At 41.1% G+C, this 240528-nt stretch overlaps 1 protein-coding gene across 1 annotated transcript; it reads right to left on the bottom strand.

Moving 5' to 3' along the window:
* Positions 1 to 15825: 15825 nt before the first annotated feature.
* RAPGEF5 (Rap guanine nucleotide exchange factor 5) lies at positions 15826 to 185451 on the bottom strand. The gene is made up of 26 exons (XM_067291608.1): positions 185251 to 185451; positions 155012 to 155062; positions 153757 to 153863; positions 152633 to 152754; positions 151355 to 151523; positions 145420 to 145486; positions 135321 to 135369; positions 118596 to 118672; positions 112391 to 112516; positions 85273 to 85370; positions 84829 to 84917; positions 54429 to 54507; positions 51830 to 51974; positions 49842 to 49939; positions 48972 to 49002; positions 47967 to 48045; positions 44556 to 44705; positions 41774 to 41871; positions 39965 to 40087; positions 38585 to 38763; positions 35169 to 35259; positions 32459 to 32509; positions 31312 to 31399; positions 27839 to 27903; positions 23211 to 23265; positions 15826 to 19778 (listed from the first exon to the last, which is right to left on the bottom strand). The coding sequence occupies exons 1-26, from the start codon at positions 185449 to 185451 to the stop codon at positions 19660 to 19662; spliced, it is 2607 nt and encodes an 868-aa protein (XP_067147709.1). The 3' UTR covers positions 15826 to 19659.
* Between the last annotated feature and the right edge of the window lie 55077 nt (positions 185452 to 240528).

Here is a 240528-nt window from a genome sequence, read left to right as displayed (position 1 = left end):
CTGTTTTTCTGAAGAAAGGAGACTAATGTAATCATATCATCTATTTACCCCTCCATCCCCCAACACTAACTCATGAATTCTTTGGCTAGCCAGACTTGATTTTTGACGTATTCTTTTCTTATACATTTTTCTGAAAAGTTGTAGCTGGAGAGAAGGGAGAGACCCAAGTTAGCATCTTCCTTTTTCCCCTGAAAAAATGAAAAACTGGAGTCAACTGTCCTCTGTCCACTTCACCCTAGCAGTAGGCCAGCCAGGCAGCACACGAGTATCTTGGGACCAGCTGTGATGCATGTAGCCTTTCGGTCATCAGAGGAAGGAGCTGAGAGTACTGAAAGCTTGAGGAAACTGATAGAGGGAGAATAAGGGACAACAGCAGAGGGGAAAGACGTTGAGAATAAATGAGATATGGGGTGAAGAAGCAGGCTCTATTGTAGTGGGCTTGCAGGGATAGAAAGCATAGAAATTAACATAGTAATTGCCGATCTAATTAACTGAAAAACAGGTTTCACTGTTCGCAGAACAATGTGTTTAACAAAGAAATGAGTATTCAGCATCTCAATGTTTTTATAAGGGTGGGTTGGGGGAAAAGGGAGTGTTTTTTACAAAAGAAATTGTATTTCTAATTTTGCTAATTCAAACCTGACTTTGGCCTTGTTGGCAACATTGAAATTTGCAGTCATATTTACTAAGGAAATTATGTCCACATGTAGGTAAAAGGCAGTGTTATTGCCTAGCTTTAACCACAGTATTCAATATCATTGCTATTTTGTTAAATAAAATTACTGGAAGCAGGAATAAGAAAATCATCTGAAAATTTTTTAAAAACTGCTGAAAGTGCTTGAGGTCCTGATGGGCTCCCACAGAGTATCTTGAAATCTCTGCATAAAGCTGTTATTTCAGGGAGGTATGATAGGCAGCACCAGGCAAATGGGGAAGGAAAAGAAAAAAATCAGTAAGAGCAAAACAAGCACACTAGCCCATGGCCCTGCTTCCCCTAAAGCAGGGGAAGGGCGCCCGGGTGGCTGCCCAACCAGTTCAGTGTATAGCTCAGGCATACGAGATAAACACAGCCCCACTGAGTAATTCCGGGCAGAAAGCACTCGCATTTGTCACTGCTCAAAGAAGCAGTTAATCCCAGTAATTTTAACTCTTCGATTTGCTAGTAAATAATCATCTAATTTGTGGAACTGATAGTCTTCTTTAGCAAACTTGCTATGCTACGTAAAAGATTAGTTTGTGGCACATTAAGAGAAGAAAGCACTTGTTTAATTTGATCCTTTTGTCCTTTAAAAATGTATACATGTATGTATGTATCGCACAGTGGTGTGAAATTCAGAACTGAAGTTCAGGTTCTTGTGTCAGATCAGCTATTTGATAAAAATCAATTGTCTCTATTTAAAAAATAATTTTACTTAAACAGTGCTACCTCTTCCTACTGCCAGGGTATGACATTTGTAGAGTAGTAGGTGGTTGGATCTGAAGCGTGTAATAACATCTGTGTTGTATTAAATATGGAAAATAAATTAGGAGAAGCTGATCAGTCTTTAGTGCTGTCTACAAACACCGCTCTGCCAGGTTGCATGGAAGTGGGCAGAGGGTCTGACACGTGATTCCAAAAGGAGAATTCCCTCCAAAAATTAGAGATTGTAGCAAGGCATCTCTTTTCATTGCCTTCCCCTTAGAAAATTTATTCTCACCCCTCTCCCCTTAAAAAAAAAAAAAAAAAAACTCTCTTTTTTCCTCTCCTGACACCCTTTAATTAATACCCTTTTTTCAGTGACACCGCGCTGTGGGCTGCTTGCGTGACTGGATGCCTGCCCTGCAGAGCTCTTCGGCACCCTGCAGAGCGTGAACAAAAAGCCCCGCGAGCCTGACCCAACTGCTCCCCTGTGAATAGACGACCCTTTCTTCATTAAGATTAGAGATGTACAAGCGTCTATGCGTGCTGGATTAGCACAGGGAAGAGATATACATCTACGCATAAACACAGAGCATGTCCGAGGTGAACTGCAGAACGCGGTGGATGTTGTGTGGCTCTAAAAGGGATTTTCTCCCCGGCTGCAAGGTGGCTTGGAGTTCCTCCACAGTGTTTCTCAAAGAGGGCAGCACCCCTTCGAAACAAAACAACACAGAAAGCGCTAGAAAAGCCAGCAAGCTGCAGCTCATCCCGAGGCGGCGGGGTCAGCCAGGGGTGCGAGCTGCCGGGGGAGCCTGAGTGCGGCTCCAAGGCACATGGGGCCAGCACCACAGCCCCTGGCTGAGGCCGCGCAGAGCCCCACCGCCACAGGGCGCCGGGAGACCCGCAGGGCTTCGTGCCGCTGGCTTGGAGACGCGGCCAGGGCCTCTCCCAGCCGACACCACGGCCCCTCACCACAGCCGCGCAGAGCCCCACCACTGCAGCGCGCTGGGAGCCCCACGGGATCTCGAGCCGCCGGCTTGGAGATGCAGCCAGAGCCTCTCCCAGCCAGTGGCAGGGCCTCCGAGCACTTGCGAAGCTCCTCATGCAGAAGCTGCAGGGCTGAGACAAGCAAAACGTGCTGTAAACTCTTGCCTTAGCCCTCAGCGAAAGGTCCAGATGGCGGTTTTGGCACCCCGCGAGTGCCGCCGAAAGGCCCTGGCGGGTGCTGGGAGAGGCGGCCGGGCAGGGTGGCAAGCAGGGCCGGGGTGCGAGCAGAGCCGCGGGAGGAGCCGCGCAGAGGCGAGGGCCCCGCGAAGGCGAGCGGTGAAGCAGCCACTTTCCCGGGTAACCCCGCAGCGTCTCCCTCGCCTCCCCAGCCCCATGGCCCAGTGCAGGGCAGCCACCGGCCATGGCGTCGGACCGGCCTGCCGCCTCGCCGGCCCCCTCGCGCCTGCCTGGCCATGCATGCCCGCCACCCAGCGTCCGCGGCCTCGGAGACCCCAAACTGGCAGACACACCGTGCTATTACAACTATTAAATGCTAGGAAAATAGTGTTTTCTTCTCCATTTTCTTTCCACTTAATCCTCGTTGTACCTGGCACACTCAAGGGAGTGCAGGTCACAGAGGCAGAGGCAAAACCCAGCTAATTCCACCGGATGAGTGGAGAGACTCTCATTTAACCTTGGGAACAATGGAGCAATTTCTTCAAGAACTCCAATGTGTACAAATAGTTTTATTAAATAGTTTACATTTTAATTGTGTAAGCCTGACAGTTTTAGAAGGATTATGTAGCAGGTAAACAGAAAAAAAATCTGAACTAGCAATGCCATAGTCAGCTGAGTTACACTGAAAAAAATCCTGAGTATATACGATGGAGACCAGAGCTTGAGTTGCTAATTTAGCCCACTTAAAAAAAAGGAAGTGCTGACTACCCTGGACAAAGTTGCACGCGCTGTGGTCTGAGCCTTATGATGGTGAAAGAAATTGTATTAACAGAGCAGAGCTTCCCCTACCGTTCAGATGCCTACTGAAGCTGTATGGTAGAAGAGCTGTGTTATGACAGGTGTGGACACAGAATTATACATAGTGCATTCCCATTATACAACCACTATATATTATAATTATATAATATATATAGTATAGTGTATATGTTATATAATACTATATGTTTTATATATCATATATTATATATTATGCATTTATATATTATACTAATATAATATATAAAAAATATATACAATGTACAATTATACAATATATATAATACAAATATATATGGGGTGCATTCACCCTGTCACATTCTGTAGGTAGCTGCTTAAGTACGAAACCCTTGGTTTAATCTCATGCTATCACGTAACTACTGTGCAGAATGCAAAGGAATCTGGTTAATTTTCCACTCAGTCAGATCTCTTCATGTTCTTTGCAGTAACACAGCAAAGTTAAGGACTATCATGATGCCTTTTAGGAAAACAGAGGCCATAAAGGATCTATTTCAGGATGCAGTACTGCAGCTGAAGAGCTGATCTATAGTAAAGACACTGGGCTGAGGCTCACGGATGTAGCTGTTCAGCTGCTAACTCTGTGATATGCTCTAAGGGTGCTTTGAGACACATCAGCTAAGGCTCATGCAAATAAAAGGCTCAAATGCTTAAAAGTTAGGTCTTGAATCCAGAGCCTATGCTGGTTGTCACCTTGGCTTCCTATGCAGTGTGTTGGGAATGTCAGGCACTGCAGAATGGCAGCTCCAGAAAAATGTACACACTGACCAGTGAGTAAACCAGAATTAACTAGGAAGATACATCTCAAACACCGATCCTTTGGGTCTGAGGCAGGGCCATCACACACTTGCACTGTACTAAAGAGCCAGTGCCACTGCCATCACAAATTCCCATCAGCATCTTCAGAATCTAGTGGCCAGAGGAAGAAAACAGGAGACACGGGTTGTATTTCTTCCTCAGCAGGAAGGAGGTTAGAGTCATATCTTCCACCTCCTTGCAGCTTGCCTGGCTGAGAGGGGCCACTTCCCCTGCCACTTCCCTTGATGTCACATCACCATACAGAAAGCGACACAAGATCTGCTGAGCCAAGAAAGGCGAGAGCAATGAGCTTTGACTTTGTGGTCCAAGTGCCCAGGCACCAGCTGGGGCTGTGGAGTCCTGGAGTCTCGATCTTGAGTCCATGGGACTTCATGCATCTTAGATTGGAGTCACTGAATAAATACAGGAACAGCTCAGAGCACAGGGACCAAAACCCAGGCTCCCCTTGCCCCCTCCCACCACACAGCCAAATGCCTTTCTAGGATGCAGAGTCTGGCTCCCTCTTGTGCTCTGTTCTTTTAACAAATTAATCTAGTAAATAGTATACAGTGGAATAATTTTAACAGGTGGGTTAGAAATGCCTCTAGCCTAAGGCTGGGGCCCTCTTCTATGCTGTGAGCTTCAAATCATTCAGCTTAACTTGCTTAACCACTCATTTGGCTAAGCATGCTTTTGAATAGAAAGAAAGTCGAATAGGAAAGCGGAAAGGGCTTTAACATTTTCTTTTTTTTAACAGACTTCCCATTACTGCCAAGCTGCAGCTTGTGACCTGTTAATCTGGGATGCATTTGTGCAGCCCAGTGGTGAAGTCACCTCTGTAGCAGTCTGCTTCAGTCGTTGCATGAACAGCTCTCTGCCAACATATAGGTTAGAAATCTCCAAGTACACAAGCCTAATGATAAGACACGAAATTTCTACTGTTTTACAGAAGGTGTCATTGTCGCGCTGTTCTGTTTGACAAATTCCTCGCGCAAGTGTTCAGCAATAAAAGCAGTGAGTCACATCAGAAAATGAATCTTCTTTCTTTTCATTCAGCTACAATCTATGCTATATTAAGCTCAAGATTAAATGTTTCCTCTCACAGAATTTGATTATATTTACAGACAAACATTACAGGGTACTTCTCCACTTCTTTTCCTTCTAAAGAAGATTAATCAAGTGTGTGTAATCTCACAGAATGTAGCTTTAGCTTGTTGGTAATAACAGGAAATCTGCTTTAACCAGATGCCAATAAAAAGTGTGTTGGAATCAGTTTGACAGTCATTATAGCATCTGTTATCAGCAGTCTTTTGCCATGTCCAACACCTCAATACTTGAGAGCGCTTTGATTGAGACATGCACCCTGGGAATACAAAGGCTCCTGAGAACACACATGGTCACATGAATGTGTCTAGCAACCATCAGGAACATGCTGGCTATCCCTATTCAGAGATGTCAAACCAGTTACTCACAAATACCCCAAGTATCATTCCTCTCTGAAGAATGCCCTACCTCTGGATTACAGAATTTGAGCAGGGAAAATGTTAACTTATAAAAATTATGAGAGCAGTTGCTGAGTTGCCTTGGATGCCAAATGCTCATGTCCTACTATAACTGGTTTAACCGTCATGGCCCAAAGTCATCCCTGCCACCAGTGTTGCTATGGTGATATTTGTTCCAGCACTTTTGTTTCAGGCAAACTAAGACTTTGAGGATGCCATTTCCCCAGATCAAATTCTGCCATAGGTGCTTGCCTCACCACACACACAAATGATTTTGACTCTCCATGTGCTTTCAGCAAAGCAACTGAGAAGCCAAGACATAGAAACAAGAACAGAAAGAGGTGAAGACCACCTTCCCTGGAGAGAAATGGGTCATTTAATACCAAATCCTTGGTACTGACTGGAGAAAGAAAAAAGCTTGTTCAAGTTGCCTGCCAGAACTAAGATCACTCTTTGCTCATTTGCACCCAAATTAGGGAAATAGTAGACATTGATCCACATAGTTTTCAGACGTGGAACATATCCAGGCTATTTCCAGGATCAGAGGTGTGCATCTATACTTTCTGAGAGCCTTATCATGTGGCTCTCCATATGAGAGTGGGCTGAGTAATAAAAGACGATCATCCATTTTTGGAACTACTTTGACTAGGTGAGAGCAGCTGAAATGCATTTCCAGTTCCCAGCTAGTGGGAAACTTCAGCATCAAAATAGAAAGTCCTCGCTTAAGCACAGTAGCCCCTAGATGGCACTGTAAGATTCCTCTTCCACTCATCAACATTGAAAGCTGATTTAGAGGGGATTTTTTCCCTGCTTTTTACACAAAAGAGTGGGGGAAAAAAGTTACCCAAACGTCAGTTCATATTACTTCAGCTCACTTCCATGGTTTATTCTTGAAATCAAGGCAGGAAACTCGATCTGATTCCCTCCCAAATTACTCCAGCTAGAAATATCTTTTTATTGATTAAAAGCCAATCCAATATGTCTCTGCAGTTAAATACACTCGTCCTATTTGTGTAATAGCAGTTCTGCCTCACATTGGTGGCCATTCTGTTATACTCAAGTTGTCTTGCCTTGCTACACAATATTTAGGAAGTCTGTGGCTCCTTACTTTTGGGAAACCTAAATCACTTTGCTCTACACTCCTTAAGTGAGCTTCAGAAAAGATGCTGTAAGGTAGGCAAGCGTTGGTCTTTACAATGAAAAATATCCAGAACAGAGATAAGACTGATACTGAACTTCTGCTTCCCTGAGCTGCTGTCCTCTCCATACTACAGCTGAGGAAAAAACAAACAAGCAAGCAAGCAAAACAGTAAGTATCTTAAATGCTGCTGATGTTTTGTTGGTAGTAATCAGTTAGGAACTGGACAGCAATAACATTAGGATACCAATGTCATGTACAGCTCTCACAAATTATGTCTCCTGCATAAGACACTAAGAGACAATTCAGTCTTTTTGCACACTGTGCAAGACAGAAAAAAGGCAGGAGGAAAGGACCACTATGAGGAACCAAGGGACATCAGTGGAAATGCCCTGCCTGCAGTAACACAAGCATGTGGTCAAAGCAGGAACTAGATTATGACCCCAGACCAATGCCTTGCTAACACCACCAGACATTAAATGACCAAGAGAAAAAGCAAGGTGTACTAACGGTACTTTGCTCAAATGTTGATTCCACATGATGATTCCTATAACCCACAAAATTTCCACCAGGCAAGTGCAATGCATCATTGTCCAAGAGCTGGCTTCCCGACAGTGGCAGAGCACTGAGGGGCTGAGGAGCGGTGCTGCGCCCTTCACGGAGGCCATCTGATTCAGCTCTCCTCTGAGTTCCTTCACAGGCATATAATTATTTCTGAGGCTTTCACTCCTCTTTCAGACTTGGTTGAAAGCATCCAAAGTACCTAGAAAGCTAATGAGGGACAAGACAGGGCAATCAAATGAGCCACTTTTCTTTAGAAATGAGGTTAAAAATGCTGCTTCTTTCCCCTCAATTTTATCAGCAGCAAATTCTTGCTCCCACAAGTACTGCCTTATACTCCAGATGTGATTGTTGGCATAAAGGAGAACAAAGCTCAAAAGTAGAATTTGGTCTCATAGTTCCCTCTTCTGCCTGTCAACTGATGGTACAATAATGTACACAAGGCAGGACATGATTTTAGAGGTACAGTTACCTGTTTATTTGGTCACTGTATGCTCTCACTGGCATTGAACATGAGATCTGGCAAGTTAGGAATACTAAAAGTATTCCAAAGTAGCCCCCATTTTTCAATGAAGAGGTTTATAGCAAAAAAATAAAACCAATAAAGCAAATACTAATAAGGCCAAAACCAGTAAGAGCTGGTTACTATTCTGGCAGAGTAGGAGACTAAGGGAATAAACTATTACTAATGGCAGGCCATTGAGAAAGATGTCAAAGGGCAGACTGGGGACATTCCTACCTGTAGCAGGTGAGGAGGCCCCCGCAAGAGAAGTGGCCCCTGGAAAGAGGGGGATCCTTGTCTGCTGAGGCAGATCACTCTGAGGAGCCTGAGAAAGGTGCTCCACCCTTCTCCAGCTCCCAAAATGTTCCCCTCCATATCTGTGGCCGTGGATGGGTTTATCCATTCCTGTGCATGTCACTTTATTCCCACTCATAAAATAATTTCAGTTTCCAGAGGCTCTTTGTGAAGTACATTTCTTGAGCAATAGATTCATTCAGAACATTGGCCAGCCACAAGAAATGGGAGTGGGCTTCAGAGAAAGAGTAGCCATTGAAAGTTCACCGACTGGGCCAGACACTATGGTTGAGAAGGGAGTTTCTAATCCAGAGGGGAAGATTTTCCAAGTCATGCCAGTTTCCTTAAAAGAAAGAATTAAAAGCCTCAAAGTGCACAGTGTAAACAGCCAGTGCAAGTAACACCACAAGACCCAGCGTCTGTGCTAAGCAGAAAATTGAACAATTGTCTGGAGACAGCGAGGCCATGCACTGCCAGCCAGGGAGGAACAGTGACTAATGCACCGTGCTTGGCTGTACTCAGACTTGCATTTGTCTTTGCTGTACTCTCGCCTGTTTTTCTTTCATTGACTTTTGTTCGCTTTATAATTGGTTTAGTGAGAGGGCATGAGAGAAGCGCCAATGGTCTGGAAATGCTCGAGGCTGGGTGAAAAGCAATCTGGAATATATCCCTAGCTCTGTGCAACCTTGGCCAAGTCTCTTTTGCTCGCTGTTTCTTAAGTTTCTTCATCTGTGAAACAGGGATAGTAACTTCTCTCTGTATGGTGGTGAGTGAGAGAATTTAAGTAGTTAGTATGTTTAATGTGCTTTCAGATCCCTATAAGTGCCACTAAGTGAACAAGCTTTATTGACATTTCTTTTAGTTGCTGTTCATAAGCACCCCTCCTCATGAGTCCAGGGACGAGCAAATGTTAGCGGTCCCTGATATCACCCCATCCTGATCAGCGACTATCACTGTGACCATAGTCACCATATCACAGTGAGTAGTCCCTGGGGAGATCCCCTAATGAGCTGCATTCATTAGACCCAGTGGCAGGATAAATTATAATTTGCAAGTTGTGTGTATCTGAAATATGAGGTTTATTAGGTGGGAGAGGTTTGCCTTGGATAGGAACATTTCCCAGGTTACTGATCTGGCTTAGAGTGCAGCCTCAGAAGCAGTTGCATCAACACAGCACTGGGAATGACTGATCGGGGGTCTTCCTAATTCCAGCTCACTGCTGAAACCAATTTGTCATTAAGGTATTTCCTAATGTACTGCATTAGCTGTTTGGAGCTTTTTGCTGAGTTTTCACAATTTATCAAACAGTTACAGCTTAAGCAAATATTCGACTTCGGTTTTGGATGCTACTTCATAACTATATGGTATGAATGTAAAGAATTCACTTTAAAGAATTCATAGTCCTCCTACCTACCCAAGTTACACAAAAAATCTGATTAGTTTTGACTTTTCTAAAGTCTCTAGGACCTGCAGCTGTCACTGGCCAATTAGGAGAAATGCTCAGCCTTTCTGAATTTTACTCACTGGATTATAAACTAGCATATTATAAAACAACTGACTCCCAAATGTGCCACTAGCTAGTATATTTAGAGCTTATATATTTGAAGCTGCTGCAGCAGCTTCTCTGTGACACCATATGGCAGCTACAGCTGGCTGGCCCCATCTGCAGTCTGTCTTTTACGCAGCTGTGTATGCAGGGGTCCTGCAGAAACAGGGAATTCAGGGCCCAGGGTAAAGAGGATGTGACCCACCCCAGCACAGGGAGCACAGGCTGGCTCCAGGGCACCTTCTCCAGCTGCAGCACAGTGCCCTGGGCCCACGCTGTGGTATGCAGCCCAGCACACCAGCACAACCTTGCTTCACACCCTGAGGACAACGACACCTGACAGATTCGAAATCAGGAGCAACCTGATTCCATTTCATAGTGCAATTCATTTGTGACAGGCTACTGTTTGGAATCGGAGCCAGCACTGTTATACAAAATAGTTTAAGTGACACAGTTCCTCTCCTTTTCAAAGGTTGGATGAACAAGTGTGAACTGTCACAAAGGCTGCAAGGAACACACCTTCCAGAGAAAAGCCATTCCTCGGGGTCACGAAACTGCTACTTTGATTAGACACTCGATTCAGCATCATGCCATTAACTCAGCAGGCAGGGGATTTGCTTTCTTTTTTTAGCCTTGCTCAGACAACTCTGCTGCATTGAGTATGAGCAAATGCTCATACTGCAGCACACAGCCTCGGCTGAGACACTGTTCCTGGATGGCTACTGACATATCAGAAGGCAACCGTCCTTGTCCCCATTAGCCTCCATTCTAAGTGAATTTGCACTTTCATCATAAAACCTGAAAACCAGATCCATGGGGAAATGTGCACAAAAAGGCTGAACAGATAATCCCATCAGTCCACTTAAATGGGAATCCGAGTAAAAAAAATCTAATAAACTCGGGTCACTGGACCACACAGACTACAGAGGAGCCTTTCACTGCTGTATCATTCCTTGTAGTCCCTCGAGGTTGCACAGGCAGTTTTGATGCAATAAACCAGCACTCCACGCACATGGTTTCACCACTAGATGTCAATGGTACCTGAGCTTATAAAAGGAAAGGTATTGGTAAGAACAACTGAGCTGCTGGAAAAGTTTGTTCTAGCCAGCAGCAGCTTTTGCTGGAAACAACCTTAGTCAACAGGCAATTCCCCTCGCTTGGTCAAAATAGTGATGTGCTCCTTGTAGGGATGCTCCCCACAAGAATCCTGCCTGTCTTTTAATAAAACACTGAACTGGCAATTTCTTGTCTAGTTCTTTCCAGGAGATGATACCTATCTTTGCCATGTTACTATCACTCAAGATCCTCTAAAAACCTTACCATTTAACCAAAGTCTGTTCTCATTTGCACTTGTATAAATTCAGATCAAGTCCACTGGAATCTCTCAGATTAATCTGAGGATTAATAGAAATGAGCAAAAAGCATGGAATTAAATTTGATTAGTTAAACTACATCATACTCTTGTGTAGAAACTCTTATTTACAACTAAAGTGAATTACTTAAAATGAGGTAAACCTCATCAAATAAATACTAAACAAGTGTGTCTACACAGGGGTTTGACATAGTTTAATTGATCCACTTAAAAACAAATTCACATTAACTTTCTCAAATGCTTCTGTGAAGACAAGTTCCACAGTCCTCTCTTAAACTGTAAGGCCAGGACTATAACCGCTTATTACAGGCAGTGTGGCTTCTATAGAGTATTAGAAAATATGGATGTGCAACTGCTGTCCCTGAGTTTTGAACAACCCCCATAACTTTTCTGCAGATTTGTCATGAGGTTTGCACATTATTTCTTCCTAACAGTTCTCTCCCAGGCTGCTATTTTGGAGTTGTTCAAACCACTCCCTGTCACATCCTATTCCTCTCTAGCAGCTCCTACCATCACATGGGCTTCTATTTGGACTTTCACGCTGGCCTCTAACAAACAGTGTAACCTGAAGCTAGTGAGACTAGGTAGCCATAGCCTTGAGTCAAGGTTGATGCTTGTGGCATCAGCCAAAACACAGTTATTGTCCCTGGGAGCATGCTGAGGCACCCAACATCTGGCAGCTCTGCCTGGTCCTCCTCTGGAGCTGCACCATGAAAGGAGGTGTTGACCTTGTATTAAGACTGACATCAGCAGCAAATAAAGCAGTCTGCAGTTATTTGCTGCCTTAGGGTGTATGAAACTGGATTCAATAAGTACATTCAGTTTTGTAGTGTAGCCAAGGACTCAATAGGAAAACTGGCATTTGCATCCAGAGTTTTTAAAACTCAACCGAAATCAATAGAAAGGCAACTTAACTATACACAGTCTTTTTGAAAGAAAGGGGAGAGACATGTTACAATAGCAGATGGGTTTGTTTTGATGAAAATTTTCCAAGCTGCTTGACATAACTTGAAAAATTCAAACACTGGAAGTGTTTGCACTTGCAAAGGATTTATGGCTTAAGGATGGTCACCTGGAGCTACTGAGCTGAATTCCTCAGGGGAAGTTTGTACCACAGAGTAATTGCCCAACACCAGGCACATTTGGTTGGAGGGCAGCCAGTGCAGGAATCCGGCCCACACAGATTCAGTAACAGTTTATTGATTTATCAAGCAATACAAGTGTTCTCCTAGCATAAAAGAAGAATGAAAGCTCTCAAGTATTTGTCAAAAGCCAGTATAACTTAGCAGGGAAGTGCTTGATCTGGGGTTTGCTCCCCCATTCTTTGTCATTTCTAGGGCTGAATCATCCCTATTTACATTTTCTGGTGAATTCCTGTGCAGCAAAGCACAGCTGTCTGTAGTGCGGCGTGTTTCATGTCATCTGTCACAGCTGGTGCTCCCTCTCCCAAGGGCCAGTTCCCACCAGGTTAAAGGGGCAAGTTCTGTCGCTGTCAGTTCTCCATGCTCAGTAATGCTCCCATCTAACCCACTTCCCTGGGGAGGCAGCTCCACACTCCAGCAGGGCTCCGTGGCAGGATATGTCATTGTTTGCAGTGCCATTTACTTTCTTATACCTAATTACTGCAGCTTACAAAGAGGCTGTTTGTCATCACTAACCTTTTTATTTTTTTTCAAATAAGGTTTTATCTGGAGCACTAGCAGGCACTCTGAACTACCTCTTCCTGCCACAGTGGACAGAAAAGGACTTGTATTGCTGACAGAGCAACAGCAGGGGACCAAGAGTAACAAACCAAGCTGCTCAGGTTTTAGAAGCACAGACAACTTTCTGCAAGACTTCAGGTATGAGACAAAAAGAAAACCCGTTCCAAAGACCGTATAATCTAAAACGTGTCTCCTTACAAAGGCCATCATCTAAGATTTAACTATTCATGGGAGGTTACCATAGTAACTGTTCTTCAGTGTGGTTTAGCTCATCTGGCTCTGCCCAAAGATATCTTGCTTATTTTGCTTCTCTAAGCTTCCACCACTGAATCCACACTTTTATACTAAAGAAGGTAAAGAAAGCTTGGTTTTGCTACTAAACTTCTGTTCTAAACTACGCTAATTAACTGTGTCTTAGCACCTCCAGCACTGCTTTCGCTCTTTACTACAGAGATGGTAGCTGAAACTTCACTGAGAGGAAATTAGGACAACAGGACCATGCTGAGCACTAAAGCCAGCCCACAGTAGGAATCAGTCCTATTGACACCCAAAAGCAGCACTATCCACTTCTCCCTAAAGGGTAGCAACTGAAGCAGTCAAATATACTGGTACATTGAGTCAGATCCATGTGGAGAACACAAAGCTTCCTCCTAGCCTGCTGGATTTGTGGGATCTCCTGAATGGCTCTTCTCTCTCCTGCCCACAAAATGAAAGTTTTCCTGGGTCTTACCTGCCCAGTTTCTCCATGACTGTTGCCTTTTCTCATCAGGGAGGTAGGGACAAGGATTGTTTCCACCCTGAGGATTCCCCCTGAAAAAGTGGCTGTGGAAAGGGTCAGCAGCACCCTTCAGAACAAAGGGAGCCTTCTAAGGCTATCAAGATGACGCCCCTTTCCCTCCTTCAGTAGTCTGCCTGGGATGGGAGAGGAATGAAAAAAAAATGCTCAAGCCCAGCCAGCTTCCAAAATGCATAAATTTGCAAGGAGCCTGAGATGATCTGTGCAAAGATCCTGATGCCTAATACATAAGTGGTAGTACAGACCTCAGAGCAGGACACCCAGCTGAAACGGCTTACCAGAAACACCCTTCAATGGTACTGTGCAATGGGCTGTGAAAATTAAGAGAAAGTGTATATGCTGTTGCATTGCCATTCCCTGACCTTTGAAAGGCTAATTCCCATGGTCACTTTTGCTAGGCTTTCTGGACTTTTACAAGAGTTTTATGAAACCCAGTGACCTTCTTCCAGACAGGAGGGAATGTGGAGAACACTTTTTGCCTTACTTCAGAGATTGTTTATTGGGCCTTCCTCTGCAAGTTTTCTCAGCTCTCCAGACTTTATATTAACTGAACTGGATGGTTCCCTTAACTCTGATACAATAACAGGTGTTTCACCGTATTATTGTAGCTATTCATGTGACAGGCTGTCATATTACTCTCCAGTGTGAAATGGGAGTCACTGTAGGAGGTATAGAGGTAGAGAGTGATTGGAGCCAGAGGGAGGAAGACTGAAGTTTAAACTCCTCCTTAGGATTTTGCTATCTGTGTAACTCACTTGCCTCCTCCACGGCAGAAGAGAGCAGTGCTCCACCGTGATGAACTCTGCATGGGTGAAGGCCTGCTGAGATGTGAAACAGAGCAAATATTCAGGAGATCTGTTTTTCTTAACCACTTCAGTTAAAATGCACAGAGTGCTTGAACAGCTTAAATTGTAGGTCTTTTTGCCAATAAAATTTTCTGTTTGACAGGTATGAGAGAGTCCTTGTTCAAATAGTTCAAGCAAGAGGATCTGAAGGGACAATATCTGGAGACGAGCTAATGAGTACAGCAGCCTCTTCTTATGGCTCTTCCAGCACAGCTGGAGCTGTAAGAAGGCTATCTTCAGCCCTACCCACATGTTCCCTTTTGCAAACACTCTTAAAGCATCATCACTGTAGTTGCCTATGACAACCTCCTTCAGCAAGGCCAACAGGATGGAAGGAGAGGCCTTCAGTGCAAAGTGCTCACAGTGCATCCATAGACAGTTTGGATCCAGCTGACTCTAACTGCACCAGGCTAGGAAATGCTCTCCAGGTCTCCTTCTGAGCTAAACCGTGGGGAGCAATGATCTCCAAAGAAGGGACAGTGATGAACAGCTGGGAGTGTAAAGTCTTTGGCCTGCACATCTGGATCTGCAAAAGGCTGCCTGGCTGTGGCAGAAAGTATGTTTAAATATTAGTATAACTACCTCACCAATTTGGGCTTGTACTGGTTTAATTATTTCAGTGAAAATTCACCCTACTCAAATAATTACACTGGCACAAACACCTTGTGGATCAGGCTTGAGACTATTTAAGGCCTAAGAGGCACTTAGAGGATTAAATAGTTCCTGTTTGTCAAGCACCTTGAACAGGCGTCATGCCCTAAGTACCAAGTGTTAGAGAAATAGCCAGGTTTGGGCTGTGGAGGGTTGCAAGTAGGAAGGGTGGAAGGACAGGGCAAGCTTCAGCTCTCTTACGCAGCACCTGGCCCATCATTGGCTCTGCGTTCCCTGCTGCAGAGCACCTGAGAGGAGGGAGAGGATGCAAGGCCAGTAGGACCACCCTGTGCCAGAGAGGAGCGCTTGCTCTTCTCACCAAGAGGATCATGTCCTGCTACTCGGACTCCAGGAGATCTGAAGACACCCTTCCCCTCTCCCACGGGGGCTTATTGTGGTGGCTCCATGACCCTCTTAAGACTGCACCGTGATGACAAAGCATGACTGAGGGCCCTGTTAACATCATCTCTGCTTTTGACTCTGTCTGGAATGTATGTTGGTACGAGCAAATCCCACCAAGCAGAGATGGGCAAGCGGCTCTGAAGGGGAACAGGCTCCTGAGGCTCTAATCAGGCACCTGCTGGCTGCACCCACCTTGCAAACAGTGCAAGTTTGGCAGAATTGAATGACTGGAAGTACAAGCATAAAATATTCCAATTAAGAACAATAACTATTGGTGATAGGCATGAAGGCACAGAGCTCAGAGTTCATTAAGGTAGTTTTTATATTTTGAAAAGCAATATTAAAAAACACTGGAAAATGCAAGATAAATGTAACAGTTGCTTCTACAAGTTTTAACCTTGTATTGCTTGGCCATTTTGACATATAAATTATTGCTTACTAGCTCTCATAAATACACAACACAGTAATATGTACAGGGGCAGACAAGCATGAAATATGAAAAAGAAAACATTGGCAACATTGATTCTGGTAAATCAGACTATTTCATACATACTAGGTCTCATAATGGTGGATAACTACTAGCTGTAGTCCCTGAGAACTTAGGTAAATACCTTGATTTGGGGTTTTCTATTTTATTACTGTTAATGCAAGATGACAGCATTATGGCACTCAGAGAGAACATAACAGGCAGCTGTCCTTACCTCAGCTCATTGACTTCATCCCAGTATTTCTTAACAGTGTAATAAGATGACAATAAATAGGCTATGCAAATAAATATTTCTCTGCTAAAATGTTTAGTATTTACAGCTTTCTTTGTAATTTTACAGCAGCATATGTCTTTTTTGTTTCTAGTAACACTTTTTGCCACTGTCATGCAAATGGAATTTAGTACTATCTGAGATGGGGCTGGAATCAAAAGGATATGTCATAGAAGCATCTAAATTAGATGCAGCAAAATCCCACATCAAAAAGCTATAGAGTGACCCAACTTTTTACTTTGTTTTGTCTTATTACTCCTCCTAGCTACTCAAGGAAACATGCAGAAAATAAAACCCCAGGTGTGATTGTGGTAGACTGAACTTAAGAGATTCATGGGTTTTATCCTATGTAACGTAATTGTGCTATTGGGGAGGTAAGTATGATTAAAAACCACAATACTGCCAGTTCTTGAACATGGGAGAGGTCATATAGTGTTCCCCTCTCTTTCACAGGGTTTATTTCTAACTCTCCTCCCAAACACCACACCTTCAAACTGCTTGCCAGTCTGAAGTCCAGCTCTGCAATACCAGCTGTCAAACAAAGGCTCCAATGGGCCTTTATTTGTTAGACACAAGAACTACAGGTTCAGGCTATTTGCCTTTCTATTACGGTTAGAGTTAAAAGATCCATATTCTCAGTGTGAAATCGATGCACCAAAGTTGGCCCCTCAGACCTGAAAGTTGTATCCAAATAAGAAAGGCCACTATGAAAACTGGTTTGTAATGTTTTAAACAATAGTCCAATTAGCCAGAACACAGATTACAGAGTTAATGTTGGCTTTGTGCCTTCAAACTAATTTTATGCCAGCTGCAATGGATAGACAATACCTGATCTAGTATAAAGTTACAGTGCTGTAGATAGCTGATACCTAGTCTGGCTCGAAGCCTCCTGGAATGAAGTTGGCCCATCAACATACTTCAGACCAGTTTGAACTGGCAGAGTGAGGAGCCCTCAAGCTGGCTTTAGCATACTTTCAAATCAAAGCCTGAGCATAGAGTCTTTTTTCTTTTCTTCTTCTTTCCCCTCTTCTTTCACTTCCTCGTCTTTTATTCTTTTCTAGCACCACTGCTGCTTCACCAGCCGTAACTAACAAAACTATTACAGAGCCAAGAGTGCAGGGAACTGATAGTCAAGCCCACTTTCTCACACTGAAAACCTTCTTATGCTCTCTTCCCCACAGATTTCAACAGAACAACCTCCTGTTGTGGTGACAAGTGGGGATGGCACCAGGCTTGCCCTGCAATTCTGTGAACAGCTCCTTTGCTTGCTCTGCTCGATTCTCCTGTGTATGTTGCGTGAGCTACTGATAAAACTCAGTAAACTGTTCGTATATAGGGAAGCAACATGCTTGGCATAAACATTCACTGAATTCAAAGTGCTGCAGTTACAAGGTTATATGAAGCTGTGTACGCTCACACTCGCGGCTCTATCCTGTGAGAAAGCTCAAGCTGTGGAATAAAGTGTTATTCCATAAGAACCAAAGCACAGAGTCAGGTCTACATGCAGGCTCCTGAAAATTATGCCGCAATAGAAGGATTTCACAAGGGGGAGCTCAAGGACCAGCAAACAACCCCAGCAATGCAAGGGATTCAGAGAGCACTGTAGCCAGAGGAAGAACTGCAACAAAACAAGAAACAAACACTATTTGTGGTTTGTGTTTTTACACTGCAAAAAGGAGTCCACTCCGGCTAGTATCCTGATCTGAACAGTTTTGGTCTGTTTGCACAAAAGGAGTTATTTACAATATGTGCAGTCACATCTACAGAAGAACATAGGAAATTTTTACTCCATGGCCAGCAAGAGTTTTTTTTTTTTTTCTTTTTACTGGGTAAAAAGAAGATTTTTTTTCTAAAAAAAAATCATATAGTATTTGATAATAACAAAGTACAAGCAAATACATTTCTGAAACATTTGTTTCCTTTACAATAGACCTATACAATATTTCACAGACTGGAAAACTGAATGCATCCTACAGATTCCCCCACAGACTACTTGTTAAAGCTGCTTTTCTTAAATCCCCTTAAACCAGAGTTCACACAATGATGAAAGAGCATGCTACTTCAGGGGGCCCACATTTCAGTAAAGGAGCGATTTTCTTGGAAGTCTTCCTGATGTGGAAGACATACAACAGACATAGGCAAGTGAGGCAGCATATCCTCCCTGCTCTGCAAAGGGACTGTTACTGTATGTCGGTGCACAACCACATGCTAGACAGAGGAGCACACTGCACATAGCCCATGGTATGCACTAGATTATTTCAGGGCAACTCCTTAGCACTGAATACCAGAGCTAAGATGAAGCGGTACTTAGACATAGGTCAATCGTAGGCAGGACTTTAGAAATGCTCGCTCAGAACATGCCCCTAAGTACTACTTTTAGCTTCATGAAAATTGGCTGGGGGAGGGGTGAGAGGGGGACAGAAGTACTAAAGGGACCATAATGCTGACAGCCTGGTGTATATGTGAGTAATTACACTGGTACCCTGCAAGGTGCACCCACTTGTTCTGTAAGAACTAGAAGCGTGTGCACGTTAGAGTATTTCCAGGAGGTTAGTTAGGTACATAGGGAACCTAGGCATTGCCCCTGAATAGACACGAGGAGGCCATAATCCAAGCACAAAACAGCTCCTGCTATAATAATTTACAGCATGTTAACTGCAGGAGCTAGTACTAAATCTGAGATAACTGAAAAGGGAGAAAATACGAGTTTTAGTACACAAACAATTGTGCCAATAAACTGCAACAAAAGTGGATTAGCTCTGATAGTGTGTTTTATAAAGCAGACTCTTAAGGGACCATAACAGCATGAACTGTTCGCTTCTGACCTCCAAATTATGACACACTGGTGAGTCTCATATGGTGCACTGTCTTTTCATATTCCCATTCTTGGCTGTCTGCACTTATCTCAGGTAAGATATTCCAGTGGACTCAGGAAAGCTGCATGGATTGCACAGTATTTTTGGCAACAAAACTTTGGCAGCCTTGAATTAGTGAGGTACGTACTGTGGTGAACTGCGAATCTCCTTGTTGCATGTTGCTTGCTGAAATGTTTTGCAGCTGTGACATGATGCTTCCTTTCACTCTAATACTGTCAGAATCTGCATTGAAAGCTACACTGGACCAAACAATATTTTCACAGAGACCAAGCTCCTGAGCTCAAAGGCGGCTGCTCTGCTCCCTCCTGTTGTGGTGACAAGTGGGGATGGCACCAGGCTTGCCCTGCAATTCTGTGAACAGCTCCTTTGCTTGCTCTGCTCGATTCTCCTGTGTATGTTGCGTGAGCTACTGATAAAACTCAGTAAACTGTTCGTATATAGGGAAGCAACATGCTTGGCATAAACATTCACTGAATTCAAAGTGCTGCAGTTACAAGGTTATATGAAGCTGTGTACGCTCACACTCGCGGCTCTATCCTGTGAGAAAGCTCAAACAGAGCTTGCTGGTTGTCGATGACATGCAGGTGATGGACGTATGGCTTCAGTTCATGATGCTCTTTTGAAGGAACTTCATTGCCTGCAAGAGAGGAGACAGCGGATGAGCCAGCCATGCCTTGCCTGCTTCATGGTTCTGTGCGTTGGCATCGCATCTCGAAGCCCCAGGTGTGCCAATGTGTCCAGTACCGCATATTCACAAAAAAGACTGCCAGTGAGCGAAAGGATGTGCTATTTAAGTACAATACCTGAGGTAACAGCTAGAAACAGAAAAAAGGGAGAACAAAGCAAGGAGGAGGCGATGCTGGTCTGCAGGCATAGCAGCAGCCTGCGTGCATGAATGCAGAGGAGGAGAGGCAAGTGGGTGGCAAAGGGCTGCCTGTGCCCACGTGGATGGTTTTCTCCTGCCGGGAGTATGGACAATTTGTCCCTTGTAAGCATGGTTCAAAGTTTCCTTTGTGCTGCTCTGGCAGCACAGAAGGACCTTGAGCAGGGGTAGATGATCTAGCTTGTAACTTTTAAACAATCTTAACACAAATATATAAGACAGCAGGCCCCTGAATCACTTCCTTGGGAGCAGGGGAAAGGTGACAGCGCAGCAGATGGATACTAAAGCTCTTCAAAGCTCTTCTGATAGACCCCTGGGCTTTGATTTGTTATGCTTTTGATTTCTGATCTAGTAATAGAGATGAGAGTCACGCTACTATGTCACAGGAGCGTACATGGCAGGAGGAATTAGCTGTGGAACAGACAAATGGAAGGGTGGCTGCAACAGCAGCTGTTCTCTGCCACTGTCTTCAGGCCCAACCCTGACTTGTGGGAACTCGCTGCCTGTGAAACCTTCCAGCATTGCTGGCCACCCACAGAAATGGAAAAGGAAGAGCTAAGCCCATTGCTACTGAGACCCAACATGGCTGGCAGAGAAGACAAAGAGATACGTTGCCCACAGAAACCTATTTTGTCACACTGCTGGCAAGCTAGCAAAGGTTGGAGAGCTCCGTTTTAGTCCATGTCCTCAAGGAATTCTTAATACCATTACCATAAATTAAAAAAAAAAAATCCTCAAACCAATCAGTTTAGCTGCACGCTCCGTTCCTCTCTTTTGTTTCATTATCATCCTTTTTTTCCACATACTCCAGCTAAACGAGAAGCCTTTTAGGACCCAACCACCCTACTTGTTTGTGAAGAGCCCTATCTGATACTACGCAAGTAACACAGGATGACAATACAGCCAGTTTTGTGCGCCACTGCTAAAGGTGCTCCTGGGCAGCTATTTCTAGGAGCTATTTCTAAGCACCTGTCTGACTTCAGGGATGTGGCAAAGAATAGGATAATGTGATAAATTTGTGTCAGAATCCCAGAATTCTTAGGCAATAGGTTCACAGCAGCTGTACTGAACATACTGAAAATTATTTACATTCTCACTAACACCTGAAATTACAAAAGCTTCAATTATGTTATTTGATCAGGCTGCTTTGCCTGATTTTGGAAATGATATTATTTGTTTTCAGGATTTAATATATTAAAGTATTATTTCCATTAAAAAGGCATTTCAGCCTTGCTCAGCAACCCAATCAGTTCCTAATCCAGAAAGACTTTGCTCTGCATACTTAAAACACATGATACAGTTCATAAACAATAATAATATTCCTTGCTTGGTTTTGTTTGAATCCTTTCCTACAGTAAGATGCCTGCTGCTCTTAGGCCAATCTGGGAGTTGATGCAGTAGAAAGATTCACATTCCTGAGAGCAAAATAAGCCCACTAGAAAATGAAGCTGTCCATAAAGTCTCAATAAATATTCAGTGAATTCATTTCATGCCTAAATGAATTTAACAAAAAAATAGTGCCTACAGGGATATCTGTATAAGCTGCTTTTTAAATGCCAGCTTCATAATAAATCAAGTCTGTGGTAAAATAAAATAACAATCATCTATTTCAAACAACCAGATTATATGATAAATCTTGGGTATTAACCTTGGATTTATGTTGCAACACTTACAAAATCACTTGAAAAAAAACACCAAAATAAGTTGAAAGATTTTTTTTTCTTTGCAAATAAGCTGTAAAAAATCACACCACTAAAGGAAACAAGGCTGCCATTTTAAAATGCCACATAAGGGAGACATTCAAACTTATAAGGACATTGTTTGGATTAATCAATATTTCTTTCAGTACCTGGTTTAACAGAGGATGTGTGTATACATATACATATAGATAGATATATATATAGTGCATAAGTCTGTGTGTATATATATACACTTTTCTATATATAAATAGCAGAAGAATCATAATAGTAAGCAGCCTTTGCTAAAAAGAAAAAAGACTACAAGTATACAAGGCAATCCTATGCAGAACAAATGTTCAAGAAAGCTACTAACAGTGCCTATTGTTCTCCAAGGTGTATGTATTTACACACAAAGTTATTATTATTCTTTTGTCAAAGACCATGCTGACAGCTACTGAAAATTTAGCCGGAAAAAAAAAGCAAACAATTCAACCTCTTTTTTTTCATCCATGAAAATTCTGCATTAAGGCTACAGCACAGTTCTGAAGTTCTTTTTAGAAAAGGGATTTTACTGACCTCAGTAAATGACATGGTTAGTGTGTTTGGCTTAAAACCTCTAACTACTTTTTAAAGCAGTGCTGTGTTTGTCCCCTTCCTGTGTTTAACCTCTTTGCAGCACAGGTCATGCAGAGGAGGAGAAAAACAAGGTTTCCCCTCTGTGAGCAGCAGAACAAAGAAAGCTGGGGTCTTTTGGCACATTTCCTAAGGGTCAGATTCTCTGGTGTCTAATAAAGTGGAAACACCAAAGAAAGCATTTCCTGCATCAAAAGCAAGGAAAAAAAAAAGGCACATATCTGCATAGATTCTCTAGTGTCTAAAACAGGCTGAGCTCAATTTCCAGACCTTCCCTACCAAGAGTACTATCAAAACCTCCTCTTTTCTACCTGGTCAACTATTTTCATGAAATCCATAGGATCTTAGTATCTTCCAGACTTCTGCCATTTTGTGAAATGTCCTTAAGAAACCAAATGAAGCAAACAATACATAAATATCTGATTGGTCTTCGTGGAACTCAATGAAAAGCCATAGTGATGAATACCTTCTTTCAGCTACTGGAAGTCAAGACAGTGTTATTACCATAACACCTGGACTCATGGAAGAGACTAAGGTAACTCAGCTGTAACTGGGAAAGTGAGAAACTACATTTAAGTGTAGTTGGCACAGGCTTTACACAACATTATGAAGAGATTATAATTTTTTCAGAAAAATAATTTTATAAAAAATTTGGAAACTATTTCTACAAATGTTTTGTAAAATAAAACTTCAGTTTCATCCAACTGTGGTTACTGCTATTTTTACCTTTCAAAAATGACACCCCGCTTTTGCTGGTTGTTTAAATAACTAGCAACAATATTTTACTGCTGAAGTAAACCTAAGAAGTGGAAAAAAAGCACAAAATCTCAGGGCTGGAGAAAGGCAAAAAAAGTAGCAAATTTTGACTACTCACCAAACTGGTTATTTCTGCAATGTCTCAATGATCGAACTGTATCTGCAATCATGTGCTGCAAAGGCAAAACATAAAATATCAGTGCAAAAATCTGAGATGGATTCTGTCATTAGAAAATCCTAAAAAATCTTTCTTTGCCTTATCCTGTACAGCAAAAAACACCTGTAATAAGGTAGAAAACGAGGATAGTGGGAGATGGACAGAAAGGCCCTCTCGCTCTTTGGCACAGTGATAGCATTTGATGAAACAGGGTTAGTCCAGAAGGTCCTTGTTGATATCACATGGATTAAATGAGAGGAACTCCCTAGGAGCCCACGGAAAGTGGTAATGCAGAACAGCCATATAATTACTTAATTTTGTTCCTGTGATTTTTATTAAACTGAAAATCTACAGCAGGGAAGTCTTTTGGAAAAAGGAGCTGATTGACTTAGTGCTTCTGGAGTCATCTCCTGTCTTTAATGCATTATCCTGGGCATTGGGTATTCTGTGACATCTCCTTCCATCTCTCTGTTTTGTCTAATTAGACTGTAAGCTCTTTGTGGCACAGGCTTCACCTCTACATATACTTGTACGGTGCCTAGCACAGTCAGGCCCCAGTATCAGTCAGGCCTTTTCTGCAGTGTGATACCAACGCACAAAAATAACAGCCCACAGCCTAAATGCTGTAGAGTGCTCTGACATCTCTGCAGACATGTACCAAAGAAGGCCATGCTACGTGTATACTATTTTAGGAAAAGGTGGTGCTAACAGAAAGATATTATTCTCTTTCCCATTTGAGAATGAATGAACCTTTTATGACACATTAAACTTCATTGAATATTATATCACACAGACACATCCAAGTGCAAATACAGTAAGACATTTGCTACCTACTACACCCATGAGCTACCTGCCTGAAGAAAACAGAACAAAATTCAGTACAGATTAATTGTAACAGCAAGTTGCATTCAGGAAGAAAATGAGTTATACATGAGCCAGTCTTCTCATAGCATGACAGTGGCTCAGAGAATGATTTGATGTATTTTTTATTTTACTGGCCTTTCCAATCAGTGAAGAAGGCTCTTTAAACTGCAGTCAGCAGCAATGATAAAGCAGCTCATAGAAACAGCTGAAGTTCTTCTCACATCTCCCTCAAAAATAATCAGAGGTGAAAAAGATTAGCTGTCTTGAGCAGAGTATGTTTAAGATGAGAATAATGTAAAACAGTTCATCCCTCAACACCCAGAGTGGCTTATAGGGTTCCTCCACAGAAAAATTTATCACAAAAAAAGCAGAGCACATGTTTAATGAGGACTTTGTGTTTCTTTCATACACCAGTGACACATAATCATTTTTCTTGTTAGTTGCTGTGCTTCATTTGCCATGAAATCATGCAATCTCTTGTGCTGATGTCTTTTCCTTGCACTAATTATAATGAAGTTCTAATGAGATTTCCTAGATTTCATGGTCAATGGTGTGAGCACTGGGAGAGCTACAGCTTTCACCAGTGCTGCTGTGATGCTTTCCAGCTGAAACCCTTATTTTGAATTTGGCTTTTAGAAGTAAGAGAGATCCCACTAATCACACACAGGGCCATTCTTTGCTGTTTCTCCTTTGTTGCTCAGTGTGGGGTCCATCCATCCGAGACTGGCTTTTGAAGCTGATGCCCTGAGGATGAAGACCCTCTTTGTACAAAACTCTCTTAGAGCTGAATCCCAAATCTCCCTTCTTTAGTAGCCTAATTAGGCATTTCACTCTGTCCCTCTTCAACTCTCTCTCACCCAACTGTAATATGGAAAATCAGCTAATTTATCTGCAAAGCAAATGCTATTTCCTGACTTTTTAACAGATGCTTGCATAACATTAGTGTGATGAATAACAAGGAATATTTCTGGCGGCTTTTCAGCCTACCAGCTACCTAGGATCATTAGCACTCCTTTAACTAATGATAGCAAAATCAAGCTTGGGAGTTACACAGATATTTTGGGGGTGTGTTGAAAATATTCAGATGCATGTACAGTTCTTACTGATGGAGGGACTACTCTGTAAAAATGCACTATTTGTAAAGGTAATGGCCACTGACCTGTATTAGAGTTTGCTGGAGTGTGGCTAAGACATGCTATTGCTGAAGATATGGGTGATGGCTGACTAGAGGAAAAAAAATGTAAGAAACTACACTTCACTGAAGCAGCTTAGCATATACCATGGAAATATCTTGAGATGCAACAGTATAAGACCCTATTTTCATTTGTTTCTTCATATTTAGTAGAGGAAGAGGGTATGATACTAAATATTGATCTAACAATATTATAGCCTAGATTTTATCCAACATGGAGTTAAATAAACTGCTGCAATCCCTTAAACTTTTGCTAAATCTAGGTAACATTCCCTAGAAAACAGATAATTTTTTTCCTCTCTTTGCAAATTCCCCTCTTTATATTTTGAATTAACTTTGGCTTCACTACAATCATGTCATGTTGAATCAAGTTCAGTCACAGTACGATTCTTGTGGCCACAATGGTATAAGGATATAAAAGAAGCAGCAATTGTAGAAGAGAGAATATCTTTTAGTAAACTGACTGATGTAGTTGGAAACAACAATGGCTCAGATTGACCAGTCCTCCTTCAAGTCAGGTACTTCATCAAGGAACAAAATATTTCATCTTACTGATCCAAACAGAGACATGAGAAACCATCTTTGCTTTGAAATTTGCAAGTAGAAACTCTGTGCATTTATGACAGTGAGTGAGTTGCTTCCCCAAAACAGTAAGTCTGCTATGGTAAGATAATTCTTTTCTTCTTTTTCTGCAACAGCAAATTTGCAGGTAAGGTTCAGTGGCTTGATCCAAAGCAAGCAGGACTCTGTCAATCCTAATTTTTCTCAGCAGAGATCAGAAAGCGCCCAGCACAGCATAAACACCAAAGACCTACTTCCTTGGGGCAAAGCCCTTAAAATTAGAAAAGAGACATTATCTGAGGTATGCATGGGCAATGTGTGATGCACCTTGTTAGTAAGTCCATGCTCGTAGACTAAATACCTTAGCATCCAAATAACCAGTATAATACAAGTACTGGTTCCACACTCTTACATTTAAATCTCTTCTAAGTCCTGACTTTCATATTTTTCACTGTCACTTGAACTGAAATGTACATAGGGCTCCAGGAAGCTACAAGACAGCACATTCCTCAGATTATGATCTGACTAAAAATTTGAAGAACGAGTCAGCCTGAACAACCCTCACTCATCACCATCGTCTCAGACGCTCTCCCCCATTTTAAATGCCCATTATCTGATTACATAGAAAAGGTGGAAAGCTGGCTCACTGAAGTCAGTTAGCAAAGCTCCCACTGCCATTGGAGGTAATGCTGACAGCACGAATAGGAAATCTTACCAAGCAAGCCCAGCATACATTAAACCCATACATGACTGAACAACAAACAAACAAACTCGCAAGGTTTGGCTAAAACTGGAATAAGAATCAGACCCCACATATTAACTAAATTAATATCTGGGCCAGTGGGGGAACTTTAGTAACAATTATTGTGCATCAAAGGCTAGCTAATTTACGTGTTAATTAGATGTACTTCCAAGAAGCAATGAAGAAGAGCATGCTAATGAACTTTATGTAAACACTAAAGGTGAAACAGTTAACAGACTTGGGACAAAAAACCCTTTAATTAAATGTAAATCAGTGATGTTGTAAAGTCTGCAACAAGAAAACGTATAGGAATTGAATAGAAAACACTAAGAGAGGATCTCAAAGGTTCAAAAGTCAAAATCTACATCTGCTTATAAATTGAAAGAGAATATGCGTTATGAGAGGATGTGAAATTAAAGTCACCAGTTGATTCATGAAAAACTCCATGTTTGGAAGTTCATTCTGGAATAAGGGTAGACACATGGAGAAAACAGTCAGGAACAACTTATCAGGAACAACCATCTGGACTAACAGTCCCACAACACATCTACAATAATCAGGAGAACATTTTGTTTTCTTGAACAAATAAGCTAAACCAACAAAATCACAGTTTCTCTACCCCAAAACTGCTCAGATATACTAAGTACTACAGAAATGTTGTTAACAAAAAATTAAATAATGAAAATTAAAAAAAAAATCAAATTTTCTCAGTAATATCATGCCAGAGTAGATGTCACATAACATCAACCATGTCTACAGCAGATGTTGCCAAAGATACTATGTTAGTAAGTGCTCCCTATATAAAGGTTAGTATAGTGATATTTATAGTCAGTTTAATTCACAGTTCAGGCATTATTTTCTTCATTATCTCACTCAGATCATAAATTTTACTTTCATATAAGATCTCTGGGATTAGTATACCAATGGCAGGTTTTAAACTAGGACAAAACTGAATGGACTGCAAGCACTGATGTTGGCTACCACTGTCTCAACCATTTTACAAAGAAGTGGGGGAAGAAGGAATGAGAAGAAAGAGGAGCAGAGGAAGGGGTGGGGAGAATTAAACTCTTGACTGTTTATCCTGTTTACTCTTTGAAGCAGAGTTTACTTCTGTTCACTTCTTGCTGATTCAGCCAAAAGAAAATCTTTTAGTCTTCTAAGAAAAGGAGGGGAAGGGGAAAAAGAGAGCATGGATTTCTCCAAAACACAGGAAAAACAAAATTAACATACCAGCTTTTCAAAGTTAACAAGGTTATCCAGAAAAGTTTTATTTCCTTCATGGATGAATGTAACATCTAAAAAATAAAGGAAAAAATTATTTTTATGACTTTGTTGTTTTAATACAAAGGAATAAAACGATGACCAAACAACAATGAAAAGAAAAAAAAAGAGGAAAATATTCCATTACGGATTGACACAATATCTTATTAAAAAGGAACAAGACTGGCATACAGAACATCATATTAGATGGAAACATTATGTACACTGTGTTAATAAGAGCATTTTCCAAGTGGGACCACAGGCTCTTACTAAACTTAATCTGTGTGACTTCCAGGGCATATATCACATCAGCTGGGAACAGGAGGGAGCACCCAGCATGATCGGCTTTGCACGGCTCCCTGGCTCTCTGCGCCCTGGGGATCTGGCAGTGCCACTGGACACTTCCTAAGGGTGGTCCTGTTCAGTTCATCTGTCCAGAGCTCCTCCAGTGCGGAGTTACCAGACGCTCAAGTCATCTCTGAAACCCCTTCATCCTAGCTGTCTGCCGGACACAGCTTCTCTGAACGTCCTCCCCAGAGATTGGGGCTATGACAGTGGCCAGCCAGGTAGGTTAAATAAGAGCCACATACTGAAGTTCAAAGCCTAGCCTTGCAATAAGCATTAGGGCTAGGGGAGCCCTAAGGAGTCAAAATGCTCTTTTACACAGCACTACTGGAGAGAATTTGCAAAGGCAAAAAGAGGTCAGTGAGAGGAAAAGAAATAGGTCTATATTTGGCTCCAGGAAGTGAACTGAACACAGCATAACAAAACGGAGGGGGAAAAGGCAGGCAAAATAAGAGTTGCTAAGCGAAGATTACAATTAAAACTGTAACTTGAGGTCATTCTGCATATTAGGACACAAACAAGACCTTATCTCAGACATGAAGCACTTAGGGCAGGGGCAGATTCCCTGTGGGGACTAAAGCGCTACCTCCTATATTGCATCCTCGGGGTCACAGGAAATAAAAGCAGGAGCACCACCACCATTCGCCCTATCATCTCTCCTGCTTTAGCTGCCCGCCCCTCTGATGTGCACATACTCATGAGTACCAGGAGGAGATGGCATTATTTTAATGAGATGGCACTTTACCACCGTTACATCTTCAAAGTTACAGCTGTGTCTGCCAGCTGGCAAACAGCACTCAGCAAACTGAGCAATGCCTCTCTCAGCTGAGGGGCCAACTTGCAACACAGCCGTCTAACTGCCTGTCTCAGCATTTCTCCCGTACTCATCACTGGCACATCCAAGAAACTTATCCCTGTCATGGCCATTTGGTCCCTGCAGTGAGACTATGAAGAGCGCTAGTTCCAGGGGATTTTTGGCCTGGGAACCTGCAGCTGACACCAGGGGCTCACTTGCCATTCACTCCCCTCCCCGCATAGTAGGCAAAACCAGCCAACCTGATTTATTTCCTTTTGTTTCACAGATTCGCTCCGTGCCTGAAGGGCATTTCATAATTGCTTAGAATGGAAATGTTAATGGCTTAACGGGCTGGTGGGAACCCAGGGCTGGTAATCGTTAGGTTAGGTCCGTGTGAGGGGTGATGGAGGGCTCCCGCATCTGGCGGGGAACTGGGCTGAGCCCTGCTGGCACTCCCGAGCAAGTCGGACAAGCGCAGGGATCCACCCAGGATGTCGCTGCCTGCAGGTGTCCTCCTTTGACCCACAGCAAAAGCAGGGAGTAGGACTGGCCTCGCCTCTTCCTTTGGGCTGCTCTGGGGCACCTCGCAAGGCCAGCGAAAGGACACGGTTTGGGAGCTGACTGACAGACAGAGGTTGTCACCTAAATGGCTATATGTGAATGCACATGTGTGGGTGTATGTGTAAATGCAAGCAAACCCATGGGAAAATATCAATGAAGTTAAAAAATGTCTGTCACTTCTAATGAGGAACTTTACCAAAACCAGAAATTTCCAGACAGTTTTTAAGTCTATGACTGCCCTGCATATCTCTGAGGGTAGAAAGAACAGAGATTTGCTTTGCGGCCAACAACTAAGAGTTTAGATAAATTCAGTGGAGCAGAAAATTGCATCTGAGCTATCTTGTAAGGGTACAACACTGCAATTTATCAAATATTTGAAAAATCTGTCTGATTTTCAAAAGTTGTGTCTGTGCTGTAAGAAAGCTCTGCATTTAGATTAACTTTGAAAGGACACTCTAAAGTTATTTTTCATAACTAGAAAAAGAAAGGTTTTTACAGATTTTCTGTTTTCTCTTGAAACTAGTTGTGTTCCTCTTGTGTTGAAATACAGTCAATTGTTGAATTACTAATGATTTCTATGTTATTAATGCTTATTTTACTGGTCTTCTAAATAATATTAGTAAAAACATGCCAGATACAGAATAAAGTCAACACCGTGTAAGTGATGTGCAGTATAATCGGAATTACCAACCTTCGCAATGTCTCCTTATGGATCATTCTGTACTGAAGAGGATTACTCTCTTATTTTGCAAAGCCTCCTCAGTCTCTCCAACACATTTCAGAGACATGAGATCATGCCGCATGAATGCTGCTTATGTGCATGTTCCCATACACAATATTGCACTGCTGTGCAAACATCATAGTTAACAAGTTATATGTTTCCCCTCTTTGTTTGCAGATAACAGATACTCAAAGAACACCTAAAAAACAGCCATTTTGAAGCCTTGATCATTTTATCCATCTGACTTAATGCAAGCTCTTTTGATGTGTGCAAAGAGGGGAAGTGCCTTATGGCTCCCAAACTGTCACTGACTTATTTGGAGAACTAGCTCTTCAAACATTTTAAACTTGGAGCAGCAACAAGTTAGACTAAACAGCCTTAAAGAGAATACTTTTGGAATACAGGAGTATCAAATGAACTTGTCATGCTCAAAAACAAGATGATTAATAATTAATGAATCCAAGATAATGGGATCTTCAAAATACCTGCCACTTAATTATTTGCCTAATTCACTATATTAAACAAGTAGTTTTATTATCTTTTTCATACTCCACTCAGAACAGACAGATGGGGCAGACTCTGTTTTCAATATAGTACCAGTTAATTTTATTCCTTTAAGGCAGAGCAAACACCTCAGAACCCAGCAGCGATTCCGATGCTATTTGTGTGCATGTACCAAGCACAACCAGATGGCTCTGTTCAGAGACTTGCGAGCTCTCTCTTCTAGTCTGAAAAGGATGTAGTCAAAGCAATGGCATACTGCACTATCTTTAGGTAACAGGAAAAGTACTAAAGTTTAAAAATTTGTATGAAAAATGCCATTTCCCCCTGTTTCAAAAGGCAGCTGTTTATTATTGTCTAGAGCAAGTGCTGTCCTGTATATATCATTACATCTGCACCATACTTATCATAAGGCCACCTGAAGGAAAAAAATCACTTTATACTTATTGTAACTAACCATTGCAAATTTCTATACATGCACTTGCATGGCAAAGAAGAGCAGACAAGCTTTAACATTACCTTTCAGAAGTAAGGGCATGAAAGGAATTTTTGGAGATTTCATTTTCTTGAATGCATCTCTGTAGGCTTTGTGATTCAGAGAAGGGTCCTACAAAACCATTTGGGTAAGAGAGAGAAAAATCAATAGGCTATAAAAGCAGCAATTCTAAATCCATTATGGGCTTATGATCTGAAGATGATTTAGATATAAAAGGTTTCCTTGGAAATGAGGTAGATAAAGGTTTTCCAAGCTAGGTGACTTACTAAACTGAACAGGAAATGTAAACAATGAAAGAAACAAAAGCAGTTATGTTCCTCTGGATGAAACAGTTCTAAAACTGGAGTAAGCTGCAGGAGGGATTCACTCTTTAAGTGCTCTGTAATTTCCCCACACAATTTTTATTAGCAAAATTTTTCAGCTTACTTGCTAGTACAAAATGCATCCCAAAATGTCTTGTCAATGAATTCCTTAAAAAAGCTCTTAGATCAATAGACTATATATCAGACATTTTCAAAAGAAAATGAAAGGATATGGCTCAGTGGTGTTGTGTAAGTAATTCAAAAACTCATCTCATTTTGCTTTATAAACACGCTTTTGTACACGAGCTCACACACAATCTTGAAAACATGCTAAATTACAAATGAAAACATGCTAATTTATCAGTGCAAAAGCATGACAACTGTTAAAGGACGGATTTTTATGTCCCTCGCAATAGACAGTGATTTCACCACATGTACAGTTCCATGACAGCCACAGGAAACACTTGTTTATTCAGCTTTGATAATGGTGAAAAAGATTCCTAGCCTCTGAGTTTGAATTTTTTTAACCTTCAGCTGTCCTCATTTTCTCCTGATCCGCAGCACATTTCTGTCGATACAGAAAGATTAACCTCCACAGCAACAGAACTGTTTCCAGACTGATACTGGGGAACTGACAATAGCTTTGCTTCTCTCTTATCCCTTCCTTCAGCTGTCAGGAATGCTGCCTTTTTCTTTTTCATTTTTGGAGACTACCTCCGAGCTCAGGAGGGCTGTGTGGCCTACAGGAAACCACTGATCTGACATGAAGAAGTTCCAGCTTGAGCCAATGACAGGCAGTTTCAAAATAAATCAGAAAGAAGGGAGGCAAAGGCAAGGCATTCTCTTCTGCTATCAACACTGTACTTACTGTCAAACTCTCCAGCTCAGTGAAAAGTTTCTTGAACTTCCCTGGAATTTTCTGAAGTGGGAAAAACATTAAAAAAAAAAAATTAAAAAAACACAGGCAGAAAAATACTGAGGCTTTTTTTTCCCATGAGACTGTCATGTGTGAAGTGCCTACTAGAAGTATCAACAGGCTGCTTTCTCAGGGAGTTAACCCCTCTCCTCAGTTCCCAAAGTCCTCATTAGAGATCGTGTTCAGTGCAGCGATGCCAGCGCATTCGACTCTGCAGCCGCCACCTGGGATCCCACATGCTCACAATTCTTTTACAAAAACTGCCTGTTAGCAGCTGTTTTATTTCCTTCTCTAACTTCCATGTCTACCGCATTTATTTCAGTATCTTTATTAGGTTAGAAATAGTAACACAGACTGAGGATTTAGAGGTTATAATCATATCCCAGCTAAATCATTTCTTGTAATCACTCTTTCCCTAAACTGTGGGTTTTAGAAATCAACAGGTGCAATACTGCCACTGCTCTGTTTGATTCACCTCCTCCCACCAGTGCACATGCTGTTGTCAGAGAACTTTCCTTATGAAACAATCACTCTGTCTCCAGTATCTCATCCTAATCCCACAGGGAGGTGCACAAAACACCTCCCAAGTGAGCCCAGGCAAAAATCGCCTTCTTTCTTCTTCCCCCATATGCTAACACTCCCTCTGCTCCACAGGCATCAACTACCTTTTCTCTCAGATGCTTTAAGGGATTCATCGTCACTAAACTCGGAGAAATTGCTCTTCACTTCAAATTTTCCTGCTGGTATTTCAGAATTCAAGAAGGGCATGTAGGCCTGAAAGTTTGTCTATTCTTTCTAATTATACTAGTTAGTTTAGTAAAAGATATTCCCTCTTACTACAAAGCCTGCCTCACCTATGTCCTTAGACTATCACAGCCACAATGACACCACCAAGAGACAGGAGATTCAGAACAATTAAGACTCAGTGGATGCGATGTATAATTAAAATGCTAAAGTAACTGCATATAGAATTGCAATTGTACACTTTTAACATCTCCAATCAGGAAAAGTCAGGCTCATTAAAACCCTGCATATTGCAGACAAAAGTAGAAGATATGCTTGGGAATATATACTCGTTTAAGAACTCAAGTGCATAGTTTAGTATCTAAATGGTTCTTTAAATTTAGGTGACTTCATTTACATGTGTAAGTAATTATAATTAATCTATACACATTGCTCTACTTTCTAGAAGTCACGTTACTAATACAAATAACCCTCTGCATATGAAATTTCCAGTACAGTAAAGTTTTACAAATAAAAAAAAAAGTGCAAGTCTGACTTCATAAATACTTTACACACAGAAACTTGACATATTTACAATGATATGTACGCAGACACACTCCTTGTTCAGACAAATAATATATTCTGTTCTTCCCAAGAGAAATTCACCAGGGGCTCATGATCTTCGAAGAGCTCTCACCATGCAGGAGAGCTCTGCACATTTCTGTGCGGGAGAGATCTACGCGATAGCCACCAGGGATCTCTGATATAATACTTAGTTCCCTTCCACATCCCTGCCAAAGCCCAAAGAAAAGGGATGAAGGCAATCCATAAGAGTGGGCAAGGGCAAATGGTCCCTGGTGGACAAGGCATTTCAGAAGCAGGAGAGACATTGGTTTCTGTATAGTTAACCTCAAGCATGTATTTTTCCTCTGAAGAGTTTTGATTTACCTATTATTTGAAGATAGCTACTCCTTGCCTATCTGCTCCTCTATAAACTCCTCCCCACAGAAGCAGCTGGTACCCTTATCTCTCTGCCACTGACATACACCATGATATTTCCATATCTGTGATTTCAGCTAAGGGGAGTTTGCACAGTATTTAAGTACCTTTGCAAGCCCCTGATGGCCATTTGTTTTCAGCTGTTTGTGCTCCAGAGTATGTTTAACACTGGAGACCACAGCAGCTCTTTGTCACTTTGTGTTACAGAGTCAAATCTCTGGAGTACAGCCTGCTTGTAGTGTTAGGTACCAGGGCTGAAGGTTGAGTTTCCCCCTATATTACACTAAATCACTCCTTCTCTAATTTTGGAGCCATCAGCAAATATAATAAGCTGAAAAATATTACTATTCAATAATTTACTTTGATGGAAAAAACAGCAGTATAAACACAGATCCCAGAGGGACCCTTCTCTTAATATCCCATGCTCTGTCTGGCAACTGGTTGCTTCTTTAGCAGTTCATCTCTATGCTCTGCTGTCCAATATGCTCCTCATTCACAGCCCATTTCCTAACTTTGTAGCTCAAAATGAGCAGCTGCAAAGGAGTTGATCAAGGGGAATTAATGAGGGCTTGTTTCCTACTTTGTATTTTTTTAATGAAATTATTCCATACTACAGTAGGCTTCATTTGGAACTGCCCTTGTAAGACCTTCTGTTCTGACACCTACTTAAAATGCTAGGATTATTTACTTGGTTTTTTAAGAGGGTCAGATCTCTTTCTTTGCTCTTATTTAAACCTTCCACCAGGACACATTTAGTTTTATTTGAATGGTCATGCATCTGAGGTTTCAGGTCACAGAAAAGTTTCTATACTGATACCTGCTCCCCATTTGGTTTCAGCATGAAAAACCAAAGTTTAGAAAGAAAAGGTAATTCGCCAGTATATAACCTATGTGAGAAATGGTTTTGACAAGGTCTAAAAGATACAAAGATGCATCTTACCTCCCAGGTCTGAGACAGTCGGCTGACAGACGCAGTGTTGAGACCCATAACAATGGCAAAGAATGAATTCAGATTCCTCTGGGCTTTACAGCTGTGGAATGAAAATATGAATGCTGTATTCTGATTTTTTATCCTCAAAATAATAGATAAATGGAATGTACAGGTATCCTAGGTTACTGAGTCCCATTTTGACTCCCAGCACTAACCCGCAATCATCTTCCACATAATGAACTCATTAAATGTCCTATCTTGATGACCTGCAGTCTAGGTGATGGGGTCTCTAAGAAGTTTTTAGCAAATGTTCCACTGCCTCATCAACCTTGTTGTTGGCAGGTTATTTTTTTCTTTTGCTGTCAAAAGTAATTTTCCCTTTTCAATGTTCAAGTGACATACAGAATAACTCCTGGACCCTATTCTGTTGTATTATAAATATCTTCATCCCCTCTTTCATCTTTTCTGTAAACTGTACATCATCAATTTCTCTTCACGGTCATGGGCCTCCTATCTACTTTTCTATATTGTTATTATCCTTTATTGAATTACTTGTAATTTATTTTAACTTTTCTCCCATGCATTTCTTTCTTATCAAGGAGATGTAGTGAGAGAGTGGGGAGGGAAGGAGAAGCACAATTACTGCTTTGCCTCTCTCTTCTTAGACCTTTCTCCTGTGCAACTTTAAAACAAATATCAAACGTATTTATTTGCAACACAATCACACTTTGTCAATGTCCTTAATTTGTCATCTATTATCACCCAAGGACCTTTGTCACAATACTGCTCTTTACGATCATGCATTTATTTCTTCAGCTCAGTACCAGCATTCCCTAGCTGAAATTACTTTGCATCTATCTAAATTAAATCTTATCCCACTGTTGTTTGCACATGCTACTAGACTCCTTAGATCATTCTGTATTCTTTTCTACCCTCCAGTGCATTTGCAATTCCTCATCATTTTTACTGTCTGAAAATCTGATTAATGTTCAGTTTACATAGCCCTATAAATTAGTTGTAGCTAGCATCGGTTCCAATACTGGTCCCTATGGAATTTGCTTGATACCTCTATTTGATATTTTACTATGTATGATCAGTCCTTGATTATTTCTAGCCCATTCAGAAATTTGAAATCATGAAACAGAGAGTCCTATTCAAACAAAAAGATTCACCTGCTTATGCAGCTTCTCAAAGATCACTAACACGTGTGTGTGTGTGTTAGAATCCCCTTTTAAGATAACTAAGTATATGAGCGAATCTACTGTCTTCCTTGGGATTAATCTTCAGGGAAAAGCTGCCAAGGACTTAGACTGGAAACTGTCTGGTACTTGTTACAAGTTTGTATAAGGCTTGCATTCACTTTAGTGGCCCATACCACAGTATACTATCTTTAGATGGCATACATCTCACTTAACTTCAGCTATCTTAAGTTAATCCTAACTTTGTGACTTAGACTCCTTTTATCATCAGTCAAGCACCTTCCAAAGGCAATTTGTTCCAAAATAAGAAAGATATCTAACATAGCTTGGATAAACTGCCTGTTGGAGGGGCCCATCTCTCTCAAAAAACTGTAGAGAGAACCTGGGCCACCAGTGTAGACTAGGTTTGTATTTTATAGTCAGCTACTGCTTGGGAAGGAACAAAAAAAAGGTGTTTCCAGTTTTTACCTAAACTGGAATTTTATTGAAGAAGGATTCTGTTATGATCAATTTATTCTAAGCCTATGTTGACCTACTTCTATATCTCCTCAAGATGTTCATTTCTAACAGCACACAAATTTGTTTTCTCTATTAAATTACTTGGTTTCTATTTCAGACTAACTCATCAACAGAAGTGTAGGAATCTGTTTCAAAAACCCTATCTTTCCTTTAGGTATTGATACATGTTTATAAAGGCCTTTCATCTTCTTCAGGTGTTCCTCCTTAATGGAGCATATGAACACTGAACACAAGATCTTAGACCTGGTCCTGTGTTGACAAGCTGAAGGTTGGAGACACAGATTCCTGGCTGAATCTGGGAACAGAGAAGAGGGAGCAGTCAGAGGGCTGCCTGGCTTGTGCCCAGTGATGACAGTCCTGTGGTTAGCACACTGTCCCTCCACTCTAATTGTTCCTCTTGCATTAACTGTCCCAGAACTGATGAGATAGTGATAATGTCTTTTCTGCTTTTCTGATTAAAAGAGAACCTTGAGCAAACTACACACTGCCTATACGGGTATTTATTTTTTCAGAATCTACATGCTAAAATGATGGGTGCTTCTGTAATGTAGAGAGAGATGCTGTATCATTTACTGACAACTGTATTTAGTTTCTGCAACTTTGACTATTCGCTTAACAGAGATGGAATTAACTTAGACAAGGCAACCTTTTATTCTGGAGACAAATATATCCCTATTCATGTGGGAGAGATATGAAACTTTTTCTGGAATGCAAATTAATGCTACTGTGGTGCAAGGAAGCCACACAGAACCAACCATTTCTGACATAACTGGACCAAACTTGGCTGTTGATAAGGCTGAAAAAGAATGTATTATTGGATTGCATACAACTTGCAAACCAAATCAAACCACATTTAAGAGTTACACTAGATTAGATTAGAAGAATTCATTATACCAAAAGCACTGCTTCAGCAGAGAACAGTCTTTTGTATATAACTGCCTTGCTTGAAACAAATTAAATCAACCCAGTCGATGAGGGGAACAAATTATACATTTTCCATGAACATGCATATTCAAATATTGCAGAAGACGAACAAGCAGAGAGAGAGGCGAGGAGAATAGTTGCATGTATTTAAATTGCTCCATTCCCTTGGTTACTAAAATAAGAGTGATTACAGAGAAAAGAACTCTCTGTGTAGAGAATATATTTGTACTCTGTTCCAAGGCATAGAATAAATGCCAGCACTATTTAGTAATAGTGCAAGAACAGACTGACAAATCTAATTAATGCAGCAAATAAAATATATAAATTAAAGTGTAGTCCAGAAAGGGTTATATAGGACAATAGCTTACTGCAGCCAATTTCCTCTCTAGAGGTAGGACTCTAAAACAGACTTTGGTGGTTTCCATGTAGTCTTTGCTAAGTAACTGTGTTGAAGCTCAAATAGTTTTGTAATATGGTTTCTTGGGTTATTTCTGTTGAGAAAGGAGGGATCTCTGCAAAATCAAGGATTTTGCAGTTGATGCTGCAGATACATTGTCTAAGCTGTTGAGGAAGATTTGCGTAGCATATACTCCACCCCAGCTAGTTTTGGCCAGTGTTTGCTGTTGTTATTTACGGGCTGTTTTATCTAGGCATGCTTACTATACTCGTACAAATACAGGATGACAACCAGTTTCTTTTCTTCGCTCTTGCACCTACTTCCCCTTTCCCAGTAAATAAAGCATGTGCATTCAAGGATATTTTTTTGCAAACGTAATAACGTACTGGGCAGCAATCTTGATGAACTTTTTCACTAGCTGTACACGTTTGCAGAGCTGGCTGCAGAGGAGGATCTCGGTGGCAACCCAAAGCTGGACTTCATTGCATCTTTGAAGCAGAAGACTGAGATTCTCAGTGTTTTCAGCACTGCCCTGTCTGCTGAAGGTGAAGTATATCAGCTCTTGCTGGAAGACAATGACAACATTATTAGGGATATAAAATCAATCTGAATGTAAATGAATTACAGATTATTTAAAAGTATATTTTTGAAATAAGATTTGGTAACAAATGGCTATTTTTACTTGTCTGTGAGTCAATTACAAATGATTCAGGGTCCAGCCTTGGCTTAGCAAAGTCTAGAGGCTTATTACAGTTTGCAAGTGGACTGGAAGTCCTGCAAGAAGTGCTTTTCTTGTGAGATTTCCTGCAGCTCCACTTCTGGTTTCAGACAGATATAGGACATAAACAATCTGTCTCTTTCAGCATTTTATCACTTCTGTTTCAGTATGAAAAATAGCACATATCAGAACATTCCAGAACTTGAAAAATTTCCATTTCCATTTGATACTAAAAACAGACAAGTTTTGAAGAACAGAGGTGTGGGTCTTAATTTCTGTGCAAAAAATCTCGCCAGCTCTAGCTTTAAAATGAAACTTGAATATAAGAACCTGAAAAGAAAGATCAAGGAAAGCAGCTGATGAGAGGCAAGGGAATTTCCTGTCCATTTTCGCAGGCCATCATGCTTTTCAGTTAATGATATTTTCAAGCAACATTTTGTGCTTCACCATTGCACTGTTGACTGGGTCTTTTACTCAGTGGCTCACACCAAAATCTATTAAAGGTTGTCATTGAAACAACCCAATAGGCACTGAAGTGGGCCTTTACACCATTTTATAAAGCCTACCCAGTATTTTTATCTTACTGCAGCCAAACCAAAAAAGTAACATAAACATCTAATTTGCTCAAATTTTGAATTCTGTTATGGTTAAAGTGATATCCAGACACTTATTTGTGAAGTCCCACATTTACTGAAATGTTACCAAGTGCAAAGGACAATTTGTATATGCAGTACATATACCTGCAGATATTTTTAGAGAATTATCTTGCTCTTTTACTCTCAGAAGCAAATCTGAATAAAACCCACCAAGTATACAGGGAACTTATCAGGTGCCCCAGCACAGGGAAGTTACAAACCTTTGACAAACTTCACAGTATCAAAGACGGCAAAATATCTCCTGGACCTGAATTGCTACTGAAGGCTGCCATGACGGTGAACTGAGAGCCGCATCATACAGATGCTCCAAGATACTGATGCAACACCAGGACATAAAAATAACAAAACGCTGCATGACCAGTATGCTTGGAAGCGGACTTGGCACTTCTTACCTCGTGAATTGCATTGAAGAGACTCCAGTCAAAGTTTGTTAACTCCAAGGCAAGATCCCAGGTGTTGATTCCCAAAATTCTCACAGATCTTTGTTGCAATTCCTCATTTACAGCAAACGGGTTCTAAATCAATAGCCAAGAGGAAAAGAATCCTGAGCAAAAGCTTTGCAATGAAATAGCTCCTAGGCTGAGGTACAAAGCAAGGCTGAGTAAGTAATCTTCTGTAAGTGCACTCTGAGGGGTTTTTTCCCCACACGAATCAAAATCAATGCATTATAGCCTATTTAATAAATAGCTTGAAACAGGAAAATAGGATCAATGATTTTATTGGATTAGGCTTTCTCCCTCTCTTTCTCTCTCTCTAAACCTCGAGTATAAAACACCAACCAATCAGACAGCATAATGAAAATAGAGTCCCTGGAATCACCAGAAAGTAAATTTTTGTATTAAAAGATAAAGGAATCATTCTGCAAGTATGCTGGATTTCAAATAAATACACACAACTTGCCACCAATCCACATACATTTACAAATACCGTAAACCCATCAATTTTATGATTGTCTTACTTCGAATGCAATTGCCAAAAAACAGTAAAACACTGTGGGTCCTTATTCATAAATGTTACTTAGCATATTAATGTGGAATCACAGGTACTGCTGGTGTTAAGGGTCATTTGAATTTCATTATTAACTCTGATTTTCAAAGGTTTGTACTTCTCTTGTTTTTTATCTCATCAATCTGAAATTTGGCACATGAACAGTCTGCCAAAATGAAAGATTATTTCGATCAGTTAAGCCATTGCTTTGATGCTACATTTTTTGACAGTTACAGCAAGTTTTGGAATTTTTATTAGGTAACTAATGAAACTAGATTGGCTGTCACCTGTCTGGAAATCTTTTCTTAATATTAGCATTTTTAGAGGTGGCTGCAATGCTGCAGGTGATGGGGATGACAAATCACAATGATACCGGCACTTCAGCTCTTAAAGACACACTGATCCAACAAAATGTAAATAGACATTTCTCATTCCTAGGATGAAAGCGCAGATCCTAGTGGCACTGACAACACACAAAAATCAGCTGCAATGCTCTCCATCCCGGCACTTATGCACATATGCATAATTAGCAGAAACGTGTTGACAGGCTAATTCTTTGAGGCCCTGATCGTTCCTGCTTCACTGAGGTTTTGGGGACTGGCACTGTGAACCCTCTCTACCCACCTGATGGAAGGGAGAGGTCAGCTTTATGGGCTGAGTGACCCTGGGGATACTTGGGCCTTTCTCTCCCGGTTTCCCCCCAAGGATTTCCTGGGACAGGACATTTCCCACATATCCTGTGGTCATCCTGATGCTCAGTAATTTTGGTAGAGCTCGCTCTGCATGTGTCTCTACATGCAATAATTCCATGGTGTTCGTACATCATCTTCCACGATTATGTACCAGTCACTTTAAGTGTTTCAAGTGTTATGGAGGCACAAGAAAAAAAGGAGTCACACATCCCTGAAGTAATCCCCATCCCATCCAGTCCTGCACAAGCACAAGTCAGCTTTTCTGGGCTGATGTAGATTGAAAGATTTAAGCCACGTAGGAGCTTCGGTCTCTTTGAAACTGATGAACAAATTCCATTACTGTTCAGCAAAATAGATGCTGTTAACACAAGAATTTTTTTTCACATGTATGGCAGCTCATTAAGTTTTATTAAGGAATTAAAAATAAATTCTGTATTGAAAAAGTCCTCCAAGAGGAATACTAAGTCCTCGATCTGGAGTCAGACAAATCAAAAATAGAAAGTATAAATAATACAGCCTTACCAAAGAATCAGTCAGATCTTTTCGGTAGACAAACATACGACTGGATGACTCGAAAGATTTTGAGATAGCCAGGTCATTTGGTTGTAGTTCATGTTTTTCTTTAAAAATAGAAAACAAAATGCAAAAGCTTCAGAAAAAGTAGTATAAGCTATATGTATATGAATGTGAGAAAAACATCACAAACGTTTGCAAAGCCACATCAATTTCTTAAAATGAAACTAAGCATCATACACAGTCCCTATTTATATGCTGAGCATGGGATCATCATCTCCATGCTATTCAGACACAGTAAAGGTGAGATGTCACTGATAACTGGGCTAAAGCTCAAAAGTCTTCCAGAATTTGCTTTCATCTTAGACTTTATATAGGCTAGAATTGAAAGAAACTCTTAAATCGTCTAGTCTAACCTCCTAACATTACAGACCATTTCATTTCAACCCAGTGCATCTACAATAAATGAAATGACATTTGTTAGAGCAAAGTGTCTCAGGCCTCAAAGACTGAACTGTTGTATTTCCCAGGCAGAGAACAGCAGGAGTGAAGATGTCACCAGTAGCCATGGCCAGTCAATGGGAAGAGATATTTAGAGGATCCCAAGTAGATGAAATTCACCCCAAGCAGCGGAGGAAGGGGTGAAAAGAGTCATTGCACTATTGTATTTCGAAAAATCCATCCAGAACTATAGCAATTTATTTAGTAATCAATTGACTCCGAGTAAAAGAGCATGACACACCAATAAGGTATCAAAGAAGAAGGATTTTCTTTTCCACTCCAGAGTACTAATCAATCCATGATCAGCACTAGGCAATCTTGGATACATCAGAGAAAGCTGTAGGGAAAAATGAACTAAAACTCAGAATACAGCTGAAAAACTGTGCTTTCAAAAGTGCTCCAAGCATTTTGAAAGCTACCTTGAACTCTTCATGGCCCATGAGGAAGGGGCAGGAACCATCAGATTTTGAGAGCCAAACCTCATTAGAAAATATCATTACCCTCTAGCTTTCCCCCTTAATCATGCTCACACTGATAGTAGCACCTGATACACTTACGTTAACTACAAGTATGATTTTTCAATGTGATTTTGAAGAAAAAAGCTTCCTTGTTCATTTAAGCAGTACATTAAAAATGAGATCTTTAAGGCTCATACTACTGCCCTTCAGATGGAAGACAGAAGACACTTCTGAGTCATGCAAATAGCAAGCAATAAGGAAAAGAAAATGTATGGCAGGCCAGCGTTTATTGCACGTGACACATGTCTGACAATGCTTAACAACAAGGATACTGCAGTTGTGGTACCTCCAATTAATTCATTTAATGTGACCAAATAACATTTTGGGGATTACAAATGGTCATGAACAAATGATAGTTCTATTGTGTTTGTGTTTTAATTATTTCGTTTCTAAATGAACAGCCAAGTGGCAATGGTATCTATTCTGGGGCTTTCTCAGGAACCAATATGGTCTAGAGATAACAGTGTGCTTCATTATTTATGAATTGTTGCTTTTCTTTAGCTAAGTAGGCAGCTAGCATCAGTTTTACCGCTATCAGAGCAAAACTTGCCCTGCTTTTCAACAGGAGCACAAGACCTGAAAAACAGTAGCAGCACAGTGATTTTGCAGTGCTGCAAAATGTGCTGCAGGTGGGTTTGGGCATAGGCAAGGGTAAGACAAATACGCCTGTAAATGATGTAGATGAGCTGGCCAAGACGCCTACAGGGAATGCTAGCGCATGGCTGCTTCACGCCCAGGCTTGGGATTGTTGGGGCAAGATGCCATCTCCTTGCCACCCACACCAGTTCCCTGCAGAAAACATGGCTATTTAATTGAGCTTGGCATGGGGGAGAAAAATGTGACCTTCCACTTCTGAATCAAATAAATAAACAAAACAACCCAGCATTTGTCTATATTTCATTTAACTAGACTGACAAAGAAGTAAGAATGAGTGTGTTGTCTTTAAGGGTTCATCCTTTGTCACAGTGGATCTACACCAGCTCACATCAGCTGAGAATATGGCCCAGCTAGTCTAAGTCTTAGCCCTTTTATGTGGATCCAACTTTTCACTTCTATGTACCTAGTTAAATTCCTTGCTTTATATTCACTAAGAGCAAAAAGATGCCACAAGCAGCAAAACAACTTCCCAAGGATCTTCAGACATAACAGACACCAAATAAAATATTTGGGGCTTGGCAGGTCACTAGTATCAGCCCGTAATCAGTTTGATCTTCCTTTAAAGAGACAGTAAGCTTTTCCTGTTAAATGAGAAATGCTAAAATAATAGGCAAAAAATGTCAGTTGTAAGCCAGATTCATATAAACAAAAATGCTGCTTAGACTTTCTCACTATCTCAAATGTGCAAATATTTCTCTCCCTCCTTTCCACTACAGAATACTCATTACCCAGGCTGTAAACAAGGGAACAACCACACCATAGTACTTGCTGCTCCCTTTTTTTTATTTTTAAAGCAAATCATGCTTCATCACCTTCCAAATTAATTTAAATGTGAAAGTGGGAGGTTTATCTGTGAAAGAAGAAATCTTGTAACATACTGCTGAAGACAGAGTCCTTTACACTCCCTTTCCAGTGAGGAAATGCCATATCCGATGGTACCCAAGAATTAGCTGTTGCCATGGAAACAACTCTCTGGGAAGCAGTTCCTTATTGTTTCCGCAGCCATCCAGCTGTGGGCCCGAACAGGAACAGCTGCATCCTTGCTCTAGAAAATGTCAGCCCTCCCTTATGTGATACAATAAAAGATAAGCAATCAGATGAGGAAAGTTATTTACCGCCAGAGAAGGTGACTATAACCAGTGCCAACTCCTCCTCCGTGTACTGGATCTTTTCTGCTACGATCTTCAGTATCTCCTGAGCTGAAGTGGATACTTGAGCTTTCACACTGACATAGGAGTGCTCTGTTATATACACACGGCAGAAAACTGCACAAAGGAAGAAAGACATGCTCAGCAACAGAGACACGTATGAATTGAAGACAGGTGAATTTCACAAACCCAACCATGGCAATGCCTTTGCTGCCCAACTAACGTTGGGCAGTAGGAGCAGCTGCTGCTGCATGCTGACCTCCGGGGACATGATACTCTAAGCACAAACATCATTATTCCCCCCTTCCCACCTCCTCTCCCTGGGAAACAACAGGGGCAGACAGAGACCCCACGGCTGCGTTTCAGCGAGACCTAGGTAGAGTTCCTACTGCAAGGATTTCTTGCAGACCAGCTTTCTCTTCTAACTTCTTCGCAAACTCAGCTGCTGTCATCCTTTGTCCCTTTTAGGTTCAGATAAATCAGCATTCTTTCAGTACATTTCATATCCTCTGCAGAAATTATTTTTGCGCCTCCACTGCCACCTGCTTCTCAAGAAGAGCTCTCCCTAGCCTTCTGCAATCACTCCATCCAGCTTATCTGTCTAGACATCTGAACTACATGCATTGCCAGGGTATTTTAGTACAAGCAGAGGCTGCCCAAAGAGCAGCGCAATTACTTCAAACAGCTTTCCCTGAATCCCTTGCAGCACATATAAAAGGGACTGACTTGGAGAAACTCCCTGGGCTCATAATTTCCCCTGAAGTCGATGAGTTGGTTAGGCTCTGAGAGCTCTCGGAGCGAGATTTCACATCAGTAAGGCTGCAGTCAGCTCAGTACTTCATTTCAGCTACAAAGGTGATGTACGCGCCCTCTGCTTTCCAGAACTTCAGGTCTGCGATTTTTGCTGACTTTGCAGTAGCCAGTTATTTGAAATACAGCTGCTACACTTAAAAGGGAAGAAAGAGAGCAGCAGACTGGCATAAATATTTAAAAAATGACAACATCTGCTAATGAGAATCATTGCCACAACTCTTGATTTCATACTCACTTAAGTGCTTAATTAAACTTTCCATTTTCCTCTACTTTAGTACTTTTTATTGCAGACAGGTTGCTACAATCATAGTATAAGACAATCCTTTTCCCCCCAGAAGTGATTTTTTTTTCTCATTTTTATTGACAGATGTATGCAGCAATAGCTTTGTGCTTGTCCCACAAATCTTCACAGCTTCAGGCACTTTCATTAACTAAGACCATGCCAGAAGACATCAGTAAGAACTCAACCTTAGTGAACATCTTTTTTTGTATTCTAGTAAAGCAAAATGAAGATGAGGAGGAAGGAGGAACTTAATGTTTAATCTTGGGAAATAAAAGTCATTTTATAATCTTTTCTTAACCTGTCTCTGCTAACAGACAGTAAATCAGATGCTCATCCTACAGAAGAATCTCCCTTCAGAATGGGTATAACTCATGAAAAGATAAATACATCAAATTGTGCTCTAAACTACTGGGTAGATAAAATAAATAAATAAATAAACTGACAAGAATATTTGACCTCCATATGCAGAGTGCAACACAACTTGCCTACAGGGAATTTGTCAGAAATCTCCTCCTCTCTGTCATTTAGGAGGGGAAGATGACAGCAATATATTACTTTATAATTGGGCTAATGACATATCTTTTGTTTAACATTGAACTAAACCAACTTAGAGGTCAGGTATTCAAGAACAATCATGACACTGCTTCCCGAAAGCCTCTTCCCCCACGCACCTTTTAAATGTCATATCTATGGTATCTATTGGCATGAGCCATGACATCCCTTCCAGAAGCCCGTGCTGCCCCTCCGCAAGGCGCAGGAGGGAACACGCAGCTGGAGGAAGAGGGCACGGGCAGAGCTGGCCCTAGGTCACCCTGGTAACGCTTACATTGGGAGATAAAATGGGTCAGGTCTGTTCTCTGGCCCTGAGGACAAGCAGCACGGATAAACGGCTTGGATAAACTCATCCCTCACAAACACCGTCAACTGGCAGCACTCCACAGACCGTGATGTTTCCCTCAGCTGTGCCCAGGCAATGCGTGGCTAGTTTGCACGGGTCAAAACCACGCAGAGGAATGCCTGAAGAATTAAGCGGTATGGACAATATGTGCCATTGCTCGAACCTCTGTCCTGGCCCTGCTTAGTTTGTCACTACAGCCCTTGAGAGACCTGAAGCCCCTCAGCTCCCAAAGGGCCACAGCACCAGGGTGGATGCCCACCCCAGCAGCCGTCTCTCCTACCCCTAACCCCACTTCTGAGCCTTCATTCCCTCAGTCCCAGTGTCTTCTATGGCTCACACTCTTAAAGCAACTGAAATCAATCAGGGCTGGCCTTGCTGGGCCCGGCCTGTGCCTTTTCCCATGGCCATGCCGCCTTGTGCCAGTACACTTCCCTCCCTGTTCCCCCATGAGCTGTTTCAGACTTTTTAAGAAGAAAAATGAATGTTGGGTGTTCTCATCTGGAAATGATGTTTCTGGAAGCAGGCTTGTGAACCTAAAGCTCAAATAATCTTGAATTTCAGATGTGGAAAGACAGTATCTATCAGCAGTATATATTGTTGGGAAAGACTTGGCATTAAAGGAGCATAGCTGTTATTTTTATCACAAATGAGCATTAATAACATCCTGACCTGAACTGGACTTCTGGACTTCTGTTCCCAGTGAGAAATGAAGATATACTGTCAGAGGGGGGAGATTTCCAGGTAGGAGGTCTTTCTGACTGTTCTCTGCTTACGTACATGGTGTCATTCTCCTCTCTGTCTCCTTTCTCTTACAGCTCTCACAGGCATTATGGGAGGCTGACAGCTTCGCTTTATTATTGCATTACTAGCAGTGAAGGGAAATTGTATTTTGAAATGGTTGACATTAAACTGCAGTGGTACCTTGCATTCCACGTGGAAACATTTTTGAGGAGAGAAGGAATGAAAACAGGTTCGCAGAGTTAGTGGATCCTGACCCATTTAACATGACAGGCTTATTCACCTTTCGCAACCAAGATCTAGGTCAAGAGACTGAGACCATGAAACAGAGCAGGAAATAAAGGCCAGGCAATAGGCTGCCAGCACTTCTGAGAATCACACAGCTTTATTACAGGAGTTGGAGGAATGGGATGGGGGAAAAGCCCTTGAGGTATCATCTCACTGCTGAACCCCTGCAAAGTCAGGGCAGAAAGGTAATACTACACAGTCAAATTTTTCTTCTTTTGTGGCCGTAGGGTCCTGTTCAGAAGAGTACATCTGTTTAAAAAAAATGTACCTTAAGGGCAGCTGTTATTTAAAATAATTTTGCATTTACATTTAAAGGCATTGCACTAAGTTTCTCCTCCATTCTTTAAATCATACTTACTTTCTTCTGTTTCATTCATGGTTCCTCTGTGCTGCAGCCAGTTCTCTTTTAGACTGAACTGTTGGAAAAAGGTTTTATTCTGTGAGGGAGCGGGGGGGGGGGGAAAAGAAACAACAATGACTCTCTGCATTCCTGCCCTTTACAAAGCAGTAATTCATAGCATGCAGCACTCAGAACATCAGTCTGGCCAAAAAGGGTTTTGTATAGGAAATCCACCCACCCATTCTTGGATAAGCAAACTGGGAGTTGCCTTACTAAATAATGGCAAAGGTGGGGATTTCTGAGGAAGCAAGACATGCCTAGGCTAAGCAGCCTGCACATTTCAGCGTTCTCCATAATCATGTTTGTAGCTCATTTCTTACATATGGTCCTAAATAGCAACTATCAATTGGCCTATTTAGCAGTTTCACGACAATCTCATGTTCTGCCTTCTCCTTTTTCACAGTAACACTTTAAAGCTTATTACACACTTCAGCATCAGTCCACTAAATTTCATGAGCACAACAATCCACTTCCATGCAGTTTGTATGCCAGCACTCTCTGTTTGCATCTTTTCCCTCCAGTTAAATAGACACAAATTCATGTTTCTCTCTTGCTTTCTCTGTCCTTGTCACAACAAATTCCCCTTTGCTCTATCTACTCAACATTCGCAGTCAACGTCTGCGCTCGAATCAGTTTGCCCAGGTTTGCTACATCTATCGAGCCAAGCAAGGACATGCTCCTAGACTCCTATTGAGTTCTGACATCTCAGAACGTGTTGTTAAAATGCTAATATTGTCACAGCCACCTTAGCTTAGTTCATGCAACTGATATCCAGGCTGAGCTGGCAGAAAAAAATTCTTTAAGCAATGTTGCCGGTCTAGTCTCACTGATGCATCCTGTCATACTTTTGGTCACCAGTCACTTTTAATTGAGAAGCTAAACAAACAGAGGAGAGAAAGCAGGGACGGGGAAGTGAGACTATAAATTAGCTAGCACTCAACATAACAATCAGGTCTGTGTTACCTTTCGGTGAGGTGAATATTCATCTACAGTGCTGAAACAAAAAGCAAAAATCCAAATTATTCTTTCCATCCAGAGACTAGGAAAAAGAAGTTGCAGCTATCAAAAAGTTTGCAACATCAGAAAGTTTTTAACATTAAATGGGCACCAGAGAATGGCAGCAGAGCTCTTTCAATGAAAGCTAAGGGAGTCTGGCTCAACCAGGAAAGTTTTCTGCCAGTTGCATAATCACTGGAGAAAAAAGAAATGTTACCAGTCTGCGAGCTCCCAGAGCACCGGTAACAGCTTGAGCCTCAGGGAGAGGCACAGGTCTCAGTCAGTGTCACAGCTCCAATTCCCAAATGACCAAACCACACAAAAATTCTGTTTGCTGGAAAAATGTGCCAAGGAAGCATGTTTTAAAAATACCATAATTAGTAGCAAAATGATAACCCTGACACATCCATTGCAAAAGAGATTTGCTTCTCAATACTGCAGATTATACAGAGAGAGATGGGTAGAGAGAGAGAGATGGGGAGAGAGAGAGAGAGATGGGGAGAGAGAGAGACACAGAGAGAGAGAGTACGCAGCATTTGAAGTCACAGACTGTGAGTTATGAGTCAAATTTTGCTAGCTTTTTCACAGAGATATTGCTCTACTTGCAAGTCATCCTAACCAAAATCGATCAGAGTGATTGCAGAATAAGATGATAGCCCACAAACATCAGAGAAGATGGAATAATCTAGCTTTACTTTAAAGATGACTTGTAAAAATGATTACAGTACCTGCATTACTCATTTCTCTATCTTTACCGAATTATATCAAGATGCCAATAAGAATAAATAACACTCTAAAATAAAAGGAGGCTTGACCACAAAAATAATCAATACTTACTGACGACGATGCATTCCAAGTATCTTTTGAAATTCTTTCAGCTCCTTCTCAAGAATGGGATATTCATACACATCATCTAACACATTCCTGTATATTGTCTACAAAATAAAACAGTATCTGCAAACATCTGATAACTCAAAAATAAATATGTCACATCAGCAGTCTAAATCAAATCAGGCACTAGCCTATCAAAATAAATTTCATCATTATTTTTGCACTAGACCCATAAATAGAGAATGTTCCTGTTTAAATTTCCAGACTACTCAATGTTCAGCTTGCCTTTGAAGAAACACTCTTTGCATCATCACCAAGTGAGAGGGCAAAAGTGCTGACACTCATTAGTCTACAAACAGGAAGATTTAAAATGGCACTTGTGGCTGTTATATCAAACCTGATTTACACCGGAAGGATACATTCTCAAGCATGAGAACATATCACACCATCATCACTTACCAATGGAAACAACAGGTTAATTTGATTTAGACTATTAAAATGAAGAATTTTTTCCTTTATTTTGTGTATTTGCATGCATTTCAAATTGAGCCAATGTCCCTCATAAGAAAAAACAAGATACTCTGACTTTTAAATCAATAAACAAATAAACCTTTCTTTTCCTTTCCAGGAGAGGCATTTTCTGAGTATCATCAATCAGGAACCTCAGTTCATTGCAAATGACAGTGTCTCAGATAAAAGGTAAATAATCTGTATTGACTTTGATGACTGAAACCATGGCAAATGTTTTCTCTATACCTTTTCAGAATCTGCACATAGATCCTTCTCTTTCCCTTCTGAGTAGATGAGGATCATATGTATGAGCCGAATCATCATGTTTACTTTAGCCAATTAAGAGTCTTACACGCTTACATTTCAAGAACAAAGGATTCTGGATTACAACCTTACATGTTATTTTCTGCACGTACAACTTCAATCATCATCAACATTACCGCTGTTTAATATTGCACAGCAACATCAAGCACAATTTTGTATGTGCAAGAACAGCATACAGTCACCCACCTTCATGGGCAGAAAGACATGCCCTGCGACAAGATACCTGCAATACAGTAAAACTTAACTCTTGGCTGGAATGATGCCCACTTTCTAGTACGGCACTATACATTTAGTACCCAACAGCAAAAATCCTAAGGCCTCTACTTCCATATGCAACGTGCCCTCCTCCAAAAACAAAAGAGACGCTCAGGACCTTCAGTTTTAGTTCAGCATTTCTTCACTTTGCCATGAGTGCGTGGCTGAAGAAAAAAAAAAAACTCAAGATCTCCAACTGAAGAAAAAGAGTCAGTCTTTAGGAAAGGAGGAAGATCTTGCACATTCTCCCAAAATACTTGCATCTTTCAACCAGCAGAAAAAAAAAAAGCCAGATGGATCTTGGCCCAACGATGACTTTGCTATTTGCAAATTTACAAGCCAATTGAACAAGCAACCAGAACTCATTCAGAAAGATCATCGGGTCCTTGCTTACAAGTAAGGACAGACTTTTATTTACTAGAAGTACATAAAACTGCCCAGTTCTCCACGCACACCTGACAAACACTGCAGAATAGTGTTTTGTGTTTCAGGCAAAGCAGCACAAAGCAGCTATGAGGACCACAAAACTCCCGTTTTGTCCGTGCTCCTCTGGATACTGACTGTAGGCTCTGTTCTGGCAGAGAAGACCCATGTTTCTAAGGATTCTCTCCATCTGTGTCAGACATCTCTATCTGCCTATATTTTTCCCATTTTCAAGACAACATTTCTAAGTTTCACATTTGAATGTAATGTTTTTACTGAGTGTATTGGCATAACAGATTGTGTGTGCAAACTGACTATCTTTAAGGTTTCAAGGGAGGACTGACATAAATCACTTTACATTAAATATTCCAAGGAGAAATTTAAGTATGAAAAATTATGCCTTATGCTTTTTCAATTGGGGCTTTCTAGACACAATGTTCTATTTAAACAATTCTGAAATGCATCAGAACGGGTTACAATACCTTTAAAAATTGTTTTAAATGTTCATCTTCATGTAACCAGTCTTTGTAGAGAGAAGTCCATTGAGACACCAAATGCAAGACTTTTCGTTTCCTACAGGATACATCAGAGTCTTCTTCTTTACCTTGCTGGTTCTTAGCACAATAGGTACAGTAGGTTAAGGAACAAATGCCATGGTGTCACTGAAAAGTACAGATTAAGTGATGGAAAAGACTCCTCTTTTTGTTCTGCTAATAAAAGACTGCTTCACTACACTGCTCCCTCCATTTTAAATGCTTTATCCTGTCTGGAGCTTTAGGAGATTCATCAACTTTTTGGAATGAAATGCTCAGTAATAGAAATATGAGTTCATCCTCTGTGCCAGCAGGATTTTTTCCTTTATAAATTAGAGAGACAAGTCTATAAAAGGAAAACCAATCTAAAAGGAATTATACAATGTTGAGTCATATCTTTTCTGTAAAATGGGAATGAACCTTTGTCCTACACGCAGATGCAAGCGTGAATGTCTGTAGGAAGGAGGACAATGCATCATTAACAACAAAAAAAATTGAGTAGAGGAAGTCAGCTTCTCTCTCCCTACACAAATTATGTTATCAGCAGAAATAACACTATTAAAAAAAAGGTAAAAGAATCTATTTCCACCATTGTTCTCTATTCACAAAGCAGAAACACCAAATGACAAAAGATTCCCACTTTATACATTGCTCCTGTCCCTTCCCTGGTGACGATTTTTTAGAAAAGAAAAAAAGAAAAGCAAGTTCTTTTTACAGGTGCAAGTTCATTCAAACAATAGTCCATAGTTTATGGAAGTAATTGGCAATACATGAAAAATCTTCTATTTCCAAATGAGTTAGAGTTATGTACTATTCCTCAGGATAAAAGGAAAAGAAATTGTAAAATACTTATCTCCCATTTTTCTCTTCACATATTTTTAAATGTATTACACAGATACAGGTATTCTAATAATTAATATACGGTCTGGATAGGTTTTAACCCGATTTTAGAAGTTATTTTATAAATGTTATCACAAATATATAGCTTTATATATACACAGCATATACACACACAAATACATATATAGCTTTAAACAAAAACAGCATTCATAAGATCTGCTTTGTTACTAAGAATTAGGCATCTGTTTCAATACATTTTTCAAAAACTCTTGTGAAGTAAATATGCGCATATACAAACATATGTATTTATGAACATAGGGATAAAATTTCCTACTAATGCACACGACATTAATATTTGAGAATGAAAAAAGGGGATTTAATCCATCATAATATTATACAAATATATACAATATTATACAAAAATAGAAAATGACATCTTTATTCAAGTAAGAAACTTAAGAATGAAGAGGAAACAACATTAATATATGATACACAGGTTTATTATGAGGTTGTATGGAGACAAGATAAATATACTAATTTGATATACTCACATAGTAAGAACTTCTAAAAAAGGGAGGCAAACTACTGAACTCAATCAGTTCCCTTTTACCTCTTAAATTTTTCCATTGTAATAATTGTCTTCAGACATGTGATCACATAATATCCCTCAAATAATATACTGGGATATCTAATGTTTTGAAATTATGAATGCAGGTTTATTCAGAGACAAATTTAATTTTACACATCCAGCTTCAGAGCAGGAATTTTCTGATTATTGATTCAGCAGCCATGCAAATTCTACATGTATAATGCTATTTTTATAGGAGAACATATATATATATATTTATGGGCACGTGCAAATTAGAGGAACTCATATCCAAATTCAGATTTCATGTTTCCAATGTGAATCTCTTTCTCTACAATCTACTTAAGTCAAGATAACAATATAACCTGAACTTTTGGAAGTTACAGGTTTGAATCCAAATCCAAGTATTATAAAGACTGGACTGGAAGAGACCTTGAAAGATCAGCTACTCCATCTCCCTGCCCTAAGAGACAATCAATTATACTTATGTTATTTTTGGAATATATTTTATGATTTCTCCTTATAAATCTCTAATATCAAAGATTCTATCATGTTTCAAATAGTCTACTCTGTTTCACTTTTCTTAATGTAAAAAAATGTCCTAGTATCTAACTTGAAACTTTTTTATAGCAATTTAATCTCAGAGCCTCTTCTTCTATCTGCCCCCAATATAGGAACAGATTCTTCCCTTCCTCTCCAGGTACCTGAAGACTGTTCCATTTAAGGTTTCCCCTTTTTCAGCAAAAAAATTCCTAGTTCTTCCAATTCATCTTTGTAGATCATACTTTCTAGAATGCTGATCATTCCCATTGCACTCTCCTGATTTTTTTTCCAATTCATTTACACATTTCTGGGGATTTGATGCCAAAAACCACAGAGGCAGTCCATTTTCTAGGCATACCATAATGACCATTAGACAAGAGCTCTCTTTTCTCACCATTTTCACATGTAACCTCAAAACAGTCACATGCAGTTTGCATTTCAATAACATCAATATGCAAAAAGCAAAACTAATCCTCCCAGGCATGCAATTTACTACTTTTGATATAATAAGGTTTAAAAATATATAGATCTAGGTGTAATTGTGTGATGCCTGTGTATACATCAGTTAATAAAGGATATTGCCTCAGAAGTGCCTGGCACAAGTCATCAGTTGTCATGAAGACTGTGTATGTGAGAAGAAAGTCATCCAGGAGAGTTTCTGCAGAGGAAGACAAAAAATCCCAGGGTACAATATATTAATGAGATGAGAACAAGAGTATCTATTCTTGTTAGTTTGCATGGCAGGAATAGAAACTCAAAAAAAATTATGAGAATTCAAGTCCAAGTAATACATTATTGATTTGAAGACTAAGCTTGCAACAGTTCACAACGTGTTGTCACTGAGGAGATGAGATCCTTATTAAACAAACATATCCTCAATGCTCAAAGAAACTACAAGTGGGAATGTATGCAAAACAAGCCATAGTTCAGGAATTAATAAATAAGAGTCCTTATCATAAACACTACTATCCCAACTGGCTCTGCTAGACAGTCCCAGCAAAGCAACCTTTCCACCAGCTTCAATAAATTGTTCTGGAAATGCAAATGCAACATTTTTAGAGAGATTATTTGAGATGCAAGAATAAACAGAGGGTTAAATCTTTAAGCTGATCTGTCTTGTAGGCATCACTATAACTGTTGAGAAGCTTTCTCTAAGCTTTATTTAATTGCATTACCAAGTTTTTTCTACTTCTGTCATTCCTCCATCTGTTTTTGTCAGTGTTATAACAACGGGCTGAAGACACTTGGTGATCTAACATTTCTACCCACTGCAATTGGAGTACCTCAGGTTTTCAAGCAGAAATGTACTGTCAATTCTGACTTCAATATAACTTTCTCATTCCTCACTCCCATCTCATATTACTTTTAGGATTTTTCCAAACCTTTAGAGCATGCAATAGACATATGAAGGGAGACCAAAAGACTGGGTTTGCTCAGCTCTAAGATGATGCCTGGTGGGGGGATTTTACTGTGGTCTTCAGCTATCTAACAGCAGGGTAAAGGTAAGACTCCACCAGACTCTTCCTGGAGGTGTGCAGGCAAATGACAAGGGGCAACGATCACAGATTGCAGCAAGGGAAAATTTGTCTGGATGTGAGGGTAAACATTTTCCTGTGCAGATGGCCAACCACTGGAACAGGTTGCCCGGACAGTTTGCAGAATCTCCAACATCAGATATATTCAGAGCTTGCCTGGACCAGGCCCTGAGCAACCTGATCTTACTGGACCTTCCTGGAGCAAGGGTTGAACCAGGTGGCCTCCAGAGGTCCCTTCCAACCTAAGTTATCCTCTAATTCTAAACTGAACAACAAATTTGCTTCCAGTTTTAGTAAATTACTCATACATGTGACACGCAATCTAGGATTGCATTTGCTACCCAAACAACACAATCTTTAGCTTTTTCCAAACAGATGGAAGAATTTTATATCAGTCTTTTTAACCTCAGAATAAAAATGCCTTGAACCATGCCAGTAAATTATTGACCCCATAGCTGCAGTGCAGGATGACGAGAAGAATTCTTCCATATATCATTCAAAGACAGATATCACATGGATATCACATGGATGGATAGCTAATGATATTCCATCCTATCAGCACGGGATCCAAAATACCTCCATTGTCTTAAAAATATACGTCATCATCATCATCATCATCATAAATTTAGCTAGATCAATGCATTTTGCACAGCTGGTCTCTAGAAAGACTCCTGATCTGAAGATGCATAGCTAAAACCTTGCACTCAGAAATAAAACCATTAAATTCTTTATATTTCATCAACATTATTTAAAACTGTGGAAAGTATTATCTTTGTATGAAAAGAATATATTGTCTCAGTAAGTGAAAAACATTGTGAACAGCTTGTTCTCTGTCTAAAAGGTCATCTATTCATTCTGTTACACATCCTTTGGAAGATACAATGCAGCTAGTAGAGGTTTCGCAAACTTTTTTTTGGAAACTGCTGTTCTTGGAGTCAACAACCACATCTAATTTCTTATTTTAGTTCTTGACTAAACTGTATAACTGTGCAGTGATCCTTATTAAAGAAAAAATACATTTACAACAGATTATTTCCACAACATCCTTCTGCTTTATTATAGCTGATATGTGAGTTTTAGCAATACATAGCTACATGTTGACAAAAATATTAAGTACTAGCTGAAACCAAATTGTAATGCTTACAATGAATGAATTTCTGCAGTTGTTCAGAAAAGTGCAACTTTGCTATTCTAACTGGTGTTAAAATTCTGATTTAAAAATTATTTTTAATATCTATGATCCGTTTTCCAGATGTCTACTTTCAAGTCTTCCAGCATCCCAAAGTCTTAAGGTAGGAAAAAAGACAAAAAGGTTGGGTTTGTTGTGATTTGAGTTTTTTTTGCTTTTTAATTTATTTAATTTATTTTAACAAAAAAATACACTATAGATGTTATTAATACACTTTTAAAAAAACTGGTGAATGGCAGACTGAAAAAGTACATTTGTTATGATGGCTTACAACTATTTTTAAGCTCTCTGTACATCTTACATTTCACTGCTAACCCATCCATAAGTGAATGAACATAAAACGTGGCAACATGCTTTCCAGCTCAGTTCTGCAATATTCTTCCAGACTCCTGTTCAAGTTCTTAGCATAATATGATGGCAGCAGATGCTTACCTGGAGTAAAGGAGCACAGCTCTGCTCACTTAAATGGAATTATGACAACCGCCATCAGCTGACGTCACTCCCTAGCGCAGAGAATTCATCTCCCCCTCCCTCTGCACGCTCAGTGGTACATCTGCTTAGTCTCTGGCTTCTAACAACCTTATCAGAACAAGAGATACCACCTCAAAGTCTCGGATATGTATACAGGGAGATATTTTTCATTTAATACAGAGGAAAAAAGAGAAGAAAATTTCATAAATTACATTTTCTATAGGTTACGTATGGGCTAAATCTCTCCGAATTGCCTCTGAACTTGTTTAGAAATGTAAAACCTGAAGAAATGTTTTGAACAAAAAGTCTGGATGTTATATGTGGTCCACTAATAGTGTCCCTCATCTGTTAAATTACTTTAACATGTAGGCAATGAAAGTGTTTTTGCTAGATTAAATATCTATTACAGGATGTTACAATAATACTCATATTTTAAAACATCTGCACCAATTTGCATGTACTTCCCCGAGGTACTACTCTTCACTGTAACTATTTTCTATATTTTCTTCTCAGATGCACTGTAATTTAAAAAATCTGCAAACTTCTCAAATACTTTTGAACATCAACAAATTTCCACAAATAATGATTTACTGGTCCTAACCCGCAAACAGAGAGACTGGTTAACATGATAATTTATTCACTGCAAATTATTTGTTCTGTTTTACTAAGGGTCACTAATAAAAGCAGGAATTGTGAATGAAGAACAAGTACAAGTTGATTTCATAAATATGAACAAAAATCTTTCTGAGGTTTTCCTGTTTAATCACAGTTGATTTAAGAGTTTTAAAAAAGGCAATTCTGGTGAAATCATTATTTACTTACAGCGTACCCTACCCCCCTCTGAAAGGCAATGAAATACGTACCTCAGCTTTTAAATTTCACTCGATGTCCCAATTTCTGCATAGATCTGTGACCACTTTCCCCATTTTTCTCACAGAATAGGTTTTTCTAGTATTTGTAGCAAAGAGGGAGAATAAAATGCATGCTAGCAGTTGAAAAAAACTACCTTTGGAAGATGTCTTTCATTGTGCAAAAGGCTGTGATGCTATTTTCTTAATTTCTCTTCTTTATGAATCTTTTTAATCATTTTCTTTTAGCCATCAATCTAATCTTTCTTTGTTCCTCCCAATTTTCATTTATTTGGTTAAGCAATTATTACAAAGTATGCAGTTAGCTCGCAGCTACAGAATATTTCATTTCAAAGACAATTTCAAGCATTTTAAAGCTTCATTAAGACATGCAACAGAAACAGCATGAGTACAATGGGCTACTGCTCTTGCAGCTCTTTGGGGGCAGCCTTAGGCAGCAATCTTGCCACACTGAATGAATGCTCTCAATATTATACTGTAAGCATAAAAATAATAAAAAAGCAGGCACTATGCTTATCTGGTATTAAATAATCTATGCACACCAGCTTCTGCTGAGACAATGTCTCACAGGTTGTGTGCATCCCCCTTTCCCCAAGTGAAATAAGGCAGCGTAGGCACCAACTTCCCTGGCTGCTTTTAGTACTCCTCTTATGATCTTTCTGCAATATCCAAATCCTTCTACAAGGTACATTCGGGATGGGCGAGGGATGGAAAGAGCAATACGAGACATACAAGATACATGAGGTAATATAAGAGACATAAGGTATTCAGATGCACACCAATTTCCAAGGGAACATTTGTGTCAAGTTGTAACTAAAGGAACCAGCAATACGTCCGCAAGAGAAGCTGCAAGTGTACTGCATAAATGTATTGCAGTGTATGGTGATGAGAGCCAGCAGCAACAACGGTTTCTCTGGCTGGGAAGGGGCCCAGAGCCCCACAGACAATGCAAAGTCATATATTTGGATAAGCAACACACAGTATACTCCCATGGACTTCCAAAACCCAGAGGAGTCCCTGGTGCTTTCGGTATGCACTCTTTCCTCTCTAAACAGACCATTCCCTTTCTCTCTAAGAAAGCAACTCAACAAATGTTGACTCAGCGTGAGAGCGTATTTTTTATATATACACAATTTTAAATAGTAGAAGCGTAGAATGAGTTTCTCATGTGGGATTATAAAACAAATTTTATTTTTCTGTTGTTGATTTATCTCTTCTGCAAACCCTTCTCTAGACAGGGTATCAATTACTGAGCCTGAGAACCAAAATGAATATGGAGCGATAGCCAGAAATCTTCCACGACACACAGTTAACAAATCAGGACAATGCAGTACACCTTATGTTATCTCCATGTTTAAGACCTGTAAGCTATTCTCAAACTTGGACATTTTCCTAAGCTACCAAAAGCAGGACAAGGCATCAGAAGAGCATTCTTACGTACATAACTTAAAATCACTTGTTAAATAAACAGAAAATAGATTTAAGCCAAAGGTGAAGTGCCTCTGTCAAATGAAATAAAAGTCAAATACTTTTTATTAAATAGATCTGAGGACAGTTTTTTATAAAAAAAAAAAATCAGTTTAGCTATCACATAGAATAAGAAAAGAAAGAAAATAAGTAGAGAAATATTTCTGTGTTATAGATGGATATATCCAACTGCCCACCTATCAATTTGCATGCCTATACATATATATATTTACACTAATATGCATGTGTAGCTACCAGTGTCTTAAGACCACCAGAGCTACAACAAAACTATATACACATTTATATTATGAATGTTTAATAGATCAAATATATTCAAAACACACTTGTTGCTCCATCACTAATATTAGACATTCAGTCCAGCTAAGCCAGATAAAACTGTTCCCAAAGCCAGGTCTCAGAATCATTAAGTTCCTTTATACCTACAAGAAGAGATAAGTTGAAGATAAATTCCACTTTGTCCTGGTTTTCTGATCATCCTGTTATGTCCTGAATAGTTTTTGTTTTGCTGCTTCTCAATGTCTATCAAAAAAAAAAAAAGTTGATGAAAAATATTCCCAAAAAGTCCTTCCACAACTGTGATTGCTGAGATGATGAGAACCATTCTCTTTTGTATCTGACTTTACAGAACAATTTTTCACATCCTGTTCTTCTTACTCTACACCATTTTATTTTCTTTCTTTTCCATTGCTTGCTGTCTTCTATTCAAAAATAATATTTAAAATCCTGTTAGCCTTTTTCTTGTTTTTAATAACTTTATTTTTCATGTAACTACATGGTTTGCAAAAGGAATAGAGGAATATAAACATATTGACTCTGCATATACAGCAAGTACAGAGTCTATACTCTGTACATCTTTATCTGCAGATCGTCTATGCCACATATTGTTAGTTGGAGTGACAGTAATAATGAAATCTGTTAAACTACAAAGAACAACAACTCATCCGTTTTCTTTGAAAACTTATCATCATTCTGAACCCAAATCCCCCATTTTGCACTGTACAAATCCATTGTGAATGGCGTGCAAGAATTACAAAAAGATCTAAGGGTTTTTTAGACTTGTATTCTACACTAAATCGGATTATAAGAAAATTTAGATAAAGTACTGGAATGCAAGTCTTTTTCCACTCTGTGCAAAGTAGGTATTCAGCTTTCCCTGAGGATTTGCTGGAGGAGGCTAAACCTGTGTGGAGAATGCAAAAAAAAAAAAAAAAAAAAAAAAAAAAAAAAAAAAAAAAAAAATCGCTTGAATAAGCAAGACACTGGAATTCACAGTTAATTATTAGGTTAAAACTACCCTTAATGCAATTTAATAGTGTCAGTTCAGCAACCCTTGCCCCTACATAGCACTTGTTTACGTAAGTAGTGGCCTTCATTAATGAGTATGTGACAATTAAACTGAGTAAGTGGACAAAGACTTATGTCCTGAACTAAAAAATAATTACTCTCTAAACTCATTACTTTCCAAGCAAAGGAAAATGCCATTACTCCTCAATTTCTCTCTCAGTCTCAAAAACATCCCGAAAGAAGAAGATCCTAAGATCGTCTTCATTTTGAAGCATGTAAATCCTGTGTATAATGTGTTTGCTGTGCAGTGTGTAGGAAATCCAGCAGCAGAACGTGGGGATGTGGGTTACATGGGAATTTTTCAATCATCAATGCAAACTCTGAGTTCTGTGCAGTCATGAGACCTCTTCAGTGTTTTGGGGGATATTTTGGGAAAGAGAGATACCACGTTGCATACGTGATTCGCATCACAGGGCACGTTTTCCCCCTAACATTGTTAGAAAGACACCTGGCTGAGCTGTTCAATTATGCAATAATATCCTGCTGGCCAGAAGTTGTGCATTTCCCTGATGCTTCTTTATTGCAGAAAAATGGTGGGTGACCCATCCAAACCCTCCTCCTCACTAGGTTTTCTTCCCCAGTCTGAAGATACTGGTAGCTCAGAATAGCAATGAAAAGGTGTTCAAAGACAGTGAAAGTGAGATTCATCTCATTTGACTTGAACCATCTACAAGTTAGGAATTTCATTATCTAGACTCCCTCTAGTCTCTGGAGAGAGCTGACATCCCTGGAGGGAGATTTTGAGATCTTGGGCAACTAGCACATCTGGAAGTGTTTATCTTTTTCCACTGTCCGAGACTAGAAGCCTAACTTTTAAACAGAAAGATCCCATCATAAGTACTGCTCTTTGCCAAATAACTTGATTTTCAGTCACAAATTTTGAACCAAAGTTAAGGAAATAAAAGAACACCTTTCAAATGACTGTACCCACCACCTGCACACATTGCAAGATCCAGCTTGAATTCTGCACACCCAAGCACCACGCCGAGTCTCCCTTGAGTGCTTCTCTGCTACCAAGGAACATGCTGAAACAGAGCTTCGGCCAGGGTCACACAACCACAAATGACATAAGGAAGAGCTCTTAACCTGCCCTTTAGCTTTTTGATACAGCCTTATCCACCCTTGCAGACTCTCCAGCAGGAACTGGGAGGAGGGAAAGTGTCTGCTGAGCAGCACCTCCCTGGTATTTTCGGAAAAGGAACCATCAGCATGGGTAGCTTCTACTCTGTGTCCTCAATGTCAACTCAAGATGTGGCAGGAGTCTGTGACTGCCACACATGGATCAACCTGAGGCTCTATCCTGCCAACCTAAGGTATCCTGCCTTAGATCCTGGCCAACAGGATCTTGGGATCTTTCAGGGAGAGAGATGCAAGAAACTCTGTAGTGGTCATATGCAAGAAAATCTCCCAACGTTGGGCCTCCTTCTTAATATCCTAAAAACTAGCTTAACCTTTGTTATAGTAAGCTTCACCCCAGGGAAAAAAAAAAGTGCAATAACTATTAAAAAGTTGGGCCTCTTGTTACCTAAGTAAACGTCCAGTCTATCTCTGAGCCTTACCTGAGCTCAGTAATAGTAGCTCTGGAGAGTCATTCCTATTCCAAAGAACAGGATTTTGACTTTATTACCTTTTCATTGTTGCTGAACAATAATTCCTGTATACCTTATACCAGTGTATAGTTTTATCACAGCCTTCTTGTTTTCTTATTCCTAAGATATACAACCTGAAAGTTTCCTATCTCACCTTATATGATGCTTGTTTTCCTGGCCTTTATCATTCTCTCCTGAACATCTCTCCCCTCCTGCCTCCAATACACACACCTAAGTTTCATAGCATCCACCATGAGATGAACTGCATACAACATTATCGATGAGGCTACCAGACTGATTTATAGATTAGCGCTTCAGCCTAATCTCAGACACTCGATTCTTTTGTTAGTGGTTTTTGGTAGCTGCACATTAAACAGGAGGCTTTACTATGTTGTGCAAAATGATATGCAGTTCCTCATACGATCAGGTATAGGTCAATATCTAGCATCAGCCAGAGTCTGGATGACATAAATACAAATGTATTTTCAGTAACATACAAAAATTCTAAAACTCCTCAGTTAAGTCATTTCCTATTTGTGATTATGGCGAATACAGTGGGATGACCATATGGTCAGCTCCTCGTATCTTCTTACGTATCAGTGTTGGCCAGAATTTCGAATGAAAAAACACTGACGACTTCAAAATTTGCTCTCATTTACATTCGCTGCATTATCCCTACCTTACGGAACCACTCACTTTTCTATCAGATTTAGTGAGGTTCATCCTCCAGACCAATATTTGGAAAAACAAACAAACAAACAAACCACCAAACAAACAAACAAAAAAACCAGAATTCTTTGGGGTTTATATCTTCCTACACATGACTGAAAAGTTGGGCTCAGCAATGCTAATGTACCTTATGACTTAAAGGCACACACTGGAAAGTTTTTTAAAAGAAAATTCTCACAGATGAGGCTAGCAATGTTATAACTACCCAGAAGCAGTTAAAACTTGCTTTTCTCACAATCACAGAAAAGCAGCCCTATAAGAGGGGGTTACAGCTGGGCAGACAGAAAGAGGAGATCCTTGTGCTTCAGTAAAAAGGATGCTGATTACTTACTGTACTATAGGGAATAGTCATTTTTTAACCATTTTAAATATTCACTTACTGAGTTCAAAATAAACTAGAAAAGGGTCACAGCAAAGCATTTTAAAATTTTTCAGCCTCTCAGTGCTGAAAGCTCTTAAGCTTGATACATTTTTGTCACCCCTGTTACTCTTGTCCATAAAAATGAGAAAAATTATAATCACGCCCCAAGGCAGAAACTGTCAAACGTAGCTTTTTTACATGCAATACTATGCAATCCTCTGAAACCTTTCAGCAATGCAAATGCATGTCCAGCAAGCTGTAGCTAGTAATCAGAAAATTGCTTATTCTACAGAAACGGTAAAAGGATTTAAGGGTAACTATTTTTCAGGACAGAAGCTTCTCAATAATCTGTGATTCCCTAGCAATTTACTAAAAATCTCAGGATGTCTCTAAGTACAAACAGCAAATGCAAACCACTATCATTAATCTCTGATCTGGCAAGATATTGGTCACGTCCTACAAGGTGCTGAGTAGTCTCAAATTTCCATTGAGTTCAGCAGATGGCAATGGCACTCAGGACCTTTCAGGATTAGCCCTTATCCCAAAATCAAATACTCTAAAAATGCTATGCCACCATGGATACAGTATGAAGCAAAAAATGAAAATTATGTAGAGAAAGAAAGGTCAATGGAAAAAAGAACATCAATATATAATTTGCTGCTAATGTATTAAAACAATTATAGTAGTTATGTCATCTAACCACTGAAGCACTGAGAAATCAATGCAAAAAGAAATAAAGAGCAAGTAAGTTATTTTTGGCATTAGGTTAGAAAAAGAAAATATATAAGGGCAGCGTATTTAACCTGTACAACAAGAATTTTATTAGAATACAAAAATCAGAACTGGGAATAATTTCTAAGGTCATCTCCCAGTGATTTCTGGCAGTACTCCACCACCTGCAGGATGAATCAAACGTTCTGTCTGGTTAAGGTCAAAGACCCTTCTAAAATTGCAGTCCGGTTGCTGCTATCACATCTACTGGAGCAGTTTCATATTTTGTTTGAGGGACAAAAGGCCCCTGAAACCACAGCCAGAAAGCAAATGTCAGACTTGTCTAGCTTTAATGAGGCACTAATTTTTCCACATGGAAATCTGAAGCAGTTTTTCTGCAGGTAGGACAGAGCCCTGGTGACTAACATGCAGCTATAATGGTCTGGGTTTTTTGAAGCTATTGGACAAATCTATTACACCTTATACATCCTGAAGCATTAGAAATATTGCCTATAGCAGTCATTGTAAGATATTCCCACTTTCTGTTAAAGAAGCCCTTGACTACTGTAACCAAAACACTCAGGCTCTCCATACGTTGAAACTTTAATTGACAGGAAACGGAGATATTTTAAAGTACATGCGAAATACTCGCACGAGCCTAGCTGCAGAAGGCAACTGTCCTTGTTCACGTCAGGAGTCTCCCAAAGCACTTTAGGAAAAAATACCCATTCTCTCTTTCCACTGATTGCTTATAATAAGCCAGCCAGGCCAGGACTGCCTGGAGCAGCAGGATGGAGCAGCAAAGATTAAACGGTTCCCTTTTATCTTGCAGTCCAGCCGCCTTGTGGGGCAGGAGAGAGAGCAGCAGTATCAGCACAGCGTGCCACTCTGCCCTCACTTGTTTTTCGCCCCAAACAGAGACACAGCCTGGCGCTCCAGTCGCTAGCTTGTCTCCATGAAACCCATACGAGCAAGTGCAGCGCAGGTTTGTTTGTTTCTGTCCTACACCTGGATTTCCCTGGATCCCTGCCATCACTCTTACCCCAGACACCCAAAGAGACGCAACGCTCATCGGCCCAAACCCCTCAAGGCACAACCTCCAGTGCCACCGCAACTGTCCCTGCCTCAGCAGGGCCACCAGGACCTTGCACAGCCGTGGTGCACTTTTCCTCCGTGACACGGCAGCCCACGCAGAGGGCCTGCGTCCTCTGCCTTTCCTGCCACTGCGAGCCTGGCCGCTGCGACCGGGCTGCTGCAAGGGGCTCGTGGCTGCTCAAGCCTTTTCCTGGGTCCGCGGGCTCAGCATGTCTCTGAGAAAGCTTGTTAGGGAAATTACAAAGCACTGGTGATGAGGACAGGTAGGACAGGCTGGCAGTCTCACACCATGACCTGCCTGGGCTGTTCTCTTTTCCCAGATGCAAAGTTGCATTAGTTTTGCAGCCGTGGGGTTTTAATTTACTGTAGTTTTCTCTGAATTAATTTTCCTTCTGTGATGGACCCTTATGTTACTATGACACTAAACCTGCTATGAGCTGTGCACATACTAATCCTATGATCTGTTACTCAGCATGAATTTAGATATGTTAAGTCTCTGTCTTAGGATAGGTTAAGTTGCTGCTTGGAGATGCCTTTCTCTCATTTGACTCTCAAGGGAACTCTGGAATTAGCCTGGCCATTTGACTTTCAGAAAGTTAACATAAAGTAAGATGTACTTAATCTTCATCCTTTTCATCTTCACTGACCAAAACTGGTATTGCACTGAAGACAGACCAAGTTTCACATTAAGTATGTCTTTCTCATTGCTGAATTGGAAGATCTATGCCTAGAAAACTGTAATCCTTCAGATTAAAAAAAAAAACAAAAACCCACGTCTTCAAAAATTATTGTGATTACTCCATTTTGGGGCCTAATTTTCAGAGACATTTTCTGAGAACAGGAACCCAAATCTTCTGTTGAAGACCCCAAAATAACATCTATAAAAGCAAAAAAAGACCATTTAAAAAATCTTAATCAGTAGTATTTTCAAATATAAAAAAATATATTAATACAATAATTAATATATTAACATATTAATATACATATATTAAGACTACTGGCCCAAAAGTTTTTAACTTGATTGCCTAATGACAGGTTCCAAAATCCACTGTATTTGGACACTATCCAGGCCAGCTGAGTATGATAACAACTACAGTATAGTGAACAGAATACATTTTGTACTGGTACATAACATGGGTAAAGGACAAGTCAAATAACATGGGGAAATGCCATGTCTAAAGCTTTGCAGGTCAGGTGCAATGCCTAGAATTCAATATCTAGTATCATTCCCATCATCTGCCGCAGACTGTTTTCCATATCAGCTAGAGGGATAGGTCCCTTAGGGGAACAGAGAGATCTGCTCTGTGTATTTTTAAGTGTTTAGCAAGAAACTTTGATCCATGATTTTTCCCCTACAAAGAAGCAGGAGGAAACTTCTTTGAGCTCCAGCCTGGGGAAGAAGATATAAGAAGAATATTCTTTGCCCGTGGGACTCAAATTATCATGAATATGCTAAGCAGGGCAGGCTCCACAACATGTGGCACTGGAGCATGTGCAGTAAACATGACAGCGGCGCTAAGCCTCGTACGACAAAGCCTCTACAGGCAGAAGGCTTCCACCTTCTTTAGATTTGGCCAAACTGTCCATAAAGGGAATGATGGCATTTTTGTCTGAGCACGAGCTGTTGGATTTGGCCCAAATCTCTGCGTACGATGGCAATAACATGCACTGAGTTACTAGACTAACGTGCAGACCACTCACTGACCCTTTTTCCAGCACGGGAGACAGCAATGCACTGGGTCAAACGACAGGATATTTCTGGCGTCCTGGGTATTACAGCGAGGCTAGGCTCTCACATACCCACCTGCAGCCCAGAGCAGCGACACCCTGGCCAACATCTCCTATGTATGGAGGCAAAAGGCACTGCAAAGTCTACAGTGCTGCATGGCTCAAATGCGTTACAGGCTTTTTGGGGGTGGGAACAGGGAGGAGGAGGAGAAAGAAGACCACTGTGCAAGTCTTGCAGTTAGCACATGAGGCTTGACAGCTATTAGCATACTGCAGTCTTAATGCAGTAAAGTTTTATTCCTGCAGGATGCCACCTCCCGCATTTTTTCCCAGGGTATACAACAGTTCAGGTTGCTGGCCACAGACTACTCAAACACTGTTTAAATAACTTACGCATGAACCTGCTCTAAATACCTACAAAGTGCAGCAGAGACCTATCAGCACCTAAAAGAACAGGGCCATACCTGTGTCTTAAATTTCCCATATTCTCCCTTTGCCTCCACTGCAGGTAGCAAAGCACAGCTTTGCAGAATAAAACCAGAACAAGGACGGTCGGAGCACAGCTACGGATGGGGCCTAAAAGGTCACTCATATAACAGTTGCATTTTGCTTCCCCAAATGAGGAATGGATTCCAAAAAGCCTGACGCACTTCCTTATGACTGTTTTAACTCCACAATGTTACATTAATTGAATACTTGTATACATGATATATATCAATTGTACTGAAATTGTACTCGACATACTGAGACACTCATACCATTCCAATGACTGGTAACGTGTAATTAAAGATAGTTTTTCTCATTATTATTAGTGACAACTATAACAGAAGACAGCAATAAAAAAAATTGCCTTGCACATAGCATGTATGTGTATTAAGAACATCTAACAACTTCAAACTACAGGGTTTGTCAGTACAACCTTGCACTGACAGTATAATGAAAGAAATAACAAAGGTTCCTGCTTGTACTGTTTAAAGACGATACACAGATAAGACACAACAGGAATAAACATTATTTGTAGTTCAGCTGCCTGCAAGTATTAAAATACCTGCATGGGCTACATTTCTCTGCAGCAGCAGAACTGTGTTATTGTGCAAGGATCCTTTGGCTACTTCAAACACACGGTAGTTTAATGTTATGCTTTTGGAAGAACAACTTTATTCTGATAAATTTCAAACTGTTTCACCTAAGAGGGAGTTCAGCCTTAGACTCATGATTTTAGCTGTACCACAATTACTCAGGGATTTTATTTGATGGCCTTGCTTATTTTGGTTGAATAAAATGGGGATATTAAGCAATTCCTGGATGAAGGCCCTGTGGGGTGATTTTCTAAAGATATATATTCACTTCTGCCATGATTTCAGATTTTTAGTGCTGTTTATTGATTTAGTCACAAAAAATACACTCAGCATACAGTTCTCGAATAGGCATAACCTTGGACTGGTATACTCCAGCTTTCTCTTTTGGATCTTTACTTCTTCTTTTTTTTCAGTCTTATGGGATACTGTATCTTTCATGCATAAACTTTAAAGCATCTAATGCAAGAGGTGCACTCCATACCTTGTAGAAATTATTTGTTCAGTTTATTCCTCCATGAACACTGCCAGCTGTGTTTTGGACTTTCACATGGCATGAAGGAATCTCCTTGGCTGAGATGTAAATCATACTTTTCTGTACAAGCATAAATTCATCTGGTGCAGTGTTTAGAAAAAAAAAAGGCAAAAATCATAAAATGCAGTAATAGATATGGTATTGCATTAAACTCGGCCTCCTGGCTCATCTGATCTATGACCATATTTCACCACTCGTCACCATCTTTCATTTCTATAGCTCTTTTCATCCATAAGTGCCAGCATAATTTTTGTAAAAAGTGTGAGCTCTATTTTTCCATTTTACAGAGAAAGTGAGGCACACATGGGCTTAGTGACGGTACCAGCTCAAAGAGGAGGGACTCACCAAAACTGAGATTACAAATCCAGTATCCTCACTCCTGTGCTGCTGCTCCATTCACTGCATCATGCAGTCTCCCATTCAGAAAATACCAGTGCATTTGGCCTCCTGCCAGCGAGCCAAAACCACCGAATGTGGGTTTCAGATAGCGATCCTACTGCAAATAACCTTTCACTTTCAAATTTCCAAACCCTTTTCAAAATAAATAGCCTAACAACATTATACTTTCTACAGCACCTTCACTGTTATTATTAACATATTATCTTTTTTAGCATGTTTCTTAAAGGAACAAGGCTTATGTGGCTGAGCTGTCTGTCCAACTGTTTCAGTCTTGATCTCCCTTACCCCTGTAACTTTTGAATGTGCTGACCAGTTTCAACCAAATTTGACACAGGGACAGCAAATTCTCAAAGATACTAGGTTCCTACAAGTAATGAAAATAAGTGCATCTGTAGATGAGAAAGAGAGGTCACTTTCTGGCCCACTGAAGTAAAGACTGCAGTGTAAGCACAGCTATCTTTTTAGACATAAATAACTCAGCCGGAAGAGATGAAGTCATTGAACATCAAGCTGCTTCTATCTAATCAAAAAAAAAACAACAGTCCTATCTCAAGGACTGGGACTACTAGCAACACTAAGATATTCTCCTTATTTAAAATTCTTCAAACTGTGTCCAAACCCAGTTTCTCTAACAAGGTTTGCTATTGCTGCTACTCTCATCACTTGTCCCTCTCTGCTACACCAAGTTCTTGGGTCTTGTCTTAGGGGGTCCCGGAAGTTCCTCAGGGCAGAGGCAAAGCCTCTGACTTTGTGTTTGCAAAGCACCAACCACAGATGCTTTGGTTTCTGAATGCCCATAAAATATAGATAAAATTAGAACTCAATATCCTGCTGCATCTGTTTCTGCAAGCAAGTTGTTTCATTAAACCACTTTGCTTACTGAAGTTGGCCATTAAGGCCAACTATGAAAACACGCTCTTCCATTTGTTTCTGACTAAGAAGCAGTGCCCTTTCCATATCATTTCTGGCTGTTCTACAGAAAATATTCAATTATGTAATGATTCTCTCCTTAAATTGACTGCAGTCACCTGTCCATGGGTACAGTCCATTAAGAGACTTCTGCTGGGTGTAATACTTGACTACTGCCTCTTACAAGTTACATAATAAAGAACATGTATTTATTTTCACTGAAGAGTGTCTATGAGAGAAAACAGCATGGCATCTTAAAGAATGACTCTGATGAGTATAATTCTTCAGCTAGCTAAACACTTCCTGTGTAAGAACATATATTTAAAAGCAATTTTCTAAAGCAATTCTTAGAAATACATCACCAGTTACAGTAAACATACAGGAGCTGGAATTAATTCCACAAGGAGCTGCTATTTTAAAGACACTGCAGTCCACATCCCAGAAGAACAATGAAGTACGATATGCAAGCTCATCTAACCACTGTATCCAATTACAAGAAGGAATAAATCATCACACACATGTCTATGTCCAAATTTTAAAAAGTAAATAAATCATGAATGGTCAAGCCAAAAGCTGCCATCTCTGCATTCACAGATTAGCAGAGAAGGTGTTGTGTTCACTTCCATTTGAAATGAGAGAGTCCAAAAACTATAAACAACATTACTTATTTTAAGATAAATAAAAAAGCTGCACTTTTTTGCTCAGTTTGGGGCTTAACCATACAGAGCTGCCATTCTTTGCAGTGGGAAACACAAAATGGGGGTTTTCTAGCTGATGTTCTCCACTTGCCTACTATGGTATTTGTGGAAAAATTTCAAAACGTTTCTTGCTTTGAAACCCAGACAATCTGTTAATCTGTAACTGTAAGCATGAAAAATGCCTCTCCACCTCTGAAAACGTTGGTTCAAAACAAAGTAACCTAATGATTGTTCTAAATCACTAGTTTTGATTTTGATATCCCTAAACATCTTCTATTAAAGGTGAAGACACCACTACAGCACACCAACAATTGGCTTGCTTTATATTAATTCCCTTCACAGATCCCAGAAGTCCACAAGCCAAATCCTAGGTTGACAAGCATCAACCTAACCAGCGCTTGTTTATGGTCTAATGACAGACTTTCCTAGTCTGTCTGCCTCGATTCCTGCCCAGGACCTTAAAGATCAGAAGAAGAGCTGGCACAGACCTGTCAGTGCACTTCGGGCAACTGCTTCCACCCACTGCTCTTAACTGCCTCATCCCAGATCTCCATGACAGAAAAACAGTACTTTCTAGGAGCAACTGAATTCTCTCCATTTGTCAAGACAGCATTTCTTGCAAAGCTGATGGCCTTTTCACATTTTCCACATGCTTTTAGAAAACTGTTATCAATGATTTATTCCTCTTTGTAATCACACATATGGTTATAACTTCCCAAAACAGATCTCACTAACCTTGATCCCTAAACAAATTTCCAGTTCTTCAAGCTGAGATGTTGAATCAAGTGCAACAGTATGAGGAGAAGCTGTAGCTACCTTAATAGTCTAAATAGTTGTCTTTTGTCTATCATTAGTGGTTTCCATGCTTTAGGGCATGCAAAACAATGTTGTAGCTCCTTGTTGCTTTGAGAATTTGAATGAAGAAAGGGTGACATCAGGGACCTAACAAATGCTATTTGTCTGTGGTTGTTTTTTGTTGCTCTTTGTTTGCTTTCTGCTTCCAGCCTGTGGTTGTGTATTCCCTATGATGCACTAGCATTAACAACAACAAACAAAATCACATTGACAAGGTTCATATTGACCGGTGGGGTGGGGAATGAAACCCAACAAGGGTTTCATTATTGTATTGATGTTGAGGCTCTAAAATCACAAATGGGAAAGAACAAAACCAGTATCTGGGTTTCTCTGTCTTCAGTGGTGCCTAGAGAGAAGCCAACAAGCTCTAAATCCTAAAAAATGGAGTGGGTAAGAAGTTGAAGGAAAAGCCGACTGTTGAATCGATAAGGCCTTGTGGGCAAGAGGAGGGATGCAGTGCTTAGAAAAAAGTAAAGAAATAGAAATGCAGTGAAAAGCAGTAGTAGGTGAGGTATAAAGGCCTCCAGCAGTCCCAAGTCAGGCAGCAAGCTTTTTCCATAATTACGTCTCTAGTTCTGGTGAAGCTCAAGATAAAGCAACAGAATAAAATCATAATTCATCCCACATGTTGTCACAAGGAAATGTAAGTTTTATATAATTAGCTTCCATCAAAATTAGATCCATCAATGCTGCTGTTTTATTTACACTGATTTATTTCTCCCATTCTTCTCTCCCTTCCCCCCATTTTTTTTGCCCTCAGTGTCCTTGAAAACAGCCATCACATTTTCACTTCAGAGACAGTATACTGATTTGGTTTCAGAAAGACCTCACAAGCGTTTCTGAACTGAGACAAGGTCATCTCATACTCTCAGCCTGACTCAAGAGACCACTATGTGAGCTGCTGCCACAACTACAACTCACTTAGGTATTTTTCACCTTGTCTCAAAGATGGGACAAGCAATTTACTTTATTGCAGTAACTGATGCTATTCTGAAAAGCTCTTTCTGCCAGAATCAGCTATACTCCATGAGGGTAATTGACACTGATATTTCAGAAGTCATGAAAAAACACTGGCTGTCAAAGTGGTGTAATTCTACTCCTATTACAATCTGTGAAAGGTTCATAATTGACTTTAAAAAATGCAGGACTGTCTCCAATGCCAACCACACAGATTCTCCTAAAAGGTGCTATATGCCCTCAACAGATACTAAACTGGATCAAGCCTCTCCTTCTAAAAAAAGCTACAGCAATTTAAAGCCTGCATTATGAGCTTACAACTTTCAGCTAATGCACAAAGCTTCTGAATTTATGCCAAGAGCATTCAGGTCCATTGTTGCCTTTTTAGACAGACACCTCAATTCACATAAAAGCACTCCTCCTACAACCATCTATTCCTAAATCCAGTAGCTGATTTTCTGACTTGCCCACTGAAATCATAAACCAGCATGACAACATAAACCACAGCAGAACTGCCAGCCAACCCCTTCCAGCACATAGAAAATCTCTCCTTAAGTAACTGTGACACAGCTGCTCTCTCCCCTTTTTTGCCTCTGACACGATAAGGAAGCAGCACCAGGAGTTAGGGCACGGCAGAGCTGAGCTCCATGGCACTTGATCATCTGGAGTGTGTGGCAAAGGAAATAAAAAGAGCAAGGACTGACAACTTTGTTGGGGACCAAATGGAGAAGCACAGCAGTCACAAACAGCACATCAGCGTCCTCGCTCTACACTGATCTGCAACTCCACTATTTGTGATGCAAACCTACTATTCCAGCATCAGTTTGCCTATCCCACAGACAGGCGTTCTCATGCAACAGTGGTTATTTGACCATATAGCAAGCAGAGGCATTTGGTACTGAAATGCATTTCAGGTTTTGCACAGTTATTAAGGGCAATCCAAAGAGCCTGCAGAAAACCTCATCAGGCACTACACACATGAAATTAACCAAAAAACTATTCCAAATAATGGTTCACAGACAGGTATTGGACTGTACCTTTTTATTTTTAATTTCTCTAGGTATCTTCCAAGCACAGGGATTTATAGAAAATGCTAAAATGAAAGGTGGGAAAGATGATAACTGCGTCAGCACACCATACAACAAAGTTTCACAAAGCAGTAGTCACAGATTGCATTTAAGTAGCTTAAAAAAGTAACTATAATTGCAGTTTGGCTATAATCAAAAACAGCCATGTTTCTCATCACAAAAAGGTCAAGGCTGCTTCTTCCATACTACTATAAAACTGTTTGAACTGAGAGGGGAGGAGGAACTAACAGCATGAGAGTAAATTTAGTTTATAAGGGGGGGGAAAAAAGCAGCTTTGAAGAAGAGATTTCTTTCAGATTTTTAATACACAGCCTCAAAGTAAATGCAGGTCTTCAGTCCATCAGTGAATGCATCCTTCCACCCTGTGGGCGGGGAATGAACATGTTCTTTATATTTCTCCGCAAATGTTAATTTCACAAGAAAATCATTGTATTATAGCAACTTTGAACACTGGGAACATTGGAATTCAAGCCCTGAAGACAGTGTGTGAACTGTATTCTTGGACTCAAAGATGCAGCAAGTATTTCAAGACCCAGTCTTATGTTTTCAGCATTCTTACATAACTTCCCCACCCCATGCAAACTTCTTTCCAACAAATCTTTCAGAGCACCATACCCGAGTTTTATAACATTAAAGAGAGACAGCTCCTGGGAAGGAGGCTTTGTTCTATTCTGAGAACAAGCTTCCTACTTAATAGCTATCCCACAAAGTGCTAATACCACGCGACAGGAGTCATTACTGTACAAACACCCTTACTTATCTCAGTGGGTGGTGAATCATTGTGTTGTGCAAGAGGAACACAAAACAGAGTACTGAAGACAATGTCTGGGTTTTAAACAGTCTGCAGTACTAAGAGGCTGCAGGTCAGGTTTTGATAGAAAAAGCCTTGAGAATGAAGGAAAGGAGAACAATGCTAAATGGTGAAGATGAGTAAGCAGCAATGAGAGATGGGACATCTCTGGTCGAGGTTGCTGAAAGACGGCATGGTCTGTGGCTCCTGATGAAGGAACAGGATGTGTGGATACTACGTAAGAAGCAGCAACGCTGATATTTCCATTTTGCATTCCCAGTTTCTACTCTCACAGTTAACTGACCTGCCAACCTACATACAATCTGCTGCTACTCCTTAAAGGGCTAATAATGTCTTCTACTTCAGAGTTGAAGAAATACTTGAATGTCCAAATGTGATCTGATTCCCCCCCTCCTCTGCAACAAATCAATAGCTGTAATACAAGAAACTCCCTTATAAATCATGTCTCATTTTTCTTTAGTAGAAACAGTAGTTTTGAGATAACTGCATATGTTTTACAATTAATCAGCATCATCGCTTCATGGGCCACATTCTGGGAAAACATGGAGAGAGGGCCATGTTTAAGGGCTGAGAAGATGTATAAGGTTGTGCCACCTTCACAGTTTGGGTTGCCCACTCCCTTCTTATGTTTCACATTCGGTGGTCTGATCTCACTGCTGTCAGGGGACTAATCTCAAAAGGACAGAAAGTAAGAGTTACAAAGGTTTAGACTTGCTTCAAAATGTGGCTATACCTTTGGGTTGAGCCAGCACCCTGTTGACTTTCTTTGCTTTTGATGTTCTCACGGCTCACTGGAAAGCGGTCCCATCTCTTTTGCCCCTTCTGTCCAGCCTCTCAGAGGACAACACTCCCATTTCACTGCAGCTGGCAGGGCTTCAAAACCTGCTATGAACCCACCCTCAACAGACACACACACACACACACACACACGCACACGCACACACACACACACACACTCTGCATTGTGTTGCGCGCTAGGACACTTAGTAGGGCTGAGCTCTGGTCTGCATCTGCAAGGTATGACATTAGTTGCAACAGAAGGGATCTGGCCTACTTTGTCTCTGAACTTGCAGCTGTTGAACAGACCAAACCTAAACTCTTCCGTATAGTACTTAAGCCAGCTGGCATATTTGTACTTCTGAGATGACATCTCTCTTATCAAGAGATACGTCTTTGGCACCAACACTGTGCAAGGATCCAGTTTTTATTTTTGCCTTTATGGACCAGAGTCCTAGTCATCTGACCTGGGAACATTATTTATATCTGCTAGATTTGACCCTGACCAGACACACTCAGGTGATCAGAAAAAAGACTTGGACTGAGACAGAAATGGAGAAGCAACATTTACTAACATTCTTTTAGCACTAAAACACAAACATTTTTATAAAGCAAAACCTTACAACAGTTTTTTATCCTTCCTACCCTCACAACCTTCTTGGCTTAACAATGCAAAACAATCAACAAATGTCAAAAGTATCATTCTGAAAAAAGCTCTGAAGAAATATTTCTCAAACACGCAAACATGCCCCTTTATAATCTCTGCTATTTAACACATGTTAATTTAAATATATATATGACCACATATGCTTTCATAGATTTGAAATAGTTATTCCATTGGTCTGGCAATTCATTCACATCTGCTAGACTTCCAACGTCTTTAGGGAGAAAGTGATTTTACAGATACCTGTTTAGAACTCTTCAGGGTCACAGTGGCTTTCCAGAAGTCTTACCAAATTCTCAGCAGCAAAACAACCTGTCTCACGAATACCTTATCAAAATGTTTACAACACCCAGGTCTATGTTCCAGTACAACAAATTAACCTATTCTGCATTTTATGACTTTGAAAAATATTTTTAAAGCCTTTTTCACTGTCAAAAGAAAATCATCATAAATCTTCACCACTAAAAAAGTTCTCCCAAACTAGACCCTCACTGGCCAATTCCTTTCTACTCAAACCACTAAAACTAAAGCCTTCTTACGGTCAACAATGCAAATCTTAATAATAAATGGTTTCAGATTAGGGTTTTTGTGATGTTCCTTACCAGTTTTCCATAAAAAGTGGCAAGTAGGTATAACAGATCACAGAATTATGGAGAAAAACTGAGGGACTAAGAATACTGTGATCTAATTGACTAATGGTATTTAGTGGGTAGCTTTTTCTCCTACAAAGTTGACTTAGAAACACAAAATACACAAAACGCTCAGGGCGCTACCATCTCCCACCAAAGCTACTCTTGCACACGGGACAGAAAACCCTATTTAGGCGCCTGAGGTGTCAAAAGGTACCTATGTGCTTCTGCACACACTGAAACCATGTCTTTGTGTGATGGCTGCTTAGGTCCCTTTCCCTCCTTGAAATGGTTTAATTTGCTAGGCATGCTTAGATCATGAAAAGTAACTGCTGATGAACTGAAAAAATACCACCAGCATCTACAGAAAGAGCCCTGATCACTAGGAAAACATGATGAGACCATTCACTGTTCCTCATGCTGACTTTAGAAAACTGTACAGCGGGAACACCAGATTCACAGAAACAAGTGAACAGACAGAAGTGTCTGCCTATAGCACCGTTGATAGGACACACGCCTGCGAGTGGGGAGGGCTGGGGGGCTGGTTCCCAGACTTTTTCCCAGTCATTGGATATAATGGTGAACAATCCCAGAGCAGCCTCCCAGGACTCTGCCTTTCCAAGAGATTGCCCTAAACATGCTCTAGTGCCCGAGTGCAAAAAACCTTTTTCAGGCTTTGAGCCCTCATTTCTCACAAATAAGTGTCTGAGCTCCAGCAGGAGACAGCATTTTAGACATATTCCCCGTGCTGGCATTTCCTATTAGCTTAGGCACTGCAGCGTGTGACACGCTGTCGGTAGTGAATTCCAGACATGACACTCTTTCTGCAAGCTGATTCAGCTCACTAATGTGACAGAAAATAATCCTAGCAAAGAAAAAGAAAAGAACAGTTTCCTACTAAGATGCTTAGATCTACTTGGCGCAAGGTCAAACCAAGCACATTAGAGGAAAAGGGGCTACATGGCAACAAACAGGAGGACAAACGGAGGATACAAGATCTTGCCATTTGAGTGGAAGCCAGCATCCATGCTGGCTGCCTCGGTCCCAGCATCTAGGTCTGGGTCTAATACTAGGCCTTTGACAGAGGCCAACAGAGGATGCCTGGGGAAAAGAAAAACATAAGAAAAAGACAAGTATGGAGTTATCCTTCTCTGATATATCATCGTAGCTTCCACAAATTGGCATTGGAGAGACTTCCCAAACTGGAAGTTGTATCCACATCACTGAAGGGATGGAGTTTTCTTCCATGATTTTATCTAATTTGTTTTTACACCCTTTCAAATTTTGGCTTCCACAAAATCCTCACACAATGAATTTCAAAGTCTAATTGTGCATCATATTAAAAACAGAACTTCTCTTTATTCATTATAAACCCAATAATTTCACTGTGTTATGAAACACTTCCTGCACTATAAGAAACAATGAATAATCTTTCCATAGTCACTTTCTCCACATAATTCATGGTCTTATAGACCATATCATATCCCTCCTTTACAGATACCTCTTTTCTATGCTAAATAACTCTAGACTATTTAGCCTTAGATCTATTTAATCTATACTTCTAATTATCCTTGATGTCCTTTGCATACCTCTTCTAGTTTATTTAAAACTCTTCTGAGCTGGGAGAGATGAAAGAATCGTATTATACGTACCATATTACACAATTATACAATGGTATAATTATGGTTCTTGCTTGTCTTCTTTTCTTCCCTGATTGTCCCAAATACTGTTTGCCTTTTTGACCAATGCTGAATAAAATTTTCCAAGAACTATCCACGTGGTCTCCAAAGACCTGTTTTCTGCACAGTATTAGCTAATTCAGTGCCTCCATTGAATACATATAATGAGGATTTCCTTTTCTCCATGTTGGAGAATACATTACTTGGTATTTATCAAACTTGGATCTCACCTGCAATTTTATCATGCAGTCACACAGATTGTTATTCCTTCTGCCTTCTTTCAGCCACAGGTCCAGTTTTCAGGAGGGGTCTGCTCCCACCTCCTTATTCCCAGTCCTACACTGCCCCATTCTTATTATCCTCATAAGGTTATTTTGAGTTGGATCAGCTTCCTGATCTAACGCAACTTGCAGACAAACAAGTAATGTTTGTCAGCACAGTGATAGAACAACATGACAGCCCAAACAAGACATCAGAGGTGGGGGTAGCTGGGTGTACGAGAACATAATCTTGCATTGTCATCAAAGACAAAACCATGGCTTCATTTGTCATGAGATTCTCAATCATTTAACACGATCAGCTCACTCTGGTAACTTCTCTCCATTTCAGAAACTGAGAGTTTACTCTTACTTTTTTTTTTCTCTCTCTTAAGCCATTATTAGTCCTGCAAAGGACCTTTCCTCTTATCAGAAGATTCTTTAAATTTCTTTAAGGATTTTTGGCAAGGGACTTTAACAAAAGTATTCTGGAAATCCAAATGCAATATACAGACAGACCAAATTGTATGTATCCTCATACTCTTCAAATCTTTCACAGCTCTACAAGACACACAAGGTTTGACTTTCTTCCAAAAGCAACATTTGTTTTCCCTCAGTATGATATTTCTGCATGCACTTCTTCATTCTACTTCTATTTTAGTGCTACTCAATTTCCCAGCACAAAGTCGTAACTATAGTTAGGCTGCAGTTTGACATGTAATTCAAACTACTGAAAGCAAGCACAGCTGCTAAAGGGATTAGTCCATCTCTCCTGCTGTCCTCACCTGCCTTTCTGCCACTCCATGCCACACTCTCCCTTGTGCCAGGAGCACAGTTTGTGCCACTAACTGATTAACTGGATCCGGAAACTGATACATCTTAAAACTAATAATTTACTATTTCCTGATTTAGGTTCAACAAGGATCAGCTCCCTGCTCAAGTCCACCACAAAATCCCACAAAAAGTTGTACTAACACAAGGGAGTGATCGGTGCAGGGACAGGAATGAGAGGCTGGAGAAGGCCGAGCTGCTGCTTCTGACTACAGTGCCAGTTTACGATGGAATAATGTATGGGTAAAATGACAACCTTATTGCTTAGAGGTTCCCCAGATAGAGTCTTTTCTTTTAATTGGCATCACATTTTCCACCTTCCTTTGCCACTGAAGCTGATTTATATGATAGATTACACACCACTGTTAGGAGTTCAGCAATTTTATATCTGAGTTCCTTTAGAAGTCTTTGGGGAGTAACATCTGATCCTGGTGATTTGTTACTATTCATTTTATTGATTTATTTTAAAACTACTTCTACTGATACTTCAATTTGAGACAGCTCCTTAGACTCATTCTGCATGAAGAAATGATCCTGTGTGGGAACCTCCCCAAGTTCTTAATACTGAACGCTGAGATAAATGATTATTTTCATTTTAAAATGAAATAGTTTCGCTATCATTAACACTGATATTTCTGCATGCATGTTAGCTCTGCTAAACTCTTATTCCTCTCTATAGGCATTGTAATAATATGCATTTTTCCTACTCAGTTCACCAAGTTTTCCTAAGACTTTGGGGTGAAGTTTACAAAGTCCCTCAGAATGATGATAAGACAGTATTTCACTGTAAAGGACTGATAAGAGGTAACGGTAGCAGGCATTTATTCTCTCCATCCTAAATGCTAGAAGATACGATCACAAAATGTTAGGCAAGTATTTACTCTCCTTGACATCAGTCCCCATGCATCAGACACACTCATCTTGATTTTGTGGCAGTCACAGGAGTAATGTTTTTTAACACCTTCCACTCATCAGGAATAAGGCACAGCGAGCAAGAATCCTAACAGCATTCTTTATAGCTAATAAACAAAGCAAAACAAAAAGCAAAAAGGCATTTTTTCTTGGACTACTACACAAAAGACAACACCTGGAAGAGGCAGAGCTGTAGCCCTTATTGGGAGCACCACTTAGCAGCTATCTAACTACTATTAGCTCACCCAAGAGGGTACCATTCTCCTAAAACGTCACGTACAGTTCCTCAGGGCATGCCATTACCCAACACCAAAGTAGTATCATTGGTGCAAGTGTGGAAACAGAACAGATTAAACAAAAGTAACCCTTACTTACATAGCACTTCTGGGAAAAACAGACAAGGTTTGAGGGTTCCTCTGGATGCTAGGTCATGATCCCAAAGCTACAACTGCTTCTGTGTGACAGGGGAGAGTTCCCAGTGACCCAAGGACCATCTACAGTCCCAGGTAAAGCAACATAGCATGGTAGAAAGGTAATTACACCTTTCCTTTCCTCCTATTCTTAATGCATCCAGGCCATATCTAAATATTTCTGCATCTATTTTCACTATGTTATGAAGATTCATGCTCTTTTTCTGTTCAGTTAACCCTCCTCCAGGCCTTTATCACCTGCCCTCCTAAATTCTGTGATACCCTATCTCACAAAAGTTATCATGCCTCTCCCTTGCCACAATTCCCTTCACCTCCTCTTTTAAAAAATGCATCAGTTCAGACCATCACCACCACCTGTTACTCCAGTCACGCCATTCCTCATTTAGTTCCTTCCTCTAGGTCTCCATTTCCCACTGCTTCTTGCCTTCAAACACCTTCACAAATCTGTCTCTTCTTCCCCCTACTCATTCCCTAAAATGAATCCTATGGTAGGAAGCTGAAAGATGGGTAGTGTCATCAGCTGTGATGAGGGGAGATAAAGTGTTCTGTTTCAGCAATGTTCGGGTTAAGCTGTCAGAGAGGTGGTCCAGCATATGGGAATGGACTGAGGGAGCCAGGCAGCCTAGAGGAGTAGCAGTGGATTTGATGATCATTGTATCACAGAGGTTGTCAAACGTTGAACAAGATCACCATGAGGCAAGATGGCATGTTTGAGTAGAGACCAGTCAGAGGATCCTCCGAAGACTAGATCAGGATAATATCCAGGGAAGGAAATGTTGCTAATGCCCAAGAAAGAAAGGTTTTTGCAGAAGAGAATAACAATTCTGAAAAAAAAAAGTCATAGTCAATGGGAATGGATTAGAGATCCTGAGACCATAAGATTTGGCCTTTCAGAGATTACTCATTCAAATCATCCTTGACAAGGATTTTCCCAGGAGGTAAGCCTAACATTTTCTGCCTGGATATCGACATATTTGAAGGTTCTCACTCCATTGCATTCTTAAGACTTCAAACTGCCCTTTAACATACGCACTCAGCAGACATTCACAGATGATTACAACAAGCTTAGAGATCATTTTAAAACATTATTAGCTACAGAAATTAAAGAACTTCCAGTAGTTCATATGCTTTCCTACTCACGCTAGAAAACAAGAAAAGTACAGTCTTCTTGGGAGGTGGTACATTACAGGTTTTAGCAACTCAGCAAGATGAAAATTTTCTCCCTATGAGATGGCAGGCTGTAGGTTAGTGGCCAGTCCCAATTTAAGATGATGCCACAAGGACTCATATATACTCCTGCCATAATCATCAGGAAAAAAAATAGTTATTAAACAGTTATTAACTACCTAAGTTTATGGACTTGTGTAAACCCCTTGCTTTCAAGACATCCTTTCAAGACATGCCTACAGAAGTCATCTAAGCAATAGACTAGTCTAGTTGTGCATGCTGCAATGTCCTCTTTACTGTCCTTAGTTGCTATAATAATGTTCTAACATGTCACAGGTAACAGGACTCTTCTTCAGGCAGGGTGACAGAAGGTGTTCTCACCTGCTTATCATAGCAGGGCATGTCATAGCAGAGTGCTTAAGGCATCTTGCTACAAGTTTAGGGGCAACTGAAGGAAACCATCAGGCCTGGGCTGGACCAAGGTTAAAATTATTCCAGACCATCTCCAAAGCTTCCCTTTATTCTCCCTGCTATAAACTAGCACCTGATGACCTGAGCTAGAAAACGAAGGATGGCTGGAAGCAATACAAGGCACATTATCTAGCCGTGTTGTTTATAAAAACTGGTGTTCCATGACCATGCTAGCCCCAGCAGTTAGCGGATATTTTTTTTTAATGACCACTGAGGGTTGTAGTCATGATTTGTTATACAAAGAATGGGAATGAGAGCATGCAGAGCATCCCTCCCTGGAAACCAATGCAAAGGGTCAAGTGGAACAACAGCGCCCTGTGCATTAGCATACGTAAAAATGGCTCTTTCATATATTCTCCACAGATACAAATAAGCAAACAGGGGTGCAGGGCTGCAGGGAGAACAGGAGGCCAAGGAAGTCATCATGTAATCGGCAATCTGACAGCAGGAGCAGCAGCTAGGTGGAACAACATTGTTCTTTTATGTTCCGCAAAACTATGTCTGTTAAGACACAAGCCTGCAGGACTCTGTCACTCCACAGTCCTCTGAGATGGTCCAGATTGGAACTACAAAAATTTCCTACAAGGAATAGCAAAGCCTAGACAAATGATGGCACAAGGACGCCATCAGGCGCACACACAAAGGTGTACGTTTGCTCACTATGCAGCCATATTTCCCATATTTCCTCATGTCAATTACTACAGGGGTCTGCAAAACAGAGTGATCACAATCATCACAGGGGCATCTACCACACAAACATTTGAAAATGTAACTCAAAAAAATCTTTTATTTTGAAAAAGTACTATATTACCAGATTAATAAAGCTAGACAAAAACAGTATATGATGAACTATACTCAGGTAACTTGAGGGCCACTGGGCAAGGTTTAGGACATTTCATTGTGATGGCAGGAAAGTGAACCTTACTTCTTGGTTCCATCCCTGGGATCCAGTTTACCCTGGCTACAGAGAAGAGCTAGTTGTTTCTCTCCAAAAGGAGGTATGATAAGGCAGAAGAGGCGAGGAGAAGCCAACATTTAAATATATTACCATCTGCTAACGAACAGTCAAGTAGTGGCTTTAGTATTTGTTCTGAGGGCGGTTTCTCTGCTCCTCTCTAAAACAATAAGAAGAGGCCAATGAACTGCCTAGCTTGGGCACAGCGATGGGAGGGAGAGAGAGTAAAGAGAGAAAAAAAGAAAAGGTAGTAAATATCAATATCAGATATACTCATTATCTAATGTTTTATGTAAGGAGTGTTTTGCATTTAAAAACACTAAAATATAATGCATAACACTAGTGAAAATCTCATTGTTTCCCAGCAAGATTTAGAGCTTATGAACAAAGGTCAAGAACTGTAAGAACGAGCTGATGTCCCTCAATCCGCAGGTGATAAACATTTCTGGGCAAATGTTTTCTGAATCTATCTAAAATTTGACCATAAAGGGCCCAAGCATCCTTCAATGAACCACCCTGTTACACTGCCCAAGAGCTGGCTCAGATAAATCATACACAGAAGTAGTCTGACTGCTTCTGTGGAAGCAAAACAATCAGAGCCTCTCTCTGCACTTACATATTAATGCCTAGGCAGACAAAAGCAGCACGAGAAATATAATACTATCACCACTGGACACTCTATATATTTCTTCAAGGCATTTATGCATCATCACTAGGAATATGCCTATTGTCCCACACTAAACTAATGACTTGTTCTGAGAACCCAATACCAATGTACCTCTGGGAATCACAGATGTTATTTATATTTTCAGTCACTTAAAAGGATTAAAGTGTGTTTATTCTCAGCAATCTCATTTGTAGAGAGAGCTATATACAGGCATCAAGAGTATGCATTTTAACCCTATCGGGAGTGATCAGATGAACAGCTCCATTCAGATCCAGCTGCATCCTCAGCATTCTCTTCAGAATTTGGAAACTCTGGAAGTCTCACCAGCCTGGCTATTTTCATTAAAGCTATAAATAAATTGCAGGTTGCAGACACTCCTGATAAACTACCACAGGACCTCCGGTGACAGCAAGCTGTGCATACGGCCAAGAGATCCAGCTGAAAATTAAACTGCATGTCAAGTAGCCTGATCAATATAATAATTGCTCTGGGCTGGAACAAATTACTATCTTTGGTTGAAGACATACGCGTACAGCATCCGGCTACACAGCATATCTTGTGTTATGAGGAATTCATAAGCCACACTTATGAACACACTTATGAAGCAGAAGATGTGCCAAAGTACTTGGGTGGTGGCAAAATGTGCACTCAGCCACACGACTGAAGTGAGTATTCTGATCAATATAATAATAGCTGCAGGCTACAAGGAATTGCAGTCTCTAGTTGAAGAGACACGAGTGCTGTACAACACTCACTGCAACCCGGGCTATCTAGTGTGAGCCGTATATTAAAAAAGGCAGAAGTTGTTGCTAAGTGTGTAATTCCTGAGCAGGTTCATCAATTGCTGGTATTTCTTCCCGAGGCTGCGTGCCCCACTTTGCCACCGTCCGATCACCCCACGGCCCCGCTTTCCTCGCTACATCCCTTCATATTTCAGGCCAGGTGCCGAATCGGAGCCGTCGGCTTTCCGCAGGGCCCGGGGGTCTCGGGGGAGCCGGGTCCCCAGCCCCAGCCTCAGCCCGGCCCCGGCGCAGCGGGGCGCCCTGCGGGGCCGCCCCGTCCCGCCGCCACCGCCGCCTCCGCGGGTGGCCTCGCTCCTTACCCGTCTCTTTGTCCTGGGCGGCCTCCAGGTGCAGGTCGCCGAGGAGGTGCTCCAGGATCTTCTCCGGCGTCCCCGACACCACCACGTATCTGTCAGAAAGCAGAGAGTCCACAGAATCATCCTCCGTGGAGGACTGCGAGCGGCTGCTCCATTCGTCCTCCTCGTCCTCCTCGTCGATGTACTTGAAGTAAGGCACGTCGAAGGTGGGCAGCGGCCGCTCCCCGCCCCGCTCGGCCAGCGGCCCCGCCACCCGGCCGCGCGAGCTGCCCATGGCCGCGAACAAAGGCGGCTACGCGCGCCCCGCGGGGGCCACGGCCACGGCCACGGCCCCGCCGCCCGCCCGGTGCCGCCCGGTGCCGCCCGGTGCCGCCGCCGCGGCGCGGAGCGGAGCGCGGAGCGGAGCCCGGCGCGGCCCGCGCCCCCGCCGCCGCGGCAGCCGCTTACCTCCCGCGCCGCTCGGGGGCCGGGCTGCGTGACCACACCTTCCTCAGCACCAGCGCCGCGCCGGCCGCCCGCGCCTCGCCGCCGCCTCCATCGTCCGCCTGCGGGCACGGGGGGAGCGCCGTTAGTGAGGGCCCCGCCGCCGCTTCCCCCGCTCCCCCTGCTCCCCGCTCCCCGCCGCGGCTCCGCGCTGTCCCGCCCGGCCCGGCCCGGCCCGGAACCGCGACGGGCTCCCCTTTGTGGCCGGTGGGCAGCAGCCGTGCGGTGGGTTTAACTCGCAGCAGCAGGGATGCAGGGGGGCTTCCCAGAGGTGAGGGTTCGTTTGGTTTCCAACCGGTCAGATAAAACACAGGGCAGCTTACAACAGCCAGAGCCCGCCAAGCCTTCCGAGTGCTCTAGTAATAGCTTGCATGCTGTGCAAACAGAATAGACATTCTGCACAGCTTCCCTCCTCTACTTAAACAAAGGCAATAAAAACAGTGAGGCAGAGATGCAATATATGCCGCTAGGCATCCTTTAAAATATTTTATGCACAAATCTCCCTCCCTTTCAACAACTTTTTAACTTGCGAGACAAACAGCAACATAGAAAGTTAAGCCCCGTGAACACCCCTTGCGTGAATCTCAGCTAAACGGAGATGGGTCAGTGCACTGACTTTCCCCGTCTCGGCTCCCTTGAACAGACAGGAGCTGAACAACCATCCATTTCTGCACACGCAGCCCGCGTCCGCAGGCCCCGAGCAGCCCAGCCAGCTGACTGTGCAGTGCAGGAGATAAGGGCTTGCTGCTGGTGGAGCAGGGCGCATTGATACGCGCTGCCTGATGAGAGCTGCTCCTAGTCCACCGTGAGATCCTCCTAGTGGATTCTGTCACAGGAGCGTGAGCAACACAAAAGAGGCGAGCTATTTAAATGCAACTACATATGGCAGTGGCTGTTCCTCTAATTCTGACCTAGTTTAGAATTATATCATTCACTGTGTGAATGATACATTCGTTTATACGTGTAGTAAGGCAGTACATGTACTACTTGAAGGAGAAAAACTAGCATTTGTGTATCAAGCATACAGTATCCAGCAATGACAAAGACTTCAAGTAGCCTAAAAATTGCTGAGAAACAGATCTTGGCAAAACAAGATAGAGAACTTTCTGATCCCCTTTTTTATTATTTTGTTTCTTATTCCAAGATCCAGTGAGTGTGATCACTGCTTCTGGTTGTCACTGTGGTGCAAGCACGTCCAAAGATGCATCCCCTACCCTGAATAAGTTTTCTTTATCAGTAAACAACACGTAGAATTGATCTATTAAATTTCTGCAAGGTCAGACATACAGGTACTGAGCCAATTAATGTCAGATATTCATTGTAACATTCCCAGGGGACATTACTGAGAAGCCACGTTACAGGAATACTGATGCATAATTGTAATCTTCCATTTCACCGGACGTGGGGGTTTTTTGTTGCCTACATATTTGAAAAGCTGCAGTAAAAGAAGCAACAAAAGAGAACGAGAGCAAGAACTAGAAACAGGTGCAGTATTAAAGCAATTCAATAACAGGGAGGTTTATACAAACAAACCACCCTCTCCATTTCTCTCTCCCTGTTTCTCTTTCTTTCTCTGGCATCCTCTGAGAGAGCCCTGATTCTCATTTCCCTGAGCTCACTGACATTCTGAACTGCAGCAGATATAGGGCATATAAGTAATGTATGGCACTGTGTCTGTACAAACCATCTATTTTCACATATATGGAAATGGATTTTTAGCACACTCATATACATTGCATACATGAGCAGCTGGCAGCAACTCAACAGTGAGCAGTGGAAGGGTGAAAGCTATATCATACTGAAAGGACATTAACAATAGGCTACTCTCGAAGACAGCATTCCCACCTTAACATCTCGCCAAGCACAGCCATTTCCAAAAAATCTTTTGGATAACTATATGCAAACTAACTGCATAAAGAGCTCCAATGGTAAGATTTTCATAAGGTTCTTATTTTTGTCCTTGCCTGTTTTATCAATTTCAAGGGAGAGAAAAATCAACCAATTTTATCAGGAAGGACAAAAATTGTGCAAAACCCAAGGACAATCAGGTTGAATTTGGATTTTCATTGCCTATAATAATTATTTCCAAAAAAAAGGAAGGGATAGAGAACTTCTTTATTTGGCTGTTCTCTGTTTTAAACACTTTTGTTGTATGGAAAGAATTATTATCTCATTAAAATCCCAGTTATACATGACAATTTTGTGTGTTCAGTTTGACCCTTGAATCATACTACAAGCAACAATTAACCCGAACAACGCAAAGCACACAGAAAAGTCCCAAGTATCTCCCCAATTTTTCCAAGTTCTGATTTCAAGGCTACAGATACTATTCTAAAACGATGTAAAGGCATGCTTCATTTACTGGATTTTGAATGGCCTCTGAAATAATTAATTCTTGCTGGAAGAAAACTGGGCTGCTCTCAGCCTGCTCCACCTGCAGCTTCTGGCAGAGGACGAGGCGAGGGGCCCCCATGTGACAGCAGTAAGTACTTATGCGCAAGGCAGCACCCTAGCTGAAATGAGTCCCCAAAAGTCAACAAACTGACTCAAGAGACATTTTCATCATACTGCCAATTAATTTAACAATAGGATCTCTCAACACTTTCTTATTCAGAGCACTGTGCAGCCCGTGCATAAGTAACCAGCACCAACCATACAGGGACACAGCAGCTCAGCATTACCAACTCCCTCATTTCATAGCTGTCCAGATGAATCTGGGGCAGAGGGGCTGCAGGGGCAGGGTGTGCTGCAGATCAACAGCAGAAGCATTATTTAAACTCTGGTGACACTGGCATCTCAGCTTTGAGCCTTCAGAGGCTGCCTATTCGACATTACTCCACTCCAGTGCAGAGGGTGGGAAGTGACTCTCAGAATACATTTGGATTTGGGCTCTTGCAGAGGAAGCCCAGCTTGGAGGAAAGGCAGCAGGGTGAAGAGCTCTAGAGATGCCCTGGAGAGTAATCATCGTCTCACTCAGTACGTAGCCTTGAGCAAGTCACTTGTCCAGACTCTCCCTGTCTCAGTTGTCTCTTCAAAACCACCGTTTTCTTCTACATTATGCATGTGCTAGGAAAGTTAGCTAGTGTCCATGCAGCGCTCCATCTGTATTAACCATTATATTTCATGTTAATTATGGCTTTTAATTAATCATCTCTTGATGTCAACATCTATGTTAACTTACCAGCAGGAGTTTCAAGTAAACAGTAAGGCCCTCTGGACTCAGCAGATCTTTTGACCAATATCGCAGCAATTCCAGTGCTCTTGTCTATTTTTCTATTATTGACATAAGCCATTTTATCTCCAGGGTAATATATTTTAACAGCAGACACATACTACCTTTATTTTCAGCATGAAAGGAACCCTGGTGCAGTATAAATATTTATGTACTTATTGGAATGAAACAACTGCAACTCTTTGCTTAGCAGGCCTTAACTTGTGCAGGTTACGCTTTGCATAAGTAGGAATACAACCCTCTGAATTACCACTGGAGCATAAGCAAACAGAAGTACATATGATAGTGTTGAAAATAGCCATGGGGTGACGGCTTCATTATGGGAGATGCAATTTCTGGGTTATCAAGAATTGACATGGAGGAATCAAAACTCTGGCCAAAGCAACATGTATCTGTAACAACCAGGGATATTTCTCTGTCCCTAGAATTCCTTAGTTTGGCCTTTTGATTAGTTGAAACAGGAACCAACATCCAGAATGTGCTGTTTCCCCTCTTCCTACTAGAAACATCCACCACTAGAAACAGCTTTGAAATCTTCTTTACCTTCTAAAAGCTTTTTGCAGCCCCACTCCAGCAAGGGAAAAACAGTATGTTTTGCAATAGACACAATATCATCATAAACCTGCTTCACTGAAAATACAGGTTCTTGTTTTGGGAAGAATCTCCCATTTTTCCATCACTCCTCCATGGGACAGGACACCTGTGCACAGGTTTATTTATTTTACCCATTACTAAACTGTCACGTTGAAACATCATGACTTAGCAACTCAAAACATACACTTCCCAATGACAGAACTCTTCTTCAGTATCTCTACATCTGCTTTTTTTAAAAAGGGGCCAGGCCCAAAGCTACCTAGGCAAAGCCCAGAGCCAGAGAGACCCCCACGCTGTTGACTTCAGTGAGTAAGAAAGCAATACCGGAATTAAGAGACAACCTGAATAAAGGCATCTATGCGTACACCTCTTCCCACTGAGCAAAGGCAAAGCAAATCTTCCTTGGGCAACATATAACGAAGCAAGCTTTACACAGACTATCTCCTCCAAAATCACATTAAATAACAAAGAAATTGCCTCCTTTAGGAACTATAGAGGGCAAGAACATTTTGTTTTCACAGCGTAATTTGGAAAAACTGACTCAACACAATCAGATAATGCTGATCACTTGTGCCTCCATGTCTTTTGATGCTGGTGCCAGGGCATGCCCTTGAGTGGTACAGGAAAAGTCAGGCACGGAGAATTCCCAGGGCCGCTTGGGCTCTGAAGAAGATTCTGCCCCCAGAAGAATCCCAGGAACTTCCCTGCCCGCAAATCCCAGGTGCACAGGGGAATCCTTCTGTGAAAGGGGCGTCAAATACAAGAGTGGAGGCTGGAAGGGGTTTTGGAAACACAGATGTGTAAGCACAGGGAAGGTGCTCCAGTAGGTGACAGAGCAAGAAAAAAAAAGCAAAATAGCAAGATCTTCATTTCAGAAAACTGTCTTCCTGGACAAGAATATTTTTGCTTGGATGTTATAATCAATCCCTCCATTTAATGGAACATATTGCCTGTTCAAAAAAGACATACGAGAACACGATGAAAGACTGAGCCTGAAAACTGGGAAAAACTGACTGTTACTCCTTAATTTATCTCCTCTGAATAAGACATGATTTTTTATTACATCCTGTTCCTTCACTACAACTCTGCCTTCTTCAACACATGGCAAGCATTTGCTCTGGGACTGGGTCAAGACTGAGAAAAAATGTTCTTGTCTGTTGGAATCCTGCTTTACCTTATGCGAAGGCTGAAAGCGTGTGTGTCCACAGAGTGACGCAGAGATCCCCAAACTTGCTCATTGAGGACTACCTTGGACACAGCAAAAAACACAACTGTTTTAGCTCAGAGCTCCGTCCAGGCTCATTATGTCCTGCAGGAAGATCCTGGCTGTAACAGCCAAGAGCTACAGCTGTAATGAAAAGCTTTTTCAGCTCAGGCTGAAGCATGCTCAGAGCTTAGTGAATCTTCAAATATTAACCTGCAAAGCTCTAAAAACTCTTTGCAAAGCATGTAACTTGGGCCAGATCTGGGCGGATATTTATGAAGATGGCAAAAAAACAAAAGCTCTTCCCCAAAGGGATTTCAAATCCCACTTCAGAAGTATAATGGTATAAGAGCTTTTCAGAGAAACTACTGCCAGAATTTTTTTTAATGTAGCAAAACAGTATTTACCTCTAACCTTACTCTTAGCAGCCACTGAACCATGTTGGCTGCATTTTTCATTAAGAAATTAAATAGGCTGAGGCAGACACCTTTCAAAATGAGCAGATAAGATGTGACAACTCTTATAAGCAACTGAAAATGGATTCTTATAATGTGGGACATTTTCCAACCCTAGTAGTATGCAATGAGACTAGTCCTAGCTATAAAACACAAACATATTTATATTGCATCAATCAAAGAAAGCAAAAAAAAAAAATCTATTAACAGTTTCTCCTATAAGAGACTCTCTTTCAGACAGCATCTATCAAAGACTAAAGATGACTGCCTGCTTACACTTCATTACGTTCTTCACTAGAATCTGTTATTGTGGATACTGCAGAATTAGATTTAAAATCACCAAAGTACAGACAGATGTACAAAAATGACCCTAGTCCTTACAGGTTTTTCCTCTTTATTTGACAAGAAGATGGAAATGAACAAATCACAATTAAAGTGGGAGATGGCCTACAGTATCTGTGATCTCTGTGGATAATCCATCTTGGAATATGTTGCTGTATTTCACAGAGTTTCAACAGAGATCAAATTCAGCATTAATAGGCTTGATTCACTTTCAGCTACAGCAGGAGAAAAGCATTTTAAAGCCACCAGCACAGCTCAACCAAGGAGATTGGTAAATATTTTTTTTCTGAAATGCTTATCCTCTCCTTATTCTAGAAAGACAAAAATAAAAAATAGCTATTATTCTAATTCTACTTAAAATACCATAGCACAAAACTTCATTTTAAATGGGACTGCCTATTTCAGCCAATTTGATGATCATTGCTTTTTCCAAATTTCAAGGAAAAAAAATACCGTGTATGACTGCAGAAACATCAAAGCAGCTTTTCATATGAAAATACTTAAGAATCAAAAAATATCTCACATAAGGATACGTTGTTCTATCTTCCTGTAAAATATAGTTCATGGAATACTCATATTGCATTTTGTTATTTTTGTCATCTCAAGAACTCTTCCCCAATTTTTCATTATACTCTAATATTTTTGTTTCCCTGTGCAGTTGTTAAACCTGCTTTCATAAAGATGTGCTAATCCACAGCATATTGGGAGAAAGAGAAATTCACTAAAGAAAAATTAAAATAATCTACATGGTGATTTTGTTTTGGCTCTCAGAGACTTCTGACCAGTCCATAAAACACTTTAAATGATGCAATAATCATCTCCCCAGCAAAACAAATCCAGGGATCCTACCAAAACTTCACTGTGGTTTCATGCTGAGCTATCTGTCTCAGAAATGCACAAAAAAAAGCTGACATTCTGCTTAGCAAACCCTCTTCTGAATATCAATATTTATCAACTTGCAGATGGTGGTAAAACAAGCAAAAGTCACGTCAGGAAAAGAATCAAAATCCTTTGTTGCCAGAAACAATTTTCAGTATCACATACAATAATGCACAGAATAAGCACTTTTACAAAAATTGTTGATGTTATCATCTGCATACTGAGCATCTGCTGCAAAGACAATGTTAATAACAAGCTACCCTTGTAGAAGGGTCAAAAGGATAGCGCAGGTAAGACAGAGATGATAGACAACAGGCATCAGGGAAAAGATTAATATCACTACACAGTCATACATCAAGAAACTCAATTTCTTCCTGTAATCCCAAAACTGCTGAGAGCAGGATTCTTTTTGCTTTCCCTATTACTAAGAAGAGGAAACTGCTCATGGGAATAGGGAATGACTGAGCATGAGTCCTCGTGTGAGCAGAAAGGCTGCTGTCAGGTCCTAGGGCAAAAAAAAGCTCAACTGCATGTGTATGCTTAAGCTCAAGAAGCAGTCCCACTGCAAGCAAGGCTGGGGTTCTGCTGTGCTGACCACTTAAAAAACAAGATAAAACCAAAAGAAAAAAAGACCTGTGCAAATCAAGACAGACAAAGGAGAGAGAGAAGAGGAGCCTTGCACAGCAAATTAGTGACAGGAAATGCCCTAAATGGATCCTGAATTCTCTATACCCCAAACTGGCCCTTGATTACCTCAGAATATTGCCCTTCAAGGTGAAAGCACTTTGATGGATTGGGGTTTAATGAAAGGAAGCAGTACCTGTAACATAGGAAAAGGAGCATACTTTCTAAAATAACACAAAAGCCACATTAATGGTATCACAGGCATCCAAGTAATGGTATCACAACCCTAACACCCCACAACTCTTTGTTAGATAATGAATAATGGCTTTTTAAGACAACTGGAGGCTATGCATTTCGTTTTTCCCTTTCTTTGAGCACACACACTTCAAAGCTATTAGTAGATAAGTTTGACAGCCTGACAGAGTGCTACCACCTTGGCAAGGACAACGTAGGAGACCTTTTCTCTATAACCATACAACAGCTGAGAGAAAAAAAAAAAGAGCGAGGGAGCACAAGAGAGAGACAAAAGACATGAGGACTATTAATATTGTTATCATTCTCCCACAGCTGGCAGGGTAGCACTTATTTCAAAAATACCAGGGTAAGGAAGAACTGCAGACCTAGAGCATGTGCAGTTGCAAAAACTCTGCAGCACACCAGGACACATTAATGTGACTGTAGGACAAAAGGGACAGGTGCCAGCTATCTCTTCCAGTCACCTTGCAATTAATGTGGTGGTAGGTTGAGCTGATTGGAAATTTTCCAGTACAACTTTTTTCTGCTGAAAAATGTGGATCCCCTAGAACTGAAACACTGCCAGAACATGTCAATTTGAACAGAAACCAGCCTGCCAGGCTCCCCCTGGTATCTGCCGATACCGCACACTGCAGACTGGCAGGGCTTTAGATCCCCTTGCCCCTCAGGAGCTCATCAGGCCTGGAGCTACAGCCTGAAGGTCCCAAGTTCCTGAGTAGGTGGCAGGAGAATTAAATTTATATTTCTATCCCGAGGGAATTTGTCAATTGTATTATTTTTACCTGAATCAGGATGGGAACTTTTTTTTTCCTCAGAGTGTAAAATTTCTTGTAGGATAAAAATTCCAGCACCAGAGGCAGGTATCTCCCTTGTACATTAGATCAAGTAGCAGTTCAGACCAACAGCTACCAAAAAGAATATCTTCGTGATGCCAGTGGGCAATGGATCAGGCCTCAGCTGCAATGAAAAGCATGAAGGAAATATGATAACAACTAGAGGCCTTGATTCTTGCATAGGAAGGGGAAAGAATTCTGGGAGGACTGTAGACTTAATCCAGATATCCCAGCACTGATAAAACATACTACTATTATCATATGCATTAGGGAAAAAAATCTGAAAATGACTGACTAGATATACAGAAATTCTATTTGAGAATAATCTTAACATCAGAAGAGTGAAATTCTAAAAATTATTGGGATATGAGGGGAACTAGATAACAAACTCATTAACATTCAGAAGGGCTCTTACTTGGTGTCTAAGGCAGCCCACATACAGCTTTCACACAAGAATAGAAATTACTGCACAAGATAACTCACTGATATTACTTTATCTGTTTTATTAACATAGACTAATATTCACTTTGGTAAGGACACCTGTGCAAAGCCCTTACAACCTTTATTATGGACTTAGTGATAAATAAGGTCTCCTGAAAGAATGGAAGAGATATGGCAGTAAATATATGACACCATCAGCCTTATGTAGCTTTAATTAGTGATGCTGGACACCTACAATTTAAGTCAAACAGACAAGACACAATCTCTTTCTTTGCCTTTCACTCCAATTTATATTTGGCATGAAGTAAAATATTATTAAAAAAAAAAAAAACTTATCCAGTTACTGTCTACCAGAGAAACTTCTTTCTCTTCCCTTATGTCCTCAGCACCTCTCATGCTGACAATGCCATTATTCTAGTAGAAAAAAATTAAATGGGGGCAGATATACACTATCCACATTAAAACCCAGGATTCCAAACTTGTAAGATTAAAACTTGTCTATTAACTGATGTTCTGCTTATTACATTTATCACTGTAAAACATGTTTCTTTTTCTTGAAGTATCTATGCTCACAGAAGGAAGCAGCTGATTTTTCAAGATAGAATACTCAGCAAAGGCCTATATCTGGTTCTGGCCTCACAAAAGGCTTAAGATAAATTCTAAAAATTAGAATACTATATAAAGATGGAGCTCATTCTCAAGAACTCTGCAATCAAAATACCACAAATGCACTGATATTTAATGGGAGCTTTTAACAGAAAGCATGAAAAAAGATCCAAAGCAAATGTTTAAAATTAAACCAGTTTATTTAACCTCTAGCTAAACAGTAAAAGTCATAAACCAGAGTTTATAACCTGTGTTTTGGTGGTTTTTTTCAACTTAGTTAGATATAGTGCTGTGATTTCTTTTGAGAAAAGCATGATTCACTGCAAATATAATTTTCTTCATTTGGATGACGATTTTAACTCCTAAAATAGCCTGAAATGACCAGCCTTTTTACTGATGCTTTCTAATGGCTCTTTTCTTCCTAATTAATTCATGCATCTAAATCACTCAAAAATAGATGAGCCACTAATCACTGGCAGAGTTGGTAATGTATCCTAAGGAGAGAGCAATGTGTAGAGCATGCAGTCAGCCTGCCAAAAAGAAATGAAAAAGAGGGTAGATGGAAAAATAAAGCTCACTCCTTTCATCTAATAGCAGATTTGATTCTGCATTTCTCATGTAGGATAAAATGCTCACTGATTTCAACAAATAGTTCATCACAGAAATGAGAAAAATCAGGCTGCTTCTATACAGGCTGCTTTTCTCCAACATGTTACATACACGCACAGGAGCAAATTACAGGATCTTTTTTTTTTGTTCTTGGTACAAGTTTGTTGTTCACATTTGGGAAAAAAAAAAGAATGGAGATGGGAAAGTGTGGATTAGCAATTAACCAGCTGTTGTCAGCAATAATTCATTTAAAAGTAGAGGCTATATCACACAAGAAAGAAATTTCATTTCAAGACTACAGTGAAGAAAAGAAGAAAACTGTTTTCTTGTATGCCTTTGTAAAGATGGCATATATAAAATGATATATTTTAATTATATTTTCATGTATTGAAGAAAACCAAAACTGACACAAACAATAAAAATTACAGAATAATATAAAATAATGCCAGCCACTCACATTATAAAGTAACATTTTACATTTCTCCTATTTTATGATTTTAAGTATCTCAAATTAAATTACTTATATTTTGTTACAGACAGAATAATGTATCTGCTCCTTAACTAACTATATTCTGTAAAAATTTATTTCAGTATGAATGCTGGGAGTTTCCTCGCTGCTTTCTTTAGATAATACAATCATGTACAACTTTAGGAGGAAGGTAAGTTAGTTATATCAAGGGCAATCTCAACATTTATTCAAGTTATGGAATAAAAAATGCATAGTCACCATGGCAACCACTAAATCACATGGTATCTGCAATGAGATGCAAGGCATCTTGAGTAAACAGTATACGTGTATTTGTGTGTCCTCCTCTGCACAGATTGCCCCTTTGTTGAGGAACGCACACCACAACACAGCAAATGCCAGGTTTTACTTTGTCTTCTGCAAAAAGTTGACAAAAGTAACCCAAAATGTAATTTTTGCATGGGACCATTTAACAAAACTTATCATTAGAAAAGGAAGAAATACTTAAAAGGTTTAAAATTCAATGTTTTGTGAGGATTCACCTGAATAAAGACCAGGAAACCTCACAAGTGACTCGGCGTCCCTCTCAGACTCACTTTGTACCTCAGCATCAGGAGAGCATGCACAAGAGCACCAGGGAAAACCCTTGCTGCCGGGGCAGAGCCTGCCAGACATGCAGCAGCACATCACGCCGGGCAGCTGAAGCTGTTACTGCCTCCAGCCATCTGCCTCACCCTGCTGGTGGATGTTGCCGCCCCCAAAACAAGGACATCTGATCTACCCTTGACTCAGCCCTGAACCAGGCTGCTGCATGTCTGTCGGGGCCCTGATACTATCAGTAACTAACGCACAGCCTGTCCCCGAGAGGGCCTCCCCTCCTCCCTGCTCTTCACAAGGCCAACGCTCTCCAGAAGGGTCCCCTCAGACCATATCCCTCCACCCACCAGCCCCATCCACAAAGCGTCTGAATATCCATCAGGCACTAGGCTCCGACTGTGTTTCACTGCTGCCCTTTTCTAGCTCTTCTTCAGCCACTCTCGTGCCCGCACAAGGCTCCATTCCCCATCCCTTTAATTCACCATGAGGAGCAGCATCAACATCAGGTTCCTGAGCCATCTCCCTTGGATGACTCCCCTGCTCCTCCCCCAAAATACCCCTGCCTCTTTGACCTCCTGAGCCACCTGAAATGATGTCACCTAAAGGAAGAGATATAGAGCAACAACACCATGCCACTTGCCAGCTTCCTATTATCACAGGTTTCATTCAGCCAGCAGTGGCTCCATGTTGGGATGCAAACATCCACTGACGTGTATCTTCTCCTGATGCCATTCACTGATGCATACCTTTGCCTGATGCCTTTCTCTTCCTCACACCACATCCTATCACCGTCAGACAGCACAGCACAGACTCCCCAACAACACCAACACCTCTGATGACACCCAGGAAATACTGCAGCTCTCCTATCTCTGCTCTGGATCTTCCTTCCTCCATTTCTGACTTTGATTCCCCCCTGACTTGCATAGCTTTATACAGGTTATCAGTGCTCCCAGCAATCTACACAACAAAACATGAATTTCATGGTCAATAGCAGCCACTCTTTTTCTGTATGTGTGTAAGATCTCATCTAACCAACTTCTTCCTGGTGAATCAGGAAATGATTTTTATAGTCTTATGTCTCAGAAAGTCACCCTATCTCATCAGTCCTTCAAGTACTGACTTCCTAAACCTGTTTACTTTACCCTGGCTGAGTTCTTCCTTCCCATCCGGTTGGTCATGTGCTATTTGATCTGAACTTTGAGAGGTAAGGAGATGCCATGGGGGAAGAAGAGACATGGTCTGGAATTCATCAGCTGCCAGAGAATGGCTGAGCAAAGGAGAGAGAAAATGAGATGTGTGAACAAGCGACCAGGTCTTAACTCTCTAATAGAAGTCCATGAAGAGGGTTACAATATCCAAGTACTCCAGGGAAATAACTAATGAACCTTTCTTCAGTTCAGTCATGTTTCAAGAAGCAATTGCCAGAGTCACTAAGTGCTTGAGACGGCCTCAGTCATTGCCATGATTTATTTTATGCATCATCATAACTACAACAGTAGGTCAGGAGGACTTGTGCCTTATGGATGCTTTGAATATTAACACAGACATAGGAGGATTAGGAGAATGCAATCAGAAACACACAGACCACAATAATCTGACTGGAGAAAGATAAAGACAAAGCATTTAAAACCTCAGCATAAGGTTTCTGTTAGGTTTTTAATAAAATGAATTCGATTTTCATGATTCTAAACAGAGGTTGCTTACACTTTCCTCCGATCCCTTAAAATGCAAGTTATCACAACCTAACATTCCTAAAGATCTGTTAGGAACTTTTATTCCCAATATAAGTAATGAATATGCAGTTAACAGTGTAACTGCCCACTCAGTAAAGACAAAAAAAGCTGCTATCTCTGTCTTATACCTCTACCTATACTGCAGCAAACTCTTCCTGTGCCATGTGTTTCTTCATCTATACTTACAGTTCGCATTGGTGCAGTGGCTGCCTGTTAATAACCAGCAAAGACAGAGATGAGACCTTAGGCTCGAAGGCATTAATTTGACATACAAGCTATAACCTTTGCACGTAGCTTCTCACCTGACCCACTGAAGCAGTGCTGTGCCAGAGGATATTTTGTGAGGCCACACATCCGCAAGGAACGATGACATGTTTGCATAACAACAAAAAGGGTTAATCAGCAGCTTCACAGGAATCTCCAGACTCGTGAGGTTATTTCAACCCCATCCGCTAGTCACCTTTCCTTTTAGTTATGTGAGGCTTTGCTGGCACAGAAGGACAGTTTTAGAACAATGATAATTTAAAACATTACCATCACCAGAACTTTCAGACTATTTGGAAATCTTAAAGACAATTCCCCCCCCCAGCAATTTTCAAACTGTTCTCCCATGATAAGTGAAGTAAAAATACTGCTAACCTTCAACACTATCTTCCCAATTACTGTGTTTCAAGGTCAGTAATGTGGAGAATACTAAACTAATCTAGTTTTCAAGGTCAAGATGTAAAAGACATGATAGTCAGAGATGATAGTCAACAGTAACTTTCATTCATTTGCTATTCAGGATGCATTTTTTCTGAATTTCAAATCACAAAATCATTGCCAATTCATCAGATTTTAAGTTTCAGTTCACTAAAAATTAGACTATTCTAAAAATAAAATGCATTTTTTATTTAATCTGATTAAGATGTTTCTGTACAGCATGATCTAATCCTCTAATTATTTATATCTCTATAATATCTCTATTGCTATTTAAAAGAAGTAAATTCATAATGATCCATTTTGATGGAAAACATTCATGCACTGAAAAGTGGTAAAGCAATAGAAGTCAAGATGCTGAATGTAGCTAGGGCCTAAAAATGAACAAATGTTTCTCTATATTGTGCGTGCCAGGAAAGTAAGAGCTCACATGACATTTGGCAGTGATTTCCCATGATGAAGCAACTTTCTATGGCTTTCATTTTCATAAAAGCGCTACTCTATTTAGAGTTAGCTCCTTACCCTTAACAATGCAATACAGATGAAGTTCATTAGATATATTGTCTAAGGTAGCAAAAGAAGAAGTTTTGCTGTAGCAAGCACTTAACACATGCATGACAAATCAGAAGGAAAAACTGTAAAAAGGGTTGGAACAAATTATTTGCTGCAACAGCAAAAGTGATGTGGGCATTTTGATATTATATGTTGTGCTGAAATAGCAAAATTGCCAAAATGAAGAATCTCCAGAATGGGAAATATTATTAGATCTTAAATCAATAGGACTTATTCCAAGCAGGGTGAGCACCCGGCCATTTGACGCAGATCTCTTCCACGCACGAGAGCACTGGAATACAGGAAAACACAGCTTTAATGAATTACACAGAAAATTGCAAATGCCTGTGAGATTATAGTTAATTTTTACATTATAATGGTCAAGCACCTTTTACAGCTTGTTGGTATTTCTGCTGGAATGCAACACCTTCATTTCTTCTTACTGCAGGTAAGGCATGAATTTCTACCATAAAGAAATAAGTAAATTGCCTTCTTTTTCCCTTTTTTTTTTTTTTTAACCATTTCCACACTTACGGGATCCTTACTACCTATCGAACATAACACAAGTTAAAAACTAAAAAACTAACAGCATTTCAAAATAACATGTACGTGCATGGTTTACTGTATAGCTTTTGTCTAATACAAATAAACTATTTCCATGTCACTGCTATGAAAACAGTATGTGCCAATTGATGAACTGGTAAGTATCGGAGGGAGTTTAACTGCATTACAACAGCAGCTGAGAAGGAAAACGGCGTAAGGGATTTCTACTTTTTTTCCATGCATAAAACAAAACTGTTTCATAACAAATGCTTTCCCCACATGTATATGTATACTTGTGTGTGTCTGTGTAACAGCTGAGGGTGGGAGAGTGAGCATCGATGAATTCCTGGAAGGGTACAGCCACCCAGCGCAAGACTGTTCTACAAGTGGCTACAGATCCCACACAAGTTAGCAAGGATACCTATGACTTTGTTGTAAAATTGGAGTATATTCCTTCAGTTCCTGCACAGGTTCCTACAAGGAAGTGTCTAAAGTGAGGCACCAAAATAAAAGGGACAGACTTTTAGAGGTCTTCTGCAGTGAAAGCTATGACTGCTCCTCTGGAAAAAAAAAAAATGAAAGACACCTTAAAGGAAGCACCCAATTTTGGGTTCCCACGTTAAAAATTTGTTGCCTGCAGCGATTTGTTCAAGCTTAAAAAAGGATGCTGTTTCATCCTATTTATAGCATTCTTCAGCCAGGCAGTGCATGCTAACTACTTAAACACCACGGGTGCCAGTGTGTGAGGGCATCTCAGGTACCTACGTTCACAGTAGTCCTGAAAAAAGGGACATGGAAACGTTCATTCGCCCAAGGTCTTGGGGGACGTCTGAGCAGAAAGGGCAGCTCCCAAGCCCCAGTCTGACACCCAGAGGCCATCAGCAGCCCTCCCTCCTTGGGGGGCTCGCTGTGGTTAACGTGTACCTACACAGGGCTACCTCCAAGGTCACCCCAGTGAACAGGCAGCCTGCCTATTTCACTTTTCCTGTCAGCAGGCACTGGCCAGTGAGCAGGAGAAAGGTGATGCTCACAGCACTGAAGCAGGGGCATAGCAGTTTGTAGAGACCTCAGATGTGGTGCCCAAGAGTCAGGTTTGGCACAGAAGAACCGAAAAGGAAACTGAAACTTTTCAGGAACTGCCAGCTGAAAAGCTGATGCAATCTGAAGGGGAAAAGCTGGGAGGAGTGTCACAACAGATGGCTCATCAGGATAAAGCAGCTTCTCTGCTACCAACCTGAGACTGCCTGTGAATGACTGGTTATTCCTACAGTGTGGAAAAGGGTCCCATAAGCACTCTTTGTAAGTGGCCAGCTTTGCTTTTGGCAAGGTTCGCAGGCTATTTTATCCGTGTACAGCATGCACACACAGATGCGATTGCCTCTACAGAGAAAGAGTCCTGGGGGACTGCTGCTTCGAGCACAGGACGCACAAGCACCCTATGTTGCTCAGTGGAGCGGGATTCTGCCACATCCTTAAAGAAACCCTGAGGAAGGCCCCCCTCACAGGTGCCACCATCTGCAGCAAGGGGGATTCAATGGGCTCCCAAGGGACCACGGGGCACCGCTCATTCTCCTCAGGAAGCTGTTCAGGTGCCAGTGATAAAGCAGGTAGGACACTACTCACACCTCCACCCAGACTTACTTTATTTCTTTTACCTCTGTGGGAAGCAGGAGTAAAGCACTCACTGCAAAGGGAGTTTTGTTTAGAAGTCACATACTTCTTTTACGTGAGTTCATCAAATCTAGGAAACCAAGAAGAAATCAATACAGCACAATGATCAGCCTGCTATGGGTATTGTGAACAGACCAACAGATTATTTAGACAGACTGAATCAATGTGTTGATTCCACTGTAAAGATTCAAGTGTCGCACGCAGGCAGACAAAGCCAGAGCATCAGTACCCCTTCCAGCCGTTTGCCATTGACACGAGGAAACCCGGGCCTGAATGTGTCTGGTTTTTAGCTTGAAACTTAAACAACTAGGCTTTGCATGTGCAAACTGAAATTATGGCCTCTTCATTCCAGGCAGCACTGATTAATATCTTCTTCCCTGACCCTGACCACATCAATTCTCCCTATTAACCTGCTAAATATGGCCAAGCAGCATTATTTTTGCAAGCACTAAATTGATTCAACTGTTGTAGTTGTATCTACGTATATATTTCAAAGGCTCTTGTGGTGAATAATCCCCTATTTGTAATATGAAAAATATTTGGTAAAAAGGGATAATCTGATACTGCATTTATTTAATAAATAGTAGTTCCCCTAAAAAGGGAAGAAACACCATGATATTGCTACCAAACCAAAAAGGTGATGTATATTTGCATTCTGTGCTAGTTTTCTCTTCTACTAAGAGAGCTGCATCCTGGTGCTGCTTCACTCCTAGCATCGGGTCAGGTAGAAATGCCGCTCTCATCACCTCCCAGAGGAAGCGGAGAAGAGCTATGGGATGGTGCTCAGTCCTGCCACTCCAGGCGAGACAGCAGTGCCAGCCAGACTCGCAAGGGGCAGAGCTGATGCAGACCACAGCCAGCAAAGGCATTTTGGCTGTATGCCTTTCCCTTGGTCTAGCAGGGTGATGCTGTGTGGTTCAGCATCATCTCCTCTTCAGAGCTTACCACAGCACAGTGCTTTGAAAATCCATCCATGGTTTGAACTCCAGCAAGCTGTTAAAGGAAATACCAGATGCCATTCATGATCTTCCTGATTTAGGTCATTCTATTATTTTCTAAGTCACCAAATGAGGCTAAAAGTACTTTTGCCTGCAACCAGCAGCTGCTGCCGCTCCCACACGTCAAAGCATTCCCCGCTCGGATGTGAATGTTCCAGTAAGGGACAAAAAAGCCGGGAACTGCCTGCCACGTGGTATCAAAGTATATTCGAGAAAGGCCACAGGGTCACTGCTATTTTCAAACCCTGTTTCATGTTTCCACATGAAACATCTAATTAAAACTTTTCACTGGGTAGTTAAAATGAAATCCGTGTGTGTGTACACGAGACCTCATTTTCACATGCTGTGAATTAGAATATGGAAGGTGCTGTACACAGCAATAGAAACATTAATTGAGAAAGGAGAGGGGAATACCTGCTTTGATTTAGAGGAAGACAGTCAGCAAAAATATCACTAATGGCCTAGCTTTTTGTTCCTTTGCTTTTTGAGTTGCCACATACAACCAAGGAAAATGAATGCAAGCAGTGTATTAACTGCTACCAAATCAGCATTTTCCACAGGTGACTGCATGTCAAGCACATCTTGCAAAAGGCTACCACCTTCCACAGCTACGGCACAACAGACACACTAGACCCCAAGGGCCATACCCTGCTCTTACACAAGAATACCTATTAACATCAGTAGGAGCTGAATTAAGCTTTAAAATGCAGGCAGGCAGAGAGAGTGACAGAAGAGCCATAGCACAGGGACAAGGTTTGGAGATTATTTAGAGATGCCTCGTGACTAAAATAAAAAAATCCTGAAAAAGAAACGTCTGCACAAAAAAAAAGGTCAAGTTGTCTTTCTTTTCTTGCTATGGAGGAGACTTCAGCAATAGGGATGAAGAAGTATTAAGAGAGCTTAAGTTCTCTTTAGAACTGCCTTTTCTCCAGAAAGCCCTCGAAGCAAACAGGCTGAGAGGCTAACCTATACAAACAGGTTAAGGGGAGACAGTTGAACAAATGGTGGGAAAAACGGAGTTTTCATAGCAGCCTGCCCCAGGCAGTCTCCAGAGCATGCCTGCAGGAGCAAATGCTGACCATGCTGGTGGCATTTATTCCAGTGAGATCCTGACTCAGGCTGTCAGAGCTCTGCAGAAAGATTGGTTGGTTGGTAGTCGGGAAGGGTTGTGGTGCCAGCGGAGCAGCACCTGAAATCAAAGAAGGCCTCACATACTCCTGAGCATCCTGCCCCTGGAAGCCCACTAACTTTAGAGAGTAGGGAGTACTCTAAATGGAAATTGTCTCATTAGAGAATGTGCTCTGCTCCAGTTTCTTCTGGAAGTAGGAGCAAAGCTTGACCTGTAGAAACATCGTCAGTGCACAGGAAACACGATCATCTGTTTAATGACACTATCCACATATCTGCTGCATCACCAGCCCAAATCTCCACTACAACAGGAATGAAGATTCTTCCTGAACATATCTGGGAGGATAGGGAAAAAAAAGGGGAGGGAGGGTGGACCAAAAGCCTTGCATTTATTTTGTCTGGCACTGATCTCTGGGCAGGCTATGAAATCTCAGACACCAAAGACAAAGCTGTGGTGGGCAGCCATCAACTTCTGGCTTACCAACAGTTTTCCAGTTTATCTTGATCATTTCATCTCAGTCAGGTCCACACTGAGAGCCAAAGCCTGGCATCCTCAATTGGTTTCAATTCCAAGAGAAAAAAACAATGAATGACTTCACCGAAAGGCACATCACTGAAAGGTGAAGCACAAAATTACTTATTTTGAATTTCAAAAACTGCTTGAAATTTCTGAGTTAAGTTTGCATGCTATATATTCAAAATATTATCAACCTTCCTTTTTAATCAGCCTGAATGGAGTCAACAAATTTCCTTAACTTGACAGAGAACCCCAGGCACTTCTGCTCTTCAGAGTTCCTTGGAAAAATGTAGGAATAACTGTCCAGGAGTAGATGGCAGGAGACAGCCATTGTAGTATCACCATAACTGGGAATTTACTTATGTCATATATCAGAGAAATGGAGAAAAGAACATTCAGAAAGCCATAAAAGGTGCTGATCGTACAATGAGGGGCACTGATCAGCAAATTTTTAAAAAGGAGAACATTAGAGCAGGTGTCTTGAATTCATAAATTCTACTTCTCTAAAAGAAGATAATGATAGATTATTTTTATGTAAGCCTCTGGACAGACTAGAAACATAAGCAGGTAAGTGGTTTGTGCAATTTGTTTCTACACAAATGTGTAATAATGAGTCTTGGGAATAAAATAAAAAGGATGACAGGTAATATGGCCAGTCACTACAAAGCCCTGAGCTGGAAAAACATCTATGCAGACAGATAAAACTTCAAAACACTTTGTAAAAAGAAAACAAAGTTCTAGGGTGCGTAATTAGAGGGGTCAAACAGAAACAGAAACAATAGTATTCATACTCTGTATTATAAAAAGGCTATTTATCAGATGAAGAAAGTACTGTAGCAAATATTAAAAAAAAAGTTTCTGCTAGATGCTTGCAGGAGCACTACACAGTTTTGAAATATATAGTTTCATTCTATAGTTTTCAAAAAAGGTTTTTCAGTAGCATACGAAATCCTGAAAGAAACACAAAAGGAAGAGTACAGTGATGACTTGCAGGTGAAAGTCTTCAAAGAGTTTTTCTGCTTTTTCACACTGATATTGGCTATAAGACAGAAATTTGGAACCAGGGTTTTGGTACTGGAGCCAGGAATTCTGTTGTCCCACTGTCTCCGAAAATAGCCGTCCTGTGCTCTCCCTACTCCTGGATACTCACCCTCCTTGTCGCTCACCTCCTTTTTTTTGTGCCGAATAAGCCTTCATGAAGCCACTGGAGAAGTGTCTGAACAACCAGAGGCTGAGACGTGACTCTGACTCTCTGGCCTTGCAGCAGTTTTGTTCAGTTTTTTCAAAAAATGTGCTCTCTGGCTCCCAGCAGTTTGAAGTCCAACACAGTTCCAGCTCACTGGGATCCCCAAGCCATCTCTCAAGGATCTCCAAGCAATTCATCAACATTCATTAACTACTGCAGGTTTTATAGTACCCCTTCAAGGTCCTACAGGTTTAAGACCCCATTTTACATCTAGGTAAACAAAGGTGCAGAGAAGTGAGAGGACCTGAAGAAGGTCACATATTAAATAACCAATGGAGTCAAAAATAAAATTCAAGTGTTCTGACTTCCAGCTTTCTGTCCTATTAAATATTACATGCCCTTTTCACCCTTCTCACCCCACAAGCTAAGGTATTGTCACATACGAGAATGAGTCATCATTCTAAACCAAAGAAAGCTCAGCATACAAAATATTTATATGGAATTTCCTTCTATACAAAGTGTTTTAATGTTACAGACTAAATCACAAAGAGGAGCAAATTAAGCTTTCTTTTCTTTTCTCTTCTTTTAAATACTCTAGGCAAAGCATCTGGAGGAAAGAAAGTAGTATGGGAATATATAACCTAACTCGAAAGAAGAGAGTGAACTTCCCAGTATCCTGTAATTGCACATGTTCCAATATTATGCTGACAAAGTATCATGTGAGCACAAACATTGCTCATCTCAATTGTTTTATTTTTACAGAAAGAAGGACATTACCTTCTAACTGCCATTTTGCACAGCTTGCTATAGGGCTTTCTTCTCCAAAACTTTGGTCACATTAACTTTCTCAACAAAAGAAATACTAAGTCCTCTTAAAATTACATAGTAAATAAAAATACATGTTTTTCTTTTTTTAATAAAAGTGCTTCAAGAGACTGAAACAAAGATTTCGTAGTAGCAAGATGACCCCAGTTCTACAACTGAGCAGGAAATAGTTTCCTTATCTCTGGTAAACTTTTTCCATTTCAAAAAGATGTCTGTTCTGCCCTGAAAAAATCCTAGGAACTGCAGAAGTTTTTTTTTGTTTGTTTGTTTGGTTTTTTTTTTTTTTTTTTTTTTTTTTGAAAAGATAAAGATGTTGGCTTACCCGGAATAGGTGATTGCCTGGAGGTATGTATTCATTCCAGCAGATGAAAGATCAGACTTTAGGAACAGGACACTCTCTCAGAACATGATAGAACTAGATTCAAGTCCCTTTTCTTCCTGATTCACACCAGAGACTTGAACTTCAGGCTACCTCCACAGTAAGCATGTTACAGATCTCTTAATTACTTACTCTTGCTCAACACAGGGCTATAAACTGACAGGCTCACTGATAGTCTTCAACAACAAGCCAAGAAAAAACTAAGTCAGCATTGCAAACTATCGTATCACCCAGGGATAAGAAGACAAATGGCAGACTCCTGTGCTTATATGCTAAACCAATTCTGTTTCAGTGACTTCAGACACCTATCCCATCTTGAACAGCCATGAATATTTCCACAGCCACTTTCAGTGTGCCATAGTTATGTCCGTTTGATCCATGGTCCTTCTGCAACAGATGCCAGGCAGCCTCCAGTAGAGGAGGAGGGAGCCAATCGGCACACAAGCAATCCAGCAGGTCTGTCCCAGGCAGAGCAGATACAACCAAAGCAGCTATGACTTATTTAGAAAGTAAAGCACAATCAGTCTCAAGCTCTGATTACATCAATCTCTGATTTCAGTCACTGATTGCATTCAGACATCATTCTATGTCACTGTTTTAAGGAGTATTTTTCCATCAGAGCATTGATCGCTGACAACCAATTCAGTAGTACAGCATAATGCAAGGCCACAGCCACATCAAACTAACAAAAACTGCAGCTCTGGACATGTCTTGGCATTCATTCTTGTTTCTTTGCAGGCGTCCAGTTGGACAGATAGGTGCACCCTAAAATAACCCTGATGTATCATGGCTGGAATTTCCTGGAGAAATTCTTCAGTCGTGAGTAACCTATACAACCTGGGGCTCTGTCATTAATCTTCTTTTGTAAGCCTTTTAACAGCTTCAGCCCAACCACTAAACCTGCTTCAATGAGCAAATCATCTGTCTTCTTAATGAGACCACTGATTAGAAAAGTTAGTACCCTGTAAATTAACAAAACTGTTTTTAAAATCTGTTGTCCTTCTGAAAACACACCAGCACTCCTATGATATAACTCTAATCTCAAATTAGCTAAATCACAGAATCAATACACTAAAGTACATGTACTTTTATACAGCATGTAACCCTTATTAATACATGCATTAATCCATAAAGAGATTACAAGGTGGATGTAGGAAACACTTCCCTCCCTGCTCATGCACTGAAGTATGCAACAGCCTCAGCCTAGAATATAATTTATTTAGTGGAATAATGAATTCATATTCTTTAGTTGGTCTGAACAGATTTGAGTGTCTTGAATTTCTTTTGAACACTAGTGTCAACTCGTAAAAAAACTTATTCAATTGCTCTGACTGTGCAAACAGCAATATAACCTAAAGAATATTTTCCCCAGATTACTGAGGTAAAAAGATATTTGAGTACTTTTTCAATTTTGCTAAAGTAAGAAAATAACATTATAAACAGATATAACTTTTTAAATCAGTGCAACACTGAACCAGAAACAGTATCAAGTCTATTACAAAGACTTTATTTATTTGAGTCTGCAGCTGCTAAAAAGAAGTTCCAAAAAAATACTGTTTAGTGCCAATATGCCTCAAATGCATCTCAGATGAGTTCTTGAGCAAAAAAGCTATGACAAATGCTTCAAATGGCTGCATGTATCTTGCCATATTATAATTCATGCTAACAGTAAGCAAACTTTTTGAAAAAGTAGACTCATTTTATAGCTGAATATTTCAGTAAAGATTCTCAATCTATTTTCTATCAAAGCAATTGTTTTAATATATTTGTTTATGAAAAATGTAGTATTTAAATAACAAAAAAATACAAATATCCAATTTTACATTTTTCGAGGTTTATGAGCGTGATTTGCTTGTAAAAGTAAAATAGAAACTGCCAGCTCACATTTGGAACTAAAAGGATTTCTGTGCATTTTAGACAACTGCTTCATTTTATTTATCAAAGTGATTTTTACCTTGAAGGAATGAGATAGCACAGAGAAGAGACTGACTATTTAGAAGCTTATTTATTACTGTTTACTTTCTGCTCATTTGCAAAACAGAAGTTTTAGAAACCTAACACATATGCAGTGCCTTAATAAAGAACCTCAGTCTAACACATTAAGAAATGGTAATGGGAAATAAATCACTGTAGTTTCGTTTCTGTTTTCCTCTACAAGCTTGTCAGTACTATTACAGTTAGAGCATTTTGCAAACATTATATTCACCAGAGAGGAATTTGGCATTTTGTGCTACAGAAAACAATCTCATCTTCCAGTATACCCATCTAACATGGTCATAACAAGCTTATAGTGCCAGAAAGAAACTAGCAGCTCACATAAATAGAGCTTGTGCACAAAACTTAAAAAAAAGTTTTCTGAAGAAATGCTATGATTTACCACAGTGATAAATTTGTAGAGAAATGATAGCATATCAGAAACCTGAAACAAAAGGAATATGGACTTTCTGACTTGGGTGCTTAAACTACGAAATAAAAATGTGTTCATGAACAAAATCATCATATGCCCCAATTTTATACCCTACAAAACAGATCCAGACCAAAGGAATCCCTTCTCTCTGTCACCATAGTGCCAAAATGAGCTGTTTCCTCTAGTGATCTACCCAGCTGTCATGTATTTTCCCCTCTTCCAGACCATCTGCTTTTTCTGAGAAAGAAATAATTATATTTCATCTCTCTCTGAACAGACCAGTGCCCCAAACCAATCCGTGCTTCACCTGCCCCCTGTGGGCCGCAGACCCCAGCCCCAGCATCATGCTTTGCAGAGAGCGTCCAGGTATTTTACCTGTCCGAGGACCTCTGGCATGCAGGCAGCCCAGGCTCTGTCGTACCCAAACAGCATTTACCCCTGCCATGTGAGTCAAGTTCTGTCCTCAGGTGCAGATTAAGCTGGCCTTTAATTATCTGAATGATAGGAGTGCTCTGCAGTCCTACTGCCAGACTAGATCCCCATCACGCTCAGAGCACTACAAATGCAAGAGAGAAAGGAGGGTAATTTCTCCAAGCAGCTTCACTTCTCATTCACTGTACAGGAAAAAAGGCAAAGTTCATTGGATGCCACAGTCCCCTGTGAGGCCAAGAGCTCTTCCTTCTTCAGAGGAAGACACAAGAATCGGCAAAGCCCAATCATATTACATTTGTGTTTGCTGCTAGCAATAATAAAAATGTGTAAGGTTGTACCAGTCTGGAGATAGCTGCCTTAGAAACACAGTGGGTAGCAACAGAGGAGCCACAATTCAATTTTCCTGACATTTTAAGTGAGTGAAACATAATGTACTTATATTTGAAGTACGTGTGTTTAGAATTTTAACCCAGCATTCCAGCTTTTTCTTCTTTTTGAGTATTCCTAGAGGAGAACAAATTAGACTTCCACTTAGAGGAGCCATTCCTCCTTCACCATGTTAGCAACTGCAGCTTTACCTCCAGGGTGGTGACAAAGCCTGTAGCCCCCAACAGCTATGCTGTCCACGGCTTGTCGAAACGCACAACCCTGCCTGCACAACCGCTACGATTTCTGGTTAACGCGGCATTGACAGGAAGGCTAGCCCAGCTAACAGGCTGCCAAAGTGCTGAAAGAAGAGCATGGCCAGACGTTCATGCATTTCATTTACAGACCAAACAGCTTCCCTTTGAGGAAGGCAGATCATCCGTGAAAGCGCAGTTTGAGCTCCCCAGGAAGGAAAGTCGGTGAAAGACTCAGTGCAGGGATACTTGCTGAGAAATGAGGGCCCGGCGGAGAACACAGAGCTTTTCCATTTCCCTGTCTTCATAGAGTGCCCATTATCCTGTTCTAAGGAAGTAAAGTACAAGCAACTAATGCTTTTTTTAAAAAAAAGATGGGCATGCTACACAGCATTTTGTAAGGACACCACACCCTGAGCACATTGTTCCTCTAACATTTCAAATGAGCACAGGAGACTGGGCAATAGGCCTGCGCCAATGAATTGCTGTCGCTTCTGCAGCCCTAGGATTCAGCAGGAAGGCCTGGGAGCCCGCGTGCGAGCGGCACTCGCTGCAGCATAGTCTGCTGCTTTTTCCCTCGGAGAAGAGAGGGCACCTGGAGGGGCCCACACTCAGTAATGCCTTATTTGATGACCATTCCTCATGAAATCAATAGACTAGATGGGTTCTCAGCAAACACAACCACACCAAGGACTGGAAGTCTCTCCTGCATCCGAGCCTGCGCTGCCTGGACCACAGGTCCCACTGTGGCCACATTACCACCCACCCCTACAACCACCAGCACAGCGCAAACGGGGCGGGGGGAGCATATCAGCTCCTGCTAAGCTGAAGCCATTTATCTCCTAAAATATGCCAGCAATTGCCAAGTACCGTACTTTTCAAAGGGGAAATAAAGAAAAGCTGAGCACTCCTTTCCATTTTTAGAACTGCTTTGTGCCCTGTGTAGCTACTGAACTACAGCTGACACCACATTACCCTTTGCAATGACCACAGCAAGCAGCAAAAACACCACTGAATTTTTGGAGTATAAGTCCCAACATTCCCCCATTTCATACGCCTATAAAATCTGTAATCTTCCTTCAAAATCCTGAAACACAATTAGAAACTTTTCCTGGCTAAAAATCTTCTTTACATAAGCTCCTAAACTTTTAATTGTGCTTTGCTGATACGGTTTAAAGATATATGGAAATTCTGCCAGATGTCCATGGCTAGTGGATCAGCTGAGGAACAATTCAATCTCAGGGATTTGAGCCCAGTTACTCTCCTCCCTTGTGTGTACCTACTGATACAATTACATATTTAACTACACAAGACTAGACCTTATATGCTGCTGAACAGAGCAGCGTGAACCTCTGAAATACGATTTCATCTTTCTTTTTTCCTTTGTACAGCCCTACTTCACTAGAAATGAGCTCAGTGATGAGCTAAAAAGTAATTCTTTTCTAAAGCACAGATATTATTCCATTGCCCAGTAAGTAGAAAATGGAGGAGATTTTATATATATAACAAGATACAAAAGGACTAGGTAGGATTTTTGTTGTTTCTTGCAGTTATTGTTCTGGGGAGCTTTAGATGAGCAGGCAAACAGAATAGAAATTTTTACCAGGAGAACAAAATCAGGATACATTGTGCTATAAGCAGAGCACTCATGTTTTAGTGCATTTTCAAACCAGTTACTAATATTTGAATACGTGCTTCCAGAAGCAATAAACAGAATGCTGCTTTCCTCAATGTAAGTTTTGGTTGAAAATACATTTTTTTAGAAGCTGCTAAACTCCCTATCCAGACCATTTTTTTAATCCACACTGAAAAGCTCCAGTCAACACTTTTTTCCAAATATACCAGCAGCAAAGTAATTTTAAGACAAATTTAAAAAAAATAAGTACTGTAAGCGCTCATATACTTTATATGTTATTTAAATACATCTTTAAAAAGACAAATATTTCATTATAATTGGTAGAAACAACAATTTGGTAGAAAATATGTAGAAATCATCTGCTATTTCATATGTGCTATGCGATACTATAATAGTAATTGACAGTTAATGTCAACATAATAATAATTTAAATGTGTTAAAAAATATTGAACTTAATACATTTCAGTGAAATGTAAATGACAAAACAGAACAGCTACAACTCCATGACTAATGTGTGTCCTGGATTCTGACCACCAGCTTTGCCATTTCAGTTTTCTGACCTAAATCTCCCTCCCCTACCAGAAACAAACAAAAAAAATCCAAACAAGAAATGTCTTACTTGTTCTGTCTTCTCTGGTTGTTTTCTATCCGCCTGCAAAAACTGACAATTTTCTCTTGCCAGCTTCTGGACTAGCTCAATCTGTCCAATGTCATCTCTTTCCTGAAGCTTGCACAAAACCCCTGCCTTAAGGGTGGGAGAAAGAGCAAACAGATATTTAAATCCACAGTCCCAGGACATGACACTGCCACAGGTTTCAACCCTAAAAGAAATGCATCTGTTTTATCATATTTGCCGTAATTCTGTGCTGCTTGCTGACCACAAACAAATCACTGCTTCCCCCAAAGCAACTCAAGAAGAGCTGAGGCACATCTGAATCTCCAAATGTATCTACTTTGGAGAAAAGAAGGCAGGGCTAACTACATCAACTGCTACTGTGTGACTGACTGATATGCTTGTATTCTGTTTGTTCCTGTCAACCTATTTCCTGTTACATAAGAGAACAAGAGCAGGAGGTTAAAAACTCATGGGAAAGTTAGCCAGGAACAGCCCTGGAAAAAGAATGAAGTGCAACACAGTCACTCCTAAAAATAACATACTAGAACTCCCATTGCTCCAATGCCAACAATTTTTCACGTATGCAAGCTATAAGAGTTAAAAGAAAGTTGCACCACGTTTATGTATTCTATAAATAAGAAATTAATAACATCCAATTCTGTTTAGGAAAGAAAATGAGATTTGCTTTAAAATGCTAGAACTATTTTTTAAAATATTAAAAAAAAAATGTTAGCGAACTATTAAGAACTAATGGTTCTAAAATACATTAGAACTTTTTTTTTTGGCTAATATGCTGCTGTTGACAGCATTCTGCTGTAACATTCAGCACTGATGTTTCATAAAAATGACATGTATGTAAAGACATATTCATGCTTGCACACAGACATATCCGATCCAGCCCTCAGCATGTTAGCTGACAAGGGCTAAATTGCTCACTGCAAAGTCCGTGGCTAATATCACTGTCCACGATTTGATCATGGATACAGCCTCTGCATAACTGAGACCTCGCTTGACACCGGGTGGCCTTTATTAGCCCAGGTGTTTCCTGATGGGAACAGCGTCTGTCCTGGGAGGGCCAGGAATGTGGCATGGCTCTCTTACTGCCATATGACTTGAAGGGCAATCTGCAAATAAACCTTCTTCCTTGCTTCCTCCACCCTTTTCTTTTTCCTACTCATCCTGGGTATTTACCCTAAAATCCATAAACTGTCTTGGGAGCCAGGACCAAAAGCCAGGGGTGTCCTGACCATGAACCCATCAAGTCAGGCAGGCTCTTGTGCCTGTTTCCATTCCCGTCAGCTTTCAGCATCTCCTTCCACGACAGCTGGAGGTTGGAGAGTGCCCATCCAGGCACTCTACAGTCTGCTATTTTCCCCAAGGAAGTGGGAAATGTGGGTTAAGGCTTCTTCAGCTGAGGAGGGTATCAAATCAACTTTATGAGTAAGTGCTTTAATTCTGACAGGCAAAAAAAAAAGGTGCCACTACTGAAACTAAAGAATCATTCTGACAGAATTATTTGAAAGAAAAATTTTACATGCCTACCTTCCTCCAGTCGGGATGAAGTCATCTCCTCCCAACCCTGCATCAGTCACTTGTGCTCCAGAGAAGAATTTCAGATACAACCTGTGCTTTGCATTTCCTATGCTTAGTTCTCAACCTTCTGAGGCACCCAGCTTTCCTGCATACTGCATAAGGAACCTAAGCACTGGTTTGAAGGTTAGAAATCCATGACGAAATCAGGAATAGCAGCACCTAATTTGAAGATCCCTACATTTTCTATAAGATTAGCACCTGATCTTCCATCTCTAGAACATGGATTTATAAACCACAGCACTGACACACCATTATCACCTGCAGATCAGGGGGAGATTGATCTTATTAAATGTAGAAAACTACAGTGAATTAGTTGTCCAGAGTCTTGTTAAATCAATAGAGAAAAAGGTACTTACTAAGTGAAAAATCTTAATTGCCAGTCTGGGCAAGTATCACAGATTCGGCTGAGGTCAGATGTTTGCACTAGGCAATACTTAGATTGCTTGGGGACATCAGCTAGAGCCAAGTCTGCCTATTCCATGGCTTAGTGGTGCTTCTAGCAGAGACTGTAACATCTGTGTTTTGTGATTCCCACAGGCTTCTAGGCTAAGGACATTCAAATTGTTATGACCTGTTAGGGCTTTGGGACCATAAAGAATTAGATCCCAAATCTTGAGAGGTTGTGACTACTTTGGAGGTACTTTTCACCCTTTCATGTTTCATGCAGACAACTCAGGTCATATGAGAGGCACTGAAGGTTTGAAATCCCTGTATTTCAAATATCAGATGGATATCCAACAGAAATGCACTATCCACTATGCTGAACAAATATTTTTCCTCTCCAGTGCATGAAGTAAGGCCCAATGTTTAAAAACACTTTTTTTTAAGCTAAGGAATGGGGTATTCACTTCCTTTTCTGCTAATCATTTCACTGACATAGTTATTTTATTGTCAGTCTGATTTCTATTCTGTAAATACGCTTGACTAGCATGATAAAACACATACTCATAAACAAAACAAATACACACAGACATGAACGCCTATTTTCACATTAAATGACCCAATAGGAAAGACTGAAAAATTGGAGTATCCAAGTAAAGAGAGTTTATTTCACGGGGCCAGATTTCCCTGGTTTCCAGTCACTGAGGGGCATCTCACAACCTGACTTGGCTGAATTCCACAGTGTCCTGGCTCGAGTCAGCCGAGGGCGTAAGAAGCAACGGGGAGGAGACAGCAGCCACTGCCACCACTGCCTGGGTGGGAATGGCTTGGAAAGACCGCCCCAGGATCCACAAGGAGGAATCTGCAGCAGGGGCCGAGGGAGAGTGGCAAAAGCAAGGGTTTCTGAGCAAGGTGTTGGGCGACAAGGATGAGAAGACATTGGCAGTGAGCCTACTCTGAAAAAAGTCAAAAGTGACTCCTCTGATACCGTCATGTTAAGTTCCTACCCCAGTCAAAATCCCCTTTTGGGAGCACAATTGGCTTCAGTATACTCAAGTGGAAGAAACACCCTGGAGAAAGATGACTTTTCAAACACACGACCCCACCGTGTCACTGTGTGTTCAGAGGGAACATATGATTGCTTTCTACATGCTCCCCAGGGAGCAAACAGGTCTAGATACAATCCCACTATCCCTGCCACAAAAACTGTCTTTATTCAAATCAGCAATTTCATTAAAGAATCACATTTTCCTGTTTCAAATAACCAACAAGAAGAAATCTTACTTATTAACATGTCCTCTCCCCCCAACTATTTGTTAACTATTTGTTAATTTAAAGAAATGCAGGGAACATTAAAAAAAGTATTTTATTGGGCTTCCGGAGGATAAAAGGTCAACCAAAAATCTCCTGGGAAAGCTAGGGTATTATCAAGTTAAATGTACATGCTTTTTAAAACTTGGCTCTGGGAGTAAATAATGCACTTAAAATATAAAAGGCTAAATATGCTTTTCATAATTAAAACAAAAATATGAATTCCTCACATGTAATTCTGATTTCTTCAATTATGCTGGCTTTCCCATTATACATCTTTCTGCTAAGTAATGTAAGAAACCATCCAGTTCAGCTAATTAATTAACTGCTGACAGCCTCTAAAAGCTGGTTGGGAAGATGTTGTTAGAGTTTCATATTACTGGTCATTTTCACTTGTCAATATAAATTTAACTCTCAAGCAATGTCTTTAAAGCTCTTAAGGGGAAAGACAAGCCTCCCTACTGGCAAGGTGCAATTTGCATTTATATGTTGCATGGGCACATACCATCCAAAATCCTGCATGCCCAAATGTTAGTGCTTACTCCTGTAACTCATGAATGCAGACAGAGACACAAGTACTAACTTATCTGAAGGTTAAAATTATAAAGGTGCATATTTTAACTGGCTTTAATTTAATGAATGGTAAAAGAATGTCAAAGTTTTATAGTAAGACTTTACTGCTATTCACAGAACAAAATTACTATAATTAAAGGTGTTTATGCAATATTCAAAACAGCATAAAAAGGTTTAATGGGAAGACAAGTAAATTAATCAGTTTGTAAAAGCAAAAATGCTGACAACACATTTTCTGTTTCAGAACGTCCACTGCAAATATTCCCTCTGGAAAGGCCATAACACTGATAAATAAACATGCTAGAAGTAACACGGAAGTGAAATAAGACATGCCTAGGCAGACAGAACAGCATCTTATTTACAGCATGCTCGCTTTTAAACACCCCTGAACTGAATTTTTTCTACACTTCCACCTGTTTTGCCATGTAACACCAATATAAGTCAATACTATGTCCAGCAAAGTGGCATTCAGAGCAGGCTCCAAACCCTCACCATCTGCTAACAGGAGAGATCTTTTTTTACTGCACCTCTGCCTCCTTCTGTTTCTGTTGAAAACAATATAATTATTACAGGTTTCACCTTTGACCAACCACAAGACTAAAAACCATATATCGCTGTCTAGAAAGATCATTTGCTTTGCTCCAGTCGCACGCATGGTCTCACTAAAGCAAAAAAAAAAATCATTCACACAGTTAAAGCAAACTGTGTTCGGTGTTTGTAGGATGTCATTTTTATAGGACTGACAAACACACTAGAGCAACAGCTGCTTCAGTAACACTACTGCCCTCCTCCCAGTTGCGCACTTAAACACTTTTGTTAACTGGCCACTTAATAATTGTTCAATTTTAAATATGTTTCAAATTCTTTCAAATTTTAGAAGCTGGTTTGCAGCCAAATAAAAGCTGAGTGAATCAATATCCTGATAATACTTTCTCACTTTTTCTATAATCTGCCCATGTAATCGTATTAGCTGACTGCTTATTAGCTTGAAGCACACATATTGTAGCCTTTATTTTTACATTTTTAATACAACTGTGAACAAACATTTTCAAAAATAATAATAACAATAACAAATACAACAATCAAGTAGAAGCAAGCAGATATGGAACACAAAGAGGAAAATAGAAGGCCAAAAATTTTTTGCAGTGATGTCAGGATTTCCCCTTGGGTCTTTTCCATGGTTCTGTAACATACACTTGAGCTTAAGAGGATTGATTCTTTTCCCCACACTGATGTGAATCAGGAATTAAAACTGGGTAACAAAACTTTCACATATTAGGACTCCTTCTACACTTCTTTTTTTTTTAAACTGATTTGTAACTGCTTGCAATAAAAAAAAAAAAAAAAAAGGAGAGCAGGTCATTTCCAAACATCTTGCTCAAGCATTACTGTGAAGGGAATGCTAGAAATACCCATTTACATCCACATGGGCCCCAGTTCTTCTGCCTGCACTCTTGGGGTGTCTGCCATGATCCAGGTCTGCTACCAAAGCTGCCTACAGCCCTCCTGGGGTCCCATGGTCAAACCAGTCTACCTGTAGAAATACACAGGTGCTGCAAGCTTGGCTGCATGGATCTGTTTGCACCCATTAGAATAGGCACATTCATAGACACCAATGCAAATCCTGTTTTTCTCACATACTGCTTTTTAGCTGTCAAGATGCTGGAAAAGGAATCAGAGATAGGAACTATGAGTTGTATGCATAGGGAGAAGAAAAAATGAAGTCAAGACTGGGAGAAACCAATTTTTCAAAATGAGCAATACAGTTATATTTGAAGAGTTTGGGTGCATAAATGAGTCGAAGACTAATCCAAAAAGATTCACAGAATCAAAACGGATAAGGGAATCCACAGTAAAATACTCAAGAAAGCAGCTACATTTCTCCTCAGCAATATCTAAAAGCATGCTTTGGTTGTAAACGAGGGTAGACAGGAAAAGAAAGAAAAAGGTTGCTTGCACTCAAGTGACTGATAAGTATCCTCATTTCATAGCATGCCTACTTACAGTGATTAAAATTAAATCAAAATGTCACATGTCCTTGCCTCCTAAAACATATCTCATTTTATTTTCACATCTGGTGTATGCTATGTATACTATCTAGAAAGAGCAGAGGTAGTTTAAGAACGCTGTCCAATTTCAACATCATGGGATTAATTCCCAGGGTGATCATCAATCTTATTATGAATAGCCGCAGAAGATGAAATCCAGCAGACTTTCTGCTTCCTACAAGCTCCCTGCTCAAGACATCAAGGAAAAACCATTTCCCAATGCTAAAGAGCCATTGAAAGCAGAACCTTCAACTTGCAGATCTGAAAAAGTCTCTGATACGCTATTAAGCTTACACATTTACCTGAGCATCAGACGTATCCTTGAGCTCTTCTAGCCCTCTTATTTCTTGACTGCTGTTTTCTTCATTTTGATGAATTGCTAAAACAAGAAAGAGAGAATGTATTGGAAGTAGGCAGGTTCAAATTACAAGAAAAAGCAAAGCCTGATGGCCCAGTTTAGATCAAACAGGATTACCATTCAGGAAATACGGTTCCAGTTTTAGCTTTTTAATTAACTCATTGAGCATTTTCAGACAAATTCCTGTATACCTCATTTTCCCAGGCAGTAAAATGTTCCTTCACAGCACTAAATAGTTATATTCCTATTACTGATTTATTCCTGATAAAATAGTGGAACTTAAGAAAATTCCAATCTTTTCCATTATAACAAGACCTGATCACTCATAAAGAAAAAAAAAGCAGAAATCCCTTTATTTTCATTATATGGTTGAAGGTCAGTTTGGACTAAGCAAAACAAGCAGATTTATCCCACACCTCAGCCTTGGAAAATTCTGTATAAGCAAAGCAATCTCAGTCTTAAAGAGCATCACTTTCCATAAAAGTCATCTCCAGAAATAAATGGTAGCAGAAGATGATCTGTTGAAGGTTATTCAGTACTGGCACAATAAGAGAGACCAGTCACTTAGCTCGGTTAACACTGCTTAACACCAATTTTGCCAGACTTTAAGGAAAAAAAAAATACTGAATCAAACATGCAAACTCTGGAAGGGTCTAAACTGGCATTATGAAATTACCTAAGAAAAAAGGCCTCTTTTGGAGGAACACATCAGACAGTTGTATTCAGAACAGCCACACACAAAGCTCAGGACTTCCCCCTCCATTTAGCATGCCTGCCTGCTGCATTTTAGGGGGGGCAGTAAGCTCTCAGGCCTCCTGAAACATGACATAGGAGAGGCAGGGCACGCCAGTCCTGATGAAACGCCTGAGAAGCAACTTTCCTTATAACCACTATACTCGAATCTCATCAGTCCTGTCTGCACGTTAAATGATTTGCAGTGCAGCGCGGTGCAGCTTGCCCACCCGTTTCCTGACCGCTGCAAGGCTCGGGGCTTGGGGGCATGGGTGAGAGGATTTAGCTTGTGTGCCTCCTCCTGTTCATCTCCTCTCTCCTTCACGCCGGCTATCTCAGTAGGTCCTCAGTCTGCATGGGAACTGTGCTTCAAGACAAGTATCACCTGTTTTGCCTTAAAATTGTGTCTGTAAGCTGGGGCAGCCCGGGATTTGATTGCTGCACAGATCAGGTGTCCACATAGCAGGAGAAGGACTGACAGGTAGCAAGACTAACTTCATCAGCCGTTCTCACCGACGCTCTCCTCCACCCTCAGCCTGACGCTTCACCTGTACAACCAGGTTACTGCGGCCAAGCTCATATGTATTGCTTGGGCCATGAGATCTGGTTTTGGGTGTCTGCACATGTGCTCTGAGTCTGTTGCAGACGTGACGTAAAGTTAGCCTGAACTTCAGGCAGCATCCAGCAAACTTGTAAGAAATGTAACTTTAGACTTTAGACTGCTTGAGCCCTAAAGTAAAGCATAGAGATTTATTTGCTTTTTACTGCAGCATTTCTGCTGATATTGCTATGCCCTATAGAGTATAATTCTTCCTGCCTCACCTTTGAAGGATACAGTTATGCTATGAAAAAAAAAAAGTAGTACAGATGTAATTATAAAAGAAAAAAAAAGTCAATTTGTCAGTGCAGTTTAATCCGTTCAGGGAACTTTTAAAATCCATTATCAAAAGAGAACAGAGGTCTGATATAAACCTTCACTAGTGGGTTTGCTGGCCTCACTTTACCAGCCAGCCTCTGAAGTTCAAGGTAAATGCTGAAAACACAGGGTCAACCTACAGCTACAAGAGCAAGCATGTATAATCAGGTTTAAATCAAAGTAGCATTTAAAGCTAGAGGGAAACAAAATGCGATTGTGGCAAGAGAAAGTACACACACCCCTGCTTCAGTCTAGCTAGCAAAAGTATGGACCCAACGAAGCCCTCTGCCCAGCCACGCAGCGGCTCCGCGAAGCTCGCTCCCATTCCCGCTCCCATTCCCACTCCCGCAGGTGCTGTCCCCCAGCCTCCTCCGCCCAGAGCTGCCTCCTCCTCGCTGAGTGCCTGACCCTGCTCTGCCCCTATTACTGGGGGGGCGCATGGCGCTGGGGATCTCAGTTTGCTGAATCCTGCTCAGAGGAACAGGAGCACCACGATACCAGAAAGCATTAATGAATGCCACCTATCAGTTGTCTGATCCACTGAAAAACCCTCGAGTCAGCGACTGTGTTAAGCAGACAGCAGAAATGCAACATTTCCCCAACTCTCCATTTCCCGATTTCTCCTATAATCAATTTGCTCTAGCCACGGATGTCCAAAATATCCCCTCAAACGTCAGCTATTCATCGTGCTGCTTAAAGGCACAGCACCTGGCAAGCTGCGGAGCAAGACCACGAGACCAGGCTCAAGCGCTTCATGGGGACCCCACCAGCTTTCACTAGGAGCGCCGGCAGACGGGTGCTCCACACACAGCCGGACTGGGGAGAGGGTAGTGGCTATCGACTGGCCGCCGCCGGCTTGCCACAGCCCCGGCTCCAGGTGTCCCCTGGGAGCAAGGGAGAGGCGGAAGCTGTCCACAGCCTCCAACGGTCACAGGTAGCCTCGGGTTTTGAACAACTGTAGCAGGAGCAATTTTAAAGCTGACGAGAAAACCACCCCAGTTCAGAGGCATCCTAAACGAACGGCTTAAGAAAAAATGAAAAGCTGCTTTTATTAGCAATTTAACAGCTCAACACTAAAAAAAGCCGAAGAAGTTCATAATCCAAATCCAGCTGTCCTTGGCTTCAGTGTTGTTTAGACTGTGCAAGGAATGCAGAAAAGAACCAGTAAATATTTTCTTAAAGGAAAAAAAAGAAAATCCCAGACCTCACACTGATGTTCTCCCAGCCCCCTTGGGAGAGAGAGAGCAGAATCAGCCTCTTTTCCATGAAATTTCTATCACAAGCTTGATTTCTACGTCCTCTCTGCCTGCTCTCCAAACACAGAAGAGCCAGCCACAATCTGAACCCTTTAACAACACCCAGGGAGCAATACTCAAGGAACCGCACCATCAAATACTTATTTTTTCGTCACAACAATATAGTCCCTTGAAGACTGAGGTGACCACATGGAGGAATAATAACCCTTAATTACATTTTCATGGTTTCTGTATGAAAAGATTAGTACGTATTTTGTCTATAAAAATGAAGAAACAACAGGATTTTTTAAAATATTCCTATATAGTGCTGAAAATTATGTTTATATAGGAAACAAACTGCTGTATTTCTGTACACAGTGTGTTTCCTAACCCAGCAACAACTTGCAAACATCCCCTTGAACTCCCACACAGGAAACTAATCTATGGCTGTGGCCTAGGTGCTGCCCTAACAGGCTTTTGTGCACGCACTACTAAGTTCAGTCATAAAATATATGAATTCAAGGATAATTTCCCACTTACTGCCTGTCGGCTATTTATTTTTTAATAAAAAGGCTTGACGTTGCAAATTCAACTGTAGGAAAACTAACTGGAAGTTTAGGGTGGGATGGGAAAGTATTTCCCAGGCAAGCGTTGATTGTGGGACAGTTCCCTAAAACTGTAAAACATACATAGAAAAGCTTGTAAACTTTGGAGCTTGGCCAAACACTTCCTTCTCAGTCAGCATAAACCCTGCTCTTCTCCTTGTGATAGAAATATTCCAGGATTTCTTCAAAGCAACAGTAGCGAAAGTCAAAGCTGGTTTACCCTGACCCATACAAATCTATTCAATGCTATGTGTGGAGCCAGCCTTGAGACCAAAGATAAAAAAAAAAATACAAGTAAATTCTCTTTTTTATCTGCAGCATTTCTCTTCCTTTGACCTACAAAAAAGGTCACCATGAATGAAAGAAAGTGAAGACATAAAAAGCGCATTAGCTTGCTAAAGAGCAATTCAAATGTGTCCATTTGCAAATTAGCTTAGGGAATTCAGGATGTTGATTTTTAATGGTCACTTAAGGATCATAAGGCCCATCATCTGATCTAATTTCCTTGCTCCCCTGTGGACCAGAGCTGGGATTTTGCTAGAAGATTTTTCTAAAAAACTAATCTTGGAGTAGAGAAACCTTCTAGAAGGGAGACTGAGTATTTATATGCAAAGGGATTATCACTTTTACAAGTAAAGTTTGTTTAATTTCTTTTGATCTTTGTTACAGGGAGAAGTAACCCACTTTAACCCTAATGGAATACACACAATACTCACATATATTCATGTGGCTGAAACTGAGGTTGATTCAACATTTCCGATATAACCTCTTCCCTGCCTGGTCCCACCAGTCACCAGCAGAATCAATGTTGAGTTGCAATTTAGGAAGTAAGAAATTCTAAAGTCTCATTCAACAAAGGGCTTTCTGTTTAGCGTTAAGATTTTGTTTTCAATTTGCGCAACCAAGTTTTGGGCAGGGGCAGGAGAAAATAGTTTAAGCTCATTAAACCAGCAGAAAAACAACAAAGAAACAAGTAAAGAAATAAAACATTTTCTACTAGCTTTGTCAGCAAAATCAGCTCTCACAAGGGGGGTCTGACGGGAAAAGGAAAGGAACTGTCACTTAAACCAAAACGGAGAATATTCTGTGTCAACATTACTGACTACAGTGTGCCCCTGGTTTTACTGCCACATGACAAAGTTAAAAGCACATATAAGACAGTGGTAGGGTTCATCTTTCCCTGCGGCACAGAGTGCTCTAGGGGTGCTAAAGGACTCGCTTCAGCGAGTCAGCCGGTATGTAGCAAGGGCCATGGCCACCTGCAGCACGTGGCACCTCCTTCTGCCCGTGAGGACTCCTGCCAAGTCAAGATGAGGTGGCTCCAGGGTTACTTACATGCCCCCACGATACACCGGTCTGTGTGAAGGTGAATTAATTACGCTTGACAAAAAAGGTTTAAAGAATTGCATAGTACCGTGCATGTTGTTTCATTTTTAATACTTTTTTCTATTCAAAATGGCAGCACCTTCTACCTAAGTGAAAGTGGAAAGGACTGGTGAAAAAGACACACATAAAACAACTCATGGAAGCCGCAGCACTGCAGCCTTCCCAGAGGCTCTGCCGCATTGTGCAGCAGCTCCGCTTTCTTCCTTTTATATAAACGAAGTTTCTTCTTTCTACCCCTTCTGGCTGCAAAGATAACCTTCCCAGCACAAACCAGGTCCCGGGGAATCTGCAGCCAGCCAGACCAGAACAATAACACCAGCAGAGGTGTGAACTTCCTCCCTTTGGCTTAATAGGGTGTTAACTTTGAAAGCTCATTATTTAAATGTTTAAGAGAGAACTGCCATCGCAGTTAACCATTTTGCTCCTGAACAGCATGACATAGCAGGCACCCAAATAAACGCCAGGCCCCGACGGCTGCTCCGGAGGCAGCGTTCGTCTCGTCTCGCAGTACGGAGCTCCAGCAACCCCTGCGCTATGCTCCTCGTGGTGCACCGGTGCATTTGCCTGGGGAATAAGGATGTTCATTTATTATTTATTGTGGTTCTTTAACCTGCTCACGTCTTAGAACAGCAAACTACTTCTCTCGTTGCAAGATCTCAATCCTTTCACTACCACGTGATTAAAAAAAAAATTAAAAAAACAGCTTTTTTTTTTTTCTAGCTAGCAAGCAAAGGGCACCTACACATCCTCTGCAGATGGGAGGCTCCCAACACCGTGGTAGTGGCGAAGGGACTGCTGCGTAGTAGAATTTCGCTTTATTTGACAAGCCAACAGTCTCTCTGCCCCCTCAAACCGCCTGCACCAGTCGATTGTCACCAGCTCCTAGGAAGCTCCCAACTTCTGGCATTCTTCTTAGATCCCAAATTTTTCAAGAGAGGCACCTTTCTTTCCTTTCTGTTTTTCAAAAGGAAGTTTCTGGGAGGACGCTTGTAAGAAACAAATAACAACAAAAGCATTTTTTTAAATCACATGATTCTAAGCCGATTTCATGATTTTTGAAAACTTTATTATTATTTTCCACAGTGGGGCTTGTGATATCCCTTGTTATTCTTTGTGGAGGGTATACAGTGAGCTCCAGAGAGGCTGGTTACTATGGCAGCTCTGACCTGTTTGACAGTGTTATAATATTTGCTGATGCCTATTAATTTATCAGAGTGGAAAAAAATGAATAGCTTATATTGATACTGCTGGGGAAACTGAACACCAGATCCTCCAGCTTACGTAAGGCAGTAGGGCTGAGCAATGGAAAGGAAGATGAGCAAAGATTAAATGCTTTACAAACATCAGATTTGGGGACCATTTTAAGCCAGACCAGGTCCCCCCTGCATACTTCTATATTTCCCCAGTCCTATTTCCAAATAAAAGAGGGAAAACAACAAGAGCTGAATACCTCTGAAATCCTGAAAAGCTGCATATAAGAGACAGCGAGAATCCCAGAAATAAAACCCTCCAACTGAGAATTGGTTCCTTAGTTACCATGAAATTGTAGTCTTTTCCCAGGAATTACTGAAAAGAGACAGGTTTTTAAGCTCATCCTTAACATGTTTCCTTTTATTAGCAACACAAAAATTGCCTTGGAGCTTCCTCATTCTTTCCCACTATTTCTGCATATATATATATATATGCAAATTACTGTACAGATTTCCCTTCACTGAGTACCCTACATATCTCTGAAACAGTTGGCAGGCCCTTGGGGGGGTGTTGCCCAGACAGCTGTGCAATCAGCTGAGTAAATCAGCTAATTAAAGAAACAAAGAAAATGCAAAAATTATTGAAGAGGGACTCCTGCTTACAGCATTGTTCAGCACCTCTGCTTCTAGGAGCGCACAGCAAGCATGGGATAGAGCAGAGGTGCCTGTAAATTGGGGAACGAACTATTCCACAAGTGACTATGGTGGCAGCTTCTCTCCAGCACTAATATAAAATACTAATAACCAGTTCTTGATATTTATGCTTTGTGGTTTAAATCAATTTAATATCGACTCCAGCATTTTATTTTCTTTTAAAATGACAGGAGTATGAAATGTAATGTCGGTTTCACGTCTGTCACATAAAAAATGGTCTTTAACTTTTGCTTGACCTTAGGTGTAGAACTAATATTGAATTTGTACAGAGGGTACTCATTATGCTTGTCTAGCTTCCACACAGAAAAATAAGTTCCCAAGGGTCTTAGTGCTGGAAGCCATTCCTCAGATCTCAAATAGGAAACAGGACTCCTGAAAATTATGCAAAAACATTTCCTCTCATTGCAGAGTTTATCAAAAGGAACAGATAACAGTATAGGTAGGAATCTTAAACCTAAACAGAGCAAAGCCAGTGTGGTAAGAAAGGAGGCTAACAGATGTAGATTTGGCCTTTCTGATCCACATATCATTAAGGCACTGCTCCTTTTCACTGCATCTGGATGACCACAAGAAGGACAAACCTCAGTTTAAATGAGACTCAGAACTGCCTGCATTATATAACCATTGTAAATTAAAGAATGAGTATTCTCATATTACGGACAAAAGGCTTTGCTGCTATTCTTCTCACATTCCTAGTACAACTGTTTTTGTTTGCAAGTTCTGTTTGTTTTATTTATCTGGACTGAACCCTTTCATTTGAGTTTGAAGGTCACATTTCATCCAAGATGGTGGAGCATTAGAAGAATGTAATTTGTAAAACTACTCTGGATAAACAAGGTAGGCAAAATATGAAATCATACCAGTTTTCATTAAGGAGAAAAAAAAGTGGCAAATCAATTGCACACAATTTAGGATTATTACATAAACGGAAAAGAGCAATATTCTTTGTAGCAATAGCAGCTTGTGCAGAAAACTATTCAATGGCTGAATACAAAAAGCTTTATCTTTTACCCATGCTTTTAGACATTCATTCTCACATGCAAGATATTTAAAAATAAAAAACTGAGCAGCAATGAATGCATCTCTAACAGTGTTGCCTGACAGCTACATGTTGGAAGGGTGGAGAAGAGACCATTCCATGATGAGCAGGCGTGGAGAGCTGGGAGGTGTTCAAACAAAGAGGTACAGGCCAATCACTAAAGGAAGGTGCCTGAGCGGGCTGGCGTGAAGCAAAACGCTGCTCTCTGTTCCACGGAAACATCCTATGGGCATGGCCAGGAAAGGAGCAGGAAGCAAAGAGAACTCTGAATAAATATATTCTGTGAACTCTCTGTAAATGCCTCCCCCCGTTCACTGAAAACAAAACATTCTCCTGGGAATTGATTTTTGCACAACTCCTGTCTTTTTGACCTCACAAAGCAATCCATTTTTGTGTAGGCGCAAGGCACGTCATCCATACAGTTATTTTGCATCTCAGAAACGAGCAATGCAAGTACCTTATAAATTGTGCAAAAAGATCTATGCCAGAAGTTCTAGAATAACTGCAAAAAACAGACAATGAACTGCCAAAATCTCTCTCATCATAACTCCAACAGAGAGCTCTCCGGAGCACCTATTTTTCTTTCCAATGCTCAGAATTCATCCTGATTTATGTAAACCTCTGAATATACAAAGGCTAGCGAGCACAAACACAGAGCCTGTACACTGACGTTGTCCAGGGCACTTCTCACCAACAGCGTTGCCCAGGGTGGGCACAAAACAGGCGGTCAGAGATGAAGCCACAGCACAGAGCGTCACTTCTTCCTGCTCCTCACTGCACAAGCACAGAGCTCCATCCCCTGATGCTGGAGGGAGTCTGCTCCCACCTTTCCGAAGCACTGCAGGTTCACAGACAAGCCTGATCCCAGGATCAGGGCGAGAATCCCCAGGGATGCAACAAGGCACTGGTAGCTAGGGGTGGGTGTTCAATAAGAAACAAAATGTTTGAAAAGGGTAAGTTAGAGAAGCCAGCATGACTACGTCTCTTACTTCAAGGCATGAAATCCTTAAAGCACAATGCAGCTTTTAAATTATTACTGACTATGCTTTTAGGTACAACTTTTATTTTGAACCACAGTTTGGCAAAGCTTTTGAGAAAGGAAAAAATAGAACAGATCTGGAGGGCTACTGTGATTCAATGTTACTGCAACCTACCTCACGCGTGACACCCCTATGCCTTTGATTTGGGTGGCTATTTGTCTAGGATGAATACTAGTATTAACGCTCATAAAAGAACTCTGTCTTATTCCACACATTTTGGTAACTTTGACCCTTGCTTTCAAGCACTTGATGCTTGGAGGAATTGGATGTTGTAGTGAAATAAGATCTTACCTACGTTAAGTAAATCAACTCACTGAAAAGAGATGTAAGAGGACACACAAAAGCAGGAAGATCTTACAGATATTGACATTGTATGTTAACCTTTACTCAACTTTCAAACTTTCTCAGGGTTTCCACAGGCGAAAATGTACACCTCTACGGCACACTACTGCCACTTTACTCTGTAAGGTGGAATGCGTTCTTTCAGTCCCTAAAGGTTTTCAGTTGCATAAAATAATAAGCAATAAAATAAACAAGAATCACCTGTGCACAGTTCACACCAGAGGTAGTGCATATCTACTTGCTTACAAGAGCTGTAAATTCAAAGGGTGCTTAATGTGTTCCAGATTGAAACACAATACCGAATTTCTCCACTATTTAATAGTCTTTAATCATGTATTTTGACTGATTTCTTATAAACCCATTTTTGACATATGTGTACAAATCTAATTCAAATTCATGCTGATTTCTGCACACTACATAACAACTCTGTTCTACAAGTAAATAAAACTGTTAAACATAGCATAGGACCTTTATATAGCACCAATTCACAAAGTTTTTGCTAGTTATTATGGAGGGAGGTTACAGGTGAGTCCTACAAGGATCTGTGCTACTTGGGGAAAAGAGGGGTGGAGGGATGGAGGGAGAAGGGGAAGTAAGACCCTTTGGTTTTATCAGCTCAGCTAACTCATCAGACTGCATCCTTGCTAGTCAGCCCAGTGATACAAACCCACCCCCCCCTCCTTTGAGCCAGCTGCAGCATGTCTCAGCCCCAGAGACAGTTCAGCACACCAAACTCGCACAGTTATAAACTTTTCACACCAGAGCCAGTGCAAGGAGAGCAGTTAGGGGTGCATTCCCAGGGTCAGCAGCACCTCCTGTGGACACAGCAAGCTTTTAAATCTGCTCTGCTCTAAAGCTACACACAAACACAAAAGATTTTGGTGATGCAAAGGCCACCCAGGATAGTCAGATATAAAGACATCTGTGAAGAACTGCTGGAAGGATCTAATGATACTGAGTAGCTGGAAGGAAAAATTATATAAAGTCCAATACTGATAAGTGCAAAATAATGCACTTAAGATAAATCAGACCTAACTATATGTAGGCAACAACCCGCTCCAAATTACAGTTCAGAACAGTTTAGAATAACTATAGATAGTCTTCCAAAACATTAGCTCAACACTCAGCACAGATCAAAAAGATAAATAGTTTAAAAAAAGGGAGGAGGGTTAGTAATTACTTGAAATGTTATAAAACAGAAAACACAGAAAATCTGCATAAGCTGGAGTGCTTCCACATTTTGAATACTGCATGGTCTCCTGGCTGCACCATCTCAAAAATAACACAGTAGAACTAGGAGATGTGACAAGGATCATGAGATTTAATGGAAAGGACTCTGTATGAGGAATGACTTGCACTTTAGCCTGGAAAAGAGACAACTCCCAGGGGTGTGATAGAGGTCTACAAAATCATGAATCTGGATATTGATTATTCACCATTTTCCACAACCCAAGAGTTATATCACCAAGCAGGGAAAGCAGCAGGGAATGTGTTTAAAACAGGCAAGAAAAAATATGTCTTCACATATCACACACATGAATTTTGGGACTCACAGCCACATGATATGATGAAGGCCAGGAATATAAGTGGGTTCAAAAAGCAATTAGACAAATTAATGGAAGAAAGGCCCACCAAGGGCTACCCACCACAACAGCGTGGGTACAGCAAAATCTATCTACCCCGGACTGGTAATAAGCTGAGTGTGTCCATCAGAAGAAGGATTGTGTGTACTTGCTGTTTCTCTCCTCGAAGCATCCAAAACTCACCACCCACAGCAGGGTGGGATCTGGGTGGACTTTTACCCTGACCCAGCCTGGCTACTCTCATGTTTTTTACCGGGCTGACATTGCCTGGAGTGTATTAAAGTACAGCCACGCAATCAGCTCTGACAGCAGTGCTCTAGAGGTGGCACTGCAGCTTGGAAAAGGAATAACTGTTCACAGCTTACTTCTCATTCATGTCGGCAAAGCTCAAGCCCCAGTGACTGTTTCATATCACATCTTCTGCCCCCTGATAAAAATACTCGCTGCCTGTTAAGTCCTGCCTGACAGAAACAATACTAAAGGAAAGGGGAGGGAGGAAGGGTGGATATGCACAGATAGGAGCCAGGATAGGGGAGAGGTGACCCAGAAGACCTGTAGTGTAAAGTTAGTGCATTGCAAAAGTCATATTACTATGAATAAAGTGTAAATGACCTGCTTTTTTAAAAAATCAATACAACTTGTCAATTTAAGAAAAGTATAACAAAAAAGTACCTAAATATATTATGGAAACCTGAACCACATTCTTAAGAGAGAGCATAAACATACCCAAGAGCCAGGGCTTTTGTGGCAGCCCAGCCCTTCCCTGGGGAAGGGAGCAGCACCCCCACCCCTGCCGTGGCTCCTGCAACACCTGGGAGACACCGCAGTCCCCCCCTTGGTACCTTGCCGCTACTGTGTCCTCGCTCTCCTTTGGCGAGGCCATCAGTAACATCTGAATTGGCCATGGCACTCAGAAACACAAGGACCAGGGTCACGCTCTTGCAAACGCTCCTTTATGTGTATAAAGTCATATACATTCCTTTAGATATAAAGTTCAAGGGATTTGCTGGATAACGCCATGGGGCACTACCAGGTTCACAGACAGAAAAGCAGCACTCCTCGCTCACGGGCAGGATTCACAGTAGCTAAGAGCGGCAACCTGACAGACCCTGATCGGTCCAGGTGAACCTGTGGAGCTGTGCCTCCAGCCTCGGGTCGTCTGCTGGATTTTATCCTCGTTTTAGCTACCACCTGTAACTCAGGGGAAACATGACATGAGCCCTGACAGGCAATTGCAATACATGCCAGCGCTTGTAAACCTTCAGAAGAGGATGCATCTCTGTAACGGGTACAAAGCAACTCGCGTATTTGTGGCAGCAATCAGAAACCAGCAAGGTATAAATAAACAGAACAATTCTAAAGCCAGGAGTCTACAACTAAAACCAAAGTTATATTCTGCTCCATTTACTTGCCTCCCCAAGAGCTTTCACCAATCCAAGGAAGACACAATTTTATTTATTTCTAAGATTAAACAAGAACAATTTTAATGCATTTTTATATGCCACAGAGAAGTGCACAAGCTCATTTTCCTCTCTTAGTCCAGTGTTATCATGAGGGCTTTATTTTAATGAAATATAATTGTGCTTTCCAGTCAACAGTGTTACTGAGGTCTATCAAAGCTTCAGGATTCCAGGCATTAATTTTACTGTTTTTTACATTTTTAGTTTTATTTTATTTTCAGAGAAACTAACAATGTTGAGTTCCCTCTGCAGAAGGGCTCTCAGGTACCTATCTACCTGTTTTTACCTTGCTGATCAGAGTGGTATGTGTGCAGCATACACTTGAAACATGAAAATGGAGGTTTTCTCCACAGTGTAGAAAGAATTTACTCATTTTTCAGGTATTGCATTTTTCCTTCAGCCATCTGTCAGTTTAATATTCCTCTCATATTCTTCTTTGCACACGCAGTAAAAATGAAAGAACACCTCTTGAAGAAAAGCATTCTCCTCCACACCCTATAGAATTTTTATTTTCTGACATTCTCCATCAAGTCAGGTCCTGTACTAGCAAGAATTTGATACTCTGCCCTACCCACATTAGGGTCATGTCTCTATACTGTGGTTTTCAAAGCATTTTGTCATTAGATACAGGCAATGTATAAATCTCTGAACTGAAACAGCCATTCTGGTCCAAGAAATGAAATAGCTGTAATTACTACTTTTCATATACTGAACCTCTTTGACTACTAAGTACCCAAGCTTCATTTAAAAAGATAAACTAATTCACCCAGGTAACCAAAGGCAATGTTTCCCCTCTCCAAGCATAGCAGACCTTAATACTTTGACCTTATTCACCTCTTGCAACGGAAGCTGTAGTGTTTGTGAGCTTGTATAGCAATTTTCATGCAGTGTAACCCAGTGATTACTATTACTGTCCTAGACAAATAACGTTAAAGTTTTAATCAGCCAGTTTTTCTAGTACAATTAAATCACTGCAATGTGTCTCTTAAAGGCGGAGGTAGATCCAGAAATTAAAGTAATTCAGAAACAAATTTCAGAGTCCTTAAATCACGCAAAAAATACTCATTTTCGCTCTTACTGGCAGTGCTAACCAGATATCTAGAGAAAATATGCTGAAATACTGTAATTTAAAAAAACCAACGAACCACTAAAACGTTACAGGAACTTCTGCACAACAGCTTTGTTTTTGAAGGCTTCTGATCTCTAGGAAAGCTTTCAGTTAATGAAGAGATTACCCCTTACATTCAAACCCTGCTCAGGTTAGGAACCTTGCCTGCAGCCCGCACTCACCACTCTCATTAACTCCGGGGCATATGTGCCAGGCGCCCACGCCGTTCACACCAGCCTGGAAGCACATCACAGCAGCTGGCCCAAAAGCCGTGTTCCGCTGCTTTTATGCCAAAATAAATGCTTTGTCTGACCTTTGTTGGTTTATTTCCTGGAATTTTACACAGCCTTGGACAAGGCTGGAAGAACAGTATCTCAGAAAGATACCGTGGCTTTCAGCTCCAGAAGTATTTTCTCTGACATATGCTTCATTTCACCAGGCATGGCGTACCATAGCTTCATTGCTAACTGTAACTGTTATGCTGTGAACTTAACCATCAGCAATAAAATAAATAAGCATAATCAACCACCCTAATTCACTCTGCTCCTGCTGTAGTAAAGACATTTAGTTAACTTAGACCTTACAGTTATGCCTGATCACGTAGCCATTTTTCATACAGTAGTCCAACACGAGGCATAAAGAAATCCAAATTTCAAAAACAAGTGTACACTAGTTAAACTGACTAAGGAAATATCTTTTGTTCAAATCTAAGCTGTTATTTTAAGTGTTTACATTAATGTATTAGGAAGGGCTGGTTGGCAATTCAAACTTCCTATAGGGAGTTTTGTTTTTTTAAGGGTGTGATTTTTAACTAAAATATTTCTACCTGTTCAATGAGCGTAAACAATTATCTTGGTATAAAGGTGACTCCAAGAACTATCCTCCTTTCCTGCTTTCATCTCCTGCCGCTCATTCCTGCTCCACCAACAGCCAACACAACCATTTATGTAGCCATTCACCAAAAGGAAGCGAGGGGCTAATTCAGATTAAAAATAACCCCTTTGGGGGAATCAAGTTTTTATTTTAGTAGTAGCAGTAGTAATATCTGCTGACACAACTGAAGGGGAGAATTAGGCAAAGGGATTTCTTAGACCTGTGTAGCCACTAAGAAAAAAGGTACATGGAACCATACTCTTAGCCCATTTTACTGCAAAACAAAAGGTCACTTTGAACCATTCCTTAAAATAACCTGTTTTTCTTTGAAACCAGAGCCATTTACATGACCAGCTATTAAAATTCAGGTGGGACTGGCATTATAGCAGTTAAGAGCAAGTAGTTGATGGGTGGTAACGTATCAACTACTACAGCAGTTTCAGAAACAACTCTATTACACTCACAGAAGCAGCTTAGGTCTGAATTCACACTTAGATCTGAATATGCTTTCTGTAACTTTACATTTACAGGCAATTGTGAATATAACTTATAAGTACTGTTATTTCCAGATGAACATGTATCAAACTGTGTCCACATATTTCTGTAATACTTATATTTGCACATATGCTAGCCACATAGCATCTGGTGCCTTCATTTTGAGAATTCATGGTGTGTGTGTGTGTGTATAATAACTATTGTACTGTATTTGTAAGCCACAGATATAGATAGATAGATAGATGGATAGATAGATAGAGATATGATCAAGTAGTACTATTAACAGCTCAGACAAACAGCTCGAAGTGCATCATCTGTGATCTCAATTCCCATCAAAATCGTTGAAGTCACAAGAGATGTTCAGTGAAGTCAATGAAAATACTCCCGAAGACCTCAATGACTTTGGGAACATGCCAGTAATTTAAGTCAGCTCTGCTTCTGTTTCACTCTAGAAATACATTCAACTCTCACTTTGCCATAGGCGCGTTACTCTGGCTGCAGACTAACTGTGCTATAGATGAAGACACCAGAGAGTCAACCTGTGCAGAATCAGCTCTGGTCCAGCAGGCTTGGTCAGCTCCTGCGCAGTGCCAGGCAAACCCAGCTCTGCTGCTTCCACACCAGCGCAGCAGTGCAGACACTTTCTGCAAGTGGCTCTGCTAATAAACCCCAACAGAGCTGAGCCAACCATGGTTTTATTGTCTTTGCACTGTATCGCCAGCATTTGCTGTAATGCAAATTCTCAGAGCTTTTCAATTTCTGTTCACCTTTCCCTTTTACTGCCCTGATAACAACCTTGCCTATACAGTCATCCAGATATACTAAACAAGTCTTCAGGAAAGAACACCCTCAGCATAAAGTTGGCCTTTATGGACTTAGAGAATTCAAGAGCAATATGGAAACCATAAATTCAGGAAGTGATTCAAATGCCTCCAACACGTTAGGGCAAAATACTGATCACTGGTCTAATGAGCAAAGAGTGAGCGAGACCTCCTCCTTTTCTCCCATGAACATCTCCATGAAAAGTAAAGTTTCTGAAAACAGAACTACTGAATGTGTTCAACTAAAAATTGCACTTATTGACCAAGAAAGAAAGAAAGGGAAAAAAAAAATCACTCAGACTTACCTAACCCTAGGAAAGGAACAACAGGCAATGCAAAGTTTTAGGTTGGTAGAGATTCATACTGAGGCACATCTGTTTATACCCTTACAGGTACACCCCACTGTACCTTTATGGTTAGCCAAACCAAGGTCAGAAAAATACACCCTGCAGTTGGAAATTAAATTTCTGATGATCCTCATTCCTACAAGTGATCATTCCACCATCTTGGACTAAGCCTTGGAAAATGTTGCATAAACACAGTTTCTATTCAACAGAATAGTTGAGGTTGAAAGGAGCCTCTGGTGATCATCTGTTCTAAAATATTAGAGGTTGATAAAGAAAAAGAGAACACAAGATTTCAGACCTACATTAATTAAACTTTTTGCTGTTTCTTTTATTTTAGCATATAGCAATGCACCTGACTGGGCAGCTAAAACACGTTGGAGACAGCATAAAATACTGGGCCATAAAAGAAAATACATCAAAATTATCAACTTATTTGTCTTACATGTAAGTCAAATAATCACATAAGCTTCTCTGATACAGTGCAAGCCAAGAGAAAACAATGATGCTGGCCAGAAAGAGACCCAAGTTCACATTTGGAACCGTAACACTCAGATTTTATCAGCTAGGTTATTAGATGTGAAAAGCTAGGGAAAGCAAATCTTGACAGTAATTGCATTGTGCTGTATACACAGATTCTCCATTAAACAATGCCCTCAGTGAGGAATAAGGTCTGCTTTCTTTGCTTCCTAATGTTAATAAGATGTCAATGAAAAATCAAATACTTCAATAAATGACAAAAGGGAGCACTGTTACAAAACCTCTCTAAAGTTCAGCTTGACTCACCTGACTTCCTTGCTTTCAAGGCAATGACAGCAGCCAGTTCTCTCTGTACCTAAAATATCAGGAAAGGAGAGGATCGTTATAGTTATTGATATATAGTCAAACAGAAAAAATGCAACATTGGTAAGAAACAGGCTATCAATCATTTGGAGCAGTCAGCTGCATATGGAATTATACAGATACTTGGTTTTGAAACTACACTTACTGTTTCTAGTAAATCTATTTCCTTTTCATTTGGGAATTCTGTGACAACTATTTTTTTAAAACTTTAATTTCATGTAAATACTGCGCATTCCTTAGGGAGTGAGCAATTCAGTAGCCTGACCTATAATTTATTTGCTCAGTATATCTCCTTTGCAAGCACACACTTAAAGCTCCTTCCTTTCCATGTCAAATGTTTGTTTTCCCTCTGCTGAGCACACTCTAATGCTGGATTTATTGTGTAACTCCAGGAGAAGGCAAGCTTGCCATGCTGAGGTTTGGCTGAGGTTCATGTATATAATTGACACGTGGTTTTTTTGAGCCTTCAGGAGGAAACAACTTCTCCTAAGAGCATGGCTGAGCATTTGAGGACTGAAATTTAACTTGAGATGAACATGCAGAAGTGGGAGCTATCCGATCTACACGTTATCTTGCTAGCCTGTGATAAAATAACCCTGCCATGCTAGTCAACTCCCTTCCTCAGCCTTCTGCCTGCATTTCTGCATTCTCTGTATTTTCTCTACACTCTCTATATTATCAGACACAGTCTCTTTAGCCAGCTCAGCCCTGTATCCACTTCTCTCCACAGGTCTGCTCCTCTTTCTATCAATAAAATTCTATTTTATGCATTATTTTCATGCTTCATACTTCCTCACCGCTATCCCCTTGCAGCTGTTGCAAGCACTCTGCCTTTGCCCTGCGGCACCCCAGGTGCTCTCCTGCATACACCACAGTTCTTCCATTCCTCTTCCCCATCCACCCACGCAGACTCTCTTGTACACCTCCCGACTTTCCCCAATTGCTCCCATTTTCCCAAAGTAGCCTGTCTTTATTACAATAAAAAACTGTGGGACATTTCAACTATTCTTCTAGGGGTGGTCTTATCTCTCTATACAAAGTCTCCTGCCTTGCATGCTAGCAACAGACCTATGCAAAGCTCAAGGCTAGTCTGGAGCGGGAGTTTTGATATCCAGTTTCTGAGAGTATGTGAAATTTAAAAAAGCATCAATCACAAGACTTGTGATACAGATCAGAGTAAGGCACCAGCCCAAGAAGAGTCCCTGAACTAATATAATTACAAACGACTGTCAACATCTCACTCTCACGACTCTAAAGAAAAGCTTTAAAAAGTAAAACAGATAATATTATATTGGTCTGAGCAGAGAGACAGACTGGAACGGATGTTAAGAGAAGGCAGAATTGCCTGGGACATCTCTGTGCCATGGTACCTCCAGCACCCATGGATGGGCTGTCCAGCAGCCACCCCGCAGCACACTCTACCTGTGGCAGATGGAGATCAACCACAGGCTTCATAAATACATCCTCCCTCTACTTAGGTCTTTCCCTGTGGAAAAGGGCAAGGGAGCATTTTTGCTGTCCTTGCAAAGCACAAGGATCTTTTCCACTCCTTGGCGCTGCCCCACTGACAGGGACAGTGTTTTCTGCTACCCTGAGCAGCGAAATAAGAAGGCAGTGCCAAAGGTTTCCTAAACGTCGTCCTGTTCCCAGCACAATTGTGCAAGCTGGCAGCATTACCTTCACTTCCTTCCTTCCTTCCTGCACACTTGTTCCCATGTCTCGAGAGCTGTTAATCATGCCTAATATAAGCATAAACTGCAAGTACTATGGGAAAGAAGGGTTCTTTTTTGATAAAACAATTTACAGGATTACTTGCAGGGATCAGTACACCCTAGCAGTAATACATACAAGCTACCCAGAGTTAGAGTGGGATTTTGAAAGAAATCCAGGTTGTTTCTGGGTAGGAACACCAATACTTTTCTTGGCTAAATTGCTCAGACCCCTCTCAAGATTCAAGCACTAAAGAGGAGGTATTTACGTCCATGCCCCCATCCTGGTCTATTCTCACAGGCTACTGACAGTAAGAAACAGCACAGTGATGTCTCACCTTCATCTTTTAGTATTTAATAAATATATTCTCTCAAGATTAGCCTTACAAGACACTAAAATCTGCAACAGTTGTAAACACACCAATCAACCAAATCAAATAGAATTGAAAAAATGCAAATCTCTCTATGTGTGTAGAGAAAACTGGGAGAAGGGTATGAGACTATATTCTCAGAAACTGGAGAAAAATCAGCATTTGTGGCATTCTAGGATTATATTTACAGTATCATTTTTTTGCTAATAATGTGGCATTTCACTAGACTGCTTTAAGTCTGAAAGACAGTGCTAGCATCACAGACAACAATAAGGCTGTTTTTCTGTATTTTGTTTATGTTATGTAAAATACCTCATTTTTTTGTTGTATGCCTGGAATGCAGATGGCATATTATTTAATCTGAGCTAAACTCCTGAATTAAAACAGGAGAAAAAAAATGTTTCTCTGGTCTTAATATTAAGCAAATGTTCCTTCATCAAAGGGTTTCATCCTCTCTGTCTGAGCTCCTCTCATAGGATTCATTCAAATCACAAAGAACTGATACTGCTGAACATCCTCCTGGATTTGCCTGGTGCCCCTAAATTTCATAATCTATATGCTTTTGTCTATTTTAGCATAAATGCACTTGACATCTCTGCTGTATGGGCAATTCCTATGCACCATTACACAGATGGAAGTCTGTGTACAACATTCATTCCTCACTGCACACATGCTACACATTATCATGCTTCTTCCTAATAGGGTTTCAGTTACTGCCTGTTTGACAAAATCGATAGTTGCACATCACATTGCAGATAATAATCTGAACTCAAAGTAAAATATACATTCAAAGAAGAGCTATGCCTACCATAATAAATTGAGATAATAAATATAAAAAAATTGGTTAATACATATAATTTGCCACTACAAAGCGAACACTATCTGAGTAGTATCCCATTTTTGGTAACAATGCAAATGTCAAAACTGATGTAGTTTAAAGGCCAGCTTACCGTACTGTATTTACAGAAAGATTATGACAGGCTAAAAGAGACCATTTAGAGTGCGTTAGTATGCTAACACATCTTACTCAGTCTTCTTACTGGGATATGAAACAGCAAGAGTATGCATATACAGTGCTGCCCACCTATATTTTTGCTTAATTAAATACAAATGGCATATTTACATGGTGATTCTTCCCAACTTCATAGGATAGAGGTGGAGATTTTCCACAAAATATTTTTCTACAATTAAAGGTCACACAAACGTGAAAACTGGGGAACTGGGGTTCTGTTTCCATAAGATCATATGATAATTCAGGTGGGAAGGAACCTCAAGATGTTTCTAGCCAACATTCTGCTCAAAGCAGGGTCAGCTATGAAAGCAGACCAGGTTGCTCAGGGCTTTCTCCAACCTGGTCTTGAAAACCTCCAAAGACGAAGACTGGACACAACCTCTCTGGACTTCCTGTCCTGCTGCTAGCATGTCCTCACAGTGAGAAAGTTTTTCCTAATATCCAGCCTGAATCTCCCTTGTTTCAACTTATGTCTGTTGCCTCTCACCCCCCATCATGCACAACTGTGAAGAGCCTGGCTCCAGCTCCTCGTAAGTTCCCCATAGGCACTGCCAGGCTGCTGTTAGGTCCCCCCAAAACTACCTCTTCTGCAGGCTGAACAAGCTCAGCTCCCTCAGCCTCTCCTCACTGGGCAAGTGCTCCAATCCTCAACCATCTTTATGGCCCTCCACTGGACTTGCTCCAGTTTATCAATGTCTTTCTTATACCAGAGGCCCAAAACTGGGTGCAGGATTCTAGATGTTGTCTAACAAATGCCATGTAAAGGGGGACAATCCCTTCCACCATTTACTAGCTACACTCCTATTAATATAGCCCTGTTAATATAGCCCGGTTAATACAATGCTGTTGGCTTTCTTTGCTGCCATGGCACACTGCTGGCTTATGCTCAGCTTGTGTCCATCAGCACCCCCAGATCCTTTTCTGCAGATGTGCTCCCCAGCCAGGCAGTCTCCAGCCTGGATCATTGCATTAGTCCATCCCAGCCAGCATTTGTCCTTGCTAAATTTCATGAGGTTCCCATTGGCCCATTTCTCCCACCCATCTGGGTTATTCTACCCTCTGGCATATGGACTGCACTCCTCAACTCTGTCTCATCTGGAAACGTGAGGAGCAAGCAGCATAGTCACCTCCTCCAGGTCACTGATAAGGACGTTAAACAGGAGAGGCTCCAGGACAGACCCTGCGGTACTCCACTTGTAACTGGCCTCCAGGTACAATAGGGCCTATTAACCACTGTCCTCTGAGCCTGACAGTTCAACCAGTTTTTTACCCACCTGGTTGTGCACCCATCCAGACTGTCAGGATCTAACTTCAATACAAGAATATTGCAGGAGATGGTATAGAAAGCCTTGCTAAAGTAAAGGTAAATGACATCTACTGCTCTCCTGTAGTCCATGAATCTGGTCATTTTATCATAGAAGGCATAGTTTTGCCTCTAGTAGGCAACACATACCACCTCTACTTTTTTCCCCTCTCTTTTTTTTGCCTGGAATAGTCCTTTATGAAATAGTATTCTAGATGTTAATGTGCCAAACATGACTGCAGATCTATGGACAAAGTGGCAATCCTTACAGAATCTCAAAGTAAACTCCTGTTACAGGAAGCTCTAAACAGCAGAGTTCTGAGGAAAAAAAAAATCAGTTTAATTCACATTTTTATATCTCAAGTAATGACAGTTTTACAGGCCTCAAACAATGGCAGTACTGGGTGACTTCCCAAAGGACTAGGAAACTGTATTTCCCAGATATACTGCATAAACATCATGATATTCTCTTCTTCTGTTCCCTCGCAAGGTGATATAAGAGCTTTGCAGTGGAAACTCATAGCCATTCCACAGTGCTCTGGTTTTAGCAGACAATGCAACAAGATATTGACCATGAAGCTACTTTTTGAGACCCCCATACAGAATGCACGGCAGCCTTGGAACGCTTCCTTAAATCCAGAAGTGATCATTACATTTTCTTAAGAATTCATGACTAAAAAGATTATCCACTGCAAACACATTTCAAATGGCACTTTACACTACTTGCATGTCAGTTCCCTTTACAAAATTAAGTTTGGCAGCATTGTCAGTGCCTCGCTGTACCGGAGGATATGAGCACAGGATTCGATAGGCTACATTCAGTTATTTTGACAGATTCTGCTTCTTCCATCATGGAATAGAGTGTAAATAAAAAGTGAGACCCCATCAAGTAAATTTCTCATCTTTTGTACCAGGCTCTGCTCTTAAAAGATATTTATTCCATATATTATGTACCAATTAAGATGAGAAAAAAACCTCTGCGGTTGTTTCCTACTGCCCTACTAACTTGGTATCATTCATGGCAGCTATCACTATTATCTCCATCACTGTCGTTTAAGACCAAGTGTGCATTTCTCTAACTAATTTGTTCTAGACTGGCCGAATCATTAAGAAATCACAAATTGTGCAGGGAATTTAAGAAGTGTAACTGCAAAAAAGAAACTACACCTGGGAACAAACAAACATAGAGAAGAAGTAATAAGAGAAAGGCCTACAAAGAAAGTCAGACTACAGTAAAGAAAAAAACGTGGAGGGAGGAATTTACCAAACTTGCACAAATGCCTATGTCTGCGCCAGGCGCTCTATATTCTCTTTAGAGCAAGTGAATATCTCACCAATGGAGCCTAAGATATGACTCTTTTTCCCTAAAGTAAACATCCAAAACAGATCCTACATTCAACATCTTAAAAGTGCCCATTGCTGTTCACTGATTTTGAAGAGTACCTAGGGGAAGCAGCTCAGATGAAGATGTCTGCCATATGGCCACTTACATTTAGGCGAGGTGAGTCCTACCCTTTGCAACAGCAAAAGCTCTTATAGAGATACAGAAAGATATAATTAGACCATAGGTGCATTCAGGCTTACAGTTTTTCCTGCACTTTCAGACACTAAAACAGTGATTTACATCTGAGGCATGCAGATTCCCCCACTGTTACATGGGTTAGATCTTCACAATCAGTTTAGGCTTTCAAATTTGAGAATTTTATCCCCAAAAAAGGAAAGAACACAGAACTATCCTTCTGACCTGACTGAGAATGCTTTCTTCCCTTACAAGGAAAGCAAAGAGTTAAGTTGAAGAGACAGTGGTAGTATCAGTAGGCTGCTTTCCCCTGTTGCCCAACTGCATTTAAACCTCGATCTCTAGAAACTTGTGACAGAGTCAAATCTAATCTCTGACTGATTTAGTGCTGGGTTGGAGATAAGGTTTTTCACTTTTGAAAAAGTGAAAACATTTTTGAAACTCCACTCTTCAAAGTATCTGAAGAATATCTGAACTATGAATTCTTCAAGTAACAGTGGTTTGGTTCTGTATAAAATACATAAATATTCAGTAAGCCAAAACGCAAGAAAGTGTGAACAAATTTCCAGTCACGGCTAAGACCATCCCATTTGGTTTCCCGGTCTCATGATTCTTCTTTCCAATATAAATTCTAAAGCTGTCAGAAAAAAAAAAAAAAAAAAAAAGAGAGAACCTTCATCCTGCTGAGTTCAGCACTTTGCTGAACAGTGGAGGGTGAGGGTTCAAACACCTTAGACAAAGACTCTCCATAAACTCTTAGTATTTTATATCCCAAACTACCGTATGGAGAAAAAGGGGTAGAGCATACCACTCTGAGTAGTTTTATGAATCTGTCCCCTACTTAAAATAAAGCTTATTTGAAGCAACCATTACTGTTTATAAACACAGCACAAGTAATATCAAATCTTAGGATGACTAAAACTGCATTTTATTAGCAAGCCTGTATTTACTATTTTTGTTTTTCTTCTGCTTAGCTCTGTTTGATTTATAAGAGAAGCCTCTGGTCCAGAAACAGCCAGAGTACACCTGAACCTCAATGCAAAGTCTAATTCACATACAGTGTATAATTCCCTATTATTGTTATGCAGAATGATCGCATATTTACAACTCCACTTCCAGCATCATACTAGTGTTATCATAAATTACTACAAATAACTTAAAATGATCCAAAGCACTTTAATTCCTTGGGGGGTGGAAAGAGGGCTGCTGAGGAGAAAGGTTGCTTGAGTTTTCTAATGCATTGTCCACTTTTCCTGAAACAAAGACCTAAGGAAGGCTGCAAAGAGAAGGCAAAGTTTTCAGCCCATACTGTGTTTTCTTCTGTATATCCAAACTGATTGTAAGTTTACTAGTAACATTTTCAGAAAATAATGGACATGAAGATTAAGAGAGGAGATTTAAACAGCTTAAAATATACATGTTTCATATTGTATTATTAGCTATTCTGACTTAAAATTATTGAGCACAGTTCTTTCCAGAAAGCAAGCAAAGGTTGCTAGAAAAGTAACAGAAACTCACTGTACTGGACAGCAGGAGAGAGTGTTTTCTGATTATATTCCAGCTTTTCTTAGGGAGAGAAGTTCATGTACAGGTATTAATATTTTAAGGACTCTGCTCTGGACTAGGTTTTTTTTTCTGTAGGGTTAGACTAGAAAATCGTTACAGAGAGCTTGAATATGTCTCTGTGGTAACAAAGGCCAATTACAATTTTGTGGAAAAGCAGAAAACACAGGAGCAAAGATCAGTCTTTTTGACCCGGCCATGACAATGGATGGGTCTCAGACCATCTGGAAATGCAACGGACTAATTTTTCTTTACAGCTGTAAAATGGCTCATTTAAAAAAAAAAAATTGTCCATGTCCCCTGCTGTTGGAGTCACTAATGATGTAGTTCAAACGTTTGACCCTGCAAGATAGATGTGAAGCACTATGAACTCAGTGACAATTACTCACATGCTTAAGGATAAGCATTTTACTCAAGTGTATTTAGCAACAGTTAGGTTCAGTCCTTAAACTCAGCACGTCAATTTGTTAAGTCCTTCCTTTTTCTTAACTGATGAAAAAAAAATTCTTGTTCTAGTTTTGAGGAAGGAAGCTTTAGAGGGATACTGGCGATGTTTTATAAAGCTGGTGGGTTGGTGGGGTTTTGAAAATATACTATTTTGCAGAAAGTATTTTATGTTTTTCTATATTTCTCTCAATAAAATTAAAAATGGAGCAAGTCTAGGTTTTGAGTTCTCCCTTCTTTTGTTTTCAGTGTCAGGAAAAACAAGTAGAAAAACAAGGAATGAATAAAGGGAAAATAGAAAATAAAGAACAGTTTACAAACACAAAGTTTTATAACCTCATACATTTAAAATTATTTTTGCATAAGGTGTTGAACATACAGAAACACCATCTTTCCAAAGCCACAAAATAAAAATGGCTTACAGAATTTAGCACAAACTCTTTTCCTCTCATTTTTCAGCAAGCTCCAAATAGTGCTTTAGTCATTTTACTTAAATAGCTCTTACCCTCATGCCTTTGTCATGACAATTTCTTCATCCTGCTCGGTTCACTTTCACCTCTGTACCTTCTCATGTACCCAGAACAGAACTAGCACTAATTCCATGTTTTGCTTACTCCATCGTTTGGGGGGTGATGTTCACAGATCCACAGAATAGCTGGGGTTGGCAGAGACCTCTGGAGATCACCCAGGCCAACCCCCCTGCTCAAAACAGGGTCACCTACAGCAGGTACCTGTGTCCAGATGGGTTTTGAAAGTCTCCAGGGACGGTGACTCCACAACCCCTCTGGGAAACCTGTTCTAGTGCTCAACCACCTCACAATAAAACAATGTTTTCTTACGTTCAGACAGAATTTCCTGTGTTTCAGTTTGTGCCCATTGCCTCTTGTCCTGTCACTGGACACCACTGAGAAGTGCCTGGCTTGATCTCCTTTACACCCTCCCATCAGATATCTATGTACATTGATAAGATCCCCCCTGAGCCTTCTCCTCTCCAGGCTAAACAGGTCCAGCTGTCTCAGCTTCTCCTTGTATGAGAGATGCTCCAGTCCCTCCATCATCTTTGAGGCCCTTCACTCCACTTGCTCTTGTAGGTCCATGTCTCTCTCGTACTGGGAAGCCCAGACCTGGACACAGCCCTGCAGATGTGGCCTCACCAGTGCTGAGTAGAGGGGAAGGATCGCTTCCCTCAACCTGCTGGAGACACTCTGCCTAGTACAGCCCAGGAGGCTGTTGGCCTTCTTTGCCATAAGGATGCATTGCTGGCTCATGTTGCCCACCTGGATCCCCAGGGAGGGTCTTCTCTGCAAAGCTGCTCTCCAGCTGGTTGGCCCCCAGCGTGTGCTGGTGCATGGGGCTATTCTTCCCCAGGGGCAGGAATTTGCATTGCCCTCTGTCGAACTCCATGAGATTCCTCCCTGTCCATTTCTCCAGCCTGTCGAGGTCCCTCTGAATGGCAGCACAACCCTCTGGTGTATCAGTCACTCCTCCCAGTTTTGTATCACCTGCAGACTTGTAGAGCAGGCACTCCATCCCATCCTCTAGGTCATTAGATCAACGTTAGACCAAGTCAGTCTAGTTTAACCTTCATAGTCCCATCTGCCTCTTTGAACAGTGATCTTACAACAAGATAAACAAGATGCACCAAATTCCAGCACAGACAGGATAAGCTGTCATTGATTTTGATGTAGTTTACTGAGGCTAAACATAGTCGGGAAGCCAGATACCCAGGTTTCCCAGATGCAACTCCTTAGAAGCTAGCAACAACCTAAGCCAGGGTTGCTGAGGCCCTTCCTCTCCCTTTGCCCCCTACCCAGCCTTGTGTGGACACTGATGTTTGCTTGACTGAGTGTATGCTAGCTGGCAAAAAAAAAAAAAATCACTGCGATCATCCAAATTGGTATTCCCTGGACCATGGATAGCATGGGTTACAAATTATTTATTTAAATAGTTGTAGAACTGCATACTAAGACAGCAGTAAAGCTTCCTCCTTTCAGAGACAAAAAATGGAGTTTGCATTACAAACACCTGCTCCACTGAGAGTTAGCTCTTTTATTTGATAGGATACAAAACACAGTAATATTTGAAATAGGATCAGTACCAACTTTGATGCAGTGACCTTACCGCAGAAGTGAGGCGAGCAAGAATTTCAGCATTGGTTTCTGCTCTATCTTCTATTTTTTGATCAGGCCTTAAAAATAAAAAGTAAAAACATTATTTCTGTCATTCTCTTCCAACATCTTTTGATTCCTGGAAAGCAAAGAACCATATGGCCACAGGCACTAAAGTAAAAGGATTTTTGAGATTCTGCATCAAAAAGATGACTGCAGCATGACAATAATTAATTGTGTCAGTAACAATAGAGTACACCCTTTGTCCCTTGCTGTCAAGACCTCTTTTGATTGGATTGATGTAAAACAGTGAAGACAATTCTTCAGCTATAAAATATGATGAAGAACTGAAGAATGCAGGACCTTCTTAACTCTAAGTTGTATATTATTAGAGTGCACATTTTGCTCTGCTAAAAATACACTCCGTCAACAGAGCAAAGAGTTTTCCATCTGTCCACTACCCAGCTTTGCTAAAGTGTGGTGCAACACCTTTTATAGACTGAATGCTCATGTATATAAAAGCAGACAACATCAAAATCATTATGGGACATGTGAATTTTGATATTTAAAAGAAAACATGAAAATGAAATGAATATATGTAACAAGCCATAAATTAGCAAACTAAACTAAGTACTAAGTATACTATCAGGTTACACTTACACTAACTCACAAGACAGGGATTTTATGTGCCTTTGCAAAAAATGGGGAGGTGTAGGAAGAACCTTTCTAGAAACTGTCACAGAACCCCAACCCACATGAAAAAAAAACACATAAAAGTTGCTGCGGACAGCAAGGAGTAGAACTGTATTTTTCTTTAAAACAGTCTACTTCCCATCACTAAAACACTGTGAACCCTTTGGAAGGTTTATTGATAATTAGAAGAAAGATACGAGTATGATAGGATTATTCAAATGGGAAGAAGAAAAACCTCCTGAGATCTTTCCTTTTCATTCCTTTCAAGAAGTGTGGCATGCCAGCAAGCTGAGCAGATATGCAAAACTGCAGCTGTTGTGATAAACATAAATCCCAGGTATTACCAGAAGCTTCTATCTTTGAGTAAATTATTTAATTGCTCATATGCTTTGATGTGTTTAAGGAGACAGCACACAACATGTCTGGAATATGAAGCTGGTATATTTTGGTTCTTACATGCCATGTCCAAAAATTTCTTCCTCTAATTAAAAAATTAAGGTCAGAAAGCATAAGATGACACATGCCTTCATTGTAGGGCAAGCACATTCGGACCAAAGTGGTAATTTGGATTTGAAATCATAATTATTTTCATGGCTGACTTTCCTATTCAAAGAAAAATGTGATTTAACATTTTAAGTGTTATAAACAGCCAAAAGAACTAAATGAACAGAGTTTCACTTACAAAGACTGATTTATTTAGTCTTTACAATTTGAAATGAGATTAAAATAACTGACCTCTTTAGATGCCTATGTTCTCACACATCTGATCTGTTCTGATCTCTCAGTACCAGGACAATGTGTTTGTTTGTTTTTTTTTTAATTAGAGCCCAAAAAATAGCAGCTCAGTAGACACAGCTACAGATGCAATCTATATATCCAGAACAGCATATAGCACAGCTATTTCCATTCCAGATTTTTATCACTTCATACTCCCAATATTCATCCGCATATAAGCATCAAATACTTTTGAAAATATTAATGAACTAATGATTACAGTCATCTCTCCAGCATCAGAGAGGAAGAGGGCATTATGATACCGAAGCTAATAGAAAACTAATAGAAAAAATAAGATAGAATGGACACTGCGGAACAGAACCAGGACAGATACCACCTTACATCTTTCCAAAAGAGCCAGCCAAGGCCTGGCACGGCTAGTACTCAACGGCAGATACAAAACCCAGGCCAAGCCTAGCTGCTATAGAGCCAGTGGTCCGTGTGCTGGGCAGTGTGCTGAGCAGAGCAAGATGCAGGGGGCCCAACCTAGACCTGCCTGCCAGCAGCCAGGTCGCACGCAGTGGAGACCGCACACCTCCCAAAGCACCTGCGCTGCCTCCCCAGCAGCTGCCCGAGGAGCCACCGGTGCTGCAGCTCTGGTCCCTGCCTGAACGGGACCTCAGCTGCCCACGGCAGCGCCGCAGCACCTGCCCCTACACTGGCTTCACAAGATGCCCACAGCCCAAATAAAAGATCCAAGGTTATCTGAGAGCTGTCTGCTTGCAGCAAAAGCTTTCCTGGCTTTCCGAAAGGCACTAAATGAATGAACATCCAATCCTGGATATTCACATTAAAAACAATTTACTTTTAAGAGGGGTTAGTTTTCAGAAGTTGGTGAAACAATTATTTCAGGACAGAAGATGCTGAATACAGTGTAACACTTCTGAAAAGAAAATAACAAGCAATATTATCAAAAGGAAAAAAATCCTTGTTCCTTGTTAACATCCCTTCCAATAACTACAAAAATATTGTGGGATACGTTCCAGTAGTCCAAGGCACTCAGTGCATTTTACCAATGCCCACTGAGTCTAGTGTTCGCCCTGGGAGTTAGGTGTTATTGTAAACACCCCCATTTGCAGAGCAGGAAATAGAAGCCCATAAAGATTAAACGTCCAATACAATGCCATTGCAGTCACTGGAAAAGAATTCAGAAGGCATTGGATGAAAGCCTAAGCAACTGCCCAAGGTTGTAAGGAAGTCCATGGCAGAGCTCTGAATACAGATCTTTTGTTCCCAGGCTAATGCAATATTCACTTCTCTTCTATCCATGCAGAATTTGGCTGTGATTACCATAGAGTGTTTAATAAGCCCAAGAGGCCGCTGCATCAGTTCCACCTCCTCTAACCAGCAACATTTACAGAGGCTCAACCTGTGGAATACCATACTAACACTAACCTTCAGTTTAGCATGAGCTGGGAAAACCCTCCAGTCCTGCCTTGTTTTCCATCGTAGATTCCCAGCCAATATTATATGGGAAAGGCTGTGTTTAATGCAAGGTCAAAGCCCAGGATAGGGAACATTTCTTCAGGAACTGCAAGCACATCTCTGGCCTCAGAACACCATTTTAAATATAAAACTTACTGTACTGTAGTATTATTTTTTTTCCCTTATAAATAAGTTCACACTAACTTTTATATAAATATATACAGTGAAACAAAATATGAGGTTGCTGGTATTACTGGAAACAGGCTTTCCAATAGCTTCTGAGAAGCTATTTCTAGAGAAAATGTTATACACACACTGCTTATTTACACACTCCAAATGCCAGGATTTGATCTTTACTATATGGGCTTCTGCTGAGAATTTTTAATGCCTGGGTTGATTCCAGTATCACAAAGATCAGTGTAGGTCCGAAGCCACTGCCAAGAAACAAACAAGTACAAATCTGTTAAAAATGCATACGGCAAGTCAAGACACTGCCATGCTTATTTAATGGAATAGGGGCCTGCTCATTTCTAGAAGACCTGCTGAAGGAAGTCCCCAGAGCAGCTACCATTTACACAGATCTCCCAGCTGCCTCTGGAGGGTGGATCTGTGATGCTGCCCAGAGACCCACTGATGGACCCGGGAGGCTGCGCATGTGCAAGACCTTCCCCGAGCCGCGGAGGAGGCAGAGCCAATCTGGTAAGGATGCACCTGGGTTGCCCAGCATGGCCTGCCGGGGCACAAGCAGGTAGGTTCTTCTGATTTCATCAAAAGCAGGGAATCTCATGAATTAAGAAAGTAAGAATTTCTCTATCCATATGTATATACAGAATCCATAAGAATATACAGACTATCAGAAAAACTGATAGATGTAAAAATGAATACAAAGTATTAGATTACAAGAAATACCATGCTTCTAATGGTATGGAAAACCAGCTTATATCTTTATTTGAGAAAAGACAAATATTCACTCCAAGAGAGAGTTTTTAGAATTGCTTCTCTCTGCCTCGTGAAAAAGAATATATGGGTTTATTTAACTTGGTCAGTAACTTTAGCAATCATCTCATCACATCTATTTCCTTTTCAGACTGTGTTTTAGCAGTTTATTATTGGCATCAAGCACAGAGAATTTTGAAACTGCAAAAGCCTCTTTTTCCTTTAAGGTAACACTCCCTAGAGGCTGCACAATTATTTAAAATTTTATTCCTTCAATATATGCTAAAAGCAAAAAGCACCCTCACAATCTGACAGATAAAGCCTCCAGAAAATAATTCTTCAGTGACAATGTTCCCAAAAGAAATCCAACTTCAACTAAAATTTGAATAATGCAAGCAGGAAGGAGCTGGAAATGTACATTAATGAATAATTGTTCAATTCATACAACAGGGAACATCCTGCACCAGAAATGACAGTTGCACTGGAATAATAAAACAGCAAAGCAGACTACAAAATAGTGGTACTCTCTGGCCAAGATCAGCGTGCAGGACACATTTTTAGCTCGAACCTGAAAGGTCTTCAGCCCACTTTCTTACCCAGCATCCTTCACCTAGCACCTCAATATGACCTATCTGGTCAGTCCTTTTGGTTCAAGGCCTTTGTATGAGTAGCCATGAACCATGAAAAGTGGCCTGATTTGCAATGATAATGAGGAAAACTACAATTCTCACTGAAATCAAGATGAAATCTCCATGATATTTAAGGCAGAGTCAAAGTGCTCTGCATCAGAGTAGGTTGGAGTACAAGAATTTCTATTTGCAAAAAGTCAAAGGTCTTCTCCTATATGCATTCTCTACTTAGGAAGTCACACTCTAGACCCCTGCTCTAGCCAGTCAGGGGTCCTTGCCATTTGGCTAGAGTCAGTCAAGCTGACCAAATAAATGTGTCCTCAAGAGAATCCCCATCCCAGAACTGCCAATTTCTGGTTGCTGATGGTGCTCAGCAACAGGGGAAGGGATCAAGTTTCTGCCCCGAGTTATGCAGAGAAATTACTGAGAAATTTTCAACCAGTTCAGCACCTCTAAAAAACAGATAGAATGTCTGAATTTAAGGAACTGAAAACAGCTTACAGGGATTTTGGGCTCTGCACTCATTTAAAATATTTCCACTAAGCATTTTCTTGAGAGGATGTGTTTTTAAAATCTAAGACATAGAGAAGGAAAGTACTTATAGAAGAAAGTTTGTCTTTGACATCAAAGAGGATAAATCCTATTACTGCAAGAGTAATAATTCTCTGCAATATAAATAACAGGTTTGAGGCTTCATCATACTAGGAACAACAAAAGACTTCAACCCATCTTTTCTATACTGGCCAGCCCCTGAAGATTTGCCAGGGCATGGAGGGTCACTAGCCTCCAGACCTTTCACTGACACCTTTTTCCCGTATCTTGGCCTCCCAATGTGGCACAAATAACTATGGTTTCTTTCTAGCTGCTAAATAGACCAAGTTTAGAGCACAGCTGGATCAGCACAGAGGGAATGTTAACATCCAGCAGTCAGGCAGAAGAGGAGACATACAGGAAGGGAAGTTCTTAAATGGCATAGTCTGCAAAAGGAATAATAATTTGAAACTACAGAGCTCTGACAAACGTGCAGTAACAAACAAAAATCAGATGACTAAAGCTACAACATTCCTAGCCATCCTCTATATCCACCTGATAGCTGATCCTGACCCAGGACACAGGCATCTGATCTGCTAGTCAATCAGCTCCACAGTGCGCCTAGTGCCAAATGCATGCCAAACCTCCAAATGCAAGAGGAGACAAAAAAAGTGAAACAACTTGCCCAGGTAATACAGCAACCTAGAGTCAGAGCATGCATAAGAACCACAATATTCCAAGAACCTCAGGTGAAGTGCCCCGATTCATCTAGCAACACTGACTTTCCCAGGTGCTATTTGAATGCAGATCATAGAAGAGTCCATCTCTACAAAGCTTGCCAACCCTGGAAAAAAAACTGTCTCATTTGCACAGTGGCTTGGAGGAAAACAATGTCATTATAATCCAGTGACTTACAGAACAGTCATCAAAAATTGAAAAGAGATGTATACACATACTTACAGATTGCACATGTCAATTCTGGGAGGAGATAATGGCAGTAGTTGAAGTAGGAGCTTTACACCATTCTTCCATCCTTCATCTCTCTCAAATTCACAGAAAAGGTAGGTACATTCATCCGCTGAGAACTGGTAGAAAGCATGAGTGTCTTGAAAATACAGTTGTCTCTCCACTGTTTGAAAAAAATAACATTAGATATCCTTTAGCCCTTTACCATGTAAGGGTTCTTTGTCCCCACTGCATTCTGTATTGCACCTGACCTTAATCCTGAGTTGCACCACCATACAGGGCAAAAGGACCCCAAACTCAGCCCAGAAGCAATGCTGTCCTCTAGTATTAACTCCAAACAGCGCAACCCAAAAACCTCAGTTTGAAGATCTCCAGGTTCCTGAGATTCAAGCATAAAGACTGTGAGTATTTCATCAACAGAAGAGTTTGGAATTAGGGGATATGGCTGGAAAAGAAAAAACCTTTCACTTGTCAGGTTTCTGAGCCTCAATTTTCATTAGCATCTAATCTGTTCCAGGCTTCGGTGAACAAAGATCAATAATGATTAATACTTTTAAGTGTGTTCAGTGTCCCCTTACATAAGTAGAAGTCCTCCATAACACCTCGTCTTTGTGCAAGGAGTGCCTAGCACAGACCTCAGGGCTGGATATGCATTGAGTTAAGCTACCCAAGTAGTCCCAGCTACAGCATGAAGTCCAGCAGAAGTCCAGAGGTTGGTTACCAGTGTAATGACCCCAACTGCATAGTCTGGACCAAATCCCAAATTTTGGGAAGAAGGAGGGGACAGCTGGAGAGAATCCAGCATCACAACATTCTCAAGGAGCTGAATCCCTCTCTCCATCCATTGTATTCTAAAATTACGAAAAACAGAAAGAAATCACTAATTGCTAGAGGAGTCATCCAGTGCATCCAGGATCTGCAATGACTAAACAGCTGCTGTCTTGTGAAAAACCTAAAAGAGCTTGAGGGGAAAGAAATAGGCTGGAATAGACACACACACAGTTTGCAACTTGGCAATAGGCAATTACATTTGCAAAGGCAAAAAGAAGGAAATTGACTCAAAAAATGATTCGTCTTTGGTATTTATGAAATGAAAGGTCATGGAGGTAAGCCTGTGGAACAGATAGTAAAATAAACAATTGCCTAGCTAAAAATGAAGCAATCGGCACTTTTTTCTTTCCATTCTTTCTCTTCCATCAAAAATGTAACATTCATCCTATCTGGGAAGAAACTGACAACCTTCCTTATGCTAGAAGCACTATCAGCACTGACCTGACAATACAATTCCCATATCCAGAAGAAGCTGCCACACGCCAACTGCTGTAGATCGGCACTTAACAAAAGGGCAGTGCTCCAGAAGCCAGTCTACCAGTTCTGATCCAATGCAGCTTCTCCTGAAAACGTGCAAAGCATCATTTCTTACACTACAGTAACATTAACGTGCTAGTTAATGATATGGAGGTATTTTAAGCCATCAAGGGGAATCCTCTGTTCAGCAAAGCAAGCCCTTTGTTTCAATTACTATTTTTTGTAATCCTGTTCATTTCAAGGAAGAAAGCGTTCTGGAAAATTTCAGTAGAATATCCCTAGTTACAACAAGGGAATTCAGTGTTAGATCAGTAAATTCCTTTACATACCTGATTTGCATGGCATATTTTAAAGTATATAATATTTTTTTTATCAATTTGTGCTGCATGCAGTCATCCAAAGATGTATAAGACTGAATAAAATCCAACTTTTTGGATTTAATTTCCTTTCTGTGTGTAGGCACAAGCAGTACAGCTACACAGTTCAAGTGTAATACCTTGAGTGTTGCTCTAGGATGTACTTCATCTTGCATATTATTGATAAACCTCTCTCTTTAATTCATCAAAATCAGAATTCAGGCTTGTTCTTATATACAGATATGAATGAATCGTGCTATAATAGACACTTGTGCACTTTGGCATAATTGAAAATCGGGGGAAGCATATATGCTGTAATGTAACACAAATGGATAAATTTCATTACAGAAACATTCTGTAACTTATGTGCAAAAGCACTATGTAACTAAAACCTGGAGTCCTGTTCATCTCTCTAACTCCAGACCAGGGTTGAATTTGGCACTCATTTCAACAAAAGAACAGACAAATATAATTGTATATGAAATTATAAGCAATTAAATTACTGGACATACAATCAGGCCACTGCAGCTTTCTGACAACTGATAGAATAACGTAAAAAATTATATTAAAATACATGAGATTTTAAGGAATTTTTTTAGAAAACATTTTAGATGCTTAGGAAACACAGACAAAACCTCCCACCCTCTGCATTTACTGTCCTGTCAAATCAGAGCAGAGACAAAAGCAAACAAAAAGCCATCCAGTTGATTAAAGTGAATGATCGTGGGTTACCTGCAAATCCCAGTAAGGTACACCCTGTCTTTAATCAGGTCAGAAGCTTGTAGTGTAAAAATATTCCTGAGAGCTCTCCCAGCACAGGAAGAACTTTCTCCGTATATCTAAATGAAAAGAGAAATTGAAAATTGTGACAAACAGGGATTTATTCCCAAAGTAGTAAATTACCTTGCCACTGTACACTCTCTCCCTCTGAGCAATGCCTTCTCCCCTGCTAAACAACAAGCAAACACTCAGGGCCTTATAGCAAATGCACTCCAATGTCTGTGATATCCAGTCTTATCACAGGTTGCAAGTGCCCCCATGGGTTGGTCTACTTTTAGGTTTGCTGCCTTAGAAAAACAGAGATGTTACTATCTGTCAGTTTTACATTTGAGCACTAGACAAACTCAAATGAAAATGAGTGTTATTCTAGCAAAGCAAAAAGATCGTATTACCATTGCAAAACCAGAAATACAATAAAAAATAAACATTATTCTGTATATATTTTAGTTAAATAGTTTAAAACAAGCCTAAAACATACTGAGATGCTATTTCATGATTTTTTCTTGTTGTTTGGAAACTGTGGAGGTATTCTCTGATAGCTGCAGATCAGTTCATCTATACCCTGCCACAAGGATGCCGTCTTTCAGAACGGACACACCTTTGAGTTCCCTCATGCCTGATTCATACTTTACAACTTAAGGCTGCAAACCAGTCTTTCAAACCAGGACTTAACTCCATCTTCCATATACCTGTGTTCTACCTGGACTCTGTATATTACTCCTTACTGACAAATTTAACTCAGACTTCTGTAATGATGTTTCCTCACAGTCCCAACAAAGGCATCAGTAATATGAATAACTACCTTGAAAGAAAAAGAAAACTTTGCTGTCACCTTTTTTGGTTCCTATGTTTTGGAATCTTTCAAGGAACATAAAATAAACCTGAGACAGTAAAGTCTTGAGAGATGCGAAAACAGAGCTCTCAAACTCCAAAATATTGCAAACCTAAGCTAAACTCTTATGAGAATAGTTTAAATGGCTCTGAAGTAAGTGTGCATTGGTATTTAATACAATTTAGTTTAGTAAATTCAGTAATAGATATAAGCAGTTTCTTGCACACACAAACTATAACACATTAACTGGATTTAAGTGCAGACCACATTCATAAATGTCTTCAAAGCTAAGGGATAAAGATTAAGGGATTGAAGCAAAACAAAAAGATTCCGAATATGTTGTTTTATAAGATGGAATTAAAGTTTGACAAGTACCTTGTTTGAAGGTGTTTCCAAATATGGATTTGAAATTCTTCTGGACAGGGTCTGTAAGAGAGTTTGGCATAGATTTAGTTTTATTCTTTTTTTTTTAAGCAACAACAAAAAAGTAGTAGCAATGTAGGTCTCCTAGATATTAGAATCTGAATAAAAATCATTTACCAAATCATCCGAGTAGTATAACCAAAGTCTCCAAAATCATATCTTTTCACATCAGGAAAAAAATCTTATTAAACTTGGTCCTACATTGTTTACAACATTTTTTCTGGATCTGGAAAAGACAATGAGTAATAAGGTGGCAAATTCTGTAGACAACACACAATTAATTGTTTGGATCAGTAAGGACCAGAAATGACAGTGAAGAATTTCAAGAGAAACCTAAAAAAGTTCGGTGAAAAGACAGTATCCAGATGAGCTCAGCACTAAAAGCAGCATGTCTTAGAGGGGGGGAAATGTAATTACACAGGCTCCTATACCTTTTTAAACAAACTCTATCAGTTCTGTAAAGACACCTCAGTGTCACAGAATGCTTCCTAAGGAAGATCACTCTTATAAATGAAATTCTGAATTTTAGTAAAAAAGAAACCAGATATTAGAATAAATGAGCAATAACGCAGTGAATAACAGGGAAGTAATATTGCTGTAATGAAGATGAGCAGTATCTCTGGCACACCACATGCTGCACCGGTCACAGCATCTCAAAAATGATGTTCCAGAGTTGGAGGGGATTCACACAATAATAGTAATAGGAACAATAAAGGCTTTGGATGAGGATGAGGAGAGACAGAGAAGACTGTGACTATTTACCTTACAAAGGAGACATTCCAGGGGATATAATGTAAGTATACAAAATAACGAATGACACAGGGAAAGAGAATTTCTGTTCTCTGTTTCATATAGCAGGAGAATAAGAGATCATTTAATGAAATTAAAGAGCTTTCATGTTTGAAGAGATGGAAAGGAAAATGACATAACTCTTCACTGCAAGGAAATGCAAATGTCAAAACCTTACTGATGTTCAATAAAGATTGTGGTTTTAGTTATAAAATTAACAATGAGCCAGAATTCTGAAAGGCAAATAAAGACCGGATAAACCCATACAAGAATCAGGTTATTCCATATTTCCTTACCATAATATTTCCTATCTTGTCAGTGTTAAAAGACAAGATATCATCTATTCTGATGCTTATTGGCAACTTCTAGCTTACTGCAAGCCATACAACACACAAATAAATACCACCTAAAAGAAGTCTGGAAATGAAATAGAAAAAATTGTGCAGGTGCACTGGCAGAACAATAGGAGGAGTGTGTGGTGCTTGCTCACATGAATCCTCGTTACAGGCAATTAATTCCTTGCTTTGAGAAGGATCCAATTCACACATGGTATATTGTAATCATTAAAAAAAAGAAAAAAAAAAAGAAAAGAAAAATCCTTCACACACTTTAAGAATTATAGAATCCATATTTCAGTAATACCACCTGCTTCCCCTCCGCCCCATACTCTTGTTCCTGTATTTTTAGGAACAGAAGGGAAGCAACAACAAAGTATGGAAGTATCTAACACTTTACACGTCTGTGCTCATTACAAATCTTAGTGCAGTCCCACGTTGCACGTGCAACTGTAGTTCAGTATGGAAATACTATAATGCATGAGCTTCACTCCCCTCACCCATACCCAACCAATATGGCCCGAGAACATGACACTGCTTCAGCTCCCACTTCTTCCAGCAGGCACGTCATTAACACCTCCGTCTGCAGCAGCCTTTCGTAGTGACGCTGCACTTGATTTGTTTCCAAGCCTTTCATTCAACAAGCCTTACTTATTACAGCAGCACAGCCCAAGTCTGTAAGCTGATTTTCCCCCTCCCCACTCAATTCCTGGGCTGGCGCAACAGCACTACCATCGGCAAGCTCATTCCAGCGATGCCACAGGGAACTGCAACCCCTCGCCCCGGTCGTTGCCCCGTTTCAGAGGAAATGCCTCGAGCAGGGGAACCAGGGCTACCAAGAGCACGGGCAGGATGGGGGAACACCAGTCCTGCTGGCCCCGCTGCCGTCCTGCCCCTCACCTCCCTGTTCCTCCCCCCTGTGCCAGCACCGGGCTTATCCCATCCCGGGGAGCTCGCCATGTGGAAAGCCTTTCTCTTCGGGCAGGATTACTTTTCGCATGGCTCAACTCCCCAGACGGCTCACTCAGAGAGCAAGTGCACACTCCCACCACTTGCTTTGTGTCCCCTGTGCTAGTCAGACCCCTCCATGCACCAGCTTAACCCACTAAAGAGGCAGCAAAACAAAATCTGTAAAAAGAACCAAAAAAATGTTATGGCATTTCAGTAAGTTAAATTGGTTCTCAAAGGGTCTGGTGAGCTCCAGAGCCAGTGCAAGGGAAAAGGGCTGGTAACGTACTTGGGAGAAGGGAAGACAGGAAAGGAGGAAAGAGGAGGGAGGCAGAAGCAAAACCTCTCTTGTTTGGCAGCAGGGAGCCAGAGCAGCATGGCAAGAGTGGAGACGCCACGTAACAGGACCAACACACCCCTCGGGTACTCTGGGCCCACCACCCTCCCACTAACATTTTATCTTGGCCTGCAGTTGCTCTCTATGGGTTAATTCCAGCTGAAGTTGGTACCCTTACACTCAGGCTTCTTGAAATAGATGCAGAGCAGGGATTAGGTCCAAATACCCCACCCTCCAAAGATTACTGCCTTAACCACTAAGATAACTAGTCTTGCTTAGGCAGCACATCTCAGTGGATATTAATTACATCATATGAAGTCAAAAAGTGCCAAGCAATAAAGCTTTGGCAAGTAGGGCAATACTAATAACTTCCAAGTTTCTCATCAGCTTTCAAGATGACACATTTTATTTGCTGCACTTATTAAAAAAAACCACAACAACATACACACACACAAAAGAACAGGAGTAGGTTTATACAAACAGAGAAAATGGCAGTGATGGCGGAATCCCCTCTTCTCCACATCACAGAAAACCTAGGTCTAATTCCCACTTCAAGAGAACTGAACTGCTGTTGTCCACTTTCGAGGGTACTCTGCTGTCAGATGATGGCTGAGGCTATGAATTACTTTCAAGGGGTCTGCAAAAGGTGACTCCAACTGAAAACTTGTAAAGCAAAAAAATTTTCTAGTCCATCCTTCAGATCCTGCAGTACTAGCTTGGATGAAGGGAAGAGGGTAGGAATTCACAGCCCTGAAAGGGGAAAGGGGAAGATAGGATGATCACTTCTTTGGCTGGCAACCGGGACCCAAATCAGCTTAGAGGAAGCATGAAACCACAGCCTAAGAAAAGTACATTTATTCATGCCATGTAGGAACCTATATACATAAAATTTCTCCAGCTATAAAAAAAATGGAAAACGCATAGAAGTGCTGTAAGGGAAGGACAGGAAGGGGGGAGTGGAGAAAGAAAGGTGTCCATGCCAAGTACAGCTTTCCAGGCACTGCCACCCCAGCTGCCCCAGCAACTGTTTGCCAGCTTGAGGAGAAGCTCTGCTGAACCACATGCTGGGGAGGAGACAGGGATGTGGCAGCATGTTCGGTCCTGTGACAGGGAAGGAGGAGGCCAGGACTGCTGGATGTTCTCAGACAGGGCTCTGCCCTAAGGACATATGTAGGACGCACATCGGTGGCTACGGCTTCTCTGCAGGGCAGGCGGGAATAGGAAGTAAGAGGTGGAGAGGGGGCTGGTGTCTTGCTTTGGGTGATGAGGAGTGTGAAGTATGAACATGGTATGGGGATGATCTTCTAGTCCAGGAAGACGACCTGCGTGTGATAGGAGAGGCACAGGAGAAGATTTTGGTATATAGCTGCTAGGGTCTGACATGGTTAGTTGTATGCCACAGGTAATTTAGTCTAAAATAGGGGGAAATTATAAAGGATTTCACTGCAATATTTAAGATTACTAGAAATGCAGGTAGAGCAATGATGTTAAAAGAATAAGAGGATTAGAATAAAATGATCAGCAGATAATTGAAAAAAATCTAGATGGAAATCTTCTTGACAGTCCATAAGACCAGCTCATGGAATTATTAGCCAGAGAGTCAAATACTTCAGCTAGATTTTTTAAAGGGGCAGCTAATTTATGACTACCATTAGTGAGCAAGATCTGTACTTGGGTTTAAATTAGTATTGCTTCAACTGAACAATCTTTTTTAAACAAGTTGAGCCATTATTTTTAGCTAAGCATGCAAAGATAAGGATGGTAATATTTTAATGTAGGAGTGCAATCTGATTTTTGAAAGGTTTGGAAAGAAATTCCCACATCATACTACACAACAAGCAAAGTGCACTAATGAAGACATTTTGGTCTTCATCTGAAATATCAAGTATTACATTCCCATGAGATGCTGGGTTCCTTACTCAGCAGAGTACTGAGCTGGCTCCACTATGGCCATTCCCTCTGCATTTACTACAAGCTGGTTAATGATCTAATCAAGGGATATTACAGAGCATGTTTTCACTCACATCTTTTGGAGATACATTTGAATTTTCTCCTAGTTTTTTAGACTTGGGATTTCAGTTTGGCCTCATCTCTACTTAGGCCAACTTTGCCCCTGAGTTGCCTGTGCTTTGCCTCCTCCCAAAGCCATCCCAACAACTGCTGCTAATCCTGCCTTTGCCAGCAGCGCAGGCACAGGAGCACCAGCAAAGCTCCATACATCTGCCAGCAATTTAATCGTTATGCTTAGAAAAAAAACAAAGCTGCAGCACTTAGAGCTCCAATTCAACAAGTGCTCTTCTCAGCTGGGATTTAGTACAGTGGTAGCAGCCAGCAACCAATTCAAACCAATTTCAAATACAGGATCTAAATGATTTGCCTCTCTTCTAAGAGATTCTGATACTGCTGTGCATTTAGCAAGAAAAGAAAGCTTTGGCAAAAATAGGTAAGTAAGGATTTTCTTTAATAAAGAATGTAGAAGGTTTATAAAAAGGAATAGGGGGATTAATTTTAAATCTCAGAGAAACGCAGAAGAAAAGGCAGAAAGAGGGCTCTTCCCCTCCAACAAATTGTTTAAGCTTCCAAAGCTTCCATTATATACCAAGTTATTCAAATAACAAGTTTTTTAACTGGTTATGTTATCAAAAATTGTACATGAGGCTACATTAAGAGTTTGTAATGATCAATCAAACTTTACCTGTTGTCAGTTTACAACACGCTCTCGTATATTTGTTTGTTTGAATGGGGTTTAATTTTCAGACATGCCCACAATCGACTTCACATCAACAAGCAGTTCTAGAAATATTCTGTGTATAAGAAAATAAGCATTCATAGTTTCAGGGCACTATCACTATGTCCTAAGGATTTTAATATAGTATTTATGCATTCCAAATTGGATTACTCGGTATGCTTATAATTAAACAAATGCTCCAGCACTGTGCTGCATCAGGGCTTCTTTCCCTAAATACAAATAGCCTGAAAACAATTCATCAAATTTTGAAATGCATGTGGTATAGCACAGACTACCTCATAATGAGATTGTTTCTGTTCCCTGACAGGGGGATTTCAGCAACTACCCAACGTATCCTGAATTGTCTAATATGACTGCAAGGGAAACTATGCATTCAGACCTATTTCCAACAAGCATTTAAGCATCCAAGCCTAAAATGCACTTTCACAAGTATTTGTGCCAGAAGAGTTCCCACGTTCCAACCACAAGAGACAGCACACATTAAAGGATCAGAAATAAAGCTGAATCCAAATTCATCTTCAAATACAATCAAATGTGCTTTTCTCTCTCTACTCAACATTCAACTCTAATAATATCGTAGCTGAGGAAAAAACAAAAAATCCAGCAGGGCTATTTACTTAATTTCCCTCAGGTTTCTCTCCCACTCCACACAAATCAAAAAGTAATTATTTTTTTTTCTAGACAGATTTCTTTCTCTCATTACAAACCATGAAAATGATAATGCCATAATGATGGAAACTATCATAACTGATACAACCAATGGATGTCAGTGTGTTTTTTCTTCAAAAAGATTTGCTGGATTTGCTAATAGCAAGCACGGAGCTAAAATAATTAGAGAGTTTCTGTTCCAGCCCTGCTCTGAAAATGATTTCAGAGGCAAGGCTCTGTTGTCCCTTCCCAACACTCCCTCCTTAACCTGCAACCCAAGGAGGCAGCAATTTCTGCATGACTAAGTGTTCACTTATTCCAACCGCTTCGTCAAGCCAAGCAAGGAGGGGGGAAAGGAAAGATAATTACCGGACAATTTGGGTTGTCACTCAACCACCTTCAATTTTTTGCATTCGCTATTGTTTGCTACTGCCAAAATTATAGGCTTCTTAAGCAGAAATAAGATACAGGTGCTTTGTATAATACATGAAATGCTACTGTTGTATGACTGTGGCTGGATGTAGAGAGTATAGTCATGAATCCCAATCCGTTTCCATGTGGCAACAGATTTTTGCTCTTGGTTGCTAAGGTACAGCAAGTAGAGCTGGTTCCGAAGCTAGTTGACTTTCAGAAGATATAATTTATATGAAATTGTAGAATCTGCTTGACTTTCTGTCAAACAATATTCATAACAACCAACCTTCCCCCACTACTCCTCCAAACAGCCCACCCTCAGAACTCATGGAAAATGGAGAACAGTCCATGGAACAGTTCTCCCATTAATATTTAAGATTAAATATAAAACTATTTATAAAGGGAATTATTTGGACTTCTTAAACTTCATACACTTAGATGTAGCATAAAAAGGTCAAAAAGCTATAAAATGAGAAATACATATTCAGAGTTTGCAATTTAGGGTTCCCAGGTGAGACTAAAAAGCTCTCTGGAGATATCTAAATGGGCCATTAGCGGAAGGAAACTGAAGAATGCATTCTCTCCTGTTTTCTGTATAAGAAGAACTTGCAATGAATCTGAATAAGTTATTTCACAAAAGGGAAGCCCACTAGTGACAGTTATTCACGCCTCCACCTGAATAGAAAGAGAGCTGAGGAGGAAACGACTGTTCTTTACAAACACAAGCAATGTTTTTCAGGTTTAAAGACTTATTTCTGAGACAACAACAGGCATTAAAACAATGCATGTTCAAAGCATTTCAGTATTTTCCAGTACCTAACAAACTAAATATGGCTGCATGTTTTTATGCTTCACACAAAACTCTTTTTTTTAGTTAACCTGTAACAATAAGTTGGATGCTTTAAAACTTATAAAGCCTCTGTATCCTAGCAAAAAGTGCAACTTTTTAGTGGTTTAGCGGTTGTGGAGCCGTGTAGTGAACCAACCTCAGGAGCGGACAGCATAAAATTAACTTGGCAAGTAATGATCTCTTTTAACCCGGCCTATTTCCCTCAGCCTGGTCAGATGCCAGTGAGAAGGGCACGAGGGGGCACAGGCTCAGGGTCAGGCAGCGAAGGGAGGCGAGGCAGGAAGGGACAGCTGCGCTCAGAGGAAGCATGTGTTTCTGCTCAACTAAACCATTCAAGGAACTATGGCACAAAATATGCCTAATAAATCTTTAGCATCTCTGCTCTGTTAACATGAAAAGGAGGTGAACTATAACCACAGAAGGTGACCAGGCAAAATTCAAAGGTGTCGCAGCAGAGAACCAGCAATGGGAAACTTTACCTCACACCTTCATATTCACATGAGCGCATCAATTTAAGTAAAACAGAAGTCCCATCTCAGTTAACACCAAAGACCAATTGTAAACTGAATAGGCTACAACCATAGCTTACAATGTAGAAACAGAGCTTAAACATGTTTTCTGTTCTCTTTTAAAAATCTGATGGATTTTTTAAAACTCAGATGCCAACACAATGCTTGCAATGAGAACTTAATAAATATTATTAACTTATTCAATATGAAAAGCAGAAAGAATCACAATTTTACTGCTTTTATCACATTTTACATAATGTTAAGCTATACCAAATATATTTAAATATTTGTGTTCCTTCATTTGATTAACTTTATTGCAGCATTTGTGTTCTAGCTGGCAGTTTCAGTCATACTTTTTCTAATGTTACCTACAAAGCTTCCCAGTGCATTTCACTCTTCTGGACTGTCAACAACATTTCAGAGGCAAGCAGCATCCTCCCTTTTTTTCAGTACAAAGCAGGCACTTTACAGATTGTCACAGTAAATAATTTGCAAAATGTATGCAGTTATTTTCCTTTAAGACCCAGGACCTAATAAATACAGTACATGTTCTCTGTAATCTACCACCATCCTCCTGACCATCTGGTTTCATTTTGATCTGGAGGCCACCATGCAACAGCAGCTGTTTTTTTAATCATTATTAAAAATATTACACAACAACTAATATTTATAATGATATAAATTATTATTAACAACAAACTATTTGGACCTTTCAAAAGAATGCACACTGGACTCTTCATACTGTAATTAAACAGACATTCCCAATGACACGTTACAATTTCTTTTCATATGGATCTAAATGAAAACATTAACAAAACTGTGAAAAGGGAGATCAGGAGAAGGAAAATGTGGATCATCTGCACACTTACAAGCTTTTCAAAGCACCTCTGGCACATTTCTTGTGTTGCCACAAAAATACTTTCTCACGACACATTTCCAAGTATGAACAGAAAGCAGAACGGCACACCAGCTTGGCAAGGTGATCTGGGCCAGGCAGCCCGACTCACGGGCACACACTAGTTAAACAAATCTGGGAAAAATAAGGTAGAGGCTGTCATCACCAGTACAGCAAAATGGCGTCATGGCAGACAAATATCAAGGAAAAATCTCTCATCAAAAATACAGCATGGTTTCTACTTTTAAAGAGGTGTATCCTCTGAAACCACTTTATCTCTGTGGAGCTCTTATTTTCAATCCAATGACTTCAAACAGCATCTCATCTAGATAAAGCGTACCTAGCAGCATTGATTTGTTCTTTCTCAATCCTTACACCTCTTAATTAACTGCAAGTCTTATAATAATAATAATAATATTGAATTTATTCTACTCTCAGATTTATGGTAAATGGGTAAAGGAGGAGGCCAAAGGCTTACCAACATGCAGGATTTGTCAGTCCAGTTAAATCACTTACAAAAATACAGGGAAAGTTGCACACCCCAAAGTATATATACATATCCAGACAATACACGCAAGTTCCTTACCTCCCAAAGTTCCTTTGCCTCCCTCAAAACAGCTATACTAAATCTCATTTATCATCATCTCTTGATATGCAAATCATATCTAAGTCTTCACTAATGAAATACTTGCTTGGGATGCTGACTTTATCAAACCAAAAAGCAAAAAGCTTTCACATCGATCAACTCCTTCAACAACCACACTTGGCCCCTGCTATGGTCTTTCTTGTCCAAGCTGTTCAATTAAAATTCAGAATGGCATTAACAACAAATACCTGGATCTCAACATGTTAACCACGGGTATTACAATAAATACATCTGCCTTGAAAGCCAAGTTAAATACAGCCCTACCTGGCCCTCTAACATTGCCACCACCTCAGAAGTTCAGTCATGAAGTCTTGATCCTGCAGAGCTCCACTAGTTTTGAAAATACTTTTTCCATTACTGAAAATACTTTTACTATCTATTGCAAGGTATTAAAGAAACTGACATGAGTGATCCATGGGAGAAACAATTCTCTAATGCAAAAGCCTTAGAAAACATAAGGCAAAGAGTTACAAAAATGAAGCCAGAAATAAGATGACAAGGCTAGATTCTGAATTATCATGCTAAACCACCACGCTGGCAGTAGTTCAGATTATTTCCATGCAGGTCAGCAACTGCATGTGTATGTAGTGCAGAGGTTCCCACAAATAAAATTTCAGGTTCATCATTTAAATTTGTTGGGGGCGGGGGAGAGGCTTGCTAACAGTCATCTCTATGTCCCTCTGCATGCTGGAGGGGCAAGGGGGGGCTTCATAGTCACAGAGAGGAATGACACATTTCATACTGTCATTACGTCTGCTATTCATAGCCTCCTCCACCATCTGCTCTACCTGCCAAACAAGAAAACCCATTACAATTTCTACCGGTGCTTGGAGAAGGGTGGGAAGAGCAGGGAAGGTGGCGCCCCTTCCAAGAGCTGGAGAAGGGAGCTGCAGAGCAGCATTCACCCAAGATCACAAAACGGACCACAGGACCTGGGTGGAAACATGCAGTTTCGTGGATAACGCTGAGCTGACTCTCTTCACGGTCCTCCACTACCGGGTTTCCGTCTCTTGCACTCACAGGTCAGTACCGAGGCCTCGGTAACACAACGTCTCGACTGCTGGGATGCCGAGGAACGTACCTCTGCTATCCACATTACCACAGAAAATACCAGTTCCAGAACTGGGCCTTCAGCAACCAACATTTGTCAGGGATTAAATAATTAATAAAAAGCTTAAAACAAACAATCAATTAAACAAGTGATTCAGCTCACTTGTCGCTGACAATCACCCATTGGGTAGATGTAAATTCAAATGCTGCCTATTTGGTGTCAGGCAAAATCAGCACGGTTAGTTAGCTGATCTTCCACGATACCGATGCGGGAGCACCCTCGTGAACTGCCCTGATAAGCCTCCTGCAAGGGCGCTAACCTCTGACAGAAGAGCCGTAACAAGCAGCTGAAGGGCAGAAATATCTAAAATTGTTGCAGCTCTTCAAGTGAACACCTGTCTGTGGCCGTAGGAACAAAACTTCTAATACTAGCAAACACTCAGCAAATCAACTGTGAACAACCCTGGCAGAATAAATAGATAAAATGTCAATATGAACTATATATGGTTTAATGAGAAAATTCATTAAAATAATAATTTATTCAGAAGCAATTCAAAAATAAAGACCCAGTATTATAGATTTCGATAACTATAGTGTATTTATTGTTTGAAGTACAAAAAGACAAATTTAAAATTCAGTGCTTCCTTTATGATTTATGAAAATACCTTGCAGTAAATTACATCAGTTTAGTTTATTATTTGAAAAATGCCTGTACTTGTGGGAACTTTTTTCTTTGCATGAGCTGCACATAAATAGTTCATGAACTGCAAGTGTGCAAAAGTATGTTTTTAATGGCCCTATTCTTATCTATTTCAGAGAGTTCCACTTTTACCACTGCCTGTACAAAACATAGGTCACCTGGTAATTTCTCAAGTCTTATTTTTCTAAAGTAGAGCACATTTATTCCTTTCAGGTAAAAGACGTGTGTTCTGCATTTGCAGACTGAGATATCTGAACACAATGTAGAAATACTTTATTCTTTATTTGTAAGAAAAAAAAGGAGAGATTGTATGATTTTGCAGAGACTGTTTGACCTATTGGGCAATGCACCAGACTGTTCAACGTATCTGGGTTTTATTGATGAATCTCTCATGGGTTTGGTAGCAAGGCATTCGCCTTCCTGTACCTCAGTCTGCTTCCCTCTGCAATGGAAATGACAATGACTGGTCCCCTCTGCCAAGCAGCTGGAGACCTACTGGTCTGCACCTACTGGCTATGCTAAGGGCTACAAGCACTCTGGCTATTTGCCAAATCCCCAAGGTAGCCCCAATTCAAGGTCAAATATGTATGTGCTGGACATTTAAAACACAATTAATCATCAATAAACTATCAACATTTGCTTTTTTTCCTAGATTTTCAGAGTGGGAGCAGCCTTTGTGCTGCAGGAACAAGGTCTCATTTAAGAAGTTTGCCTTATAACCTGAACAGTTTGAGAAGCTGCAGATCTGTTGTTTGTACTGGCAGCACTTCAGCGTGACCTCTTAGGAACAGCATTATTTCACTGACAGTAGCTCTTGGCACAAGCTGGTGCCAACCTACTACAGACTGAATAGTGGGAGTTTTTAACCACTTCCAGAAGAACAGCTGTAATTTGCTTTTTTGTAGAAAAACTATCAAAGTTTAACTATTTCAGTTTGGTGAGGGAATCAAGCTCTCACTGTTCAAAGAGTTAAGAAGCACCCAGAATGCATGGGGAAAAAGAAACAAAAATTGTTCCCTTGGATCACACAAATAATTTCTAGGCAAAGTAGACCTAAGAACTCCTCATCTGCTCTTGGCAGAGCTTGAACTCTATTTGGAGTTCGGCTATTGGCACCTTCAAACACTCTGCAGAATATGATCATGCTAACCTTGATAACATCTTTTTTGTACTTGAAACTTTCGGTCTGAGTGTTGAAGCAGGAACAAATGAAAACTCAAGCGCACTCCAGCTCCAAAAGGGGATGTGTTTCCACTGAGATGGGGAGGGACTTGAGAAACAGGGCAGTCCAAAATTCTCTGCCAGTGTCTCAGGAAGCACTGCACACCTGTCATTTAATCTGGATTGTTTTAGTAGACCTAGGTATGATATATAGAGTAACATAGGAAGTAGTGTACAATAGCCATTAGATATAGAATATAGAATAGGATTAGAATGTGAATAGGAGTTCAGCACATACAAACAACCACTATAGGCAGCTTAGGTAAATTTAGCTTTCACTAGACTGAGAAGCTATAGAATCAGAAAACATCACAGATGAGTCTTCTGAATTTTTGCAAGTGAAAAACAGCTCAAGTGCCAAGTACCCAATAGGTATGTTTTACTTTGCATGATATGATCATATCCATATAATATATCTTATGTAGATTAAGATACTAAGAAAGTAAAAGATGTGCCCAGCACCCCCCATTATACCTAAGAGTCTGGGCATCTTTAGATAGGAAGCTCCTTTATGAACATAGGTTCAAAGACTGAGGAACATAGTCTCTGAACTCTGGCAAGATTTCTGCCCTAAAGAGGCAGATTTCCCTTCTGCTATTCTTTACCCTTTATTTTAATAACCTGCCTTTCTCCTTGCATTTATCATTATTTCCATTCTTTATTCATGTAACAATTGTTTGCACACATTTCATATCACTGAAGCACATGAATAAGTCACGTCATATCTGTGTTGCATTATTCTACATTTATGCATTGTGATGCATAATTAAGTCTTAAAGGAAAAGTCCTTCCTTGTACTGCTGGGCAAGTCTAGTCTCTCCATGTGGAAGAGGGGATTTTTCATCTCTTGTGATTTTCCAGCTGATAACAGGGGGTCAACACTATGAAGTTCTCCCCTTTCAGACAACAGTATGGGAGGACAGGACCTTGCTCCAGAGACACTGGAAATTAATAGAACTGGTACTTATAAGAGTTCTTCACATTCATCATTTTCTAGACAGTATGGGCCAGGTCAGGATCACCTGATCCTTGCCCTTCTCACCAGCCTTTAGAATACAGGTGCCTGACCAAACTAAGTTTAAGCAAAAGGGCTCAAAATTTGACAAGCTATTCTTGTGAGATTAATGCCCTCTGTGGTGATACCTCACTCAAATTCATAGAAAAGGGAAGTATTAAACAGAATTGCACTGAACCTCTTCAGGAGAAAGTATATTTTAAAAAAGGTATTTTAGGAAGCCTAACTATAAAGAAGTGAATAAATAAATAAATATATTTTCCTTCAACTGGTCCCACATTGCTCTTGTCCCACATGAGGTCATTAACCCTGGTAATTTTCCAGCACGCAGATAAAAAAACTCTGCTGCAAAACAAGACTTGGTATTTACAGCATAGAGTTTCTCTCTTTGGTTCATTTCTTACATGCTTTAAGTGTCCTTTAAACATCACACAAGTATAAAGGGACAATTTTTTTTTCCTTTACAGGAAAGATTCCATTCTTTAAACAGAAAAAATCAGCTTGAGAGTCGAAGGATTAGAAGATTTCTCTGTTCTTACAGATGATTAAATTATCTGAATTCATTAACCTTTAACTGCATTTGCAACTAGAACTATTATGTAGCTCTACATCCCAACAGAAGTGCCACCATATGATGTCTACATCCTAGTCAAACTCATTCCCATATTCAAAGACATATGCAAAAAAAAAAGTGCCAGAGTCTAAATTAGCATAAGAACCATGTGCGCAGAAGAAAAAATACTCCAGCAAATTACAGCAATGCAGGGATCTGAGGTGAATTGTATGTTATGAAGTTGAACATACACTCCTGTGTCAGACATATCTTGACACAGAGATTGAATTCTCTACAGTTTCAACAAGTTCTCTGCACAACAGGTGGAATGAGGAAGGTTACTTCCTGTGGAGGAACTGTTTGGGAGTCTGGGCCCCTATGACTCCAAAACTCATGGCAGACATGCCAGATATCAGCTATATATGGAGATAGTCCAGACAGTAAGTAGCATGTAAGAGTTCAATCATAGTTGGAAGAGTCCATTAAAAGCTATATTATGCAGCCTTCCTGCTCAACTGATTCTAAGCTTTCTTTTTAAAACAGCAAGTCCCTTGCCTTGATAGTTGTGGATCACCTTTTTAAGGCTGTTTCAAAGTATACATGAGGCAGTAACCATGGCCTGCACTCGCAAAATCTGAAATAACAATTCGAAAAAGTATCCTGTCCCTCACTAAAGGCAGCAGTGGTAGCACTTGGGGTGTAACAATATAATTTCCTCAGAAATATTTGCACTCATTGGGACATGTAAGAGAGAAGCAGAAGGGCATAATATGAACATGAACACACTTATCAGTTATGCGAACGATGACATATGAAACCCATGTGGAACAGCCTATGTGTTATTCACAGCCAAATTATAGCTAGAACATGGACTGAACAATGCAGCCTCCAAGAGTCAACAGAATGGTCTGCTCATGTTGTAGTACCATTGCAGATAGAGACTCGCACATCACTGCCTTTCTACAGGGTCACATTTCCACCATTAGAGGACAGTCAGGCCTGGCAGCCAATGCTAGGAAAAGAAAAACATTTAAGGAGCCTCTGACCATCAGGCTAAGCAGCCGCTCATGTAGTCCCTGTGCTGCTTGGTGCTGTTTCCTCCTCTCCTGATCCCACACCACTGGCTGGGTCTCCTCCAGGATCCTCCTTTACACACCCATGTAAAGCAGCAAGTCATAACTGAGCCACCACTTTCTGCTTCACTAGATTGAGTCTTTACCCCTAAATGCTTGAGGGGGTACTTTGTCCCATGGAAATAAAAGGATCAGAGGTAACAATTGACCACATTTTTTCAGGTCTAGGAGCAGAGAGAATTAACTTTCCTCCTCTCTAATATTCTGCATTATAGCCAACACTTGCAATGTTGATCACTTTAACATGCTGTTATCCTCTTTCTAGTTGCCTGCTGTATCCTGGTTACCAGCCTGGTTACCTTTAATACAAGTCAGTAATACATGTCATTATAAGTCAGCACATATTTTCTGTTCTACACAAGTGGCGGGGGGAAAAGGGGAACTGCTGACTTTAAAGTTATTCAAGTGCTATGCCCATGCAAGATGCTAATTTGTTAGAGAATTCAGACTGAAATCAGGGAAGCAAAGTGAACCAAAAGATGATTCATACACTATAGTATTCTCCATAGCAGTGATTGATCTGTCAGAGACTAGCAGAGATATTCTGCCTATGTTTCTATATACATTTTCACAAAAAGCAGGATGTCAGTGACAGCCCAACAGTCTGCTGTGATGCCAACTCTGGCCTAATCAATTCACCAAAGAGGTCTGGGCCATCCTGGATGTCCTACCAAAGCAGGCTCAGTCTGTTCACGCTCTCCCTGCACCTTCACCCTGACAATCCCCAAAGCCCCACCAGCTTGACAACCCATTCCCCCTCACACACCTGGAGCCACTGGTTAAGCTCCTCTGCTAGGGCAGAGTGACAGCAAATTGCCAGATTTGCGGTAAGAGACCTTCACTTTGAGAGGCATGATCTTCAAGAATTGGTTTATTCTCACCCTGTGTCAATTGCTGACTGCTCCATCCTTTCCCACACCAGCCCTTTAGAGATGACTTCAAACCAATGGTTATTTCAGTGGCACCAGCACCACGAACCACACAGGCTTCCCTAACTTCACCTCAGCCCACAGTACAACAGGGTAGCATATCTATTCAGTCATCTCTCAAGTGCCAAATATGACTGCAGCAAAACAGAGTTTCAGCACCTTCTTGGTATGTAGATATACACACAGAGACTTCTTATGTGGAGACAAGGAATAAAGAGAACAGGAATGGAATATAAAGATGGATGAAATTGGGAAATGTCTGGTTAACTTTAGAGTGCAGATGTGACCATCATCATCCTGTGTGTACCTAATGAGGACACTTTCCTCCAGTCCTACTATCACATAAGAGACAAGTTGAAGACCTGTGCTATGTTCCTTGACTTGGACTTGCCTTACTGAATCCTGTACATTTTGCTAGCCCAGGCCTAAAAAACGTAGCACAGCACATGCAGGACACCACAAAAGCAAAGCGGAGTCCAGGAAACGTACTCAGTTTACCAACATCTTTCAAAAGCAAAGCTTGCAAAAGGACTAACAAAAGTTTTTTTCATCTGTAATCTCTTTGCTTTCTTTTCTCTACACAACACCACAGTATCTGCAATTTTAGGCACTGGACACACCAGCACAAGTTAATCGCAGAGGACCTCTGGGACAGCATTTATGATAAAAGACCCTTCATCCTGGAATTCATGTCCCTGCTCCGTCCACTGGGATCTCATGAAAAGATCAGATGGGTTTATGAACAGCAAAGAAATGGGAATGGGAATGCTCTGGGGTTTGGAAGATTACATGGGAGGTTTGTTTGCATGCTTTTATCACAGCTCATGCTTGTTGACATTTTTAACTTCTCCGTTTGTGCCAAGAGATAACAATGACTAATCCGGGAGGGAAAAAGTCACAGTGTAAAGAAACAAGCATACACATATGGGAATTGGAGTCTGCTCAGGCTGAACAGAAGATGACTCAGACCCGCAGTACTGAGCTTTGTTTCTAAAAGTCAGATAACACCCTGAACTGCTAAAGCAATGGATAAACATTCATCTGTTTTCTTGCTTAACTCAAAGTAAGCATAAATTCTTTTTAAAAATCTCAATTAAAAAACAATCTTCCTATTTTGGAAGTTTCACAAAATTTATGTTTAGTCCTTCAGTGACATGAGAGCAATTTTCAACTCAGGCTTATAAAGAAAAACTATTATTGTCTCTGAACAACTTCTTTACAAGTATTTTTATTTACAGAATGGGAAAATGTAATGATTCCTTATCCACTACTATCATCCTGCCATAGTTTTTCCCATAATGTGTTTTGATATTAATAACCAACTGAAGTAGGTCCTTTTCTACAGCCACAATAAACAGATTCATAAAGTGCTGTTTTGTGAAACAACAGGCATGAATAATTCTCAATGTTTGCATTATTTTAATAAGAACACAATCTGTATTTAATAGCAGTATTCCTCTATTAACTACACTTTGTGCTTAAATGCAGCACTCCACTACAGGGACATTTTGTGTCTTTGATTTCAATGAAGAGCTTTGCAAGATTATAGAACAGTTGTCTGTAGTCTGACACAAACACTTCAATATATCCATTTTTAGAAAGCATTTGGTAAGTGATTTATCTGCTAGAGTTTTGTTCCAAGTAGCAGTTCTGCCTTAAAGTGGCCTGAGCAGAATAAGAAGAAAAAAGAACAAAACACTCTTTCCCCTCCTTCTCCTCCTTTTTTGATTTGTTAGATAGCTAAACCTTAATAAGCATAATCTCTGTTCCTTCACTGCACTTTGTAAGGAAACACTGATAGTAGCAGAGCCAAAAGATACTTCTGCAGAGCCCTGCTCTGTGATTATTTGACCAAGTCATTGGTTACTAATCTGTGTAGAGCCTTCCAAATAGCTGTGCACCCATTTAATAGTAGTTTCACCATTCATGAATATTCTCATATTTCTTATAAGAACAATAAAGCTTTTGACACAGTACAATATAACATGGTCAAGACTGACATGGTGTTAGCTATTTTTCTCCTATGCTCAGAGACCATCTATACAGCGATACTCAACAGGTTTACTCCAACTTCAACAGAAATAGTACAGATTCACCCTAACACACTGATTTCCTCTAAAGAAGCTAGAGAAGTCTTTGGTTGAGAGACAAAATATTGTAATTGATCAAACAATAGCTAAATGATGAGGGACAAGAACAGGATTAAACAGCCTGTTTTCTTCATGACAAGGAAAATAGGCAGATGCCTCAATGTTACAACCTGGGCTCAATGTTGTTTAATAAAACATATTTGTGATGTGAATATCAAGATAAGCAAGTTTTGTCTATATTTTGGTTAGTCACAATCTAAAGTCTATAAGCAACCCCCAAGGGACCTAGTCCAGCTAAGTGAATAGACCACTCAAGTTAAATAATGTTCATTAACATCAAATGCAAAGTAATGCCCACTGGAAGGAAAAAAAATGCTGACACCTTATACAATTTTAAATTAACTGTATCAACTAAAGAAAGCAAAATGCATGACCGTGAGGACATTTCAGTGAAGGACTAATCTGTGCCACCAGGAATTCTAAGAAGATAGTGAATTGTTAGGATGAAAAGCATGCATGATGGAGACAGGGAGGAAATTGCATGATTTATATAAATCAGTGGTGCAGTCTCACCTGGAATATTACATTCAGCACAAGCCATCAAAAGTTCAAAGGGATATTGCAGAACCAGACAGGGTTCAGAACAGGGTAACAAAGATGTTTACAGATTCACCTAGAGAGACTGAGACTGCTTGCTTTAAAAAGTAGCTGTAAAAGAGAATGCATAAAAAATAGCTGTACAGAAGGGAGAAATTAGAAGTTCCCTGCCTAATAACTTAGGAAGCTTTTTCAGTGACAGCAGACTAGTCCCTGAAATTAAAGGTGGGAAATTCAAAACTGATCAAAAAGAAATGCTCTAATTAACCACAGAAGAAAACAAAACATAATTTCCCTTCCAAGATGAGCTTGAAGACAAAACACTAGCCAGATTCATTAAAAGGTTGAATTTGTATATGAATCACATCAACAGCTATAACTACAATGATTAATGGTAACAATCCCCAAGTGTCAGCATATAAGGCATCTCCAGGTATTCAAATCCAGGAAAAGAGGACATGCAATGCAGACCATACTACATTTGCTCTAAGACTCTCTTGAGAGCACAAGAAACTTTATATTTGTGGCTAAAACCATTAGCTGTTAAATTAACCTTAAAATTTAAAAACACAGGACTAGAAGAACCATCATTTTGACCCACTACAACATGTTCTATATCTACACTAGCGTCCTTCAAAATACCTACAATTTTTTAATAAAACTTTTACCAGTATAATGTAAATATTTATTGCCACACTGAATTGCAAATAAATAACTCAAAAGTGGGACCTTTTAAGCAAGACCTTCAAACAAAATCTCAGTTTATGCATACACTGTAAGAACGGAGAAGAGACATTGCAATGGAAAATACAAGAAACAGCACTGCTGCTATTCAGCTTGGTGAGCCACCAGCTTTAATGCATGCCCTGCCAACCTAAGGGACCTATTGATTTGCAGACATTCATTCAAGTGCAGTGAAAGCCATAATTAGATAAATAGCTTTGGTAAAACCAATCTGAAACTCATTTGTTTTGGGACTGTCTGCTTAATGAGATAAAACAAGAAATTAAATGTCTGCCGAATGTTCCTCTTCTAGCCTTCAACACAATAATAAAAATATAAATAAAGAGGTGTTAATTTAACTACCATTATTATTTTTGCATTTTGTGTATTTTGTTCTGCAACTGATGTCAAAGACAATTACCAAGAGAATATTTATGAATGATTCTGCTCTAACAGGCAGACAAGTTCTATCCATCTCCTTCATACATGTGGATACTGAGGTATAAACAGAACAGATCACTTGCTCAAAATGATAATGATCTCTCAGGAAGTTCAAACAAGCTTCCATAATTTTACCTTAAGTATCAGCCCATCAATTATTCCCTTTTTCAAATGATTTTTTTTTTTAGCTTTGTCTGTTCTCTTTGATGCACTCTGCACTCAGGCTTTTTAATCATTTGTAAGCACTCTTCCCGCCAAGCCAACACAGGACAGCTGTAAGATGGCATGGAGGCTGGAAGTGCCAAAGTTCAAATTTTGGGCATGACTATGCCATTCTTTCTGAACAGAAGTCAAATTCCAGTTAAGTTTTCAAAACTGTTTATAATAATTAAATCTAGTAGGATTATTTACATTTTGTTTCTTAAGCACATTTTTCCACACAGCAGCAAGGAAGCCTTGTTGAAGCACTACTTTAAAGAATTCCTGTGGTGACTATAGTTAGCACAGTACAGCGCTAGCCTGGACAGATGTTACACAGTATATCATTCTTAAGCCAAAACATACTCAAGCCTGCGATACACTGTGTCCTCACCTTTCTTCTTTGGCAGCTAACTACTAGACTGTTTTTGTTCATTTAGGACTTGCATCTCCCATGAGCCTGGCCTTCCTGAAGAGCCACTACCAGTCTCCGCTCGCCCTGTAGCACAGATTCAGCAATAGACTGGCCCCCCACACACCCCAGACTGGCTTGAGCTGCCATGTGGCTTCAGGCAGTGCAGGAATGACATATCACAGCAAAGTGCTGGATTGTCCACAAGCTGGATCCAGAGCAGATCTAATGGATTCACTTAGCTCGTTCCTTCAGCCATTCAGTAAACGAACAAACACTCTGTGACTTTCAGAGCTAATCATGCATGTTCACTGTTTTCTCCCCTTCTTTCCGTATTTAAAAAAATGAATTTATGCATTGCTAAAGTGCATTCACCTATGGGATGAAATGGAGCAGCTGCTTAACAGTATGCAGTAGCAGTCTATGACAGTAAATGATTACCATATCCATCTGAAATTACAAAGAGTTTTAGGATCACTGAGTCTAGCTATCTAAGCCAGAACTTGGCCAGAAAACCACAATTAAATGCTTATCATCTTAAAAAGCAAACAAAAAGCATATGTCACCACCATCACCCCCCCAAAAAAGGACCTTGCGAATTTGTGATGCTCACAGTGGTCTGGGCCTCAATTTTCTATTTTTCATCCAACATGCAATACTTCCTCTGGGTCACTGCTTCTCAACGCTGACCTGCAGACCGCAGACCATCTTTTGCATCACAAAGGGCGTGTTCAACATATGTTTCTTCAGCTGGCAGTATCAACATAAACAAGCAACTTGGTGTTACTTGTTCCCCAGTCCCAGAGATTACGCTGTCGAGACACCCACAAAGACACTGCGATGGGCCAGCAGCGAAAGAAGCTACCACCGAAGCACACACCTTCAACACATTCACCCCATAACTAAGCAACAAGACCACTGAACCATTTCTTCCCTACTTCTCCAAGTCAGGTAGCACGTGTGCATCTCAGTCATGTGAGGACTTTGGTCAGAGGTTCAGAAGCAAGGAGAGACAGGCAGCCTCCTTTTACCTAAGCAAGCCCCAGAGCACTCCCAAAACAGGACCCCTCTCCCTTCTTCCCCAAACTCCTGGTGTCACATCACCTTCCTAGCACCAACTTGCTTAAGTAATACAGTCCAGGGACAAACTTCTTCTGAAAAGTAATTAGAAGGTGAAGTAGAAAGTCCAAGATTTCACGGAAGGTTGAGGGTCTTTGAGTAGTTTGGCAGAGCCACAACAAAAAAGGCAAACTAGAAAGCATCCAGCATTTTAAGTGAACAGGTTAACTCAGCTCTAAAACGGAAGGCAAAAATTGTTATTGATGCTATGAATACAATTCTACTGGTATTTATACAGACTGAAGTTTTTGTCTGGCAATCAGCAGAATATCTTATTTTTGCACTATAAAAAAGTATAGTGACTTTTAATCAGTTAGCTTTCTAAGTCCTCTCCAAAAATATCTTGTGTAAAAGGAATTAATCAGAGTAAAAAGGAATTAATCAGAATAAAAAGTACACTATAGGACTTAAATATTAATAACTGACTCTAGCTTAATCCAACAGCCACAGGTAGATCATTTTACAAGGTCAGGCTAACCCAAGTCAAACCATAAATTAACTGAGATAAAAGACATCATGACAATTATGAATAGCTACTGCCTTTTACACCTGGAAGTTAAAAAGAAAATACTCAGATCCTGCTTCCATGGCTTTTAACTTTAGAGCCCCACTGCCTTCATTTTTATCCTTAAACTTTTGCCAAAAGCACAGATATGATGAAAAATGTTTAAATCAAAAGGTTTCATGTGGATAAAGTATATACAACAGATCCCAAAGGCCAAAGTAAAATATTCCACTGAAAACGATCCATGCATACAGACCCGAAGAGATCTGCAAGGCAGCCTGACTTGGGAGAAAGAGACACAGCACAGAGGGATCACAGAACAACAGGGCACTCTCATATTACCCAGGGTAAAAAGGTGTCCAGTTTTTAACTTCTGTACTATAGCTCCATATTGAGCCCCAACCAACACTAAGGCTCTTACGCTGAACACCATTATGAACCCGTAATAAAAGGGAGCTCGAATCCTAGAGAGACTACTGTGGAAACCAATGCACCACATCTGTTTACTTGGTAACCGGACACAGATTTCCTACAGAAACACAGAGTGACCTGTTGAGGGTCTTTGAGCAGTTTGGCAGAGCCACGCTGAAAGCCTATGCACTGAGTCCCAACCTTTCATACAGTGGCTGTTACTCCTACCCCAGCCTGATGAAAAATCAGAAATCTGAGATGGACAGAGTAGATCAGATACAACTGCACAAGCAATAGCAATTTCTGTCTATTTATTAGGCCTACTGGTGCAATAACTCTATAGCGGTGAATATTCCACCTCTTGATAACCATCTTTAATCCTAATTCTCTCAAAGAAGCTTGTAACGAGCAAATCAGAAAAGGAAAACTAAACCCTCTTAAAGATATGGAATCTTAAATATAAGGCCTGTAGTTTCCATAAAGAACAGGCAACTTCCTTCCCAGTATGTGAAATATTACTTTAATTGTTATAGGCCAAATGCAAGGATAAAACATCTTGTTTTATTACAACTGCTTTCCATGAGTCAGTTTAAAAAGACAGCATATTCTGCTTTCCTTTTTTTCTCCCTTTAAAAAGCTATTGCTTCCTATTTTCAGCATTTTCATTAGCATAAACATGCACAGGTTGTTTTGCAATTTCCTCAAAGGTACAGAATGGAATTCAAATCACTAGGGTTATACAAACAACAATGGTTGGATACAAACCTTATCGTAGTTTGTCATAATAGTACAGTACAGCACTTGTTCATTCATCCTAGCATCTGGGAAATCTAGTGTGCATTAACCAATAACACCGGTTTGCAAGCAAGCAAATTAAAGTACACAATTCCACAAAGTGAATTTTGTTTACTTCTTCTAAAGTATGTAACTAACAGGATACAATTAGCTCACACTAAAATCAAGCCTTCCTCTTATCAAGATGCAACACCTGCAGAAATTTTGCAAATACTTTCCTTTTAATTTCAATGGAGCTGATCTTGTTTTATATATACATTTCCCAGACAGATTTCCAGGTGACACACTGCAGCATCACCTCTGAGAACCTGTAGGCTATGTCTATTCAAAACAGAAGCAAAATCAAAACCGAAAGCAATGATATCCTTGTTCAATCAGAACTACAAAAACGTGCAGGACAAGAAGATATTTTCTTTCAGAGCCACTAACTGAAGATGTTATTACCAACACAAGAAAAGCAACACTTGAAGACCGAACGTGGGCTAAATTTATTCAAGATATTTTCAGCTCGAGTTTGATCTGTAGTGCAGGAAAGGGATTAAAGACAAGACCGTGTTTTATACCAGCAAATTGTGGATCAAAACACCAACTTCCCAGGATACGCTCTGGGCAGAATAGAGACAGGAAACTCAGAAGCTCAGACCCTGCCCCCTGACTTTGAGCAAGGTGGGGCATTTTTCTGTCTCATGGGGTTGGTGTCAATTTTATGCATCTTCCATGAGCTAAAGCCACATGATGGCATCTCTTCCCCAGGTGTTGGCACTGCACCTGGGCCCACACAGGCATGCTAGAAAGCAGCTGAGGTGTCAGGCTAGGCACTGCTAGCCTAAGACCACAGGCAGTGGGCATCATCCTGGCAACCTGAACCCATCCCCAGCCTCAAGGAGAAAAATTTTTGCAACCTGCTTTGCATCCTGTCAGAGGTTACTCAGTAGGGTAGAGAGGTAGATTGCCTTGGATTTCATTCAGCGATAGTTATTCATCAAACCCAGCATAATTTCTCCGAAGTCATAAGAGATGGGCTAATTAAGAAGTATTCTCAATTTAGTAGTTCACTGAACACTGACTGTGAAACAAATTATTATGTAAATAAACAAAAAAGACACTGAAATTCCCTGTCAGCTACTGTGGTCACTGTCGCTAAGCTATTTTATTCATTACTCAACATTTCATGTGTCACCAGTCACGGACCTGACAAGTTAAAGGATACTGTGAAAGACAATTATCTTAATCAAACACATTTGGAAGGATTATATAATAAGCCTGATTACAATGGGAAAAATTTAAAACTACTTACCAAGACTATTTTTAGTCACATAATAACTGCCAAGATGATCAGTGTATTAAGTTACTGAGTAGAAGCTCTGTGGCAGGCTTTAAAGCAAAATGTCACCAATATCAATCAGCCTGTTTCCATAACGGCACTGACAGTAAAACTTTCAATCCACTGAAACAGTCCAGTATTTTGTGCACAGATTTCAGTTAGTATAGTGGCCACAGACCAGAAGACCACATCTTTTTAATGAAGGAAAATCTACAATGATGAAGTGTCTATAGCATGCGTAAGCATAGATACCAGACCAATTGTTCTCCTCATTTCTTTTCTCTTCTTCTCATTAGCAACAATGGTCAAACAAGCATAATGTGCCAATGAAATGAGTTGATGACATAAAAACAGAGGCATTGGCAAAACAAAGGTAAACAGAATGACATATGGGAAAATTAGATGACTTTGAGAACTGCAATATTAGGAAAAGGATGTAGTTCAATAGCATGAAATACAAGGTCATTGCACTTAGGCACTAACAAGATGAGGAAGTGCAAAGAATAGGGACTGCTAAAAATGTCAGCCATTGCGGGGAGGTAACTGAGAATAAAACAAACCTGCACGCCTAGGTCAATCAAAAGGTAACTATGAACCACCAACATAATGTAGCCATAGAAAGAAATGGAAATTCTGAGAATTTTCAGCAGAGGTGAAGAATTTCTAAAGTCCTGGCAAAACCTCATCTGCAATACTACAGTTTCCCTAGTCGCAGGAATCGCATGAATTCATTGAAGGAAAGTAACTTGAAAAATGTAAGCAACTGAAAGCCTTGTATGAGAGGTGAATAAAAGTTTACCAAAATGTAGGCTAAGAGGGGTTAGGCTGAGAGGGCTTTCTTTAACTGAAACAAATTGCATATAATTTTTTTTCCCTGCCAAAGAAGAATTTTCTTCAACAGCATGAGAGCTACCAATGCCAAAATTAGTTATCTCTAATACTGTCCAACCCTCCTACTATTTTCAGCTCAGGGACTTTCTGTGCCTCATGTGGATTCTGTATGTTCAATACATTTCTCTTCCATGAACTTCTCCAGTCTCCCCCTGAACTCATGTAAACTTTTAGCACCTATAATTCTCACCTAACTCCTTTGATTTAGGTTTACTCCTTGGTTTGGCTTATTCCTTTGGTGCATGTTTTTCAACCTGCAACCCCGCAATCAGAAAGAAGTTTACATTCTGACACCCACACACGGCAAAGTCGTCACCCAAAATACAACCAAGGTTCCTTCAGTGTGAAGAGAGTCTGAGTGCACTTGTCTGGCTGAAGACCTCTAGAAACAGCAGAAGAACCCCTGGGGGATCTGAGAAAACAAAATCTTTGTGGTATCTCTTTGACTTCGAGCAAGTCAAAAGGCATGGTTTATGGCGAAGATTTGTATAGGCCAGCAGGGTATTTCACAATATCAGAGCAACGGGGTTTGACACCACGATGTACAAAAGGCACGGCAGCTACATTGCTGTCTCACGAACAGCAGCATCCAGGCTCACACAAAGCTCGTATGTAAATGTGAACCTAGACAGTAGAAGAGGTGATTAAAAATGTGTGTGTGTGTGTGAGAGAGAGAGAGAGAGAGAAAAAGGTAGTTCCTCCTCTGACTCCCAAGTGCTGCTTTTGCCCTTTTAGGAGGAATTCAGGAACATGAGCAAAATTAGCTCCATTAGAGAAAAGGATTATCCGCATGGCGGAGTGACTGCTGTACTGACATGTCGGCAGGACCTTGGTGCTTCCAGGGGCAGGGACTTTGCTGTTGTACAAAGCACAAAACTGAATCATATTTTTTCTTTAATAAGTAACAAAAAAGGAGGAGAGGAAGACGTCTTTGGCAAACAAAAGGAAGGAGAGCAAAGGCAGTTTATAACTTAAATATTCATGCTCATTACATGTACTTTTAGCACATACCTCAAAGAGGCAAACTTTTTTTTGAGAAAGCACAGACACGGTAGAGGGGAACGGTTGCACCAGGCACAGGGAGCCAACAAAACAGATCCCTTCTCTGCCTCTGCACAAGCTCTGGTAGGTTGTAAGTTGCTTATTAGCCCCTTCAAGGGACCAACTTGAACCCCTAAAAAAAGGAATAAAACCGCCACAGCAAAAGACTGGATCATTTTCTGCATCAGAAAAGAAGCAGCACCAAGCAGAGGAAGAGGAGTGAAACCCACCCCTTCTCAGCAGGAGCGTGCTGCTCCCAGAGCAGCTGTGACACTGCAGCCTAACGGCCCGGGTGGTCTCAAACACCTGTGACGGACCTGCCCTAAGACCCACATTAGGAAACTCCACCATCAGGGACGATGCCAACATCCGGTTCAAAGTTCAGGAGCTTTAAAAAGAAAAATTAGGCTTCCTTAGTGAGGGAATTAGAGGTTAGTTTTATCTAAATGACTGAACAGTAGAACATATTGGTATTTAACAACAGGTAAATGGTTCTGGGTCCACAGATGGGTTATTGCAGTTTTTCTGCAAGGCTTTTTTCCACCTCTAAGTTCTTCAAGTGTATTAAAATCAGATGTATCCTGACAGAGAAGGCCAAATATGCCCACTTGTAGTCCAGTTTCTACATTCACTAAACTGAGATGAAAACGCACATTTTGTTTCACCACTTAGTTTTATTCTACATTCTTCAATTATTCCCATCTCTGGTCACAAATTCTCAAACATTCTAGTGCCAAGGGCCAAGAATGACTGGCAGGCCCAAACAGATTTAAAAAATTTATTCCACTCCATGCTGCTTTGAAAAATTTATTCCATTCTTTGTACACTACCCTCTCTCACACAACGCTTTTCTCCCCCACCATAGAAAATATTCTAACAGCATGCAGTGAAGCGTATCTTTAAAATAATTATAGCACCCTTAACACTTCCATTATATTTTATTATTCATAGTCTTCAAGCATGCATGCATGCATGCATATTATCCCTATTTTATAGATGAGGAAGCAAATTGCAGGCAGTCCCTCAGCAAGTCAGCATCAGAGGCAGCCCCCCCTGTTCAGGGGTCATAATATTTTTCTAGGAAGTTAAACAAACCAGAATTTCAGCTGGTCAGCATTTACTTGAAAACAGCTCACCTATGTGAGCAACTTTCTTGATGAATCCAGCTGGACAAATAACAGACTCAGCTTGGTGTTTGAACAAACAAAAAAGCACAAAGAAAAAGTCACTGGAGACTAAGATCACTAAATTTAAAAAGGAAGGGAGGGATTTCATAAACAAACAAAAGAACCTGCAAAAATTAACTTTGGATTAACCTGCAGTACTCTCTTGAGGTGAAAATAAGATTTTTTTTTCATATTTGTGCTACTCAACCTTTTGTCCAAGCTTAAATTGGAAAGTATAAAATAATTGATGAATTATGTTATTCTAACATATCCCTTCCACTTCCCAAATATTGGCCACATCGGGGTTGAAATTTTTCTCAAATTAAACAGAAATATGTGGGAAGTGTCATCCTCTTAAAATTCTGTTTCTAAGGGGAAAAGGCACGTGCACAGGGTGGATGGGAATCAACAAGGGGCACTGCTGACAGAGCCAGACTGTTCCCTGGAGAATAACACATGGAAGAAACTCTCCACACACCACATGGGCTCATTTTGTTTCAAAAGGGAAAAAGTATCATTATCTCACAGTCCCCTTCCCCAGAGCCTTCCTGAGCCAGAGAGTCCTGTGGAGACACAGCTAGACAGCATCTGGCCACTGGCCAGGGAGGTTCTGCTGGAGCTGTGCAGCATCTCCACGCAGCATTCACCACAGACCCGAGAGCTGCCGCATCCATTTGGGACAAACCAACTTCCCCATCCTCTCTCCAGCCTTCTTTCTACCAGGATGGACAGCTGAAGAAAATCTTTGCAAGGTGAATCACAGGGTACTGCAAGGCAAAGGCACAGATGACACCACCGCTAAATCTGTCACCTCCTCCTTGCTGGTCCATAACACTGCACATGGGCAACAACACGCAGAACCTGACATGGGACAGCACAAAGCGAGATGGACCAAGGCCTCAGCAAGTGCACCTGAGGAACTGCACTCCCCAAGATCCACCCAGGCTTCTCACCAGAGTGTTAACTCATCCACTCCAAATACTGACAGAGCAAATGTTCATGCTGCCCACCCTCTCAAATACTTACAAGTAGCAGTGAAGATTAACCATGATAATAAACCTAAACTTCCTCCACATGGCATCTCCCTGAAGTGTCATGGATTGGTTGTGCCTAATACAGTATCTTAGGCATGCCTACAGATGAAAACAGTTCTCAACAGCTATTCTGCACTAGTTCTTACCTTCTCACTAGACACTTTTATAGAACTTCTTTTGTAGAATGCTTTAGAAGTGGAATGAATTAACCTCAAAAAATATTCCAAAAAGGTCTTATCTTCACTGGAAGATCTCTCTCATAAACATTGTTAGGACAGAATCAGACTTGACTATTTAAAATTAACTGAAACCCCTTAGCTTCAATTTTCTAAATGAAGTCAAGCAAATCAAGTTCAGACCACTTTTGTATTCATATAGACACTCGTGAAGTGGATTAAAATGTGTACCAACAAGAATATAAAAAATTTTTACGTTTCTCCCTATAGACAGGTCTTTATCCTGAGGGTAAAACTCATATGAAGTAAGAAACTTATTCTAGAATAGGATTCTGCATCAAGAAATTATTCAGAAATAGCAATTCTGCTTTAAAATTATATACTACCTTCATTCTATTTAAGTTCCTTGCATATATATATATTTTTACAATAAAACATTCATACAGGAAGTTTTGTTTTAAATTCACACCCTAGCACATTTCACAGTAACTTCCCCATGCATACGAAGCACTTATTTACACAGGTAAACTACTGCAAAGTTGCTTCGGGTACAAACATACATCATGCTGACTACTCCATGCTAACTCCCTACACAGGCGTTTATTTATCAGCGCACCAAAACCACAAGGCAGCTTACTTTATGCCCTTCATCGATAAACCCAATCCCGTCATTTCAACGACTCTCATGGTGGTTTTCAGCCCAGATTTAGACCGCAAGTGAGTTTTGCCTCGGTTTTATCGACATCCCACCCCCATCGCGCAGCCACAAGTGGGAGATTTCACTGTCCTCCCCATCAACAGCTGTGGTTTCCAGCTGCTGAGGGTCACGCAGTGCTTAGCTGAGGCCCTGCTTCCTCCCGCGCAGGCCGGGGTAGTGCCGCACCTGTGAGCCTTTCCAAAAATGAGTCAACTTGAGTGAGATGTCCCTAGGCAATTGCACACTGCCCATCTGCCCCCACGGCCTCCCACGGCTGGACACACCTGCGAGCGGGGCGCAGAGCTCAGCGGGAAAGACAGCTTAGCCGCAGAGATGCCAAGGCACGCGGAGGTTCGCCACTTTAACACACTTTTGTGCGTTCGAGAGCACTTCAGCAGTAACCATGCGCCGGGCGAGAGCACCTACTGCCCCACGCAGGTCCCACCACATTAAAAGCAAAACGCGGAACGATGAAGCCAGGCGAAGAAGGCGGCTACGGCTGGGCGAGTGGCGCGCGCTGGGGTCTTGGCGGGGGGTTTCATGCTTAACTCGGCGGCGGAGCCGGCGCACGGCCTGCGGGCACCTGCGGCGGGGCCGCCCGCGGGCCCGGGGGCCGCCGCGCCCCCTCCCGCGGCCCGGCGCGGCCCGGCCTCCCTCCCTCCGTGCCTGCCCGCCGCCCCCGCGGAGCGCCGCCGCCGCGGCCCGCGCCGCCCTGCCCTCCCTTCCCTTCCCTTCCCTTCCCCGCGGGGGCAGCGCTGCGGGCGCCGCCCGGGCGCCGCCGGGCCGCGGCGGAGGCGGAGGCGGAGGCGGCGGCGGGGAGCGCGGGCGCGGCGCGGCGCGGGTCACTCACCCGGCCGGCGGCGGCGGCGGCGGTCTTCCTCCGCAGCGTCAGCCCGCTCCGCAGCAGCGCCGGCAGCTCCCGCAGCTTCTGCCGCAGCTGCACCGGCGGCGGCGGCGGCGGCGGGTCGTGGGCTCCGCCGCCGGGGCTCCAGCTCCGCGCCGGCTCCGCGCCCTCGCACGGCGGCGGCATCTTCAGGGAGCCCAGAGCCATGCCGCATCCCCGCCGGCTCCCGCACGCACAGGCACCCGCCCGCTCTGCCTGCTGGCTTCCCCCCGCGCCGCTCCAGCCCCTCTCCCACCCCCCCCCCCACGCACACGCTCGCACACCTTGCGCTCGCTACGCGGAGCGCGGCCCCGGCCCCGGCGGACAGGAAGGGCCCCGGCAGCGGCAGGCGCAGGAAGCCCCCGGCCTCCAGCTCCGCCGCTCCCGCCCGCCCTCCCGCGGCCGGCGCCCCCGCCCCGCTCCGCGTCGCAGCGCGGGCGGCGATCAAGGGCAGGTAGCGAGGAGGGTGGAGGAGGCGCGGGCGGGAAGAGGCAGAAAGTCCTGTTAACTCCTTTGCGCTCAGCTTCTGCCCGTCCCGGGGCCGTGTCCCGCCTGGCCTCCCGCACCCGGATCCCCGTGGGCAGGGGGTCGTGGGCATCCGTGGGGATGGGGCAGAGGGAGCCTCCGGCGCACAGTGAGGCCTGCTCCTGGCCCCGACGGCGGGACTGGCCTCGCCGAGGGCTGCCCACCTGAGCCTTTGGCAGCATCCCCCATCTCTCCCGGCAACCCTGTGGTGGGCCAGAGCTGTCCGTCAGCATCCCCTCTTCCAGCATCCGCCACAGGACACCGATATGAAGGCAGAGCTTTGGGAAATAGCGTGACTCTCAAAGGAAGGAGACCTGAATGCTTCACCCCACTGTAATGGCTTTCACTCTCTCCATACCCTTGATAAATATTCGCCTTCAGCCTGGAGAGGCAATGGCTTTTGAGGGGACCCAATAGCAGCCCCCCAGTACCTGCAGGGAGGTTATGGAGAAGACATCTTCACTGTGGTGCTTGGCAGGAGAACAAGAGGCAATGAGTATAAGCTGAGAGTTTCAAACTGGTTATAAGGAAAAAATCTCTGGACAGTCGAGAGGTGGAACAGGCTGTCCAGGGAGGCTAGGCAGTCTCCATGTGTTCCTGGAGGGTTTCAAGACCAGGCTGGATAAAGCCCTGAGCAATGTGGTCTGATCTCATAGCTGACCATTCTTGCAGCACAGCATTAGGCTAGAGACCTCCTGAGGTCCCTTCCAGCCTGAATTAGCCTATGATCCCTGTGTCTTTTTTATGGTCATAAGAGGTGCAGTTCTTCCATTCTCACTTCGCAGTGGAGTCTTGACTCAGTGAGATATTTTGTTCTGCATATCAGAACTGATACCGGAGAAACTGAGCTATTCCTCTCAGCTGAATGACTTCCTTACAGGTAATTGCTGGAAGAGCTGAGAAGGTACCTTTAGATGCCAGAGACCCATTCCTTCACTCTTCATATAAGGAGAAAAGATAGATGTATTCTTCTGCTCAAGGCACTAGGCTAGGATTCAGTACCTTGAGTTTATGGACTTTATCTGATCTCTGTGAGCCTTACTTTCTTACCTCTGTGGTATAGGTGTTGCTTCCTTTCAGCCAGACTATTACTGTCAGTTTAGATCAGAGAACTGACTGCAAGGTGTGGTTTTCCTTACGTATATCTTCTGCCCCAGAGCTACAAATAAGGCTGACCTGCTCTTCCAGATTGAATGCACCAGTGCCTGAATCTCCATAAATGACTTTACAGTCAAGCCAATCTCACAGACATGCTGTAGAAAGCTGTCCTTCTGTCCCTAGCATGAGGTCTCACTGGTTTCAGGGACTGACCTTAGTACTCATCCAGATTCACAGTGAGTTAGCTTACTCACTAAACTAACCTTGCAAAGAAAAGGGTCCTTTTCAGCATCAGTGTTACATTGGGTTATCTGTTATACAAATGAAGTAGTAGTAAACTGATCTTTTGACTGCACTGACCTAACAGGAGGCTGCTGCTAAAAGGTGATCCTTCCCGCAACCAATAGATGTGTACTCCCTTCCCATCTCTTATATGGGATCTAGTGACCATCTGACCCCAGTCAGCCAATTAATTTGATGAAAAAAAAAAAACAGCACAAAAAATAATGTGTTTTGTACTGGCCATAGAGCTGAATTGGTCCAACTTGTGACCACACAGTTGCAAGATCCAGGGAGGCAGAAACTTGAAAGTGAGGGAAAACAGAACTACTCCTTCCAGCAGCCATCCATCATTAGACCGACTTAACTGGTACCAACAATCAGAGGCCATAACATGAGCCAAATCAGAGAACTAATCCATCTGAAATTAAACTGTTAAAAAAAATTTCAGCTATGTTAGCTGACTGAGATGGCTGGTCACATGAGACCTATTGCTGACACAAAAGACAAAAAGGACAGGAATGCTCTCTGCAGTGGTAGCCATAACTCAGATCAAAAGTGTGCTGCAGGGCCCTCAATCTCAAAGTCCTAGGAGGATTCATGAGCCCCAATTTGCAACATAACCCCAGTTCCAATTGCAAAATCAAGTGGAATTATACCACAAACATGTTTTAGCCAAGGCTGTACTGCATAATCAGATATGAGGAACACGAAGTATGCTGGCTGCTCTACGCAATGCCTTGTGTCCCAAACATTTCTATCATTTCATTTGATTTGTGCCTCCAACTGCCCCACAATATGTTTTTGACAGCTGTGTTGCCTGGCAGCCACTTTGTCACAGCTCAAGATGCAATTATGAAGAGGTGTATCTGCACTACCAGAAAGGATAACACATCTTTAGTGTATAAGCTTCACAAAAAGACCATATTCTTTGTCCAAGTCTCTAGGCGCTGCTGTAATACCAGCAGCAACAAGACTTCAATAAAGTGTAGCTTAACATGATAAACTGGAGTATAACCAGAAGTAATGTGATTGTGTTACGAAAGGGTAAATTATGCTCATGCTCAGAAATCGCTGTTTGTTTTTTACCAATCAAGATAAGTATAACTTGTGAATGGTGTCTAAAGAGAAACAAATATGCTCCTGAGCATTTAAAAATAAGCAGCTACTGAATAACATAATTCAGGCAAACAATTGTCAGGAAAAGGGATTAGATAGTAGTTAGGTCTGTCTATGTCTAGTTTGGATGGTTCCAGTTTTTGGAAGATCATGGTAGGAATTGTCTAAAATCTTGTATTGCATTTTTATAAAACCACAGAAGACCTTTTGTAGTGTGATGAGTGAGTCTGATACCCATTCTTTTTCCTTAGGGAAAAGGGGAAAGGGAGTTCAAAACTAGATCTGGTCAGGAAGTACTTGACAGAACAGTTTCATTTTTAAAAAGTCAGTATGTTGCACTCAAAATGTTTTGTTGAAAATCTCTAGATTTCAATGAACTTTCACTGAACCCAGAGCAGGGTTCTGAGGGAACCTGGTCTGTGTTTTTGGCAGGGCTGGCCCCAGACTGACTGTGATTTCCCACCCCTCACAGGCATCAGCAGTGAGGACAAAAAGGACATCAGTTCCCCTGACCATTTGCCAGAGCTGAAGAACAGCCAGTTCTCCACAACGTTTAAACACTTTAATGCTTTTAATTTGGTCTGATATAAACTGCTTCCAGTGCTTCTACCAGAATACCTAGACTTGGATATACCTTCAAGAGCAGAGTACAGACAAGGTGTTCTCACTTGCAGGAAAGTTCTTCTACATGTAGGAACATATATGTTTTTAAAAATACAGGATGGAGTCTTAAGACTTTGTAAGTCTACTGCAGCTTTACAGATGTGGGGCCTGGGAATGGCTGTTTTCTATAAATGTGTTTATTTTTCTTTAACATTGTAACACAGTCAAAAGAAATGCAGCAAGAATAATACAAGCCGTTTCATGCCTGAGTGTGTTTAATATCAGTTTTTAAGTAGATAATTGCAAAAAGAATTATCTGGGATCAGACACTTCCTGAAAAAAGCGTAATAAATGCTCACTTGGGACTTAAAGTATTATGACTTCTTGACTTCATTGAAATAATCAGTATATGTTACTTTGGTTTTCACCTGCATAAAGTGAAGATAGATCGTGCAGGAGTCTAGGAGATCTAGGGAGTATCAGGGTGCAAGAGCCAGATATTAGGAAGCCACATAACTTACATAACAGGCAATGATCCTGAGCCAGCTACTTGCTCCGCTTCCTTTCAAATACTTGCTCTCCCTGGCCTGGCAGGAGCTGTTCAAAATAAAGCATTTTTTCCAAAGCAACAACAACCCCTGTACAACCAGCCAAACATCACTTTCTCTTTCCCAGACGGTCCTGCCAGAGTGGAGGGGGGGATGCTTTTCTATTCTTTCAGAGATTGACTCTATTTTCTTCTTCCCATCTTTTAGGAAAGCACACAAGCAGGTTTTTCTTCATGCTACCTCTTTGTTCATGCAGGAAGAAGCAAGCCATGTGCTGCCCACCTTCCTGTATCACATCCTGATTGACCTCAAGAGAGGTCCTCTTCTGGGGGACTTGTCCCCACTTCTGCTGAGAGTTGTATCCTACAGGTTTTAATTTGCCAGGCACTACTCCAGGACCACTGCCTGTTGCACTGCAGTCTCTCACCCACCCTTTTTGTGTAGCAGACGCAACTAGTGGGGCAGGCAGCATGCATGGACGGCATTGCACCATCCTGCTGCTTTGGTGCTTTAGAGGAGTTTCAAGGTGGATTTCACAGCCACAAGAAGCAAGGGAGATACATGCACCTCACCACTTGACCCACAGCACGAGTGTGGCAAATGACCATCCAAGCACAATACTGTGAGCTGGAGAGACACACTGCGAAAGACTGGGTTTCTTTCACTAAAACATGTTCTTCTGCTTTGGAAAGTCTTCATTGGTTCATCCAGCCTCAAAACAAAATCAATCTATTCGTGCTGAGAGCCGCCAAAAATCTTCTTTTTGACTAAATAACTCACTTCAGGTTTTTGAGTTGTTAGCTTCCTTTCACTTGATCAAAGAGTGGGATCTCAATTACGTTTTAAATATTGGATATTGCCAACTTACTGCAAATAAAAAGTATAAATCAGCAGAGCCATGTATATCAGCGCATGTATTGGGGTATGTATCCATATATTTTTTTAAGTCTTTAATTCAGTTTCTCAATAAATTTATTTGGAAAGAAAGATTTCCAACTGGTTTGGTATGGTGTCATCATACAGGCCAAAAATTCAGTGAATTAAGCTCAGATGTACTGCCTGCAGCATTTCAGAGACTTGAAAAGTCTGCAAAATGTAATGTAAGCTCAGCAATGGAAAGATACCAAAATGAAAATGGGGGTCAAGGAAGCAGGAGATCAATGCAGGGTGTGACTCGAAAGGTAGCAGAGCAGGAGAATAACTACAAAAAAGGGGGAAGAGGTGAAAGATAAAGGAGATGTATTAGTAGGTGAAATATTTCAAGTAGTTTCATGATTCATATGACTCACAGCTGAAGAGACTGAAGCTGTCTCTATTCATACAACCCCCAGTTTTCTCTTGATGGCCTGAACCTCTTCACTTCAGCTTCTGAGCCTTTCCCATCCTCCATCGCGCTAACAGGGACCTGCCCTCTGCCCCCAACTCCTGCTCAGCACTTCAAAACCCAAAGCATCTTCAGTGACTGCACAGCCCGTGTCCTGCCTGTGCCTCCTCCAGGGACTCGGGATCCGCTCCCTGCTAGGGATTCTTGAACGTTCAGCAAGGAGAGCGCTCAAAAGCATCCTGAGCCACCGTTATTTGAACCAGAATTATTGGACTGGGCAGGGGGAAGGGTAGAAAGGTGTACGTGTGGGGAGGGGGGGGTTGTAATCTTAAATGCCTATCTTTTTGCATTTACTTTAGTCATTTGGACATTTTTAAGACTCACTGGGCCATGACGACAGGGGCAAAAATAATGTAAATACAGCCAAAAGCATCGTTTGGTGCATAACGTAACTTTTGTTTTAATTCAAATAAAAGGGACAATGCATTTGCTGTAGTAACCATGATTTGCCAGAGCTCATGAACCTGACTCAACTCTTCAATTTTATTTGTCTTTTTAACATATTTCAAAGCAGGGGACCTTATGACCCCTCAGGGAAATTAAAACTCTTAAAGCTCTCGTGTCTGGCCTTTTCTGTCAAAACAATGTTGTCACTGAGCTATGCTCTTTCTCTTACAGGCCAGAATTAAACTCCAGATCCAATAAGATTGCCAGCGGAGTTTGTTCGGTATTTGGGGTTTTTTAAACAAAACACAGAAATCTCAAAATGACAGATCAATATATTTTAATTAAAAATTTAAAAAGAGACACATAATGGAATCTGGATGTTTTCCTGACAGCTGCAACCAAAATTCAAGTTCATTTACCCCTAGGCACCTGGGCACATGCATGATGTTTTTTAAATGTATAATGTGGCAAATTTTACATACATTTACAGAAGAGGTTGTATAGGAGATTTTGAAAGACACAAATTGCAATTAGGTGCTAAATTCACATTGAAAGTCAATGAAAAATCTCCCCTGTGTGATTGATGGGGAATCTGCATATTTATCTTTTCTTCTTTAGCTGTTCAATCCCATATTTATGACTAAATTCATATTTTCTGTTTTAATTCATATTTTCTGTTTCTATTTCATATGTATAAGTGTGAGGATGCTTTAGCCTGACTTTGTAGCAACAGGGTTTAAGACACTGCGCTGCCTCCTTGTACATGGGAGTCCTCTTTATGAATCTTTGAACACCATGTCAACCACATTTCACAGAGGTATTGAAATCCCCAAACTATTATGTCCTTCAAAGTTTTCTAAAAATAGGCAGCCATTTAGAGCTGTGGTTGATGCTTCCCCAAGGTAAAAAGAACAGAGTATCCTAGCACACATCAGAAAATCCACATAGGGTCTCAACCTCAAAACACAAATCTGTAGAAAATCAAGCTTCATTGATTCCCCTGTTCACAGAACTGTTTTGGAACTGTGATATACATACATGTTTCTAAAGCATATACATCCCTACAGTATCCATTCAGCTCTCATATTAGCAAGCTACCTTAATGTAACAATAATGGCTTTCTCACCTGATTATGTTATCATTTGCAAAAAGATATTTGCATATATGAGCACAAATATATACAAGGTCCTCTTCTGTTTTGTTAAATACAGTCAGTATCTCTCACTACCTTCATGTGAGCAGAACTTATCCTCATACAATCTCTTTGATGAAAGATAAATACAAAACCACATGCCAAATATTTTGAGTTCTCAGCATTAACCTGAGTCTATGTTGAAAAGCCTTTCCCAGGGATAGTAACATCAGTTAAGTATTTTCATTCCAGTTTCTTGAGAGGTCGGAAAAATCAACAAAAGAATAGCATGAGACTCATTGCCAGAAATAATATTACGATTTTGAACATCAAACCATCTCACAACATCTTGCAAGTAATGAAATGTTTTAAAACATTTTTTTTAATTTGGTTTGTTTGTATTGTGTTGTGTTCTGTTTTAAATGCGCCTGATTTTTCCTGCTGAATAAGAACACCACCACAGTGGAAGCAGGGCCAGTGAGGCAGGGAGCTGGAACAGAAACCCCGCTCCGAGAGGAGATTCAGAAGAGAGTCTTCATGTGCACAGGGGATGTTTTAGGTTCCTTTGGTGACTAGATAGGTTTGGTAGGGATGAAACTTCCTACTGGTACACTTAATCAAGTACAGTCCTTTAAGCCACCCTAACGCCAGTAGAGGTAATAAGACTGTGGACAAATCCAGGTGGTTTTGCCCTTTCCATTTGGGCTGTAATAGAGCAAGGAGAGCCTCCTGGAGTGAGTCTGCTGGCGGGGCGAAGGGGTGCTTTCCACTCGATGTCCCGAGTCAGGCGTTGATGAACCCGCAAGTCTCGATCCAGCAGCCCTTCTGGGGTTTCCCTGTAAGCCCTGTCAGCTCAAGGAGCAGCACGCTGCCCTTAAGGGCCTGCACAAAAAAGTGTTCAAAGAAATCCTGCTGTTGTTTTGGTAATGATCCTTTCACAGAAGTGGTAGAAGGCAGGAGCAGGGAAGGGGAGGGAGGCGTGGATGGCCAACACAGCTCCCCCCATGCTGAGCAGTAATGAGATCTCCAGAGCACCTGCAGAAAAGTAGAAATAAGCCGCATCCTGCTTTCCCCAGTCTCTTCCCCCTTGGACTCCTCTAACTGCTCACAGACACCCCAGGATGCTTCTGAAGGGCAGAAGGAGTCAGGGGAATTAAGGAATTGGGAGGACAAAACAGTTTGCCCTAGGACTTATACTAGTGGGACTGGTAGAGACCATCCATGGAAGGCTATGGATGTTGGGTTGTAAAGAGGAGGGGGTTTCAGTGAGAACATCGGCTTCAGAGACTATTAATGCGCATGATTTTTGATCTTTCAGCTGTACTTCTATGTCAAAACAGTGCTGGCTCTGGGGTGCATGTGCATTCAGCTAACTGAAATGCGTAAAGGTCACATGGGAGCATGCAGAACCGTAAAACAGGGCACTTATGGGCCGGTCCCCTGGCAAACCACATCAGCACACATGCAAAATCAGCCAGAGGAGGGTCACAACAATCTTGCAGCATTTTTCTGGACCTATGCACAAGAAAGACATAAGATGAATTTTCCCTGCCCATGGGAGAAAACTAATCCCTCTCACTGAAGCCCTGGAAAAAGACCTTTTCTGTTGTCTGCAAGATATTTCCAGTGTTTTCTAAGATTTGGATATGCTACAATTGTAAACAACGTTATATCTGTGATGGTAATGAAATAAAATTATAAACTCATGCAAAGGTTAAACTATTTCTATGAAAGACCAAACCAAATTAGTTCAATTAACAAGTTGATATCGAATGTATTAACCTTCTCGACAAGCAATTCCTAAACTTTATCTAATAATCTATTAAGCTAACAGCCCAAACAACGGCATGTACCAAAGCAATTTTAACACAGACTTTCTGCCAACTAGAGGACTTGGCTAAACTAATACATATGTAGCTGAGACTAATTTTCGAATTACAGCTTCAATACTCTTTTGGCAGCCTGCCTAGACTGTTGTGGTTAGACAATAGCAATTCTTCTCTTTTCTTCTAGTATTTTTACTCATTTGCAACACAATTTGTGAAGAATACAACTTAAATGCCAGCCCAGCATCCTACATTGTAATTAGCACTCAAACCTTTAAGCTAATAATTAATTAGACTAATGTATCCTTTCCCCAACCATATATGTGACTTCCTCAAGAGTCAGATGTGTACAGCTAGATACTTATTTCTAAACAGTGTCTTCAGCAGTGATTCTAAAAAAGCTCTAACAGACATTAAAAAAAGCGAACAGAAAAATGTTTTATTAGGCATTTGAATTTCTGCTTCCCAGTTCTTGCCAGATTGCATTTGTCTCAGTAAGACTGACTTGCTATTCAGTTAAGATATAGGTAGCTTTCTGGTAATAATAAACTAATGGACTAACAAACTACTCTTATCTGCTGGCGGTGACTCTGTTCCTGGTATTGCTGGGTTCTTCCAGCTTGTTAATGTCTTATCAGAAGAAACGCAGGCCTCACTGCATGGTTTATGAGGAGAAGATAGCATTACCAAAGGAAAGAGAAAATACCTGCTTTGAATCTTTCGGAGGTTCAGGTGTGTCTCTTCCCACAGTCTTTCAACAAGTTAATGCAGGGCACCTCTTTCAGCATAATTAAAAGGAAGTGGGGAAAAAAAAGGAATATAAGTGGCTAGAGAAGGCTGATCTAAATAGGATGAAATATAATGAGTTCCTCTAAGTTTATATTAGGGCTGTATTACAGACTTAGAAAACCTTCCTATCAGCTTTCATTGATGCTGCCAGTTGGTAAGTACTGATTACTGATTAAGTAATTCATGAAAAATTCTATTTTGGCAAGTTAGAATACTGTCTGAATGGAAAATTAATAAAACCAATGTCATGTAAAATCAGACAGTTTGTTCTGTGAGCTCTGCAAACAAAGTTCAGCCAACTTGGAGACAGTGTAAGAACTTCTCATTCTATCTGAGAACTTCTATGCACATCAAATCTCATTAAAAACTACATAAATGCATTTCAGAAGTGCAAAATGGACAAAAATGGAACAGAACCAAACTATGTTTCAGATACTTCCTATTTACTCCTACTGACAAAAGCTTTCAAAGATTAACTTCCTGGCCCCTCAGGTTGAACAGATCTATAGCTTCTCACTATAAAACCATCAGGTTCTCTTTATCTTTCACTCATCCCACTGGATACTATACTGACTCCAAATATTTTAGAAAGTATTTTTTCTCAGGAAAGATCTGGTGGCTAAACTGAACTCAGTGCTTCCAGCCACTCCTACTGCCATAACAGCCTGATACAGACACCATGATTATACATGTAAAAATAGCCAAAAGTGAGCAGCATAGTCCCTCTCCTTCTGTACGGCTTTCATGGTTGAGTTTAGTGCATCTTTTTCCTCATCTCTGAAGTTGCTTTAAGAGATTCCTGTCCCCAGCCACTTATTCCCAACCTCATATGACGCAGTTCACTGTCCCCTCAGCTGGACTGTTAAAAACTGTTTGTGAACAGTTAAAACAGACCCCTCCTTTTTTTTTCCTGTGGTTATTTCCATACTGAATCAGTTCAGGTAATTGCAGCACAAGGACAGGAACAAGCAGCCAGGAATGTGAACATCCAAAGCTACTTTATCATCCAGAAAAATGTCCAAGGCCCCACACCTTAAGCAGGAGATCACTCTGGAGATGATGGTTACATCAGAAGTGAGGGGCTCTGGAAGAGTCTTTCTAGCAGCAGTACAGGGAGAAAGAGGGGAACAGCTTTTAAGGTGGGACTTGATATTTTTGTGACATGATGTGGTTGCCTAACACAGCTCCCCTGACCCAAGATGGGCCCCTGTAGTCCGCACCTGATTTTTCAGAGGCTTTGACAGATTTGTGATTTTGATTTTTCACCTTTGGGTAGGAATAGTCACAATGAGTTTTGTTTATGGATAGTGCATCTACATGCAAACTGACCAGGCAGGCTCCCTTTACTGTCAAAGGAGAGAAACAAATATTTACAGATTTGGATTCAGCTGATGTGTTTCAGATGAAACATGTCTTGCAGATGACTATTTTTCTCCACTGACTATAAAGCTAATTAAGACAAGCAGCTCAAATCTAGACGTATGCACTGCAGACACCTAGATCTGGTCGAATGAATTTTTGCCGTGGGTTCTCATTCATACTTCTGGGAAATGGGGATAAAATGTAACTAAAACAGGAGTGATCATTTTACCCTATCTCACAGAATCACAGAACGGTTGAGGAAAGGACCTTCAGAGATCCTCTAGTCCAACCGCCCACGGCAAAACCAATGCAGACTGACCACATATAGCACAAGGAATTATAAAACTTGGCATTTTAGGTCTGCTCCGCAGTCACTCAATTCCTACCAAAAGCTGCACAGATTTGTGGAAAGAGCAGAACCCAGCTATATTACTGTCTTTTTAGGTTTTTTTTTCCATTGCACAGTCCAAAAATCCCTGCCACTAATTCCCTGTCACTGAATGTTCCATAAAACAAATCTATGTGCCAAGAAGTTTATTATTTTGAATAAGAGTTGTACGGATTTCATATACATTGTACCACAGCTGTGATTGACAGTTTATCAGTATATCAGCTTCTGGCTTGGTTACACACAAAAAGTGTTTGAATAACTTCAGCCAAAGTTAACAAATCTGTCAGGTAAATGTATACTGCACATGCCCTACATGTTTACTGTCTTGGATATCAATAACACACCTTAATTAAATAAACAGGCTGTATCTTTTGCTACATCACAGAAAAATGATATATACCTGCCTGGAAAAATATTTGATAAGACCCACAAGACAGGCTCTGGATCTGAAATCTTGGGCCTATCTAAGTTACAAGAAAAACACTAACTTTAAGGAAAGCCATATACAATGCATATGTGTTTCTGTGGCTGAATAAATAGTACTTAGTTTGAGGACATTGTTTTGATTCACTACATTTTCCAGCTAGCCACAGCCAATAAGCACAACAGGAGAGGGGAGCAGGGGGTAAAGGGGGGAATAAATTGCTCATTTTCACACCACTACAGACTCCAGAATGCATAAAAGAAGCCACTGGTATTTTGAAGATAGTGAAATAATTCAGACAGTTCATCCAGTTTCAGCAACACTGTGATGAGACTGCTGATGTAAAGCCCCCCAATTTTTCTATCTTTCTTTATTAGGACTGTCACAGAAAATCTCTGGCCAATGTAGCTAGTCACATCCTGCTTTCTAGACCAGCTGTCAAGATTAAGGACTTCTCAACCAGCCATTACATTGACAGACCATCATTTCATTAAGACAGTGGTCATAAGTCCAGAGGCTTTGACTTTACCACAACGACTTCAACAGATGCCAAAGATGGCTAAAAACCACAGCATCCTCTTCACAGGAGGAAAGTTGTAGGGCCTAGTGGGACATCGCCATTGAACACCACTGACAATCAGCATGCTGACTACCATATGGGCTTTCCTTCCCACCATCTACACGTACCTCCCTAACTTTCTGGCACTGCATGCGTTCCCCTGTGAGAGGCAAGAAACATGAGTGCCAAGTAGTGGAAAATAAAAGCTGAGGCTGTCCCACACTCCCACAAAACCTTCCTACCTACTTCCCTCCATTGATGCTGCCAAATTTCACTCCAAGCCTTTCTCTGATTCACAGATGATTTAATCAATTCTGAACAAATAGATCTGGTGATAGAATGCAAGGCACTGTAAAAGGGCGCCAACCATACCCAGCAGCCCATCAAGGCTCCCGGGGCCTAGTACCTTCAGTAAATACACACCCAGGAGATGACATGAACCAAGAACTGTGAATGCAACAGTTCTTCCTCCCCCATAGTAAACAGGTGCCATTTGACCAAAATAGCTGACATGAAGTGATAGGAGAAATCTTTCTTCTTCAAAGACACAGTTTGACAATCAAAGTGTCCCAGGTATGTGAGTAACAGCCTGCTATTGACCACAGTCAACCCTTCTCCACTCCATTCCTACGCAAGCTCAGAAGAAAAAAATAACCAAAGATGTAGTGCAGCTTCATTTAACTGAAGCTAAATGTCTAGATTCAGACCAGGACATGGATGTGAAACCATTTTAGTAGAAGCAGAACCTCCTACAGTCAGTGGATAGACAGTAAATGTTCTTTCTCACCTTTCTGGATCTGTCTATGGCATTTGATACTGTCTCAGAGACTCAGCTTCTTTTCCTGAGAAAGAAGGCAAGGTAATGATCTGAAACAGTCTGAGCTCTTTCTGGAGCAGTGTACTAAAAAAGTAATGAGAGAAAAACGCAGCTTTATCACAGACTTTCACATGGCTTTTCTATAAGCAATCACTAGATATACTGGTTGGAAAACCAGGACTTAAGTCCCTGCAATACATAAATGACACATAGCTTTACACAGCCTTCAGCAGATATCCCCAAGGTGGCTAATGCTTGGACGAGATGAATTTGTGAAGGAAGAATGACCCATGGAACCTGAATGCAAGCAAGACAGCTATGAGAAGGGTGAGCAATGGAAAGCATCTGGAGAGTCTGCAGCCACAGCTCAGTAGTTCTGGCTGAAGGTGCACACACAGAATTCGTCAAAGCAGACTTGTAGCTTGGAAAGTCTCTTGGATCACCTTGCTGAAATCAAGATCTCATATAGCATCATCTAACGGTCATTCAGGGCTGGCTAGGAAACATGTCCTTAGTAGATGATGATCTGGATCTGAAAGATATTTATAACATGCATTTTAGTCATCTAATTAAAACGTGATTCAGAACATGTAAGCCTGGGAGCCTAAGTTCCCTGCATATCCAAAGGGAGAGGTATGGAGTCTAACACATGGCTCAGAGCACCTAAACACGTGCCTAGAGTCAGACAGCATAAATACCTATCTTTACCTTCATTAGTTCAAGATAACCTAAAATCATGTTCCAGTTAAAGTTTGTCACCTTCGTTTATTGACTTTTGGTATAGCAGAGAAACGTTAAAGCAGAGTAAATCTGCTTGTGAGTGTAGTGAGAATCATAACACTGCAACATGCAATCAGCAACACAGCTGGAACTTCAACCCACACTTAGGTGCTTTGCTGGCTTGGGATAGACTTAAGTACCTACTTATGCCCTGCTCAATGGGGCCTGTAGGAACAGATTTCAGTTATTATAACAGCGTTTTGACACTGACATTCATCCATGTGAGGAATTCCAACTTCTCGTATTTCTTCACAATCTTGCTTGTTTCCTGGAACATTTGGAAGCATTGCAACCGTCTTTCCTGTATCTCTGCCAACCTGTCTTCCAGACCAAAGGATTCAAGGGGCTTCATTTGATTCTCTTTTCCCTGAGTTTCCCCATTATTGCTGATAACACGTAGACAAACAATCAGGAATGTTGGGTAAAAAGCAAACAAAAACTCTATCCTTCATTTCCTGTCTACTTTCACATGGCAAAAGTTAAAGGTAGAAAAGATTTGCCTCATGTTCACTATTTACTAACTTCAGTGGCTACTCTTACAGTCATAAAACTTGAGCTGTATTCTTCTTTACAGCTATTTTCCAGCATATTCAATGCTGTGCAACTTTAGGGCAACTCCACAGGCTGCTGTCCAGATGTGCAATGGACACCTTCCTCCTTTGATACCAGCCCAACACTGGTCTATGCTTGTGTAGGCAGGCAGGCCAGGAGCCATCCCAGATGCTGTGATCCCCATGGCACTGGCAATGGCTGCGTCCCCTCCTCACCCACCCTCGTCATTCTTCTGCTTCTTTCCCACCCAAGGCCTCAAGAGGAAAGAACAATAGACTGGGCACAATGATCTCAGGAGCCGGAACAGGCCCTCAAAGTCATTGCAGGTAGACTACTTGGATCGACTCTGTATCAAAGACAACACGACTGTTTCGATTTCCCATTTCACTGACAAAATCAGGAGCAGGACACTGTGGTGCTGGCTCAGCTTTCTGAACGATTAAGCATGTGTTCTGGCTCTGCTTCCAGGTGGCGTAAAGCACAACCACTGCCTTTTGTTGAGGATGTTTTGTTTTTGGAAAGATGTTAACTCTGCATCCTGGTTTTCAAAAACCTGGTTCATGGTGTTCTGCAATTGCCTGTAATCTCTTTTGCTCTGGTGAATATAGGGTCAGTAGTAAAATGCCAGAGTGGGATCAGTGCAACATGACTGCTGCAGTGTTTACATTCACTGTACAGGCGGCTTTGGTTGATACAGGAAATAGTTTTCTAACCCCTTCGCATACATTTTCCTGCTGGAAATTCTGTGCAGGCTCTCATTTCCCTCACCTGAAGTCTCACAAATGAATCACACACAGAGATCTAATTTTCCTTATGCATCTTTTAAATAGCCCAACCAGGAACAAGTTTGTGTTCAAAAGGGTCTTGAGAGGAAGAAAGGATAAAATCTAAGCCCCCATAGAGAGGCATTTAGAAAACCATGCCATTCTACAATGTCACCTTACCTCTGTTCTTGAGGCTAAAGTTCAATGAACACATTGATAATGCACAGATGTGCTCACACAACAGCGTAAAAAGTGTAAAGTGTGTTAAATTATATTTACTCTCACTTGGCAAGTCCCTGTATTTAAACTCATTGCATGCATCTCCACAGGTTTGTAATGGTATTAAGAAAGTATCTTCCACAATGGAGTCTCTAAAATCATGGAGCAGCCTAGCCACTACTGCCCCTATAAAGTGTCTCCAGAATTTATAAACATTCTGCCTTTAACGTATGCATCAACCTGGATTATGTCATTAGAGTCAATTATTTTTCCATTATAGGTAACTTTTTCAAAGGCTGTCCAGTGCTAAGTGCTAAATATAAAACGGTACAGACCAAGGCAGAAAGTTAAAAAGAACTGATTTTCTGTGGCGTAGGCAGTTGCTGCCCATCAATCGAATCACAGTAATTGACCATGTGCATGTTCTTAGCACGCCCCAATTGCAAAGTAAAACGTGTTAGCTTAAACTACCATGAAGGTGCCCGCACTCTCAAATAGTCAATAGAATGTGATGTGGTTGTTACCACTTACCATCCTTTCCGCTTCTTAGGGCAGGCTTAATTGTGACCTTGGTATAATTTGGAGGCTTCCACTATTACATGCCGGGTAATAAGGAGCCGGAACAGCAGTTCATTATTATCAGATTAAGGTACAGAAAAGAGCAGGGATCAAAGAGCTGCTTCAATGCTACTTCAAGTAATGACGCATAATACATGTTCACCACTTTTGGCTAGTCGCAACTGTAAAATCTCACCATGCAATGAATTATGAGTCTTAGAAGTGTGTGGTCCACCTCAGCTCTCAACAGTTTCAGGAAGTTTTAAGGCTACCTGAAACAGAAGACTGACATTTCGAAAGCTCCCTGGAAATACTTTTTTTTTTAATTTTTGATTTCCTAGTATAAAATTGTTTCATTTTGACTACAAAACCTGTTTATCAAAGAGATATAGTATGATTTTACAGTTCAGTGATGCTATTACTATTATATATCCTAGCATACTTTGATACAATTCAAAACAATGTTTATTTACTCATTTACTGAAGCACGGTTTCTGACACTATTGAAACAAACTGCCTAATATCAATGAAACAAAGCAAAGTAGTGATTTTTTTCAACTTCAAAAAAATCTACCACCAAAAACGTTTCTCTGAAATTTTTTCATTTAAAAAAAAAAAAATCAATACTGCTGCAGGGAGATCTCTCTTTCCCTGCTCAAACAGTGAACATACGTACAGTGCGTAGCAATAACACTTTTAGTGTCTGCTAGCTATAAGCACATTTGTGATGCTACTGGTCTTGTCCCTGTACAAATCCATAGTGCTGTACTCTTGCTGGTCTTGGCCTCAGTCCCTTCTCTTCAGGTCTTAGTCTTCCCCACACTCCACTTCCTCCAAGTTGTCTTGAAATCCAAAGGAGACTTAAACAAGAAAAATAAACTCCTATTACTCTTTGGGAAACATAGTTACTTTCTAAAAAGAGTCTCAAAATGGAAAGAAGGCTGAATAATCAGAATTTGATCTTTATTCAGAGGGCTGGTTATCTGCTGCAAGTGTTGAATATTCTGCTCCAAGTATCTCCATCACAGGGGGGAGAAACAACAGTGCAACTTATGCACGTTTCTGAAATAACAGAAGTAAAAGAGAAATCTCTTTTCTGATGACAATAAAACCATCAAGCCACACTGACAAAAGAGGCCATTTCAACTGATGCATTAACACTCCTGTGTGTGTGTGGACTTTGTTTAGTTTGACTTTAGTAAGGCTTTTGACATGGTTTCCTGAAGTATCCTTGTAGCCAAGTAAAGGAGAAACAGAGGAGATACAAACTGGAGAGACAAAATACAAGATGGGTGAAAAGCTGGCTGGACCACTGGGTTCAAAAGACAGCATTCAACAGTTAAAGTCTAGCTGGCAGCTGTTTATGAATGGTGATACCAAGGCTGCTACTATTTAACACCTTCATCAACAGCCTAGGTGATGGGCTGGAGGGTGACCTTGGCAAGTTCACAGATGGAACCAATATACTCAGCAGATTGAGGGAAACAATTACTCTTCTTGGTGTTTGTGAAGTCACTACATCCAGTTTTACATCCCCCAGTACAGAAGAGATCAAAAACCTGGACCGAGCTCAGCAGAGGGCCCTCAAGGTGTTCAGGGGCTGGAGCACCTGCCACATGAGGACAGGCTAAGGCGGCTGGGCTTGTCTAGCCTGGAGAAGAGGTGGCTTCAGGAGGGACCTACCAGCAGCCCCCTGGTACCTTTGAGGGGATATGGAGAAGAGGAGGCCAGGCTCTTTTCAGAGGTGCACAGTGAAGGGACAAGAGGCAACAGACAAGTTTCAGCAAGGGAAATTCTGGCTAGATAGAAGGAAACAATTTCACAAAGAAGGTGGTTAAGCACTGGAAGAGATTATCCAGAAAAACTGTGTGATTGCCATAGAGATACTCAAAATGTAACTAGACAAGGCTCTGAACAACATGATCTAACTTTGAAGCTAGACTGCTTCAAGCAGGGGCTAGGACCAAATGGCCTCCTGGGTCCCCTGCAACCTTAATTTTTATCTGATTCTCTGACTCTCTTCATCTATACAATAAAACTAATTTCTACTTCCTACAAAATGCTTTGCATGTATTTGTAAAGAAAGGAGACTGAATGCCTTAAAAGGTAACCTTTTAATTCATACAATCAAGTAAAATGAAACTACTTATGATTTAATGTAGAAGTGCTACATAAGCCTTTAATCATGCAAATGGCAACTGTTGCTTTCCTTCTATACAGGTTCATGAACTGCGCTCATCAACATAATATCTGATCAACTCGTAGTAGTGCTCTGAGCAACATGACTAACATCTGGCTCGCAGTTTGTTTCATGGTTACTGGCATTCTCTTCTATCTGTTTAGATCTTGACTCTTTTTGTTAGGGACATTCACAGAAACAGGATGTTTCTCTTTCTGCCTGTACTGATACAATATTGATGCGAGTTCTCCTGCAATAGCCATTTTTAGCAAAGTAACATTAAAGACCATGATTACCAGCAAACAAATCCAAACCTGCACTCAGAATGACAAAATAAAATGGAATCTTGTCCATATCCTGCTAGAAAAAAACTCCTCTCTGTCTCACTTTATCTGACAGCAGCAAATGTAATTTGCACAGCTGTTCTTCAGGGACATGCACAAAGGCTTCAGGCTCTGGGAAGACCTAACCTTTGTTTCTTTCAGGGTTGATTCTATCTCATTTTTATAAGGTCATAAATCAAGGCAAGAGAGAGAGAATATATATTTGGGCTTTTGAATGTAAAATGAATAAGAAAAAAAGCTGTCATTTAAAGCAAATTCCCCCCCACCTTTTTCTTCCCAAGTGCAAGCTCCCTGCTGTACAAATCAAAAGTATGCGTCGAGATGGTGCCTAAATCTTTTATGAAATGGGCACTTCGCTTGCACTTCAATGGAGCTTGCTGTGCATAAAGATTTCTTTTAACGATAGAAGGAAATAATTCCGCAGTTAGGGCTGAGCACTCGCTGCTGCACCTGATATTTCACCTGGATATAGGGCTGATGAACTGTGGAAGTGAAAGAGAATTGTTTTTAGTGCCCTTCATGCTGTCTTCTCATAGAACACAAGACCTGAAGGTGCCTACAGTACTGTAAGAGTAGACAATACGTAGCTCTTGAGCTCCGTACAGCCTCCATGCATAACCCATGCATAGTTCCTGTGCCCATGCTGTGTTGCATGACCTGCAGTGTCACTCATCCTGCAGCAGAGACATGGCAGCATGGCGATATTTAAGCAATCCAAATCTCAGGCTGTGGTGGGAAGTGAGCCAGCAAGGGCTGCCAAGGTCAACATCTCTGGGTTGCCCAGGGACCCAGCTGCACGCCACGACTGTCCCACAGGGAGTGAGCAGAGGAAACCCAAGAAAGTCATGGAGTCCTGGAGTTCCCCCTGCCCTCCAGGGTACTCATCTCATGGCTCTCCGACATGTAGGGATTTTGACAGGTAGCTCATGGAGATATGCCAGCATGCCCAGCCCTGGCAAAGTGAAGTCCCTGATGCAAGGCACACTCCTCACACTCAGCCCTCACACTCTTCCCCACCCACTTGTCCCCTGCACAAGTGCCCCCCCTTAATCACAAGGTAGAGGATATACATGTGCTACCTTGTTTTCCCAAATCCTCCCTCTTGCACAATATCCTCTATGCTGCAGGAGGCATCTCCACAGTTCCCACCCTTGTGCAGACATTCGAGGGTTGAAAGAATTGCCTCATTCTTCCCTTAAGTTGTTGACATTCATATAGCCCAGGCAAGGCTAACTCAGATCAATGCAGCTCACAAGGATGCACGTGCATGAACATACTTAGCATCAGCCTTCAAAGCAAACCCCTCAAGCCCAAAAACAACAGAAAAGGGGTCTTCAAAGGAGATGTCTACCCCCTCAACAACATAACGTCCCATGCTCTTTCTGAACAATAGTAACAGAAAAATCTGCCCTAACAAGATTCAAGGAAGACATTGAAGTAAACTCAGCTGGATTCCCTAGGAAGTACAGGCTCTTTCACTGTGGAAGACAGAATTTTTTCTAAATGGTAGATATGTTTAATAATACAAAAGCTTCAGTACCATCATCCAAATATTTGTTTTTATCTCTGTGCAGGCAAGTCAGGTGCTGTTCAGTCAGATCTTGCTTACTATCTGCTTCCAGCCTGGAATTCTTCCTTACTCATTTTTGAGTTTTATAAATACCTGTGCTACCTCTAATACACCCTTCATTGTATTATTTAGATATAAATTCCAATTATAATGTCATGGGTAGAACTAGGAAAAACCCTTGTTTCCTTGTATTTTAACCCAGCATATTTTATTGTCTCAGTTGTTGCTTTATTTTCACCTGGCATCAGATATAAATTGTACTTAGAGTAATTTTTCATCATTACTTCTTCAGACCTATGTCAGTAAGTTCATGGAAACTGAGAAGGTAATATTGTTAGTGCCTTTTCTTTGCACTATGCCTTTACATTTCTGAAGTTCTGTCTGCATGGCCAGTTCGCACTTGTGAGACAGAGTCAATGCAGACCTGCAGCTTCTTTAGAAAAGTAAAGAAAGTGTATAGAAAACACCTCTAAGTTAATCACGCTAAACTGCTTATTCTTTTGTGTATGCTGGTTTTCCCTTCCAGTTCCTTTTGTTTGAACCAGGACTTTTTGAACCAAATCTGTTTTCTAAATACAAATTTAAGGAAAAACTGTGCAGCTGGTTTTTTGGAGAACTAGATGTAGAAGTTAAGATCAAAAATATTTGCAGCATCATGTTGCAGTATTCTGCATTTCTTCTTGTGCTGCCTTTGTACATTCTGCCTCCTATTTTACTTCAGCCTGTCTCTCTGCATTCAGAAGCAATTGATAAAATGTATCAGCACAGGGTGCTCTTGTGAAGACTTGTACTGAAGTACGCATCTAAGATCAAAGTTCATTCACTCTTTCTAGGTGCTGCTGAATTGAAACATTTATTTTGCTACAGATAATTTTAGGAGGAGTTTGTAATGAGTAAAAAGTTGTTTTCGCTCTCTTTATCTATCTATCTGTGCTGATTTCTATATCTCCCAGATTAAGGACTCACTACCTGGAATGTCCTTTCCTTTCATCTTGCTCACCTAATTTCTGCCAATCAGTGAAATGCCTTTCTTTCTGTTCCAACTTTAAAGACAACAAAAGGGTATCTTTTAATCAACAGCGACTGGCAGATGCCCATTACCTAGTATGTTACTTTCCTTGAGTATAGTTTATCAATGCTGCATCAATCCCATTCTCTTTGATATTAGAGCACTTGAGCTTTTTTCCTCCCAGAAATCACATTCTATTGTCTCTGTAATCAATTCTATTCTCATTTTCACATCATTACAGCTTTATTAAGCAAAGTCTTTACAAAATTCCTCCCAAAACCTTTACACTGAGTGCTTTCCAAAAATTAAACGCTAACAGAACAATTTCTCTCCTTTTCCATCACTAGAGGAATCTTAATCTGCAGGGCTGTTTTTCTTTTATCTTCTCACCTCAAATCTGTATGTGGTAGTTAAACACCATACTGATGTGGGCGGCATAAGAACCAGGAGAGAATAAAGAAATACTAGATCGCTACAACATGGGATAGTGCACTGCCTGTCTTAGTGGAGGCACACACAGCACAAAGTGATGGTGGGAAAGTGAAGTGAAGGAGGAAGCAAAGAAATGGAAGAGAACTTTTACTGTGTAGTTCGGACCAGGCTTTGTGAATACCTGCTGCTGTGGCAGTCCTCCAAGGAACCAACTGCGTAATTTCACGTGGAAGAGAAATAAGGTACAAGAGCCTATACTGACAGTGGGTCATGTAAACCACAGTAAAAGGCTTACATATTCAAAATTATTATTTCATCTCATGCAGGGAACTGACTATTGCAGCACTGGCTGGATGAGTTCAGATAACGCCTGAAGAAACACCACAGTGTTGATAGCATGCTTTGTAAATATATATTGTAGAGGTGTACTGCTATGTACACATGCACTGTCTATTCACAGTAAAAAAAACATGGTGGGATTGTTTTAACAGACATACAGCACTCTCCTCAAAAACCGTCACCTTCCAGCATGATGTGGAGATTGCAAATAAATATCCCTTCTTACCTCAAGCATTTGACATACTGCCAGTCTTGAGTGGGGGTCATTCATTATCCCCAGTGCTGATTTGTTTCTAAAACAATTCAAGAGCACATTGCCATCACACCGCCAAGTTTTATAGTTCATAGACTCACAGAACCATTGGGGCTGGAAGAGGCCGTAGGAGGCATCTAGACAACCTCCTGCTTAAAGCAGTGTCATCACTGAATTAGACAAGGTTGCTCATGGCTTTGCCCAGTCAGGTCTTGAAAATCTCCAAGGACAGAGATTCAACAACTTCTCTGGGCAACCTCTGCAGTTACAGCCGCTTTCAGTTTTCCTCTTAAAAAAAGAAAAATCTTCAAAAACACTTTAAGGCAACACAAAACATTTTTTTCCTACTTTACTGAAATGATTTCAATAGACCTGACAAGTGTCAACCAGTCAGGATGAAATTCTGGCAGCAGTTATATAAATACCTGAAAATAAGTGTGTTTAGAGAGAGAATGCTGGTGCTGAGCCATAGCAGTGTCACTACAGGCATTGCTAGACTTAAGAGAGACAGCACTATATTAATAACCCTCATCTGAATGACCCCAGGTCAGTTCTAGTTGGGTGTTATGTACATTTAAATATCTTCACATCAGAAAAAAGGGGAAAATAGTTACATTTATATCTGTCACTTTCATTTTTTAAACCAATTCATCCATTGTGGCTGTGATTAATCAAAATGCTATCTCCAAGAAACTTTGCACCACAGATTTTTTTTTATAGCAGGCAGAGCAATTCTTTCCTCCTGTTGTGAAGGAACAGATCGTTCAAGACGGGAGCCTGTGCTGTGCTGAAGGCAGTTAAAATTACAGCCAGTTCCCAAATTAGATGTCACAAACCCAGCAGGGTCCTCTTCCCTCCAAGGCTGCCCATGTTGTGGGAACTGTTCCACCAGTGTTACACTCATTAGACAGTTCTTCTCCCACCTCCTCAGGCCTGAGTAGGAGACTGCCTTCTGGCCTCATGTTAGCCCTGTCCATGTGTTCCCTGTTTCCCAGAACAGGCTGATTTTAGTCTGAGAGTTTAGCCCTGGAGAGTGCTGGCAAAATTGTGTGGTTTAATTTGCATAGTAGTAACGAACAAAATTGGTATCCAGCTCCTTTTGGATCTACAAGCCATGCATGCCGAGGGGAAACTCAGCCCTGCACTGGGAAGCAGGTTTTGAACCACCAGCACGAGAGCATGGAGCTACCAGAATAGAAACTCCACATTCGGCAGATGGCAGGGGAGATCTCCGATGCACTCGTCCCGGTCTGCGAGAGACAAGGGAGCTCTCCTCATCCTTCGCTGGGCACAATCGGTGCTGGCGCAGGCCTCGGCACTGCAAAGCCATCCCCTCCCCCCTCTTCCAGTATTGCAGCAGGGCTCAAGTCACGCCTCATATAAGTATAATAGTTTTTTCTAGGTAACAGGGACTTTTTGCCTCCTGGAGATACTTTGCAGCACCAAAATTCTCAGTAGCACTGAACACCTCCAGGGATCCCCACCATGCAGGTTATTCCAACTTTAGACTTGCATTACAATCTCCTGCCATTCCTGCTCTAAGCAGTCACCTTGCTGGCAAGAATAGGTATAGATAAAGCCAGGCAGAGAAAGCAGAATTTGTAAAGGAGCTTTGCATGTCCCCCCAAGCTTTTCACTAGAGTCGCACGGCTTGATATGAAGACAGAGCTGGGTGCAAGTTCTGTGTCGTTGAGCATGGGAGACCAGATTTTTTAGGTGCTGGACGCCTTGCAAACTCTTCAACTGGCTTTTGGGTTTTGGTTTTTTTTAAACTAGAGGAGCTGCCTGAACTGCTGTCAGGCTGCAAGAAAGTCCCTTTCACTCCCCTATCCTTTTCAGCATGCTTAGAGAGCAGGAGGAAGTGTCAATCACGAGGCTACAAGTACTCAGGCTTCCTCTCCCAGCTCCCTCCTAAACCCCTGTAATGAAGCAATCAGAGAAGGACAGTTCAGTAATCAGCACCTTTGTATGATCCCTCCTCTTTGACAGTCAGCAGGAAACAAATCATTTGCTGGAACTTGCTGCAAATACACAACAGACCCCGTAACTGTGTGAGGACATGGACAACATCCCTAAAAAAGGATGTAAATGGTGAAGACTAATCAAGGATTCTGCAGCTATCAAAGGAAGGTATTTTCTACAGCTGAGAAAATACCTCATTTTCCTGAATATTTCCCATGCAATTTTACCTTCATGCAAACTGTAAACATACAGTCTGAGACCTGAGAGATCACTAGAGGTTCTGTGAATTTTCAGCATCATTAAACATAGGATTAAACAAAATTGGAAGCAAAATACAAGTCTTCCGGTGTCCAGTGCATATATTCTTACATGCAGGTTAGGTAGGAGGAGGGAGAGACAGACAACATCAGGAGAAAGGCTGTATAACTTTCATCTCTTGGCATAATCTAAATAGAAAAGCTGGAATGAAAACCAAAATATCAAAACAGCAGCCTCAAAGCATTTTTGATAGCAATAGATTTAGCTTAAAGAATTCTCATGCTCCAAATATTTTTGTAGGTACTTTGCTGACGAATGAATACATTCTAGTACTTGTTTTAACTTCATCCACCATATTTTAGGAGAGAAGAAGCCTCCATGGATGCTGGATCAAACCCCAAAGAGGGCCCTGATCAGTCTTAGGAATATCCATATTCGTTTTTTCGTGATATTTGAATATGAACATTACCAACCTCCTTTCTAGTTATTATAGATACCTATTGGAGCTTGACACATGCATATTCACATTTAAATTCCAGTTCAGTAGGTTTAGAAATCTACCAGTTGAGAGCTCTATCCAAACCACTCTGCCTATTCCTGTACATTTCTGAAGCGTGCATTCATTTTAAAGAAGTAGTAAATGTATTTTTTCCAACTTTTAACTGCTTCAGCTCTGCAATTTATGTCACCATTCTTCTAAAAAAGTTGATGAGACTGACAACTCATTATTATTTTATCTTATTTTTAGCAATGATAGCATGAGAATTCATCACCTTGAGAAGACATACGGATATTCAAATTGCAGGAACTTTATTTTTAAGGTTATAATTTTGCTTTGAAGTCCCATGCCCTAAGACTTCAAAAAGAATTTTCCTCTGCAGTAAGGAAGGGAGGGAGGAAAAGACAGCTGTAATGTTGCAAGTTATGGCATCTGATCTTTCAGGATAAAAATACCTTGCAATCTGTACTAGTTAATCTTAGTATTTATTGAAACCAAACCCTGTACTCTTGAAGATTTAGTAACTGCAATTTGCAAATGACTGCTGAGTGTTAGATCACTGACCATACTATGTCATCATGCTTTTGCTGTCATTGTACCATTTTGCACATCGTGTGTTACAGACAAGCCAATTGAGATATTATAAAAGGATTTGATAAGTCTTTCTGCTCCCTGGGCTCTCTGCCCTTATCCCCATTAGCTGCCTAAATCACAACCAGGACAAACTGAAGTCAGTCTCCAATTAGCCAAGCTAATTAATTCCAGTAAAATAAAACCCAAACCTTTTCACTATTATAGAAAAAAATAAAAGTAATTTCACTTTCCTCTCCTAGTTCCCCCAGTTAAAGCTAAACTAATCTCTTCGTATTCAAATCGTTGACAGTGAACACACAGCAAGTGATAATCTGCCAACATCCACACACTCACAGAGGTTACTCACAGAACCACAGAAACAGGGAAATTCATGGGCATAAAACAGAGCACAACAAATATCCAAAGGGACACTCTCATTTACGCCTAAAGCACATGTGCATCTGTAACTCACCTATTAGCTGACTGATTCCAATTCCTTTGGATGCAAAATCTATCATTCTAATATTTCTGCCAAAACCAAGCCTTTACATTTTTTACTGCACCAAAGCAGATTTGAAGCTCTTAAAAACTGAATGCTGTAAGCCTAGCTTTCATTCATTTCTTAGCGGCCAACAAGAAAAAGGAACAGATCTGGATTCTTTGGGAATTTCATCATATCCAATAATACATGTGTGACACAGACTGTGTCATATCAGCCCTTCCTTGCCCCATATGCTCCAAAATAAATCCCACAACCAATAGCAGATAGGCACACAGACTCAAAACAAGTCCAAGACTTAGTCATACCCAAGACTGCTGCCCAGGTGAAGACCTTGGATTGTGCTTGGGTGAAACACCAGCACACGTAGCGAAGGCTGATTTGCTCAGGGGAAGGAAGCAAAGGCAGGCAGTGCCAAGAAATCCACAAGGACCAGTGGGGAAGGAGCATGGGAGCTATATTACACAGATCTGGGTGAGCCGCTGTGGGGACAAGTCTCTCCTGGGAGGGTGGAAACTGGGGCAGACTGGGAAAATGAGTAGACCTGAGCAGGAAAGGGCAGACAGAAGATTGCCTGCTTGGCTGGAGATACCAATAAAGCTTTCAGAAATGTGGGGAAAGGGAAGTTCCCAGAGAGCTTGAGCTCGCCCCTGACGGCTGTGTCCCCTTCGCGGGCTTCACTGCGGCTCAGTGAGGTCACCCCCCCCCCCCTTCCTTCTTCCTCTCGGCTTTTGTGAGGAAGCGACATCCCTGGCTCCAAACCGGACAAGGGCAGGGCAGACCGTGTGCTTGTTTCCTTCCCCCAGGCGGGTCAGGTCTCCGTCACACAGTGCAAGACCAGGGCCATCTTAAGGCTTCCCAAGGCCACCAGTGGAGGTGATGGGAGGACCCCACAGCTCCCGACTGCTGTGTTTCTGCAAAGGGACTCTACATCACGTGCGGAGAGAGCAAGTCCGGCAGGGTGACTGCGGGGGCACGCGCTCTCCTATGCTCTAGCTGCTTTTCCAGATGCCAGCAGTCTTGTCACAAAAAACACAGGCAAAGCTATAGTCTGAAGATTTTTTCATACAAGATGTAGCTTACACACAGGCTGCCTGGCAGCACCAGCCAGCCTGACTGGTTGGGTGGCAAAAAGAAGATTTTTACACTGAAGCTGTGGCTCTAAAGCCTGGGCCCTACCACAGCACTGTGCAAGCATATGCCAGCCTAGATAGCTGCAAGATGTGGAGGTTAGTCCAGGAGAAATGGGCTGCCAACTGCAGACCAAATTATCCTCAGTCTGACGAAATCTGTCATTTGTATTTAGCACAAACCCCACATCGTTTCGGCTGCCTTGGCTGGATCCACCCAGTGCAGCCCCATGCTCACCCTCACATACCGTGTTTCAGCATGCATGGACTAGGTTGCTTTCAAAGGAAACTAAACCAGATGCTGTGATCCAAGTGTGCACCAAATGTCCTTTAAGCCCTGCCAGAAATACGAAGGCTCAAATTAATGATTGGGGGCATTTGTTCGAAGAACCAGACTAACCCTGTTTTGAAGTAAAACCCCCAATTGCCTATAGAGGAGGCGTAGGGGCCCCCGCACTGAAGTCTTTGATCCATGGATCCACTCCTGCCACGCTCCAGATTTGACACATGCTCAGAAAAGAAGGAAATGGGCAGAAACTCCCTTTCCCCTCCCTGCCCTTGGGGTTATTGCCTTGAGAGCGTAAAGGGGAGAGCTTGGGGAGCTTGGCAATGGTGTAGTTTAGAGGCAGTAAGTAGGATACAGGTAAGCAGAAAATTCTGGCATGTGTGGCTGTTAACTGGCCACCTTTAGTCTGTAAAAATTCAGTGTAAAGCAAGCAAAAAGGAATAGGGATTTGGCAGAGAAAGTAGAAGCCGTTGCATCCTGTAAACACTGGTGCTAAGGCACGTAGGACGAACACTAAAACTGTCAAATTAAAACCATAGCCAGTCAAGCCAAAACAAGAACTGGCAATACTTTGATTTACCTGAAAGAAGCCTGCTAGAGAATTCATGATATGAGAGGGAAGGGGGAATAAAGATAAACAATAATTAGCTAATATATAATCAGAGAATGTGATGTTTCTTGCATCTAGAAATATTTTAATCAGTTCTCCCCAAACTATGCTGATAAAGCTTCTAAAAAGCTTAGCAGCTCAGTCTTTTCTAAACTATAAATCACCAGGGGTGGCACTGCAACCTCATAGACCAAACCTCTATTGTTAAATGAGCGGAATCCCTACTGATCTGACGCACGATTTAACTTGTCTGGCGAAGAGCTCCAGTCTGTCTTGTTCCCGAGTTATTTGAAGGAGATCGTTGATAACTCTAGCTATGGTGCACAGATAAAAACATTACTCTGAGTGACCCATAAAAAAGGATGACTATCAGGTTGCCTTTCCTGTCGTATATGGTGTGTCTGATTATTGCCCAGCTAAAACTGTCACCCAGAGCAGGATGTGAACCAGTCCTCAAGGTCAGACGCACTGGCAGGCAATCCACCATAGGCTTCAGCCCATTTCCGCCATCAGACAGCTGTATCTTTCTCACCAGAGCCAACAATTGTTAAAACATCAGTATCAGCAAGGTGATAAAGTTTGCACTGGAGGCCCTGTGGTGGACGGCTAGCCTAGAAGGGCTCCAGGCAGCCTTGGGTGATTACTTTCAGTGTCAAGCTAGGGGCTGTAATGCAGGAAGGAACAAACCTTGCAGGCCTATACAGCATCCAGAAAGGACAAAAGATTCAGCCTGGAACAAGAGTTAGTCATATTTTATGCAGTCGAGCCACCATTGTAAAATGCCTAACATACTGTAGCAAATAGATCAAATTTGAGACAGAAGACAGGACCCCTTCTGATGAGACTGACAAATTTCTTTGTTATTTCATTTTTTTCCATTTCTGTGAGAATTCATGGAGTTTTAAATACCATTTAAATGTAAATTTCAAATACAAACTTAACACAATACAACGCAAAGCTGTTCTCCAGCATGTTGTTGCATAAAAATCCTATGGCACTGTATGGAGGGGAAAAAAAAATCAATCAAATGCTATCGCATGTGCTGCTTAAAACAAAAGGCAGTATCCCTCAGAGAGCAGTGTTTAGAGAATGACTTCTGTGAGCATGCTAGTTCTCAGAACTCATTAAATAAAAGCACTATGGGATTAATTAGTTAATGGCTGGTAAGCCCTTTGAAGAAACAACATATTGAATATATCAATGACAGCTGTTATTTATTTTTAAAGGTAGTGGGGCATATTCTGTATTGGACTGTGGTAGTATAGTTCCCTTTGGCTTCAACCATGAGATGTGAATAAAGAAAGGGTGCAAGAGCAAGACAGAACTTGACCTTTAAAAATATGGCTTTTACCATCTACCCACTCCTCCTGACTTTAAATCCTACTCCAAAGCAGATAAAACAAACTTTTCTTATACAAATGAGAGGTGTATTATACCCACAAAAAGCAGTTCTCCCTTGCCTACAATTTCCTCACAAGCTGTAAAACAATACAATATCCTCTGAGAGGGGAGAAAGCTCAGGCAACTCTGAGAAATATGAAACATGAGAATGGCAGAAGTACTACAGAACAGAGATATGGACAACAGGGGGCTTATTACACTACAAAAGAATCATAAACAGACTATGCTGGTTCCTAACAGTTCTTCACAAAAATCTGAGCTAGAGACATCTGTGCTGATGTCAAAATCTAACACAGAGATAAACACTCTAAAATGCAACCCATACAGTCTCATAAGGATACTTGAAAAGATCATGTTGAGGCAGGAAAATACTGACTAGAAAGCTATCAATAGATATAAATCCTCCTAGAAAGATAACGTTAGATACCACTTCTAGCCCTCTTTAGCATTTATATCCTCCTTTATGCTGGCCCTCACATATTTCTTAGACAAAAAACTGTCGAGGGTAAGGCTATCCCCCATACCATTACGGCAGCATGCCGAAAGTCAGAAGCAGACAAGCCACTGCAGAGGCACTCATCTATTGACTGTAAGGCAAACTGGAGGGAAAACACAACTGGGAAAAGCCAGCTCTGCGTCGCAGGCCAGGTCTGCACCACCTCGCGCTGCCAGCGCCGCTCAACCAGCTCCAGGCAAGAAGAAGCCAGCATCCCCCCAGCCAGCTCAGCCCACTACGTCTCTCGTGCAGCGGCAGCGGTGCAAGTGAGGGCTGGCGCTGGCTTTGATTTTGTCCTCCAGAGAGGCGGCGTGAAGATGGGGACAGACAAACCACCAGCAAACATAGCAGCTCCACTAGTGGTCCTATATGCTATAGGGAGACAGGCTATGTAATTCATCTTAAGTAAGATACCTGCCAAACCATCCACACGATGTGGTCACACTCCTGTGAGGCAAAACACACTTGCATGTGGAATCTACCTGTTAAGAAAGTTCAGCCTCTCCGAGTATTTCTCTTCAGACAAATGCAAGGCATTCATCTTTCTGTAAGTGAAATCAGTAGAGACTGCAGTTCTTCCAAGATGACAAATACAGTAGTTGCAGAAAATACCTTTATATACTGCAGCTTATGTCAACTGTTTACTGCTTAGCATTTGTCTATATTTGCAAGGCAAGTGCATAAGTAAGGAAAACTTAATTAGAGTGGACTGCAAATTTAAAATTCTATTCTTTAATAACCCCGTAAAAAGACAACATTATACTGGAGGAAGAGAAACTTAATTCAAGATGAACCAAAATACTGATTCCAGAATAAAAGGCTGGCCCAGCATGGAGTTAAATTTGAGTATCCCAGGATTAATAATCTTGAACACTCTCTGTGAACACAAGTTGTTATATACACCTCTACATCCATCCAGCTGTGTAATCACTCTGTAAAACCTCAAAGAAAGCAAAATCAATTCTACTATTTTTTTGAACAAATGCAAAGAGTTAAACCAATCACACAACTCAAAAAGGCCAAACTATGAAAAATAGATTTCATTACTGAACCAAAAGGCAGCACCATTCGGGAAACTGGAAACATGGATTATTACCCCAGGAGACTCAAAAAGTCTTTCTCTTACTATATTAACTCTCCACATCCATTATTCATCAAAGATCCCAAATCAGACAATTTTCTCGCCTCGTATGAAAATTGTGGCAGTCTGCTGCACCAGCAAGGAGCCCTCCCACCGAGGGGACCGCGTTGCTGGCAAAATGCAGGTTTGTGCTGGGGACAAGGGACCACAGGGGCCTTGGACGGCACCACCTGCCTGTCCCCACCTTTCTCAAACCAGAAGAGCTCTCCCAAGTCAGCAGGCTCTCCAGCACCAGCATAGTAGCTGTCTAGAGGAGCAGGGACGAGGTACGGTCCAGTGCTATGTCTTGTCCCACGAAGCAGAGGGAGGCAGCGTGGACACAGGCACATTCCCCTGGGGACAACACTGCGCTAAGACCTGCTGCCACCCAAGTGTGTCTCAGGATGTGCCTTTCGTCCTTCCCCTTGCACGTGCAGTATCTCAGGAGGACGACAAGCCTCGAGGGGATCATCTCTGTCACGACTGAGAAAGCTGTGACATTTCAGGCCCCAGTACTTGCCTACCATTACAAAAAGCAAACCTTACAGGTTTTTATCCTAGATTTCTTCATATTCTTGCGCTGCTGAGATGTTCGGAGTGCACTCAGAGAAAGAGAGGAGTAAGTAAAGGAAGAAGACAGATTAAAAGACTCCAAGGACAGTTTATTTTTGAGTCGGATAAGGCAGCCTCCTGAAACCATGCTCTCTGCATGCTCCATCCTTTCTTCTCTGCCTCTGCCCACATCCCTATTGCCCTCGATACTGCTTCCCCAGATCTTGGCTTGTGCCCACATTCCCTGTGCCCTTTCTCTCCCTGCAGCTGTCTTTCTCTTACTCCCATGCAAAGGGCTCCTTATTCCCCTCCTTCATTATCATTCTCTTTCTTCTTCTTTCTCTCTGAGTATCATCTTTTAAAAGCTGTCCAGGGAGGCTGGGAAGAAGGTAGGGGTGTGTGGGTGTGTAGGTGCACATGTGCATGCATCACCTGCTGTCTGAGAGGCTATACAGATGTTAAGAGCACCTCTTTGGGAGTGTGCAAGGTCCCATGACCGAGGCAGGAGAGCAGCAGCCAGGACAAATGTGGGGACTGAAGGCCCAAGTGAATTTTCCCCGACATCACAACAAATCCCATGTCATGCACTCTCAGTCAATACTCTAACATCCTGCATCATGCCAGCCTGGGAAATAAGCTCCAAGGGATACACACAGGCTCGTCTATTTCTTTGTCCTTTATTTCAGAACCAGCATTTCCAAGATAATTTTAGTTTGCTTTGCTGGTTGATCCCAAGAACAGAGGGAAATTCTGTTTTTTCTCTTAAAGCTGTTATACAACATTGCTTTGGATTACATACATACAGCCAGAGGGAAAACTAGTCTTAGTAAGTACTTCTTGGCAATCAGTTTTTAAACAGATGTTCAGTTGTCGTAAGATGCATTGTAGCAGTGGGCTGGGCCCTGGGACAATGAGCAGACAAGGATGTAGTCACAATTGTACAGGATTAATTAAACTTCCTGAATGACCTCACTTAAAGGGCTCTGCAGAGACCAGATAAGAATCACACAGCTTGGCCAAGAGCCTTAAAAGGGAAAGGAAAGGGAGAGAAAAGGACTCTCTGTAAATGCATACTTCTTTCTCCGGTTTGGGTTTTGGAGCACCTGCAGGGCCTGGCAGAGATGGGGCATCGCTGCTGCTCTCAATCAGCTTAAACAAAGAGAGCCAAATAGGTCAGATGTGCAAGCAGATGGACACGGGCAGCCTTGTGACCTTACGACAGCACACAGTGGAGCTGTGTCCCACTCCCCGCTTCCTAAGCGCTGCTGCTTCTCCTGAACCTGACTCTGTTACACTTGCATAGCACTTTCCATCCAGTTAAGGATCTCAAAACTGTGCATGGGACCCAGAAACACAAAGATGGGGGCACCTATGTTGACAAATAATGTAATTGTTTGGCTCACTCCTTCAATCCCCCAACCACCCCACAGCATAAATGCATCAAAAACTGGCTCAGTCCAGCCAATAATGACACCACAGTCCACTCCTTACTGAACATAAGGAAGAGACCGTTGCCAGTTTGGCTCCTTCCACCTATATCAATCTTCCCTAGCTAGCTTTGCAACCTGAAAACACCCCACAGATGCCTACTTGCCATGCCCTAGGACATACAACCCATACAGTTTGATGTCATGTTATAACAAGAGCATCCTGGCAGGCTGTGATCCAGCACTCAGGCACTCTGAACTGCAAAGGTACAACAAAATAACGACATCTTGGGTCATGAAGGATACACACATGCTAGAGAACTAATCAGGGCCAGGACACCAGCTTGAGAACAGTCCACACTGTTGAATTTCCAAGTTGCTCCTTTGCCTGGTTTTGTCTCCCAGGCTCACTTCAGGGGACACCATGAGCTTGTGACTACCCTTAACACAAAAACATGGACAAGACTACGTTGGTTTTGGAGATAAAGAGTTTATTCATACTGACATGAGCCATGCTGTGCAACATGGGCTACAGGGTGCAACTTGGTTATGGGTGTGATGCCATACAGCCTCCTCTGCAGACCTTTCCCATCAACATCCTGGCTACACGTGCCAAGTGTCAAATGAAATCCTTAGGCTCTACTCAGACAGCACTGCCACCGATCTCAAAAGGGGTTTTGCCCAGAGAACTTATGGAAGGAAGAGTTCAGAAAATTACCCACAGAATGGAAAATATTCTCCCACACTGATTATATTTCTCAATGTAGGAAATACCTTTAGCTTTTCCTGCCCACAATCTTGAACAGGAAATCAGTGCATTGGGAGCATGATCAGAGGCATGTTAGAAAGTTATCTTAATGTTTTAAGTATCATGCATGTATCTAGTGTATTCATATGTTACTCTTACTATACTATATACAATACCAAGGGTTGTGAAATACTGCTGGTGAAGGCAAAAGACTAGAAGAGTTAAATGACTTGCTTAAAGTCACAGAGCAAGTCGCTGATAAGAATCAAGAATAAAATCCATGTGAAATAGCAAAACAGAGCAGAATCCAAAGTGATTGGCAAGACGCCTACTGATTTCAAAGAAACCACAGTTTAATCCTATGAGTTTTGACTTCTAATCTGCTGTTCTTGTGGCACAGCAATTACCAACTGAGAAACTGCTCCATTTCAGGCTGATCGCCATGACAAAGCACTTAAAATGCATCTTGAAAAGTGACTTGTGATAAGTGCATCTTTAAATGCAGTTTAAAGAAATAGGTCTAGTACATATTAATACCATCAAAAAAGCAGTGCAAATGTTTTCCCATATGTACTCACCTTAGGCAATCCAGGAACCAAGACCCTGTTATCGTTACCCAGTTCAAAAATCCAGAGAAATTATCACGGGCTTTAGCAAAACTCAGTAAGTTTCCCTCCCAAATTGGGTGTTGGTTCCATAAAGTTTAGAACAGCATGTTCAAATAGGGTTAAACATTTTCATTTAATCTTTAGCATGATTTTAATTACTGTATGCCTTGATCTCCTAGAGGCTTTCTAACTAGACACTGCAAGGAGATAACCAAAGACGGTAAGAAAGGAAGAACTGTGGATGCTAAAAAGCTCATTATGGGGCTTCTCTCAGTAAAATAAAGAAAATAGCCAAAAGATTTTGCTATTTCAATGGCAAAAATCAAAGGAAGAGGAGAGCCATAAGTATATGACAACACAGATCTTATATGAAGATAGTGGCTAGAATGGCTACCAAAACACCCAAGCTCTGAGCACCTGTGAAGCCCAGGCAAAATACGCCATCAGAAAGCCCAAGACTAGCACAAATCTCACTTTGTCCTTTCCTCAGTGCACACACCTCCACTGGCAACTCCAGATGTCTTTTGGTAAGCTAAAGAGTGGTGGAAATGCCTTCCATGGGGAGAAGTCAAACAAGCCAGTCTGCCATAGCCGCCCTGGCTGCAGGTTATGCCACTGTTCTGGGAACATTAGCAGTGCTAGTTGTACTTTTTGGTTGGAACAGGAACATAAGATTGCTCCCAGGTCTATGCCATCATCAGTGTCACATCATACAGTCGTCACAGTCATCGCAGCAGTGCTGCTTGGGCTGAAATCCATCTGCCGCTGGGGCAAGTGCTACTCTGCTTCACCACCTGGGGTGCTCTTTCTTTGGAGAAAATGGTTTGGTTGTAACCACTCACAATACAGTGCCCAAGGGAAGGCACAGCAGTGTGCTAAATACCCTACAAACAGAGCCGGCATTGATGTTGGTTAGGTGAAGCAGGTATTTAGCCTGTTGCTTGTTCTCACGGTGCTTTGAGCCAGCTCTAGGTCCAAAGAAGAACAAAGGCAGTCCCGCGCCTGATAACACACAACCTAAGTTTAAAACACGAGACAATGGATGGTTGAGAGAGACACCTGGGAATATCAGTAAACAATGAGACCGTATTGGTCAGTCTGATGGGCAACAGTCATTGTTTTCTTGCACAGTGAGAAAATCTCAGTGTCACATCCTCCATGTAGTCACAAAATAACTCCTGTGCCCTTTGTTATTTACTGTTAAAAAGATACCGTTGCTGGAAAAGAACACTGCAGAATACACGTGTGCAACCTTGCTTTCTACATATGGGCTTAACTCAAATTTGACTTTTTAAAAGAACAGACAAACACATACTGACTCTGTTCGGGTTCCTGCTGACTGATTTCTGCATAAAGGGTAGGCTTTCCCTGTAAGAATGTGGTTGGCTGGAAAATTAACAATGGCAAATAAAAGTTATTAATAATCAAACTATAAATCACTTGCTAAAATGAATACATTAATCTGCTTACAATGGAGGAATAGAACACACTTTCCCATACACAGTGGTCCTGAAGCTGAGTCCAGCTCCCAGCTGGACAGGTCTCTAGCAGTGCCAATGACATTGTAAATAATCTCTTGCAAACTTGAGGCTGAAATGTTGATCTATGTCCTGTGGTACAACGGTTATAGAGGCACTTCTCAATCTAGAGATTCAAGTGGAAACAGCCTCAGGGTTCAGAAATTCTTAATTCCAAGTCAGGCCCGTGATTAAAAAAAAAAAAATCAGAAACCTGTATCTTACAATAAAAAGCATCCACAGATTGATCAAACGCACTATGAGTGTGCAGATATGATCCTTCAGGCCTTACTCAAAATTCTCTCAACTTCAGAGGTTTTCACCAAGTGACTGAACTGACCATCAGTATGATCTAAAAAAATTACATTGATAACAGAAAAGGCAAGAATAAAACACACTGAAAATTCATGGAGAATTTAGATAAAAATCAGCCTCATCATCTGTGATCAAATTGGCTTGGATAAAGCAAGATTTGGAAACCAACACCAAGAAAAAAAAGTTCAGTTAGTTTCTTACACTGTTGTTTTTTCTTTCCTGAGCTTTGTTACTTCAAAAAAGACTAAATATCTCAAGAACAACTTCTTATAAGAGGCTTCCATCCCAAATCTGACAAAGCATTTAGACCGTATTTTGGATAAGCACAGCAAAGTGAGCGCTTTTCAGACCTCAGCCTTTAGACTGTTTCATCAGCCTTCTCATTGCACACTGATGCCTCTGCTACTAAACAGACACTTATTCTCATTTGGCTCGAATCTCCTCACGTTTCAAAACCCCAGTGGTGTTCCAGAGCACGCAGCGATTTCCAGCCACCACCAGCAACCTTGGTGATTGCCTTTCCACCTGCTACGACGCTTCTCTTGGCTGGATGGTGGCCTAGGCTGGTCCAAGGTTCTCCTGAGCTCCCTCCAGACAAAAATCTCAGAAGAGGTGAAAGTGGGCAAATCCTTTGTTTTAGCAGAAACCTGAAGCAGTCATTTTATAAGGGAAAACTTTTAGAAAAAAAATCACCTTCCATCATACAAAGATTATCCACTTGAATCCTTTGGGATTTGGGAATTTGGAAATGTCATTTGTCCTTCGGGACTTTTCCAGTAATCCCAGAGATTTTTTTAATATTGTGTTCACGTAGGAAAGCAACTAAACTGCTCTGAGATCAATGATAGCACCTGCTGAACAATACCATCTCTGTGAACATGTCATGAAGTTAGCGTCTATTGTTAGATAAGACTGGATCCCTTGCAGTTAAGAAAAAAGTGTTAAATCCACAGCATCAGCACAAGACATGAAATATTTCCAGTTTTTCTTGTTGCTTAAATTGTTAGCATTCTATTATGCCAACATGTTATTTTTTTAATCGAGACAGCAACTGTTAGTATCCAAGCCCAGCATTATATACATCTTTATGTCTAAAGCAAATTAGTAATAACAGGTAAGAAGCTGATGGAACGGATACTCTCGGCAGTCAGAAGGATATGTTGTTCAAACTAGCTATATCCTTATCTACACCCAATAAGCTATTTTAACTGCTCTGACATCTCTTCAGGAGAGATAATAATCCCACCAACAAGCACCCGGCTCTGCCTAAGCATCTGTTAAAAGCGTCAATGTCACTCCAGCGTGAGCTCTGCCTAATGGTCCTCTCTGGGTGAGGTAGGAGCAGCTCAACACAAACTAGTACTTCTTCCCTGAGGCAATTTTTGAGGTCCACAAATACCCTGCTAGCCCCATCCTCTGCACTGCCTCTTTATGTACTATCTGCAGCAAATATCATTTTGGCCTTTATCCAGCAATGTGAAAAGATGACCTGTGACATCTTTCTCCTGCACTGCTGTCCTCTACTGAGTTCTTTTATAGCAATTTTAGGCAGAACTAGTGGTCCCAATTTAGGACCTACAGCATGCTTGTTTTTTCTTCCACCCTTCTTAAGGATGCTGACAGGGTACGGTTCAAATCCAGAGGAATGGGAGGCACTCTTATAGCTGCCAACAGAAGTTATGGCATAGGGTATATCAAAGCTCTTAAATGGACACCGCAGAAAAATTCCAAAATGCTTCCAGTATTTCAGTTAAAGAGAGGAGTGGGGTAGAAAAATACTTCATGGCTACTTCTCAGGAAGAGGCAGAAAGAGCATTCAGCGGCAGCCTTTCCAGGATCTTCCTTGCCTTTAAAAATATGCTCTGACCCTGCAGGACTTTGGTTAGCATGACTGCCTAGTTCTGGAAACATGGGTGCAGTACAATTAACCAGTGAAAAGCTGCAATAAACACAATACAGGGGCTAAAAAGAGGGTAGGAATCAACTAGATTTTTCTTCTATACATATTATTTCTGCCAGTTAGCATAAATTTAAAAAACTAAACAAAACAGCAGTCAGAGGGAAACACCTGCAGCACTTTGAGAGTCCCTCAGCTTTGAATCTGAAGTTCTTTGTTTCTTTGATTTAAATGAAGCAATTAGTCAGCAATATGCTGCCAATTTTTTTAATGTGCCTCTCAAACAAATGTTACCCACAGGCCTCTGATAAGACCCAAAGCACAAAAAAGGCACATAGGAGGTTCTGCAGGAAGACTCTGAAATTTGTTGTTGTCACATTTAAGGAATAGAAAGCCTTTTCTCCACCGAGGACGTGGGGAAAGGCAGGGTATTTGAATCAAATGAGCCCACTGGGTACCTAAGACAGACAACTACATGCAGAGTGTGCTGACCACATGCTGTTCATGTAGGGGGTTGATAGGGAACATATGTGAAGGCTTTACAGTGCTAGAAGGACCTGAAAAGATTTCTTCCTCCCCACAACCTAGTTTTCTTTTAGCTGCACAGCTTTAGCCTTGTTCAGTCCCTCCACTCCTATGATCTTCTCCACCATGCCTGTGCTACCAGCCATACATTTCTCTCTGGTGAGCAGAAAGTTTTACATAATCTATCTCCTGGGAACATTCATCTGAGCAATTTTTTCTCCTGTGGGTGTCTTTTCTAAATCCTGCCGCTCTCCGCATCTATTACAGCACTCATTAATCCTCCAGATCCTTCTACGCTGGCTTAACTGATGACTGGAGTAGAAAACTTATTTCAGTAGGGAAAGGCACAGAAAACCAAAAAAGTTGAAGTTCATTTTAAAATGTGTTTTTAATGCGTAGTTGATAGAGTCCACTGAGGCAGCATCAAAATGTGTATTTCTTAGGCAGTGGCTAATACTGACGCTTCAGCTCTGTTCGCATTAGACCTGGGAGCTTTGTGTAGTCCAGAGGATTTTCCCCGCGAGAGCCCTTCCCGGGAAGGCTGGTTTCCTCTCAGCCAGAGATCTGAGACTAGACGCCCAGAAGCTGAGAAAGGAGCCTTCCTCCATCTCAACCCTTAGTAGCAAGCAAATTATTAAATCCCCTGACTTGATGCATTTGCCCCTATTGACGCTAAAGCTGTCTCTCTATGGAGTGAGGGCACTTCATTAGCTCTGTGAACACCGCACTTTCCAGGACACTAAAAAGGCCATGGGAACCTCTCATGGACCAGGAGGACATTGTTGCATTCATGGATTTGAATATCCTCAGTATACAACATCAGGCAGAAAATAGAGTGGGCCTCAGTCACAGCACACACAATACATCACCGTATCATGAACCCCACAGGGCCCACACAGGCAAAGTCGGGCCCATTCAGTGAAACCTGACTATGGCCCTTTAATATTTGTTTATGTATCAACAGAACAGTCAATCTTCTCTCTGAATTTAATCCACTGGATTCATTTTAAAGCTATCTTTCCATTCATGTGACAGCTGCAAAAACAAAACCTTAAGCTTCTCTGCTGGGGATTTAACTGAGGCAAATACAGCATAAATATAACGGGAATGACAATCCCTCATAGGAAGGATTTTTTTAAACCGCAGATAAGTGTATTTCTGTAACTTCAGTTTTTAAAAATCACTTAAGGAACAAAAATCAATTTGGCACAACATGCAAAGTAGAACAGCAAAACCTGAGACAGAAATACAAAATTACATCTCTGCATGTCTGTCTGAGCCTATCACTTCCCAGAGGAATAGGAACTGCTGCTGCCTCCTCCATCCGTTCCCGGGTACGGGTGGGAGACGGGCGGGTGTGCAGGGCTTTGCCCCCCCCCAGACAGACAGCCCCAGGCTCTGGCTGGAGTGGAGGTGCCAGCCCCTTCCCCTGCCTTGGCCTCCCTCCTCCTTTTGCTAGTCACTGTGGTTTTTGTTCCTAAACATGTAAACGCAGCGAATTCAGCCCAGATGCCCTCCACCACCGCCTTGAACCCACTGCGGGGAGCAGCGTCGCTCAGGGCCCTGCCTGGGCAGGCCGGGCTGCCGTGCCGATTCATGCCTCCCACCGCTGAGCCGGAAAGGATTAGTGGCGGGGAGAAGAAGATTTTCACGAGAAAAACCCCTAACAACAACCTCTCAGGAAGAAAGCCAGGCTCAGATTTACATCTGCGGTTCCTAAGTTAACAACAGGAAATTCCAAGTACCAGACGAGTTTTGGTGACTCACGCACGGTGCAGATGGGCTGCACGAGGAACCCCACTCACAGCGGCACCGGCACTGGCCTGTGCTGTAGCCACAGTGCCAGGTTAACACAGCCTGTGTTGTAAGGACACGAACCAGAGGCAATAACTGGGTGTAAAAGGCAGCTTTAACAAATTGTGCTCTAGCAAACTAATGTAGACTGTCTTGGTAGAATATAATTATAGGCAGACAGAGATGCCCGTGCACCCATGCATGAGCATGCTCCCTGTTCCTTCTCAAAGTTACGAGCACCAGGCAGGGGCTGTCGGATGAAGACACTCCAGCCTATGCCATGCAGCTGGCCACTTTTTGCTAAGTGTCTACTTTTTGCTTAGCGCTTAGGTTCTCCTGTGTCTCTTTTTACTGATGTCTAAAACCAGTTGAGATGAGATGCCATCTGTTTCCAGTACCATTCCTGAAAGCATTAGGACACCATGTTCCCTCAGGAATCTGCCACTACGCATACTGATGCTAAAATGCTTTTCTAGCTCACACACCCTAGGAGCCGAGTGCTTTCCTTCATGGTCTGGGCCAAAATAGATCGGTTTTTGACAGCTGTCTATAGGATGAACATTGCTTAGTTTAGATGGAGGACAAGTTTTCTTCTGCACTTTGTAATCATTTGTAACTGAGCAGATAGATTTGTACCTGGCAACGCGTAAATGGTTCAGAATAGCAACACAGGTCTTTCTCAGTGCTATGCTTCATAAAGGGCTTAAGTGCTTGAAAACTTGTCTTTTTTCTCCCCTCCCCACCAGCTAAGCTCTAGATCTCACCTGCTTAAGAAATATGGCTTCTCTTACTGCGCCGGACCATATGGCTACGTCAGTATTATTACTCAGAATAAGGGCTTTCACATGTTTGCTTTAACTCCTACCAGCAATCTGCTGAGCCGTCAGCACCCGGTCCCTGCCTCTGTCCGACATCCACGCCAGCCTCAGCCACCGCAGCTACCCTGGGAGCAGAGTCCGTCTCCTGGGCAGAGGGGATTTCTCCACCCTGCTTTAGCTGTGGACAAGGTGACCCAATACCACTCTTTATTCAGGAAGAGCCAAGCTTCTCCGGAAGCTGAGAAACCTCCTTTCTGGTGTAGGCCTCATCTCATATGCCAAGTACATTAAAAATTTGGCCTTCTTCCCAAAGACGCTATCACTTGTCAGGTAACACTGTTTGCATGAACAACTTTCTCGCTCACTCATTAACGTTACTGTTTCCTGAATTTAGGCTTCTAACAACAAAAACTTAAATTTTGTAAAATCTCCTTTCTTGTATTGGAACAAATGAGGTCACTGATACACTTTGAAATCCGCTGGAAATATAAACTTTTGGCAAGGAAAAAATCATGCTGAGTGAAGATTATCTTGTTATTTTTGCTGAATTGTGAATTGCTACAGTTCACAGGTGGAGAGTATTCCAGTTTGCACATGCAAATTTGGCTACTGATAGGAATAGTTATTAAACAGATTGCATGCTATGTAACCTGAATCCAGCCCAGTCAGCATTAAAGAAAAAATTGCTAATGAGGTGAAACAAAGATACCTCAGCCTAGGAATACTGAGCTATGTAACTAATGAAGCACCACCACTGCATCTCAGGTGATCAATCTTTGTAACTTTTCAAACCCTTTGTTCTGCATTTAAATAATTTAATATTAATTTATTCTAATGCCATCTCAAGTTAATAATGAACAATATCAGAACTGTAGTTTAAAAACCTCCAAAAACAACAACAACAGACTCATAGGTTAGCCTGACCTGGTTATTAAAAAAACAGAACATCAACTTTTAAGCAGAAACCCTCTCTATAATGGACTCTCAAAGGTTATTCAGCCAACTCCAAGACTTTTATATTTATCTTGAAAGCAGTCATTAGTCTGGACCAAGGATATCTAAAAGCACCACTAAAATTACTGGTTAGGGGCTAAATAACTTCCGTAGACTAGAATATCACAATAATAAATAATTCTCTGCTCCACATATCAGGGTCAGGCCCACAGAGAGAGTCCCTACAGACATCATCTTCCTCTATTCACCTACTCTTCCAAAGGCACTTTAAAACTTTGCCATAAAAACACATCCTATGATATATACATCTGAAAAAATATGGCAGAATTCCCTCCTGGGAAGAGGAGATGCCAGGTGATGTTAGTGCGGCATCATGCCAGAACGAGAGGAAGTCAGACCCCGAAGTGCTGGGTGCTGTAGAAGAGCCTCTACATAGCACAATACAAACACGGCAAGACCAAGGCCACAATCTCCCGTTCCTAATGAAATCATATTGCAGGATTAATGCAAAGAATGCATTAAGGCCTAAAATGCCATAAAGAAAACAAGAATATAAGAAACAGCAGTTAAAGTGTAAAACACATCAAAAGTACAGATAAGGTAGGATATTCCTTAATGCCCCTAATTCTTTTTTCTGAGCACAAAAATTCTTCCTGCTCCTCCAAAATAGTGGATGTTTCTCAGTGTTTCTACATAACTCACTTCCAAAATTAAAAAAAAAAATCCTAAACCACTATTTTGCGTTTTAGGCACACTAGCTAGTTCTTATGTTTGACCTCAAAATGAGGTTTTCACTTAGATCGCTTTATCAAAGCACAGGGAGAAAAATCAGTGTTTTCTGTATTCGGCCCTTCCCAAACACCTTTGCTGCTGTATGACACAATACTAGATTTCCCCTCTGTGTAAGAGGTCAAAAGCAAACTGTTCTTAGAAAATAAAGCTAGACAATTCTTACCATGACCTATTTCAATTACTACCTTACTGAAGTTATAATTAGCTACAGGGCCATACTACAATGACTTGGCATAGTACGCGATGCTTTTAATACAGGGTTAGCTTGCCTGTGACCAGCAGCAGTGAACCATCACAGGTTCACAAGCTCTTGAGGCTGACATAAATTGGATGTGCCATGAAAGGAAGCAGTCAGACTCTCCTGCCCCCAGCCATCATTCTTATCCCATATTATTGCCTCTCCGCTGCCAGCAATACCATTCAGAGTGAATTAGGCCAAAGAATGGATCCAGCTGAAAAATTAACTAGAACAATCAGCCAAACAACCAGCAGGTTCTCCCTTTCCAGCACACTGTGTGACCACACAAATGCCTTTTGCTGGTATAAGGGGGAGGTTGCTGCAGTGTGGGGAATGAAAACAGAAAGAATAAAGAGGGTGAAATCACCACTTCTTGTAGTTGTGCCACATTATACTTGTTTAGAACAACTGTTTGCTCAGTGTGTTTTTTCAGGTTTTGTACCAAATTAACATCAGGACATGTAAAATACAAGCACTGACAAATAAAAATTTCCAAATTAGTAATGTAAAGTTAGTAAAAATTAGTAAATTTTATTATATTATATTAAAAATTAGTAAAATTTTTAAAAATAATATTCAGTTGAGTATAGGAGATGCAAAGTAAAGGAGAGCAAGACTCCAGGTATCAGTGTTTCTATGCCTTACCTATGGTGCTGGGGCAGCTAAGAGCCTGATGTCAACGTGAGGCTGCATGGTTGCATGGCTTCACCACATAACCTGAGCCATGCAGAAATGGGCAATGGCTGGTGCAAATGGAGGCAAACCCATGCCTGACCGAGCAACCATTTGTAACACTAGCAAAAGGGAGCGGGGGGGGAACAGGCTTTCAAATGGTGGCAACAGGAAAATTGCAGGCTCCAATGATGAGTTTTGCACTCTGTGCTCATCTCTCCTTCCTTTGGAGGATGTTGTTGGGATTAAGAATGGCCTGTGTGCCTGCTGAAACCCTCCCTCTTAATTCACCTCCACCAACTCTCCCTTCAAACTTTGCATCTTTTTCCCTCTGCAGTCAATATTAGAAGAAAGTGTTTTTAGACAAAGAATACATATTTCAGAGGAGCATTCAGCCCACAGTGCATTACTTCAACAAATATTTAAGTACCAGCATACCAAGGAAGACTAATGAAACCCCACTACTATTGCTGAACAACTCCAGACAGGCAGGCCCTACACATGGTATCTGTGTAGGAGCAACTGACATGTGAAACTTTGCAGGATCTATATACAGTCCTTGAGCTACTTTAAAAAAAAAAAAAAAAGTTTCGTGAGGACATATAAACTCTACAGCATCTAGGCATATTCAAAACTCCACAGTCCAGAAGATGCAATTTCATTTCAGATGATGGCCCTTTTGTATGTATTAATGTTCCTTCCAGTCATCTTGATGTTTTCCCTGCATTTGGGGGGGTTATTTAAAAAATGAAAATAGCACTACCTCCAGTCTTTACAGCAGTATTCCCCTGATCTTAATACAGCACCTTGTGAGTTACTTTTTTTTTTTTTTTTAATCAGTCTTCTCAGATACAAGTTACAAGAAAAAACTTTGGGGGGAGCGGTGGACAGAGTGGGAGGAGGTAAGATACTGTCTTTAGGAGTAGAAAGATATTCAGAGAAAGGGAAATCAGTTTGCATTTAGTTGTAAACCTTGGGGGGTCTGTGTCAGTCCTTTTTCTGCCAGGTAGCAAGCTCCACAGCTGGCTCCTCATGAGAAGAGTCAGGGATCCTGCACTTGCAAGCATGCCCTTGTGTGTCAGTTTGTTTCAGGAAATTCCAGTGGAATCTAGTTATTTGGGGAGTTAATTAAAAGAAATGGTCTCCCAGGTAGGGTTTCTACCCTGTGAGAAAATGTTTGTCAGTTTATATAGAGAGTTCCCATCCCCTGGGATGTTTCCAGTCCTGTGGCTAAACTGTTGTCACTGGGACTACTGATATCACCCATGAGTTGTGACAGCTCATTCCATCAAGAGCCTCGCATTTAGGGTGGAGGGGAGGCAGCGTGGTCCAGGAAAGGGTCTTCATTTACGAACTGCTGCCCCAGGAGAGGAGAACTTGTTCCCTTTCTCTCCCTCATGACTATGATGAAAGGTTGTAGATAGTCCTTCGATACCAGTCTGCTTGCATGACTGTAGCACTAAACAAATGCCACATTTTGGGTCACACCATGTGAACTGCTGGGTTGCACTGGGGCTATTGCTGCCAGCCCTAACAGAAGACCTCCAGGTTTCAAGCACAGCCACTGCTCAGATTCTTTAACAGCAAAATAATAAAGGCAGGCTTCAAATAAGAGCTATTCAGCCAAAGCAGAACCAATGCATTACACTTCTGAAAGGCAAAGAGAGGCAATCAAGGAAATGAAACCAAAAGACAAAGGGCTGCAGGCTGGCTCTCTTTTCCTGTGTTCAGCTGAAGCAGCAACACACCTAACTGAGAAATCAGTATTCAGCAGTGCTACCATGACTATCCAACACAAGAGAATATCATAAATACCCAATTAGTAGATGGCTGAGGCCTTACTACTGCAACTCTGCTTCTGCAAGGATCAAAGCTCTCTGAAATGGACCAAATGAATAATTAATAACCATTGCCTATACCCCACCAGCATGAAATCGCTCATTTAATTTTAAAGTTACGTCTCAGTTTCCCTAGATCAGACTTTTATAAACTTTACTGAAAAATCCTAACATTCCAAAGGCACTTTCCCAAAGCAGTTTACAATTTGCTTTTCATGACCTCCTGAAGAAGTCTACATTCTCTTTAGTGCTTGCCTCATATAAGTGAAACAGCTATAGGCACATACATTAAACAAGTTTGAGATCTGACTAAAAGGTTTAGGATGCTTCAATCTGGAAAAGCAGGGACTCAGGCAATGAGACAGACCATATAAAACCATAAAATGGCATGAAGAAAGTGAATAGGAAATGATTGTTCAGTGCCTTTCAACACATGAGCAGGCAACTGCCAAAAGAAATAACAGATTGTGGGTTTAAAACAGTCATTGTTAAGCTGTGAAAGTCTTTGGAATTGGGTATGGAGATGTTTAAAAGACCAAGAACCAAGTAGTTTAGTAGGAGTGTTGCTTACCAGTGTTACTAATAATTGGACTCCTCACCTTTACAAACTAGTGAGTTTTGTATCATTCTTCTTCCCGGGCTTCACTTCCCATATTATCTTGCATAAAGATGGGCAAGTACTAAAAACAAATGATGAACAATCCTGTTTGTAAAGGCCAAGGTGCCTCGGGCTGGACATCTGAAAAAAATAATGTACTCTATCCACCTCAAAAATTTATTAAAAAATAAATCACTTCTCACTTATGAAAAACCTTGGCCAAAAGTATTTGGATCAATGAAGAGAAGGAAAGCATATTAGTATAAAATGCCTTCAAAATGACTGTGAAACAGCTTATTGAAACAGAAAATTACTGTCTTCAAATCCTACCCAGATCAGGACTAGCTTCGTTATTCACCATGTGTGTACTAGCTACGTATAGGTTGCCCTCTGGTTGGTCCAACTCCTGCACTCCCATCTGAAGGTTATTGTCAGGAGAGTGCTGCTTAAAGATTGTCATGAGTGGTTTACTCCTACCAATTCAAATATGGAAATGGTAACTATCATTAGAACCTGAGAAGAGAATTTCAGATTTTTCCTGCTTCCCAACTGGGATACAAAAGAAAGCCAAAGGAGAGTGTTTCTGATTAGAAGAGCCTTACACTAAATGGAAATTCCCTCCCAAAGAGTCCCAAAGCCCCAGCTATTGGGTTCCCATCAGTCTGAGGGTTTCTATCCAGGATAGAGCCAGGGCCCACAGAGAAATCCCTACAGGAATGGTGTAACAGGAGCAGTCAGCAGGATGTACAACCATAAACCACACTAGTCTCCATCTGAAATGCAGTAGCTGCCTGACTTGGCAGGATCTACCGTCTAAGACTCGAAGTACAGTATGGCAGCCAAAGCTGTAGGAGGACATGTAAGAGACCAGAAAGGAATATAGTGACATACAGTTCGGACATGGGTTCTCTTCACTAGTCAGTTTCCATTTCTTCAGATACAATCTTTCATTTTCCTTTCTGTTTACTCCCTCTACAGGGACAGAGTCAACAAGCATTGCTCAGTTTGACTCCTTTTACATCCTTGGCACCCAGCAGAGGCCCTGACACCAACACCTTTTCCTGCCGGCCTGGCAAGGCAGCACGCAAACGCCTCAGGACCTGTCAAAGACATGTCCAAACTCAGCCAGAAATCAAACACGCCATGAACCAGAGGTATTATTCCAGGGTGATTCTCTGTGGGTGTGCCTGGATTATTTTAGTAGCTTTGCTGGCTTAAATATAGTTCACAGAGTTTGGTAGTTCCAAGTGCTGCCTCCCCATGAGGAAGACCATAGGGACCTTGTTCTCATACTTTCATTGCTTTTTTTGCAAATCTAGCCAGCAGGAAATACTAGGCTTATGAAGTTAAGGAGAATTTAAGTTTTCTGAATATGGTCCTTCAAGTTTTTCTCCTGAGAATATGGCAACTTCCTATGATTTTGCAGTGACCATCAGTAACATAGCTGACCTAAATCTTAATCTGCTTTTAATGTTAATATCACTTCACCATCAGAATGAGTTCTCAGCATTAATCACACTTCATAGGAGCCTCTGACCTTTAAGAATTAAGTTGTTGAAAGAACATCCAAAATATGGACAAAAAAGAAATATCTGATTACCCAATAGTAACAATCTTCAGGCAATTTATTATGTGGGAGGCAGCTCAATTTATAAGAAAAAGTATTAAAAATTGAACACATTCCTGAAATAACCCGATATATAACCTTAAGAAAATTTATGGAAAGCAAATGATGTCAGTGAGGAACATTGGGAGAAAACATATTATTGGGATCTGATCAAGGACCTGACCCCTACCATGAAGCATTGAAGAAGCATTTCTGAGAGCTGCAACCTTCCACCTGCATTTTCTCCAGAAACTTGAGAGCACAGCAGGGGACCACAGATGCGAGACTGAGCATTGATTGAGAGCAGAGAACTTATGACAACAGTGATGTTTTAATGACTTATTCAAAGCTACTGAAAGCAAGAACTACTGCCTGTATTTCTGTTTATATTCCACTGAAGGCACACAATACATTATGTAGCGCATTAGACTTAAAAGCTCCCAATGTATGCAATGAATTATGCAGCAGTCTTTATTGAACAATTTTACTAATAAGCTATCTTAGATTTAAATAGTAATAATTCTGCATATAAGGCGTACAGTAAAAATGATTCACGCGTTCTAAAGTGCCTGGAGCAAAGAACACCTTCCTTAGTGAGAGGCTTACTAGGAGTTGACGGCTGATGGTTTACCAGCTGTGCAGAGTAACAGGGACAGAGGAGCAAAATACCTCTAGTGCCTCCGCTATTTCAGCTGTTCTAGAGCCAGTCTTCTGGTTTGAACTCATTACTATAAATATTAAAAGTGTGAAGCTTTACCATTTAAGATAACTAGTGGCCTTTGCTGGCAGCTGTAGCAGATCATTCTGTTATGTAGTACTAGTGCTAAATGTTGCCACAGATAAGCAGAGGCTGATGAAAAACAAGTGGGAACTGCAAGATGGTGATCATTTGAAGTGATAATACATTAATTTTTGGATTTTGGTCCCATTGCACGTGGATCAGCCAATTCTAAGTCCATCAAGAATGAAACTAGATTTTGCAACACTGCTCCATGCATTTAGAGTCTTAATACTTATGCATTAGTATACTATATAATAATTTGCTGCAATTACATAATTACAGCAATATTACATGATATTGTATCACATAATAAAATTTGTATAATATTGCATAACTATAATCTACACCATAATACACAAATAGCATAATTTGTATACTATGTAATGTTACAGTATAATATATTCCAGCATTTCCAGTGCTCCAGTTGCAAATTGCCAGTTAAAAGCATTCTCTTAAATCCCTATTCACAGCTCATTTCAGCTTTCCATCCTATCTTAATTTCATTTCCATCTTCACCACAGTTTGTTCCTAGCCTGGCTTGCTCACTAGCTTTTGTTCCACCACTATGTTTTTGCCTTGGCACATGTGATCCTGGTGGATCATAGGCCACTAAGTTAATGCAGAATTGTTAAATAACGATCATAAAACTGCAGAGAAAGGAAGCTTCTGCACCACTTAGGGTCTGGCTTTGTCTTTTGTATTAACTAGAAAAGAATAATCTCTTGAAACTATTAGTGGAGCATAGAAATATCCCTTAGTTTGAATAATATAGGGTAAATTAGCATATCTACATACTGATTGTTGAGCATATCTGGAACCAATGAATCAGTTACAGTCTGTAACAGTCGTCTTATAGCTCTATTAGTTATATAGTGATGGATTCTTGTCCTGAATCACCCAATGACCTAAACTAGACCTGCAGCCTCCTTTCTAACTTTACAGCCTGCTTTGCAAATTCCTAGCCAATCTCCCAGAGGTAAGACTCATTATTTTTTCCTATATTAATTTAGCAGTAATGCCCAAATAATTGGGCAGTTTTGTGCTCTGTGAATATAAACCCAAACATGCAATCTACATTACTGTCACCTACAGACTTTATTCCAGTTTTAGAAAACTTTAAAAATATGTTAATTTCATGTTTTCCCCTGAGTTTATATAGAATTGCTTATGTAACTAACGGAGCAAATCCCTGGACTAGCTAGAAATTTTCTGTTAAAATTTTTTCATGAATAATTACAGGGTTTTACCTTTTTATGAGGGGTTTCTATTTCTAGGGAATGATTCTGGTTTTTTTCCTTGAAAAATCAGGGAACATTCCAAAGTACCACAATTTTAGAAATACAGCTTTTTACTAAAAAAAAACCAACAACTTTGGACTATTAAAAAATGTGATATTGGGAACCTGTGATTTCCCACAATACCATGTGGAATTTGTAGCTAGGGTAGCTGGATCTCTCCTGAGTTAGAAGTCTCCACTAGACCACTTCTCATGAAGCACTGCCACTCAAAACTCCCGTGGTGGCTGAGCCAGAAGACAAGGCATGCAGTGATGAGGTCCAGCCACAAAAGGAACCATCTGGACACACTGGACCTTCATAAGGACCAAAAATGCATTTTCAATGTTTTCAGCGTTTTCCACTTTCATTTTAGCACAGAAACAACATTTTCTATAGAATTTTTGAATAAACTACTACATGAAAATCTTTTTTCCCCCACCAGTTCCAGTAATTTTTCTTAGCTGCGGGTAAAGAAGAGAGCTCAGCAACTCAGACTATTTAGCAGAATAAAGCATCAACTCTAACCATAAATGATTCAGCATTTAAACAAAAGGCCCAATTGAAAATAATATAATTTTGAATTTATCTCTGCTTAATTTAATTACATTCAATGTCTCTGTTGGTCTCCATTAATAGAACGTACTTTGAACTTTTGTCTTGAGTGAATTTCCTGTTCCCCCTCCCCATCACTTATCTCCAATTTATCGGAAGAGAAACAGACTAAAAGCGCTTCTGAATTAGTCCAGAAGGTTTCTTTCAACCCCCATTAACTCTTCTTCATTTTACCTGTTAATGTAATATTCTATAAATTTTGGCCTAGATTTTGTCACCGAATCATGTCTGCATAAAATATTCTTTCAGAGGAACACTTCCAAAACCTGTTCATGTTTTGGTATGGCAACAGAGAACTAACTTGCTAGCTGTTGCTCTTGCTGCACTAATCTCCTTGGACAACCTGTTCTGCAGAGATGGGTGATTCTGGTTTCTGACCTTAAACAATTTAAAGAGGCCAAAATATTATAAACCACCAAACCTCCATCCTTTGGAAATCATACCCTGAGGACACATTTGGTTGCCTAACTCCATTCACTAGACGCTTGTGAAAATTTTTGCTGTTGCGGGCTGGTGTTTTAAACACTGGTATTAGTCAACTTTTTAATATTTAAATTCCTATCTGCTTACTGTAATCTCAATATTGATTTTCTTGTAACCTACATATTTGTTATGCTTGTTTACCTTTAAATGGCACGCTCTGGTTTTAATTAAACTAATCTTTGATTAATTTTATCTTTGGATCCCTTCTGCTTCTGGAGAAAAACACATTAGCTCACGACGCACTATGGAAACACGTACAACATCAAAGCAAAACGCTGAAGACTGAGAATAAACCCCAAAAGAGATCACGCCCCGTGAATTTTCATACAGGCCGCGGTGAATTTTCATACAGCGAGCCCTGTCCGTTCCCACAGGAAAAATGCCTGCTGGATGCAAAGGCGACACCTTCAACAGCAGCTTCGGGTTGTCTCCTCTCCAAAAACGCTCGGCTCGCCCCGGCCGCCCTCGCCAGCAGCCCGGCGAGCTGCCGCCATCTGGCGCCCGCCGCCCGCAAGCGCCGGCCCGGAGCTAACGGGGAGCACAAAGATGCAGCCTTGCAACCACAAAAATATCCTCTGTAATTTCAAAAAAAAAAAACAATTTTTTTTGAAACTTAAAATAACTAGGTTGTCTTTAAGATCTGGGTTATGTAAAATGAAAAATTATTATTTCTAGAACAGGGGCATGAGGTAAGCACTTCAATAAAACAAACTTTGAAGCAGTTAATCGAAAGGATACTATGTTGGGGGACCTTACTTAAGGTACCACACCAAGTTTTATGATTAGGGATAACAGAAGCAGCCCAGCACTCCATGTGGAGTGAAGCTGGAAGAGGGCTGCCAAAGGAAAGCAAAGGCTGCCGAGGGAAGGTGGCTGGGACAACCTTTTGGTCGGGTCTCTGGCAGGAAACCTCATCTAGGTTTGTCCTACTGCTGGGTCTAGGGTGAGGTTTAAGAGAAAGTATAGAGCTCCAGGTGTGCTGGGGCTGGAAAGAGGTTACCATGCAAAGTGAAGGCTGATGATAAACAGAAATTTTGGCTATATTAGCTATTTAATCTGGGCTCTGGCCTGGGGTGACTTTCCTTTGGGATCACCTTTCCTTGGTGGTTAGGCTTCGGATTGACAGAGAGTTCCTAGAGCTTGACTATGAAGGGAGTGAAGCTAGTAAAGTCAAAGCTCAGCTGGGTTAGAGCTTCCAGGAGTACACAGGTCATCAAGAAGGACACCCGTAAGCACATCAGCATCAACAGGAAGTCTAGGGAAAACATGGTCCAGCTGCTTAGCAGAGCAGGGGACCTAGTGACAAAGAACACAGAAAAGGCTGAAGTACTCAATGCTTTTTTTTTTTTTCCTCCTGCCTCAGTTTTTACTGATAAGTTTTACCATCTGGTCCTTCAGCTCCCTGAGCCTACTAGCTGAGCCAGTGGGAGTGTATCAGGGAGCAGCAAGAGCAGGGCTGCTCCATGAGGGAAGGTGAGCCAAGGGGGAGCACAGCACAGGCAGTGCTGTGACCTCACCAACAATGTGGAGTCCCATGGTGCCTGAGCTGGGCAAGCAGAGCAGGAGCAGTGACAGCAACAAGTCCCATTGACTGCCAGCAATCATCAGACAAATGCAAGGTAACAAGGCAGGTCCAAAGTCAATCAAGGAAACCCAAATAACAGTTCATGACTGCCAGGAAACTCAGGAATGAAGTGAGAAGCCTGAGCTTAAACAGAGCTCCTGGGCCCACAGGCAGTAGGTGCATTAGTAGAGGTCCCAGGTGAGGCTGGTCAAGGTAATTAGAGCTTATTAATGCACTGAAGGCCCTCGAAGAGTGAAGCCTTACCCACAGTAGAGGAAGACATAGTTAGGGAGTACCTAGGTCAAATGGATACTTACAAGTCTTCAGGAAAAGAACAGATGCATTTCAATGCCCTGAGGGAGCTGGCCAATGTCACTGCGAGGCCCCTCTCCATCATCTTTGAAATGTCATAGTGATAGTGGAAGATTCCTGATCTTTGGAAAAACACAGAAATCATACCCACCTTCAATAAGGACAGGAAGGACAACCCAGGGAACCACAGGCCCTGAGAAGGTTATGGAGCAAATCCTCCTGGAAGTCATTTCCAGCCACATGAAGTACAAGAAGGTGACCAGTCAGCCTGGATTCACCAAAGACAAATCATGCCTGACTGGCCTTATTGCCTCTTATGATGAGAGGCCTGGCCCTGTGGATAAGGGAAGGGCAGTGGATGTTGCATACCTTGATGTTAACAAGGCCTTTGATATGGTCTGCCATCGTGTCTTAACTCTGTTCTTAGAAATAGCAGCTCCCAAAGAGTTCTCAAGCTCTGGATCTCAGAAACCTTTTCAAGGCACAGTATTTCCTTTGTACAACATAGAAATGTTGAAAGACTTCATCTATGCTTTGTCCAAGCCAGTTTCCATGGACCGCTGCAGGCATTTTCACTAAATATATTTTCATATACCTGACTAGACAAATAATCCAAGAGTCCCCAGCATGGTTGTTTCTGTGTTTCTCCTTGAAGATCTTGTGGGGTTTTATTTCTTTCTTAAAGTGCTTCTGCCAGTTTTGTTCTTACTGTCTTAACTGAAAAGCAGAGCAGAGAGAGAGGCATCTGTGGCTCAGACCAGGAGGAAGGCTTGTAGGAAGTGTTAGTACAGAGATCTTTGATTTTGTATAGTGTTTGTGGCATTAGGACAGTCTTCTTTTAGTCCAGTACAGCTAGATTCAAAGACAGCATAGCCTAACCTTCAAAGAAAGGTGTGAATCATCCTTAAATGTTCTGTATTCTAAAGATAAAAGGTTATTATATGAGTGATGTTTGGTGGAAGTATCTTGGAAACAACAGAGGGGATAGTTCCCCAAGGTCTGCTGCTGAGCAGGCACACACTGCTGTGCAAAGGTGTTGCTCATGGAAAAGAGCCCAAATGGGGACCCCAGAGCAGATCCCTCTTTGTCGTGTACAGCTTTGTGCAAAGTCCCTGATCTTTTCCCAGGTCTATGCCTAAATCTGACCAATGCACCCCAGATCCATATCTGTGGGAGCCAAACAACATATCCAATCAGCACATTAACCTGTTTTTCAGGTAGAATTTATACTTGGAGCAGTTTTAGTGTAGCCACTTTTTAAAGGTAGGAGCAAGAAGTGCCTTTGTAAAGTGCACCTCTGGATGTTGTAACTGGACAGCCTCCTTGCTAAAGGAACAGGGTCTGCATTCACTAAATAAAACACAAATAAATTACGCTAATGGAATAACTGCACTGAGAAAAAAGAAGTAATGTCTAGACACTATTCTTCTTATTCATACACTAACATTTCTCAACTCCTCAACTGTGATGAAATCTACCTTCACAAGGCACACAGCTTTTCAAAATTTAAAGATTATAGCTTCTTATGTAATGGCTTCAATACCCTCTAAAATAGAGGAAAAATAGGTTTCTCTGCATAATATTTCAAACGGTGACATTTCTTTTACATTCCGGTCATAAATCTGAGAGGTGAAATATTTCAAAATGGCAAATGATTTAAATAACAAGAGGGGGAAATTACAATAGATTGGAAATAAAGTTATACTCAATTTTGTGAATGAGGAACTTATCAAAGAAAAGTCCTTCTTTCATAGAGTACTTTGCATAACAGAAATAATCAGATTATATCTAAAACTGAACACCTGCACACCATTTCTTGCAAGCCCAGGCATGACTCAGCTGAGATTCAGTTTGATTTGGGGTCTGCTTCTATATTGGCCTCAGTTGCAACAAAACCAGAGGTCTATCTCCTCTCATCAACTCTGGCTGGTCACAACTGCTCATGGGGCCATTTGCTAGCCAGGAACTGTTCAGGTGCTGCATCCTCCATCCCTGTCCCCTCAGCAGTTCCAGCACAGGCCTTACACACAGGCCTTTTCTTGCCATTGTCTGTGAGTGATCAGCTGCTTCAGCTTTGTGAATTTTTAAAAGTAGTGCAGTTAAAAAGAAGCCATTTGGGTTTTTTAATGGGTTGTGGAAGAAAGGAAATTGTGGTGATGGAAATGCTGTTGAAGTCATCTTTGTATTCCTTTCTCTGCAACTGTATGCCAATTCTTTGATGAGCATCACTGCAAGTTGATG

This window comes from Apteryx mantelli, chromosome 2 (assembly GCF_036417845.1).
Source record: "Apteryx mantelli isolate bAptMan1 chromosome 2, bAptMan1.hap1, whole genome shotgun sequence".
NCBI classification, from domain to species: domain Eukaryota; kingdom Metazoa; phylum Chordata; class Aves; order Apterygiformes; family Apterygidae; genus Apteryx; species Apteryx mantelli.
Note: the sequence above shows the minus strand (reverse complement) of the source record. Positions and strands in the feature narration are given on the sequence as shown.

Coding starts and splice junctions, on each gene's coding strand:
- RAPGEF5 (XM_067291608.1), bottom strand. CDS start 185,451: ATGGCTCTGGGCTCCCTGAAGATGCCGCCGCCGTGCGAGGGCGCGGAG. Junction 32,510..35,168: donor GACTGTCTCAGACCTGGGAG/GTAAGATGCATC, acceptor TTCCCACTTCAG/AAAATTCCAGGGAAGTTCAA. Junction 23,266..27,838: donor TTGTTAACTTTGAAAAGCTG/GTATGTTAATTT, acceptor TTGCCTTTGCAG/CACATGATTGCAGATACAGT.